General features: G+C 44.9%; 4 protein-coding genes, 1 non-coding gene and 3 pseudogenes across 13 annotated transcripts; 3 read left to right on the top strand and 5 right to left on the bottom strand.

Annotated features, from left to right (window-relative positions):
- The first annotated feature begins 28,484 nt into the window (after positions 1–28,484).
- On the top strand, positions 28,485–105,249 carry AKAP10 (A-kinase anchoring protein 10). Of its 3 annotated transcripts, XM_024241523.3 has the most exons (15): positions 28,485–28,954; positions 38,093–38,140; positions 43,534–43,716; positions 47,965–48,522; positions 59,795–59,893; positions 66,790–66,874; positions 67,690–67,813; positions 68,849–68,985; positions 72,255–72,399; positions 76,703–76,876; positions 84,273–84,382; positions 88,659–88,741; positions 99,732–99,784; positions 100,435–100,530; positions 103,502–105,249. In XM_024241523.3, the coding sequence occupies exons 1-15, from the start codon at positions 28,867–28,869 to the stop codon at positions 103,505–103,507; spliced, it is 1,989 nt and encodes a 662-aa protein (XP_024097291.1). In that variant the 5' UTR covers positions 28,485–28,866; the 3' UTR covers positions 103,508–105,249. The 3 variants fall into 3 exon arrangements, with proteins under 3 accessions (XP_024097291.1, XP_054392272.1, XP_024097292.1); XM_024241524.3 differs by lacking the exon at positions 28,485–28,954 and having other exon boundaries at positions 38,124–38,140; positions 43,565–43,716; XM_054536297.2 differs by lacking the exons at positions 99,732–99,784; positions 100,435–100,530 and having other exon boundaries at positions 28,688–28,954.
- A 21,581-nt stretch (positions 105,250–126,830) lies between these two features.
- LOC100439863 (small ribosomal subunit protein uS5-like) lies at positions 126,831–127,751 on the bottom strand. Its single transcript, XM_054536296.2, has one exon. The coding sequence runs from the start codon at positions 127,734–127,736 to the stop codon at positions 126,855–126,857; it is 882 nt and encodes a 293-aa protein (XP_054392271.1). The 5' UTR covers positions 127,737–127,751; the 3' UTR covers positions 126,831–126,854.
- Positions 127,752–142,838: 15,087 nt separating this feature from the next.
- On the top strand, positions 142,839–249,856 carry ULK2 (unc-51 like autophagy activating kinase 2). Of its 5 annotated transcripts, none has more exons than XM_024241516.3 (28): positions 142,840–143,448; positions 144,967–145,059; positions 145,947–145,988; positions 161,239–161,271; positions 161,598–161,634; positions 167,343–167,516; positions 168,897–168,970; positions 171,074–171,175; positions 172,739–172,797; positions 175,705–175,787; positions 191,842–191,889; positions 192,838–192,926; positions 201,089–201,260; positions 207,572–207,632; positions 213,144–213,281; positions 216,087–216,232; positions 218,436–218,516; positions 220,312–220,598; positions 221,715–221,902; positions 225,815–225,918; positions 235,432–235,581; positions 236,902–237,110; positions 238,721–238,899; positions 239,665–239,783; positions 240,140–240,297; positions 242,999–243,134; positions 244,326–244,424; positions 249,615–249,856. In XM_024241516.3, exons 1-27 carry the CDS (start codon positions 143,359–143,361, stop codon positions 244,382–244,384), a joined length of 3,111 nt encoding a protein of 1,036 aa, XP_024097284.1. In that variant the 5' UTR covers positions 142,840–143,358; the 3' UTR covers positions 244,385–244,424; positions 249,615–249,856. The 5 variants fall into 5 exon arrangements, 4 of the variants coding, with proteins under 4 accessions (XP_063574500.1, XP_024097284.1, XP_024097283.1 ...); XM_054536295.2 differs by having other exon boundaries at positions 143,159–143,448; positions 235,513–235,581; XM_063718430.1 differs by lacking the exon at positions 249,615–249,856 and having other exon boundaries at positions 142,839–143,448; positions 235,513–235,581; positions 244,326–246,530.
- On the bottom strand, positions 149,879–149,949 carry TRNAG-CCC (transfer RNA glycine (anticodon CCC)). The gene has a single exon. It is a non-coding gene; the product is annotated as a tRNA-Gly (tRNA).
- On the bottom strand, positions 166,122–166,177 carry LOC112131443 (U6 spliceosomal RNA; annotated as a pseudogene).
- Positions 173,758–174,147, bottom strand: LOC112131435 (NADH dehydrogenase [ubiquinone] 1 beta subcomplex subunit 4-like; annotated as a pseudogene).
- A 14,612-nt stretch (positions 249,857–264,468) lies between the features above and the next one.
- On the bottom strand, positions 264,469–267,030 carry LOC100446860 (TBC1 domain family member 25-like; annotated as a pseudogene).
- Positions 267,031–272,352: 5,322 nt separating this feature from the next.
- On the top strand, positions 272,353–282,680 carry ALDH3A1 (aldehyde dehydrogenase 3 family member A1). Of its 3 annotated transcripts, none has more exons than XM_009236524.4 (11): positions 272,353–272,472; positions 275,527–275,693; positions 277,194–277,425; positions 278,028–278,113; positions 278,446–278,654; positions 279,447–279,564; positions 280,183–280,324; positions 280,985–281,151; positions 281,564–281,663; positions 282,213–282,343; positions 282,430–282,680. In XM_009236524.4, the coding sequence occupies exons 2-11, from the start codon at positions 275,532–275,534 to the stop codon at positions 282,442–282,444; spliced, it is 1,362 nt and encodes a 453-aa protein (XP_009234799.2). In that variant the 5' UTR covers positions 272,353–272,472; positions 275,527–275,531; the 3' UTR covers positions 282,445–282,680. The 3 variants fall into 3 exon arrangements, with proteins under 3 accessions (XP_009234799.2, XP_024097280.1, XP_024097281.1); XM_024241512.3 differs by lacking the exon at positions 272,353–272,472 and adding an exon at positions 274,135–274,147; XM_024241513.3 differs by lacking the exon at positions 272,353–272,472 and adding an exon at positions 275,288–275,308.
- The last annotated feature ends 3,832 nt before the right edge of the window (positions 282,681–286,512 follow it).

Below are 286,512 nucleotides of genomic sequence, written 5' to 3'. Positions count from 1 at the left end.
TCTACAAATACAAAAATTAGCTGGGCGTGGTGGTGGGCGCTTGTAATCCCAGCTACTCAGAGGCTGAGGCAGGAGAATCGCTTGAACCCCGGAGGCGGAGGTTGCGGTGAGCCGAGATCGCGCCACTGTACTCCAGCCTGGGCAACAGCCTGGGTGACACAGTAAGACTCCATCTCAAAAAAAAAACACAAAAAAAATACAAAAAATTAGCTGGGTGTGGTGGCCTGCGCCTGTAGTCCCAGCTACCCGGGAGGCGGAGGCAGGAGAATGGCGTGAACCTGGGAGGAGGAGCTTGCAGTGAGCTGAGATCCCACCACTGCACTCCAGCCTGGGCGACAGAGCAAGACTCCGTCTCAAAAAAAAGAAAAAAAAAAGAAAAAAGAACCCTGATAATAAAGAAACCAAATGTTCAACTCTCAAAGCTAGGAGACTTTAAAGAAATAATTAATAAAGGCAGAAGTTAAAGGGAGGATGTTTGACCTGGTCAATAAAGCAATTTTTTTTTGTTTTTTTTGAGATGGAGTGTTGCTCAGTCACCCAGGCTGGAGTGCAGTGATGCGATCTCGGCTCACTGCAACCTCTGCCTCCCGGGTTCAAGCGATTCTCCTGCCTCAGCCTCCTGAGCAGCTGGTACTACAGGTGCGCACCACCTGGCCCAGCTACTTTTTGTATTTTTATTAGAGACAGGGTTTCACCATATTGGTTAGGCTGGTCTCAAACTCCTGATCTCAGGTAATCTGCCCACCTCAGCCTCCCAAAGTGCTGGGATTACAGGCAGGCGCCACTGCGCCTGGCCTAAAGCAAAATATTGGTTCTGTGCAAAAGGTCAATAAAAAGAGCAAACGTTTACAAACTGGAGCCAGCACCCATTCAGCTCAGTGTGTCTGGAGAAAAAACAATCTCGCTTCAAAATTCATGATCACGCAGCCCTTTTTGCTTCCTAAAAATCCTACTATGTTGCTGTTGACCATTCTCCCTCTTTCTCTCTCTCTTGCTTTCTCTCCAGAAAAAGTTATTCAGACTTTCTCCTCTTTCCTCAAACCTCCAACACTTCCTCCTCCATCCTTAGCCTCAGCTGCTGACCTCACTTCTGATCATTGAGAAACCAGGAGAAGCATTTAAGAGTGAACCTCCGCCTCCCCACACGGGCAAAACCACTCATCTCCCTATGTTTGTGTCCCAATTTTGTGTCCTCTCCTCTCCCCATGGATGGACGGTCCAGGCTCCGAGCCAAAGCCAGGCCTCCCCTGGAGCTCTGCATCCACCACCTGCAGCTTCTCAGGCAGGGCCCCAGCAGCTCCCCTGCTCCCTTGCACCATCAGTCCCTCCCCTCACTGGGTCACTCCCAACAATATATAAATTTAGTGACGTTTCTCCCATGTGGTAAAGTCACTTAGCCTCACTCCTCCCCCAGCTACTATCCTATTTGTTTCTTTCCATTCTCTGCAAAACTTCTCAAAGCTTTGTGTCTGTGTGCTGACTCCATTTATCTTCTCCCATTCTCTGCTGAGTCCTTCCCACAGACTCTTACCCCAGTCACTCCATGAAATGACCTCTGCACTGCCACATCCAATGGTGAATGTTCAGTTCTTAATTTTATCCAGTCTTTCAGCAGCATTTGACCTGGCCGATCACTCCCTCTTCTTAAAGATACTTTTCTCGGCCAGGTGTGGTGGCTCACACCTGTAATCCCAACACTTTGGGAGGCCAAGGCGGGAGGATCATGAGAGCCCAAGAGTTCAAGATCAACCTGGGCAACATGGCGAGACCCTATCTCTACAAAAACTAAAAAGTAGCCAGTGTGATGGCATGCACCTGTAGTCCCATCTACTCAGGAGGCTGAGGCAGTAGGATCACTTAAGCCTGGGAAATCAAGGCTGCAGTGAGCCATGATTGCAACACTGCACTCCAGCCTGAGTGACAGCGAGACCCTATCTCAAAAAGACAAAATAGAAAACTTTTCTCAGCACATTCCTCTGATTCTCCTGCTGCTTCTGGCTGCACAGATTTAGTCTCCTTTGCCGGTTCTTCCTCATCCTCCTGATCTCTTGACCTTGAAGTGCCCCAGAGTACAGTCTTTTTTTTTTTTTTTTTTTTGAGACGCAGTCTCTTCTGTCACCCAAGCTGGAGTGCAATGGCGAGGTCTCAGCTCATGCAACCTCCGTCTCCTGGGTTCAAGCGATTCTCCTGCCTCAGCCTCCCAAGTAGACTACAGGCACATGCCACCATGCCCAGCAAATTGTTGTATTTTTAGTAGAGAAAGGGTTTTACTATATTGGCCATGCTGGTCTCAAACTCCTGACCTCGTGAACCGCCCTCCTCGGCCTCCCAAAGTGCTGGGATTACAGGCATGAGCCACCACACCCGGCCCAGAGTAGTCTTTAGACGGCCTCTCTACCTATACTTGCCCACCTCATAAACTCCTCCTGCCTCGTGGCTTTAAATACCATCTGTAGGCTGATGACTCCCATATTTCTTTTTTTTTTGGAGACGGAGTCTCACTCAGTCCCCCAGGCTGGAGTGCAGTGGCGTGATCTCGGCTCACTGCAAGCTCCACCTCCTCCACCACCCGGGTTCACACCATTCTCCTGCCTCAGCCTCTGGAGTAGCTGGGACTACAGGCACCTGCCACCACTCCTGGCTAATTTTTTTGTATTTTTATTAGAGACGGGGTTTCACCATGTTAGCCAGGATGGTCTCGATCTCCTGACCCCGTGATCCACACGTCTCAGCCTCCCAAAGTGCTGGGATTATAGGTGTGAGCCACCACGCCCAGCCGATGACTCCCATATTTCTATCTCTTGCTGGGTGGGAGTTCTCCTCAGAACTCCATACTCATAAATCCAACTCTCATAAATAGTATCTCAAATGGGCAATATGCTCAAAAGTCCATTCCTACTTTTCTCTCTAAACTTGCTTTCCTGCAGTCTCCACCATCTTAATGTCCAATCTAACCTGGAGGCAAAAACTTTGAAGTCATTCTTGACTCTTCCCTATTACACACCCTATCCAATCTTTCTGCAGATCCAGTCGACCCCCAAATCCAGTTAGCTCTCATCATCTCCCCTGTTACCCTCTGGTCCAGGCCATCTTCCTCTCTCACCTGAATCACTGCAGCATTCTCCTCACTGGTCTCTTTGGTTCTGTTTTCACTCCACCTTAGCATAGTCTCCACAGAGCAGTCCGAGGGATCCTTTTAAAGTGTAATTCCCATCCTGTCCCTGCTCTGCTCAAAACCCTGTCGTGATTCCCGTTTTAATCTGTCAGATTAAAAGCCAGAGTCTTTCCAGTGACCTACATGATCTGCCTATTATCACCTCCCACTTCTTTCCCCTTGCTCACTCCACTCCAGCTCTGCAGCTGTCCTTTCTGTTTCCTGAACAGCCCAGATTTTCCTTCTTTAGAACCTTTGTATTTGCTGTCCCCTCTGTCTGGAATGTTTTTCCAGGAAGTCACCTGGCTCTCTCCTGCACTGCCTTCCTGACCACCATGTTTAAAAATCATGCAAACACACTTCAGGCCGGACATGGTGGCTCATGCCTGTAATCCCAGCACTTTGGGAGGCCGAGGCGGGTGGATCACCTGAGGTCAGGAATTCGAGACCAGCCTGGCCAACATGGTGAAACCTCGTCTCTGCTACAAATACAAATATTAGCCGGGTGTAGTGGCACACACCTGTAATCCCAGCTACTCAGGAGGCTGAGGCAGGAGAATCGCTTGATCCCAGAAGGCGGAGGAGGTGCAGTGAGCCAAGATCATGCCACTACACTCCAGCCTGGGTGACAGAGCAAGACCCCATCTCAAAAAAAAAAAAAAAAAAAAAAATCACACAAACACACTTCTCTTCATATTCCAAGTTTTATTTTTCTCCAGAATACTTTACATTGTCTTAACAAAAGTTCTCCGTTTCCCCCCAACTAGAATGGGTACTTCCTGCAGGCAGGCACTCTAGTCCTCCCATCCAAGTACTAACCAGGCTCAACCCTGCTTAGCTTCTGAGAGCAGGGGAGATCAGGCCTGTTCCGGGTGGTATGGCCCAGGAATTTTGATTCTGTTTTATTCATTGCTGTTCTGTTGATTCTCTTTTGTTCCTCCTCCTAGTGCTGAGAACACTACTTGTACATAATAAGCATTCAATAAATATTTGTTGAATGAATGACTTGTTGAATGAATAATCTCAGAAATGTAGGACTGGTTCTACATTAGAAAAATTTTCAAGATCATTCTCTGCTGTTGTAACACATTAAGAGAGGAAAATTTTGTACTCTGAATCATTTGATAAAATACATACTGATTTCTGTTTTCAAAAACTCTTAGTGGCCGGGCGAGGTGGCTCACATCTATAATCCCAGCACTTTGGGAGGATGACGTGGGCTGATCACTTGAGGTTAGGAGTTCGAGACCAGCCTGGCCAGCATGGTGAAATTCCATCTCTACTGAAAATACAAAAATCAGCCGGGTGTGGTGGCGCATGCCTGTAGTCCCAGCTACCTGGGAGGCTGAGGCAGGAGAATGGCTTGAACCCAGGAGGCAGAGGTTGCAGTGAGCCAAGATCACGCCATTGCACTCCAGCCTGGGTAACAGAGTGAGACTCCATCCCAAAAGAAAACTCTTAGTGAGTTTAGGAATTCAAGGAAAACCCTCAAACTAACTAGATAATCTAGCTACCAGAAGCCTTCAGTAAACCTCAACACTCCGTGGTGAAACATTAGAAACATTCCTACTAAAAGGCAGGCCAAGAATGCCTGCAATATTCGTGACTAGTCCAAGAAGTCAAAAAGAAGAAATGAGCGCTAATTTAAAAAAAAAAAACAACTACTGATGCAAAGGCTGGCAGCAAGGACTGAAGGACTGTACAGTACTTGCCCGGAGCAGGTGGATGGCCACACCCCTGTGAAGCCTGCCCAGCTGGCTGGGGGACGCTCCAGTGTGTGAGTTGCAGGATGCAGGGTACTTCCTCTGCCAGGGAGTTGCACTGGGGAGATCCTCCCGGACTCACACTTTGGCAGCTGGGGCTTTGGAATGTGACTTAGCTTCTGTCAAAGGGTCAATTCACCCTGTGATATATGATGCAAAGGCGAACATATGATGCAAAGGCGAGAGAACAGCCCAAATTAGGACTTTTACCACAGCTGTGGAGGTGGACAGCGACAGTGGTGGGCCCTGGCCAGACTTTTCATGCTCAAAGGTGGTGGTTGTTCTTCCTACTTCTTGTCCCTCCAGGGCTTCCTTTGCCTGTTTGCTGAACCTGCTTCTTTTAATTTTTTTTTTAACTTTTTTAAATTTTTAATTGTTTTAATTAAAACAAATTTTGAAAACTGTCTGAACCTGCTTTTGAACCCTGCTATGGTTTGAATGTTTGTCCCCTGCCAGACTGATTTTGAAACTTAATCTCCAAAGTGGCAATATTGAGATGGGGCTTTAAGCAGTGACTGGATCATGAGAGCTCTGACCTCATGAGTGGATTAATGGATTAATGAGTTGTCATGGGAGTGGCATCAGTGGCTTTATGAGGAAGAATTAAGACCTGAGCTAGCATGGTCAGCCCCTTCACCATGTGATGTCTTACACTGCCTAGGGGCTCTGCAGAGAGTCCCCACCAACAAGAAGGCTCTCACCAGATACAGCTCCTCAACCTTGTACTTCTCAGCCTCCATAACTATAAGAAATAAATGCCTTTTCTTTATAAATTACCCAGTTTCAGATATTCTGTTATAAACAATAGAAAACTAACTAAGACAAACTCTCATGATTCTACTGCCATGCCATTCCAATAAACTCCTTTTATGCTTAAGAGAGACAGAGTTGGCCAGGCGCGGTGGCTCACGCCTGTCATCCCAGCACTTTGGGAGGCCAAGGTGGGTGGATCATGAGGTCAGGAGATCGAAACCATCCTGGCTAACATGGTGAAACCCCATCTCTACTAAAAATACAAAAAAATTAGCTGGGCATGGTGGCGGGTGCCTGTAGTCCCAGCTACTCAGGAGGCTGAGGCAGGAGAACGGCGTGGACCCGGGAGGCGGAGCTTGCAGTGAGCCGAGATCGTGCCACTGCACTCTAGCCTGGGCAACAGAACCAGACTCTGTCTCAAAAAAAAAAGAGAGCCAGAGTTTATTTCTGTTGCTTGCAACCAAGAAATTTGGCTGGTGCACTGAAGTTTCCATACATAATAGCAATTTAAAGACTCTTTCCAAGCCAGGCAATGCCTAGACTTGTGTAGCCCTTGTGGTAATCCATTCATTCATTCATTTGTTCAACCAACTCTGCTCCAGAGACTAAGAATACAAAAATTGGGGCCAGGTGTGGTGGCTCACACCTACAATCCTAGCACTTTGGGAGGCCGAGGCGGGTAGATCACCTAAGGTCAGGAGTTCGAGACCAACCTGGCCAACATGGTGAAACCCTGTCTCTACTAAAAATACAAAAAAATTAGCTGGGGGTGGTGGTGGACGCCTGTAATCCCAGCTACTCATGAGACTGAGGCAGGAGAATCACTTGAACCCAGGAGGCAGAGGTTGCAGTGAGCCGAGATCAAACCACTGCACTCCAGCCTGGGCAACAAGAGCAAAACTCCACCTCAAAAAAAAAAAAAAAAAAAAAAAAAGAGGGCCGGGGCTGGGCGCAGTGGCTCACCCCTGTAATCCCAGCACTTTGGGAGGCCGAGGCAGGAGGATCACGAGGTCAGCAGATCGAGACCAGGCCTAACCAACATGGCAAAACCCCGTCTCTACTAAAAATACAAAAATTATCCGGGCATGGTGGCGCGCACCTCTAGTCCCTGCTACTCGGGAGGCTGAGGCAGGAGAATCGCTTGAACCCGGGAGGCAGAGGTTGCAGTAAGCTGAAATCATGCCACTGCACTCCAGCCTGGGCGACAGAGTGAGACTCCATCTCAAAAAAAAAAAAAAAAAAAAAGAATTAAAAAATTGTAAAGTTATATAGTGTGCTTCTAGTTTAGTTGACAGGACATCTGTCCTTCAAGGAAGGCTAGAATCTATACCCTGAGTCCTTACTGAAATCAATCCAGCAGTCAAAACATGGGACCAACGATCACAGCAGTAAGATAGGAGGAGCACCTTTGTACATTTAGCCCACGTTGAGATAAACCACTGACAGAGCTGAAGGAAGCTCACAGTTCTGTGTTCCATCCTTTGACATTTAAAAAGAAAAGTGATAAGAAAATTTGGTAGGTTGCAGTGGCTCACGCCTGTAATCCCAACACTTTGAGAGGCCGAGGCAGGCAGATCACGAGGTCAGAAGTTCAAGACCAGCCTGGCCAACATGGTGAAACCCCGTCTCTACTAAAAATACAAAAATTAGCCGGGCATGGTGGCGCATGCCTATAATCCCAGCTACTCGGGAGGCTGAGGCAGGAGAATTGCTTGAACCTGGGAGGGGGAGGTTGCAGCGAGTGGAGATCATGCCACTGCACTCCAGCCTGGGAGACAAAGCAAGACTCTCCCTCAAAAAACAAAAAAAAAAAAAGAAAGAAAGAAAGAAAGAAAAGAAAAAAGAAAATTCAGGCCAGGCCAGGCCTGGTAGCTTACACCTGTAATCCCAACACTTCTGGAGGCTGAAGCGAGAGGGTGCCTTAGCCCAGGAGTTTGAGACCAGCCTGAGCAACATAGCGAGACCCTGTCTCTATAAAAAAAATTTTTTTTGGCCGGGCGCAGTGGCTCACGCCTGTAATCCCAGCACTTTGGGAGGCCGAGGCAGGTGGATCACGAGGTCAGGAGATGGAGATCATCCTGGCTAACACGGTGAAACCTCGTCTCTACCAAAAAATACAAAAAATTAACCGGGCATGGTGGTGGGCGCCTGTAGTCCCAGCTACTCGGGAGGCTGAGGCAGGAGAATGGCGTGAACCCGGGAGGCGGAGCTTGCAGTGAGCCGAGATCGCGCCACTGCACTCCAGACTGGGAGAGAGTGAGACTCCGTCTCAAAAAAAAAAAAAAAAAAAATTACTTGCCAGGTGTGCCGGCATGCAACTGTAGTCCTAACTACTCGGGAGGCTGAGGTAAGAAGATCGCTTGAGCCCAGGAGTTCAAGGCTGCAGTGATAGTGCTTCTCACTCTACCCTGGGTGACAATGAGACCTTGACTCAAAAAGAAAGAAAAACGGGAAAGGGAAGGGAAGGGAAGGGGAGGGGAGGGGAGGGGAGGGAAGGGAAGGGAGGGAAAAAAAAAAAAAAAGAAAGAAGAGAGAGAAGTTCAAAGACCAAAGGGTCAGGATCCCAAAATAGTTTTTATGTTTTATTTATTTATTTACTTATTTATTTTTGAGACAGTCTGGCTCTGTCGCCCAGGCTGGAGTGCAGTGGTGCGATCGCGGCTCACTGCAGCCTCCAACCCGGGCTCAGGTGGCCCTCCAACCTCAGCCTCCCGAGTAGCTGGGACCACAGGCGCGTGCCACCATGCCCAGCTAATTTTTTAATTCTTTGCAGAGATGAGGTCTCTACATGCCTCCCAGGCTGGTCTCGAGCTCCTGGGCTTAAGCCATCCACCCGCCTGGGCCACCCAAAGTGCTGGGATTACAGAAGTGAGCCACCGCACCTAATCGGGTGTTTTGTTTGTTTGTGTGTTTGTTGACGGGGTCTCGCTGCTGCCCAGGCTGGAGTATCAGTGGCTGTTCACAGGTGCAGTCCTGGAGCATTGCATCAGCTCCTGGGCTCTAGCGATCCTCCAGAGTAGCTGTAGCTGGGATTCCAGGAGCGCCACAGCGCGGGGCTCAGAATGGATTTTTATATTGAGGGTTATCCTGCCACCTAGAGGATGTATGTAGTACTGAACTGTGTGCGCAGAAATTGAGCCTCAAACTGGAGGCCGCTTTTAACAGAATAAAGCAGAATTCCTTGGAGTTTTGAACAAAAACGTTTAGATGTTTTATGCTAGCAATTAACACTTTGGGTCATGGACTCATTTTAAGATGTGATGAAACAATAGACACTCTAAGAAATGCACATGCCACACGTTTCCAGGGATCCTGAGACCACCGAAGACCACACTGAACGCTAATCCCAGTTAAAACCTGTTTTACATGGGAATTAATAACTAAAATATCAGAATACAAATTCAAGGATAGGTTTAACATTGATCTATTTGCAAACTAGAGCCTGCATTTTCCACTTGACCGTGAAGTGTTGGCCAGACACGGGAAAGTGGAGGGGCTTTCCGCACCTAGCCAACAGGGGGGCGCCCTGGGACCGGAAGGACAGGCGCCGGGAGCCGGGGGCCGGGACGTCTGCGGACTGCGGATCCCGCAGCCCAGTGCTGGGCCCTCACTAGCCGGCTCCGCCACGGCCAGCTCCAGTCGAAGAGGCTGTTTCCGGGTCCCGCCAAGCCCCGTCCCTTTCCCGCGTCGTCTGGAAGATGAAGCTCCTTGGCCGGGAAAACAAAACAGCCATAGCTGTGGGGCCCGGGACTGGTGGCGTGGAGGGGCCACAGCTGCGCGCGTCCGGGCGAGGTCCCCGCCTTCCGCGGATATCCTGGCCTCCCCCACGCCGTGGCCCCGTCCAGGTCTTGGGTCCTTGCCAGGGCCAGAGGTGGACCCGCTCTTCCCCCAGGCCTGGGGAAGCCCGCGCAGCCACCAAGCTCTGTGTCTCCTCCGAGGGCTGGGAGTTTGAGAGCCCCAGAGGCCAAACGGCCAGCGCGGCTGCAAAAGCTAGGCCCGATCCTACCCTCTTACTAAAGAGACTTTGGGCCCGGCGCAGGGCGCAGGGCTCACGCCTGTAGTCGCAGCTACTCCGGAGGCCGAGGCAGGCGGATCGCTTGAGACCCGGAGTTCGAGACCAGCCTGGGCAATATGGCGAGACCCCTGTCTCTACCAAAACTTACAGGAATTAGCCAGTCTCATAACTCGGTCTCAAAATAAATTTTTAAAACATGGATGCTGGAGGGGGGGGGGCGAAGAAAAAGAAAGTGGAGAGGAATCCAGAGCAGAGCGTCAGTCAGGCCGAACCAAGTCATCTTTAATGCCCAGCACAATGCTGGAGTCCTTTCTCCTTATTCTGGAGCAGGGCCAGCCCTGGAGTTGGATAGGCTCTACTGGAACACAGGCTACAGTGCTCAGCAGGCATTCAGCCTTGGCTCTCAGCCATAGTTTCCCCACGTACAAAATGGGTAAAAGGTACTTACCTCATGGGTTTGGGGTGAGGGTTAAACGAGATCATGAATGTAAACGGCAAGTTCGGAGCCTGTTACACAATAAACATTTAATGAATGTCAACTGTGCATTTCTTTTAAATAGGTTTCTTGGTCAGGAGTTGATAGAACTTACACAAAAACCTTGGCTTTGCAGTGTTTCTATTAAAATTGAGCGAGAGGGTTGGGCGCGATGGCTCATGCCTGTAATCCCGGCACTATGGGAGGCCAACGCGGTGGAACACTTGAGGTCAGGAGTGTGAGACCAGCCTGGCCAACGTGGTGAAACCCCGTCTTTACTAAAAATATAAAAATTAGCCGGGTGTGGTGGCATCGCCTGTAATCCCAGCTACTCAAGAGGCTGAGGCGAGAGAATCGCTTGAACCCGGGAGGTCGGGGCTGCAGTGAGCCGAAATTGTGCCACTGCACTCCAGCTCGGGTGAGTGGAGTTTTTGTTTTTGTTTGTTTATTTGAGACAGACAGACTCTGTCTCAAAAAAAAAAAAAAGCAAGATAAAGCAGGGCCAAAAATCTTCCTCATCTGAAATATACTAAAGTTACCAAAATATAGGGGGAAATGGCCAAAAATTCTGTGGCAACCAAAGAAGGGGATATAATCTTATGCAATGAACTTCAAAGATTGGTAGCCAAGGAAGAAATGAGATTCTGGTAAGGATTAACATGGCTCTGCTTCAGGGTCCCAACTCCAGCCCAACCTCCAGATGAGGCTGGAGAAAGAGGTGACAGGAAGTGTGTAGGCAGATGTGAGCTCATTAGAGCTGTCCAGGAACACACTGTTTCTTCTTTTTCCAGGCTCGGGGTAGGATGACATTTCCCTGCTTCCTTTAACTTTCACCTTTGAAGTTACTTTGAAGTTAGCATAGCTGTGTGGCTTGTTTTGGTAACCGGCAGTGAGCTCTGAGACATGCTGTGACATGTCCCCTTCCCAGTGATGTGGTAGCAGGGGAAGCACATGTGGCGGATATGTAGTCACTGTCAACCTGTGACCTGGAACGCCACAATGAGAAAGACCCTTGTAGATTTGTTAGTGAGAAATACACTTTGTTGTCTTAAGTGACTAAGATAGCAGAGTTTTTCATTACTGCAGGATAACTTAGCCTATCCCTACTGATATAACAGCCCTGGAGAAAGGACAAACTCAGCTCTTAAGAGTAACAGCCTTAGCAAAGGACTTTAATAGACAATTCTCCAAAGATTATAAATGGCCAATAAATGCATGAAAAGATGCTCAACATCACCAACGATGAAGAAAAAGCAAATTAAAATGACAATGAGATACTCCTTCTAATATCCATTAGGATGCTATTATTTAAAAAAAAAACAGAAATAACAAATGTTGGTGAGAAAATAAGTGGTGGAAAAATCAGAACCCTTGTGCATCATTAGTGGAAATACACTGTTGGTGCAACCACTATGGAAAACAGTTTGGCAGTTTCTCAAAAACCTAAACATAGAATTACCATATGATCCAGCAATTCCACTTCTGGCTATATAAAAGCAGGAATTAAAAAGCAGAGGGCTGAGCATTGTAGCTCACACCTGTAATTCCAGCACTTTGAGAGGCCAAAGTGGGAGGATCACTTGAGGCCAAGAGGTCAAGACCACCCTGGGCAATATAGGGAGACCCCATCTCTACAAAAAATAAAAGATAGCTGGGCATGGCTGAGGTATTGCTCCTCACACTTGACGGCATTAGCTGCAGGGGTCTGTCCGCAGACCATAACCCAAACGATGGATGAGTAAAGCGTACACTGACACACAGATATTCTGTTTTGCCAATCCAGCTGAGTGTCCGACCGCCTGCATACCAAGAGAGGTTTGTCACTGCAGTCTGCCCTGAGCAGCTCGCACTCCAGGCATTTATTTGGTATACAATTAACAACAGAAGCTTTAAGTAAACACACTTGGGGATAATTAACACAGTTAAGAGAGTAGTTCTAGGAATGATTAAAGCTCAGGTACCGAGGTGTCTAAGGTAAATACCATTAGGGGGCAATATCCCTAGTCGACCTCCCCTCAAGAGGGCCATCTGGCTCAAAGGTTAGTTAATGGCAGTAGGGTAAACAGACTTAACTGGGGAAGCATCTATTGTTCCTATTATTTACCCTGTGACCTAATGCTCTAAGGTAAGAACTGGCTGCCTTCAGCCTGTTCAATTATTACAAGCTATGTAACCTTTCCGCCTTTCAAAAGGTTTGTGACTATTCCCTATAACTTTCCCTAATATTTCCCTTTAATATTTCTGTCACCATCCTGAGTGAATCCCAACACATGGCGGTGTGCTTGTAGTCCCAGCTACTCAGGAGGCTGAAGTGGGAAGACCCTTGAGCCCAGAAGTTTGAGATTACAGTGAGTTATGATCTCACCACTGTACTCCAGCTTGAGTGAGACTCTCTCTAAAAAACAAAACAAAGGCCGGGCGTGGTGGCTCACGCCTGCAATCCCAGCACTTTGGGAAGCCAAGGGTGGATCACAAGGTCAGGAGTTCAAGACCAGCCTGGCCAAGATGGTGAAACCCCATCTCTACTAAAAATGCAAAAATTAGCTGGGCGCGGTGTGGCAGGCACCTGTAACCCCAGCTACTTGGGAGGCTGAGGCAGGAGAATCGCTTGAACTCAGGGGGCGGAGGTTGCAGTGAGCCAAGATCACGCCACCGCACTCCAGCCTGGGTGGCAAAGTGAGACTCGGTCTCAAAGAAGAAAAAAAGAATTAAAAAATGTTTTTAATTAATTAAAAAATATATAGACACCAGGCACAGTGGCTCATGCTTATAAATCCCAGCACTTTGGGAGGCTGAGGTGGGAGGATTATTGCCTGAGGCCAGGAATTTGAGATCAGCCTAGGCAACATAGTGAGATCCCATCTCTACAAAAAAGAAGAAGAAGAAAGAAGAAAGAAGGCGGCCAGGTGTGGTAGCTCATGCCTGTAATCCCAGCACTTTGGGAGGCCAAGGCAGGTGGATCACCTGAGGTCAGGCATTCAGGACCAGCCTGGCCAATATGGTGAAACTCTGTCTCTACTAAAAATACAAAAATTAGCAAGGTGTGGTGGTGGGCGCCTGTAATCCCAGCTACTTGGGAGACTGAAGCAGGAGAATTGTTTGAACCTGGGAGACGGAGGTTGCAGTGAGGCGAGATTGTGCCAGGATGATGGAGTGAGACTCTGTCTCAAAAAAAAAAAAAAAAAAAAAAAAAGCCTGGGCGTGGTGGCTCACGCCCATAATCCCAGCACTTTGGGAGGCTGAGACGGGCAGATCACTTGAGGTTAGGAGCTCGAGACCAACCTGGCCAACATGGTGAAACCTCTTCTCTACTAAGAATACAAAAAAATCAACTGGGTGTGGTGGTGTGCACCTGTAATCCCAGCTACTTGGGAGGCTGAGGCGGGAGATCGCTTGAACCAGGGAGGCTGAGGTTGCAGTGAGACGAGATGATGCCACTGCACTCCAGCCTGGGTGACAGAGCAAGACTTCATCTCAAAAAAAAAAAAAGAGAGAATTGAAAGTAAGGTCTTGAAGAGATATTTATACCTCTATGGTCATAGCAGTATTAACTTTGACCCACTAGCTAAAACACAAAAGCAACATGTGCCTGTCAGCAGATGAATGGATAAACAAAATGTGGTATATACGTACAATTGAATATTATTCAGCCTTAAAAAAGGAATAAAAGGCTGGGTGCAGGGGCTCACGCCTGTAATCCTAACACTTTGGGAGGCTGAGGTGGGTGGATCACCCGAGGTTAGGAGTTCGAGAACAGCCTGGCCAATATGGTGAAACTTCATCTCTACTAAAAATACTAAAATTAGCCGGGCATGGTGGCACTTGCCTGTAATCCCAGTTACTGGGGAGGCTAAGGCAGGAGAATTGCTTGAACTCAGGAGTCGGAGGTTGCAGTGAGCTAAGATGGCACCACTGCACTCCAGCCTGGACAACAGAGTAAGACTCCATCTCAAAACAAACAAACAAAAAATTATTATTTCCAAAGAAACAAGACCCTGGGTCCATTTCCCAGCCCACACCTGATGTTGACTCACAATACACAGCCTGGTTTGCTATAAGCCTGCTTCATTTAATTGTCACCTTAACTTCACACCACCCTCAAGTCCTGGAATAACTCTGTGCTGACCTTTGTGTGCTGAGCCATCCCCATGTCGCTCAATGTGCAGTCCCTCTCACCGCACTGAGTCAATAGCCAGACGTGGTCTGAGTGCAGGGTCATCCTTGGTAGCTTAGGCTGACTCGGGCATAGCAGTGTGCTCTGAGACCTCACTGCATATAGGCTTTGCCCCCAATAAACTCTATATAATATTCATATTATGTGGTCTGGGTGTGTGTGGCTTTGCACTGTCTTCTCGTGACAGTGCCCTCAACCTCTTTCCCAGGATTTCCTCCTCTACCTCCTCAAGTCCCACTGCTCTGCAAAGACCAAAAGCTACAGAGTCCCAGCTCCCTCCTTCACACCCCACGACACAGCCTCCTCTCTCAGAACCCTTTAAACAGAGTCCCTTACTGCAGATCCCAAGAACAGCCACACACCCCTCTCTCCCACCCACTCCAGACACACCCAGGTAATTATAGCACCCAGGGTAACTATGTAGATGGAGTCCCTGGAACATGTGGATACTGCCCCCTGGGAGTATGCAAAAGCAACATTGCTGGCACCTGCAGAGAACAGGGTGACATCCAGGAACCAGAGCATGGGCCTCTGGGAGGTAGGGATGTGGCCAAGGCAGGCTGCCAAAAATCGGTAGAGCAAGGCCACAGGATCTTTCTGACCTTCCTTCCAAACAGGGGCTCCTGTACTGGTGATCCCTGTGTTGATTGACCACTCCCTTCCTGGGGGTCATGGTCTCTGTCCCAGTTGCCTGGACTTCTGTGAGTGTCCTACTGATGTCCTTTTCATGAGAAGCATGCTGTCCTTCCACCTGTTGGGAGCAAGAGTGACAACTGCAATACTATAATAGCAGTGGCATACAGAGAAGAAGAAAGATGAAGTGGCAAGAAAAACAGGCTTCCAAGCAGGAGTTTTTCTATTAAAAAAAAAAAACGTTTACAAGCAAACTTTTTATAAAAGGCTAGATAGTAAATATTTTAGGCTTTGAGAGCCACATAGACTCGTTTGCAGGGACTCAATGTTGCTATTGTAGTTTGAAGGCAGCCATCAGGGTTATGTAAATGAGTGAGTCTGATTTTGTTTCAGCAAAATTTTATTTACCAAAACAGACAATGAGTGGGCTGGATTTGGCCCATGATCTTTAGTTTGCCAACTCCTGCTTTGGGCTCACCCAGATCTGATTTTGAATTCTGGCTCTGCTACTGGTTAGCTGCAGGAGCTTGGAAGGCTCTCTGAGCCTGTTTCCTCATCTGTAAACTTAAAGCAATAATTTCTAACACTCAAGAGTGTTACCTCACGCCTGTAATCCCAGCACTTTGGAGGCTGAGGCAGGCGGATCACCTGAGGTCAGAAGTTCAAGACCAGCCTGGCCAACATGGCAAAACCCTGTCTCTACCAAAAAATACAAAAATTAGCCGGGCATGGTGGCACACATCTGTAATCCCAGCTACTTGGGAGGCTGAGGCAGGGATACTGCTAGAACCTGGGAGGCGGAGCGTGCAGTGAGCGGAGATCACACCGCCGCACTCCAGCCTGGGCGACAGAGCAAGACTCCATCTCAAAAAAAAAAAAAAAGAGTGTTAGAAGGTTTTGAGATAATGAATAAAAGATGCCTTGTGTATACTAAGTATTCAACAACTGATAGCTGCATTACTCTAGTGATAACAGTTTAGAAGCGATTGAGTCAACAAATGCTGGATTTGTCAGGGAGGACTCCCTATCAGGAGGTAGATCTTGGGCTGAGTCCTGAAGCAAAGACAGGCATTGGATAGAGGAGTTGAGAGAACACCCTAGGATTGTTATTATTATTATGCAACACGGAGTCTCTTGCTCTGTCATCCAGGCTGGAGTGCAGTGGCGCGATCTCCGCTCACTGCAACCTCTGCTTCCCAGGTTCAAGCGATTCTCCTGCCTCCTAAGTAGCTGAGACTACAGGCGTGTGCCACCACACCCAGCTAATTTTTGTATTTTTAGTAGAGACAGAGTTTCACCATGTTGGCCATGCTGGTCTCGAACGTGTGCCACCACACCCAGCTAATTTTTGTATTTTTAGTAGAGACAGAGTTTCACCATGTTGGCCATGCTGGTCTCGAACTCCTGACCTCAGGTAATCCACCCGCCTCAGCCTCCGAAAGTGCTGGGGTAACAGACGTCAGCCACCGTGCCCAGCCCAGAACCATTTTTCAATCCTTGGCTCTGCCTTTTATTAGCTGCAAGATCTCAGGCAATTTATTTAACCTCTCCAAAGACTCATTTTCTCATTCACAAAATGAGGCAAATAATAATATCTACTATCCCAGGTTGTCATGAGAATTAAATGCAACATTACACTTAATGAAATGAGAAGTCCCTTGGACATTATCTGGCTAAAGTATGTGCTCGACAAGAATATCATTTTACGTGGATACTTAGCATCTCAGAACTGATGTTCACAATGGAATATCATTGAAACGCATTAAAATTCATTTTAAATGATTGTAGGTAGTGAGGCAATTGAAAGAAGAAGACAAGAGGACTGATTATAATGCTTCAGGCTCACTAGTCTCCTTTTAGGAGGGAAAAACAATTTTAAGTTAAATTTTAGGCTCTAGATTTTTACCCCTGCTGCTCATTAGAATCGCCCAGATTGATGAAATCACAGCCCATCTGAGGCTGTGTTTTTCATCTCCAAAATGAGAGCTGTTGTGGGGATTAAGTTTTTGAAAAAGTACATCTAACAGGTGATCAAAAATGATAGTGATATTATTGCAGTGATGGTCATTATTGTTGTTATTATTATACTGAGAGAGGCTTCAGTTTTCTGATCCATAGAGTGAGGGAATTGCATGAGACCATTGCTAAGATTCCTTCTAGCTTTGTTTTTTTGTTTTTGTTTTTTAGACGGAGTCTCACTCTGTCGCCCACGCTGGAGTGCAATGGCATGATTTTGGCTCACTGCAACCTCTGCCTCCCGGGTTCAAGTGATTCTCCTGTCTCAGCCTCCGAAGTAGCTGGGACTACAGGCACTCACCACCATGCCCAGCTAACTTTCATATTTTTAGTAGAGATGAGGTTTCACCATATTGGTCAGGCTGGTCTCAAACTCCTGACCTCAGGTGATCCACCCGCCTCGGCCTCCCAAAGTGCTGGGATTACAGGCATGAGCCACTGTGCCCAACCCCTTCTAGCTTTCTTGATCACTGATTCTAGGGTTCTCTGCTGAAATATATTTGAGACATCCTGGATAAAAGATCATGCAAGAGCTCCAAATGTGGTATTAATAATTGATTCTGGAGGCTTAGCTACTCCTGATGGATTAGACATGACTCAACTGCCTCTCTTATGTGTACAACACAACACAACCAAGAAAGGTTATTCTGGCATTCCATTTATTCAGTTTATTTACAGCCCTTACTTCCAGCAGCACGTTAAAGATATGGCCAGGGCTGGGCGCGGTGGCTCAAGTCTGTAATCCCAGGACTTTGGGAGGCCGAGGTGGGCGGATCACAAGGTCAGGAGTTCGAGAATCTGGCAGTTCTTCAGACTTAGAAGCAGCCAGCTTGATAACACAGTCCTGTGTGGGCTCTCCGTCCGTCCCTCCCTCGCTTCCCTCATTTCTCATCCCTGCCCCTGAGACTGTGCACCTTCACATAGCCCTGCCATGAGACCTTCATCTCAGGCTTTGCTTTCTGGGGTAACTGAGGCTAAACACTGAGTGGCCCTAAAAGAGGACTGGGATTTGGAAGTTAGATTATTCACCAGAGAACAGACTTTGCTGATGATTAGGCCCAGGTTGTAATTGTTGAAAAAAAGAGGGGATGCGTAGTCTTATCTCATCTCCTAGTCAAAGTCAACACCCTGGTAAATAAGAGTCAAATCCTGAGATGTGAACTGGGGACATTTGAGTGGTTAACCCTGAGAAGCTTGCACCTTCAGACCCCTCAATACCCCTGCTCCCCAGAAGAGGCTGGACATTGACCTCAGCACAGGCAGGAGCCCTGCAAGATGCCACTTGTCCTACTAAAGATGGACCCCTCCACTCTGTTTCTAGGTAAATAACCAAAGTCAGGTCTCCACACAGCCTGAGCAAGAAAGTCAGAGCCTGCTACAGGAGAAAATACCACACTGGCCAAAGGATTCGCTAGCCCTGGCTACTGTGTGTGGGAGGAACCAGGGAATCATGTGTGGGAGTCAATGTTGAAGCTGTTGGACTGGGGGTGGGGTGGAATATAAGCCTGGCCCTGGGGAGTTCTTCCCGTTTGAGGGCCTTTACCCACAACTCAAGATCCAGTGCTATAGCAAGAGATCCCAGAGCTAGTCCTAATAGATGGTCAGGACTGAACTTGGCCTAGAGTAAAATGAGGAGGATAGTGCCAGAACTTTCTCAACATAGTATTGAGGAAGAGGTCAGAAGGCTTAAGGAGGTAGTGTAACTGGAAAGGGGTCCTGATCCAGACCCCAGGAGAGGGTTCTTGGACCTTGCATAAGAAAGAGTTGGAGACGAGTCCACAGAGTAAAGTGAAAGCAATTTTATTAAAGAAGAAACAGAAAAATGGCTACTCCATAGAGCAGCGACATGGGCTGCTTAACTGAGTATTCTTATGGTTATTTCTTGATTCTATGCTAAACAACAGGTGGATTATTTGTGAGGTTTCCAGGAAAGGAGCAGGGATTTCCCAGAACTGATGGATCCCCCCACTTTTAGACCATATGGAGTAACTTCCTGACATTGCCATGGCGTTGGTAAACTGTCATGGCCCTGGTGGGAGTGTCTTTTAGCATGTTAATGTATTATAATGTGTATAATGAGCAGTGAGGACGGCCAGAGGTCGCTTTCATCACCATCTTGGTTTTGGTGGGTTTTGGCCGGCTTCTTTACCACATCCTGTTTTATGAGCAGGGTCTTTATGACCCATAACTTGTCCTGCCGACCTCCTATCTCATCCTATGACTAAGAATGCAGCCTAGCAGGTGTCAGCTTCATTTTACCATGGAGTCGCTCTGATTCCAATGCCTCTGACAGCAGGAATGTTGGAATTGAATTACTATGCAAGACCTGAGAAGCCATTAGAGGACACAGCCTTCATTAGGACACTGGCATCTGTGACAGGCTGGGTGGTGGTAATTGCCTGTTGGCCAGTGTGGACTGTGGGAGATGCTACTACTGTGAGATATGACAAGGCTTCTCTTCAAACAGGCTGCTCCGCTTCTTATTCTCTAATTCCAAGTACCACTCCCCGCCCTTCTTCTCCTTTTCCTTCTTTCTGATTTTACTACATGCCCAGGCATGCTACAGCCCCAGCTCACATCCCTTTCCTTATTTAAAAATGGACTGGGGCCGGGTGCGGTGGCTCACGCCTGTAATCCCAGCACTTTGGGAGGCCAAGGCGGGTGGATCATGAGGTCAGGAGATCAAGACCATCCTGGCTAACACGGTGAAACCCCGTCTCTACTAAAAATGCAAAAAAATTAGCCAGTCATGGTTGTGGGTGACTGCATCCCGGCGGCTCAGGAGGCTGAGGCAGGAGAATGGCATGAAACCGGGAGGTGGAGGCTGCAGTGAGCTGAGATCGTGCCACTGCACTCCAGCCTGGGCAACAGAACGAGACTACGTCTAAAAAAAAAAAAAAAAAAAAAAAGCTGGGGCGTGGTGGTGCGTGCCTGTAATACCAGCTACTCAGGAGGCTGAGGCACGAGAATTGCTTGAACCCAGAAGGCAGAGGTTGCAGTGAGCCGAGATCTTGACCCTGCACTGCAGCGTGGTGACAGAGTAAGACTCTGTCTCAAAAAAAAGAAAGAAAGAAAGAGCACAGAGTCACAGGTATTTGCAGTAGGAAGCTGTCAGTTTAGAGTGCACGGAAATAGAAAGTATATTTTACACTTACAGCACATCTTTGTTTGATTAGCCACATTTAAAATACTGAATAGCAACATGTGGCTATTTACTATTCACTAAAATCTTGGACAGTGCAAGTCTAAAGAATCCTTGATCCGTCCGGCATGGTGGCTCATGCCTTTAATCCCAGCACTTTGGGAGGCCAAGGTGGACGGATCACTTGAGTTCAGGAGTTCGAGACCAGCCTGGCCAACATGGTGAAACCTCGTCTCTACTAACAATACAAAAAAAATTAGCCGGGTGTGGTGGCACATGCCTGTAATCCCAGGTACTTGGGAGGCTGAGGCAGGAGAATAGCTTGAATCCAGCAGGCGCTGCAGTGAGCCGAGATCATGCCATGCCACAACTGCACTCCAGCCTGGGCAACAGAGTGAGACTGTCTCAAAAAAAAAAAAAAAAAAAAGGCTGCGCGTGGTGGCTCACACCTGTAATTCCAGCACTTTGGGAGGCCGAGGTGGGTGGATCACCTGGGTTCTGGAGTTCGAGACCAGCCTGGCCAACATGGTGAAACCCCATCTCTACTAAAAATACAAAAATTAGCTGTGCGTGGTGGTGGGCACCTGAAATCTCAGCTACTCAGGAGGCTGAGGCAGGAGAATCGCTTGAACCCAGGAGGCGGAGGTTGCAGTGAGCCAAGATCATGCCTCTGCACTCCAGCCTGGGTGGCAGAGCAAGACTCCATCTCAAAAAAAAAAAGAATACTTGATTGTCTGGACATTCTGCAGAACATCATACGGAGACACTGTATTGACGACATCATGCTGATTGTAAGCAAGAAATGGCAAGTGTTCCAGAAACACAGGCAAGACACACACATGCCAGAAGGTGAGATATAAACTCTATTAAGATTCAGTGGCCTGCCACACTGGTGACATTTTTAAACCTGCTAGATGTTTGTGTAGAAAAGGATTTAACCTTGCCCAAAGAAGGGCCTGGCCTTTGTCCCCAGCTACTGGGAGGTAATCTCTTTAAACTCTTGAAATATCATTCCTGATAGAAATATTTTTGTTTTGACTAGGGGCCTTGGGCCAGCCAGATAGCAACAACGTGATCTGGGTTGGGGGCTTTGGGTCAGGTGACATCAGTGTGACCTCCTGAGTGGCTAGAGACTGGAATCAACCACATGGGCAGTCAACCCAGCTTACATGATGGAATCCCAGGACACAAGGGCTTGGGTAAGCTTTCCTGGTTGGCAATGCTCTATACTGGGAAACTAAACCCATCCTGACTCCATAGGGAGAGGACAACTGGATATTCTCATTTGGTACCTCCCTGGGCTTTGCCCTATGCATTTTTCCCTTGGCTGATTATTATTATTATTATGAGATGGAATCTCGCTCTGTCACCCAGGCTGGAGTGCAGTGGAATGATCTCGACTCACTGCAACCTCCGCCTTCCTGGTTCAAGAGATTTTCCTGTCTCGGCCTCCCGAGTAACTGGGACTACAGATGCATACCACCACACCCGGCTAATTTTTTGTATTTTTAGTAGAGACGGGGTTTCACGTTAGCCAGGATGGTCTCGATCTCCTGACCTCATGATCTGCCTGCCTTGGCCTCTCAAAGTGCTAGGAATACATGTGTGAGCCACCGCACCCAGCCCCCTTGGCTGATTATTAAAGTGTATCCTTGAGCTGTAGTAAATTATAACCATGAATATAACAGCTTTCAGTGAGTTTTGTGAGCACTTCTAGCAAATTATCAAACCTAAGGATAGCCTTGGGGACCCCTGAACTTGCAATTGGTGTCAGAAGTAAGGGTGCTCATGTGTGTACCATGCCCTCTAATTTTGTAGTTGATTAACTTTCACAACTTTATTATTACTGCTTACACTCAATGTTTATTCACATTTATCCACATATCGCTTATTCTAGTGCCTTGCATCAAATACTTTCTATCTCATGTACTTTATTCTGCTTGAAGTAAATCCTTTAGGATATTCTTTTTTTTTTAACTTTGCACATACATACTTTTATTTTTTATTTTGTTATTTTGTTATTTTTGTGGGTACGTAGTAGGTATATGTATTTATGGAGTACATGAGATGTTTTGATACAGGCATGCAATGTGAAATAAGCACATCATGGAGAATGGGGTATCCATCCTCTCAAGCATTTATCCTTCAAGTTACAAACAATCCAATTACACTCTAAGTTATTTTAAAATGTACAACTAATTTTTTATTGACTAGAGTCACTCTGTTGTGCTATCAAATATAATTTTTTTTTTTTTTTTTTTTTTTTTTGAGACAGAGTCTCACTTTGTGGCCCAGGCTGAAGTGCAGTGGCGCAAGCTCGGCTCACTTCAATCTCTGCCTCCCTGGTTCAAGCGAATCTCCTGCCTCAGCCTCCCACGTAGCTGGGATTATAGGCATGCACCACCACGCCCAGCTAATTTTTATATTTTTTTAGTAGAGATGGGTTTTCACCATGTTGGCCAAGCTGGTCTTGAACTCCTGGCCTCATGTGATCTGACCACCTCAGCCTCCCAAAGTGCTAGGATTACAGGCATGAGCCACCACACCTGGCCAAAATAGAATATTCTTTAGTGAGGTCTGCTGGTGACAATTTTTTTTTTTTTTTTTTTTTTTTGAGACTGAGTCTCACTGTTGTCAGCTCGGGCTAGAGTGCAATAGCGTGATCTCAGCTCACTGCAACCTCCACCTCCCAAATTCCGGCAATTCTCCTGCCTCAGCCTCCCAAGCAGCTGAGAGATTACAGGCACCCACCATCACACCCGGCTAAGTTTTGTATTTTTAGTAGAGATGGGGGTTCACTATGTTGGCCAGGCTGGTCTCGAACTCTTGACCTCAGGTCATCCACCCACCTTGGCCTCCCAAAGTGCTGGGATTACAAGCATGAGCCACCACGCCCAGCCAATTTTTTCTGTTTTTGTCTGAAAATCGTATTTTGTGTCATCTTTGAAATATATTTTTGATGGGTATAAAATTGTTGGTTGATAGTTGTTATCATTATTATTATTATTTTGAGACAGGGTCTCACTCTGTTGCCTATGCTGGGGTGCAGTGATGTGATCCCGGTTCACTGCAGACTTGACCTCCCAGGGCTCAGGTGATCTTCCCACCTCAGCCTCCCTAGTAGCTGGGACCACAGATGCATGCCACCATGCCCAACTAATTTTTCTATTTTTTGTAGAGATGAGGCTTCGCCACGTTTCCCAGGCTGGTCTTTAACTCCTGAGCTCTAGCAATCCACCCACCTTGGCCTTACAAAGTGCTGGGCCATGCATGACCAGCCAGCAGTTACTTTTTATAGCATATTGAATATTTAATATGAATCTTCTGGCATCCATTGTAACTGTTAAAAAAAATCAGCTGTTTACTTGGCACTCTTTTTTTGTTTGTTTTTTGAGACGGAGTCTCGCCCTGTCACCCAGGCTGGAGTGCAGTGGCGCGATCTCGGCTCACTGCAAGCTCCGCCTCCCGGGTTCACGACATTGTCCTGCCTCAGCCTCCCGAGTAGCTGGGACTAAAGGCGCCTGCCACCAAGCCCAGCTGATTTTTTTGTATTTTTCGTAGAGTTGGGGTTTCACCGTGTTAGCCAGGATGGTCTGATCTCCTGACCTCGTGATCCGCCGCCTCGGCCTCCCAAAGTGCTGGGATTATAGGCGTGAGCCACCGCGCCCATCCTCATTTTTTCTTTTTTTTTTCTTTTTTTTTTTTTTTAGATGGAGTCTTACTCTGTCATCTAGGCTGGTGTCCAGTGGCGCGATCTCAGCTCAGTGCAACCTCACCTCCTGCCTCAGCCTCCCAAGTAGCTGGGATTACAGGTGCGTACCATCACGTCCGGCTAATTTTTGTATTTTCAGCAGAGACGGGGTTTCACCATGTTGGACAGGCTGGTCTCAATCTCCTGACCTCAAGTGATCCGCCTGCTCTGGCCTCCCAAAGATTACAGGCATGAGCCACCGCACCCGGCCAAGTAGCACTCCTTTGAAGGTAATCTGCTTCCCGTACCCCTAGCAATTTTTAACAATTTTTCTTCATTTTTATTTCCTGAAGTTTTGTTATTAATAATCTGTGTGCAGATTTCTTTGTATTTCTTTTGTTTGCAGTTCATAGTGATTCTTGAATTAGTGTGTTGGTTTCTGTTATCACCACAGGAAAATCGTCAGCCATTAGCTTTTCAAATATTTCCTGGCTAAATTCTCTCTTCTCCCCTTTCAGTACAATTGATTTGATTAAAACTAAAACGAGGGCCGGGTGCAGTGACTCACGCCTGTAATCCCAACACTTTGAGAGGCTGAGGCAGGTGGATCACCTAAGCTCAGGAGTTCAAGACCAGCCTGGCCAATATGGTGAAACCCTGTCTCTACTAAAAATACAAAAATTAGCCAGGCAAGGTGGCACACATCTGTAGTCCTAGCTACTCAGGAGGCTGAGGCGGGAGAATTGCTTGAATCCAGGAGGTGGAGGTTGCAGTGGGCTGAGATCTCACCACTGCAGTCTGGCCGGGGCGACAGAGTGAGATGAGAATCTGTCTCGAAAAAAAGGTTATGAATGTTTGATAAACTATACTTGTTAGAATGTTTGTTGTAGAATACTATTCATTGATTTTTAAACAATGTTAGATTAAACCATTCACTGGATTTGTGATAATTAACTTACTGATTTTACCTCACTGATTGGTTGTAATTAATACAACTGGTACAAAAAGACTGTGACGAGGCCGGGCACGGTGGCTCACGCCTATAATCCCAGCACTTTGGGAGGCTGAGGCAGGCAGATCACCTGAGGTCAGGAGTTCAAGACCAGCCTGACCAAAATGGTGAAACCCCATCTTTACTAAAAATACAAAATTAGCTGGTCGTGGTGGTGCATGCCTGTAATCCCAGCTCTTCAGGAGGCTGTGGCAGGAGATTCACTTGAACCCGGGAGGCGGAGGTTGCGGTGAGCCGAGATCGCGCCATTGCACTCCAACCTGGGCAACAAGAGCGAAATTCCGTCTAAAAAAAAAAAGAAAAAAACACACACAAAACAAAACAAGACTGTGATGATTCCCAAAAATTAGGAGCATAATTAAAGGAACTCCTGATAAAAATTAATTTTATCTTACATGTAAACTAAAATGACTTTATGAAGTTAATTCAGAAATACAATGCAGGGTATTAGTTTGCCACAGCTGCGTATTCAGCCTAATGTAATATTCTTGTTATTTTTAAATTCTTCTTTTAACTTTACTCATATGTGGATCATCAAATTTCAAAAGATTAAATGACAATACTCTTAGCAGCAAGCTTCCCTAAGCATATAAACATTTTAATGGGTGATGATTCAGAAGGTACCCGAAGAATATGTACTGCCAGATATCATTCATCCCCATATACCTGCCCGACAGACATTCCATTTTGGGACACTGGATAAATGGGTGGGTGGAGAGAAAGATAGGAGAAAGTGGTATAAGCAAATGGCTTTGGAGTCTGATTGACAGCGATTGAAATCCTGTCTCTACCTCTTACCAGCCTCATGATCCTACATGTTACCCTGATCCTCAGGGCCACATCTGTAAATTGGGGGTTGCGATGGCAGCCATCTCACGGGGCCTCTTTTCGGGGAAGGGCAGGAATTATGGATTAAGTGAGCTAGTAATTGTAAAGCACTTAATACAAGGAGGGCGCATAATAAATACTTCATAAACAATGATGGCCATTATCATGACTGAGGTGTATGCAGCTGTCGGGGAATACGGCGACTTCAGAATTTCTGGTAGGCGGGGCTCAAAGGCAGCAAATCACACTGGAAGTCGAGGTGAGGCACTGCTTCTGCACTGACTGCTTCGCTGGAGAGAATGAGGAAGGCTTAGAGGAGATTAGAGGAACTTAGAGTCCTCCGCCTCCAACTCTGTGGGATCTGCTCCCGTGCCAGAGACATTCAGGGGATTTCTCGCACTCTCCCCTCCCCTACGTCCCTCCCGCCCCATCCAACTAACCACACAACACATACAAAATAGCCCCTGCGAGGTTCTGCACGCTGGAAGGGAACGAGAGAAGGGCGCTGCGCTTTCTTGCTGATGCCCTGTACTTCGGCCCCTGGTAGACACAGCCACTTGTCCCCTCAGCCTGCAGAGAAATCCCACGTAGATCGCGCCCGGGTCCTTGGCTTCAGCCAATCTCCCTTTGGTGGGGGTGGGATGCACGATCCAAGGTTTTATTGGCTACAGACAGCGAGGTGTGGTCCGCCCAGAACACAGATTGGCTTCCGAGGGCATCTCGGATCCCTGGTGGGGCGCCGCTCAGACTCCCGTTACAGGCCCGGCTGAGTCCAGGAGGAAGCGGCCAGACCGCGTCCATTCGGCGCCAGCTCACTCCGGATGTCCGGAGCCTCTGCCAGCGCTGCTTCCGTCCAGTGCGCCTGGACGCGCTGTCCTTACCTGGAGAGAGGCTTCACCTTGAAATCCAGGCTTCATCCCTAGTTAGCGTGTGACCTTGAGCAGTTGACTTTATTTTTCAGTGCCTAGTTTTCCAGATACCAGGACTGACTCCAAGGACTATTACTCATCTGGAGGGTTTAGCACAGTACCGGCGCATAGTAAATTTCCATGTCAGTTTTGGTTACCTTTCATGCACTTGCAAACATGCCATGCTCTGAAACGAAATAGGCACTTTTTTTTTTTTTTTTTTTTTTTTAAGGAGTCTTCCTCTCGCCCAGGCTGGAGTGCAGTGGCGCGATCTTGGCTCACTGCAACCTCCACCTCCCGTGTTCGAGATTCTCCTGCCTCAGCCTCCTGATTAGCTGGGACTACAGGCGCGCCACGACGCCCCGTTAATTTTTGTATTTTTAGTAGAGACGGGGTTTCGCCATCTTGGCCAGGCTGGTCTAACTCCTGACCTCAGGTGATCTGACTGCCTCGGCCTCTCAAAGTGTTGCGATTACAGGCATGAGCCACTGCATCTGGCCACAAATGAAATAAGCAAATCTTTTAACCTGCTCTAATAACATAGTGAAAAGACCATATTATTATTAGAGCAGGTTAAGGGATTTGCCTATTTCGGGTTCTAGTTATAGTCTTAAACTTGGACATTCTTGTAGAAAGTAAAAAGTTTCCTCTTCAAAGTTCCCCTTCTTGTTAAAGAATACATCATAAGTGTTAGAAGTAATAGTTTCTTTTAAAGACTAACTTTCTTCAAGCCTCCTTGCTTTGTGCTAATAACTCTTTGTTAAACCCTATCCTATGTAACTGTTGGAGATGCTCACAGGCACTTTCCAGTTCACAGCCTATGCCCCTTCCTTATTTGGAAATGTTATTGCTTCCTTAAACCTTTCGGTAAGCAATTTCCTCTCCTTCTTCGTTCTTCCTTGCACTTACCTATTTAGAAAGTTTTAGGCTATTAGCAAATCGGCTATCTGTTTAACAGTGTGAGGTCCTGTTCCAGCCAATGGATGCAGGACACAGCAGTGAGGACGACCCAAATGCATAAGGGATAAATATGTCTGCTTTTCCTTTGTTCAGGTGTGCTCTGGACATTGTTCCATCTGCGACTGAGCACCCTTTCTGCAGAAAGTAAAGATTGCCTTGCTGAGAGATCTTTTGTCTCGGTGCTGACTTTTCTTCATGGCGCTGATTACCTATTTCTAACAATTTTGGTATTTCTAACATTCTGAACAATCTTGGGCTAGTTGTCTCTTCTGGGCCTGTTTCCCCATCCGTCACATGATAAACTTCATTGGTTTAAAAACCCCAGCGAACATTTATTGAGTTACTATTACCTTCCTGCCCTCCCCAACCCCAATCCCAGGGAGCGGTTACAACCTCAGCCACTGAGCGCACTCGCCGGGTGTAAGAAGCACCAAAGACAGGGAGGCTTGATTGATTTTGCTTTGGGAGTAGAGGGAGGGTCAGAAGATTCACAGGAAAATGGCATTTGAGCAAGGATGATTCACTGGAGCTAGCTTTTAAATACTGGCGAGGCTTTTATGTTGCAGTCCCTTACAAAGTTGAGCATTCGCAGGGACTGCAGTCCGAAATAAGCCCGCTTCCCCTTTTCATTCGCTAATGATCCAGGGAGCTGCTGGTTCCGCATGCAGCACGTTGTGCCTTTTCCTAATCAGGGTTCTGCATCGCCTCGAACCCGCAGGCCATGGCGGGGTCTCCTGAGGAAGCAGGGGCTGGGGTGCAGGGTGAAGCTGCTCGTGCCGGCCAGCGCCTGTGAGCAAAACTCAAACGGAGGAGCAGGAGGGATCGAGCTGGAGCGTGGCAGGGTTGGCCCTGCCTTTTAGAAGGGCGCAATTTGAAGGGTGCCCAGGGGCCGGAAGCCGGGGACCTAAGGCCCGCCCCGTTCCAGCTGCTGGGAGGGCTCCCGCCCCAGAGAGTTAGTTTTGCAGAGACTGGGTCTGCAGCGCTCCACCGGGTGCCGGCGACAGACGCCACAAAACAGCTGCAGGAACGGTGGCTCGTTCCAGGCACCCAGGGCCCGGGAAAGAGGCGCGGGCAGCACGCGCGGGTCACGTGGGCGATGCGGGCGTGCGCCCCTGCACCCGCGGGAGGGGATGGGGAAAAGGGGCGGGGCCGGCGCTTGACCTCCCGTGAAGCCTAGCGCGGGGAAGGACCGGAACTCCGGGCGGGTGGCTTGTTGATAATATGGCGGCTGGAGCTGCCTGGGCATCCCGAGGAGGCGGTGGGGCCCACTCCCGGAAGAAGGGTCCCTTTTCGCGCTAGTGCAGCGGCCCCTCTGGACCCGGAAGTCCGGGCCGGTTGCTGAATGAGGGGAGCCGGGCCCTCCCCGCGCCAGTCCCCCCGCACCCTCCGCCCCGACCCGGGCCCCGCCATGTCCTTCTTCCGGCGGAAAGGTAGCTGAGGGGGCGCCGGCGGGGAGTCAGGCCGGGCCTCAGGGGCGGCGGTGGGGCAGGTGGGCCTGCGAGGGCTTTCCCCAAGGCGGCAGCAAGGCCTTCAGCGAGCCTCGACCTCGGCGCAGATGCCCCCTGAGTGCCTTGCTCTGTTCCGGGACTCTTCTGGGAGGGAGAAGGTGGCCTTTTTGCGCGAGGTCAGAGGAGTATTGTGGCGCTGGTTCAGAAGCGATTGCTAAAGCCCATAGAAGTTCCTGCCTGTTTGGTTAAGAACAGTTCTTAGGTGGGGGTTAGTTTTTTTGTGTTTCTTTGGGCACCGTGGATCAAGATCAAGGAAATCTCTTTAGAACCTTATTATGGAAGTCTGAAGTTTCCAAATATTGAGGGTTTTATGTCTGAAAGCAACACGTGAAAAAATTGTTTTCTTCACCCAGTGCTGTCTTCCAATTTCCTCTTTGCGGGGAGGGGTAGTTACTGCTGTTACTAAAATAAAATTACTTATTGCTAAAGTTCCCCAACAGGAAGACCACTACTTTTGATGACTTTGCAAGTTTGCTAACTACTGGAACCCTAACTTAAAAACGAACTACTTACATTTTTGATTTTCAGTTCTATTACCTGCCCAATGTTTACGTAGAAGCAGCTTGATTTTGATTCTGGGTAAGGTTGTTGCACTTCATTAAAAATACGTATCCGAAGTGAGCAAGTGTGGGTCTGTGGACAGCAGTGATTTTTCCTGTCAATTCCTGTTGCTTCAGATAAAATGTGCCAGACAGAGGCGGTGGCTCACGCCTGTAATCCCAGCACTTTGGGAGGCCGAGGCGGGTGGATCACCTGAGGTCAGGAGTTCAAGACCAGCCTGACCAACATGGAGAAACCCCGTGTCTACTAAAAATACAAAATTAGCCAGGGTGGTGGCGCATGCCTGTAATGCCAGCTACTTGGGAGGCTGAAGCAGGAGAATCGCTTGAACCTGGGAGGCGGAGGTTGCGGTGAGCCGAGATCGCACCATTGCACTCCAGCCTGGGCAAAAAGAGCGAAACTCCGTCTCAAAAAAAAAAAAGTACCAGACAGAAATGGTTTTGTTTTCTTTTTTTGTTTTGAGACGGAGTTTCGCTCTTGTTGCCCAGGCTGGAGTGCAATGGTGCGATCTCAATCTCGGCTCACTGCAACCTCTGTCTCCCAGGTTTAATCGATTCTCCTGCCTCAGCCTCCCAAGTAGCTGGGATTACCCATGCCCCACCACGCCCGGCTAATTTTTGTATTTTTAGTAGAAACTGGGCATTACCATGTTAGGCTGGTCTTGTACCCCTGACCTCAAGTGGGCCTCCTACCTCGGCCTCCCAAAGTGCCAGGATTACAGGCGTGAGCCACCGCGGCCAGCCAGAAATGGGTTTTGGAAAAAGTACTAAACAAAATCGAACTTGGATTCATATGACAGTTCTGCTACTAACTGTAACGGGACAGACCAGTTAACCTACTTTTCTGTCTTCTATCAGCTGAGAATTAGATGATTCCCAAAGGCCCGTTGAACTCTGAATGACTTTAAATACTTCTTCTTAAGTGGGTACACGGTTTTGGTAACTGATGCTAGGTGATGAATGCGTGAAAGTGCTTAATGAATGAAACCGGTAAAATAGTAGGAGGAAGCTTTATTGGTAAGGCAAGGGTATACCTAATAGCTCTCTAATTTGTTGGTATTGAAGTGGTTAACTTTTGTTTTTTTAAGGGGGAAAAGCATTCTAAGAATAATGAGGCAAACTGCATATTGCACAAGAGACTGTTGTCTCTATTCAACAAATATCTTTTGAGTGTCCAGAGTCTGCCAGGTGCTGTGCTAGGCCCTCACGATTGAGTAGTGAACCAGGGAATGTCCCTGCACCCATGGAGCTTATTGTCTGCTGGGGCAGACAGATAATAAATAAGCAAACAAATCTTCTCTCTTCTTCCTCTCGCTCCATGTAAGTGTGTGTATAGGTGTATACTTACAAATTGAGTAAAGTGTTATGAAAGATTTAAGAGGAGAAACGCATTTTGGTTAGATGTTAGAGAGAGGACTCAGCAGGTGACCTTGAAACTTAGAGCTGAAGGATCAGTAGGAGGTAACTAGAGAGGCCAGGGAATGTCATGTTCAAAGGTCAGGAGGCAAGAAAGAGCATGGTGCCCTTCAAGAGAGGAAAGAAGGCTACTGTGACTGGGGCATAAATGTAGGCAAGTGTCGGGTGATTGAGAGCTCTACAGGCCATGGTTAGGTTTTATTCCTAATGCCGAGATGCCAAACATGGTGGTTCATATTTGTAATCCCAGTACTTTAGGAGGCTGAGGCAGGAATATAGCTTGAACCCAGGAGTTCAAGACCAGCCTGAGCAACATGAGACCTGTACAAAACATTTAAAAAATTGCTGGGTATGATGGTGCACACCTGTGGTCCCAGCTACTCAGGAGGCTGAGGCAGAAGGATCACTTGAGCCTAGGAGGTGGAGGCTACAATGAGCCATATTTGAGTCACTACACTCCAGCCTGGATGACAAAGTAAGACCCTGTGTCAAACAAAATACAGAGAGAATATTAATTTAAAATTTTGAAAGAGGAGTGATCTGAACTTATCTTAAAAAGATCATTCTAGGGCACGGTGGCTCATGCCTGTAATCAAGGGCTTTGGGAGGCTGAGACAGGAGGATCACCTGAGGCCAGTTCAAGATCAACCTGTACGACCTAGAGAGACTCCATCTCTACAAAAAGAAAAAATAAGTAGCTGGGTGTTGTGAGCTATTCAGGAGGCTGAAGCAGAAAGATCACGTGAGCCCAGGAGTTTGAGGCTGCGGTAAGCTGTGATCCCACCACTGCAACACAGTGAGATCCTGTCTCAAAAAAAAAAAAAAAAAATCATTCTAGGTGCTTTTTGGAGGCTGGATATGGTAAGAGTAGAAGCTGGAGATGGTCCTGTTAGGGATTCGATTCAGACTTTAAATACCACCAATGCGTTGAGTCCCAAATTTACATCACTACGTTGGATCCTTGCCCCTGAATCCAGACTGGTATATCCAACTTTAGGTTCACTTTGTATTTCTACCTGACCAATATAGAGGTGTCCAATCTTTTGGCTTCCCTAGGCCACATTGGAAGAAGAATTGTCTTGAGCCACACATAAAATACGCTAACGCTAACAATAGCAGATGAGCTAAAAAAAAAAAAAAAATCACAAAACTCATAATGTTTTAAGAAAGTTTACGAGTTTGTGTTGGGCACATTCAAAGCTATCCTGGGCCGCGGGTTGGACAAGCTTAATCCAGTAGATACCTTCAACTTACAATATCTAAAATTTTATGCCAGATTTAGTCATTTTAAACCTGCTCATCAGTTTTTCTCAAGAAGTAGTATTTTGGCTTTTTTTTTTTCTTCTTTTTTTTTGAGATGGAGTTTCGCTCTTATTGTTCAAGCTGGAGTGCAGTGGCGGATCTTGGCTCACTGCAGCCTCCACCTCCTGGGTTCAAGTGATTCTCCTGCTTCAGCCTCCTGAGTAGCTGGAATTACAGGCATGCGCCACCATGACCAGCTAATTTTTGGAGACAGGGTTTCACCATGTTGGTCAGGCTGGTTTTGTACTCCTAACCTCAGGTAATCTGCCTGCCTCGGCCTCCCAAAGTGCTGGGATTACAGGCGTGAGCCACCGCTCCTCGCTGCATTTTTGGATTTTTAGTTGCTCAGCCCAAAACTTTGGTACATCTTTGAACCTCTTCTTTCCTCCTACTCTATATCTGATCCATCAGCAAATCTGTTAGGTCTACCTCACACATATCCAGATCCTACCACTTCTCACCATCTGTGACAATTAACACCCTGGTCTAGGCAGTCATCTCTGTTAAGATTGAGTGGTTAAGGACGTCCTCTAAGGAGATGACATTCAAATCTTAGCTTAAATGTCAAGAGGGAGCTGGTTTTATAAAGATTGAGGAGGCAGCAGCATTTTGCCATAGGCTTCCATTTGATTTCCATTCCATTCTTGATACTTATGGTATATATTCAAAACAAATGCACAGAAACAGACCCAGGTATATATGGGAATTTCGGATATAGAGTTCCTAGTTGGGAAAAGATAGACTGATCTGTAAATGATGCTAGTTATCCATCATTTGGCAAAAAATAAATTCCTGCCTCCTCTCATATATATCAGATCAACAGACCTTTTCTGTTAAGGGCCAAATCGTAAATATTTTAGGCTTTCCAGACCATATGGTTTCTGTCATACTCTCCTGTATCCTTGAAGCCATAGACAATATGTAAACAAATGGGCATGGCTGTGCTACGATAAAACTTTACTTACAAAAACTGGTAGTGGGCCAGTTTAGGCATGGCCAGCACTTTGGAAGGCTAAGGCAGACGGATCACTTGGGGTCAGGAGTTTGAGACCAGCCTGGCCAACATGGTGAAACCCCGTCTCTACTAAAAATACAAAAAATAGCTGGGCATGGTGGTGCGTGTCTATAATTCCGGCTACTCTGGAGGCTAAGACACAAGAATCACTTGAACCCAGGAGGCAGCAGTTGCGGTGAGCCAAGATAGCACCACTGCACTCTAGCCAGGGTGACGGAGTCCTAAAGCAAAACAAAACAAAAGGTAGTGGGTTGGATTTGGCCCATGGGCTGTGGTTTGCCAATCCCTGATACAGAAACAAATTCCAGGTAGATAAGAGCCCAGAATGTTAAAAAAAACAAAACTTGAAATCATGTAGAAGAACAGGTAGGGGGAAAAATCCTGATCTCAGGATAGGAAGGGATATTGCTTAAAATAAGACACAGGAAAATATAATCCATGTTGTGTAAATTTGACTATGTTAAAACTTTCGCCGAGCATGGTGGCTCACTCCTGTAATCCCAGCACTTTGGGAGGCCGAGGTGAGCAGATCACGAGGTCAGGAGATTGAGACCATCCTGGCTAACACGGTGAAACCCCGTCTCTACTAAAAATACAAAAAATTAGCCGGGCGTGGTGGCGGGCGCCTGTAGTCCCAGCTACTTGGGAGGCTGAGGCAGGAGAATGGCCTGAACCCGGGAGGCAGAGCTTGCAGTGAGCTGAGATCGCGGCACTGCACTCCAGCCTGGGCGACAGAGCAAGACTCCGTCTCAAAAAAACAAAACAAAACAAAGCAAAAAACCTAAAACTTTCATACAATAAAATATACCTAAGATACTTCTAGAAGAGAAGATTTACATCCAGGACATGTATGGAATTTCTACAAGTAAAAAGTAAAAGACAAGGGACATGAAGAGGCAGTTCACAAAAGAGGAAACCAAAATGACCAATAAACATGAAAAAGAATGTTTTAACCTCAAAGGAAACAAGGAAATGAATTTAAAACATCAAATGCCATTTCAAAACTAGTAAGTTGGCAAAATTGAAAATACCAAGGATGAGAATATGAAGCATGGCTATATGAGTGCATGGAACTGGTACAGTCACTTTCATTAAAAATGCACATAATTTGTTTTTTTATTTTTTTTTTGAGACAGTCTCTGTTGCCCAGGCTGGAATGCAGTGGCATGATCTCGGCTCACCACAACCTCTGCCTCCTGGGTTCAAGCAATTCTCTTGCCCCAGCCTCCTGAGTAGCTGGGATTACAGGCGCTTGCCACCACGCCCAGTTAATTTTTGTATTTTTAGTAGAGACAGGGTTTTGCCATGTTGGCCAGGCTGGTCTCGAACTCCTGACCTCAGGTGAGCTGCTTCCCAAAGTGCTAGGATTAGAGGCGTGAGCCAACGCTCCTGGATGAAAAAAATGCACATAATTTGTTACCTAGCAGTTCCATTTCTAGAGGCTTATCGTAGAGAAATTCTTGCTTATATGCATAGGAAGACGTGTACTAGAATGTTCATCAGTTGAATGTTTAAGTGAAAATTAGGAAATAAAGTAAATATTCATTAACAGGAAAATGAGTAAATAAAGGTATATTTATAAAGGAATTAAGCAGCTAAAATGAATAAACTAGAGCTGCGTGAATGAACTAGAACTGGTTCAATAGTCATGTCAGATTATTGAATGAATACAGGTCAGATATGTATAGAGTGCCATTTGTGTAATTAATTTTTTTATTCTTTATTTTTTTGAGATGGAATCTCACTCTGTTGCCCAGGCTGGAGTGCAGTGGCGTGATCTCGGCTCACTGCAACCTCGACTTCCTGGGTTAAAATGATTCTCCTGCCTCAGCCTCCCGAGTAGTTGGGGTTACAGGCATGCACCACCATGCCCAGCTCATTTTTCTATTTTTAGTGGGCACAGGGTTTCACCATGTTGGCCAGGCTGGTCTTGAACTCCTGACCTCAAGTGTTCCACCCAACTTGGCCTCCCAAAGTGCTAGGATTACAGGCGTGAGCCACTGTGCTCAGCCATTTGTGTAATTTTTAAAGATGTGCAGAATAATGCCATTAAAAAGATATGTATATATATACACATTTGGCAGGGTGTGGTGGCCCACACCTGTAATCCCAGCACTTTGGGAGGCTGAGGCGGGAGGATCACTTGAGCCCAGGTGTGCAAGACTAGCCTGGGCAAGATAGCAAGACCCCATCTCAACAACAGAAAGGATAATTAGGCATAGTGGCATGAGGATCACTTGAGCCCAGGAGTTCGAGTGTTATCAGGCCACTGCACTCTAGCCTGGACAACAAAGCAAGACCCTGTCTCAAAAAAATAAAAATAAAAAGTATTTGTATGTGGTCATAGTCAAAAAACATACATGGAAGGAAAATGTCTTATTTATTTATTTATTTATTTATCTATTTTTTAAGACAGAATCTTGCTCTGTCACCCGGGCTGAGGTACAGTGGTGTAATCTCAGCTCACCGCAATCTCCGCCTCCCGGGTTCAAGCGATTCTCCTGCCTCAGCCTTCTAAGTAGCTGGGACTACAGGTACCCGCCACCACACCCTGCTAATTCTTGTGTTTTCAGTAGAGACAGGGTTTCACCATGTTGGCAAGGCTGGTCTCGAACTCCTGACCTTAAGTGAGCCACCCGCCTTGGCCTCCCAAAGTCCTGGGATTACAGGCGTGAGCCACTGCGCTCAGCCAGAAAATATCTAATTTAGTATAGTATTTATATCTGGGAAAGGAAGGGTCAGGTGGTGATTCATAGGAACTCTAAAGTCAATGTATAATACTTAGGGGGACAGAAGGAAATAAAGCAAAATGCTGATATTTGATTGTTGAGTTGCGTGTATGTTAGAAGTATAACATAGGAGATCTGATTGATAGTAGGAGAATGTTTTTAGGATGGTAAAAGTGGAACCATGGTGGTTTATTTTGGCAGTAGAATCAGTTGGTCATAGTTTGTATGTGGAAGGTAATAAATAGACCATGTTAAGGATGACTTCCGGAATTTTGGTCTGAGTAGTGGGTGGATGACTGTCATTCATGAGGGAAGATGAAGACTGAGGTAGGAACAGGTTTGGGAGAAGATGACATGTTCCCTTTTAGACAAGTGGAATTATGGAAGATGACAGGTAGGTGGTTAGCTATATGAATTTGAGATAAAAGATTTAGGATGGAGATATAAATTTAGGAGTAACAGCGTATCTATGGTATTGTAAGCCTTAAGAATGGGTAGGATCAGCCAGGAAATACAGATGTATATGCAGAAGAGAGGAGTCAAGGAAGCCAAGACAAGTTAATGTTTCAAGTGAGTGATGTAGTCCTTGGGCAGATGCTGCTGAGAGGGCTGCAAACCCCAGTGACCCTACAACATTTTTAAATGTTGTCTTCCTGACAGCAGTGATCAGTACCTGCAACGATCTTATTTATTTTTTTCATGTTAGTCTCCACACACTTGAATGTAGACTTTTTGAAGGCAAAATCATTGCCTTTTCTGAGCTGGGAGCGTGTCTGGCACATACCAAGCACTCAACAGTTGATGTATTGACTTCAACCAGATACTCTGAGGGCGAGTTATTTCCTGCTACTAGCCTTTCACCTTTCAATGTTTAAGAGCACAAATAGAGAGATGGGCACATTTTGGCATTTCTTATTTTGATAACCTTTTCCTGGTAAGATTTTTTAATGTTAAAAAAAAAACAAGAAAAGAGGGTTAAAAATAGTCTTACGTCAGATCCTGTAATAGAATTCACACTTGGCTTAAGCTGCTGGGCACCTTCCTATCTTGGATGTCATATTAGCTTATCTACAGCAGAATTTTTACTGTTTTATGTAATAAGGAAGCAATTATATGATTATTTTACAGACAAATTATTCTTTATCTTTTATTTTTTTAGACGGAGTCTCTCTTTGTCTCCCAGGCTGGAGTACAGTGGCACGATCTCAGCTCACTGCAACCTCCTCCTCCTGGGTTCAAGCAGATCTCTGCCTCAGCCTCCCGAGTAGCTGGGCTTACAGGTGCCTGCCACCACGCCCAACTCATTGTTTTGTATTTTTAGTAGAGATGGGGTTTCACCATGTTGGCCAGGCTGATCTTGAGCTACTTACCTCAGGTGATCCACCCGCCTTGGCATCCCAAAGTGCTGGGATTACAGGCGTGAGCCACCGTGCCTGGCCCAGACAAATTATTATACTTTGAGTGTTAGAGGCTTAGGATGTTTTCTCTTGATGCTATGGGAGGAATAAGTGGTAAGATGTGATACACAACCAAAGACCTTTCTTCAATATGCTTCTAGTAGCTAGTACTATGGATGACACATGGTAATACTATTGGTTAGCATTTGTCCTCAATTTACTGTGCTAGTTACTCTTCTAAGCCCCTTACAGGTATATATTTTTTTCATCAATAACCCTCTAAGGTAGTTTTTATTATTGACCTAATTTTATAAATCAAGAAAATTAAGACCCAGAGAAGTAAGTAATTTGTCCAAGATCACACGGCTTATAAGTGGTAGAGCCAGAATTTGACCCCAGATGTTGTGACTACATTGTCTCTCCATAAGCAGGTTCAACTCTTTTGACTGGATGCTGTTCCAAGGTCACTTCCTTAGAGAAGCCTTTGCTGACATCTGCCCTCCTGTGCCCTTCTCCAAGGCTGTCCATTGTTCTAGAACTTTGAATACTCATCTTAGAATAAAGCTGGTCTAATTTTTACAGTGTTATAGAATGGATCTCTGACTGCAAAAGTTGGTCATAATTATCTTTTTATATTCTAGTGAAAGGCAAAGAACAAGAGAAGACCTCAGATGTCAAGTCCATTAAAGGTAAGTTCTGCCCTTGGCAGTCCACTGCATTAAAAAGTGATGTGCTTTGCATTTGTGAGCTCTTTAATCCTGTTTTCTCTCTTTTGGCATTAATCATTTCTGCCTTATTTTATAATTACTTATGATTTTGATTTATTTCCCTCTTTAACCTGTATAATGCTTTAACACCTAGCATATAATAAGTAGGCTTTTTTTTTTGGAGATGGAGTCTTGCTCTGTCGCCCAGGCTAGAGTGGCACGATCTTGGCTCACTGCAAGCTCTGTCTCCTGGGTTCACACCATTCTCCTGCCTCAGCCTCCCCAGCAGCTGGGACTACAGGTGCACGCTGCCACGCCTGGCTAATTTTTTGTATTTTTTATTAGAGACAGGGTTTCACCATGTTAGCCAGTATGGTCTCGATCTCCTGACCTTGTGATCCGCCTGCCTCGGCCTCCCAAAGTGCTGGGATTACAAGCTTGAGCCACCGCTCCCAGCCACAAGTAGGCTTTTTTACCTTAATTTCATTTTTTTGAGATGGAGTCTTGGTCTTATCCCCAGGCTGGAGTGCAAGGGTGCCATCTCGGCTCACTGCAACATCCACCTCCTGGGTTCAAGCGATTCTCCTGCCTCAGTCTTCCGAGTAGCTGGGATTACAGGTGGCCGCCACCATGCCCGGCTAATTTTTGTATTTTTAGTAGAGACAGGGTTTCACCATGTTGGCCAGGCCAGTCTCGAACTCCTGACCTCAAGTGATCCACTCGCCTTGGCCTCCCAAAGTCCTGGGATTACAGGCATGAGCCACCACGCCCAGCCATAAGTCGGCTTTTACTGAACCTTGTGTGTATTGGCTATCCTAGTGATTACAGTGAACCAGTGCCCTTCTTATTAATCACACATTTAATTGTTCCCTAAAAATGATTAGTTCACTCTATTTAGTAAGACAAAAAATGAAGAATACTCTTAACTGAGCAGTCTGTTAACTGTAGGAAAGCACTGACACTTGTAAGGCTTAGTTTTCTGTCATTTATCCAGAAGTATGGTTGATTACAGTTTTTGCTTTTTTATTTGGATGAACAACCTTAATTTAAAATATATTTTGTTTATTTTTTTGTTGGGATCGATACATTGTCCTTGTTTATAGATTAGAGCATGCTTTTTGAAGATGCTGTATTATTCACTGATTTTATTTGTCCAGTGTACAGAGATTGAAGTGGGAAAATTATAATGGAAATTGTTTCCATAGTCATTACATATTAATTTCATCAATTTATTTCCATAAAATCTGTAGATTGCTACTTATTTAGATTTTTCTTTCAAATGTTTTTATGTTGTATTGCTTGCATTGAGTATTTATTCTATATGCTCAATTTGCTGGAGAAGAAGACTAATTATAACTTAGGCAAGTTGTAAAATTAGGGAAAAAAATAAGGTACCTTATAGCCTAGTTTATTTATTTCTTATGTAAAGCCAGTTGGATTCCACATTAGTTCAAACTGCCTTCTTTGAGCAAAATTTGATTGGCAGTGATAAAGGCTTAAAGCCCTTCTCAAGCAGAGACCTGTAAAGACTAGATCTGACTGTAGTAGAAGGAAGGAACTTAGATGTTTCAGGCAGTGAGAACACCAGTCTTCCACTCTAAACTTTGCCACTAACAGTATGACCTTGGGAAGTTGTAACTTTCTTCAGATTCTTCATTTGTTGAATAGGGGGATTGGCCTAGCTAATTTCTAAATCTCTACTGGGCTAAAAAATTCTGTGCTTATACTCTGATTATGATAGTACATAATCTGTGCTTAACATTCACTGACTTAACCTTAGGATAATACAGAAGCAGTACAAGAAATAGCCCCTCAAGACGTTTGCAGTCTGGTTAGAAAGACAAACTTATACACAGAACAGTAGCAAATAAACCAAAATAATAATAGCTGCCATTTATAGAACACTTCTTCTGTTCTGGGCATTAGACAAAAACTGACTATAACAGTGAACAAAAAAGACTTAGGTCCTGCCCTCATTGAACTTACAGATTAGCAGGGGAGAGGAACATTAATCAAGTAATTCCACAGATGGCTTAGCCTAGATTGGTAGTGGTGGAAGTAAAGAGATCTGAATGGACTTGAAAAAAAATTAGGGGGCAAAATGGATAGAAGTTTATTATTGATTAAATATGAGGTGTGAGAGAGAGGGATATTTAAGATTGATACCTACCTTCTGGCTTGCCTAACAGAACCAAACCAGGAAATTATATGTTCAGTTTTGTGATGTTGAGTGGGAGGTGCTTTTGAGTCATTCATTTATATATGTTACATATGTTATTTTATATGCACAGTAATTTTAAGGCCTGAGTTTTAAACCAAAGGTTAGAGAGTGATTTTTTAGAGTCTAGCAAACCTAAGTTGAAATCCTGCCTGTTGAAAAGGCTGTTTACTAGCTCATTAACCTAGGGCAAAGTATTCAACTTGTTTTCATTTTTGTCTTCATCTCTAAAATGAGGAAAATATGGTCTTACAAGATTGTCCTGAGAGATAGATGAAATAATATCCAAAAAAAAAAGGTACATAGAGAAACTCACATAGTGCCTGGTATATAGTAGGTCCTCCATTGGTAGCTGTCATTATCTAGTTTTAACATAGCCTTCAGTTTGTTGAGTTAGTCAAACTACGTGAAGCATTGCAAGGAGTTCAGAGGAATTTGTGATCAACAAATGATTTCTGAAGTTTAGGGAAGACTTCATGGAAATGACACTTACCTTGTATAAAAGTTGAAGAATAAGAAAGATTTGAATGAGAGATTCTTTCTCTTTTCTCCCTACCAGCCCAGCTTCTTATTTGAGGATATATTGCGCAGAGGGGCCTTTGGACAAGTAGGGGGAGATTTTTACAGAAAGATTGAGTTGAAGGTATAGAAGGCTGTAAAGACCAGAAAAGAGAATTGAGACAGAGGAAGCAGGAAGCCACTATAGGTTTTTGAGCAAGATATTGATGCTGTGAGTATGGTGTTTATGAAAGGTTAGTCTGGAAGAGATTTGCAGGATGGAGACCCCAGAAGTTTTTTTGTTATAATACAGAAAGACTTGCACTGAGGGTGTGGTGTTAAAAATAAACAGGTAAGTAAATGTTTAAACATCTTGAAGGAAAAGTCAACAAATCTTAGCAAGTAAACGGATACAGTGAAAAAGAATGGAACCGAGATTTTGAGTTTTGGAGACTGGTGGGTTAAACAGACAGGGAAATTGAGAGGAGAATCAGACGATGATGTTTTAAGTTGATATTTAGACAGATTGTGCTTGAGATGGTAAAGTCAATGTGGGTGGGAATGCCTAGTAGCGAGTAATCAGTGATACAAGACCAAAGCCCAGGTCAAAGACAAGTCACAGATACAGATGAGGGATTTTTCATCTGCTCCGCAGAGGTGTACCCCAGGAGCTGTTGCAAAGAGTCCATGTGGAGGGTGTGAGTAAGATGTTCCCCTTGAATTTGCCAGAATTACTTTTTTTTTTTTTTTTTTTCTGAGACAGATTCTTGCTCTGTTGCCCAGGCTGGAGGGCAGTGGGGAGATCGCGCGGCTCACTGCAACCTCTGCCTCTCGGGTTCGAGCGATTCTCCTGCCTCAGCCTCCCAAGTAGCTGGGATTACAGGCTCACGCCACCACGCTCAGCTAATTTTTTTTGTATTTTTAGTAGAGATGGGGTTTCACCATGTTGGCCAGGCTGGTCTCGAACTCCTGGCCTCGTGATCTGCCCGCCTCAGCCTCCAAAAGTTCTGGGATTACAGGCGTGAACCACCACACCCGGTCCCTTGTTAAGTTTATTTTGGTGGGAAGCAAAGGAGGTTTCAGCTTTAAAAAAGTTTGAAAATTATTGCTCTGGTAATAATTAAAGATTTGAGAGTAAATATGCTTTCTAGCAGAAAGAATAAAAGAAGAACAGATAGCCTCAAGAAGGGGAGCCAAAGAAGCAGGCTATATCTGACACACTGGGTGTTGATAAATGGGTATTAAAAGAATGAGAGGAATGAGCAGATAGAAGAGGAAATTAGGAGAGTATAATACCATGGAAACCAAGAAAGATAGACTATCAGGAAGGAGTGGTAAAAATAAGTTACTAGTTCTAAGAGAGATGTTAAGAGGGACCAGGGAAAGCCTTGTACAAGAGAGATGTTAAGAGGGACCAGGGAAAGCCTTGTACAAATGAGTTAGTAGCATTTTACATTATATACATCTAATTAAGAAACAATGCGAGAGTCTCACCATTCCTATAGACTCTTACTTGTACTTGTCTGAACACGAAAACGCTTTTGTTTATAAATAAGCTAAAAATTATTTTGCTCCAGTTTCTCATGAAAATAAAAATAAACCTTTTAACATTGATAAAATAGTTTAAAGACAGTCACTCTTCATTTTGTAATTCCCACAACTATTATTGAATGACTGAAATTATCTTTATTCTGAAGCCAAAAGGGTGATACTGATATTTCTTCAGACTACTAAAAATATATTTTATGAATTTTTAGTGTGCTTTATCTTTTTTTTTTTTTTGAGATGGAGTTTCACTTCCGTTGCTCAGGCTGGAGGGCAGTGGTGCAATCTCAGCTCACTGCAACCTTCGCCTCCCAGGTTCAAAAAGTTCTCCTGCCTCGGCCTCCCAAGTAGCTGGGATTAAAGGCACCTGCCCCCCACACCCAGCTAATTTTTTGTATTTTTACTAGAGACAGGGTTTCACCATGTTGGTCAGGCTGGTCTTGAACTCCTGACCTCAGGTGATCCACCCGCCTCGGTCTCCCAAAGTACTGCGATTACAGGCATGAACCACCACGCCTGGCCTGAGGAATATTTTTCTAGGTTTCCCCCCACCCCAAGCATTTATTTATTCTGCAATTTCAGTTTTGTTCCTAAAGCAAGCAAGGTTTAAGGATTTAAAAATAATCCGTATTTTAGAATGCTTTCTGGCTTTGTTACTTTTTATCCACAGTAGAAGTTCTCAGAGAAAGATCTCCCTCTTTTAATTTAACTTTTTGGCACAGTATTTTGAGAATTATAAATAATATTGAATGTTTTCTGGCCGGGTGTGGTGGCTCATGCCTGTAATCCTGGCTACTTGGGAGGCTGGGGCAGGAGAATCACTTGAACATGGGAGGCAGAGGTTGCAGTGCGCCGAGGTCATGCCACTGCACTCCAGCCTGGGTGACAGAGCAAGACTCTGTCTGGAAAAAAAATAAATAAATAAGAGTGTTTTCTTTCCTATTTTCCACCACTTGATTAAGTTACTTTTCCTCTTAGGTATTTTTTGCTGAGTATGCTGACTTAAGAGTAATGTTACAAAATTTAATTTTTAAAGTTCTCTGCAAGCCCCCTTATGAGAGTTTTAGGCTATCAAATTGTGTTTAATTCTTAACAATTTTTTGAAAAATTATAGCTTCAATATCCGTACATTCCCCACAAAAAAGCACTAAAAATCATGCCTTGCTGGAGGCTGCAGGACCAAGTCATGTTGCAATCAATGCCATTTCTGCCAACATGGACTCCTTTTCAAGTAGCAGGACAGCCACACTTAAGAAGCAGCCAAGCCACATGGAGGCCGCTCATTTTGGTGACCTGGGTAAGTAACTATCATTTTTTATTAACTTGTAATAGAAGGATTTGAGTACAATATGTGAAACTTCTGTAATAGGATACAGAACTATGTAATTGGAAAGTGCTTTGGAAAAAATGTATTTAAAATAACAGCTACAAGTATAATGGGTAGCTGTGTTGTGTTCCTGTAAATATAGAATATAAAGCATGCCCAGTAGAAAAACAAGCATTTCCAGAAGAAATATATCTGACCACTAAATATAAATATATGAAAAAGATGTCTCACTTCATTACTGAGGGAAGTGCAAATTAAAATAATCAGTTAATGTTCCCCTAACGCATTAGCATATATTTAAAGTTTGACAATTTGAATGTCAGTGAAGATGCAGGGAAATACTCCTCCTATTTAGTGATAATATAATCTGGTGAAGACTCTTTGGAAAGCAATTTGGAAATCAGTATAAAATATGCATGTCATTTAGGACACTCTTTCTAAGACCTAGCCCTCAGATACGCTCATTCATATGCGCAGGTGTGTGTGTGTGTGTGTGTGTGTGTGTGTGTGTGTATATGTATGTATGTTTAAGGCTATTCATTATAGTATTGTTTGTGATAGCAAAAAATTATGGACAACATATAAATATCTGTTATAGGGAAATAACCAAATTGTGGTATACGCATGCTCTGGAGTATAATATAGCCATTTGTTTCTATTTATTTTTTTTTTGAGACAGGGTCTTACTCTGTTGCCCAGGCTGGAGTGCAGTGGTACAATCATGGTTCACTGCAGCCTTCACCTCCTGGGCGCAAGCCATTCTCTTGCCTCAGCCTCTAGAGTTACTGGGACTGCAGGCATGTGTCACCACACCCAGATAATTTTTTAATTTTTTGTAGAGACGGGGTCTCACTATGTTGCCCAGGCTGGTCTCAAACTCCTGGCCTCAAGCAATTCTCCCACGTAGGCCTCCCAAAGTGCTGGGATTACAGACATGAACCACCACACCTGGTTCAGTGTAGCCATTTAGAAATCTAAAAAAGACGTGGGAAAATGTCTAAGACATGTTTAAAAGTGAGAAAAGCAAGTCACAGTATGCAGGTAAAATCCGTTATATTAAAATAAGTTCGTTCAAAACTAAAACATATGCAGGAGACCTTTATTTTGTCAGTATTTGTTACCTAAATTTCTGCACTTAGAAAATCGCATGTCATGTTGTCATAAGTTGAAAAAAAGATCCATGAACCAATAGACTTCTAATAAAATCAGTCCTTCTTTTGACATCTCTCTCTACTTTTGTGTATATTCAAACCAGAGTGTCAATGTGTTTGTGGGTCACACTTAGCAATAATACATAGCAAACAAAATGCATATAGCTCAGAGAGTAAAATTGTAAGTTTTGCTAGATCACTCATAAATTGCTGATGAGAATTTTAAATGGTGCAGACACTCTGGAAAACAGGCAGTTTCTTTCTTTCTTTTTTTTTTTTTTTTCTTTTTGAGACAGGGTCTCACTCTGTTGTGCAGGCTGGAGTACAGTGGTGTGATTACAACTCACTGCAGCCTCAACCTCCTCAGGTTCAGGTGATCCTCCCTCCTCAGTCTCCTGAGTAGCTGGGACTATAGGCATGCACCACCACGCCTGGCTAATTTTTGTATTTTTATTTTTTTGTAGAGACGGGGTTTCGCCGTATTTCCCAGGCTGGTCTCTAACTCCTGGACTCAAGCGATCCACTCGTGTAGGCCTCCCAAAATGCTGGGATTACGGGCGTGAGCTACTGTGCCCGGCCTAGGCAGTTTGTTTGTTTGTTTGTTTGTTTATTTATTTGTAGACGGAGTCTCACAGGCTGGAGTGAAGTGGCCCAATTTTTGGCTCACTGCAACCGCCGCCTCCCGCGTTCAAGCTATTCTCCTGCCTCAGCCTCCTGAGTAGCTGAGATGACAGGTGCCTGCCATCATGCCTGGCTGATTTTTGTATTTTTAGTAGAGATGGGGTTTCACCATGTTGGTCAGGCTGGTTTTGAACTCCTGACCTCAGGTGATCAGCCCACCTCGGCCTCCCAAAGTGCTGGGATTACAGGCATGAGCCATCATGCTTGGCTGGTGGTTTCTTATGAGGTGAAACATGCAATTACCATATGACCTAGCAGTTGCACTCTGTATTTATCCCAGAGAAATGAAAACTTACCTTCCTATAAAAACCTGTGCACAAATGTTCATAGCAGCTTAATATCGAAAAACTGGATGTTCTTCAGCAGGTGAATGAACCGGTTCATTCATACCATGGAATACCATTCAGCAATAAAAAGGAACAAACTGTTGATACATTTAACCACTTGGATGAATATCAAGGGAATTATGCTGTCAGACAAAAGCCAATCCCTAAAGACTACATATAGTATGATTCCATTTGGATACTATTCTTGAAATAGAGAAATTAGAGAAATGAAAAGATTAGCGTTTGCCAGATGTTAGAGACAGGGAGGTGAGAGGGGTAAGTGGGTGTAGTTATAAAAGTGCAACATGAGGGATCTTTGTGACGTTGAAGTTGTATCTTGGCAGTGGATGCAGAAATCTCGATGTGATAAAATTACAAAGAACTAAAAACAAGAATGAGTACAGGTAAAACTGGGGAAATCTGAATAAGTTACAGTGTTGTATCACTGTCAGTATCTTAGAGTGATATTGTACTATAGCTTTGCAAGATGTTACCATGGGAGAAACTAAAGTGTACAAGGGATCTCTAGGTATTATTATTTTTTTAGAGATGGGGTTTCACTATGTTGCCCAGGCCGGTCTTGAACTCCTGGGCTCAAGTGATCCGCCCGCCCCAACCTCCCAAAGTACTGGAATTACAGACGTGAGCGACCATGCCTGGCCCTTTCAGTATTGTATCTTACAGCTTCATGTGAATGTAGCATTATCTCATAGAATTTAATTAAAAGAAATTGTAAACCTCACAGAAGATTAGAATTTCCTCAAGTTTGTGATGTTGACAAAGATGAACTAGTTGACACAGTAAGACTGAGGATGATGACACGACGTGCTTCAAAAAAATGATTTGAATATCAATGGATTAAGAAGAGCTCTTTTGACAAATTGATGAAACCCTCTGTCAGTTTTATAAGAATGCCCATCTTTATGATCATGCTATGAAAGCCAATTTTAAAAAAAATTTTTTGTTTTTCCTAACAATTAGCTTGTGGTTATAATTATAATTTAAATTTAGTTAAATATAAGATAAATGATTTTTTATTAAGTTTAGTTTCATTTTTCAAGGTACGATCTCAAAGCTACTCTTTAACCTACTATGAATGAATAATGCTGAGTTCGTAACATCTTTGTAGATATATCCACAGTTTTCCCTCAGAATAAGTGCCTACAAGTGGAATTACTGGATTGAAAATCATGCAGTTTGCTAAGACTTTGCTATCTGTTCCTGAATGCTCCTCCAAAAAGGTTTTGCCAGTTTACATCCTCATGACCAGCGAATGAGAGTGTTGCCTATTTTCCTGTGCCCTTGTTACTGCTTAATAATTTTTGAAAAAAATCTGACAGGCAAAAATGCATTTTATGTTAATTTGCTTTTCTGGGATTTTTTAATGAGGTTCAGTATAGTTTTTAATATTTTTATTGGCCCCTTTGGAACTAGTATCATAAGTTTTTTTTCTTAAGAATTTATGTGGTCTGGGCTGGGCGTGGTGGCTCATGCCTGCAATCCCAGCACTTTGGGAGGCCAAGGTGGGTGGATTGCCGAAGGTCAGGAGTTTGAGACCATCCTGACCAACATGGTGAAACCCGATCTCTACTAAAAGTACAGAAACTAGCTCGGCGTGGTGGCAGGTGCCTGCAATCCCAGCTACTTAGGAGGCTTGAGTCAAGAGAATCGCTTGAACCCAGGAGGCGGAGGTTGCATTGAGCCGAGATCGTGCCATTGCTCTCCAGCCTAGGCAACAAGAGTGAAAAGAGTCTCAAAAAAAAAAAAAAAAAAAAAAAAAAAAAAAAAAGAATTTACGTGGTCTGAATTGCCATTAAAAGAGATATGAGAATTATTGAGTAACAAAGAACTTTTTAATAATTTAGGCAAGTTTTGGACGATTGTACTTTGTTTAGAAACCAAAAGCATAGTATTTGTAGTTTTTTTATTTATTTTAGTTGGTAGGAAGTAAACTTTATTCAAGGTCTCTGGTACCAGTTATTGCTAAAAGTGATCGACTAATCTGTCAATCTGAAATTATTTGTTGCTGAACTGCTAATTCTTTTGCTTCTGTCTTTTAGGCAGATCTTGTCTGGACTACCAGACTCAAGAGACCAAATCAAGCCTTTCTAAGACCCTTGAACAAGTCTTGCACGACACTGTTGTCCTCCCTTACTTCATTCAATTCATGGAACTTCGGCGAATGGAGCATTTGGTAAAATTTTGGTTAGAGGCTGAAAGTTTTCATTCCACAACTTGGTCACGAATAAGAGCACACAGTCTAAACACAGTGAAGCAGAGCTCACTGGCTGAGCCTGTCTCTCCATCTAAAAAGCATGAAACCACAGCATCTTTTTTAACTGATTCTCTTGACAAGAGATTGGAAGATTCCAGCTCAGCACAGTTGTTTATGACTCATTCAGAAGGAATTGACCTGAATAATAGAACTAACAGCACTCAGAATCACTTGCTGCTTTCCCAGGAATGTGACAGTGCCCATTCTCTCCATCTTGAAATGGCCAGAGCAGGAACTCATCAAGTTTCCATGGAAACACAAGAATCTTCCTCTACACTTACAGTAGCCAGTAGAAATAGCCCCGCTTCTCCACTAAAAGAATTGTCAGGAAAACTAATGAAAAGTGAGTATGTGATTTTCTTGTGTGTACGTATGTGTCTCACTTTCTTTTTTTAATTCACTAAGCAGAACTTCAGATGAGGAATAAAATGATTGGAATCTTTTTTTTCTCTAACTACTTGTAAATTTGGGAGAATTTGGAGAGCATAGTAGAGTCAGATCAGTGTATGGAAAAGGAGCAGGAGGGATATCTGGAGTGACTGGACCGTCTAAGAAGTGTGTTATCGGAATTAGTAAATGAAGAAGGGTCAAATGTTCTACTTTTCCCCTCCACTGATTTTGACATCAAACCATCATCCACATAGCCTTATTTCCCCCCTCAGTCTTAATTTTATTAATATTTTACTGCACTTTGCAGATAACATTTTTAAAAATTTTTTAAAAATTGCCAATAAATGACATTTATTAAGTTCAGTGCTTAGTGTATATTTGGATTTTATTTATTAGTCACAAGACCTTTATGCAGGTAGCAGGCATGATTATCTTTTTTTTTTTTTTTTTTTTTTTTTGAGACGGAATCTTGCTCTGTTGCCCAGGCTGGAGTGCAATGGCGCGATCTCGGCTCACTGCAACCTCCGGGTTCACGCCATTCTCCTGCTTCAGCCTCCCAAATAGCTGGGACTACAGGCGCCTGCCACCACACCCGGCTAATTTTTTTGTATTTTTAGTAGAGATGGGGTTTCACCATGTTCGCCAGGATGGTCTCGATCTCCTGACATTGTGATCCGCCTGCCTCGGCCTCCCAAAGTGCTGGGATTACAGGCGTGAGCCACCGCGCCCGGCCTGATTATCTTATTTACACATGAGAAAACCAGGGCTTAGAAAGGTTAGGTAACTTCCTCTAGATTGTACAGTAAATGTGGACCTAGAAGCATTTTGACAAGAGCACCTGTTTTTTTTTCTTCTCTATTAGTTTAGAAATTATATACTCTTAAATTATCACCTGGGATTTTGATTAGACAGCCTTCATGTTCTTCTTTTTCATCTTAAATGTTCTTTGTGTCTTAAAGGGCTAAGTGATTTCTTCAGATCTTTTAGTTCACTCATTCTCAGTGAACTAAAATGAGGTCTAATCTGCTACTGAATCAAGTTTTCAGCATGTTATTTCCTTCCTTCTTCCCTCCCTCCTTCCTTCCCTCAACCAGGCTCCCGAGGAGCTGGGATTACAGGCGCCCGCCACCACACCTGGCTAATTTTTATATTTTAGTAGAGACGGGGTTTCACCATGTTGGTCAGGCTGATCTTGAACTCCTGACCTCAAGTGACCCACCTGCCTCGGCCTCCCAAAGTGCTGGGATTACAGGCATGAGTCACCACACCTGACCTCATGTTATTTTCATCACAAAGTTACTGTAAGCTGGGAGAAGTGGCACACACTTGTACTCCCAGCTACTCAGGAAGCTTAAGGTGAGAAGATTGCTTGAGCCCAGGAGTTTTGAGACCAGTCTGGGCAACACAGCAAGACCCCAGCTCAAAGAAAGAAAAAAAGTTATTGAATTTTTTATTTCTGTGGATCATTTTTTGTAGTTTCTTATTCCTTTCACCCTTCATTCCCACTTTTGATCCCATCTTTTATTTCTTTAGTTTTATTAAATGTATATTTGTCTGATAATTCTACTATCTACAGTTTTTGTGGACCTGACTCAGCATTTCTTTGTTTCCTCGGATTCAGACTCTTGGTGGCTTGTGATTTTAGTGATTTTTGGCCGTGAACATGTTTCTTGGACTTTTGTCTGTGGGAATTCTCTATGTACTCTGTATAAATTATTTCAGGTGTTTTGCATTGTCTTTTGCCGTGCACTTGGGGCCTGCGTTACTACCCTTCTGGTACCACTTAAAACTGAATTTTTGTCTTGGGTGCTCGTACTAATCCTGTATGAGTACAGGTTTGTACTTATTGTAGAAATATGATGGTGTTTGATTATGGGGTATTGTCCCAGATGGTGCTGGAGTATTAGTATGCTCTCTGTTAAACTTAATGTGTTGTCCCTGTAAAACTCCAAAATTCTGAATTCCAGAATACTACTGGCCCCAAATGTTTAAGATAAGGGAACTGCCTGTATTTGTTTCTGCCTCCCACTATTTTCCTTAGTTTAACACAAACTCACCTTTTTAAAAAACATTTTGAGAGAATTCAGTATTGGGAAGAGTTTCTAACCTGTTTCTGGAAATGGAAGTCCAAAGTCTGTTTCTGTAATTGTTTTTTTTTTTTGAGATGGAGTCTCACTCTGTCACCCAGGCTGGAGTGCAGTGGCATACTCTCAGTTCACTGCAACCTCCACCTCCCGGGTTCAAGCGATTCTCTTGCCTCAGCCCCCTGAGTAGCTGGGATTACAGGTGCCCACCACCATGCCTGGCTGATTTTTGTATTTTTAGAAGAGACGGGGTTTCGCCATGTTGGCCAGGCTGGTCTTGAACTCCTGACTTCGTGGTCTGCCCACCTCGGCCTCCCAAAGTGCTAGGATTATGTTTCTGTAATTGTAATACATTTATTGTTTTTAGAAACTGTCTTTGCTTTGGTGGTAATTTTCAATAAAAATAGAAATAGCAGTGGAGTTATTAAAAGAGCATTAGTTACATTTTTCCCTTTTTAATTATCTTCAAATATTATATATAGTAAGTTTGACCTTTTTAAAATGTATACTTGTATCAGTTTTAACACATACATAGATTCCTGTAACTGTCACCACTATAAGGGTAAAGAACAGTTAGTTCCTTCACCTTTGAAGTCAAACCCCACCTCTATCCCAACACTTGGCAACCACTGATCTTTCTCCGTCTCAATAGCTTTGCTTTTTCTCTTTTTTTTTCTTTTTTTTTTTCTTGAGACAGCGTCTTGCTCTGTCGCCCAAGCTGGAGTGCAGTGAGGCAATCTCGGCTCACTGCAACCTCCACCTCCTGGGTTCAAGCAGTTCTCCTGCCTTAGCCTCCCTAGTAGCTGGGATTATAGGCACGCAGCACCACACCCGGCTAATTTTTTTGTATTTTTAGTAGAAACGGGGTTTCACTATGTTGGCCAGGCTGGTCTCAAACTCTTGACCTCAAGTGATCCACCCGCCTCGGCCTCCCAAAGTGCTGGGATTACAGGCGTGAGCCACTGTACCCGATCAGGACTTTTTTTTTTAATTTACATTCAACTTGTCATTTTTTTCTTGTATGGATTGTGCCTTCAGAGTCATGCCTAAGAGCCCTTTGCCTAAGCAAAGGTCATGAAGATTTTCTCATATGTTTCCTTTTAAAAGTATTGTGGTTGGCCAGGTGCTGTGGCTTATGCCTGTAATCTCAGCACTTTGAGAAGCCAAGGCGGGCAGATTACGAGGTCAGGAGATCGAGACCATCCTGGCTAATGCGGTGAAACCCCATCTCTACTAAAAATACAAGAAAAAAAAATTAGCCGGGCCAGATGGCGGGCGCCTGTAGTCCCAGCTACTCGAGAGGCTGAGGCAGGAGAATGGTGTGAACCCGGGAGGCAGAGCTTGCAGTGAGCTGAGATCGTGCCACTGCACTCCAGCCTGGGTAACACAGCGAGACTCCATCTCCAAAAAAAAAAAAAAAAAAAAGTATTATGGTTTTACACGTTAACATTTAGATATTAGATATATATCTTTTTTGAGTTAATGTCGTATAAGTATGAGGGTTAGTCCAGGTTTTTTGTTTTTTGTTTATTTTTACATATGGATGTCTAGTTGTTCTAATACCATTTGTTGAAAAGACAACCTTTACTCCATTGAATTGCCTTTGTACTTTAGTCATATTTGTCTAGGCCTGTTTTTGGACTCCTTTTTCTGTTTCATGATGTGTGTGTCTATTCCTTCGTTAATACCACATGGTCTTAATTACTATATAGTAAGTCTTAAAATTGGGTAATGCTGGCCTTATAAAATGAATTGGGAAGTTTTTGTTTTTACTCTTATCTCCATTTTCTAGAAGAGGTTGTGGAGAATTGGTGTCATTTCTTCTTTAGATATTTGGTTGAATTGGGAAGTGATGCCATCTGGGCCTAGGGTTTTGTTTTTTGTGTGTGAGACAGAGTCTCACTTCTGTCACCCAGGTTGGAGTGCAGTGGTGAGATCTTGGCTTACTGCAACCTCTGCCTCCCAGGTTCAAGTTATCCTCCCGCCTCAGCCTCCCAAATAGCTGGGATTACAAGCATGTGCCACCATGCCTGACTAATTTTTGTATTTTTAGTGCAGACAGGGTTTCACCATGTTAGCCAAGCTGGTCTCGAACTTGTGACCTCAAGTGATTCGCCCACCTTGGCCTCCCAAAGTGTTAGGATTATAGATGTGAGCCACCGTGCCTGGCAAGGGCCTAGGGTTTTCTTTTTCAGAGTATTTTAAACTATGAATTCAGATTATTTAATAGATACAGGACTATTTAAGTTATCTATTTCTTCTTGAGTGAATTTTTACTGTAGTTTATGGCCTTTGAGTAATTAATTGTATTGAATTGTCAAATTTATGAGCATGTAATTCTTTATAGCATTTCGGGTTTGTAGTGGTATCCCTCTTTTATTCCTGGTATTGGCAATTGTGTCTTGTTTTTCTTTGTCAGATTGTATAGGAATTTATTAGTCTTTTCAAAGAACTAGCTTTTGTTTTGATTTTTCTGTTGTTTTGTTTTCAATTTTATTGATTTTCTGCTCTTTATTACGTCTTTTCTATTATTTCTGCTTGCTTTGGGTTTATTTTACTCTTTTTTTTTTTTCTCCAAGTTGCTTAAAGTAGAAACTTAGATTTCTGGTTTGAGACCTTTCTTTTCTAAGATAAGCATTTAATACTGTAAATTTCCTTCTAACCACTGCTTTAGCTACACCCCCACAAATTCTGGTATTTTGAACTGAGCACAAATGAAATGTTCTAATTTCCCTTGAGTCTTAATTCTTTTACCCATGCAATTATTTAGAAATATGTTATTTAGTTTGCAAGCAATTGGAGACTTTTTTCCTGTTATTTTTCTACCATTTATTTCTCATTTCATTATATTATGGTCAGAGAATATATTTTGAATGATTTCATTTATTAATTTTTAAAAGTAACATTAAAAATTTGTTTTAAATGTGACTATACCACATATAGTGTAAAGAATGTACATTCTGTTTTTGAACAGTTTTCTATAAATGTCAAGTTGATTTAGTTGGTTAATGATGGTGTTCAGTTTTTCTTTATTCTTGCTGATATTTTGTATGCAATTATATTACTTTATTACTCAGAAGAGTGTTGAACTTTCCAACTACAATTTTTTTTTCCAATTTTACTTTCAGTTCTATCTGGTTTTGCTTCATGTATTTGGAGGCTCTGTTGTTAGGTGTGTACACATTTAGGATCATATCTTCTGGGTGAATTGCCTGTTTTATCATTATGTAATTCCCTCTTTATGGTAATTTTCCTTGTTCTAAGATCAGAAATATCTGTTGTCCAATTTATATAGACACTGCAGCTTTCATTTGATTAGTGCTTGCATGGCATATCTTTTTCCATTTTTTTACTTTTGATCTACCTTTATAATTCTATTTAAAGGGGGCTTCTTGTAGGCAGCATATAGTTGGGTCGTGTTATTTATTTATTTATTTATTTATTTGAGACAGAGTTTTGCTCTTGTTGCCCAAGCTGAAGTGCAGTGGTGCAATCCTGGCTCACCGCAACCTCCACCTCCTGGGTTGCAGCGATTCTCCTGCCTCAGCCTCCTGAGTAGCTGGGATTACAGGCATGCGCACCATGCCTGGCTAATTTTTTGTATTTTTAATAGAAACGGGTTTTCACCATGTTAGCCAGGCTGGTCTTGAACTCCTGACCTCAGGTGATCCACCTGCTTTGGCCTCCCAAAGTGCTGGGATTACAGGCCTGAGCCACTGCACCTGGCTGAGTCATGTTATTTTTAATCTTTTCTCACAATACAGGGTTTTTGTTGGTAAATTTAATTATTTTAATATAAATTTTAGTATAATTATTTACATTAAATGTAACTGTTGCACTGGGAATATTTATAATGTGTAAATATAATTATTGGTATTAATATAATTCAATTATATTACTCATAATAATATTAATATCTTTGGATTTAGATTACCATTTTAGTATATGTTTCTTTGTTTCTCCCTCTTTGATTTCCCGTTTTTTGCTTTCTTTTGGATTATTTGAATTTTTCCTTAAATTTATTTATTTTACTTATTTATTTATTTTTTTGAGCGATTCTCCTGCCACAGCTCCCAAGTAGCTGGGACTGCAGGCATGTGCCACTACACCCAGCTAATTTTTTTGTATTTTTAGTAGAGACAGGGTTTCACCATACTGGTCAGGCTGGTCTTGAACTCTTGACCTCAAGTGATTCACCTGCCTCGGCCTCCCAAAGTGCTGGGATTACAGGCGTGAACCACCATGCCCTGCCTTTTTCTAGAATTTATATATTGAGTTCTTGATTGTATCTTTTTATGTAGGCTTTTTAGTGCTTTCTCTAGGAATTACAATATACATACTTTTCACGGTGTACTCACATTTTTTTTTTTTTTCTCTTCTGATTGCTTTTATTGTCTCAGAAATAAGATCAGCAGCTGACAGTACCGGCAGGAAGTGCTGGTTATTTGAGAGAGAGAAAGGTGGGACCTAATTCTGAAATTTGGTCTTTTTTGGCTGCCTGGTCTGCGAACCTCCTTCTTTTTTTTTTTTTAATTTATGAAGTATTTATTGATCATTCTTGGGTGTTTCTCGGAGAGGGGGATATGGCAGGGTCATAGGATAATAGTGGAGAGAAGGTCAGGAGATAAACACATGAACAAAGGTCTCTGGTTTTCCTAGGCAGAGGTCCCTGCAGCCTTCTGCAGTGTTTGTGTCCCTGGGTACTTGAGATTAGGGAGTGGTGATGACTCTTAAAGAGCATGCTGCCTTCAAGCATCTGTTTAACAAAGCACATCTTGCACCGCCCTTAATCCATTTAACCCTGAGTTGACACAGCACATGTTTCAGAGAGCACAGGGCTGGGGGCAAGGCCATAGATCAACAGCATCCCAAGGCAGAAGAATTTCTCCTAGTCAGAACAAAATGGAGTCTCCTATGCCCACCTCTTTCTACACAGACACAGCAACAATCTGATCTCTCCTTCCTTTCCCCACACTTCCCCCTCTTCTTTTCAACAAAACCGCCGTCGTCCTCATGGCCCGCCCCCGATGGTTGCTGTCTCTTCGGAGCTGTTGGGTACACCCCCCGGACAGGGCGGCCGGGCAGAGGCGCTCCTCACCTCCCAGACAGGGCGGCCGGGCAGAGGCGCTCCTCACTTCCCAGACGGGGCGGCCGGGCAGAGGCGCTCCTCACTTCCCAGACGGGGCGGCCGGGCAGAGACGCTCCTCACTTCCTCCCAGACGGGGTGGCGGCCAGGCAGAGGCGCTCCTCACCTCCCAGACAGGGCGGCCGGGCAGAGGCGCTCCTCACTTCCCAGAGGGGGCGGCCAGGCAGAGGCGCTCCTCACCTCCCAGACAGGGCGGCTGGGCAGAGGCGCTCCTCACTTCCCAGACTGGGCGGCCGGGCAGAGGCGCTCCTCACTTCCCAGACGGGGCGCCCGGGCAGAGACGCTCCTCACTTCCTCCCAGACGGGGTGGCGGCCAGGCAGAGGCGCTCCTCACCTCCCAGACAGGGCGGCCGGGCAGAGGCGCTCCTCACTTCCCAGACTGGGCGGCCAGGCAGAGGCACTCCTCACTTCCCAGACTGGGCGACCGGGCAGAGGCGCTCCTCACTTCCCAGACGGGGCGGCCGGGCAGAGGTGCTCCTCACTTCCTCCCAGACGGGGTGGCGGCCGGGCAGAGGCACTCCTCACCTCCCAGACGGGGCGGCCGGGCAGAGGCGCTCCTCACCTCCCAGACGGGGTGGCCAGGCAGAGGCGCTCCTCACTTCCCATATAGGGTGGCGGCCGGGCAGAGGCGCTCCTCACTTCCCAGATGGGACAGCCGGGCAGAGGCGCTCCTCACTTCCTCCCAGACGGGGTGGCGGCCAGGCAGAGGCGCTCCTCACCTCCCAGACGGGGCAGCCAGGCAGAGGTGCTCCTCACTTCCTCCCAGACGGGGTGGCAGCCGGGCAGAGGCGCTCCTCACCTCCCAGAGGGGGCGGCCGGGAAGAGGCGCTCCTCACCTCCCAGACGGGGCGGCCAGGCAGAGGCACTCCTCACCTCTCAGACGGGGCGACCGGGCAGAGGCGCTCCTCACTTCCCAGACGTTGGGCGACTGGGCAGAGGCGCTCCTCACTTCCCAGACGGGGCAGCCGGGCAGAGGCGCTCCTCACATCCCAGACGATGGGCGGCCGGGCAGAGACGTTCCTCACTTCCTATACGGGATGGCGGCCGGGCAGAGGCGCTCCTCACTTCCCAGATGGGGCGGCCGGGCAGAGGGGCTCCTCACATCCCAGACGATGGGCAGCCAGGCAGAGACGCTCCTCACTTCCTAGACGGGGTGGCGGCGGGGCAGAGGCTGTAATCTTAGCACTTTAAGAGGCCAAGGCAGGAGGCTGGTAGGTGGAGGTTGTAGCGAGCCGAGATCACGCCACTGCACTCCAGCCTGAGCACCATTGAGCATTGAGTAAGCGAGACTCCGTCTGCAATCCCAGCACCTCGGGAGGCCGAGGCAGGCAGATCACTCGAGGCCAGGAGCTGGAGACCAGCCCGGTCAACACGGCGAAACCCCGTCTCCACCAAAAATACAAAAACCATTCAGGCGTGGCGGCGTGCGCCTGCAATCCCAGGCACTCGGCAGGCCGAGGCAGGAGAGTCACAGGAGCCCGAGGCAGGGAGGTTGCAGCGAGCCGAGATCACAGCAGTACAGTCCAGCTTCGGCAACAGAGGGAGACCGAAAAAAGGAGAGGGGAGAGGGGAGAGGACTCACATTTAATATTTTATAACTTCAAGTGGAATGTAGAAAACTTAACCACCATAAAAATAGAACTAGGGATGAGGTTAAAAAAGAGAGAGAAAAGAAATGTAATAAAGATTTAATAATACCGTTTTTTTTTCTCTCTCTCTTTTTTTGAGACAGAGTCTCTCTTTCTGTTAACAGGCGGGAGTGCAGTGGCGTGATCTTGGCTCACTGCAACCTCCGCCTCCTGGGTTCAAGTGTTTCTCCTGCCTCAGCCTCCTGAGTAGCTGGGATTACAGGTGTGCGCCACCACGCCCAGCTAATTTTTGTATTTTTAGTAGAGACGGGGTTTCACTATGTTGGCCAGGATGGTCTCGATTTCTTGACCTTGTGATCCGCCCTCCTTGGCCTCCCAAAGTGCTGGGATTACAGGCGTGAGCCACCGCGCCCAGCTAAGTCTTTAAATATTTTTTTGACATTGCACTTTTTCTCTTTTCCTTCTAGGATTTTAGTAACCCAAATGTTAGTTTTGTTATTGTTTGGCAGGTTCCTGAGGCTTTATTTACTTCTTAAAATTTTTTTTTCCTGTTGTTCAGCTTCGAAAATTTCTATTCATCTGTCTTCAAATTCACAGGTTCTTTCCCCTGTTATTTCCATTCTGTTATTGAGTCTTTGTAGTGAATTTTAAATTTTGTTTATTATGTTTTTTAGTTCTAAAATTTTCTTTTTTTGTGTATGTCTTATACTTTGCTCCTGAAACTCTTATCATTTGTTTCAGGAGTGACCTTATTTCTTAGAGCATGGTTTTAGTAGCTACTTAAAATTTGTTTTATAATCTCAGCATATGTGTCCTCTTGATTGTCTTTTCTCTTGTGAGATAATGGGATTTTCTGGTTCTTTGTATGACAATTAATTTTGGATTGTATCTTGGACAGTTTGACTTAACGTTACATAATTCTGAATCTTGTTTAAATCCTGTGGAAAATATTGAAGTTTTTGCTTTAACAAGTAGTTGACCTAGTTAGGTTCAGGCCACAAATTCTAACCAGCATTCTGTACGCTCTGGTTCCATCATCAGTTCAGTTTTGTATCTTATCTGCTCATGTGCCTTTTTGTGTCCAGTCTGGGACCTGGCTAATGGTCAGGTCCCAAAGCCTTTGTACACTTTTAGACGCAGGGCCATGCACACCCAGCTCACGAATGGCCCCGGGAGTGCACATACAACTCGACGTTTTCATGGGCTCCTTCTTTTCTGTGATGTCCCTGACACGTTCTGCCTTCTAAGAACCTCCCTTTATCCCTTTCCTGTTGTCTGGCTAGAAAGTCAGGGCTTTAGATTCCCTATACTTCAGCACACTTCCTGTAGCTATATCAGCCTCTGTGGCCAAGACTGCTCTTCTTCCTCTTGGGACTGCAGTTTCTCTTGTCAGAAAGTAGGATTCTTGGAGCTTCTGTCATTGCTGCTGTGGCTGCTCTGATGCTGCCTGGGAGTCGAAGGAGAGAAAGGAACAAAACAAAACAACCCAGGGGATTTCCTCCACTCTCTTTGCTCCGTGAGAGCCCCCTTTCCTGTTCCTCAGACCAGAAATAGAGGGCCTGTCTTGGAACTTCTTTGTGCATCTGGTGTGCAGTTTCAGCTTTTGAGTCCAGGCCAGGAGGTGCTGGACAAACTTGTCAGGAGTACGGAGGTACTGCGAGTTCTGGTTACTTTTCTCAGTCCACCTGCTTCCAAGTCCTTGGATGCATTTGTCCATTGTTTTGAGTTGCATTCCATGGGAGAGACAGAAGAGTGCTTAATTCATCTTGACATACTTATTAGGATTTCAAATCATATCAAAGGATGATATTCTCTATATTAATTTGCTGTTTTCCCTTTAGCAAGCACATTAGGAAGATAACACTTTAACACTCACCTTTGGTAGTTTCTGTCATAATTATTAATACTTGATTTTTTTTTTTTTTTGAGACGGAGTCTCACTCTGTCCTTTGAGGCATTGTCCCCGTAAACTTTTGGTAAAGCATCAATAATTTTATCTTTCATCCACCCAAGCTTCACCATAAATTTAATGTTTATTCTTCCATTTTAGCAGAATTCATGTTGCTCCAGTAGGGGCTGTCTTCAAACTGATGTTTTCTCCTTCTTAGTGCCTCAGAGTAGATCCTGTTCAGATACATTATAACAGGTTAATATGAGTTTATTTTGGTGTAAAAGTACTTTGAAATTCATGCATAGTTTTTTCATCATGTGCATTTTCCATAGCTTTGACCACCCCTATGTAACTCTCCTCTTCTACAAACCAAACAATGAAAAAGCACCTTTGTGATGGAAGCTTATTTTGCAATAGGAACTCACAGTGATCTAAGCCCTGCTATTCATGAATGTAATTCATTACTGGAGTCCAAATCGCTTTTTGATTTTTGAAGTTCTCTTCTTCCCTTGCAGGTATAGAACAAGATGCAGTGAATACTTTTACCAAATATATATCTCCAGATGCTGCTAAACCAATACCAATTACAGAAGCAATGAGAAATGACATCATAGGTAAGCAGTGCTTGAAACTATGGCAAAAAAAAAAAAAAAAAGACAACAAAAAATGCACAGAACTGACAATTTTGGTTATTGACTAAGATAATTTTTTCTTAACATGGAATTTAGCAGTTCCCTTCCTAATTTGTTTTCTAAGTATTTTTTATATCAAATTATAGCTCACTTTAAAAGTTTCTCGGCTGCATTTGGCGCCAGGGTCTTTTCCTGGGCCAGGTGGGCTGCAGTGTAGCGGGTGCTCAGGCTTGGCCGCTGCTGAGCAGCTGGGCCGGCGGGTGGCTACGCTAACCGGCACAGACCACCCGACAGACTGGCCGGCAGCCCCGTGCCCGTACACGAAGTGGGTGGGACAGAAACTTCCGGGGTTGGAAGTCCAGTGAGGCTAAAAGCCAGTACCAAAGTCTCTAGGCATCAGGGCTGCAGCCCAAGAGTCTCACGACCAGTGGGCAACTGGATGGCCAGACAGGTGTCTCAGTGGTGGCCTCTCTGTCTCAGGGCTTCATCCCACTCTTCAGTGGGCGTGACCTCCCTGGGGCACCCTGGATGTCTACCTGCATTAGCCAGAGCGATCACATGGCCTGTGACTTGCCATTTTTTGCCAGTTGATTGTGCCACACACAGTGTCATTTCTGTGTCATTTGGCACAGCTGGAGGTGCAAGGAGGAGGGCAGCCTCATGTCCAGTCCCAGTTTCACGTAACTTTATTCTTCTGAATAAAGACAATTTGCTAACCTTAAAAAAAAAAAAATTTTTTTCTTATATGTTGGACCCAAATTCTTAGGCTTTGACCTGAATAACAATGACAGCAAGATCAATAAATAGTACACATTTATTGAACACTCACTGTGTCCCAGACAATATTCCAAGCACTTTTTATGGATAGACTCATTTTAACTTCTAAAGAACTTTGTGGGATAAATACAGTTATTTTATAGATGAAGAAACTGAAGCACAGAGAAGTTAAGTGCTTTGTCCAAGGTAACAGCTCAGACATGGCAGAGTCAGGATTTGAAACCAGACCCTCACATACCTTAACTGCTGTGCTGTGGCAGTGTTTTTCATACTGTAGGTTGGGACCAGCCTTCTCTTATGCCCTCACCCCCTGCCAAAAATATATATATAAAAAATATATAATATATATATTAGTATATAAGCATATATAATATATATAGTGTGTATATATACACTATATAGTATATACACTGTATATACACTATATAGTATATACACTATACTATATATACTATATATATAGTATAGATATAGTGTATATATATACTATATAGTATATACACTATATAGTATATACACTATATATACACTATATAGTATATATATATACACTATATAGTGTATATATATACACTATATATATACACTATATATATACTATATAGTATATATACACACTATATATAGATATATATAGTATATATACTGTATACACTATATAGTATATATAGTATATGTACTGTATACACTATATAGTATATAGTATATATATAGTATATATATATTAGTATATATATATTAGTGTATATAGTGTATATATATAGTGTATATATAGTGTATATATATGGTGTATATATAGTGTATATATATAGTGTATATATAGTATATATATAGTGTATATATAGTATATATATAGTGTATATATATATACACTAGAGTAAAAAAATCAAAGTGTCTCAGAGTAGTAAGGGCAAACATTTCAGAAAAATGTTTTCATTATATATACATGGATGTATGTGTATGCTGATTCAACAAATATGTTTCTTATAGGTTATAGCAAAATAGTTTGAAAGCTTTTACTGTGTTTTATCAGGAAGGCCTTAGGTGAACGTATATTCACAGATAAAAGAGGTTTATTTATTCATTCAATAAATATTACATTCTCATAAGTCCTAATATTATGTATTTTTATTCTTCAAAAAAGTTAGTATTTGTGATTTATGAAATAAGACATGTTCTTGCACTTTTAGCAGATCTGTCCCAACGTTGGGCTTCTTTAATCCTTAGTGTGGGTACTTTGCACTCACTGCTGGAGACAGCAAGACCCCTGTTAGTCTCAGCTGTGTTTCTTAAATTGGCCCACTGTACCTTCCAGTTAGCTATTCTGGGGTCCATCTCATGTTGGCTCCATTTTCCTTTTCTTTGTCCCAGACAGATATCTATAACAGCTATAACATAGGCCTGGTGGCTGTTGGTGGCTTATCCCTATCTGCTGTATTTAAGGGGTACTGTTTCACTGAGTTTTGCTGACAGATGTTGTCATGAGATTTGAGGTTTTCTGTGTTGTTGCTCTATTTTTATGTGGGAATTTGCTACTATCATCGTCCCTAGCCCAGCTTTTCCTAGTAATATAACAGGGATGTTCTGACTGATTAGAGTTTGCCTGTTTGAAGAATTGGTTGGCTAGTGATTTTTTTTGGAGGGGAGTCTGTACCAATTAATAGCCTGACTGGCGTGAGGATGAAAAGGAAGGAGTTTCAAGTCAAATAAAACACTTAAAATGAAACCACACTGCAACTCTCTTTCTTTTACTTAAGCTTAATCAAATTAATGATGATGTAATCCCATGAAGGAAAAGTCTTCTGAAGGATCAAGTTGATAACATTTTGTGATCAGGGAATTTGAGAAAACCTCTATCCCAGTGTCTATCATTATATATTTTAGGGTGTTAATTACCTGGGTGGCTTTAGGCAAGTCATTTTTCCTCCTTGAGCCCCATTCTTAATCCTGTCCAAATTACTTGTCTCCTCTTGCAGTTGGACTATTTTAATATAGCTGTCCTTCAAGTGAGTTTTGTTCAAAGGAGCCTTCACTTTAGCTCTTACTGTGTATCCACTTTGCATAGTCTTGTTTTAAATGTAATCCTTGGATTTTTGGTGTTGCTATCTCATTACTGTTTTTATGTGAGGATTTAGAGTGATCCAGAATCTATACTTCCACTACCTCCTTCATCTTCCACAAATGTTTAAAGTGGTAGAATTTTTAAAAACTTTGAAGGTACAGCTGACAGAATTTGCTGATGGTTTGGAAGTGAGTGGTATGAGAGGGGAAAAAAGGAATAAAGCATGACTGCATTTTTTGTTTGTTTGTTTTTGAGACGGAGTCTCACTCTGTTGCCAGGCTGGAGTGCAGTGGCATGATCTTGGCTCATGGCAACCTCCGCCTCCCGGGTTCAAGCGATTCCCCTGCCTCAGCCTCGCAAGTAGCTGGGACTACAGGTGCTTGCCACCACGCCTGGCTAATTTATTTATTTATTTATTTATTTTTTTATTTTAGTAGAAACGGGGTTTCACCGTGTTGGCCAGGATGGTCTCCATCTCCTGACCTCATGATCTACCCACCTTGGCCTCCCAAAGTGCTGAGGTTACAGGCGTGAGCCACCCCACCCGCCTGCATGACTCCATTTTTTAAAAAACTGAATACCTGGAATTGTAGGATTGTCATTTATAAGATGAGAAAGACTGTGGGAGTAATGGCTTATGAGGAAAATCAGGAGTTTGGCTTTAGACATCCAAATGGTGAATGTCAAGTAGGTAATTGGACACCTACATTAGGATTTTATGGCAGAGGTCCGGGTTGGAGACACGTGTTTGGAAGTCATTAGCATATAGATGGATTTAGAGCCACAAGACTGGATAACATTACCATAGGAGTGAGTGTAATGAGGGAAGATGAGGTGTAAGAACTGAGTCCTGGGGCATGCCCCAACATTCTGGCAGATGAGGAAGAACTAGCAAAGGACACTTAGGCCCTCTTATGACAATGGTATATCAAGAAGTAGTTTTCTTCAGAAAGCCAAGTAAGAAAAATGTTTTTGGGAGGAAATGAAGCTGAGGTAAGAAAGACGAATACTAGGAATTGAATGGATTTGACAACCTATTGTACACTGGTTATCTTAGTTACAGTGGGCCATTTTAGACAAAACTTAATTGGAGGAGTCTTAAGAGAGAATAGGAGGAGTGGAACCAGTGAGTATTGACAACTCTTATGAAGCATGTTGCTCTAAAGATGAGCTGGAAGGCGATGTTAATCAAGGTAGCCTGGGGGCAGTGGTGCACACCTGTAATCTCAGCACTTTGGCAGGCCAGGCAGGTGGATCACTTGAGCCCAGGAGTTTGAGACTAGCCTGGGCAACATAGTAAAACCCCATCTCTACCAAAAAAATAATAATACTACAAAAATTCTTCAGGCATGGTGGTGCACACCTGTAGTCTCAGCTATTAGGGAGGCTGAGGTGGCAGGATCGCTTGAGCCCCAGGAGGTCACGGCTGCAGTGAGCCAAGATCATGCCACTGCACTCCAGCCTGGGTGACAGAGCCAGACACTGTCTCAAAAAAAAAAGGGGGGGAACAATGGTTTTTAATTTTGTTTTTAAGGTGAGATGTATTATAAGCATATAAGATGTGTTACAGCATACAAACAGGTATATATATATAAAACATGCAGTCCACACAGCTGATAGGAATGAGGCAGTAGTGAAGAAGAAGTTGATGTAGGAGAGGGGACAGTTGTTACAGGAAAGAAGTCTGGAGGCAAAAGGGATGAATTCCAGTGCTCACTAGAAGATTGCTTAGATGGGAGCAAGGACAATTTATCTAGAGTCATAGGAAAGAATGCAGTACATGGGTAGAGATGCAGGTGAGTTGGAAGATGTGAGAGATGATGGAAATAATTTTCTGATTGCGTCTATATTCTCACTGAAGCAGGAAGCAAAGTCCTCAGCAAAGAGAATAGAAGAGGTGTTAGTAGAAGAAGTGAGAATAGAAAGGAGATGTACTGTAGAAAAAAAACAAAAACAACTCAGTTTCTCCTTCTGAACTCTCACAAAACAGAACCCTTCCATGACCCTAGTTGTGTGGAGTTTTTTCCCTGTCAGCTACCAATTCTGCAGATGATTCTCCAGTGAACACCAACTGGGTGTCCTCTAAGTCAGTTCAGTTCTCACACTGTTTACCTGGAGATAGCATCAGATCCCACAGATTGAGGACTCTGTCCCACAAGACTGCCTCCACTTCAGATGCCAGTCTCAAGTACAAGTTGTGGCCTGTGCTCCTGACTGACCTTCTATAAATTGGAGTTCCCACAGTCCCCTCCTTGGGTTCAATAAATTTGCTAGAGCAGCTCTCAGAACTCAGGGAAATGCTTTACTTATATTTACCCATTTATTATAAAAGATATTACAAAGGATACAGATTGAACAGGCAGATGGAAGAGATGCATGGGCAAGGTATGGGAGAGGGGGCACATAGCTTCCATGCCCTCTCCAGGTCATGCCACCCTCCAAGAACCTGTACAGATTTAGCTATTCAGAAGCCCCCATCCCCATTCTATCCTTTTGGGTTTTTTGTGGAGACTTCATTATATAGGCATGATTGATCATTGGCTATTGGTGATCAGCTCAACCTTCAGCCCCCTCCTCCCGGGAGGTTGGTGGGTAGGGCTGAAAGTCCCAAACCTGTAATTCTGCCTTGGTCTTTCTGGTGATTAAACCTCATCCTAAAGCTCTTTAGAGGCCACAGCCACAAGTCATCTCATTAGCATTCAAAAGAATCCAGAGATTCCATGAATTTTAGGCACGGTATGCTAAGAAACTGGCTAAAGGCCAGTTGCAATGGGCCAGGCCTGTAATCCCAGCACTTTGGGAGGCTGAGGCAGAAGGGTCCTTTCAGGCCATGAGATCAAAACCAGCCTGGTCAGCATAGTTGAGACCCCCTTACAAAAAATTTAAAAATTGGCCAGGTGTGGTAGCTCTTGTCTGTAGTCCCAGCTACTCAGAAGGCTGAGGATCACTGAGCCCTGGTGTTGAAGGCAGCAGTGAGCCATGATCTTGTCACTTGACTCCAGCTTGGGTGACAGAGTGAGACCTTGTCTCAGAAGAAAAAGGAAAAAAAAAAAACTGGGCAAAGACTAAATAACATATTTCACAGTATCACAGATTTGTATTGTCTAGGAAAGTGAATGTAAACAGACCAGGACACTAGTATGATCCCTGGGTTTCATGAAGGTCCCACTAAAGTCATGAACACAAAGTGAGACTAGGTATCATGTTATATGGTTTTTCCAGCCATGTTTAACAGCTAGCTAAACAGCTAATTGTTTCGCTGCAGTTTATTTAAGCAGTTCCTTATTTTAGCACATTTCATGTTTTAAAATTTCTACCAATGACATTTTAATAAACTTTTTTACAGATAACTTCACAAATCCATAATTTTTTAAGTTACAATCCCAGAAATAGAATTGCTCATTGAAAGGGTATGTTCATTTTTAAAGCTATGCTAGAAGCTGCCAAATTGCCTTCAGAAAAAGGTGTTTGTATCCCCACTAACACTAGTGTCAGTTTTCCTGTGCCGTTGCTCAAGTATGCATATTTATTAAAAACAATGTTGTACCAGTTTACTAGATAAAAGGTGTAGTGCCTCCTTATTCTAATCTATTTGATTACTAGTGAGTATGTATGTCTTTTCACGTTGGTCATTTTATGTTTGTTCCTTTGTGGATTGTCATGTCCTTTGCTCATTTTTCTTTTGGGACATTTCTTAGTAGTTTATAAGAGCTCTTGGTATTTTAATGATAGTAATCTTTTAACTGTCATGCATGCTGCAAATCTTTTTTCTGTTTGTTTGCCTTTGTATTTTGTTTTTGGAGGGTTTCTGTGTATAGGAATTAAATTTTATGTTGTTAAATCTTTTGATTTCTGCTTTTGCGTATGTACTTCAAAAGACTTTCTACTTTAAGATCAAGTGTTACCTGTATTTTCTTTTAGTTCTGTTTAAAACGTCTTAATTTATATGCCTATGCTGTTAACTCCCAAGTTGATTCACAAGTGTGTATAGATAGTTTGAATTTAGTGGCAATTTAATAATTTACAACTTCTTTTGCAGCAAGGATTTGTGGAGAAGATGGACAGGTGGATCCCAACTGTTTCGTTTTGGCACAGTCCGTAGTCTTTAGTGCAATGGAGCAAGAGTAAGTTAGTTCATATTTTCACATTGTGCATCCTAGGGAATTTGGGTTCATTGTTAGGAATGGGCTTCACTCAGCTAAAAACAAAGTATTTTTGAGGATTTAAATATTTTGGATATTTACAAGATCATATAAAGCATACTCTATCTTGGTTAATAGTTTCTTTTAGATATAAATTATGTGAACTCTTAAAATTTTCATTTTCATTTTCAATGTTAGTATTTCCTAAGTTAAAATAATTTGTTTTTAGTTCTGAAATCATTTGGGGAGTGATTGAGGCTGTAGTGATTATGACCATTAGAATTGGTTTATTTATTTAAATAATGCATGTCTTCAGATGGCTCTCCTAATTTGTTAGTTAGGCTTTAAGCTAAATGGATGCTGTATAACTAAATACACATAGATTTGTTGCAATGGCTCCAGAGGTTTTTTAGATTTATTACTGCTATGTGCCCTTAAAAAAAATCTATTCATTCTTTCACTTAACATTTATCAAAAGAGTGCTCTGTGTAAGACGTGGTTAGGCATAGTGCCAGTCTTGAAGGAAGTTACAGCCTAATAAAAGACATAGGGCATGTTGTTTGGTTACTGTAATATGAAGTGGCATGTGTTAAATGTCAGGGGAGAACTACAAAGTCATAAAAAGGTGGGAGAGATTACATACTGGTAAAGAAATCAGGAATGACACCATGGGGAGTAAGGTAGTGTTGACCTAGGCCTTTAAGGTACAATAGGGACAGTATGGAAAGAGTATATTTTTCCCACTTAAACTCTTTCCTTGGTCGTTCCCTCAAATTTTCCCTTTTGTCCATGTGCAGGCACTTTAGTGAGTTTCTGCGAAGTCACCATTTCTGTAAATACCAGATTGAAGTGCTGACCAGTGGAACTGTTTACCTGGCTGACATTCTCTTCTGTGAGTCAGCCCTCTTTTATTTCTCTGAGGTAAAGTCTGCATTTCTTTTCACACTCTATTCGAGCATTCCAGCCTCTAACTATCAATGCTGGGGCCCTGTCTATAGGAAATAACACAGAAGAGCCAAGTCATTTCCAAAAAGATGTATCATTGTTTCAAGTTGTTCCTGATGGCAAGAGTAATTTAATAATATATTAGAGAGAACATGAAAATTCAATGTATTAAGTAACTCTAATTTTGAAAAACCTAATTAAACTACTGCATGTAAGAGAGTGCATGTTTTTAATTATTTGGAGCTATTTTAAAACCACCGAATTTGAAACTTGCTTCCAGTGCATAAATTGCAGACCAGACTTCAGAAGAGAAAAAAAGTAGTAAATTTTTTCTTACGCTCATCATTTTTACTTTAGTCACTTGATAAGATTGCCCAGTGAAGAAGCATTTGCAACAGACAATGAGTATATTAATCTTTTTGAGGCATACAGTTTAGTGTAATGCTGTTTGTTAGGCTTCAACAAGTGAAATTATTTTGTTGGAAAGCAAATGACTATTAAGTAGAAAGAGGATTCCCAGTCTCACAAAGCAGTAATTTAGACACTTGATTCTGCCTCTTTACAAGAATACAGGTACTCAGTTGATTTGTTTTCTCACTCCCTTTCTTTGCCATAAGTTTAAATCAACAATTTGTTTAGGTTAATATGTCCTCATGGAATGGTGGAAATGATCAGATATAAAATATTTGGTTTGGTTAGTTTACTCTTTATATGTTTGCTGGCGAGGAACCACAAATCCAGTTTAGTATAATTTTTACTCTGGTTCACTAAAAGTTTGCATCCAGCTGTGTAGTGTTTGTTTCTTGTTAACTTTTTTTTTTCCTCTAAAAGAATACTTTAAAACTTTTCAATCTCAAATGACTGTAACTTGCTGACAGGTGTTAACTGAAGAAGTAGATCTTTTTGTTTTTTGCTTATGACCTGTATTTTAATATTTGAGCTTATAGATTAGAGGTGGTGAGAGAAATCTGTTTGTAGTCTTATTTTCCCTTGTGTATTTTTTCTTCCTAGTACATGGAAAAAGAGGATGCAGTGAATATCTTACAGTTCTGGTTGGCAGCAGATAACTTCCAGTCTCAGCTTGCTGCCAAAAAGGGCCAATATGATGGACAGGAGGCACAGAATGATGCCATGATTTTATATGACAAGTGAGTTATATTGATAGATGCATTTAGCAGATACTTATTGAGCATTTGATATGTTTTGTGGAAATAAAGATGAATAAACTCAGTCTCTGTTGTCAAGGAGCTCACAGGAGGCAGCATAAAAGCTACTTTTTTAATGCTGTTTGTAAAGCTTTGAGAACAAAAGTTTCTGCTGGGAATGGGGAGGTGTGTGTGGGGTAAACAGGATGGCAGTGGTGGTGTTCAAGGAGTGTTTCCCGGAAGAGAGATTTTGTTTGGATCCTAAAGAAAGAAAGGAATTTTGCTACCCAGAGAAGGCAGGAAACAACATTCTAGGCAAAGGCATTGGCACAAAAGCCATGGAAACATAGGGGAATGTGGCACTTTCAAGAAACCTGAGTTTAGATAATCAAAGGGGTGGGGAATAAATATGAGGATGCTGGTACTAATTGGAATAGATTGTAAGGGACCTTGAATGCCTATTTATGGGTATATTATACTTTCTGTATAAATCTGCTCAGCCACGTTGTTAAATGAATTAGTTTTTTATTAGTTTTCACTGCAAATGAGAGGATGGAAACATCATACAGTAAACAAAATTGAAAATATCTGGTCAGGCAGATGATGAGCTTGTGCCCAGCTCTGTAACGTATGGTATTCTTTTCATTTAACTTTTCTTACTCTGTAAAAAAAAGTAATTTGTGGTCAGGCACGGTGGCTCACTCCTGTAATCGCAACACTTTGAGAGGCAGAGGCAGGTGAATCACTTGAGCCCAGGAATTTGAGACCAGCCTGGGCAACATGGCAAAACCCGCCTTTACTAAAAATACAAAAATTAGCTGAGCGTGGTGGCATGCGCCTGTTGTCCTAGCTACTTAGGGGCCTGAGGCAGAAGGATCACCTGAGCCTTGGGAGGTCGAGGCTGCAGTGAGCTGTGATCCACTGTACTCCACCCTGAGCAGGGCAGCAGAGTGAGACCCTGTCTCCAAAAAAAAAAAAACAAAGGTAATTTGTTATTTGTATCCTTAAGCAAATGCTAAAGGGGTAACTTGGGGATAGAGAAAAGTCCACAGATGTTAGAGTTTGAAGACACCAATAATATTTAGGCCAATGGTTCCTGAACATTAATCTGCAGGCTCTTGCTGGGCTGTCTGCATAGGAATCACCTGAGAGCTTATTATTAAAAATAGGTTTTCAGGCCGGTTGCGGTGGCTCACGCCTATAATCCCAGCACTTTGGGAGGCCAAGGCAGGCAGATTACCTGAGGTCAGGCGTTCAAGACCAGCCTGGCCAACATGGTAAAACCCCGTCTCTACTAAAAATACAAGAATTAGCCAGGCATGGTGGCAAACACCTGTAATCCCAGCTGCTCAGGAGACTGAGGAAGGAGAATTGCTCGAGCCCAGGAGGCGGAGGTTGCAGTGAGCGGAGATCATGCCACTGCACTCCAGCCTGGCTGACAGAGGGAGACTCTGTCTCAGAAAAAAAAAAAAATAGGTTTTCAGTCTGGGTACCGGTGGCTCACGCCTGTAATCCCAGAACTTTGGGAGGCCAAGGCAGGCAGATCACTTGAGGTCAGGAGTTCGAGACCTGCCTGGCCAACATAGTGAAACCTTGTCTCTACTAAAAACTACAAAAATTAGCTGGGCGTTTTGACGGGTGCCTATAATTCCAGCTACTAGGGAGGCTGAGGCAAGAGAATTGCTTGAACCCAGGAGGCAGAGGACTGCATCTCAAAAAAAAAAAAAAAAAAAAGTTTCCAGTCCCCCCGTCTCAGAAATTCTGATTCTGCAGGTTTGAGGTGTGACCAGGAATCTTTATTTTTAGAAGACGTACCAGGTAATTCTGATAAATAGCCAGTTTAGGGATGTAGTCTGATTTTCCTATTTTGCAAGTAAGGAGAATAAGGCCCAGAGAGGTAATGATTTTCTCAAAGTCACAGAACAAGTTAGTGGCAGAATTTGGACTGGAATGCAGTTCTTAATGTTCTGTCCAGTGTTTATTCTGGTACAATATGTTTGTAGAAGGTATTATATAAGAAACATTGTTATATAGATGTTGAGATAGGAAGAGTTTACATTTAGAAATTTGGTCTAAAGTGCCTGAACATTCAAGTCGTGGAGGAGTATTGACCAACTTACTCAATACAACATAGGAGATTCACATTTGTTACAAAAATGCTGATTTAAAAGGAGAGTTTTCTTTTTTTTCTTCTTTTTTATTTTTTAAGGTGGAGTCTTGCTCTGTCACCCAGGCTAGAGTGCAGTGATGCGATCTCACCTCACTACAACCTCCACCTCCTGGGTTCAAGCGGTTCTCCTGCCTCAGCCTCCTGAGTAGCTGAGATTACAGGTGTGGGCCACCACGCCCAGCTAATTTTTGTATTTTTAGTAGAGACAGGGTTTCACCATGTTGGCCAGGCCGGTCTTGAACTCCTGACCTCAAATGATCTACCCACCTCGGCCTCCCAAAGTGCTGGGATTATAGGCATGAGCCACTGTGCCCAGCCTACTTGTTTTTGTATCATATATATGCATCATCATAATCATGCATTATCAACCTTTGTATTTCTGTCAGGACATAGAAGCCATTAGAGTGCTTGGAAGAGAGCCTTTTTTTTTTTTTCTCGCATTTAATGCTTTTTTTGGTATTCATTTCATAATCAGCTTACCAAAACATTACCTGCATTATACCCCATCAAGGTAGAAATCTTTGTGTTATCAATATTAGTTACTCCCTTTCCACACCAAGTCATCAGTAAGTCCTGTTCTATCCAAATAGATCATATGCATCTAGCTCACCCGCAGTGCTGTTTTGTTTTGAATTTGTATATGTTTACTCCTGATGCCTCATAGTTATGTGTTCTTATTTTAGTCTGTGCATACAAGTTCCCAGCTCGCTTTTTAGGGGAAATGACCATGTCTTCCTTTCCTATAAATTCATTTCTGTCTATCAAGTCCTCAACATAGAATAGGTACCCATAAATATGTGATTGTTAGTTTCTTTGCCTTAGTTGTAGTCTGATCCTTACAGCTTTTAAACAACAGTAGAGTTCACCGTCAAGAACTAAGGATGGTTGGCAGGCAGATAGAAAGGTAGCAAGTTGACCCAACTATCTCTGGGGAAGTGGGAACAAAGAAAGGTAACATCAGCACTGTCATCACATAGCTCTATAGTTCTAGGCCTGCAGGCTCAATCAAGTAGCCTTGTATAAGATTCTCTGGAGAAGGTGCCAAAAGTTGCTTATACTTGCTATGGAATTTGATTTTACTTTGGATATCTTTTTACCATAGGTACTTCTCCCTCCAAGCCACACATCCTCTTGGATTTGATGATGTCGTACGATTAGAAATTGAATCCAATATCTGCAGGGAAGGTGGGCCACTCCCCAACTGTTTCACAACTCCATTACGTCAGGCCTGGACAACTATGGAGAAGGTAACCCAGAACTTCAAACGTATTAAACTACAAGAAGTTTTATTGGTAGAACTCATAAAATATAAGGTGGGAAAACCAAGCAGAATAGCACAGTGGAAGTTGAAGCAGTCCAGCACAGTGATTAAGAGCAGAGGCCTTGAGTGTGGCCTGGTATGTACAGTCATGTGCCACATAATATTTTAGTCAACAATGGACTGCGTGTATGATGGTCCTGTACGATTATAATGGATCAAAGCTGGCAGTGCAATAATAACAAAAGTTAGAAAAAATAAATTTTAATAAGTAAAAAAAAAAACTAAAAAGATAAAAGAATAAACAAGAACAAAACAAAAAAATTATAATGGAGCTGAAAAATCTCTGTTGCCTCATATTTACTGTACTATACTTTTAATCATTATTTTAGAGTGCTCCTTCTACTTACTAAAAAAACAGTTAACTGTAAAACAGCTTCAGACAGGTCCTTCAGGAGGTTTCCAGAAGGAGGCATTGTTATCAAAGGAGATGACGGCTCCATGCGTGTTACTGCCCCTGAAGACCTACCAGTGGGACAAGATGTGGAGGTGAAGGAAAGTGATATTGATGATCCTGACACTGTGTAGGCTTAGGCTAATGTGGGTGTTTGTCTTAGTTTTTAACAAACAAATTTAAAAAGAAAAAAATAAAATAAAAATAGAAAAAAGCTTATAAAATAAGGATATAATGAAAATACTTTTGTACAGCTGTATATGTTTGTGTTTTAAGCTGTTATGACAATAGTCAAAAAGCTAAAAAAAGTAAAACAGTTAAAAAGTTACAGTAAGCTAATTTATTATTAAAGAAAAAAATTTAAATTTAGTGTAGCCTAAGTGTACAGTGTAAGTCTAGAGTAGTGTACAGTAATGTGCTAGGCCTTTACATTCACTTATCACTCACTCGCTGACTCACCCAGAGCAACTTCCAGTCTTGCAAGCTCCATTCATGGTAAGTGCCCTATACAGATGTACCATTTTTTATCTTTTATACTGTATTTTTACTGTGCCTTTTCTGTATTTGTGTTTAAATACATAAATTCTTACCATTGCAACAGTAGCCTATGATATTCATTATAGTAACATGTGATACAGGTTTGTAGCCCAAAAGCAATAGGTTGTACCATATAGCCAAGGGGTGTAGTAGGCCATACCATCTAGGTTTATATAAGTACACTCTGTGATGTTAGCACAATGGCAAGCAGCCTAACGGAAATTCTATTGATTGATTGATTGATTGATTGAGACAGAGTCTCACTCCATTGACCAGGCTGGAGTGCAGTTGCACAGTCTTGGCACACTGCAACTTCTGCCTCCCAGGTTCAACCAATTATCCTGCCTCATCCTCCCAAGTAGCTGGGATTACAGGCAGGCACCACCATACCTGGCTAATTTTTGTATTTTAGTAGAGACAGGGTTTCACCATGTTGGCCAGGCTGTTCTCGAACTCCTGACCTTAAGTGATCTGCTTGCTTTGGCCTCTGAAAGTGCTGGGATTACAGGCATGAGCCACCGTGCCTGGGCAGTAACTGAAATTCTCTAATGCCATTTTCCTTATCTGTAAAGTGACGATAATATGCATGTTTACCTCAAAGTTACTTTGATGATTAAAGTAAGGTAATATATATAAAATACATATTAACATAGTACCTGACACATGGTAAGCATCAAAAAATGTTAACTACTTTTATTACTGTTATTATTACATATTTTTAAATAATTAGAAAGCAGTATCAAAAATTAGCTGGGCGTAGTGGCATGCACCTATGGTTCCAGCTACTCAGGAGGCTGAAGCTGGAGGATTGCATGAGCCTGGGAACTAAAGGCTGCAGTGAGCCGTGTTCATGCCCCTGCACTCCAGCCTTGGTGACAGAGCAAGACCCTGTCTCCAAAAATTAAAGAAGGCATTATGCCACAACGTTAGCTTAGAAATGATCCAAATATATCACCAGTAACTGTCAACAGGATTGGAACGCTAGCTTTGGGTGTTATGATCACTAGATATTACTAATAGCTTATTAATAATAAAGCGTTGGCTGGGCGCAGTGACTCACATCTGTAATCCCAGCACTTTGGGAGGCTGAGGTGGGTGGATCACCTGAGGTCAGGAGTTTGAGACCAGCATGACCAACATGGAGAAACCCCATCTCTACTAAAAATACAAAATTAGCCGGGCGTGGTGGTGCATGCCTGTAATCCCAGCTACTTAGGAGGCTGAGGCAGGAGAATCGTTTGAACCCAGGAGGCAGAGGTTGCAGTGAGCTGAGATCGCACCATTGCACTCCAGCCTGGGCAACAAGAGCAAAACTCCGTCTCAAAAAAATAATTACAATAAATAAATAAAAGTAAAGTGTTGATGTTTGTGAATGATTTATTCTTCTAATGAACTAGAGGAGATTTTTCCAGGAATTGCAGAGCCGATGAGGTTATGTTGCTTATATGTGTCATGTGTATCCAGGTGAAAAAACTTAATTAAACGCTATTATATAATACCATACACAAAAACTGAATTTTAGGAATACTGAAGAATGACATATAGAAGTCAAATCATTAAATAGCTAGTAGTAAACGGAATAGAGTGTCAGCTGTTACCCAATGATAATAATATTTTCACGATTAAAATTAAACCTTTTCTGATTTTAAAGGAAAAGTTCAGATCTGTATCATATAAAGAATGTAAATTTTCAGGGTAATAAAATTAAAATGCAGAGAGAAAATACAAAAATAGTTCTTACTAGATGTGTGTATGTAAGGAACTTAGACTAATTTTAAGAACACTGTGAAGACCCTGGTAGTTAAGTAGAAAAAAAGACATGAATGATTCATTCAACAAAAACTTTGAGTATTTCTGTGCTAGATGGTGGTGTTACAGTGGTAAACAAAAGAAATGTGTTTCTGCCATCCTGGAACTTAGTCTACAAAAAAGGTACATATTGGCCGGGCATGGTGGCTCACGCCTGTAATCCCAGCACTTTGGAAGATTGAGGCGGGTGGATCACCTGAGGTCAGGAGTTCAAGACCAGCTTGGCCAACATGGCGAAACCCCATCTCTACTAAAAATACAAAAATTAACTGGGTGTGGTGGTGGACACCTGTAATCCCAGCTACTTGGGAGGCTGAGGCAGGAGAATCACTTGAACCTGGGAGGCAGAGGTTCCAGTGAGTCGAGATCACGCCACTGCATTCCAGCCTGGGCGACAAAAGCGAAACTCCGTCTCAAAAAACCAAAAACAAACAACAAAGGCACATATTAAATACGAACATAAATATTTACAAATTACACCGAATAAGTTCTCATGTTTACTATTTGCTTGTCCAGTTACAAACTTTTCCTTCATAGAATTAGAAATATAAATAATAAACATGAGAACTCATTCAGTATAATTAATAATTATTAAATGTAAATAAAAACATCTATGTACAATTAGGCATTTATTTAAGAATTATTTGAAAAAAAAAAACACAATGTGGAAACAGATATTTTGATATATTGCTAATGATTCAAATTGATAATGTTCTTTTGAAGAGTAAAGTGACCATATATATCAAAGTTAAAATTTAACTCAGCAATCACACACCTGGTGAGTTATCTTAAGGAAATCAGTTTGAAAGTAAAATCAATATATGCACAAAGACTTTAATATTTATCATAAACCAGAAAAATCGAGTTTCAAATTATATACTATGGACTATTTTCTGCTAAAAAGTATTAATATCAACTTTATGTAATACTTTCATGACAAATATTTTGGGGGAGAAAACCCAACAAAATTACATGCGTTATGTTTTTTTTTGTTTTTTTGTTTTTTTGGTTTTTTTTTGAGACATAGTCTTGCTCCAGCGTCCAGGCTGGAGTGCAGTGGTACAGTCTCGGCTCACTGCAACCTCCGTCTCCCAGGTTCAAGCAATTCTCCTGCCTCAGGCCTCCCGAGTAGCTGGTATTACAGGTGCTCACCACCATGCCCAGCTAATTTTTATAGTTTTTAGTAGAAATGGGGTTTCATCATGTTGGCCAGGCTGGTCTTGAACTCCTGGCCTCAAGTGATCCGTCTGCCTCAGCCTCCCAGAGTGCTGAGATTACAGGTGTAAGCCATTGCACCCAGCCTCATGCATTATAATTTTAATTTGTAAACTGTACAGAGGGATAATACTTGTAGTACAACAAGAAGTAAAAACATTTGTTATAGGTAGTTAACATTTGTAACCAGTAGAAGTATAGGTAAAATTTATTTATTTAAAACAGTTTTAGTTGGATTTAATTTCAACTTTAAAATAATGCTTTCCGTCTCTATCAGGTCTTTTTGCCTGGCTTTTTGTCCAGCAATCTTTATTATAAATATTTGAATGATCTCATCCATTCGGTTCGAGGAGATGAATTTCTGGGCGGGAACGTGTCGCTGACTGCTCCTGGCTCTGTTGGCCCTCCTGATGAGTCTCACCCAGGGAGTTCTGACAGCTCTGCGTCTCAGGTATTGACTGATTGCATCTGCCATTAGGGAGAAAAGCATACACATCCTTTCCTTCACATCCCAGTAACAGATCCTATTTGTAAATTTTAAGTTGTAGAAACAAAAGATAAATAAAAGCCGGGCACAGTGGCTTGTGCCTGTAATCCTAGCACTTTGAGAGGCTGCGGTGGGTGGATCACATGAGGTCAGGAATTGGAGACCAGCCTCGCCGACATGGTGAAACCCCATCTCTACTAAAAATACAAAAATTAGCCGGGCGTGGTGGCAGTCACCTGTAATCCTAGCTACCTGGGAGGCTGAGGCAGGAGAATCACTTGAACCCAGGAAGCAGAGGTTGCAATGAGCCAAAATCACGCCACTGCACTCCAGCCTGGGTGACAAAGTGAGACTGTGTCTCAAAAAAAAAAAAGAGAAATAAAATTTGCTTACTTACTATCTTCTAATCAAAGCATTTGTGGTAACTTACAATATACTGTATTGTAAAGTATCATTGCTGTTTCATTTAGGCCATTATTCTATTTGAATCTGTGGCTGTTTCTCTTAATAAATCAAGTAATATGGAATATATTCATAGCCTCTGAAGAGCTCTTTATGTAAGTATTTATTTAGGATACTTTTTGTAAAATAAGTGAATGAATTCTCAGGTCTCCTTTTTTTTTCTTTTTCTTTTTTTTTATTTTCTTGAGACAGGGTCTCCTCGCTGCAGCCTGGAAATACTGGGCTCAAATAATCCACCCACCACAGCCTCCTGAATAGCTGGGACTAGAGGCATGCACCACCATGCCTGGCTAATTTGAAAATTTTTTTTGGCCAGGTGTGGTGGCTCACACCTGTAATCCCAGCACTTTGGGAGACCGAGGCAGGCAGATCACGAGGTCAGGAGATGGAGACCAGCCTGGCCAACATGGTGAAACCCCATCTCTACTAAAAATACAAAAATTAGCTGGGTATGGTGGCTCATGCCTGTAATCCCAGCTACTTAGGAGGCTGAGGCAGGAGAATGGCTTGAACCAGGGAGTCGGAGGTTGCAGTGAGCCGAGATCACGCCACTGCACTCCTGCATGGCGGCAGAGTGAGACTCCATCTCAAAAAAAAATTTTTTTTTTAAATGATGGGGTCTTGCCGTGTTGCTCAGGCTGGTCTTGAACCCCTGACCTCAAATGCCGCCTGCCTCAGCCTAGGTTTCTTTCTTTTTTTTTTTGTAAAGAGACAGGGTCTTGCTATTTTGGCCAGGGTAGTCTCAAACTCCTGGCCTCAAGCAGTCCGCCCACCTTGGCCTCTCAAAAGTGCTGGGATTACAGGCGTGAACCACTGCCTATAATGTTGTGTTTCACTCAAGGCCTTTTGATTTCATTTTGCATTACCGTGCCACATTGTGCATTTCCTTAACCTTTTTTGGGTTTTTTGGAGTGCTTTCATATGTTAAACCATACCTGATTCTCCTCAAAATCACACAAAGTAGAATATCCTAAGACAAGAAATCTAAGGAGGCATAAAGAAGTTAACTGATTTTATGAAACTCACACAGTAAATGATAGAGCCAGAAATACTCCCTTTCTAGTGTTCTTCACCATCAGCTTAATATAGCATAATAATTTTCTAATTACTATTGACAAGTAAATAACCCTTTGAATTTTCAATACTGGGCCTTTTATAAATTTTCCTAATTTGTAAGAGAGTATTATCGTATTGCCATTTACAAAGCTCTCCTGAGTATCTTTTTCTTCTGTTAAGTTTACCTAGGAGATAAACTGCCGAGTATGGTTGCCATTTTGGTTTTTTGATATAGGTTAGAATGTCTTGGGTTTTTTTTGTTTTTTTTTTTTTGGTTTTTGTTGTTGTCATTGTTTGAGACAGCGTCTTGCTCTCTCGCCCAGGCTGGAGTGCAATGGCACGATCTTGGCTCACTGCAACCTCCACCTCCCGGTTTCAAGCAATTTTCCTGCCTCAGCTTCCTGAGTAGCTGGGATTACAGGTGTGTGCAACCACACCTGGCTAATTTTTGTGTTTTTAGTAGAGAAGGGGTTTCACCATGTTGGTCAGGCTGGTCTTGAACTCCTGACCTCATGATCCGCCTGCCTCGGCCTCCCAAAGTGCTGGGATTACAGGCATGAGCCACTGCACCTGGCTGAATGTCTTGTTTTTGATTAGGCACTTAAAAAAGGCCTAGGTACTAACCATAAAATATATTTTTATACCTTTTGTTGATACTGTATATATAGCAAACTGCACTTATCACAACCTTAGACACCTTGAAGAATTTTCACAAGCAGAACTAACCCATGTGACCCAGCATCCAGATCAAAAACAGCATTATCAGCCCCTCCAGAAGCCCTCTTGGGCCCCTTCCATTCACTGTCCTTCTTGTCACCAGGGTAGCTACTATCCTGACTTTTGATGGCATAGATTAGCATTACCTGTTCTTGTCATTTTATAAATAAAACCATACTGTGTATTCTTTTCTTGTACAGCTTTATTGTGCTAATTCACATTTACATCGTACAATTCAGTGGTTTTTATATGGTCACAGAGTTAGGTAACCATTACCACATCGATTTTAGAACATTTTTTTCACTCCAGATAGAAACCCCCTTTATTTAAACTCCAAATCCCCCTTCCACCAGCCCTAGGCAGCCACTAGTCTACTTTTTATCTCTATAGAGACAATAGAGTTGCTTATTCTGGACATTTCATAAACATGGAACCATATATTATGTGGTCTTTTGTTGCCAAGTGTCTTTCACTTAGCATCATGTGTTCAAAATAGCATCATGTTATCCATGTTTGGCATGTATCAGAACTTTATTCCTCATTATGGCCAAATATCCCACTGCAAGGACTTATGACATTTTATTTGAATTGTACCCTCTTTTCTGCCATTATCAATAATGCTGCTGTGACCATTTGTGTACAGGTTTTTGTGTGGATATAGGTTTTCTTTTTTTTTTTTTAATTTGAGGTGGAGTCTTGCTTTGTCGCCCAGGCTGGAGTGCAGTGGCACAATCTCAGCTCACTGCAACCTCTGTATCCTGGGTTCAAGCAATTCTCCTGCCTCAGCCTCCCGAGTATCTGGGACTACCAGCACGTACCACCACGCCCAGCTAAATTTTTTAGTAGAGACGGGGTTTCACCATGTTGGCCAGTCTGGTCTCAAACTCCTGACCTCAAGTAATCCACCCACCTCGGCCTCCCAAAGTGCTGGGATTACAGGGGTGAGCCACCATGCCCGGCTGTGGTTTTCATTTCTTTTGTTGTATACACATAGGAGTAGAATTGCTGAGTCAAGTGGTAACTCTTAAACTTATTGAAAAACTGCCAGAGTGTTTTCCGAAGAGGCTGCACCATTTTGCAATCCCACCAGCAGTGTATGAGGTTTACAGCTTCTCCACATTTCATTGGAGCTTATTATCTGTTTGGCTGTTTTTAAAAATGATAGTCATTCCAATAAGTTCTACTTCATTGTGATTTTTGCACTTCTCTGATGAGTAATGATGTTGAGCATCTTTTCATTTGCTTATTGGCCTTTGTTCTAGCTTTGGAAAAATGTTTATTCAAATCCTTTGGCCATTTTTATTTTTATCTTTATTTATTTATTTATTTTTCAGACCAAGTCTCACTCTGTCAGCCAGGCTGGAGTAACAATGGTGTGGTCTCAGCTCACTGCAACCTCCACCTCCTGTGTTCAAGTGATTCTCCTGCCTCAGCCTCCCGAGTAGCTGGGATTACATTTCAGGCACCTGCCAGCATGCCTGGCCGATTTTTGTATTTTTACTAGAGACAGGGTTTCACTATGTTAGCCAGGCTGGTCACAAACTTCTGACCTCAGGTGATCTGACCGCCTAGGCCTCCCAAAGTGCTGGGATTACAGACGTGAGCCATTGGGCCAGGTCTAGATTTTCTTTTTTCTTTTTTTTTTTTTTTTTTGAGAAGGAGTCTTGCTCTTGTTGCCCAGGCTGGAGTGCAATGGCACAATCTCGGCTCACTGCAACCTCCGCCTCCTGGGTTCAAGCGATTCTCCTGCCTCAGCCTCCCCAGTAGCTGGGATTACAGGTGCCCACCACCACACCCAGCTAACTTTTGTATTTTTTTTTAGAGACAGGGTTTCACCATGTTGGCCAGGCTGGTCTCAACTCCTGACTTCAGGTGATCCACCTGCCTTGGCCTCCCAAAGTGCTGGGATTATAGGCGTGAGCTACCGGGCCCAGCCAATTTTCTCCTTATATTGCCCAGGCTGGTCTCAAACTCCTGGGTTCGAGTGATCCTCCTGCCTTGGCCTCCCAAAGTGTGGGGAGTACAGGCGTGAGCCACCTTGCTCAGCCCCTTTGCCCATTTTTAAATTAGATTGCCTTTTTATATTGAGTTTCAGGAGTCCTTTATATATTCTAGATAAATGTCCCTTATCAAATTATATTATTTCCAGGTATTTTCTTCACATTCTGTGAGTTGTCTTTCCTCTACCTTTTAAAAAAGGTGGTTTTTTTTGTTTTGTTTTGTTTTTTTTAAGATAAGGTCTCATTCTGCTGCCCAGGCTGGAGTGCAGTGACACAATCACAGCTCACTGCCACCTCAACTTCCTGGGCCGAAGTGATCCTCTTACTTCAGCCTCTTGAATAGCTAGGGCCATAGATACACACTATCACACCCAGCTATTTTTTTCTGTTTGTAGAGACAGATCTTACTGTGTTGCCCAGGTTGGTCTCAAACTCTAGGCTCAAAGTGATTCTCCCACCTCTGCCTCCCAGAGTGCTGGGATTACAGGTGTGAGCCACATGCAACCTGTCTTTTCACTATTAATAGTGTCTTCCTGCCTCAGCCTCCCGAGTAGCTGGGATTACAGGCACCCACCACCATGCCTGGCTGATTTTTTTGTATTTTAATAGAGACAGCGTTTCACCATGTTCACCCGGCTGGTCTTGAACTCCTGACCTCAGGTGATTCACCTGCCATGGCCTCCCAAAGTGCTGGGATTATAGGCATGAGCCACTGCACCTGGCCAAAATATTGTCATCTTAACAGTATTGTCTTCTAATTTGTGAACATGGATGTATCTTCATGTATTTATGTGTTCTTTCATTTCAGCAGAATTTTGTACTTTTCAGAGTAGAAGCCTTTCACCTCCTTGGGTCATTTATTCCTATGTTTTAAGTTCTTTTCGATTCCATTATAAATGGAATTGTTTTCTTCATTTCATTTTCAAATTGTTTGATGAGAGAGCATAGAAATACAAGTGATTTTTACATGTTGATCTTGCAACTTCAACTTTGCTAAGTCTGATTGTTAGCTCTAATAGTTTTCTTGTGGATTCTTTAGGATTTTCAATATATAAGATCATGTTATTTATGGATAGAGATAGTTTTTTTTCTGGCTAGAACTTACAGAACAATGATGAGTAGAAGTGGCAAAAGCAAAAATTTTTGTCTTGTTTCCTATCTGACAGGGAAAGCTTTCAGTTTCATCATTTAATATGATGTTAGGTGTGGGTTTTCAATAAATGCCTTTTTTCAGATTCAGGAATTTCCCTATCATTCCTGATTTTTTAATGCTTTTTTTTTTTTTAATCATGAAAGGGTGTTGAATATTGTCATGTTCTTTCTGTATCAGTATAAATGATCCTATGGGTTTTGGGTTTTATTCTGTTGATGTGAAATATTAATTGATTTTCAGATGTTAAACCAACCTTGCATACCTGAGATGAATCTCACTTGGTCATGCTGTATAATCTTTTCAATATGCTGCTGGATTCCATTTACTGGTATTTGTTGAAGATTTTGTATCTGAACACTTAAGATAACATTTACACTCTATCAGAAATCAATTGACCATAAATGTGAGGGTGTATTTGTGGGTTCTTGATTCTCTTCCATTCCAAAGATAGACATACATCCATCTGTATGTCTGTCTTTATGCCAGTACCATACTCTCTTGATTACTATTGCTTTGTAATAAGTTTTGAAATCATAAAGTATAAATGAGATTTTGGTATCTGAGTAACAGTCCTCATAGAATTAGTTGGGAAGTATTCCCTCTTTATTCTGGTCCCTCTTTCTTTTTTATTTAACTGTGTATCTTGGAGATTGTTCCTTCTCAACCCATAATGAGAGCCGCTTTCCCTACCCTCCCACCCCTGCTATAGAGAGTCCTATAAGTGTCTGTTCAATTATTTTATTTACTTAACCTATTACTTAGTCGGGGACATTAAGCTTGTTTATGTCTTTTATTTTAAACAATGCTGCAATGAATATATATTCATTGTATATAAGTCATTATATATAAGTGTATATAAGTCATTTTCCATATATAAGTCATTTTCCATCAATAAAAGTCTCTCTTGTTTATAAGTCATTTTCTATCAATATAAGTCTCTCTGTAACTGAATTTTTAGAAGTGGAATTTCTAGGTCAACCTATGGCTCTGTATTTCACAAAAATACCAATTCTGGTTTTTCTTGTGGAGGTGGGGAGTAGGAGGTAGAATGCTGGAGGGGAACTTGCTGTACTCAGCTAGCTAGTCATTTTAGAAAGGTTTCCTTAGCTTCTTTTTGTCATATGGCCTCACCAAGAATCAAAAACATTCCTATTTACCCTGTAAACATGGGGCTTTACTACCCAAGATACATATTTCTGGATGGATGACAGCTTGTCATATTGAAGAAATAATGCTGTGAGTACAGCACATTTGTTGGAACTTAGGTTGTTAAGAATGTTTTATAAATTCATATATTATACATTTTATTTTATTTTATTTTTTAGTTTTTGATACAGAGTCTTCCTCTGTCGCCCAGGCCGGAGTGCAGTGGTGCAATCTGGGCTCACTGCGACCTCCATCTCCTGGGTTCAAGTGATTCTCATGTCTCAGCCTCCAGAGTAGCTATGGTTACAGGCATGCACCACCATGCCCGGCTAATTTTTGTATTTTAGTAGAAACAGGGTTTCAGCATGTTGACCATGCTGACCTCGAACTCTTGGCCTCAAGTGATTGGCCTGCCTCAGCCTCCCAAAGTGCTGGGATCCTTGTATTGGGTAAAAGATGAATATTGAGGGCTGCATGGTGGCTCATACCTGTAATCCCAGCACTTTGTGAGACTGAGATGGGAGGAGTGCTGGAGCCCAGGAGGCTGAGGCTGCAGTGAGTTGTGATCGCGCCATTGCACTTCAACCTAGGGATTGTAGGCTTCAGTCACTGTGCCCGGCCTGTACATTTTAATATTGTGCTTTCCTCTTTTAGCTATAGTATGAGGTTACATTTCAGAGTCGTTGTTAAGCATCTTAATAGTGATGAGGTTGAGTGAAAGTTACTTCTATTTCAAACACTGAAGAAAATTTTGTACAAATCTGTCACATTCCAAGCCCGGGACTGATTGTTTCATATACTTCTAATTTTACAATTTCTATTGTAGTCCAGTGTGAAAAAAGCCAGTATTAAAATACTGAAAAATTTTGATGAAGCGATAATTGTGGATGCGGCAAGTCTGGATCCAGAATCTTTATATCAACGGACATATGCCGGGTAAGCTTAGCTCATGTCTAGAATTTTTACAAGTGTAAATAACTTTGCATCTTTTAAAATTTTTAATTAAATTTTACATTTTTTCTAATCTATTATTATATGTCCAGAACTTTCACTTAGAGTGTGCAGTATAATGTGGTGGTTAAGTGTAAAGGCTCTGGAGTGACTTCCTGGGTTTTAATCTTGGCTCTGCCATTTATTGGCAGCCGCTAACCTCTTGGTATCTCAGTTTTTTCATCTGTAAAATGAGAATAATAAAGTGAAAAGATGCCAACATCATTTACTCTGGGCTGCATAACTGATACTTGGAAAAATTATTTCTTTGATTTTAAGAATTAAGTTGGTTATTAATTTTAGCTTGTAATAAAAAGATAGTGATTCATAGGATATGCCACTTACTGAAATTTACCACAGATCCAATCATAAAATCACTTTCTCTTCCCTAAAGATGGCTTGATTAACATGTAAAGGTGTGTAAAGGCTGGATTACCCTACTGATCCATACCCCAGTTCCCAGCAGTACCATGAAAAATGGATTTCAACATATTTAATTACTTTCAGTAGAAAGTAACAGTGGTAGGGCAGGCGCAGTGGCTTACACCTGTAATCCCAGCACTTTGGGAGGCCGAGGAGAGCGGGTCACGAGGTCAGGAGATTGCGACCATCCTGGCTAACACAATGAAACCCCGTCTCTACTAAAAATACAAATAATTAGCCAGGCGTGGTGGCAGGCACCTGTAGTCCCAGCTACTCGGGAGGCTGAGGCAGGAGAATGGCGTGAACCCAGGAGGCGGAGCTTGCAGTGAGCTGAGATCGTGCCGCTGCACTCCAGCCTGCGCAATGGAGCGAGATTCTGTCTCAAAAAAAAGAAAGTAACAGTGATATTGGGAGACTGAGGAGCCTAGAAAGTACTTGAAGGAAGTAAAAGGTTTGTTTGACCACACTGTATTTGGCAAGCCAGCTTTTTCAGCTGTGTCAGCTTTGTATAGTGATTTTTAGTTCTTCTTTTAGAAAATAATGGTCAAGGCCGGGCACGGTGACTCACACCTGTAATCCCACCACTTTGGGAGGCCGAGGCGGGCAGATTACCTGATCTCAGGAGTTCGAGACCAGCCTGGGCAACATGGTGAAACCCCGTCTCTACTAAAATACAAAAAGTTAGCCGGGCGTGGTGGCGTGTGCCTGTAGTCCCAGCTACTCCAGAGGCTGAGGCAGGAGAATTGCTTGAACCCGGGAGGCGGAGGTTGCAGTGAGCCAAGATCGCGCCATTGCACTGCAGCCCGGGTGACAGAGTAAGACTCTGTCTCAAAAAAAATAATAATAAAATAAAAAAGAATGTACAGTAAACCTAAATGAGTTCATTCCCAAAGATAATGTTATTCTTAAGGGATGGTTCATTTATTTAGGACCTTACATAAAGTCTATAAATTGTGTGATTTTTCACTTCTGTAATTGTGTGTGTGTATAATGTAAATATATATGTTTTTGTTTTGTTTTGTTTTTTTGAGACGGAGTCTCGCTCTGTCGCCCAGGCTGGAATGCAGTGGTGCAATCTCAGCTCACTGCAACCTCTGTCTCCCAGGTTCAAGCATTTCTTCTGCCTCATCCCCCCAAGTAGCTGGGACTACAGGCATGTGCCACCACGCCCGGCTAATTTTTTGTATTTTTAGTAGAGATGGGGTTTCACCATGTTAGCCAGGATGGTCTCAATCTCCTGACCTCATGATCCACCCACCTTGGCCTCCCAAAGTGTTGCTATTACAGGCATGAGCCACCACACCCAGCATGTATTTTTTAAATGTATAAAATGAAGCAGAAAAGAGAAATGATAATTTTTCTTCATCTTGAAGGATTATCTTCACCAGGCGCAGTGGCTCACACTTGTAATCCCAGCACTTTGGGAGGCCTCGGCAGGCGGCTCACTTGAGTTCAAAACCAGCCTGGCCAACATGGTGAAACCCTGTCTCTACTAAAAATAAATAAATAAAGACAGTTTTTAATATATGTTTTAGTTTTATGATTTTACCATCTTTCTGAAATTTTTCTCAAGGCAAGTAAATTTGTATCAGTTGGTATATTGGCACCCATCTGTGGAATAACCTATTAGGAATGTATCTCTAAAATAAGATCTACTTTGCCTGAAATAAACTGATATATTGATGTTCACAGAATTTTTCTTTTAACCGACTTGACAAATGCATTATTCTTGTCCTCAAGTGATCCACCTTCCTCAGCCTCCCAAAGTGCTGGGATTACAGGCATGAGCCACCGCACCTGGCATTATTCTTATAAAAAATTAAATTTCTAGTTAAGTTTAATGTCCTCTTTGTTCATGTACCATTGCTTATTTTCTTCCCTTCCTACTCACAGTAATCATTCTTATGGTATGCATTTTTGTTTGCTTATTTTTATGTAATTGATATTATGCTCCATTCTGTACGTTGTACTTTCATTCACAGTGAGTTTTGGACATTCCTATGTTCGTCTATACAGACTTACCTCATTTTAACTACACTGTAGTATTCCGTATATAATATTTACTATAACTCATCACTGTAGCAGAGCATCTCATAGTGTATGTATTACTGTTTTGCCATTTTGGTATCAATGAGTATTTAAGTCATTTGCAGTTTTTCCCTCTTATACCCAGTATTATAAAGGATCTCCTTTTATATGCTTCTTTGTACCAAGAGGCAGATTAAAAAAATTTTTTTTGAAAAAATTTTTGAAAAAAATGAAATGAAGTCTCACTATGTTGCCCAGGCTGGTCTCAAACTCCTAGGCTCAAGCAGTCCTTCTATCTTGGCCTCCCAAAGTGCTGGGGTTACAGGCATGAGCCACCATGCCTGGCCTAGATTTTAAATTTTGATAGCTCTTACAATTTACTTTGTAAAGTATCTGCATCATTTTATGTTCTCACCAGTCATTAATAAGAATACTTCATACTGTTGGCTGGACACAGTGGCTCATGCCTGTAATCCCAGCACTTTGGGAGGCCAAGGCGGGCAGATCAAGAGATCGAGACCACCCTGGCCAACATGGTGAAACCCTGTCTCTACTAAAAATACAAAAATTAGCTGGGCATGGTGGCGCACCCGTAGTCCCAGCTACTCGGGAGGCTGAGACAGGAGAATCACTTGAAACTGGGAGGTGGAGGTTGCAGTGAACTGAGATCGCACCACTGCACTCCAGCCTAGCAACAGAGTGAGATTCTGTCTCAAAAAAAAAAAAGAATACTTCAGACTTAATTTTTTTTCCAGTCTTAAGTTTTTGCTAATGAGATTGAGTTTCTTTTGGTATGTCTCTTGATTGTTCAGGTTTTTTCTTCTATGAATTGACTATACATCTCCTTTTCACATTATTTCTGTTGGGTGATTTTATTAGTGACTTGTTACAATTCTGTATATTTCTTCAGCATGACACTTCATTATTCAAAAAAAAAAAAAAGATTCTGTATGTTTCTCGATACTAATCATTGGTTGGTAATACCTTAAAAATAAGACCCTTACTGTATTTTTTGGTTTTTTTTTTTTTTTTTTTGGAGATAGAGTTTTGTCTGTTGCCCAGGCTGGAGTGCAGTGGTATGATCTCGGCTCTCAGCTCACTGCAACTGCAACCTCCACCTCCCTGGTTCAAGCGATTCTCCTGCCTTAGCCTCCTGAGTAGCTGGGATTACAGGCACCCACCACCACACCTGGCTAATTTTTGTATTTTTAGTAGAGACAGGGTTTCACCATGTTGGCCAGGCTGGTCTCAAACTACTGGCCTCAAGTGATCCGCCTGCCTTGGCATCCCAAAGTACTGGGATTACAGGCATGAGCCACTGTACCTAGCCACTTTTTGCTTTTTAACTTTGTTTTATAGTACTATAGTTTTAGTATAAACAAACGTATGTATACACACACTATGGCTTTATAATATATTTCAATCATTGTTAGAGCAAGGCCTACCTTTTGGCTGCTTCTTTTACAAAATAGTCTTGGCTATTCTTGTGCCTTTTTTCTTCTTTGTGAATTTTAGAATTGTAAATTACCTGTTGACTCACTATGTTTTGTAAACTGAGGATTTTGAATGGAATTGCACTCAATTAAAGATTATCTTGCTCTCTGTGCAGCCATGTTTTATTTCAAATAATCCCTACTTTAAATTACATAGGATAGCTGTAAATTGTGTTTCTGGCTTTCTAGATTTAGATGAAACGCTTAAAATTGATTTTTTTCTCCTAAATTTAAAACTGATTGTTAGAAGTTATAGTCTTCTGTTCATCCTTATTTAGGAAGATGACATTTGGAAGAGTCAGTGACTTGGGGCAATTCATCCGAGAATCTGAGCCTGAACCTGATGTAAAGAAATCAAAAGGTTTGTGGTGTTTTTATACTTCATATTAAGCCTTTACTCACATTAGTGATTGACTGTAAGTCAAAGACCACTTAAGGTTTAAACTGTTTATTTTGTAAAGTAACCACTGTATCTTTCACCTTGTGTTTATAGTCACAAGTAAGTACAAGGGCTTCCTGTAGTCACATCTTTATGCAATCTCCTCTGAATCAAAAGTTAGTGAACTTGCTTTGCCACTCCGGAAGGCACATGAATATGAAAAAGCATTCTCTATTTTCTTATTTAATGGCAAAATACCCAACCTAAGTTGGACTTAATGTTTGAGACCCTTTATTTTATTAAATTATATTTTTTCTCTTTTCTTTTTTTCCTTTTTTTTTTTTTTTGAGACAGTTCTTGCTCTGTCACCCAGACCGGAGTGCAGTGGTCTGACCTCACCTTACTGCAACCTCTGCTTCCTAGGTTCAAGCGATTTTCCTGCCTCAGCCTCCTGAGTAGCTGGGACTACAAGTGCGCACCACCACACCTGGCTAATTTTTGTATTTTTAGCAGAGATGAGGTTTCACCACGTTGGCTAAGCTGGTCTCATACTCCTGACCTCAAGCAATCCACCCACCTTGGCTTCCCAAAGTGCTGGGATTACAGGTGTGAGCCACCATGCCTAGCCTTATTAAATTATTTTTATTAAATTTCCTCAAGATTGATGAAAGTAATGAAATATATGTGGAAAATAGACTGGATTAAGAAACTGTGGCACATATACACCATGGATACTATGCAGCCATAAAAAAGGATGAGTTCATGTCCTTTGTAGGGACATGGATGAAGCTGGAAACCATCATTCTGAGCAAACTGTTTCAAGGACAGAAAACCAAACACCACATGTTCTCACTCATAGGTGGGAATTGAACAATGAGAACACTTGGACACAGGGTGGCAAGCATCACACACTGAGGCCTGTCGTGGGGTGGGGGGCTGGGGGAGGGATAGCATTAGGAGATATACCTAATGTAAATGACGAGTTAATGAGTGCAGCACACCAACATGGTACATGTATACATATGTAACAGCTACACGTTGTGCACATGTACCCTAGAAGTTCAAGTATAATAAATTTAAAAAAGAAGAAATATATGTGGAAAATATTAATAGGTCAAAATTCAAATTGTTCATTTAATCAGAAGAGTAGCTTAGTCAAATCCGAGGGTTAGACAACAGAAATCTTTTTTGTCAAGTGCATTCTTTGTGACTGATTTCATTTTCTTCCTGATTTACACAGGAAGATTTCAGAAGCAAATGTGGATCTGTGACAGATGGTATCTAGAAGTTTTTAGTTTGGTTGAATTGACAGTATTTTATTGAGTAAAAGATACTAATTTTTGTAAGAAGAAAAATTCAATTTTGAGAAGTATGTTTAAGATTAAGAGCTATTGGCCAGGCGCTGTGGCTCATGCCTGTAATCCTAGCACTCTGGGAAGCCGAAGCAGGTGGGTCACGAGGTCAAGAGATTGAGACCATCCTGGCCAACATGGTGAAACCCCGTCTCTACTAAAAACACAAAAATTAGCCAGGCGTGGTGGCACATGCCTGTGCACCTGCCTCCAGGTTTAAGTGATCCTACTGCCTCAGGCTCCCGAGTAGCTGAGATTACAGGCGCCATGGCTAATTTTTGCATTTTTAGTAGAGACACGGTTTCACTACATTGGCCAGGCTGGTCTGGTCTCAAACTCCTGACCTCAGGTGATCTGCCCGCCTTAGCCTCCCAAAGTGCTGGGATTACAGGCATGATTCACCGTGTCTGGCCGATCTTATTTTCTTTTTTTTTTTCTGAGACGGAGTCTTGCTGTGTCGCCCAGAGCTGGAGTGCAATGGTGCGATCTCGGCTCACTGCAACCTCTGCCTCCTGGGTTCAAGCAATTCTCCTGCCTCAATCTTCCAAGTAGCTGGGATTACAGGCGCGCGCCACCACATCTAGCTAATTTTTGTATTTTTTGTAGAGACAGGGTTTCACCATGTTGGCCAGGCTGGTCTCGAACTCCTGACCTCGTAATCTGCCCACCTCGGCCTCCCAAACTGCTAAGATGACAAGTGTGAGCCACTGCGCCCAGCCATCTTATTTTCTTTCTTTTTTTTGCCGGGTGGGAGGGGGACAGAGGCTAGCTCTGTCGCCAGGCTGGAGTGCAATGGCACGATCTCGGCTCACTGCAACCTCCGCCTCCTGGGTTCAGGTGATTCTCCTGTAATCTCAGCCTCCCGAGTAGCTGGGATTACAGGCATGCACCGCTACGGCCAGCTAATTTTTGTATTTTTAGTAGATACGGGGTTTCACCATGTTGGCCAGGATGGTCTCCATCTCCTGACCTCGTGAGCCACCATGCCTGGCCCATTTTATTTTCTTAATGCAACTATTGTTTAGGTAATTAATTGCATCTCTTCATTTTGATGAGTTATCTACTTTTTGGTCAGATATACATTTGACAGAGAAAGTAAAAAATGCAACAATTATTGAAGTAATTTAAACCAAAAAAAGGCCTATTACCTGGTTGACCTTATTTATCCAAATAATTACTTTATTTCCTGTTTTGTCAGAGAAGTCTTAGGTACACAGTTGGGAAGAATCTTAAGACTGAAGGAAAATCTACACAGTTCCTTCAGCAAATAATATTTTGCTTTTCCTGAGTTAAGGAAAGGGAAAAAAAAATGTGTGTGTGTATGTTTTAAGTAAATGATTTTTGAGTGCCTCTTTGTGTACTTGTATTCACATGGCAGGTTAGAAGATTCAGATCTTGCTTTCAAAAATTTGACAGTCTATTAGTTATGTGCCTTTTTTTTTTCTTTTTTTGAGACAGTCTTGCTCTGTCGCCCAGGCTGGAGTGCAATGGCACGATCACGGCTCACTGCAACCTCTGCCCCCCAGGTTCTAGCAATTATTCTGCCTCAGCCTCCCAAGTAGCTGGGATTATAGGCACTTGCCACCACGCCTGGCTAATTTTTTGTTATTTTTAGTAGAGATGGGGTTTTGCCATGTTGACCATGCTGACCTCAAGACTCTTGGCCTCAAGTGATCCGCCCGCCTTGGCCTCCCAAAGTGCCGGGCTTACAGGTGTAAGCTTGTATTGGGTAAAAGAACAATATTGGGGGCTGCATGGTGGTTCATACCTGTAATCTGAGCACTTTGTGAGACTGAGACGGGAGGAGTGTTGGAACCCAGGAAGGTGAGGCTGCGGCTGCAGTGAATTGTGATCACGCCATCGCACTTCCACCTAGGTAATGGAGCAAGATCGTGTCTCTAAAAAACAAAACACAATTTTTTAAAGGAATACTGGGAAGAGGTCAGTGGTGAATTTAGAACAGAGGAAGTGCCAGATGACCTTTGTGAGGCATTGGCCAGGAAGAACTCTACAGTGTCTTTAGGTAGCTTCTGTCCATAAGGATAATGGGGTCTCCTCCCCAGTATTAATAGAAAATCTCTGAGCTGTTTTTTTGTTTTTTTGTATTTTTGTTTTTTCCTGAGACGGAGTCTCTCTCTGTCACCCAGGCTGGAGTGCTGTGGCGCGATCTCGGCTCACTGCAAGCTCCACCTCCCGAGTTCACACCATTCTCCTGCCTCAGCCTCCTGAGTAGCTGGGACTACAGGTGTCCACCACCACGCCCGGCTAATTTTTTGTTACTTTTAGTAGAGACGGGGTTTCACCATGTCAGCCAGGATGGTCTCGATCTCCTGACCTCGTGATCCACCCGCCTCTGCCTTGCAAAGTGCTGGAGTTACAGGCGTGAGCCACCGTGCCTGGCCTGGTTTGTTTGTTTGTTTGTTTGTTTGTTTATTTTTTGAGACGGACTCTCACTCTGTCGCCCAGGCTGGAGTGCAGTGGCACGATGTCGGCTCACTGCAAGCTCTGCCTCCCAGGTTCAAGCCATTCTCCTGCCTCAGCCTCCTGAGTACCAGGGACCACAGGCACCCGCCACCACGCCCGGCTAATTTTTTGTATTTTTAGAAGAGACGGGGTTTCACTGCATTAGCCAGGATGGTCTTGATCTCCTGACGTCGTGATCCGCCTGCCTCGGCCTCCCAAAGTGCTGGGATTACATGGGTGAGCCACGGCGCCTGGCCCGATTTTTTTTTTTTTTTTTTAATCTGGTCTTATACCTCTGACAGCTGATGAAGAAGTGCTCCTGCTTCATATGTGTGTGTGTTAGCATAGTGTTAGCATAGCATAGGTGTTCGGTGTTTGCAGTTTGTTTCTGTTTGTTTTATATGAATTAAGGTGAAGATATATAGGAAATTTTTTCCCAAACCACTATCTCTGCTCATTCTATTCATTCAGTCTGTTTATGTTATTCCTTCATTCATTCATTTTATAGAACAGTGGAGTGCCTACTGTATGCATCTATTGTTTTGGGTCCTGGGGAAGAAAACAAAGTTCCTGCTTTCATGGAACTTACATTATATTGGCGGAGACAGTAACAGACAAACAAATGTAGCCTGTGTACATGTGTTACATGAAAAGCAGGGTAGGGGGCTGGGAGAGAGTACTACGGAGTGCTATTTTCGAGGTGGTTGTCAGGAAAGGCCTCACTGAGGAGATGGCATTTTGAGTAGACCTGAGCACAGTGGGGGCGTAAGCCCAGGCAGCATGTGGAGGAAGAGTGTTCTTGGTGGAAGGAACAAGGATAGAGGCCCGAAGCTAGAGAGCTCAGCATGATCAAGGAACAGCAAGCCCCGTGTGGCTGGAATGGAGTGAGCAAAGGAATGAGCAGTAGAAGGTGAGTGAGTTGGGAGGTCACCAGAGACCATGGCAAGGACTTGAAAGTGTCAGGGACACATTGGAAGTTGGAGCAGGGAAATGATGGGATTTATGTTTTGTTTTTGTTTTATGTTTAGTGTTTTTAAGGGATTGCTCTATCAGCTATTTGGAAAATTTAGTGTAGGGCTTCAAGAAGAGAAGCAGAGAAACAACATTCTTGCCATAGTCATAGTCTAAGTAAGGGATGATGGTGGTGTGGATTAGGCTGGTGGTGGAAGACCAGTCCGGTTCGGGTTGTATTTGAAGGTAGAGGCAAAAAGATTATATTTCTGCCAGCAAGCCCATCTATGAAGTTACTTGTATTATTAATTTAATTGAGACATGCCCACATAAACTAATAAATAGGAATTTCTGCAGTTTGGTTAAACACCCCCATATATCCTGGTTCTTCTTTTAGTTGTCCAGATGTCTCTTTAAGTCAAGTATTTTTTGGTTGTGTAGGAGCCTAGAGATTGAATTTATTCACCCAGAAGGTATTTGAGTGATTACTGTGTGTCAGGGCATAGTCTCAGCCTGTTTTACTCCAGCTTGGTTCCTTTTTAATGACCCTGACTTGTTAAGCATATCAGTTATCCTACAGAATGTTTAATCTTCTGAACTTTCCTGGTTGTGTTATTTAGCTTATTTCTCTGTCCTTGACATTTCTTGTAAACTGGAAGTTACACCTATAGTCTTGATGATTCGTGTTACACATTGTAGATTAGAACACGTGTTGTATATGGTGTTTTTGAAAGGCTCTCTGTATATTGTTCTGTACATTAAAATATTGCCTGAATGGATACACATAAAATTTAACAGTGATTACATTAGAGATGAGAAGAAAGAGGTGCCTTTTACTTTTCAATATACCTTTTCCTCTGCTTTTTGAATTTTCTTGCCCTTTTGCATACTTTATTGCTTAATCATCCACCTCATCTCTTCCCCTGTGGCTTCCTGTTACATTTGGAATGAAATCTAGCCTCTTTGCTGTTACCTGTGGATGTCCCTTGCTGGCCTCTGTCACCTTACTTTGAACCACTCCTTTCATGGACTGAGCTCTCAGTGGACTATCTTTTATTCTTTTGCTGAAGTTTCTTCACTTTTGAGGGCCTCTGCAGTTGCTGTTTCATGGCTGTGGCAAGCCCTGCCATGGCTTTCATGCAAGGATGGTTCCTCCTTCTCATCTCAATATTATCTCTTCAGAGAGGGACTTTCCCAACTCTGATGATCTAAAATCCTTTGTATATACCACTCACTACCACTTCTTTCTTTTCTTTTTCTTTTACTTTTATCTTTTTTTTTTTTTTTTTTTTTGAGATAGGGTCTTGCTCTGTTGCCCAGGCTGGAATCACGACTCACTGCAGCCTCAACTTCTTGGGTTCAAATGATCCTCTCACCTCAGTCTCTCGAGTAGCTGGAACTGCAGGCACACACCACCATACTTGGCTTATTATTTTACTTTTTGTAGAGACAGGGTTTCACCAAGGCTGGTCTCAAAGTCCTGCCTCAAGCAATCCACATCTCTCAGCCTCCCAAAGTGTTGGGTTACAGGAGTGAACCACCACGCCCGGCCTATTTTCTTATTCACTGTCTAAAATTATCTTGTTCATTTATTTACATACTTATTTATAGCTTATTTCTCAGCTGGACATGGTGCCTCACACCTGTAATCTCAATACTTTGGGAGGCTGGGTTGGAAAATTGGTTGAGCCCAGGACTTTAAGACCAGCCTGGGCAACAAAGTGAGACCCTGTCTATAAAAAATTGTTTAAAAATTAGCTGGACGTGGTGGCACACACCTGTGGTCCCAGCTACTTGGGAGGCGGAGGTGGGAGAATCGCTTGGGCCCAGGAGGTTGAGGTGACAGTGAGCCATGATTGTGCCACTGCACTCTATCCTAGTGACAGAGTGAGACCCTGTGTCTAAAAAGTAAATAAAAATAGTTTCTCTTTCATGACTAGAATATTACCTCTATGTGGGCAGGGAGTTTGTCTATATTATTTGGCACTATATTTCCTGATTCTGAAATTATGCCTAGCACATGGTAAGTACTCCTTAAATATTTATTGACTGAATTATTTAATACTTCAGAATTTCATTTGGGATTATCTGAGTGGTAAGATTACGGATTATATTTATTTAAGAAAAAAATCATTTTTTAAACTTGGTTGCCCTTTGCCACACTGACATAGACACTAAGTTTTCTTAGCCAGATTACTTCTGAGGATACTCACAGAGGCCATTCTCTTCTCAGTCCCCAAATAATTGATATTTCTTAGCACTTTCAAGCTAATGCAATTCGTAGATGATGTATCTGTGTATATCATATCCTCATTCTACAAATGTAGAAATTGAAGGCTGGGCACAGTAGCTCTCGCCTGTAATCTCAGCAGTTTGGGAGGCCAAGGCGAGCAGATCACTGAGGACAGGAGTTAAGACCAGCCTGGCCAACATGGTAAAGCCTTGCCTCTATTAAAAATACAACAATTAGGGCCGGGCGTGGTGGCTCACGCCTGTAATCCCAGCACTTTGGGAGGCCAAGGCAGGCAGATCACGAGGTCAGGAGTTCGAGACCATCCTGGCTAACACAGTGAAACCCCGTCTCTACTAAAAATACAAAAAATTAGCCAGGCATGGTGGCACGCGCTTGTAGTCCCAGCTGTCGGGAGGCTGAGGCAGATGAATCCCTTGAACCCGGGAGGCGGAGGTTGCAGTGAGCTGAGATTGCACCAGCCTGGTCAACAGAGTGAGACTCTGTTTCAAAAAAAAAAAAAACAATTAGCCAGGCATGGTGGCGGGTACGGGTACCTGTAATCCCAGCTACTAGGAAGGCTGAGGGAGGAGAATCGCTTAAACCCAGGAGGTAGAGTTTGCAGTGGGCTGATAATGCACCACTACATTTCAGCCTGGACAACAGAGTGAGACTCCATCTTAAAAAAAAAAAAAAAAAACAAGAAATTGAGAAATGTGGAGATTGTGGTTTGTGATTTGTTAGGAATCACACAGCAGGTTAGTAGCAACTACAGGGCTTTGGTTCAGAATACCATCTTGACGATGGTTTGTTTACAGTTCGGCTCCCCTTCCTCTGCCTTTCTCTCCTTCCTTATTGAGGGCAGCTGGAAAGAATTTTCATCATTTACTAGCCTATAGTTTTAATTTGAGTTTTGAAACCTTGATAATAGAGCACAGAGGAGAAGACTGAGTTTTCTTTTTTTGAGACAGTCTCACTCCATGGCCCAGGCTGGAGTGCAGTGACACCATCTCAGCTCGTTGCAACCTCTGCCTCCCAGGTTCAAGCAATTCTGCCTCAGCCTCTCGAGTAGCTGAGATTACAGGCACGTGTCACCATGCCCAGGTAATTTTCTGTTTTTGTTTCGTTTTGTTTTTTTCTGAGATGGAGTCTTGCTCTGTCACCCAGGCTGGAGTGCAGTGGTGCAATCTTGGCTCACTCAAACCTCTATCTCCTGGGTTCAAGCAATTCTTCTGCCTCAGCCTCCCTAGTAGCTGGGACTACAGGTACGTGCCACCATCCCTAGTTCATTTTTGTATGTTTAGTAGAGATGGGGTTTCATTATGTTGACCAGGCTGGTCTCGAACTCCTGATCTCAGGTGATCTACCCGTCTCAGTCTCCCAAAGTGCTGGGATTATTGGCACACACCTATTTTTGTATTTTTAGTGGAGACGGGGTTTCACCATGTTGGTTAGACTGGTCTCAAACTTCTGACCTCAAGTGATTTGCCTGCCCCAGCCTCCCAAAGTGCTGGGATTACAGGCGTGAGCCACCGTGCCCAGCCAACATTGAGTTTTGAAAAGAGGCTTCTGAGATTATGAGAAGGGCAAGCAAGGTAACTTAAGAAGTTACATTAAAATCATCTAAGAGACAGTGTAACAAGAAGAAATTGTAAAAGGATGTTATGAGCATGTGCCCATGTAGTGGCAATCCCTTGTGCTTGGATACAGTGGTGGGAGACAAAACTGTACTTAAATTGATTAATCCCTTACATGTCATTTTAAGGAGCTTAGACTGACTCCCATCATGTAGACATCAGAGATTTCTTTTTTTTTTTTTTTTTTTTTTTTTTTGAGACAGAGCTTTGCTCTTGTTGCCGAGGCTGGAGTTCAATGGTGCGATCTCGGCTCACCACAACCTCCGCCTCCCAGGTTCAAGCAATTCTCCTGCCTCAGCCTCCCGAGTAGCTGGAATTACAGGCATGCACCACCACGCCCGGCTAATTTTGTATTTTTAGTAGAGAAAGGGTGTCTCCATGTTGAGGCTGGTCTCGAACTCCTGACCTCAGCTGATCCTCCTGCCTTGGCCTCCCAAAGTGCTGGGATTACAGGCATGAGCCACCGTGCCCGGCCCAGAGATTTCTAAACAGAATTCTAACCAGATGCTTTTCCCTGTCAGTAGAATGAGAATGAATTGGAGTTGGGAGAGACTGGCATGAGGGACACCAGTCAGCCAGTGGAATTAGCTGGTAATGTAGATAGGAGAGGAAAAAGATTCAAAGTTAGGTAGTGGTAGCAAGAATTAGAGGGAAGGTCAGATTTATGATACGTCCAAGGTTGAATTCTAAGGTGAAATTTGGTGGCAGGTTTCATGTGTAAATTGGGAAGGTAGATTGAGTTTTTTTAACATGGGTTCTCTAACATGTCAATAGAGTGACTCTGCAGGGGGGCCTGACGAGAGAATGGTGCATGGGGTGATTCAACAGCCAGTTGAGCCTTCATGCAGAGCATTTAACACTGTGACTCGGTAGACTCTGGTTGGCAGTAAAATTTCATTAAGCCAATATTTAAACCCTTAGGTAATAATAAAAATTGAGGGAAAAGGATCCAGGTTTTGTATTTTTTATGAATTCAGTTATTGAATTAAACGGGACCTTGCCTCAAGAAATAATCTACCAACAATTAACTTGTTTTAAAGCAAAGTTAGGAAGTGAGCATGTTCAAATTATTAAATAAAAAAGTAAGCTGTGTATTTCATTCATAGAAATAGAGGCTGGCCTACTTCGGATGATTCTCAGCATGTGATTACAGATGTGGGCTTACACACCCTAGGGAGTTAAGGTGTACTCTGGCTTGGATAGAGTAGAGCTCTTTGAAACTCTTCTCTCACCCAGCTAGTTTATATAGACTAGAGAACTAGAATGTAGCAGCATACTCTGTCTTAGAAGCCCTTTTATATAGGAGCTGGTCTGGAAGGTTTGAAAACATAACATATGTGTTGGTGTCTCCCAATGTATTGCTAGATTCTTACCCAAGAGCATTATCCTGGTTAGGGTTTTGTTTTGTTTTGTTTTTTAATGTTTGCCACAAACTAACACTAGATGTTAGAGAAGAAAAGTCCAGAACTCTGAAACACCTTTTCAAAAGTTTTTCAAGCCATGATGTTTGCAAGTTAAATACTCTGTTATGTAAGCAATATAATCAGTTTTTATTAATGTAACATTCCTTAGTGTTTTGGGGTATCACAAAAAAGAATATCCATATCTGGAAGCAGCAGCTTTTAAATAAGACCATTGTGGTGGTGGTGATGGTGGGTTTTTTTTTTTTTTTTTTGAGACAGAGTCTTGCTCTGTCGCCCAGACTGGAGTACAATGGTGCAATCTCGACTTAACCGCAACCTCCGCCTCCTGGGTTCCAGCGATTCTCCTGCCTCCGCCTCCCAAGTAGCTGGGATTACAGGTGCCTGCTACCCAGCTAATTTTTTTTATTATTTATATTTTTAGTAGAGACATGGTTTCATCATGTTGGCCAGACTGGTCTCAAACTCCTGACCTCAGGTGATCTACCCACCTCAGCCTCCCAAAGTGCTAGGATTACAGGCGTAAGTCACCGTGCCCGGCCTTTTTTTTTTTTTTTTTTTTTTTTTTTTTGGAGATGGAATCTCGCTCTGTTGCCCAGGTTGGAGTGCAGTGGCACGATCTCAGCTCACTGCAACCTCTGCTCCCGGGTTCAAGCAATTCTTCTGCCTCAGCCTCCTGAGTAGCTGGGATTATAGGCGCCTGCCACCATGCCTGGCTGATTTTTATTATTTTAGTAGAGACGGGTTTCACCATGTTGGCCAGGCTGGTCTTGAACTCCTAACCTCAGGTGAATCACCCACCTCAGCCTCCCAAAGTGCTGGGATTACAGGCATGAACCACCACGCCAGCCAAATAAGAGCATTTTTAATGTAAAATTATGCATGAAATGTACATTCAATTTTGTCTTTGTTTACTAGGATCCATGTTCTCACAAGCTATGAAGAAATGGGTGCAAGGAAATACTGATGAGGTAAATTCTACCTTTAGGATAAAGAGATTGCTGTTTATAAGTGCCACCCTCATGTAAGTGAGGTTTAAAATTTTCCTTTTCTTTAGTTCCCGTGTTTAAGCAGCATGGCACATTTATGCTCTCTTACCCAGAATGTACCAAGAAAGGGTGGTCCCTTCTTAACATCTAACAATTGCCTGGTAGTAGCAGTGAAGGTATCTTCAGTCCAGAGGCTAGGACCACTGAAGGATATACATGCATTCAAGTTTCCATCAGCCAGCAGGCATCAGTAATGAATGTGTAGATCAAAAGCTCAAATGTTTCCTTCCCCACCGGCAGTTTTACTTTAAGTAGTGGAGGCTTGCTTTTTTAATAGTTAATTAAGTACATTGAGAGATGGGAGGTGAAAAAAGGAAAATGTTTTATTTTGACCATCTAATATGAAAGTAGTTCAGTGTTAGGTATCCAGTAGTTGACACTGGAAGACAGGGAATGACATGTTAATATTCATAGCCAGAGGGTGGCCCAGGTTTTTTCGTACATGGGAATGAAATTCTTATCCAAATAAGTGGAAATGATGTGCATAAGCCATTTGTTAAGAGCACTGAGTATGTGCATCTCAATCCATCTAATGAATAACCATTATCACCAGTTTAAATTATTTTCTTTAGGCCCAGGAAGAGCTAGCTTGGAAGATTGCTAAAATGATAGTCAGTGATGTTATGCAGCAGGCACAGTATGATCAACTGTTAGAGAAATCTACAAAGGTAAGGATGACTTCGTTTTGTGTAAACTAAAAAGTATTATTTTCCAGGTGTAAAAATAAAAAAGAACATAAGGGGTTTCTTTGCCTTTGAAGGATTAACTGCTGTGGGGATTACCTTCTTATCATAAGCAACTAGAAAATAGACAAACTAAATGAAACAACTGTTTGCATATATTGGACAATGGGCAATACAGGGAAACCATTGAAACCAAACAAAGCCCAGTAGTCTTGCTGAACGAAAGAGTTAAAAATCAAAGTTCAGGCCAGGTGCAGTGGCTCACGCCTGTAATCCCAACACTTTGGGAGGCCAAGGCGGGTGAATCACTTGAGGTCAGGAGTTCAAGACCAGCCTGGCCAACATGGTGAAACCCTGTCTTAGCTGGGTGTGGTGGCAGGCGCCTGTAATCCCAACTATTTGGGAGGCTGAGGCAGGAGAATCGCTTGAACCAAGGAGGCGGAGGTTGCAGTGAGCCGAGATCACACCACTGCACTTCAGCCTGGGCGACGAGTGAAACTCCGTCTCAAAAAAAAAAAAATCAAAGTTCAGAGAGCTCAATTTGAGTAGAAGTTGTAGGATAAGGTACCAGAAAAGAGGAAGCTGCCCAGAAAGAAAGCCGTAGAGATATTTAGAGAGGTTCCCATGGATCCTTGGCCTAGGAGTGATCTGTATATGTGTGGGGTGAAAATGCATATGTCCAGGTAGAGAACCCCCCAGAAATTAGTAGGCTGAATGATTGCTGGAACATAGGGCTAAGAAAAGTTCATGGCCAGAAGGATCTGGCCAGAGTAGAGAGACTTTGTAATACACAAGGCATTGGGTAGTATCTTCACAAAGGTTATGCCTTACTACTGAAGATAAATTAGTCCTAGAGTACAAGCACCTGAACCAAGTTTCAAAGCAAATTTTTAAAGGATCAAATTACCCTGTAACAACTGCATGCCAAAACAAAGGGCTAACCCTCTTTACAGTAACACAACAAAATTCAGCACTTCACAGTGTAAAGTTAGATGTCTGACGTCCAGGCTGGGCGCAGTGGCTCATGCCTGTAATCCCAGCACTTTGGGAGGCCGAGGCAGGTAGATGACCTGAGGTCAGGGGTTCAAGACCAGCCTGGCTAACATGGTACAACCCCGTCTCTATTAAAAATAAAAAAACTTAGCCAGGCATGGTGACGGGCGCCTGTGATCCCAGCTACTTGGGAGGCTGAGGCAGGAGAATTGCCTGAACCCAGGAGGTAGAGACTGCAGTGAGCCGAGATCGCACCACTGCACTCCGGTCTGGGCAAAAAGAGCAAAACTCAGGCTCCAAAAAAATAAAAAAAAGAATGTCTGACATCAATCACAAATTACCAAGCATGACATGAAGTTGACCTATAACCAGGAGAAAAGTCAATCTATAGAAGCAGACCCAGATGTGAGAAAGATGGTGAATTTAGCAGACAAAGACCATCAAGTGGCTATTTTAAATATTAAAAATATGTTCAGGTGGCCAGGTGCAGTGGCTCATGCCTGTAATCCCAGCACTTTGGGAGGCCAAGATGGGTAGGAGTTCAAGACCAGCTTGGCCAATATAGTGAAACCCCTTCTCTACTAAAAATACAAAAAAATTAGCTGGGCATGGTGGTAGGCGCCTATAGTCCCAGCTATGTGGGAGGCTGAGGCACAAGAATCACTTGAACCCGGAAGGTGGAGGTTGAGGTTGCAGTAAGCTGAGATTGCACCACTTGTACTCCAGCCTGGACAACAGAGTGAGACTCTGTCTCAAAAAAAAAAAAAAAAGTTCAAGGATGTCAAGGAAAACAAGAGTATTATGAGAAAAATGCAAAATAGTTTTAAAAGAACCAAATGGAATTTCTTGAAATAAAAAATACCAGAAATGGGGGCCGGGCGTGGTGGCTCACGTCTATAATCCCAGCACTTTGTGGGGGCTGAGGCAGGCAGATCACCTGAGATCGGTAGTTCAAGGCCAGCCTGACCAACATGGAGAAACCTCATCTCTACTAAAAATACAAAATTAGCTGGGTGTGGTGGCGCATGCCTGTAATCCCAGCTACTCGGGAGGCTGAGGCAGGAGAATTGCTTGAACCCAGGAGGCAGAAGTTGCGGTGAGCTGAGATTGCACCAGTGCACTCCAGCTTGGGCCACAAGGGTGAAACTCCGTCTCAAAAAACAAAACAAAACAAAACAAAAAAACAGTAGACTTGAAGAACTAGCTGAGTTTTTCTTTACTTTAGGCAGTAAGTGTGACCTTTTGCAGGTGACTACTTTAGTTCCTCATGTCCTCATTAGTAGATCAGAGAAATTCGACACCAAAACCCCAAAAGAAAAACCCCTTCTAATCCTCATTCCATGATTTTATGAATGCACAAAGTCCTAGGCCTGTGAAGGAATACTCAGTCTCTTTATCCTGTGTTGATACCTCTCTGCTTCAGCCTCCAACTCGACATTTGCCTATAGGATGTACTTGGACATTCAGCATAAACTACCTCACACCATTACTGAATTGCTTCCTGTGCACGTGTCCCATGCCACAATACGGGGACCTTGTCTTCTGTGATATTTGTCCCCAGTGCTGTGACTACAGGAGGGAGTCAGTGAATGTCTGCATGTATGTCTTTACCATCCCTCTTGAATATGCTGTAGGGTTAATTCCTAGAAGTAGAATTACTCTGTTGAAAATTGGCAATATTTTTCATTCTAATATCTATTGCCAACATGGGAAAGCAAGTCTGGATACCAGTCCTTGTTATATGCCCCTTGGGTAAGTTACCTAACCTCTTTAAGCTTCTGTTCACTCATATGTTAACAAGGAAAATTACAATATTTTACCTCACAAAATTGTAGTCAGCTTCTGGCTGTCATAAACTCTGGTATATAGTAAACACTAAATTTGGTGTCCATCCTTAATTTGTAATAATAGGTCACTTGTTAGAGAAATGCACCTTACCATTTTCTTTCTTTTCTTTTTTCAGTTATGACTCAAAACTTGAGATAAAGGAAATCTGCTTGTGAAAAATAAGAGAACTTTTTTCCCTTGGTTGGATTCTTCAACACAGCCAATGAAAACAGCACTATATTTCTGATCTGACACTGTTGTTTCCAGGAGAGAATGGGAGACAATCCTAGACTTCCACCATAATGCAGTTACCTGTAGGCATAATTGATGCACATGACGTTCACACAGTGAGAGTCTTAAAGATACAAAATGGTATTGTTTACATTACTAGAAAATTATTAGTTTTCCAATGGCAATAACCCATTTATGAGAGTGTTTTAGCCTACTGGAATAGACAGGGACCACATCCTCTGGGAAGCAGATAAGCATAGAACTGATACTTGATGCACACTCGTAGCAGTAACTCATCCCTAACAGCATCGTAAAGCAGGTGCCAGAGGTGCTTTGCTTTGTTCTTCCAAAGCAGGTGAGTCAGCCCCACCGAGAGCCAGGCTGCTTTGAGTGGCAGTGTGGTGCTAGCAGCTTCAGTGGAACAGGGTGAGAGTTAATTATGCAGTCTTCCTTGACAGCGGCATTAATTTGGAAGGAAACTGACAAGTCATGGGTCAAGTTTCAGTGACTTCTTCCTTCCTCTGATGGCAGTATACAGTTTTCACATTTTAATTCCTCCTCCTGAGATGCACTATACTTAAAACCATTCTCTCCCCTGCTAACAGAAGGGTGTGAATCTGGTTTACTTTGAGCATTAGGATTGTGCCCCTCTGGAATTCTGCACTCCAGTTACTTAACTTTCCCTTCAGAATACATGTGGAAAGAAAGAAATAGCGATGACTCCAATTTTGGCCCTGTGGCACCTTGAACAAAACAGTTCTTCCCAAATTATACTTTAAAAAAAAAAAATAAGGTGAGCAGGATGACTGGGGAGAGAGAAACATTTGAGTTTGACTGCCTCCCCCATTCTTTGCTATGAGCTGGAAAGTGTGCAGTTGGTGGTCTTTCTTCTCCTTTCTTTAGGACAGTAAGAGACTCACTGCACTTCTGCTCAGTTGGCTTCTGCATCGGGATCGCACAGCCATCAGCAGGGCTGCCCAGTTGGTGAGCACACTCCATTGACCACGTGGCGCCAGCACTTCCTCAATGCACATGATTGAGAGGAAAGAAAGTTCTCTTAGATGTTACTGCTTTTGCTCAGACTTTGCAAAAAAAAAAATATATATATATGTATAAATATATAATTATTAATCACTTTTGTCCTTGAGAAAGTCTTGAATGAACAGAGAATTTATTCCATTGCAATATTTGATTGTATAGAGGCACACTGTTTCATCGACAGAAGAAGCAAAAAGGCTTTGTGTAAGTTTTTGGTACTATGTACCACCTCTGTTATTCTTTTAAAGCTGAAGTATTCATGTACTTAAACCATATTATATTTAATTGTGTTTGATTTTAAAATATATATATATGAATTCTATTTAAAATTGTGTCAACTTTCTGCTTTCAGGGCATTTATGGCTCTTCTGTTGAAATATATTGATCTTTCCAAGTATTTTCATTTGCTTTCTAAAAACCCAGAACATGAGCCACTACTGGACTTTGCCTTGTGTTTGGAGTGTATGGCATAAACCCAAGGTTTTTATTAGGCATCTATGCTGTGATTAATTCATTTTGTTCTTTTAACAAAATATTTCCATCCACTTCACATTGCTTCAATCTTTAACAGAAAAGCAATATAAAGGTTATAGAATAAAATGTGGTTTTGGGCAACTCTTGCTGCCTCTGCATGTTTTGGAATAACAATTTCTACAAGACTTTAGGCTGTTTAAACTAGTGCTTTCAGTTAAGATAAATTCTAATCATTTCTTTGTATATACATTTTGTGCTTCTGAGCTAGAGATGCCAAGTAGTTGTAAACTGCTTATAGAATAGCAGCAAATTTGAGACTCGGCTACTTTTTTCTGCCCCACCTGCTTTGAGACACAGAAGCAGAGTGTGGCCCGAAATTATTAGCCAGATTTAATATTTGATCTAAAGTAGATCCTTGTACTCATTTTAAAGTTGGAATTCGATTCCTTCAACATGGAGCACCCACCATGTTCCAGGCTCTGTGCATTGTGCCCACAAAATAAGATTCCCTGGTGGAGTTTTTATAGGTTCAAATAATCAGTTGAACACCCTTCATCTTTATCATGTTGTTGACATTGACACAAATTGTTTAAAAAGAAAAGATATTAGAGAGAAAGTGATACCTTTGTAACTTGATGTGTCTTCATCATTCGGTAAGATTTGATGAAAGTAAAAAGCAAATGTCAGCCAAATCCAGTGAACAGCAATAAAACAGGGAGCAACTTTTTATAACTTTTTCTACTTGGATTTCAACATTCAATAGAGCTTTTCGAAATGTAAGTAGTTTACAGTACTGGAGCTTTGACTAGTTCAGTAGGAATTTGGAGGGGAAGGCCATTCTGAATTGTAACAAAGTACAAACTTCTTTGCTGTTTTATTTAAGTACTGAGAGCTAAGCACCTGATGAAGTGACTGACCTCTCTCCAGTGACAGTGTTTGGGTACCTGCCTGACTTCAGGAGTGGGGTTTATGTTTCTACACAGTGACCTTTTCTCTCACCCTCTCCTCTCTCTTGCCCACACACCAGTTGATTGGACCTGGGTTGAACTCCTGATCCAGACAGGCCCAAGACAGTTCTTTATGTTAAGAATTTTGGGGCTGGGCACGGTGGCTCATGCCTGTAATCACAACACTTTGGGAGGCCGAGACAGGCGGATCACTTGAGGTCAGGAGTTCGAGGCCAGCCTGGCCAACATGGTAAAACCCTGTCTTTACTAAAAATACAAAAATTAGCTGGGCATGGTGGCGCACGCCTGTAATCCCAGCTACGTGAGTGGCTGAGACAGGAGAATCGCTTGAACCTGGAGGCGGAGGTTGTGCAATGAGCCGAGACCGCATCACTGCATTCCAGCGTGGGTGACAGAGGGAAGACTCTGTCTCCAAAAATAAAAATAAGAAAAAGAATTTTGGGCCAGGTGCGGTGGCTCACGCCTGTAATTACAGCATTTTGGAATGCCAGGAGTTTGAGACCAGCCTGGCCAACATGGTGAAACTCCGTCTCTACTAAAAAGACAAAAGTTAGCCAGATGTGGTGACGGGCACCTATAATCCTAGCTGCTCGGGAGGCTGGGGCAGGAGAATCACTTAAACCCAGGAAGCAGAGGTTGCAGTGAGCCAAGATCGCATCTCTGCACTCCAGCCTGGGCAACAGAGCAAGACTCTGTCTCAAAAAAAAAGAATTTGGCCAGGCGCGGTGGCTCACGCCTGTAATCCCAGCACTTTGGGAGGCCAAGGCAGGCAGATCACGAGGTCAGGAGATCGAGATCGTCCTGGCTAACATGGTGAAACCCCATCTCTACTAAAAATACAAAAAATTAGCCAGGCATGGTGGTGGGCACCTGTAGTCCCAGCTATTAGGGAGGCTGAGGCAGAGGAAGGGTGTGAACCCAGTAGGCGGAGCTTGCAGTAAGCCAAGATCGTGCCACTGCATTACAGTCTGGGCGACAGAGCGAGACTCCGTCTCAAAAAAAAAAAATTTTGGCTGGGTGCGGTGGCACATGCCTGCAGTCCCAGCACTTTGGGATACCAAGGTGGGCGGATTACCTGAGGTCAGGAGTTCAAGACCAGTCTGGCTAATATGGCGAAACTCTGTCTCTTACTAAAAAAATACAAAAATTAGCCGGGTGTGGTGGCGGGCACCTGGGGAGGCTGAGGCAGGGAGAAATGCTTGAACCCAGGAGGCAGAGGTTGCAGTAAGCCAAGATCACGCCACTGCACTCCAGAGCAAGACTCTCAAAAAAAAAAGAATTTTGCATGGGGAAGGAGAGATACTGGTCACCATCTGGAATGGTGCTTGGATGTGACACTTACGAAATCAGGAGCCAGCACTGCACGGACAAACAGAAGTATGTGGGCCTGAGTTCGCAGCTACCTTGATAACCCTGAGGACATCCTTGGTTTCTGCATCTATTCCTGCATCCTTGCATTGGACTCCATTAATCTGTCAGTTATCCTTATAATGATTTTTGATTTTTTTTTTTTTTTTTGAGATGGAGTTTCGCTCTTGTTGCCCAGGCTGGAGTGCAATGGCATGATCTCGGCTCACCACAACCTCCACCTCCCAGGTTCAAGTGATTCTCCTGTCTCAGCCTCCCGAGTAGCTGGGATTACAGGCATGCACCACCACACCTGGCTAATTTTGTATTTTTAGTAGAGACGGGGTTTCTCCATGTTGGTCAGGCTGGTCTCGAACTCCCAACCTCAGGTGATCCCCCTATCTCGGCCTCCCAAAGTGCTGGGATTACAGGCTTAAGCCGTGGTACCCGGTCTGTTTTTTGATTTTTTGAAACCAGTCTGAAGTGAGTTTTTTTAATTACATGAAAGAAGTTTGGCTAAAATACTGCCAGACTGCCCTAATCCCTAATGATTATGTATTCTCAGCATGTCTGCAAAGTACTGCCGATTTCAGGAGAATAATTTTTCTTTAGTAAACTATACTTAGTCATCATGTGTATTCTCTCAAAATGGTATCCTAATCTAATGGAGCTAAAAGACACCCCTTGTTTTTAATAACAAGCAGTTACTGAGGCCCAGGAAAGGGAGAAGTCCCTGGCTTGTGAGATGATCACCATTAGAACTCAGGCCTGGGCCAGTGCCTTTTCATGCTTCTCAAATCCTTCCAAAGAATAATGAGGATTATAACCGCTTTTAGCAATTGTAATAAACCCAGAAATAGAAAGCTTTTTGGTTAGAGTACTGGTAGAAGTTTGGGGGGAGAGAGAATTTTTATAAAATTCGTAAATACCTGCCAATTCTATGTACTAGGCAAGGTCTCTGGCCTTTGCTGGAGCCATAAAGTGGGAAGGAACCCCAGTGAAACCCCTCAAGGTTACAACTTTGGTGGCCCACATTAATAGTTACCCACTGAGGCCCTCTCCCGGTGAACATTGAGTACTAGAGGAAGCCCCTCTGCTTGGGCAGGACTGGGCATGGTGCAGAGTAGGAGCGGTGATACTGTGGATTCTGGGCAGGTAGAGATGGCCAGTGATGTCCAATAAAGGACACTGGAGGGAGCAGTGTGAGTAAAGGCCCTGAGGGCATTCGTGTTCAGGGAGGGTTGCTGCCCAATGGCTTGCTTGGCACACAGGAGAGTGGGTATTCCTGCCTTAGTACCTTTATGTAAACAAGTATTTCCTCAGTCTGTTCCTCTCAAACTGCCTGTTCTGGCACATTAAGGATGTCACAGAATTCACCTGGATGCATTCAGCCCCTTGCCTAAAGGTGACAGTGCATCTCCTTCCTCACCCCACCCCTCATACCACTGAAGCACCTGTTGGACTGGCCCAGTCTGTGGGCAAGGAGCCTAGAGAGAGGTCTTAGTTTCAGCTTGAAAGGAGCTGGGATTTACCAAGAAGCAAATGAGAGACGAGGATTGCAACAACTGTGCCATTTCCCCAGCTTCAGCTAAGTCCTGTATATTGACTGTGCCTTCAGACTCATCCATAAGTTACCCTAGGCTGGCCTCTCCCACATCACAGTAAGAATTCCACACACCATGCAACTTGGAACGAGGCTCCAGCTGAAGGAAGCACCACACTTCTTTCAAGTTTTTCTTAGTTTTCTCTTCTTGGCAAAGAGTACCTTTTGTTTTTTCTAATTATGTAACTATTGGTTTAGTAAATATTCACCCATGCAGGCACCTTGGAGCTTGCATTCTATTGAAGAGGTAATGGAAGTTGGGATAGCAGCTAAACTGTGCTGGTATTGGCCAGGCGCAGTGGCTCACACCTGTAATCCCAGCACTTTAGGAGGCCGAAGTGGGCGGATCATGAAGTCAGGAGATCGAGACCATCCTGGCTAACACAGTGAAACCCCGTCTCTACTAAAAATACAAAAAGTTAGCCGGGTGTGGTGGCGGGCACCTGTAGTCCCAGCTACTCGGGAGGCTGAGGCAGGAGAATGGCGTGAACCCGGGAGGTGAAGATTGCAGTGAGCCGAGATCGCACCACTGCACTCCATCCTGGGCGACAGAGCAAGACTCTGTCTCAAAAAAAAAAATGTGCTGGTAGTTTTGATTCAAGATGGCCTTTTGAGCCCATGATTTACGTCTCTTACCCACCAAGGTCTACTGGAAATCATCAGGCTCTCCTGCTATAGACCCATAGGGAGAGCTGCAGCTGAGAGGGGGAGCTTGAAGAGAGGTCCCCCTTCTGTGTCCTGTCAGCCTCATCTTTCCACAAGGACCAGTTGCTGCGCCACTCCGTTCACTTGCTGCAAGACTGGAGGTTTTTCCTCAGGTGTTGAGCACCTGGTTGACAAGATGTCAGCATCTTGATGCCTGAGACCATCAAGGCAAGTCTCTGAACAGGGCTTACGTTAGAGTAAGGCTTAGAAGAGGCCATAAAGTCAGTCTCAGCTCCATGGCTCTGCAGAGCTTTGGGACATGTGAATTCTTAAAAACAAGACTATTGTACAATTACTATATGCATGCAGTATAAAATCATGACCTTGGAAAATCCTAGCTAGCTGTTGAGCTAATTCCATAAAGTAATCAGCTCCCGAGTTCTGCAGTGGTAATAATAATCAGCATAATGAGTAAACACTGTGTGTGCCAGGCAGCATCTCATTTGATCCTTGTGACAATCTTAAGTACTGATTTTCTCCCTTATTTAAACAAAGTTTGTTTTTTTTTTGAGAGAGGGTCTCACTATGTTGCCCAGGCTAGTCTTGAATTCCTGGCCTCAAGCACTCTTCCCATCTCAGCCTCCCAAAGTGCTGGGATTATAGGTGTGAGCCACCATGCCTGGCCATTTTTTCCCTTCTTAGAAAGGAGAAGATAAGCTTAAGAGGTAAAGGAGGCCGGGCGTGGTGGCTCATGCCTGTAATCCCAGCACTTTGGGAGGCCGAGACAGGCGGATCACGAGGTCAGGAAATCGAGACCATCCTGGCCAACTCCATCTCTACTAAACTCCATCTCTACTAAAATACAAAAAATTAGCTGGGCGTGGTGGCGCAAGCCTGTAATCCCAGCTACTCGGGAGGCTGAGGCAGGGGAATCACTTGAACCCGGGAGGCAGAGGTTGCAGTGAGCCGAGATCGCGCCACTGCACTCCAGCCTGGCGACAGAGCAAGACACCATCTCAAAAAAAAAAAAAAAAAAAAAAAGAGGTAAAGGAATTTCTCCAGGATCTCGGCCAGGGGAAACTGCCCTCTTACTCACAACTGTGCTATCCTGCAAATGTCCTCTTCCTTCTCTCATTTTCCTGCTTATTGGTACTCACCACAGACAAGTATAGAAGATATCAAAAACTTCATAAAAAAATTAGAGGGATTCACTTTAAAATGGAAAACATCCCATCTATCTACCTTAAAGCAGTGGTTCTTAAATTTTCACATGCATCAGGATCCCCTGGAGGACTTGTGAAAATGTGCATCATTGGGCCTAACCCCCGAAGTTTCTAATTTAGTAGGTCTGGGGTGGTGCAAGAATTTGCCTTTTTTTTGTTTGTTTGTTTGTTTGTTTGTTTGTTTTCTGAGACAGTCTCATTCTGTCGCCCAGGCTGGAGTGCAGTGACAGGATCTCGGCTCACTGCAACCTCCGCCTCCTGGGTTCAAGCAGTTCTCTGCCTCAGCCTCCTGAGTAGCTGGGACTACAGGCGCCTGCCACCATGCACGGCTAATTTTTGTATTTTTAGTAGAGGCGGGGTTTCACCATCTTGGCCAGGCTGGTCTGAACTCCTGACCTCGTGATCCACCCACCTCGGCCTCCCAAAGTGCTGGGATTACAGGCAAGAATTTGCATTCTTAACAAATTCCCAGATGCCGCTGCTCTGGAGACCATACTTTCAAGAATCCCTGCCTTAAAATCTTTCCTGTGAGTTGGGAAATGAATATTTTCATCCCCTTTTATTGGGAATGACCATGCTATGCAGAAATGTAATTTGAGACCTATTATTTGTGACTCACCCAAACAAGCACATAAATCCTTTACTATTCAGATGTTTATCAAACCTGAGAACACCCAAACACCATTGTAGTTTCTCAGTCTCTGGTTGCCTAGGCAGATCTGAAGCCATCAAAACAAGTCTCTTGCTGGGATGAGGCTTAGAAGAGGCCACAGACCAGTTTCAGCCACATAGTCATCAGCTCCCCAGCCCCTTTGCTGGGAACAGTGCCCTTGACAGTCCAGGCTGAAACTTGCGGCTGTTGGGATCATACCCAAGGTTCCAGTGGAACCTTTCACACAAATCCCGTCTGGTTCATTTTCTTTCCGTTTGTACCTCAGGTCCTCAGTTCCCTCTGAGGTCCTGACCATGCCTTTCCTGGCCTGTCTTTCCTTCGCTGACCTCCTTTTCAAGTCCCTCCCAGAGGATGCTCATACCTTAGTCTTTTCTTTCCCTCTTCCTTCATCTCTCTATTTCTTCATCAGGTATGTATTTCCTGAGGGCCTATTATATGCCTGTTGTAGTTGCTGGGGATACAGCAGTATCCCGGACAAACACTGCCTGCCCTCCTTGCAGTCCAGAAAGCAAGCAATGACCACTCAATGGGATGAGTGCTACTAGACAGTAAGGGACCTGTGGGGGGCAGTTTAGGTGCCCTCCCTCAACCCTGCAGTTTACAGACTTTGTGACCATCTCACTCTTTCTCTAGGACTTGCCCATTCTGCAAGTCTCAAGACACCATTTCTTCCCAGTCCTGACTACCCCACACCCCATCATCATTGTCCATAGCGCCCACTCCCAGCCACTGCTGCTTCCACAGCCTTGCCACCTGAAACTGCCCTTTCACTTCTGCCATCTGCTCAGCTCCAGGCCGCTCCTGCCTGTTTCTCCAAGTCCTCCATCTACCACTCCCAGGTTTCTTCACTTCCTGGGATGTTCCCACCCCAGGAACATCACTGTCCATGATGGCAGTCTGCCCAGCAATCTGGCCTGTTCCCAAGACTGGTGTTTCACTCCTCGGTCGCACCCGTAACCGAACTTGGTGATCTCCTGCAACTGCTCTACCTCTGGTTTCTCCTCACATACTACCCACAGCAACCTCAAACAATGAGGTTTTGTACCATTATAGAGTCCTCTTATTGGAATGGATTAGAGGGGAAGGAAGAAACTTAGTCATACCAGGAAAATCATTCCCTCACTATTGCAAGAGTTAGGTTTCATAATCTGCCTTTCAAAGAGCAATTACAAAAGCAATAAGTGATTTTGTTGTAAGGATTACAAATACACCTACCTGATTAATTGGGGGCCGGGGAGGATGGTCCTAATGTGGTGACTTGGGTCAAACTTTCCAGTGAGTCAGACATGTATTTGAGAAGTGCTGCATCTCAGACAGCTCAGATGCAAGTGAACGAGCTACACTTTGAGAAATGGACTCTAGATATCATGAAGACGTTGATGTCCAAGATGCATGTAGAGAGTGAATAAAATTGTTACTTGAAATGTGAGAATGGGAAAAAAGCAATATTTTGTATTAATGTATTATATATATAATGTTATTTTAAATATGCATGTGTAACTAAAGTAATAAATTAGATATTATAACTAGACATGTGCCTATTTCATCAACATTCCTAGAAGTTTAAGTACTCTAGGTACTTTAAATGATTTTTTTATTAAATGTAGAAATCACCTGTATGTTTCATGAAGTTCCTATTGTCCGCTGAATAAAGTCCAGAGTCTCACTCTGTCGCCAGGCTGGAGTGCAGTGGTGCAATCTCAGCTCACTGCAACCTCTGCCTCCTGGGTTCAAGCGATTCTCCTGCCTCAGCATCCCGAGTAGCTGGGATTACAGGAGCATCCAGCTAATTTTTGTAGCTGGGATTACACCACACCCAGCTAATTTTTGTATTTTTAGTAAAGATGGAGTTTCACAATGTTGGCCAGGCTGCTTTTGAACTCCTGACCTCAGGTGATCCACCTGTCTCAGCCTACCAAAGTGCTGGGATTACAGGCATGAGCCGCTGCACCCAGCCAGAACACTACTACTTGAACTACACATCTCCTCTCTCCTGGGTGGGTTTCACACTTCGGAACTGGTACCTTTCCTCAAGCAATGCCCACAATTTAAAATGTCTTCCCCCACATTCTGTCCAAAGAAGTCCTCATCTCTGAAGACTGACCACTTTTTCCTCCACATCCTCCCAAAGCCTTTCCCAATGCCCAGCCTGTCCTCACATAGCATCCGGTTTGGCATCACTGACAGTTCGGTTCTGGGCCTCTGTGCCACCAGATGTGAGTGAGCTCTTCCTGGGAAAGACTGGGATTCGTCCCCAGGAAGCATGACCCAGGAGACGCAGGGGAAAATCAGTTTGCTGTAAATGGACCAGGCCCAGCTAATGGCCCTGTTGGGCCCATCTGCCCAGAATCTGAACTAAGCCTTCCTTTGCTTTAGCGCCTGAAAAACACCCTATCTGCTCCTACAAAGAGGCTGACGTTAAGATGTCTCTCTCTAGTGCTAGTCCAGCAGTTCACAAGACATCATCCCACAGGTGCCCAAGGGTCCCTGAGACCCTTTCTGGAGGTCTGCGAGGTCAGAACTTCATCATCAGACTAAGATGTGGGGTGTCACCATGTGAATATTTGTACTGATGATGCAAAAGCAAGGATGGGTGAAACGCATCTCAGTGGAAATCTGGACAGTGACACTGACCTGTGTCACTCATTATTGAAATCTTCACCACCATGCATTCACCATAAAAAAGAAAAAGCCTGCCAGGCACTGTGGCTCATGCCTGTAATCCCAACACTTTGGGAGGCTGAGGTGGGTGGATCATCTGAGGTCAGGAGTTCAAGACCAGCCTGGCCAACATGGCAAAACCTTGTCTCTACTAAAAAATACAAAAATTAGCCTGGCATGGTGGCGGTCGCCTGTAATCCCAGTACCCAGGAGACTGAGGCAGGGGAATTGCTTGAACCCAGGAGGTAGAGGTTGCAGTGAGCCGAGATCGTGCCACTGCACTCCAGCCTGGGTGACAGAGCAAGACTCCATCTCAAAAAAAAAAAAAAAAAAAAAAGTAGTGCCACTGCACTCCAGCCTGGGCGACAGAGCAAGACTCCATCTGAAAAAAAAAAAAAAAGTTTCCCATAGGAATGTTCTTGGTGAAGGAGTAACAATTGGTAATTTCATTAAATATCAACCCTCAAGTACATGTATTTTAATATGCGTGACAAATGGGAAGTCTGCATAAAGCACTTCTGCACAGTGAAGTACGATGGCTGTCCCCAGGAAAAGCACTTGTGCAGTTGTCTGGATAGTCAGCCAACTTAGCCACCATTTTCATGGAATACCATTTTTGCTTGAAACAACAACTGACCAACTGGCTATTTATTGGGTTTTTAAAAGACATTTTCTTTTTTCTTTTCTTCATTTTTAAGATAGGGTATCACTCTGTCACCCAGGCTGGAGTGCAGTGGTCTGATCATGGCTCACTGCAGCCTCAAACTCCCGTGCTCAAGCGATCCTCTCACCTCAGCCTCCCTTGTAGCTGGGACTACGTGTGTGCCACCATGATTTTTTTGTGGAGAAAAGGTCTCACTATGTTGTCCAGGCTGGTCTCCAACTCCTGGGCTCAACTGATCCACCTTGGCCTCCCAAAGTGCTGGGATTACAGCTGTGAGCCACCACAACGATGAACAAATGTGATTTGTAAAATGCTGTGTAATAAAATGTGTCAATATTTGGAGGATCTGCATAATCCAGTCCAATTTTTTTTCTTTGTTTTTTGAAACACAGTCTTGCTCTGTCACCCAGGCTGGAGTGCAGTGGCGCAATCTCAGCTCACTGCAACTTCCACCTCCCGGGTTCAGGCAATTCTCCTGCCTCAGCCTCCCAAGTAGCTGAGATTACAGGTGTGCACCACCACATCAACTCATTTTTTTTTTTTTTTTTTTTGTATTTTTAGTAGAGATGGGGTTTCACCATGTTGTTAATTCCTGACCTCGGGTGATCCACCCACCTTGGCCTTCCAAAGTGCTGGGATTACAGACATGAGCCACCACGCCTAGCCCAGTCCAATTGTTTTTTGAGATGGAGGTCTTACTGTGTTGCCCAGGCTGGTCTCAAACTCCTAGCCCCAAGTGATGCTCCCACCCCAGCCTCTCAAAGCATTGGTATTATAGGCATGAGCCACCAAACCTGGCGAAGCCAGTATTTTCCAAATGACCAGTGCATGATATAAAAAATCATGTTTAGGTAATAGATCAAAGTGCAAGAACCAGCAATAGATTTCAATATAACAGTATGAACAGTTCATTGATATGGTTCAGATTCTACATTGTAACTAACCTTTAAGAAAAAAACGTGAGACTGGGCGTGGTGGCTCACGCCTGTAATCCCAACACTTTGGGAGGCTGAGGCGTGTGGATCACCTGAGGTCGGGAGTTCAAGACCAGCCTGACCAACATGGAGAAACCCCGTCTCTACTAAAAATATAAAATTAGCCAGGTGTGGTGGTATTTGCCTGTAATCCCAGGTACTCGGGAGGCTGAAGCAGGAGAATGGCTTAAACCCAGGAGACAGAGGTTGCAGTGAGCCGAAATCGTGCCATTGCACCCCCAGCCTGGGAGACAAGAGCAAGACTCTGTCAAAAAAAAAAAAAGGCTGACTCCTTTTTCGGACTCAGCCCACCTGCACCCAGGTGAAATAAACAGCTTTGTTGCTCACACAAAGCCTGTTTAATGGTCTCTTCACACGGATGCGCGTGACATTTGGTGCCGAAGACCCGGGACAGGAGGACTCTCCTTCAGGAGACCAGGCCCCCTGTCCTTGCCCTCACTCCATGAGGAGATCCACCTACAACCTCGGGTCCTCAGACCAACCAGCCCAAGGAACATCTCACCAATTTCAAATCGGTTAAGCGGTCTTTTCACTCCTCACCAGCCTCTCTCTCTACCCTTCAATCTTCCTCTCTCACTACCCTTCAGTCTTCCTCTCTCACTACCCTTTAATCTCCCTGTCCTTCCAATTCCAGTTCTTTTTCCTCTCTAGTAGAGGCAAGGAGACAAATTTTATCCATGGAACCAAAACTCCAGTGCAGGTCATGGACTTGGGAAGACAGACTTCCCTTGGGTTTAATCACTGCAGGGATGCCTGCCTGATTATTTACCCACACTCCATTGGTGTCTGATCACTGTGGGGACGCCTGCCTTGGTCATTCACCCACATTCCCTTGGTGGCAAGTCAATTGCGGGAACGCCTGCTTTGACTACTCACCGCCCCTCTTCTCTGTGTCTCTACTTTTCTCTTTAAACTTACCTCCTTCACTTAGGGCAAACTTCCGCCCTCCATTCCCCCTTCTCCTCCCTTAGCCTGTGTTCTCAAGAACTTAAAAGCTCTTCAACTCACACCTGACCTAAAACTTAAATGCCTTGTTTTCTTCTGCAATACCACTTGACCCCAATACAAACTCGATAACAGTTCTAAATAGCCAGAAAACAGCACTTTTGATTTCTCCATTTTATAAGATCTAGATAATTTTTGTCAAAAAAATGGGCAGATGGTCTGAGGTGCCTGACGTCCAGCCATTCTTTTACACATTGGTCCCTCCCTAGTCTCTGCTCCCAATGCAACTCATCCAAAATCTTTCTTCTTTCTCTCCTGTCTGTTCCTTCAGTCTCCACCCCAAGCTCTAAGTCCTGTGAATCCTCCTTTTCTACGGACCCATCTGACCCCTCCCCTCCTCCCCAGGCTGCCCCTCGCCAGTCCCAACTCTTCTTCAGCCTCTGCTCCCCCACCCTATAACCCTTCTATTACCTCCCCTCCTCACACCCGATCTGGCTTACAGTTTCGTTCTGCGACTAGCCCTCCCCAACCTGCCCAACAATTTCCTCTTAGAGAGGTGGCTGGAGCTGAAGGCATAGCCAAGGTTAATGCTCCTTTTTCTTTATCCAACCTCTCCCAAATCAGTTAGCGTTTAGGCTCTTTTTCATCAAATATGAAAACCCAGCCCAGTCCATGGCCCGTTTGGCAACAACCCTTAGATGCTTTACCGTCCTAGACCCAGAGGGGCCAGAAGGCTGTCTTATTCTCAACATGCATTTTATTATCCAACCTGCTCCCGACATTAGAAAAAGCTCCAAAAATTAGATTCTGGCCCTCAACCTACAACAGGACTTAATTGACCTCGCCTTCAAGGTGTACAATAATAGAGAAGAGTTGCAATTACTTGCCTCTGCTGTGAGAGAAACCCCAGCCACATCTCCAACACACAAGAACTTCCAAATGCCTAAACTGCAGGGGCCAGGCATTCCTCCAGGACTGCCTCTCCCAGGATCTTGCTTCAAGTGCCGGAAATCTGGCCACTGGGCCAGGGAATGCCCACAGCCCGGGATTCCTCCTAAGCCATGTCCCATCTCTGTGGGACCCCACTGGAAATCGGACTGTCCAACTTGCCCAGCAGCCACTCCCAGGGCCCCTGGAACTCTGGCCCAAGGCTCTCTGACCGACTTCTTCCCAGATCTTCTCAGCTTAGTGGCTGAAGACTGACGCTGCTCGATTGCCTTGGAAGCCTACAGGACCATCACAGACGCTTTGGGTGACTTACAGTGGAGAGTAAGTCCATCCCCTTCTTAATCAATATGGAGGCTACCCACTCCACATTACTTTCTTTTCAAGGGCGTGTTTCCCTTGCCTCCATAACTGTTGTGGGTATTGATGGCCAGGCTTCTAAACCTCTTAAAACTCCCCAACTCTGGTGCCAACTTGAACAACATTCTTTTATGCACTCTGTTTTAGTTATCCCCGCCTGCCCAGCTTCCTTATTAGGTGAAGACACTTTAACCAAATTATCTGCTTCCCTGACTATCCCTGGGCTACAGCCACACCTCATTGCTGCCCTTTTCCCCAGTTCAAAGCCTCCTTCGCATCCTCCCCTTGTATCTCCCCACCTTAATCCACAAGTATGGGACACCTCTACTCCCTCCTTGGTGACCGATCATGCACCCCTTACCATCCCATTAAAACCTAATCACCCTTACCCTGATCAACGCCAATATCCCACCCCATGGCATGCTTTAAAAGGATTAAAGCCCGTTATCACTCGCCTGCTACAGCATGGTCTTCTAAAGCCTATAAACTCTTCTTACAATTCCCCCATTTTACCTGTCCAAAAACCAGACAAGTCTTACAGGTTAGTTCAGGATCTGCACCTTATCAACTAAATTGTCTTGCCTGTCCACCCCATGGTGCCAAAACCATATACTCTCCTATCCTCAACACCTCCCTCCACAACCCATTATTCTGTTCTAGATAAATCTAGCTGACCCCATAGATCCTAAATCCTTTCCCCACTCCCCTTTCCATTCCTTAAAAAACAGCCCTAAAATCTGCTCCTAAACTAGCTCTCCCTAACTCATCCCAACCCTTTTCATTACACAACCCTGAAGTACAGGGCTATGCGGTCAGAATTCTTACACAACAGCCAGGACCGTGCCCTGTAGCCTTTCTGTCCAAACAACTTGACCTTACTGTTTTAGCCTAACCCTCATGTCTGTGTGTGGCGGCGGCTGCTGCTTTAATACTTTTAGAGGCCCTCAAAATCACAAGCTATGCTCCACTTACTGTCTACAGTTCCCATAACTTTCAAAATCTATTTTCCTCCTCACACTTGACACGTATACTTTCTGCCCCCCAGCTCCTTCAGCTATGCTCAGTCTTTGTTGAGTCTCCCACAATTACCATTGTTCCTGGCCCATACTTCAATCCAACCTCCCACATTATTCTGAATATCAGACCTGACCCCCATGACTGTATCTCTCTGATCCACCTGATAGTCACCCCGTTTCCCCATATTTCCTTCTTTCCTGTTTCTCACCCTGATCACACTTGGTTTATTGATGGCAGTTCCACCAGGCCTAATCACCACTCACCAGCAATGGCAGGCTATGCTATAGTATCTTCCACATCTATCATTGAGGCTACTGCTCTGCCCCTCTCCACTACCTCTCAGCAAGCCAAACTCATTGCCTTAACTCGGGCCCTCACTCTTGCAAAGGGACTACACGTCAATATTTATACTGACTCTAAATATGCCTTCTGTATCCTGCACCACCATGCTGTTATATGGGCAGAAAGAAATTTCCTCACTACACAAGAGTCCTCCATCATTAATGCCTCCTTAAGAAAAACTCTTCTTAAAGTCGCTTTACTTCCAAAGGAAGCTGGAGTCATTCACTGCAAGGGCCATCAAAAGGCATCAGATATCATCGCTCAGGGCAACGCTTATGCCGATAAGGTAGCTAAAGAAGCAGCTAGCGTTCCAACTTCTGTCCCTCATGGCCAGCTCTTCTCTTTCTCACTGGTCACTCCTATTTACTCTCCAAATGAAGTTTCCACCTATCAATCCCTCTCCACTCAAGGCAGATGGTTCTTAGACCCAAAAAAAAAAATCTCCTTCCAGCCTCACAGGCCCATTCTATTCTGTCATCATTTCATAACCTCTTCCATGTAGGTTACAAGCCGATAGCCTGCCTCTTAAAACCTCTCATTTCCTTTCCATCATGAAAATCTATCCCCAGTCCACCACTCTTGACTCCCTCTTGGAGTGGATCTTTGCTGACAGGACACACACCAACACTTTCACCCTGATGAAGTCCTATTCTTTACTTTTATACTCACTCTTATTCTCATTCTCGTTCTTATGCCACCCTCTAACTCTCCCCAGCTATCTCCACCACACTATCAATCTCTCTCACTCTCTCTTAGCCGTTTCTAATCCTTTTTAAACAAACAGTTGCTGGCTCTGCATTTCTCTTTCCTCCAAAATTGTCGAGGCCTCGATTTACTCACTGCTGAAAAAGGAGGAGTCTGTATATTTTTAAATGAAGAGTGTTGTTTTTGCCTAAATCAGTCTGGCCTGGTATATGACAACATAAAACAACTCAAGGATAGAGCCCAAAAACTCGCCAACCAAGCAAATAATTACGTTGAACCCCCTTGGACACTGTCTAATTGGATGTCCTGGGTACTCCCAATTCTTAGTCCTTTAATACCTATTTTTCTCCTTCTTTTATTCGGACCTTGTGTCTTCCATTTAGTTTCTCAATTCATACAAAACCGCACCCAGGCCATCATCAATGATTCTATACGACAAATCCTCCTTCTAACAACCCCACAATATCACCCCTTACCCCAAAATCTTTCTTCAGCTTAATCTCTCCCACTGTAGGTTCCCATGCTGCCCCTAATCCCGCTGGAAGCAGCCCTGAGAAACATCGCCCATTATCTCTCCATACCACCCCCAAAAATTTTCACCGCCCCAACACTTCACCACTATTTTGTTTTGTTTTTCTTATTAATATAAGAAGACAGGAATGTCAGGCCTCTGAGCCCAAGCTAAGTCATCATATCCCCTGTGACCTGCACGTATACATCCAGATGGCCTGAAGCAACTGAGGATTCACAAAAGAAGTGAAATGGCCTTAATTGATGATATTCCACTATTGTGATTTGTTCCTGCCTCACCCTAACTGATAAGATATAGTCTCCCCCGCCCTTAAAAGGGTACTTTGTAATATTCTGCCCCGCCCTTAAGAACATACTTTGTATGCCTGCCCCAACCCTGTAAGAACTAATGATAAACCTACCACCCTGTGAGACTCCTTTTTCAGACTCAGCCGGCCTGCACCCTTGTTGCGCGCACACACACACACACACACACACACACACACACACACACGCCAGACATGGTGGCTCATGCCTGTAATCCCAGCACTTTGGGACGCCAAGGCAGGTGAATCACAAGGTCAGGAGATCGAGACCATCCTGGCTAACACAGGGAAACCCCGTCTCTACTAAAAAAATACAAAAAAATTAGCCGAGTGTGGTGGCAGGCCCCTGTAGTCCCAGCTACTTTGGAGGCTGAGGCAGGAGAATGGCGTGAACCCGGGAGGCGGAGCTTGCAGTGAGCCAAGGTCGCACCACTGCACTCCAGCCTGGGCAACAGAGCGAGACTCCATCTCAAAAAAAAAAAGAAGAAGAAGAAGAAGAAAGAAAAAACACTCGGCCAGGTGCAGTGGCTCACACCTGTAATCCCAGCACTTTGGAGGCCATGCTGGGGAGCTGGGGAGATCATGAGGTCAGGTGTTCGAGACCAGCTTGGCCAACATGGTGAAACCCCATCTCTACTAAAAATAAAAAAATTAGCTGGGTGTGGTGGTGCACACCTGTAATCCCAGCACTTAGGAGGCTGAGGCAGGAGAATCACTTGAACCCGAGAGGCAGAGGTTGTGGTGAGCTGAGATTGTGCCATTGCACTCCAGCCTAGGCGACAGAACTAGACCCTGTCTCAAACAAACAAAACAAAACAAAACAAAAAACACTTGTCAAATTTTGATCTGAATAGGTTTTTGAGTTAGTCCACCTCTTCAACTACATATCTATGAGGCCAGATTTTCCTTAACCAAAACAGTGTATTACAACAGATTGAATGTAAAAAATATATGAGAATCCAGTTTTCTTCTATTAAGCCAGACACTAAAAAAATTTGTTAAAATATAAAACAATGCCACTTTTATCACTACATGTGTTTTGGAAAACATAGATTTTTAATGATACATTTTTGTGTTAATTTATAATGAGCCTATTATTTTTAAATAAAATATATCCTAAGTTTCTTAGTTTTAATTTTCAATACAGTGAATATGTCAGGAATCTTGAAAGTAAAAAGTTTAAGAAGGCCAGGCGTGGTGGCTCACGCCTGTAATCCCAGCACTTTAGTAGGCCGAGGTGGGCGGATCTCTTGAAGCCAGGAGTTCCAGACCAGCCTGGCCAACATGGCAAAACCCTGTCTCTACTAAAAATACAAAAACCAGCCAGGCATGGTGGCGCATACCTGTAATCTTAGCTATTTGAGAGGCTGAGACACAAGAATCGCTTGAACCTGGGAGGCAGAGGTTACAGTGAGCTGCGATCGTGCAACTGCACTCCAACCTGGGCGACAGAGCGAGACTTGGTCTAAAAAAAGAAAAATGCTTAAGAACTGCTGGATTAACTAGGCAAATGACAAATGTGATTGAACACATAAAACTAGGGGAAACTATGAAAAGGTAGTTGAAGGAAGAGAATTGAACAGAGATGCTATTCAAAATAAAGCCAGGCAGCTGGGCACGGTGGCCCACGCCTGTAATCCCAGCACTTTGAGAGGCCAAGGAGGGCAGATCATGAAATCAGGAGTTCAAGACCAGCCTGGCCAACATGGTGAAACCCCATCTCTACTAAAAATACAAAAAAAAAAACTAGCCAGATGTGGTGGCAGGCGCCTGTAATCCCAGCTACTGAGGAGGCTGAGGCAGGAGAATGGCTTGAACCTGAGAGGGGGAGGTTGCAGTGAGCTGAGATAGCGCCATCGCACTCCAGTCTGGGCAACAAGAGCAAAACTCCGTCTCAAAAAAAAAAAAAGAAGAAGAAGAAGAAATAAAGCCAGGCCAGGCCTGGTGCCTCGTGCCTGTAATCCCAGTAATTTTGGAGGCCGAAGCAGGCAGATCTCTTGGAGCCCAGGAGTTTGAGACCACCCTGGGCAATATAGGGAAACCCTGACCTGTCTCTACAAAAAATACAAAAAAATTAGCTGGGCATGGTGGCACATGCCTGTAGTCCCAGCTACTCCAGAGGCTGAGTTAGGAGGATCAGCTGAGGCCAGGAGGTCAAGGCTGCAGTGCAGTGAGCTGTGATTGTGCCAGTGCACTCCAGCCTGGGTCACAGAGTAAGATGAAAGAAAGAAAGAAAAGAAAAGAAAAAGAAAGAAAGGAAGAGGAAGGTAGGAAGGAAAGAAAGAAAAAGAAGGGAGGAAAGGAGGAAAGAAAGAAGGAAGGGAGGAAGGAAGGAAGGAGAAGGGAAGGGAGGAAGGAAAGGAAGGGAGAGAAAGAAGAGAGAGAGAGAAGAAAGAAAGAAAAAGAGAAAAGAAAAAGAAGGAAAGGAAAGGAAGAAAGGTGGGAAAGGAAGGAAGGAAGAAAAAAAAAAGTATCCAGCCTGGCCAGCATGGTGAGACCCTATTGCTACCAAAACAACAAAAAAGTTACCAGGACATTGTGGTGTGCGCCTCTGGTCCCAGCTACTCATGAGGCTGAGGCAAGAGGACGTCCTTGAGCTCAGGGAAGTCAAGGTTGGGTAAGCCGTGTTCATGCCCCTGCACTCCAACCTGGATGACAGAGCAAGACACTGTCTTAAAAAATAAAGTTAAAAAGAAAAAGAAAACCAAGTATAAATTTCAACAGAAAATTTTAGGTTGTCTAATGATATGAAAATTAATTTGTGGTCCAGGTGCGATGGCTCATGCCTGGAATCCCACCATTTTGGGAGGCCAGGGTTGGAGGATCACTTGAGCCCAGGAGTTCAAGACCAGCCTGGGCAACATAGTGAGACCTCATCTCTACTAAAAATTTAAAAAGTTACCGAGGTGTGGCAGCATGTGCCCATAGTCCCAGCTACTCAAGAGGCTGAGGTAGGAGGATCGCTTGAATCCAGGAGTTCAAGGCTGTAGTATGCTGCACTTGAGGCTGGGTGGCAGTGAGACCCTGTCTCTTAGAAAGATAAAAAAATAGGCCAGGCGCAGTGGCTCATGCCTGTAATCCCAGCACTTTGGGAGGCTGAAGCGGGTGGATCACCTGAGGTCAGGAGTTTGAGACCAGCCTGACCAACATGGAGAAATCCTGTCTCTACTAAAAATACAAAATTAGCCAGGCGTGGTGGCACAGCTACTCGAGAGGCTGAGGCAGGAGAATCGTTTGAACCCAGGAGGCAGAGGTTGCGGTGAGCTGAGATTGTGCCATTGCACTCCAGCCTGGGCAACAAGAGCAAAACTCTGTCTCAAAAAAAATTAAAAATAAAATAAAAATTAAACATAAATAAGATATTCATTCTAATAAATATTTTATATATATTTCATAATAAAGCTGTTGGATATGTTTTTTAAATCTCTGACATTATTACAAGGATTAAGAAGATTCCGAGACATGAACAATATTGTTAATATTGAAATATTCTCTAGGTATTAAGAATACAGGCCAGGCCAGGCACGGTGGCTCACGCCTGTAATCCCAGCACTTTGGGAGGCCGAGGCGGGCAGATCACAAGGTCAGGAGATCGAGACCATCCTGGCTAACACGGTGAAACCTCGTCTCTGCTAAAAATACAAAAAAAAAATTAGCCAGGCATGGTGGCGGGTGCCTGTAGTTCCAGCTACTCGGGAGGCTGAGGCAGGAGAATGACTTGAACCCAGGAGGCGGAGCTTGCAGTGAGCAGAGATCGTGCCACTGCACTCCAGCCTGGGCGACAGAGCGAGACTCCGTCTCAAAAAAAAAAAAAAAAAAGAATACAGACCACTTCATGACTTTAAATCTAGTTGGTAAGTCATGAGAAGAGTTTGATATAGTTCACTGTTGTTAAACCATGGTTCAGATGAGCTCTCATTTAACTAGTGAGAGCCACATCAGACAAAGGAGCACTCAACAACTTCAAAATATTGATAAATAATTTAGAAATCCTCAGCCGGGCGCGGTGGCTCACGCCTGTAATCCCAGCACTTTGGGAGGCCGAGGCAGGCGGATCATGCAGGAGATCGAGACCATCCTGGCTAACATGGTGAAATCCCATCTCTACTAAAAATACAAAAAATTAGCCGGGTGAGGTGGCAGGTGCCTGTAGTCCCAGCTACTCAGGAGGCTGAGGCAGGAGAATGGCATGAACCTGGGAGGCAGAGCTTGCAGTGAGCAGAGATTGTGCCACTGCACTCCAGCCTGGGTGACAGAGCGAGATTCTGTCTCAAAAAAAAAAAAAAATCCTCAAAGTAATTTAATTAATAATGTGTGCTACATCTTCAATGAGTTGATAGGCAACTTTATGTCATGTGTTATTTGGTTTGTTCAAAAAATAAAATGTTAAATTTTATATGTTAGTATATAATATTGTTAAAAGTTGCCTATACTGTTTATATTAAATATTGTTAAATATGTTTAACACCCCAAATACAAGAAAGATTTGGTTCCTGTCCTCAGTTGCCCCTCAAGGATGAATATTGTTTCAGTAATCTACTCTTGTTTTGCAAAACTTAGTCACTTAAACCAAAAAACTTTTCTTTTTTGAGATGGCATCTTGCTCTGTCACCCAGGCTGGAGTGCAATGGCATGATATCGGCCCACTGCAAACTCTGCCTCCTAGGTTCAAGCAATTCTCCTTCCTCAGCCTCCCAAGTAGCTGAGATTATAGACACCCCCCCATCACGCCCAGCTAATTTTTGTATTTTTGTAGAGACAAGGTTTCACCATGTTGGCCAGGCTGGTCTTGAACTCCTGACCTCAGGTGATCCTCCGCCTCAGCCTCCCAAAGTGCTGGGATTACAGGTGTGAGCCGCCGTGCCTGGCCAACATTTTTTAAAAACTGTTCACAGGCTAGGCATGATGGCTTACGCCTGTAATCCCAGCACTTTCAGAGGCCAACGTGGGAGGATTATTTGATCCCAGGAGTTTGAGACCAGCCTGGGCAACCAAACAAGACCCCATCTCTTAAAAAGTAATTAAATTAATTAATTAAGGGTTCACAATTGTGTAGGTCAGGAATTCTGGTAGGGCCATCAGGGATGGTTCATCTCTGCCCCACATGGTTTTGTCTGTGGTGACTCAACTGAGGCTGTAGGATCTGGGTCACTGGAGCTGGCCAAGAGTGCTGGGTCTCTTTGTATAGGATAAGCTGGATTCACTAATTTTTCTGGAAACCCAGTTCCCCGCTCACAGACCCCCTCATCCTCCCATCCCGCCACTGTACTCCTAAAGGTAACACTATCGCAACCTCTAGATTTAGTTTTGTCTGGTTTGTATCTGGTTTCTTTCACTCCAAGTCATGCATGTGAGAGTCATCCGTAGACGGTTTGTGGTCCTTCACTCATTCTCACTGCTATTCAGTATCACATGGTACGCATAAACCACGTTTGCCAAGTTTATGTCTCCTGCAAATAATGCTGTTACAAACACTCTAGGTTGTGAATTTGGGTGAACATTTGTCGACATTTCTGTTTGTATACCTAGCTATGGAACTGCTGGATCACAGGCAATGCATGTACTCAATATTGACAGATACTAATAAAGTGTTTTCCAAAGAGTTTGTACTGTTAACTTTTTTTTTTTTTTTTGAGATGGAGACTCGCTCTTTCGCCCAGGCCGGACTGCAGTGGCGCTATCTTGGCCTCCTGGTTTCACGCAGTTCTCCTGCCTCAGCCTCCGAGTAGCTGGGACTACAGGCGCCCGCCACCGCGCCCGGCTTTTTTTTTTTTTTTTTCACACTTAATTCACTTTATTTTTTCTTGTATAAAAATCCTATGTTGTAGCCACAGCTGGAGCCTGAGTCCGCTGCACAGAGACTCTGGTGTGGGTCTTGACGAGGTGGTCAGTGAATTCCTGATAGGGAGACTTGGTAAATACAGTCTCCTTCCAGAGGTCAGGGGTCAGGTAGCTGTAGGTCTTAGAAATGGCATCAAAGGTGGCCTTGGCGAAGTTACCCAGGGTGGCAGTGCAGCCCCGGGCTGAGGTGTAGCAGTCGTCGATACCAGCCATCATGAGCAGCTTCTTAGGCACAGGTGCGGAGACGATGCCAGTGCCCCTGGGTGCAGGGATGAGGCGCACCAGCACAGAGCCGCAGCGGCCTGTCACCTTGCAAGGGACGGTGTGGGGCTTGCCGATCTTGTTCCCCCAGTAGCCTCTGCGCACCGGGACAATGGAGAGCTTGGCCAGGATGATGGCCCCACGGATGGCGGTGGCCACCTCCTTGGAGCACTTAACACCCAGACCGACGTGGCCATTGTAGTCCCCGATAGCAACAAACGCCTTGAACCTGGTGCGCTGGCCGGCACGGGTCTGCTTCTGCACTGGCATAATCTTCAAAACCTCATCCTTGAGAGAGGCCCCCAGGAAGAAGTCAGTGATCTCTGATTCCTTAATGGGCAGGGAGAAGAGATAGATCTCCTCCAGAGACTTGATCTTCATGTCCTTGACCAAGCGGCCCAACTTGGTGACGGGCATCCACTCCTTATCCTCGGCCTTGCCTCCGCGAGCTCCGCGGCCTCGGCCCCGGCCCCGTCCCCGGCCGCGACCCCGGCCCCGGATGCCACTGCCGAAACCTCCGCGGAAGCCACCGCGGTTCCCCATCCCAGGGCCACCAGGGCCTCCGGGCCCCCCCGCTGCACCGGCGTCATCCGCCATTTGGTGTTTTTTCGGAAAAGAAGCTTTTTTTTTTTTTTTTTTTTTTTTTTGAGACTGAGTCTCACTCTGTCGCCCAGGCTGGAGTGCAGTGGTGCGGTCTCGGCTCGCTGCCAGCTCTGCCTCCTGGGTTCACGCCATTCTCCTGCCTCAGCCTCCCGAGTAGCTGGGACTACAGGCGCCCGCCACCACGCCCAGCTAATTTTGTATTTTTAGTAGAAACAGGGTTTCACCGTGTTAGCCAGGATGGTCTCGATCTCTTGACCTCGCGATCCGCCCGCCTCGGCCTCCCAAAGTGCTGGGATTACAGGCATGAGCCATCGCGCCCGGCCTTGTGCTGTTAACTGTTTAAAAACCACAATGTATAAACTTAGAAAAAGGGAAGAGACTTGATTTTTTTTTTCTTGTCTTTTTTTTGAGTCGGAATCCCGCTCTGTTGCCCAGGCTGGAGTGCAGTGGTGCGATCTTGGCTCACTGCAAGCTCCGCCTCCAGGGTTCATGCCATTCTCCTGCCTCAGCCTCCCGAGTAGCTGGGACTACAGGCGCCCGCCACTATACCCGGCTAATTTTTTTGTATTTTTTTAGTGGAGTCGGGGTTAGCCAGGATGGACTCGATCTCCTGACCTCGTGATCCGCCTGCCTCGGCCTCCCAAAGTGCTGGGATTATAAAAGGGTTACAGCCTCCAAGGTGACCGTCCCACAGTCTGGAAGCGTGCCTCTGACCAAGACTAGAGATAGGCACTTCAGAGGAGGAGGGGTTAGGGTAGGAAGTAATGCTGGACATGTTGGCTAAGCATACATATTCAACATGTTACAGGAGGAGCTATGCTATGAATATTCATGAAGGCAGTCCTGATGTGTATTGAGCAAACATACATGTAACATACAACCTATGTTCACTTTTGGGTAGCGATTTAACATTTAAATGTATTACGGTTAGGCCCTATATGTCAAAAGATCTTTTCAGGACCCGAAAGCGTGAAAATACGAAACCTCTGTAAACCCACAAGAGCCAGTCCATAATCAGTGGTCTTTTTTTTTTTTTTTCTTTTTTTTGAGATGGAGTCTCACTCTGCCACCTAGGCTGGAATGCAGTGGCGCTATCCCCGCTCACTGCAATCTCCACCTCCCGGGTTCAAGTGATTCTGCTGCCTCAGCCTCCTGAGAAGCTGGGATTACAGGCGCTCGCCACCACGCCCGGCTAATTTTTGTATTTTTTAATTTTATTTTTTGTTTTTTAGTATTTTTTGTTTTTAGACGGAGTCTTGCTCTGTCACCCAGGCTAGAGTGCAGTGGTGCGATCTTGGCCCACTGCAAGCTCTGCCTCCTGGGTTCACACCATTCTCCTGCCTCAGCCTCCTGAGTAGTGGGGACTACAGGCGCCCACCAGCACGCCTGGCTAATTTTTTTTTTTTTTTTTTGTATTTTTAGTACAGACGGAGTTTCACCGTGTTAGCCAGGATGGTCTCGATTTCCTGACCTCATGATCAGCCAATTTTTGTATTTTTTTAGTAGAGACAGGGTTTTACCATATTGACCAGGCTGATCTCAGACTCCTGACCTCAAGTGATCCGCCCACCTTGGCCTCCCAGAAGTGGTCTTCTTATCAGGAGAAAGTTACTTAAATCAGTCTCTTGACCAATCAAAGCTGTAGCTATGGCTAGTGGAGCAAGGGTTCAATTAGTCAGCATCTGTGAGCTGGATGAGTTGTCATGGTTTTAATATTGCTTATTTGAGGCCACAGCTTGTTTAGTTGCCAGAGTTGCTCTCAGCATTTTGGGAAGCTGAGATGGCAAGATCACTTGAGCCCAGTAGCTCAAGGATGCAATAAGCTATGATTGCGTCAGTGTACTTCAGCCTGGGTGACAGAGCAAGACCCTGTCTCTAAAAAAATTTTTTTTTTAGTTGGAGTTTTGCTCTTGTTGCCCAGGCTGGAGTGCAATGGCATGATCTCAGCTCACTACAACCTCCGCCTCCTAGGTTCAAGCAGTTCTCCTGCCTCAGCCTCCCAAGTAGCTGGGATTTCAGGCACCTGCCACCACACCTAGCTAATTTTTTTTTTTTTGAGACAGAGTCTTACACTGTCGCCCAGTCTGGAGTGCAGTGGCACGATCTCAGCTCACTACAACCTCTGCCTCCTGGGTTCCAATGATTCTCCTGCCTCAGCTTCCCGAGTATCTGGGATTACAGGCACCTGCCACCGTGGCCAGCCAATTTTTGTATTTTTAGTAGAGACAGGGTTTCACCATGTTGGTCAGGCTGGTCTGGAACTCCTGACCTTATGTGATCCAACTGCCTCGCTCTCCCAAAGTTCTGGGATTACCGGTGTGAGCCACCGCGCCTGGCCAAATTTTTTTTTTTTTTTTCGAGATGGAGTTTCGCTCTTATTGTCCAGGCTGGACAATCTTGGCTCACTGCAACTTCCACCTCCCGGGTTCAAGAGATTCTTCTGCCTCAACCTCCCAAGTAGCTGGTATTACAGGCATGCATCACCACTCCCGGCTAATTTTTTGTATTTAGCAGAGACAGGGTTTCACCATGTTGGTCAGGCTGGTCTCGAACTCCTGACCTCACCGGTGATCCACCCACTTCAGCCTCCCAAAGTGCTGGGATTACAGCTGTGAGCCATTAAATTTTTTTAATGGTGCTAGGTCAGACACTAAGATTATCATGATGGAGGCGTGGATAATAGATGTTTCCCAGGAGAGCTACGTGGATAGGAGGTTGGCTCTGACAGTCAGAGTTCAAGATCAGCAAAAAATAACTCACAGCAAAGGTTATGTGAGATGTCTTAGAGAAATAATATTAATGCCAAGTCAGCAAGAGCTTTTTTTTTTTTTTCTTTTTTGTTGAGGCAGAGTCTTGCTTTGTCACTCAGGCTGGAGTGCAATGGTGTGATCACAGCTCACTGCAATCTCTGCCTCCCAGATTCAAGTGATTCTCCTGCCTCAGCCTCCTGAGTAGCTGAGATTACAGATGTGCACCACCATGCTCAGCTAATTTTTTGTATTTTTAGTAGAGATGGGGTTTCACCATGTTGGCCAGGCTGGTCTTGAACTCCTGGCCTCAAGCAATCCACCCACCTCAGCCTCCGAAAGTGCTGGGATTACAGGTGTGAGCCACTGCACCTGGCAGCAAGATTTTTAAATTGAGCATATCTTAAGAAAGAGTGTGGGCCAGGCACGGTGGCCACGCCTATAATCTTAGCACTTTGAGAGGCCGAGGCAGGTGGATCACCTAAGGTCAGGGGTTCAAGACCAGCCTGGCCAACATGGCAAAACCCCGTCTCTGCTAAAAATACAAAAATTATCTGGGTGTGATGGCACATGCCTGTAATCCTAGTTACTCGGGAGGCTGAGGCAGGAGAATCACTTGAACCCAGGAGGCAGAGGTTGCAGTGAGCCAATATCATGCCAGTGTACTCCAGCCTGGGCAAGACAGTGAGACTCTGTCTCAAAAAAAAAAAAAAAAAAAAGAAAGAAAGAAAGAGTGTGCTGGCCAGATGCTGTGTCACACACCTGTCATCCCAGTGTTTTGGGAGGCTGAGGTGGGAGGATTGCTTGAGCCCAGCAGTTGGAGGCTGCAGTGAGCTATGATCACACCACTGTACTCTAGCCTGGGCAACAGAGTGAGACACTTTCGAAAGAAAGGAAGAAAAAAATGAAAAGAAGCAAGGGGGAAAAGAGGGAGGTGGGGGAGTAAAGAGTGCACTAATCAGAAAGGGGCTGAGAGCCCTGGAAGAATGAAAAGGTGGAGTCAAGGAGACAATATGGGGGAGAGGGAGTATTGCCTTGCCAAGGGTGATGCCCTCAACGGCATTGCCCGAGGTCAGCAGACACCCTGGGCTCAGATTCCAGCTTACTCAGTACCCCTGAAGCTATGGCTTCCCAGGTGGCTTTGCAGAGCTGAGGGTATGTGAGGAGCTACCTACTGTTACCAGCATTTTAGCCCACCAGACAGTTCATCTATTCATTCGTTCAACAAGTATTTAGGAGTGAACAAAATTGACAAAGTAGCCAGGTGCAGTGGCTTGAGCCTGTAATCCTGGCACCCTTTGGGAGGAGAAGGCAGTAGGATCACTTGAGTTCAGAGCCTGGGCAACAGAGTGAGACTCTCTCTCTGAAGTACATATACATATATGTAATATATGTATTTTATATTCATATTTACAATTTTAATATATATATTAAAATAATAATAGAAATAACTGACAAAACCCCTGTTCTCAAGAAATGTATTCTTTAGTGGAGGAAGCTGACCATCAAACAAACAAACTAGGTAGGATGTTAGCTGGTGATGGGTACGAAGGAGAAAATGAAACCTGGAAAGCGAGATAGGAATTGTAGAGGGAGGAATACAACTTGACAAAAGGGGGCCAGGGATAGCCTCACTGAGCAGGTGACATCTCAGTAAAGACCTGAAGGAAGTGAGGGTGTGATCCTTGCAGATAGAGTGAGAGCATTCCCAGAGGAAGAAACAGCATGTTTAGGAGCCCTGAAGCAGGAGGCCAGGCAAACTGGGGGAAGGTGACGTGAGATGTGGACACACGGGAAACAGGCCAGATAGTGAAGGCTCTTGCAGGTTATTGTAAGGACTTTCCCTTGATTGGATGAGAGGACTTTGTAGGGTTTTTAACAAAGAACAACATAATCTGGGTTACTCTTTTCCTCTTAAAGACTTTATTTTTATCTTTTTAGTTACTTTCATTCAATTTGTACAAATGTATTGGGTACATGCGCAATTTTGTTACATGCATAGATTGCCTAGTGGTCAAGTCAGGGCTTTTAGTGCACCCATCAGGTACATTGTACCCTTTAACTAATTTCTCATCATCCACCCCTCCCCCTCACAGCTCCTCACCCTGCTGAGTCTCCATTGTCTAGCATTCTACTCTACGTCCATGTGCACACATTTCTTAGTACCCACTTATGAGTGAGAACATGCAGTATTTTATTTTCTGCACCTGGCTTGTTTCACTTAAGATAATGACTGACCTCCATTTCTATCCATGATGCTGACAAAAACATAATTTCATTTTTTTTTTTTGAGACTGTCACCCAAGCTGGAGGGCAGTGGCTCAATCTTTGCTCACTGCAACCTCCGCCTCCTGGGTTCAAGCGATTCTCCTGCCTCAGTCTCCTGAGTAGCCAGGATTACAGGCACGCACCACCACGCCTGGTGAATTTTTTTTTGTATTTTTAGTAAAGATGGGGTTTCACCATGTTGGTCAGGCTGGTCTCGAACTCCTGACCTCATGATCCACCCTCCTCAGCCTCCCAAAGTGTTGGGATTACAGGCGTGAGCCACCGCACCCGGCCAATAATCTCATTCTTCTAATGGCTGAATGATATTCGATTGTGTATATGCACCACACTTTATTCATTCACCTGTTGATGGACACTTAGGTTGATTTTGTATCTTTGCTATTGTGAATAACTCTGCGATAAACATACAAGTGCAGGTATCCCTTTGATACACTAATTTCTTTTCGTTTGGGTAGATACCCACAGAGGGATTGCTGGATTGAATGACGTTATGGTTCTATTTTCAGTTTTTGAGAGATCTTCACATTGTTTTCCACAGAGGCTGTACTAATTTACATTCCTACCAACAGCATAGAAGAGTTCCCTTTTCTCTGCAGCCTCACCGACATCTGTTATTTTTTGTCCGTTTAATAATAGCCATTCTGACTGGTGTGAGATGATATCTCATTGTGGTTTTAATGTGCATTTTGCTGATGATTAGTGGTGCTGAGCATTTTTTAGGACTTTACTTTTTAAAGCAGTTTTGGGTTCACAGCAAAATTGAGCAGAAAGTACAGCGAGTTCCCACACACTCCCTGCCCCCACTGCATGCACAGTCTTCCCACTGTCAACATCCCCCATCAGAGTGCTGCATTGCTCACAATCCATCAGGCTACACTGGCACACTCTAATCACCTGAAGTCCACTGTTTACAGGAGGGTTTTTACATTAGTGTTTACTCTTGGTGATAGACGTACTATGGGTTTGGACAGATGTCAAAGTTGGGAGAAGTTCACCTTTAATCAGAAATGAATGTTGGATTTTGTCAAATGCTTTTTCTGGTTTAGTTTTTAACAGCTGAACCTTTCCCTCACAAATCAATACATTCGGCTTCTGGGATATATGTCACAGCCTCTAGGATTGTGATTCATGTGAACTCCTCTTGAGAGAGACTCTCACCCTGATCTCTGGGTGCTCATGAAATCAGGTTCATGGACCTGCCAGGCCAAGTTCTGCATCCCAACTGAGGTGGTTTCTCTAGAGCAGGCGTCCTGTTGTGAAGCCTTAGGGAGGACACGGGCTGCAGCTTCTCAGGATGACCCCCTCGCTATCAAGGCTCAGCGCTGTGGGCTGGCCTCACAGTGTGTCTCAGGGTTCTACTGATGTCTCTTCTATGTCTGCACTGAGATCACACACACAGTTTTAGTTCTTGTTGCCGGTGGGTTTTGCTTCTTCCTTCCTTTGAAGAAGGCTGGCAGCCTCCAAGAGCTTCGTCCCCGAGAGGCGTGGCATGTGGGCATGTGTGTGCCGTGTGGTTGACCTGGGGCAAGATCCCGACCACATCCCCGAGAGGCAGAGGAGATGGCTTCGGGCCCCCCGCGCAGGGCAGGGCGTTCACTTCCTCTTGAGTTGGGGGAAGATATCAGCTCAGCAATTCTCACCACAGTGGGGAGAAAAAGGGAAATATTAGTTTCCCAGTGTTAGCAATTACACAACAGCCAGAAATCAGTCTTCCTGATTACAGACTCCTCTAAGGAGGAACTGAGGGCTGCATGGAAAGAATAGCCTTGGGAATAATGTCATGAGATAGGTCTGTCTTCGTAATAAATCAGAAAAATCAATGCTTTATTTTTATCTATTTATTTATTTATTTTTGAGACAGAGTTTCCCTTTTGTCGCCCAGACTGGAGTGCAATGGCACGGTCTCGGCTCCTGCAACCTCTGCCTCCTGGGTTCAAGTGATTCTCCTGCCTCAGTCTCCTAAGTAGCTGGGATTACAGGCGCGTGCCACCATGCCCAGGTAATTTTTGTATTTTTAGTAGAGATGGGGTTTCACCATGTTGGCCAGGCTGATCTTGAACTCCTGATCTCAGGTGATGCATCCTCCTTGGCCTCCCAAAGTGCTGGGATTACAGGTGTGAGCCACTGCTGCCGGCCACCAACTCTTTACTCTCATCTTCCTAATACATCATCAGGACCTCCTGACTGTCCCACCAATGTTTCACAAGTCAGTGAACTTGTCTCTATCTCTGTCTGCCACCAGCAGTCACTAAACATCAGCATCTCCATTTCTACAGATGGCACAGAGGCCCAGAGAGGTGAAGGAAAGCCCAAGGTCCTACAGCCAGGATGTGGCACAATTTGGAAGTGAACCTACTTTACTGCAAACAGCACAGTGTAGATGAAGCCTGGCCTCTTCCAGCACTAGCTTGAGCTTGGACCAGTGGAGCAGTTCTCAAAACTTTCATCTCAGAAACCCTTCACACCCTGAAAATGTTTTGAGAATCCCAAAGAGCTTGGTTTATGTAGGCTAGACCTATTGACATATGCATAACATATCAGAAATTAAAAACAGAAATTGGCCAGGTGTGGTAGCTCACACCTGTAAGCTCAGCAATTTGGGAAGCTGAGGCAGGAGTATCCCTTGAGCCCAGAAGTTTGAGACCAGCCTGGGCAACAAGTGAGACCCCATCTCTAAAAAAATATTTTAAATTAGCCCAGCACAGTGGCTCACGTCTGTGCTTCCAGCTACCCAAGGTGGGAGGACTGCTTGAGCTCAGGAGGTCAAGACTGCAGTGAGCTGTGATTGTACCACTCACTGCCCTCCAGCCTGGGTAACAGAGTGAGAACTTGATTTAAAAAAAAGAAAGAGAAATTTTTGGCCAGGCACAGTGGCTCATGCCTGTAATCCCAGTACTGTGGGAGGCCAAGGTGGGTGGATCACCTGAGGTCAGAAGTTTGAGACCAGCCTGGCCAACATGGTGAAACTCCCATCTCTACTAGAAAGACAAAAAAAAAAAAATTAGCTGGGCCTGGTGGCCCTCTGTCTCCTGGATTCAAACGATTCTCATGCCTCAGCCTCCCCCCCCAAAAAAAGAGAGAAAAGATTGAATTTTCTATTATACATCATTTATTAAAACCAGACCCTTAAAAAGTTTCATTTATTTATTATTTAGCCACTCCCATGTTACAGTTTTTATTAAACTTTCTAAATCAGGATGGATTGCTTTGCTTTTTTTTTTTTTTTTTTGAGACTGAGTCTTGCTCTTTCTCCCAGGCTGAAGTGCAGTGGGGTGATTTCAGCTGACTGTAACCTCCGCCTCCTGGGTTCAAGTGATTCTCCCACCTCAGCCTCCCGAGTAGATGGGATTACAGGCATTCGCTACCACACCCAGCTAATTTTTGTATTTTTAGTAGAGATAGGGTTTCACTATGTTGGTCAGGCTGGTCTTGAACTCCTGGTCTCAGGTGATCCACCCAGCTCGGCCTCCCAAGTGCTGTGATTACACGCCAGGTCGAGTCACAGGAAAAAAAAAATTTAATAGATGCTTTCAGATATTTTTTCTGCTAGTTCCACATAATTCACAAGACGCACTAAACAATCTTTAAAGTCTTAAAATTTGCATTTAAGTACATTATTAAAATATTTTAATGTGAAATAATAGATGTGGCATTGATAATGGTAGAAAATTACAGCTTGACTTCCAAGTGTTCCAGAAAGTTGTTGCAGTAGCCTTGGGGACATGCTGCCCAGACCTTCCCTGGAGGATGGACATGCTGCGAGGCTGTGGTAGCACAGTAAACGTCCAGCAGTCAACTCTTCCTGGCCTCAGCAGCAGAGCAGCCTCACCGCCCTGTCAGGGGGCCTGGGTGGCCCCACCAGGTTGCTGAGTGAGGCACGACATTTTGGCTCAATGCGGGACAACTTTGATGTTCTGCTCCAGAGCTTTCTGCTGAGGAGGTTAGGCATGGTCGAGCCTGCATCACAGTTCTTCCTCTTCTGTCCAGTTCTGCTTCCAGCCCCCATTTTTTCCCCCCTGGTGTTAATCCGTAATAATCATCTGTACCTCAAGTCCAGGTCAGCATCTGTTTTCAGAGAACCCAACCAAGGACAGTGGTTTTGTCATTTCAGTGGGTCTTTGCTTAGTAAGAGGGAGCTCAAATCTAGATTGCAATGGCACATCTACATTGGTCTCATTCCTTTTTTTTTTTCTGAGACCAAGTCTCGCTCTGTCACCCAGGCTGGCTGGAGTGCAATGGTGCCATCTTGGCTCACTGCAACCTCTGCCTCCTGAGTTCAAGTGATTCTCCCCACTCAGCCTCCTGAGTAGCTGAGATTACAGGTGTGCGCCACCACACCTGGCTAATTTTTGTATTTTCAGTAGAGACAGGGTTTCATCATGTTGGCCAGGCTGGTCTCAAACTCCCGACCTCAAGTGATCCACCCACCTCGGCCTCCCAAAGTGCTGGGATTATAGGCATGAGCCACTGTGCCTGGCCAGTCTTATTCTTTTTTGAAGTTCAAGTAAATCCATCATGGCTGAAAATGCTCTATTCTTTCTAAACCATACAGTAGATTCTGTTGACATTTTTGAAGTGCTTTCAGATAGCTGAACAGGGGAGGTTCCTGGAGGGTGCTGTGCCTGGAGAGGACATAGAAGCTCCATGCCTTTTCCCACATGCCTTGACCTGTGCATCTGTTCATCTAAGACACATGCTCACCAGTGCCCAGATGAGGAAGTAAGAGCTATGGACAACAGTGTGGTGAACAGAATTGGGGAACCCAGCTTCTTCTCGATCCCCTTTCATAGTCCTTTTGGACATGACCTTATCAGACAGCCTGGAAGTAGGAGTTGGCAGGGCCTCTAGCACCTTCCTGGATAAGGTCCCAAACTAACTTCCCAGCCCCGTCTCCCACTATTCTATCCAACCCATCCAACCATGTACCTTATATTCTTGTTATGCCAAAGAGCCCACTGGTTCCCACAATGCCACATTTTGAACACGCTCCCTTCACTCACTTTTCCTACTTGGCAGGCTCTGATACATCTTTCAAGACTTTTCTCCAACGTGACTTTCTTCCAGAAAACTTTGCAACCCCAAGCAATGTTAGAGTTGTCTTCTTCTGGTTTCACCATGTTGACAAGGCTGATCTCAAACTCCTGACCTCAAGTGATCATGTGGGAAGGGGCATGGAGCTTCTATGTCCTCTCCAGGCACAGCACCCTCCAGGAACCTCCACCTGTTCAGCTATCTGGAAGCACTTCAAAATGTCAACAGAATCTACTGTATGGTTTAGAAAGAATAGAGCATTTTCAGCATGATCCCAAAATGCCTGTAATCCCAAAATGCTGGGATTACAGGTGTGAGCCACCGTGCCTGGCCTGGTCAATTGTTTTATTTTTTGTAGAGATGAGGTTTTCCTGTGTTGCCCAGAGTGGTCTTGAACTCCTGAGCTCAAGCAATCTGCCTGCCTCATTCTCCCAAAGTGCTGGAGTTACAGGCATGGGCCACTGTGCCTGGCCTGAAATGCAATTTTTTTTTTTTTTTTTTTTTTTTTTTTGAGATGGAGTCTCGCTCTGTCTCTCAGGCTGGAGTACAGTGGTGCGATCTTGGCTCACTGCAAGCTCCACCTCCCGGGTTCACGCCATTCTCCTGCCTCAGCCTCCCTAGCAGCTGGGACTGCAGGCGCCTGCCACCACACCCAGCTATTTTTTGTATTTTTACTAGAGACAGGGTTTCACCGTGCTAGCTAGGATGGTCTCGATCTCCTGACCTCGTGATCCGACTGCCTCAGCCTCTCAAAGTGCTGGGATTACAGGCGTGAGCCACTGAGCCCGACCTGAGATGCAAATTTTATACTGATTTTTTTTTTTTTTTTTGAGACGGAGTCTGTTGCCCAGGCTGTTGCCTGTTGCCCAGGCTGGAGTGCAGTGGCGCGATCTTGGCTCACTGCAAGCTCCGCCTCTCGGGTCCACGCCATTCTCTTACCTCAGCCTCTGGAGTAGCTGGGACTACAGGCGCCCGCCACCATGCCCAGCTAATTTTTTGTATTTTTAGTAGAGATGGGGTTTCACCGTGTTAGCCAGGATGGTCTCAGTCTCCTGACCTCGTGATCTGCCCGCCTTGGCCTCTCAAAGTGCTGGGATTACAGGTGTGAGCCACTGCGCCCGGCCAAATTTTATACTGATTTTTGCACAATATAAAAAGATGCTCCCTGCTGTTTTTGTTTGTTTGTTTGTTTTTCGCATTGCATCAAAATATTCCTAGGCTGAACTTTATTACTGATATAGTTTCAGAAAACTTATATTTATTATTCAGAAGATTTGTTATTATGGTATTTTTTAAAACTTTAAAAAACATACTCAAAATTTGTTATTGCTTCCTTTTATGTGCTTATTTTTCATATTTTATTGTAAATTCTTGCATTTATAAATATCAAAGCACTGCACCCTAACTATTCACAAGAATTTCAAAGCATCAGCAATGTCATCAAAGTAGATACAATAGAACCAAAATAGAAGGAATAGCAATGATGTAATTTGAAAATAATAATAAACTAGCTATTCTCCTGCATCTTGGAATGTCTCCCTGCCCAGCAGAATATTTCTCACATTTATTTTCACAGGATATCTTTTATCATCAGAACATTTCTATAGCACTGGATGAGAAACTAAACAGTTTATATTAGAATTTATATTAGTAATTAATTTTTTTTAAGACAGTGTCTCATTCGTCACCCAGGCTGGAGTGCAGTGGTGTGATCCCAGTTCACCACAACCTCTGCTTCCTGGGTTCAAGCAACTTTCCTGCCTCAGCCTCCCGAGTAGCTAGGATTACAGGCGAATGCCACCACACCTGGCTAATTTGTGTGTGTGTGTGTGCGCGCGTGTGTGTGTGAGATGGATTTTTGCTCTTCTCATCCAAGCTGGAGTGCAATGGTGCGATCTTGGTTCACTGCAACCTCTGCCTCCCGGGTTCAAGTGATTCTCCTGCCTTAGCCTCCCGAGTAGCTGGGATTACAGGCACACACCACCACGCCTGGCTAATTTTTGTATTTTTAGTAGAGAAGGGGTTTCACCATGTTGGCCAGGCTGGTCTGGAACTCCTGACCTCAGGTGATCCACCCACCTCAGTCTCCCAAAGTGCTGGGATTACAGGCGTGAGCCCCTGCGCCTGGCCTATATTAGTAATTAATTTTACCTCTCATTGCAGTTACTGTTATTCTATTTACTAACTGGTATTGAAACATTTCAACAGTTTAGCATGTTTAGACACACATGCACATGCACACACAGGACAAATTAAGAACAATGAACATGAATCAAATTGGCAATTTCCAGTGATTTTAGAGGTAAACTAGAAATCTACCCTGGCCTCCGTTCTCAAATGAAGCCTAAATTTGACCCACGGTGAACACTTCCTGGGGTGCCTATGTGGCCCCTGCTTCTGGGGACTCAGAACACCCACAGGCTTGTGCTGGGGGCAGCCATAGTTACGTGATCCTGCCTTCCTCAGTCCCACTCCTGGCTTCTGATGATTGTTCAGGGCCCAGCACCCAGCTGAAGTTAGAATCCCCTCCTTAAGAATTTGGTGGCTGGGCACAGTGGCTCACGCCTGTAAACCTAGCACTTTGGGAGGCCGAGGCAGGCGGGTTACCTAAGGTCAGGGGTTCAAGATCAGCCTGGCCAACATGGTGAAACCCCGCCTCTACTAAAAATGCAAAATAAATTTTAGCCAGGTGCAGTGGCACGCGACTGTAATCTCAGCTACTTGGGAGGCTGAGGCAGGAGAATCGCTTGAACCCGGAAGGCGGAGGTTGCGGTGAGCCGAGATCGTACCACTGTACTTCACCCTGGGCGATAGAGCAAGACTTCGTCTCAAAAAAAAAAAAAAAAAAAAAAATTTGGTTTGGAGACTGGGGCTGCCATTGCCACCATGTAGGAGATCTCAGGCAAGAGAACAAAGCAGGGGCACAGACGGAAGGCAGTTCTCTTTGAGATCCTGGTTCTGCGGGTAGTTTGCTTTTAAAGCCCAACTTTGAACTCTGAGAAGCACACCTGTATCTTTATCTACATTCTTTATTTTTCACTTTATCACATTTGACGTTTGCTATTTGCTACCAACATAGTCCTAACTAAACATTTTTTAGCAAAGCAACCCCTGCCTCCTGCCCCCACTTCTTTTCTGACCCTTGAGGTCAGAAATCCTGCACATTTTGCTTTTCAAATGGATATGTCTGTGGGGCCCATGTTTCGCCTGTGAATACAGGACACGCATGTCCAAATGAAGGGCCTATTGGAGGTTTCTTAAAAATACCTTCATGTAGTCGGGTGCGGTGGCTAACGCCTGTAATCCCAGCACTTTGGGAGGCCGAGGCGGGCGGATCACGAGGTCAGGAGATCGAGACCATCCTGGCTAACACGGTGAAACCCCGTCTCTACTAAAAATACAAAAAATTAGCCGGGCGTGGTGGCGGGTGCCTGTAGTCCCAGTTACTCGGGAGGCTGAGGCAGGAGAATGGCGTGAACCCGGGAGGCAGAGCTTGCAGTGAGCTGTGATCGCGCCACTGCACTCCAGTCTGGGCGACAGAGCAAGACTCTGTCTCAAAAACAAACAAACAAAAAACCTTCATGTGGCCAGGTGCGGTGGCTCACACCTGTAGTCCCAGCACTTTGAGAGGCCGAGACAGGCTGATCGCTTGAAGTCGGGAGTTTGAGAGCAGCCTGGCCAACATGGTGAAACCCCATCTCTACTAAGATACAAAAATGAGCTGGTCGTGGTGGTGCGTGCCTGTAATTCTAGCTGCTTGGGAGGCTCAGGCAGGAGAATCACTTGCACTTGGGAGGCAGAGGTTGCAGTGAGCCAAGATTGTGCTACTGAACTCCAGCCTGGGTGACAAAGTAAGATTCTGTCTCAAAAAAAAAAAAAAAAAAAGTAAAGAAAAAAATAGACTGTAGAGAATCTTTCAGTGAGGTAAGGAATAACCTCCATCCATTTTTGGGTGTATGTGCAAACTTGCTTAAGTTGCTGTCAACTTTTGAAGGCTCCAGATTTTCAGTGTCTAACACAACCACCTGGGCCAGATGTAAGTAAGGACAGGATGACGTAAGCGTGCACAGTAGCAGAAGCAGAAACTCAGGGCCCTACGTTTTGAGCGTGTGAGGAAGGAGGGTTCTCTCAGAATCCTGGAGCTGACTCTGCCACGGTTCAGAGATCAGCTTGCAGGGACATGCAGTGGCAGTCGAGGTGGTGAGAGACCCCAAAAGCACATACCCTATACAACCGAACACACACTCAAGTGTGGAGCCTGCGTTTTCCATGATAGTTTCAAGCATATTGTTTATTAAATGGTTTCATAAGACACTTCCTTGCGGGAAACCTGACAATCTGTTCCTTGTCACTTGGACAGCTTTAACAATCAGGTAGAAAAGAAAGCTCCCTTCGGCCATGTGAAGTAAGCCCGAGGTCAAACTAGCCTGACACTGGGAGCCCCCAGGAGAGCCTTGAAAACGTGGGCGATCCTGAGTCGGTGTGCAGAAGCGATTCTCTGCGAAGAGGGCCCTGAGCTGTCACCAGCTTCTCGCAGTCAAGGGACCCCCAAAAGGTGCAGAATCCTGCCTGTCACCGTCCCTCTTGGGATGCTGAGCGAGTAAACCCCAAGAGGCGTCCGAAGGCCGGCAGTTTGGCAGCGTGAACTCTGGTTTTCCAGGGAGCGGGCAAAGCCTGGAGTAGCAGTTGCTCCTTTGCTCTGGCAGGAATCTGGGGGTCTACCCTGCACAGATAATCCATCCCGTCCTGCCTGCAGCTGGGGTTCAAGACCCGCTTCTCTGAAGTCCGCCTCCCAGCGGCCTGGAGCCCGGGACGTGGTCGGCTCGAATCTGCTCCCCAGGCCCAGAACGGAGCCCGCAGCCCGTAACCCGCTGTGGCCGCAGCGGGTCGCGCCCTTCGTCCCCGCCTCAGCAGCGGCGGAGGATCTGTCCAGCTGCGGGCGCCAAGCCCGGGCCGCACTCCTTTCCCCGGCGGAGGGAGCCAGCTGGCGCTGCGGCCTTCAAGGCGCGCGGACGTCGCGGAGGGCAGCCAGTCGCGCGGGAGCGGGTAGCGCGCGTGAGGGCGTTGGGCGCCGTCGCGAGGCGAGGAAGCGCGGGGCCGCGGCGGTGCGGCTTCTAGGGCGGCGGTTGCCGCCGCCGCAGCAGCGCCCCGAGCGGGGAGGGCCGAGGAGGCCGGACGAGCTGGGGATGGAGAGTACCGGGCCCTTCACTGCCTCAGAGCGCGTGTGCGGCTCTGGGCGCGCACAGTGACGGTGACGGCGCCCCTGGCCCGGCAGCGCCGAGGCCGCTTCGCCAGACAGCCCGCGGCCGGCGGCAGGCCGGGCCATGAGCGGCAGGGGCCGGGCCGGGCGTCGCTGACCCCGGCTCCGTGCGGCAGCTTCCCCCGTTTCCGCTCCGGTCTCTCGGCATGAGAGTCCGCCCGGGCCCGGGGCTGTGGCTGCCCCAGACCCGCCGCCCGCTGTCGCGCTCCGGGCCCGCGGACCCGCGGTGCTGATACCTGCGCCGCACTGCGCCGCCCGCCCGTCCGCTGTGTGCCCCGGGGGCGCGGCCATGGAGGTGGTGGGCGACTTCGAGTACAGCAAGAGGGATCTCGTGGGACACGGGGCCTTCGCCGTGGTCTTCCGGGGGCGGCACCGCCAGGTGAGCGCCGGCCGGGGCGAGGCCGGGCCCCGGGCGGCAGGCAGGGGGCTAGGTAGTTCTGAAACTTGGCGCAGCCGCGAGCCGAGACCCCCCGACTCGGCTAGCCGCCCGGGTATGCTATTGTGCGCGCAGCCCGTTTCGCGGTTTGTTTTGGTCCTGTGAGGGTTGTTGTGAGGCCCAAGCCTCTGGCAGCGCTCCGCCTACCGACCGGCTGCTGCTGATCCCCCTGTGTGCCCGGGACCCACCCCGCGGGCCGCCCGCAGGAGCCTTTGCACCCAGGTTACCCTGGACCCAAAATAGACTGTACTGCACCGTGCAGACTCGAGGCTTGGGCGTTAATGGACCTTTGGTTTTTTTCCCCGTGCCCAGGGCTGGTCACTTTTGAGGTTGATATTACAGACCCAGCGGAAAATGGGCGGATGTCCCGTTAGCCTCAGGCTTTCTCAGCCTGGGAGGTGTCACCTTTCCCAGCACTGGTCCCCTGCACCCCGAAGAGCCCTCGCACCGTTTTCCCCCCTGGAGTCAGATAGACGAGCTCCGGGTGAGAAAGGTGGTTAGACAATTCATTTTCAATCACCTTGAACATGAAATCGTGTTTAAGCCTTAAAAAAATTTTTTTAAGCCTTTGCTGTTTCGCAAGTACAGTTACACGAGATTTTAGAATCTAAAGAATTTGGAAAGGCATATCGGAAGTGGAAATAATCTTAAAGGGTGTGGCAGTTCTGGTTGTTGCCAAAGGGGCGTGTTAAAAGTGGGCTGACTTTATTGCTTATCGGATAAAGTAATGCTACTTTTCTTATTTATTTATTTATTTATTTATTTATTTATTTTTGAGACAGAGTCTCGCTTTGTCGCCCAGGCTGGAGTGCCGTGGCGAGATCTCCGCTCACTGCAACCGCTGCCTCCCGGGCTCAAGCGATTCTCCTGCCTCAGCCTCCTGAGTAGCTGGGATTACAGGCGCCCGCCACCACGCCCGCCTAATTTTTTTTTTTTGTATTTTTAGTAGAGATGGGGTTTCACCACGTTGGCCAGTGTGGTCTTGAACTCCTGACCTCAGGTGATCCGATCCGCCCGCCTCAGCCTCCCAAAGTGCTGGGATTACAGGTGTGAGCCACGGCGCCCGGCCTACTTTTCATTTATTAGGAAAATAATTTAGAACTCAAGCACGGTGTAATCCTTCCAGGCTAACAAATAACTTTTCAATTAACTGTATCACCTTCCAAGTTTATTTCTACATTTGTCCATAACTTTGAAGTGGTTGTGAACTGTTCTTTTTTCATTTAATGTTAGTTACTATGTGGACTTCATATTTGTTATTTTTAGAAGTTGTGTTGTAGGACCTTGGCATATTACACTATAATTTATGAAATCACTTTCCCATTATTGAAAATACAGGTTCTTTTCCATTTTTCCCCAATGCCGTACATTTATTTGCCAAAAACGCCTTTGCGCTTGTAAATTTTTTTCTGTTATTTATGTGGAATGGTATCTAGGAGTAACACTGTTTTTCCTTTTCAGAAAACTGATTGGGAGGTAGCTATTAAAAGTATTAATAAAAAGAACTTGTCAAAATCACAAATACTGCTTGGAAAGGAAATTAAAATCTTAAAGGTATGTTACTTTATGTAGTAGTATTCATATAAGGTTAAAACTTAATTTAAATGAGTACATGCTGCCATCCTTTTCAATTTTGATAGTTGGGTCCAAGTTTGAGAATTTTCAACTGTTGCTCTCCTTTTTGCATGCTCACTTTTTTAAAACATTGAGTACTCGGAAGCTATTTTTAAGAACGAAAGCTCAGAGGGATTCTGTGAAGACTGAGTTTAGCTTCTCATCATTTCTCTTTTTCCTAGTGACTGTGTTGTTGTTTGAGAAGAGGGCCAGGCAGACCCATCTTGTACATTGTTTTTACCTCTCCTGTTGTCCCCTTTCATGTTACTACTAAGTTTTTTGGGGAGAGTAGGGGCGCTTGGGGTCTTTCTTTAAATTGAAGAAAGTTATATTCCTTGGAGGTGGCCTTTTTAGATCACTCACAACCAGTGTTATCTAAGTGGGATGGTTTGAGAAGATGGTTAAGTAAGTCTGGGAAACCCCATTTGCTAAATACTTCTTGGAGATTCACAAAGCCTATGGCTCATTAAAGAAAGTCTGAAAAACTCTACAATGAAGAAACTTGTTTCAAAGTACTTAACCTAGTGTTCTCCAAACTAATACAAGCGTGGAACCCTCATTTAACACCCGATTTCCTCAAAACTGCTTCCTGTGGAGAGCTCTTTTTTAAGAATTGTAGCTCTTTGAGCTAAAAATCATATTTTCTTTCAGTGAGATAATGTGCTTTTTGTTTGATCAGGCACATTTCTTATTCTTTAATTGAATTTTTATAGTCTATTAATATAATACTAGAAGTGTATGTGTATACTTTAATTTTATTTACATATTAAAATATAGTAAAGTCATTAGAATACTTACATATTTTTCATTCTCAATTTTCTTAATAGGAACTTCAGCATGAAAATATTGTAGCACTCTATGATGTTCAGGTACCTTATTTTGAAAATTTTTAAAAATTAAAATAAAATTTTTTAAATTTCATACAGATTTAAGTGACTCTTAATAGAAATAAAAATGACCTTAATTCTTGTTGAAAAGATGCATAGCTTGAGTTACATGTTCCTGAATTAAGAAATTGTTTAAAACAGAACAGAGTAATAGGCTGAAAGAATATGCTGCATGAATAAGTTTATTAACAATTGATAATATACTATAGGTGTAGCATTGTTTTAGGTGAAGTAGAGGAATATTGATACCAGATCTAGCATTCTCTGATGAATGTTGAAAGGACTATTAAAAATAGAGCTTTTTTTTTTTTTTTTTTTTTTTTACGGAGTCTCACTCTGTCTCTTGGGCTGCAGTGCAGTGGCTTGATCTCGGCTCACTGCAACCGCCACCTCCCCAGTTTAAGTGATTCTCCTGCCTCAGCCTCCCGAGTAGCTAGGACTATAGGTGTGCACCACTATGCCCGGCTAGTTTTTTTGTGTGTGTTTTTAGTAGAGATGGAGTTTCACCGTGTTGGCCAGGCTTGTCTCAAACTCCTGACCTCAAGTCATCCTCCCACCTTAGCCTCCCAAAGTGCTGGGATTACAGGCGTGAGTCACTGCGCCTGCCTAAATAGAAGTTTTTTTTTTAAAAAAAAACATTTTTTTTATTTTGTAGAGATAGGGTCTATGTTGCTTAGGCTAGTCTTGAACTCCTGGGCTCAAGGGATCCTTCTGCCTCAGCCTCTCAAAGTGCTGGGATTACAGATGTGAGCCACTACACATGACCTACATAGAGCTTTTTCTTCTTATGAAAGCAATATTTGTAAATTGAAAAAATATTAGAAAATAAATTTAAAACAAGGACACTATGCATGTTCATCACCCAGTTATATCTATGATTATAGGTTATAGATATATTTGTGTATGCTATGGCATGCAGTAGAGTTGCATTTTATTTGGAATGGGAAGTAGGTTCTAAAGTCATCCACTAAGGCAAAATTTCCGTATAGTCAAAATTACTCTTGGAAATCCTTTTCAGATCTCAGCATTGGAGAAAATTGCTGTTTTCTGGGTGTAGCACCAGATGAAGTAGCTGGCTTATATTTAGGGCCATATTATGTTAAACAATCCTTTAAATGCTAGAATCAGGCTGGGTGTGGTGGCTTGAGCCTGTAATTCTTGCTACTCAGGAGGCTGAGGCAGGAAGGTCACTTGAGCACAGGAGTTGAAGGCTGCAGTGAGCTGTGATCCTGCCACTGCAGTCATGCCTGGACAACAGAGCAAGATCGTCTCTTAAAAAAAAAAAACAAAAAACCAAAAACTAGAATCGCTTGTAGCTAGTGTGATACCATGTGAGAGCTGTGGGGACCTGAGACTCCCAGAGGGAACAGCCGATTCTGGTTGTCTCTCCACTGTCACTCCAGGGCAGGTCAGCATGCGTGATTTACGTAATTTCTTTCTTTTGCTTAGTCTGGACAGTTGAATTCGGGTAAGGTAAATGTATATGTTATGTGATCCTATTACATATGTATTTCTAGCTAAAACCTCTTCTGTATTCACTTGCATTACTCAAATTCATTCATTTGACAAGCTTTTTTTTTTGGAGACAGTCTCACTCTGTCGCCCAGGCTGGAGTGAAGTGGTGTGAGCTTGGCTCACTGCAACCTCTGCCCCCCCAGGTTAAAGTGATTCTTGTGCCTCAGTCTCCCAAGTAGCTGGGATTATAGGCGCCTGCCACCATGTCCAGCTAAGTTTTGTATTTTTAGTAGAGACAGGGTTTCACTATATTGGCCATGCTGGTCTCGAACTCCTGACCTCAGGTGATCCTCCTGCCTCTGCCTCCCAAAATGCTGGGATTACAGATGTAAGCCACCACTCCCGGCCTGTTTTGCAAGTTTTTGAGTGACTATTATGTGCCAGGCATTGTTCTGAGTGCTAGGAATCAGGCAGTGAATAAAACAAAGTCTTTGCTTTCAATATGTTTAGTTTTAGTGGGGTGAGACAAATGGGCTGTTGTATATTTACTTTTTAAAAAATACTGTCATTTTTCAGCTGGGCACGGTGGCTCATACCTGTGATCCCAGGACTTTGGAAGGCTGAGGCAGGCGGGTCACCTGAGGTTGGGAGTTTGAGACCAGCCTAACCAACACGGAGGAACCCCATTTCTACTAAAAATACAAAAATTAGCCAGGCATGGTGGTGGGTGCCTGTAATCCCAGCTACTCAGGAGCCTGAGGCAGGAGAATTGCTTGAGCCCAGGAGGTGGAGGTTGCATTGAGCTGAGATTGCGCCATTGCACTCCAGCCTGGGTAACGAGCGAAACTCCGTCTCAAAAAAAAAAAATTGTCATTTTTCATGTGGTCATATCATAACACAAAGTAACTAAACTCGTGTTATAAGATGTTTAACTTTTTTTGCCCGATTGCGATGGCTCACGCCTGTAATCCACACTTTGGGAGGCTGAGGCAAGTGGATCACCTGATGTCAGGAGTTCAAGACCAGCCTGGCCAACATGGCAAAACTCTGTCTCTGCTAAAAATACAAAAATCAGCTGGGCGTGGTGGCGGGCGCCTGTAATCCCAGTTATTCAGGAGGCTGAGGCAGGAGAATCACTTGAACCTGGGAGGCGGAGGTTGCAATGAGCTGAGATCGTGCCACTGCACTCCAGCCTAGGTGACAGAGCCAGACTCCATCTCGGGGGGGGGGGGGGAAAAAGAAAAAGGATGTTTAAGTTTTTTCTAACAGAAAAATGCTGTAAGAATTATGTATACTTTCTGAACATATTTTTGATTATTTAACTTCAATTTCTAATTGGAAAGACCAAGTCAAATAGCATGCACAGTGTTAAAATTTTTGATTGTAGAGTATGATTGCTTTCCAAAAAATTTACAATTTAAACTTCCATCCATGGAATATGTGAATGCAGTGAGTATATTTTGTTACCTGTTCAGATAGCTGTAATTCGTTTCTTCATTTGAGAAATTCAAAGCAGCATGAAAAGGGGAGAAACCTTTTAAGTCAAAACTAAACTCATCTCTCAGTCCCTAGTTGAAATGTTGGTTCTCCTCACTGCTGTTTGTATAGTTTGTCTTAGTCTCTGTAGATAGAGGGCACCAAGTGGTACAACTCAGTGCCTAGTACAAAAACTGTTAAATAATGTTAACTCTTTAGTTGCCCAATCTTGGAGAGATACAGAAAACCCTGGCAATTGCAGAGTAGGTTTTGTTTTGAAAGTATACTTAGATGATTTTCTTTTTCTTTTTTTTTTTTTTTTTGAGACGGAGTCTCGTTCTGTTGGCCAGGCTGGAGTGCAGTGGCACGATCTTGGCTCACTGCAAGCTTCGCCTCCTAGGTTCACGCCATTCTCCTGCCTCAGCCTCCAGAGTAGCTGGGACTACAGGCGCCCGCCATCATACCCGGCTAATTTTTGTATTTTTAGTAGAGACGGGGTTTCACCTTGTTAACCAGGATGGTCTCGATCTCCTGACCTCGTGATCCGCCCATCTCGGCCTCCCAAAGTGCTGGGATAACAGGCATGAGCCACCATGCCCGGCCTTGCTTAGATTATTTTCTATCAGAATGAAAAGTATTTTTTAGTACCAGCTTTGATTATAGAATGAGGTATCATTAGGGAGAACATACTAAAAAATGTGAATTGTTAATCAGGAATTTCAGGATGACTGCATTCAAATGTTGTATTATTTTGTACATGGTATACTATTAGAACTAATTTTTTTTCTTTTTCTTTTTTTTTTTTTTTTGAGAAGAAGTCTCGCTCTTGTCACCCAGGGTGGAGTGCAATGGCACAATCTCAGCTCATTGCACCTCTGCCTCCTGAGTTCAAGGGATTCTCCTGCCTCAGCCTCCTGAATAGCTGGGATTAAGTTGGGAGCTGCATTGGCCAGGAATCAAACCTGGGTCTTCTGCGTGGGAGGCAAGAATTCTACCACTGAACCACCAATGCTTTGAAACTAATTTATAAAAACAAATTTAAGAAGTGTCAGGCCAAGCGCGGTGGCTCATGCCTATAATACCAGCACTTTGGGAGGCCGAGGCAGGCGGATCGCCTGAGGTCAGGAGTTTGAGGCCAGCGTGACCAACATGGAGAAACCCTTTCTCCACTAAAAATACAAAATTAGCTGGGCATGGTGGCACATGCCTGTAATTCCAGCTACTCGGGAGGCTGAGGTAGGAGAATCTCTTGAACCGAAGAGGCGGAAGTTGCAGTGAGCCGAGATCGCGCCATTGCACTCCAGCCTGGGCAACAAGAGGGAAACTCCATCTCAAAAAAAAAAAAAGAAGTATTAATCAAACGTCTTAAGTATTTGGCTATTAAATAAACAGAGTTTTGACCTAATACTTTATATTTGTTTTATTGATTCAAATTGTTCATCAAGGGGTACAGTATGTTTAGGAACTAATACAGTAACTATCAACTTGAAGTGAATGTCATTTTTACTGACCATTAGTTTTGGTTATCTGTCTGAAGTTTATAAATTGAGAACTTTTGATGTTGTAAAAATCAGCTTTCAGTTTAGATGACACTTAAAAAGAAATGCATTTTCCCTCTAATTCCAAAAGTAATATATGCCCACAGTTAAAATAATCAAATTGAATGGTAAATTAGAAAAGAGATGGCAATTCCCAGGGATAACCACTGTTTGGTATATTTGTTTTAGAATTTTCTAAATACATATATCAATCTATAACCATTTATACTTAGTTTTTAAAGCTTTTGATTTTGAGAGAATTAGTAGTGTTTGTACAGAAATGCAACTTGTTTTATTAAGCTTAATGTATCTTAAATACCTTTTCATAATCAGTATAGTATTGTAGGGCTAAATGATAATTTACTTAAAACCCAATTATGAGCCAGGCATGGTGGCTCACACCATAAACTCAGTGCTTTGGGAAGCTGAAGCCGGAGGGTTGCTTGAGGCCAGAAGTTCAAGACCAGCCTGTGCAACATAGTGAGACCCTGTTTCTACAAAAAATAAAGTTAGCCAAATGCGGTGGCACATACCTGTAATCTCACCCAGCTACTTGGGAGGCTAAAGTGGAAGGAACGCTCGAGCCCGGGAACTTGAAGTTACATTGAGCTGTGATTGCACCACCAGCCACTGTACTCCAGCTTGGGTGACAGAGTGAGTCCTGTAGCTTAAAAAACCACCGAATTATGGCTATTTGGAGTGGTTCCTATTTTTTCCCTATTGGAAACATTACTGCAGAGAAAGATGTATGCATATATCTTTGTGTGTTTTTATAGTGTTCCTATAGAATAAATTCCTTGAAGTGGAATTGCTTGGTCAAAGATATTAGCTATTTTTTAAAGGATTATACCAGTTCTTTCTGTTACCCAGGCTGGAGTGCAGCGACACAATCTCGGCTCACTGCAACCTCTGCCTCCTGAGTTCAAGTGATTCTCTTGCCTCAGCCTCCCAAGTAGCTGGGATTACAGGTGGATAATTTTGTTTTTGTATTTTTAGCAGAGATGGAGCTTCACCTTGTTGCCCAGGCTGGTCTTGAACTTCTGACCTCAGGTGACCTGCCTGCCTCAGCCTTCCAAAGTGCTGGGATTACAGGCCTGAGCCACCGCACTCAGCCTATACTAGTTCTTTTTAACCAGTAGTGACCTTTTTAAAAAAAAATTTTATAATCTCACACTAGGAAAATATCTTTAAAAACATTTTTGAATTATATTTACTTAATTAATAGAGATGAGGTCACTGTGTTGCCCAGGCTGGTCTCGAACTCCTGGACTAAAGTGATCCTCCTGCCTTGGCTTCCTGAAGTGCTGGGATTATAGGCGTGAGCCACCATGCCCAGCCTAATTTTTTTATTACTTTTCTTTTCTTTCTTTTTTTTTTTTTTTTGAGACGGAGTTTCACTCTGTTGCCCAGGTTGGAGTGCAGTGGCACGATCTTGGCTCGCTGCAACCTCTGCCTCCTGGGCTCAAGCAGTTCTCCTGCCTCAGCCTCCCAAGTAGCTGGGATTACAGGCGCCCACCACCACAACTGGCTAATTTTTATATTTTTAGTAGAAATGGGGTTTCACCATGTTGGCTAGGCTGGCCTCGAACTCCTGACCTCAAGTGATCCACCTGCCTCGGCCTCCCAAAGTTCTGAGATTACAGATGTAAGCCACTGCACCCAGCTGGTATTTTTTTTTCTTAAATCATTAGGGTATCAGTCATCTTTTTGCTGTATTTGTCTTTTTACATTTCTTCTGTGACGTTCCCATTGCTGTCCTATGATGCATAGGTTGTGTTCATTTTTCTTACTGATTTATTTGTGACTAGTATTTCTTGAGCTAGTTAATGAGATGTACAGGAGTATAGTGGTGAACAAAGTAGAAATGGTCCTTTTTATTGTGGAACTCTTACAGGATATTAGGGAAGATGACATTAAGCAAATAGTTACTATTTCTTTTTTTTTTCTTTTTCGAGACAGGGTCTGGCTGTCTGGCCCAGGCTGGAGTGCAGTGGCATGATCACGCCTCACTGCAGCCTCCACCCTCTGGGCTTAAGCCATCCTCCCACCTCAGCCTTCGAAGTATCTGGGACTACAGGCAGGCACCACCATGCCTGGCTAATTTTTCTATTTTTTGTAGAGATGGAGTTTCACCATGTTGCTCAGCCTGGTCTCAAACTTCTGAGCTTAAGTGACCTGCCCACCTTGGCTTCCCAAAGTGCTGGGATTACAGGCGTGAGCCACTATACCCGGGCCAATAGTTACTATTTCCAAGTGTGCCAAGTGCTGTAAGGAAGAGCTGTTGGCGACGTTTGAACAATATGGGGCCTAGGAAAATGGGACAAGGGAAGGCTTCCTGGGGAAATGATGTCTGTAGAGATTGAGGGATGGGTGGGAGAAGGCTAGGTGGGGGTTAATGGGAGAAAATAAAGTAAGTTTCCCAAGGAGATGAAGCCTTCTGTAAAGAAGATCTCTTCTGTCCTCACTGACAGGAGAGATCACTGAGTTTGAGGAACTGGAAGAAGGCTAGTGTGTCTGGAGTACAGTAATGAGAGCCAGAGCATAGTGTTAGATGATACTGGAGAGGTTAGCAGGAGCCAGATCTGATCTTTATCTTAAGGACAGTACAAAGCTATTGAAGAGTTTTAAAAGCAGGAGAGGTGATAGCGTTTTTATTTTTCAAAAGATAAATCTCCTAGAGCACTCTGAGCATGAGATAAGTACTTTAACTTAGGAATACATAACTGTGTGATTGTCAGTGGCCTGGTTAAATATCTGCCTCTTGGTAATTTTTAGTATCACAAGAAAAAGATGATTAATTTAATAGGTGGTGCTCATAAAACTGAGACATCTGACAAAAAATAGAATTGGAACACCATTCTCATCATTTTCCAAAATCATTTCCAAATGAATTAAAGGCTTAAATATATAAAGTAAACAATAACAGTCTCAGAATAATATTTAAATGACTGTGCAATCCAAGGGATGGAAAGACATTTTAAATCAAGATAAGAAACTCAGAAGCTGTAGTATCAGAAGTTGTAATAGGGACATACAAAACATTTTTTTTTTTTTGAGACAGAGTCTTGCTCTGTCACCCAGGCTGGAGTGCAATGCTGTGATCTTGGCCCCCTGCAACGTCCACCTCCCAGGTTCAAGCGATTCTCCCTGCCTCAGCCTCCTGAGTAGCTGGGATTACAGGCGCCCCGCCACCACGCGTGGCTAATGTCTGTATTTTTGGTAGAGACGAGGTTTCGCCATATTGGCCAGCCTGGTCTCGAACTCCCGACCTCAGGTGATCTGCCCGTCTTGGCCTCCCAGTGTTGGGATTACAGGTGTGAGCCACTGTGCCCGGCTATAAAAAATTTTAAAACTCTTTTTTTTTTTTTGTGACGGAGTCTCGCTCTGTCCCCCAGGCTGGAGTGCAGTGGCGCGATCTCGGCTCACTGCAAGCTCCGCTTCCTGGGTTCCTGCCATTCTCCTGCCTTAGGCTCCCGAGTAGCTGGGACTACAGGCACCTGCCACCATGCCCGGCTAATTTTTTGTATTTTTAGTAGAGACGGGGTTTCACTGTGTTAGCCAGGATGGTCTCGATCTCCTGACCTTGTGATCCGCCCGACTCGGCCTCCTAAAGTGCTGAGATTACAGGCATGAGCCACCGCGCCCAGCCTCAAACATTATTTGAGAAAAAGAAACATGCCATATACTGCTACAGTATAATTCTGTTTTGTAAATTTTGGGAAGAGTCAGAAGTAGGCTAGGGTGATAGAAATCAGAACAGAGGTTGCCTCTTGGTCCCAGGGACTGATGGGAAAGGGGCATGAGAGAACTTTTTGGGGTGATGGAATTGTTATGTATTTTGATTGGCAGGGTAGATACGTAGGTGTAAGTATTTGTCACAACACATTGAACTGTACATTTATTTTTATTTTTAAATACTTATTTAGAAATGGGGTCTTACTCTGTTACTCAGGCTGGAGTGCATTTCTTCTGTGGCGCCATCATATCTCACGGCAGCCTCTAACTCCTGGGCTTAAGCGATCTTCCTGCCTTTGCCTCCTGAGTAGCTGGGATTACAGGCTTGTGCCACCATGCTCAGTGTATACCATTATTAAAAAGAAAGAGCTATTTATATCTAGGTAAGAAAGAATGATAATATCAATGGAGACAGAGGCCTGGACAGATTAGTGAGATGTTTAGGAGATAGAATTGGTAGGACTTGGGCACTTGGACTGTAGGAGGTAAACAAGAAGGAATCAGAGTTGATAGCTCTTTGTCATGTTTTGAGATATTTTTCCCATTTTGTTTGGTATTTTTGGGGGGGTCTTATTTTAGACTTTTTTTCCTTTTTTTTTTTTTTTTTTGAGATGGAGTCTTGCTCTGTTGCCCAGGCTGGAGTGCAATGTCACAGTGTCGGCTCACTACAAACTCCGCCTCTCGGGTTCAAGTGATTCTCCTGCCTTAGCTTCCCTGGTAGCTGGGATTACAGGCACCTGCTACCACACCCAGCTAATTATTGTATTTTTAGTAGAGACAGGGTTTCTTTTCTTTTTTTTTTTTTTTGAGTTGGAGTCTCGCTCTGTTGCCCAGGCTGGAGTGCAGTGGCGTGATCTCGGCTCACTCAAGCTCTGCCTCCCGGGTTCACGCCATTCTCCTGCCTCAGCCTCCCGCGTAGCTGGGACTACAGGCGCCCGCCACCATGCCTGGCTAATTTTTTGTATTTTTAGTAGAGACGGGGTTTCACCGTGTTAGCCAGGATGGTCTCGATCTCCTGACCTCGTGATCCACCCGCCTCGGCCTCCCAAAGTGCTGGGATTACAGGCGTGAACCACCGAGCCCGGCCCAAGACAGGGTTTCACCATGCTGGCCGGGCTGGTCTCGAACTCCCGACCTCAGGTGATCTGCCCGCCTCAGCCTCCCAAAGTGCTGGGATTACAGGCGTGAGCCACCGCACCTGGCCTAGCCTCTTTTTTTTTTTTTTGAGATGGAGTCTTGTTCTGTTGCCAAGTCTGGAGTACAGTGGCGTGATCTCAGCTCACTGCAACCTCTGCTTCCTGGGTTCAAGCGATTCTACTGCCTCAGCCTCCTGAGTAGCTGGGATTCCAGGCACCTGCCACCAAGCCCAGCTAATTTTTTGTATTTTTAGTAGAGACGGGGTTTCACCATCTTGGCCAGGCTGGTCTTGAACTCCTGACCTCGTGATCCATTCACTTCTGCCTCCCAAAGTGCTGGGATTACAGGCTTAAGCCACCATGCCCCTGCCTGTCTCTTTTTAATATATAGAAGTTCCTACATGGTAGAATTTATCCAACCTGTTATTTAATGACCCCTAGGTTTCATATTATGGAAGATTTCTTTACCCTGAGCTTATGAAAATGATTCCCCATGTTTTCATCTAGTACTTAGGGTTTCATTTTTTCATATTTATATTTTTGATCTCTGGAACTTAGTTATGTACAAAGGGATAATGTAGGGACTCAACTTATTTTCCAGAAAGCCCAACCAGCTATCCGAGACTCTTAACCTGTTTTTGAGGATATCTACAGAAGAAGTCTTCTGTAAGACCGTTAAAAAGAGTTAGGACTTGGGGAATTTGAAGAATTACAGAAAATCAGGGTCAGATTAGGTGAGAATCAATTTATAAATTTATAAATCTGTATTATATATTCTGAATATTTTTGCAACCTTTGGTGTAATTAGTATTAATGAGATACACATTGAAGGAGAGTTTTTCCACAAACCTATATTGGGTTTGTGTTAGATCAGGAAGCTAGAAATGGCTTTCTTTTTGTGTGCTTTTTTTTTTCTTTGAGATGGAGTCTCACTCTGTTGCCCAGGCTGGAGTGCAGTGGTGCGATCTTGGCTCGCTGCAACCTTTGTCTTCTGGGTTAAAGCAGTTCTCCTTCAGCCTTCCGAGTAGCTGGGATTACAGGCATGCACCACCACACCCAGCTAATTTTTGTATTTTTAGTAGAGATGGGTTTCACCGTGTTGACCGGGCTGGTCTCAAACTCCTGACCTCAGGTGATTCGCCCGCCTCGGCCTCCCAAAGTGTTGGGATTACAGGTGTGAGCCACCGTGCCTGGCCAGAATTGGCTTTCATATATTGTATTTTGCATCTCGAAGTTTTGTAGAACTTGATTTGCTATGGTGTCAATCAATGTTCATGTCCCTCCAAAATTCATATGTTGAAATCCTGTCCCTCAAGGTGATGGTATTAGAAGGTGGGGCCTCGGCTGGGCGCGGTGGCTCAAGCCTGCAATCCCAGCACTTTGGGAGGTTAAGGCAGGCGGATCACGAGGTCAGAAGATTGAGACCATCCTGGCTAACAAGGTGAAACCCCGTCTCTACTGAAAATACAAAAAATAAGCTGGGCGTGGTGGCAGGCGCCTGTAGTCCCAGCTACTCGGGAGGCTGAGGCAGGAGAATGGCGTGAACCCGGGAGGTGGAGGTTGCAAGTGAGCTGAGATTGCGCCACTGTACTCCAGCCTGGGCAATAGAGTGAGACTCTGTCTCAAAAAAAAAAAAAAAAGAAGGTGGGGCCTCATTAGATCATGAGGGCGGAGCCTTCACAAATGAGATATTAGTGCCTTTATAAGAGACTCCAGAGGGAGCTCCCTTGTTCCTTCAACTATGTAAGCTTATTGTGAGAAGATGGCTGTCTGAACCAGAAATGGGCCTTCACCAGACACCAAATTTGCCTGTGCCTTGATGAACTTCCCAGCCTCCAGAATAGTGAGAAATACATTTCTGTTTTCAACCCCCCAGTCTATGGTAGTTTGTTATGAAAATTTAGCAGCCTAAAGGGACTAAGAAATGATCTAAGAGGAAGAGCCATAGATGTCAGTAAGGAAATGTGAGCTTAGAGTACTGTTATTAGCAATCTCAATTTAGGATCTTGAGCAAACCACTTTTTCCATGTTAACACCACCCTCTCACCAAAGTGTGAATGATAATTCCAACCCTACTTAGTCATGCCCTGAGGCCGTCCAGTACCAGGTAAGCCTAAGGGAAATAAACCCAAGAATTGTAGGAATGTTTCTTTTCTCTTTTCCTGTGAGATAAACCATAGAAATTGCCGGAGGGGTGGAGAATGAATTAAGAATATAGCAGAGAGATGTGAGGATTTGGGTTTAGAAACCAGGAATTAGGCCAAGTGCGGTGGCTCATGCTTGTAATCCCAGCACTTTGGAAGGGCAAGCTGGGCAGATCGCTTGAGTCCAAGAGTTTGGGATCAGCCTGGGCAATGTGGCAAAACCCCGTCTCTAGAAAAAAATACATAAAAATTAGCTGGGCGTGGTGGTGCACACCTGTGGTCCTAGCTACTGGGGGGGTGCTGAGGCAGGAGACTCGCTTGAACCCTGGAGGTGGAGGTTGCAGTGAGCCAGCATCACACCACTGAATTTCAGCCTGGGTAATAGAGCGGGACCTTGTCTCAAAAAAAAAAAAAAATTAAAAAAATTTTAAAAAGTGTCACTTTAAAATAAAAAAGAAACCAGGAATTTTTCTTTGAGTTGTCTGGCTTGTCATTTACTTTTCTATTGCTTTGTATCATGGTGCCGTTTTCTCTACTTCTGCTTCTAGGCATCCGAATTTACTGGAGAGAACCACCTACTCATGTTATTTTGACTTTTAAAAATTGGCCGGGCGCGGTGGCTCACGCCTGTAATCCCAGCACTTTGGGAGGCCGAGGTGGGCAGATCACAAGGTCAGGAGATGGAGAACATTCTGGCTAACACAGTGAAACCCAGTCTCTACTAAAAATACAAAAAAAAAAAACCAAAAAAAAACAGCCAGGTATGGTGGCGGGCGCCTGTAGTCCCAGCTACTTGGGAGACTGAGGCAGGAGAATGGCGTGGACCTGGGAGGTGGAGCTTGCAGTGAGCTGAGATTGTACCACTGCACTCCAGCCTGGGCCACAGAGCGAGACTCCATCTCAAAAAAAAAAAAAAATTTACTTTATTGTTTTTTTAAATTACAAAAGTAAATGACCTTCAGTATAAAAACACTTCAAATAGTCTAGCAGTATATGAAGTAAAGAGATGCCCTCTTTTTTTTTTTTTTTTTTTTTTGAGATGGAGTCTCGCTCTGTCACCCAGGCTGGAGTGCAGTGGCGATCTCGGCTCACTGCAAGCTCCGCCTCCCGGGTTCACGCTATTCTTCTGCCTCAGCCTCCCGAGTAGCTGGGGCTGTAGGCGCCTGCCACCATACCCAGCTAACTTTTTGTATTTTTAGTAGAGATGGGGTTTCACTGTGTTAGCCAGGATGGTCTTGATCTCCTGACCTTGTGATCCGCCTGCCTTGGCCTCCAAAGTGCTGGGATTACAGGCTGAGTCACTGTGCCCGGTGCTTTTTTGTTTGTTTGTTTGAGATGGAGTCTTGCTCTGTCGCTCAAGCTGGAGTGCAGTGGCGCGATCTCGGCTCACTGCAAATTCTGCCTCCTGGGTTCAAGCCATTCTCCTGCCTCAGCCTCCCAAGCAGCTGGGACTACAGGTGCATGTCATGCTGCCCAGCTAATTTTTGTATTTTGTTTTTGTTTTTGTTTTTGAGATGGAGTCTCATTCTGTTGCCAGGCTGGAATGCAGTGGCACAGTCTCAGCTCACTGCAACCTCTGTCTCCCGGGTTCAAGCGATTCTCCTGCCTCTGCCTCCTGAGTAGTTGGGACTACAGGCACGTGCCACCACGCCCAGCTAATTTTTGTATTTCTAGTGGAGATGGGGTTTCACTGTATTGGCCAGGCTAGTCTCGAACTCCTGACGTCATAATCCACCTGCCTCGGCCTCCCAAAGTGCTGGGATTACAGTCATGAACCACCGCACCCAGCCGAGATGCCCTCTTCTTATACCTCTTTATTTCCTTTTTCCAGAAGAAAAAACTGTTTTGTGTCCTTCAAGGCATTTTTATTTTTATTATTTATTTATTTATTTGGTGATGGGGTCTCATTCTGTTGCCTAGGCTGGAGTGCAGTGGCGCGGTCTCAGCTCACTGCAACCTCCACCTCCCAGGTTCAAGTGATTCTCATGCCTCAGCCTCTGGAGTAGCTGGGATTGCAGGCATGCACCACCATGTCCAGCTAATTTTTTTGTATTTTTAGTAGAGATGGGGTTTTACCATGTTGGCCAGGCTAGTCTTGAACTCCTGACCTCAGGTGATCTGCCCACCTTGGCCTCCCAAAGTGCTGGGATTACAGGCGTGAGCCACTGTGCCCGGCCTAATTTTTTTTGAGACGAAGTCTCACTCTGTTGCCCAGGCTGGAGTGCAGTGGTACGATCTCGGCTCACTGCAACCTCTGCCTCCTGGGTTCAAGTGATTCTCCTACCTCAGCCTCCCAAGTAGCTGGGATTACATGCGCCTGCCACCATGCCTGGCTAATTTTTTTTTTTTTTTTTTTGGTATTTTTATTAGAGATGGGATTTCACCATGTTGGCCAAGCTGGTCTCGGACTCCTTAGCTCAGGTGATCCACCCGCTTCAGCCTCCCAAAGTGCTGGGATTACAGGCGTGAGCCACTGTACCCGGCCATTTTTTAATTGTTAGTAGAGATGAATTCTCCGTGTGTTGCCTAGGCTAGTCTTGAACTCTTGGGCTCAAGTGATCCTCCCACCTTGGCCTTCCAAAGTGTTGGGATTACACGTGTTAGCCACTGGGCCCAGCCCAAAAGCTATATATCTATATATATTTTTTGAGACAGAGTCTGGCTCTCTTGCAGGCTGGAGTGCAATGGCATGATCTCGGCTCACTGCAAGCTCCGCCTCCCAGGTTCATGCCATTCTCTTGCCTCAGCCTCCCAAGTAGCTGGGACTACAGGTGCCCGCCACCACGCCTGGCTAATTTTTGTATTTTTAGTAGAGATGGGGTTTCACCGTATTAGCCAGGATGGTCTCGATCTCCTGGCCTTGTGATCCGCCTGCCTCGGCCTCCCAAAGTGCTGGGATTACAGACGTGAGCCACCGCGCCCGGCCAGAAGCTATATTTTGAATTACATTTGCACACTGGCTCAAGTTAAGCCACAGGGAAGTTCAATCTAAATTTTAGTTATCGTTATAAAATCCCTTGCCATTGAAGAGCCAGCTAATCAGTCTTTGAGTTACTTAATCAACAGCAGACCTGGAGCTATATGGATTTGAGAGACTTTTTAAGAGCCCTCAATTCATTTCCTCAACATTTTGGAACGTGTTGATAATGTGATAAAACATTTCCCTTTGCCACCAATTGCTGATAATGCGATTGCCCCAAATAAACATAAAAAACAGAAAAGCAAAAAACCAGGCATCCTGAGTCATATATTCCAGAAATCAGATTGTGCATATAGTGTTGCTAGGGAGGATTTTACTGCTCCAAATCATAAACTTTTCTGTTTTACTGCTCCAAATCATAAACTTTTCTGTTTTACTGCTCCAAATCATAAACTTTTCAAAGTGGAAGTGTTTCCCCAAGGACCAAAGAATCCTTCCTTTTTCCCATTGTAAATTTACCATGCTTTTTGTCCTAGATCTGTTGTTTTAGGTCAATCATAACCAAAAGATGAATCTTTCTCTAGTTATTTCTGTAAACAAAATTTTACTTCTTGATGACTACATTAGTGTTACCAAACCTTGATTTGGCTTTGTAGAGGAGATAATTACATCATTATGTTGGGAATTTTAATTTCACTTTCTAATGGATTTTGTGATTTCATTTTACCAGTTTTAATAATGAACAAGTATGGTATTTTTAACTATCATTATCTTTAAATTTTGTGTTTAATTTTTCTCTAAATGATATTTAATATGTTTACTTTTCAGGAATTACCCAACTCTGTCTTTTTGGTGATGGAGGTAGGTAGTATACAAACTTCTGTTTATTTCAAATTTCTTTTTTTTTTAGATTCTAGCATATATCTGCATATTTCAAATCCTTTTTGATTAATATGAACTTTAAAATTGGTAGTAGATTATTTGAATTTTTGTATTAATAAAGTTGATTCAGTGATCTAGATTCTACTCAAGGAATATAAAATTTAAAAAATTTTGAATCTATAATAATGTTTTTAGGCTATATTTACATGACATATACAAATGATTTTTTAATCACAATTGAGAATGGATTGAATTAATCTTGAATCACTGTCCTTATTTTCATTACTTTCTCTTTTCTATGTCAGTATTGCAATGGTGGAGACCTCGCAGATTATTTGCAAGGTAACTGTGTATGTGTGTCAGTGTTCAGTAAAAGACAGTGCTGCAGCCTGTTTAATCCTAAGAGGTACTTGTGAAATACACTACCCATTTTCTGCTCTTGTATAGAAACATTCAATAAATATTTGTGTATTTGTTTGACTTGTGGTCACTTTACAGACCAGTTGTTGTTGTTGTTTGTGGTTTTGTTCCTAAGCTTTACTTGTATATAAGTATTTACCTTTTTGTGTGTCTCTCTCTGACAGTGTTTGAGAGATGGTCCTATCCCCAGGAGAGGAGAAACTCGATAGAATTCCTCTCCTTCAAAAGGCTTGACTGAGTTTTAGTCCGTTTCATTTCTTTCAGAATTAAAAAATTATAGTGGAAAAATATATCCAAGAATGTATTTTATGTGAATATTTCTTGTAATTAAAAAAAGGCAACAAAAATTATATTAGATTGTGCTTGAAATTCTGAACCCAAAATGCATACATGTAGGATATGAAGCATTCAGATCAAATTGTGTGCCTCCAGAGTATTTTCTTTTTCCTTTTTTTTTTGGAGATGAAGTCTCACTCTATTGCCCAGGCTGCAGTGCAGTGGTACATTCTTGGCTCACTGCAACTTCTGCCTCCTGGGTTCAAGTGATTCTCCTGCCTCAGCCTCCTGAGTAGCTTTGATTACAGGCGCATACCTCCACGCCCAGCTAATTTTTGTATTTTTAGTAGAGACAGGGTTTCACCATGTTGATCAGGCTGGTCTCGAACTCCTGACCTCGTGATCCGCCCACCTTGGCCTCCCAAAATGCTGGGATTACAGGCGTGAGCCACCGCACCTGGCCAGTGAAGCCAGTATGTACTTGTTCACCCCTTAAAAGATGCAAGGGGAATATGCAAAGACAGTAAAAGGTTAACACATTCAACCTATAAATAGGTTACAGTGGCCAGACGCGGTGGCTCACGCCTATAATCCCAGCACTTTGGGAGGCTGAGGTGGGTGGATCACCTGAGGTGGGGAGTTCGAGACCAGCCTGAACAACGTGGAGAAACCTCATCTCTACTAAGAATACAAAATTAGCCGGGTGTGGTGGCACATGCCTGTAATCCCAGCTACTTGGGAGGCTGAGGCAGGAGAGTCACTTGAACCCAGGAGGCAGAGGTTGCAGTGAGCCGAGATCATGCCATTGCACTCCAGCCTGGGCAACAAGATAGAAACTCCCATCTCAGAAAAAAAAAAAAAAAATAGATTATGGCAGTTGATGGTAAAAGCACTGTGGACAGTTTACAAAAGATAACATAGATATATAGAATAATGTAGAATATTGCTGACATTCAGAAGCTGTGTAGAGAAAAATGTAAAGAATACCAGTACGGGTACCCCCCACCACCATTTACAAGGGAATTATAGGCTGGAAGTGGTGGCTCACGCCTGTAATCCCAGCACTTTGGGAGGCCGAGGTGGGTGGATCACTTGAGGCCAGGAGTTCGAGACCAGCCTGTCCAACCTGGTGAAACCCTGTCTGTACTAAAAATACAAAAAGTAGCTGGGCATGGTGGTGCATGCCTGTAGTCCTAGCTGCTGGGGAGGTTGGGGCAGGAGAATCTCTTGGACCTGGGTAGCAGAGGTTGCAGTGAGCTGAGGTCACACCATTTTACTCCAGCCTGGGCTACAGAGCAAGACTCTGTCTCAAAAAAAAAAAAAAAAAAAAGAAAAAAAGAAATTATAAATACAGTTGAAGCTCCCTGTAAGCCCTTCTGCAACCCCATTCCTGTCCTTTCCCTAGAGGCAGCCATTGTCCTGAATTTGGTAGTTTAAAAAAAAAAAAAACTGTCAATTTAGTTAACAAATTTCAAAATGTTAATCATAGATAGAATGCAGTGAGACAGACACTTTCATTCACTACTGTTGGAAAGGAGTCGAAGCTGGAAAGCACCCTGCTCTGCCTTTCTTGACATCCTTAGTGTTCCTGATGAAGCACTTTTCTACTTGGGTCAGACTGAGTGACACCAGCTTACAGCCCTCATTAGAATATCAGTTGATACCACCCTCCTTAGAATATCAGTTTTTTCTTTTCTAGAGAGCGTGTTTTTTTTTTTTTTTTTAAAAAGAATATCAGTCTCATTAACAAAACTATTATTCACCCATAGAAGCACTATTAGAACAGTTTTGTTGAACTCTTGTGTTTGATATTCTAAAGCAATATTGTTAGGAGACTGAATAGTGAAAGAGCTTAATTAGCTTGAATGTTGGAGTCAGCCAGGCAAGCATGGTTCTAGCACCAGTGTTTGCTTATACTGCTGTATGATTTTGGTTTTTTAACTTCTCCCTGATCTTTCTCTGCCACAGTCCTTAAGGGAATCCTTTGTAGTATGAAAGCACTTTAAAGACATATGAAAGCACTTTAAAGACATATGAAAGAAATTCTGGTCCTTAGGGGAATTATTGAGAGCTGCACTGCCCAGTATAGTAGCCACTGACCACATTGCGCTGTTGAAGTGTGGCTAGTCAGAATCAAGATGTGCTGTAAGTGTAAAATGCACAACGGATTTTGAATACTTCATCAGAAGGAAAGAATGATTAAATCTCATTAATTTAAAAATATTTATTACAAGTTGAAATGGTAATATTTTGGATATATTGGGTTAAATATATTAATTATATCTCTTTCTTTTCACTTTTTAAAATCTGGCCACTAGAAAATGGAAAGTTTGATGTGTGGCCACCTTATATTCCTGTTGGAGAGCACTGGTCTAGAAGGTCTGGAATGTCTAGAAGGACTGGAATGTCTAGAAGGTTGAATGTCATTGTGTCACAATAGGGTCATTTAGTCCTTTAATTTGCTCTTTGAAACAAACACCTTTTATGTTTTCTTTCTTTCTTTTTTTTTTTTTTCTTTTTGAGATAGAGTCTCACTCTGTCGCCCAGGCTGGAGTGCAGTGGTGCGATCTTGGCTCAGTGCAACCTCTGCCACCTGGGTTCAAGCCATTCTCCTGCCTCAGCCTCCTGAGTATGTTACAGGCACCTGCCACTGTGCCTGGCTAATTTCATATTTTTAGTAGAGATGGGATTTCGCCATGTTGGCCAGGTTGGTTTTGAACTTCTGACCTCAGGTGATCCACCCTCCTCGGCCTCCCAAAGTGCTGAGATTACAGGCGTGAGCCACCGCACCCGGCCAAAATAAATTTTAAATATACCATCCATTTCAATTGTCACAATGTAATTTAAGTAAACCATTACAAAAATAAAGTTCTAGTTGTTGATTTGACCTCCCCACTAATATGCGATAATATATATATTAGCATCTGCGAGAAAGTAGAGCTGGAAAAATGCACATCAAATTTTTAACAGTGTTCATCTCTGGAGGATGATTTTTTTTTTTTTTTTTTTTTGAGACGGAGTCTCGCTCTGTTGCCCAGGCTGGAGTGCAGTGGCAGGATCTCAGCTCACTGCAACCTCCACCTCCTGGGTTCAGACTATTTTCCGGCCTCAGCCTCCCTAGTAGCTGAGACTACAGGTGTGTGCCACCATGCTGGGCTAATTTTTGTATTTTTAGTAGAGACAGCATTTCACCATGCTGGCCAGGCTGGTTTCAAACTCCTGACCTCATGATCCACCCACCTTGGCCTCCCAAAGTGCTGGGATTACAGGCGTGAGCCACCGCGCCCAGCCCCCCAAAATTTCTTTTAATTGTAATTTTTAATTGTATTTATTTATTTATTTTTTGAGATGGCATCTCTGTAGTCCAAGCTGGAGTGCAATGGCATGATCTTGGCTCACTGCAACCTTTGCCTCCCAGGCTCAAGTCATTCTCGTGCCTCAGCCTCCCAAGTAGCCGGACTATAGACGTGTGCCACCATGCCTGGCTAATTTTTTGTATTTTAGTAGAGATGGGGTTTCATCATGTTACCCAGGGTGGTCTCAGACTCCTGAGCTCAGGTGATGTGCCCACCTTGGCCTCCCAAAGGGCTGGGATTACAGGTGTGAGCCACCATAGCTGGCCTTAATTTTTTATTTTTTTTGTAGAGACAGAGTCTTACCATGTTGTCTAGGCTGGTCTCAAACTCCTGGGCTCAAGCAATCCGTCCACCATGGCCTCCCAAAGTGCTGGGATTACAGGCATGAGCCACACACTGGGCCATATTTGATAATTTTTAAACCGTAAAGATTTATTTTATTTGAAGATGTTAAGGACATGTAAAACTTGACAGGTCATTAAAATGATTTTAAAACCACAGTATTTCACTTGTTCCAAGTATTAATGTTATTTCTCTCTTATTTACAAATGGAAAGGTTATATAGACATATTCTAAGAATTATATGGACAGACATGCATCACAAATAATTTAAATAGGCACGTGGATACTAAATCCTCAGTGTAGGTAAGGAATTACACTTGTGACTTTTAGACTTATTGTAATAAGCTTATTTGCATACTTACTACATTGAAATATGTGCAAAGCCTTTTTCTAAAGTTTTCATAATTTTTTTCTTTTTTTAATATAAATATTTTTTGCTAATCTTCTCTGTATTGTTCCAATTTTAGTATATGTGCTGCTGAAATGAGCACAAGTTTTCATTATTAAATGGGTTTTATTTAATGATCATATCAACTCGTAGTTATTCTCATCAACTTTTATACATGAGGAAGGTGGGCGCAGAGGGATTGTCTTTTAAAAAGGGTCACACATTAAGTGGAAGAACTAGGAGTTGAACAAAGGCAGCTAGACTTCAAATCAAGCTGTTAACCACAACATGCTCTGGCATATACAGAAATACTGTAGAATTTATTGAATAGGCTGGTCACGATGTCTCAGTGTAATCCCGGCACTGTGGGCGGCTGAGGCAAGTGGATCACTTAGGTCAGGAGTTCAAGACCAGCCTGGCCAACATGGCGAAACCATGTCTCTACAAAAATAGAAAAATTAGCTGGGCATGGTGATACGTGCTTGTAGTCCCAGCTACTCGGGAGGCTGAAGCAGGAGAATCTCTTGAACCCAGGAGGCAGAGGTTGCAGTGAGCTGAGATTGTACCACTGCACTCCAGCCTGGGGGACAGAGTAAAACTCTGTCTCAAAAAAAAAAAATATTTACGGAATAATGACACTAGTTTCAAATAATGTTCATACCACCTCTTTATAGTGGTGAAATAGGTTAAAACATTTATTCTTAAGGTATTTTTAGTTATGAAAGATAGTGGGACAGGGGTGTGGGAGATAAAAGGACGGAGTAGATGCAGGAACACAGATGCCTCACAGGTACAGGTAGCAGTAGTATCTGGTCCCTCTGGTCAAAGATTTTGCTTGTTTTTAATTTGTGCTCACATAATGGTTGGAATTAAATATGGACACTTATTCCAGATATTTGACTAATATGAAGGGGAACTTAGCTTTTGGCTTGTAAAGGACATTCATATTTATTGAGTACGTATGGTGTTCAGAGTCATGTGGGCACCTTCAGCAGTAAAAACATGAAGGGAAAAGCAAAAAACACAGGTGAAACAAAAGATGAAAGTGCCAGTCAGTTCTCTTTACAACAGATTGACTACTACAGGTTTTGAGAAATCTGATATCTCTTCATAGTCTTCAATTATTAAAGTTAAAAAAATGAATAAATGTGAATCCAAATTCCTCATTCCCTTCATGCTCTCCTTCACAACCCAATCCTGTTGATGGAATATGCAGATGGTATTTGATTTTGTGTGCTTAAATATTTACGTGACTCCTTTTGTACCAGTGAAAGGGACTCTCAGTGAAGACACTATCAGAGTCTTTCTGCATCAGATTGCTGCTGCCATGCGAATCCTGCACAGCAAAGGAATCATCCACAGAGATCTCAAACCACAGAACATCTTGCTGTCCTATGCCAATCGCAGAAAATCAAGTGTCAGTGGTATTCGCATCAAAATAGGTAAATGGCCATGTATTGTGTCATGGAAAGGACATTTTTTGAAACTATTTTTAGACAACTTTAGCTTTGTTGAGTGATGGATTTTTTTTTTTTTTTTTTTTTTTTTTGAGATGGAGTCTCGCTCTGTTGCTCAGGCTGGAGTGTAGTGGCGCGATCTTGGCTCACTGCAACCCACGCCTCCTGGGTTCAAGCGATTCTCCTGCTTCAGCCTCCTGAGTAGCTGGGATTACAGGCATGCACCACTACGCCCAGCTAAATTTTATATTTTTAGTAGAGACAGGGTTTCACCATGTTGGCCAGGCTGGTCTTGAACTCCTGACCTCAGGTGATCTGCCCGCCTCAGCCTCCGCAAGTGCTGGGATTACAGGTTTGAGCCTCCACACCTGGCCAAATGATGGATTTTATTGATGCAATTTGATATTTTTATTGAGATTGTGGAGTTCTCTTAGATAGATGAATCCTTTACATTATTGACAGTTTCTGCTAAGTCTCAGGCAGTGCTGACAGGCCCACATCAGGAGCTCTAAATATGAATACCTGCGTCTCTCGAGAGGAAAATTGATGCGGTGTGGTTACTGGCAGCAAATTAACAACCCTGTTTTTTTTTTTTTTTTTTTTTTTTTTTTTTTTTTTTGAGATGGAGTCTGGCTCTGTCACCCGGGCTGGAGTGCTGTGGCACGATCTCGGCTCACTACAACCTCTGTCTCCCAGGTTGAAGAGATTCTCCTGCCTCAGCCTTCCAAGTAGCTGGGATGCGCAAGTAGCTGGCATGTGCCACCACACCCAGCTAATTTTTTTTGTAATTTTTTTTAGTAGAGACAGGGTTTCACCATGTTGGCCAGGCTGGTCTCGAACTCCTGACCTCAGGTGATCCACCCACCTCAGCCTCCCAAAGTGCTGGGATTATAGGTGTGAGCCACAACACCCGGCCATAACCCTGATTCTTTACAGTTCCTAGGCTTTTGACATAGTGATCTCAGAGACCATCTAGGTTAGCCCTTGGCAGTTTTTTTTAGTGGTACCTCAAAATTATTTGAAACAATAAAAGCGTAATTGTTCACATTCTACATCTGGTATTGATATTTAATGAAAACTGTATTAATGAGCTACTTATTATAATTAGCATTTTCACTTGCAAAGTTTCATGCACCGTGGTTGCAAATCTGGCAGAGCAGTGACTTGTACAGTTGACGATTACTACTATTTTTAGCTTGTTGAAATCAAGGTAGCTACTTTTTTCTTTGGTGGACAGTCTTATTCAGTAAGCTGTTTATTTTTCACAGTCCTTTGTGCCTTCTTGTGTCTTGAAGAATCATATGATATATGTTAGGTACGAGCGAAGACATAATTTGCTTTTCTACTTTCTGTTTTGTGAAATAGCGGATTTTGGTTTTGCTCGTTACCTACATAGTAACATGATGGCTGCAACACTATGTGGATCCCCGATGTACATGGTGAGTGAGTGTTTGCATCCTTGTGTGTTTAAAGCGTGGCTCCATAATCATTGGAATTTAAGTATAATGCTTGCTTCCAAATAAGATGGGATTTTACATATAGTCCAAGTTGTTATTACTAATGTTAATTATATTACTGATAATGCTATAATACAGACATCTTTTACCTTAGCATAGTGGACTGTAAAAGTAAGTCATTTTTGCCCATTTGTTTTTATTTTTTAAAAAAGATTAGTTATGAGACAAATCTATTAAGTTGAAAATAAAAATTAATCAAGGGTAGTCGTGCTGTACATCATGTATAATATTAGGAGTGCTTTAAAAAACACCTTCTGGGAGCACTTCTTCAGCTGTAGGATGTGCTCATCTTTTGCATGTTAACTCTCTTGACAGGATCCCTGTGTTGTAGATGTTTTTTCCATTAGCCTCACACAGCTGAAATATCTCAGCTTTCCCCTTTATCCTCTCATATAGATATCATCATGTATTATAGGGTTAGGCTATGAAACTTCTAAAGTAATGTGCAGTATTAAGTCTGGAAATACCTTAATTCTAGAGATTCAGAATTATGTCAAATAAATGTACCTATTTCAGTTCTAAATTTAAAATGGATTTATATTAAATTCGAAATTTCTCTAAACTAAAATCAACTTTGAACTGGTAATCAAATTTCAAAAAAAATTTTATTAGATTTACAGTCTTGATCATAATTTTACTGCTTATATATAATAAATTTTATAATTTTATATAAATTTTAAAATTACTTTGTACTTCTTGAGTATAAAATTAGTTTAGCCTTGAGGTTAGAGTGCTTTGGCTGATTATTAAAGGATATTGACTTAATAAGAAATTTACTAGGGAAAATAAATAAAAATGTTACGCCTGAGCTGGGTGTAGTGATGCGTGCCTTTAGTCCCAGCTACTTGGGAGGCTGAGGCAGGAGGACTTCTCAGGCGTTCATGGCCAGCCTGTGAACACAGCAGGATCCCATTTCCACAAAGAATTAAAGTTAAAAGGAAATGTTACATCTGAGAAATAAAACTATCTTTAAGTATATTTTCCATTTCTGTTTAATATTTGTCCTGATTAATGGTATATTTAAAATGCAAAATTTGATGAGAGGTGGGAAAATACCTGTAACAAAGCAGCAGAGAAATGGTTTTGCTTTTAGGACAATTTTTAGTATTGTGTGGGGTTTTGCATCATAGTTTTTCTATTACTATAAAAGTATTCAGATTACAAAAAACATAGGGAATAATATAGCAAACACCTATGTACCCACCATCCATATTTCACAAAGTTAACATTTTGCCATGTTTGTCTTGATCTTGTTTTTGAAAGAAATAAAATAGGCCAGGCGCAGGGGCTTATGCCTGTAATCCCAGTACTTTGGGAGGCCGAGGTGGGAGGATCACGAGGTCAGGAGTTCGAGACCAGCCTGGCCAACATGGTGAAACCCTGTCTCTACTAAAAATACAAAAAATTAGCTGGGCGTGGTTGCAGGCGCGTGTAATCCTACCTACTCAGGAGGCTGGGACAGGAGAGTCACTTGAACCTGGGAGGTGGAGGTTGCAGTGAGCCGAGATCACGCCGCTGCACTCCAGCCTGGGTGACACAGTGAGACTCATTCTTAAAAAAAAAAAAAAAAAAGAAAAGAAAAAAGAAAAGTATTTTGGAGACAGCCCAAGTTCCTTTTATACCTCTCCCTGATTGCATTTCCTCCTCTGCTCCTCTCACACACCTGAGGGAACCTCTGTCCTATGGTATGTATTTTATACACCATGTCCTATGGTGTGTATTTTTCTTTACTATTTATTTCAGCCCTCTCACTGTACTTTATGTGTCCATTATAATCAGTTGAAACATTTGTTTCCATAACTTGCCTCTTTTCATGCAACATTGATTTTGAGATTTACTAGTAAATCTCAATATATAATAATATGTTGTAAGTTCATTGCCTTATTATTTGATTAGAGAACTATCACAGGGTGTTGTTTTATTCTGGTAGTTTGTTAGGAGTGTCACCTTTACCAGTTAATTAATATGTGCATATTAATTATGTAAATAACATACTGCATGCCCCTTAAATTTCTCTGTTCCCAGGCTCCTGAGGTTATTATGTCTCAACATTATGATGCTAAGGCTGACTTGTGGAGCATAGGAACGGTGATATACCAATGCCTAGTTGGAAAACCACCTTTTCAGGTAGGCTGACTTTTTTCTTATGTCCTCAGTTTTGGGATCTTGTCATTTTGTAGTTGCGTTTGATTTGTAAAATGAAGAATACTTTGAAAGCAGTGTTTTTGGCTCCTCTGTGACTTACTTTGATTCTGTTATAGGCAAAAAGTGCTTTAGTGAGTCAGAACATCTTTTGGTTTTCCCCTTTTATCTGCCTGCCCTTTGTAGTTGGACTGGGCATGAAGTCTGTTGTATGCTGGGTTTGGGGCTAACAGCCTGGTGGGAAATGGTTGTGAATGGTGACACCAGAGCTTCCTGGTTAGCCTGGTTTTGGGATCCCAGAATCCACATGAGGGCTGGGGCTGGTCTGGGGAGATCTCTGGAAACCATTTCTAGCCCTCTATTCCTGACACTGCTAGGTGAGAGGGAGGTAATTATATACACTTTATGGAAATTATTATGGGTCTGTCTTCTCCTCCTCTCCCCCAACATCCTGCCAAAAAGTGACCCTGTAGAGTATAATCACGATGATTTCTCTTGAGTTCATATTGCCATGTTATAATTTCTTATGTTACAAAGAAGATCTTTGAATTTGAAAACTGGAACAAAGTGAAAATATTTGCCCAAGATAGTATTAAGAAAATTAGTGATGGCCGGGCGCGGTGGCACACGCCTGTAATCCCAGCACTTTGGGAGGCCGAGGCGGGCGGATCACCTGAGGTCGGGAGTTCGAGACCAGCCTGACCAACATGGAGAAACCCCATCTCTACTAAAAGTACAAAATTAGCCGGGCGTGGTGGCACATGCCTGTAATCCCAGCTACTAGGGAGGCTGAGGCAGGAGAATCACTTGAACCTGGGAGGCGGAGGTTGCGGTGAGCCGAGATCGCACCATTGCACTCCAGCCTGGGCAACAAGAGTGAAACTCCGTCTCAAAAAAAAGAAAAAGAAAAAGAAAATTAGTGACACAGCCAGGTTAAACACTTTTAATTTCTTAGTCTAGTTTGCATGTAGAGGAGGCTTCACTAATTCAGCAGCTGTTGTTATCAGCTATTTGTTGCTGTGGAGAGACTGAATAGTAGCAGTATACATAGTTCTTTTCTTTGAATTCCTTTAGGGTCCTAAGGTAAAGTACACCTGAATTTTACCCAACAATAATGTACCTATTGGGCAGGGCATGTAACCTTCAGAATAGTGGTCCTTAATCTGTTGTAAGTTTCAGGCTCCTCTCAGAGACTGACCTCAGAAAAGGTACTTCAGAAAAGGTACCTCAGAAAAGGTACATTATACTCAGATGTACAGAATTTTCACAAATGTCATAGGTTTTATGAGTTCCTAATGACCAGTTATGGGTCCTTCAGCAATCCATGGCTTTCAAGTTGAGAATCTATGTTCTGTAGCAAGAATATGAGCATCATCTCTCTTTCCTTTCCTCCTGCCTCATACTTTCCCTCCTTTCCTCTCAATCCCTTCCTTGAAACTCCCACTCCCTCAATCCCTTAAAAAAAAAAGCATATGAGTGTCAATCATATGATTTGAAAGTTTTGCCCCCGTTGTTTAGGAAATTAAACCTTTTTTTTTTTTTTAATAGGCCAATAGTCCTCAAGACTTAAGGATGTTTTATGAAAAAAATAGGAGCTTAATGCCTAGGTATGTGTTTAGATTACACTGGGTTTTACTATTTGTGAATACAGTGTTGTTTATTTGAACTGTTTGTGTTTTATGTATTCTCATTTTTTAATTCTTTTTCAGTTGATAATGTGAAAGCATTTGTTACAACAAATTAGAAAATTGCTGGCACATCATAGGTGTCTGTGTAGTGCTGTACTCTTTTCTTTCTTTTTTAAAATGTAAATTTAAAATAAAAAGATACGGAAGTTACATGTGTTCTTTGTGGGGAGGGTAATGTGGACAGAATAGATACGCGTAAAGTAGGAAGTGAATTCCCCCCAGCTTTGATCTCTTTAGGGGTAACAAGAGTTTGCTGTGTCTCTGTCTTCATAGTTTTTTGGGCGTTCTTTATACGTGTTTGAGTGCTTGTTTTCCTTTTTTTTAATTTTCTTGAACTTGTATCTTGGGATGAGTGCTTGTTTATGTATGTATTTATACACACGCATAGTTTAAGACAAATTACATCATATTTTGTGAGTTGTTTGCAGCGTCCTTTTGTTTTTTACTTTGTAGCACATCACAGATGATGTTCCGCAGCGGGATGTGGAGAGCCACTGTATGCTTTTTTTTGTTTTTGAGACAGAGTCTTGCTCTGTCGCCCAGGCTGTAGTGCAGTGGCACGATCTCGGCTCACTGCAGCCTCCCCCTCCTGAGTTCAAGCGATTCTCCTGCTTCAGTCTTGCTAGTAGGCACCCACCACCACGCCCAGCTAATTTTTGTATTTTTTTTTTTTTAGTGGACACGGAGTTTCACCGTGTTGGCCAGGCTGGTCTTGAACTCCTGACCTCAAGTGATCCTCCCGCCTCATCCTCCCAAAGTGCTGGGATTACAGGCATGAGCCACTATACCTGGCCAACTGTATGCTTTTTTTTTTTTTTTTTTTTTTTAATGATTAATAGACTATTTAGGCAAGAGTACATATAGTCATCATTGAGAGACTTAATGTGAGAGGTTAAATGTTTGATCCAATTTTCCTTCCCGGATAAGTTTTTCTTTTGAATCCATGTCAGTTTTGAAAACATAATACCAGAATAGGAGGGGCCCAAATCCACACAGAGCGCCCAAGAGTGAGGTTTTAGGAGTGGGTCTGAGATTAGGATAGACATTTGCTGATCTTGCATAGGTCCAACGAATCAAGGCAGGATCTTCGATGAGCCCTCTGCGGTTGGGGTTGTTGTACTGAAGCAGGTACTCTCATTTCAGCCGGGCTCTTATGGCCAACTGCTCGACTTGCACCCGTCGGGTTTCCGGAGATATGTCGTATTTGGCTGGGTCGAGGGTCGGGGGCAGAGTGGCCAGGCATGATAGAGTATACTTTGGGAACCACATCTTGGTGACCCAGGGCTCAACTGCATCTGCCACTGTATGCTTTTAAATGCCACAGAGAGTCCCATAGATGTACATTATTTTATTTAATCAGATCCCTGTTTTCATTTTTTGGTTACTGCAAACAGGCTCTAGTGAAGTGTGTGTGTGTGTGTGTGTGTGTGTGTGTGTGTGTGTGTGTGTGTGTGTGTACTCCTTTGTGTATGTGTACATTTTGTTAGGGTGGACTCCTAGAAATGGAATTGTCAGACCAAAAGATACACTTTGCAAATAGGCTGTCCCAGTGAATACAGCAAGATAGAAGACTACTCCTTTTCCGTCATTTTTACCAACATGGAATGTTAGCGGATTTGATGCCGCACAAATGCATGAGGACCAGTTAGCTATTAATTTTATTTGCATTATTCTCTTTATTAGTGAGTTTGGCTCCTTTGTATTTGTTTAATATCTTTTTCTTTTTTCTTTTTTTTTTTTTTGAGACGGAGTCTTGTTCTGTTGCCAGGCTGGAGTGCAATGGCACGATCTTGGCTCACTGTAACATCCACCACCCAGTTTCAAGCCATTCTCCTGCCTCAGCCTCCCAGGTAGCTAGAACTACGGGCAGGCTACCACACCCGGCCAAATTTTGTATTTTTAGTGGACACGGGATTTCACCATGTTGTTCAGGCTGGTCTTGAACTCCTCACCTCAAGTGATCCACCCACCTTGGCCTCCCAAAGTGCTGGGATTACAGGTGTGAGACACTGTGCCCAGCCTGTTTAATATCTTTTTGTAATTCTTATTCTTTGAATTGTGTACTGCTATTACTTAACTCATTTTCCTATTGCTTGTTGTTTTCATATTGGATGTTAGGAAGTCGTATTAGTTCTCACTTGTATTTAAGTGCTGCTCTTTTCCAGACAGAAATGGAGGTGGCTATTTTATAGTAGAGAACATTATAGCAACTATTAGTGCAAGATTGAAGCTATGCTAAAACTCAACATTGGGCTTTTTGAGGTGCCTTACTCCTGCAGATACTCAAAACAACAGCAAGCACAATACAGGAATCTTCTTGATTTGATGCTGTTTCTCAAAGGCAATTTAGTGCTTTTTTTTCTTCTTTTTTTTTTTTTTGAGATGGAGTCTCGCTCTGTCGCCCAGCCTGGAGTGCAGTGGCATGATCTCAGCTCACTGCAAGCTCCACCTCCCGGGTTCATGCCATTCTCCTGCGTCAGCCTCCCAAGTAGCTGGGACTACAGGCGCCCACCACCACGCCCAGCTAATTTTTTTTTTCTATTTTTAGTAGAGACGGGGTTTCACCATGTTAGTCAGGATGGTCTCGATCTCCTGACCTCATGATCTGCCTGTCTCGGCCTCCCAAAGTGCTGGGATTACAGGCGTGAGCCACAACACCCGGCTTTTTTTCCTTCTTTAGATGACTCTTACATGGTCTTCCTGGTATAAATGTATTGGAGTTTGTGAAACCACATATACGTTTTAGTTTACTATATGGAAGGCAAAAGTCAATGTTTATATATATAAACTTATCACTTAGGTGGTTGTGTTTTTCCTTTCCCCCAGTATTCCCAGAGAAACATCACCTTATTTGGCTAATCTCCTTTTGGGTTTGCTTCAGAGAAACCAAAAAGATAGAATGGACTTTGGTAAGAAATAGTTTTAACTTTTGCATGTTTTCTAATTTATTGTTATATGTGCTGAAAGATTTAAAAAATAGAGATTTCAGAAAATTAAAATCAGTTTCACTTTTCTTTTTGTTTATTTCCTTCACTAGTTTCGTAAATATTTATTGAGTGCTTATTACTATGTTCTAGGTACGGGAGATAGAGTAATAAACAAAATCACTCTCCTCATGTAGCATATATTCTAGTGGTAGAGACAATAAGCAAATTAAAAACCGTGATTACATATTATATTAGAAGTTGCTAAGTATTATGGGAATAAAGAAGTGGGGATAGGGGTGGGGGTGGGGATTGAAATTTTAAATAAGGTAGTCAGTGAAGACCTTACTGAGAAAGTGACATTTAAACAAAGACTTGACTTGAAATGAGAGTGAGCCATATGGATATCTGTGGGAAGAGCTTTTTAAGCAGAGTGAACAGCCAATATAAATGCTCAGGGCTGGGAGCATGCCTGTAAGCTTGAGGAACAACCAGAAGGCCAGTTGAAGACTTAGGCTTTTCCACAAAGTGTGATGGGAGCCATTTAGAGGGTTTTGAGTGGAAGAAAAGTGATGTGACTAATGTTTTTAAAAAGGATCAAGCTGGCTGCTGCTTGAGAACAGACTGTATGCATATAAGGGGAAGAGCAGAAGCTGGGAGACTAATCAGGAGACTCTTGTCATTACCCAGGTGAGAGATGAGTGTAGCTTTGACTAGGATAATAGTAGTGGAGATGGTAAGAAGTCTTTCTGGTGGTAGAGGCAACAGCATTCACTGATGGATTGAATGTGAGGGTGTGAGAGAGAAGACTCAAGGATGACTCCAAGGTTTTTGGCCTGAGCAGCTGAAAGGATGTTGTCGGTTACAGTGATGGGAAAGACTATATGGATAGAGCAGGCTACGGGGACAAGATGAGGAGTTTCTGTTGGACATGTTAAATTTAAGATAACCATTAGATATCTAAGTGTTGATGTCAGAAGTGCACTTGAATTTCAGAAAAAGTCTAGACTGGGGACAGATTGGGGAGTTGTCAGCCTGGATTTATTTATTTGTTTATTTTTATTTTTTTTGAGACAGGGTTTTACTCTGTCACCCAGGCTGGAGTGCAATGGTACGATCATGGCTCACTGCAGCCTTGACTTCCCCAAGCTCAGGTGATCCTCCCACCTCAGCCTCCCCAGTACCTGGGACTACAGGTGTACAACACCACCTCTGGCTAATTTTTGTATTTTTTTTGTAGAGACAGGGTTTCGTCATGTTGCCCAGGCTGGTCTCAAACTCCTGGGCTCAAGCGATCTACCCACCTTGGCCTGCCAAAATGCTGAGATTACATATGGGAGCCACAGTGCCCAGCAATATTTATTAAATACATTCTTTTCTTTTTTTTTTTTCCCTTTATTTGAGAAAAGGCCTCACTCTGTTACCCGGGCTGGACCGGAATGCAGTGGTGTGATTGTAGCTCACTGCAACCTTGAACTGGGTGCAAGTGATTCTCCTGCCTCAGCTTCCTTAGTAGCTGGGACTACAAGCCTGCACCACCACAGTTGGCTAATTTTTTGTTTTGTTTTGTTTTTGAGACGGAGTCTCGCTCTGTTGCCCAGGCTGGAGTGCAGTGGCACGATCTTGGCCCACTGCCACTTCCGCCTCCTGAGTTCAGGCAATTCTCTGCTTCAGCCTCCCGAGTAGCTGGGATTACAGGCGCCCGCCACCATGCCCAGCTAATTTTTTATATTTTTAGTAGAGACAGGGTTTCACCATCTTGTCCAGGCTGGTCTTGAACTCCTGACCTTGTGATCCGCCCACCTCAGCCTCCCAAAGTGCTGGGATTACAGGCATGAGCCACCATGCCCGGCCTGTTTTGTTTTGTTTTTTTGAGACGAAGTTTTGCTTTGTTATTTTGAGACGAAGTTTTGCTCTTGTTGCCCAGGCTGGAGTGCAGTGGCATGATCTCGGCTCACTGCAACTTCCCAGGTTCAAGCTCCCAGGTTGCAGCCTCCCAGGTTCAAGCTATTCTCCTGCCTCAGCCTCCCAAGTAGCTGGGATTACAAGTGCCTGTCACCATGCCTGGCTAATTTTTTTTGCTTGTTTGTGTTTTTGAGACGGAGTCTTGCTCTGTTGCCCAGGCTGGAGTGCAGTGGCGTGATCTCGGCTCACTGCAACCTCCGTCTCCCGGGTTCAAGCGATTCTCCTGCCTTAGCCTTCTGAGTGGCTGGGATTACAGGCACATGCCACTATGCCTGGCTAATTTTTGTATTTTTAGTAGAGATGGGGTTCACCATGTTGGTCAGGCTGATCTTGAACTCCTGACCTCATGATCCACCTGCCTCGGGATTACAGGCGTTAGCCACCACGCCCAGCCTAATTTTTTTTTTTTTTTTTTTTTTTTTAGTAGAGATGGGTTTTTGCCATGTTGGTCAGGCTTGTCTCAAACTCCTGGCCTCGGGTGATCCCCCTGCCTTGCCCTCCCAAAGTGCTGAGATTACAGGCTTGAGCCACCGGGCGCGGCCCAGTCAGCTAATTTTTTTACCCTTTTGTAGGGATAGGGTCTCACAATATTGCTAGGGCTGTTCTCAAACTCCTGGCTTCAAGAAATCTTCCTGCCTTAGCCTCCCAAAGTGCTGGGATTACAGGTATGAGCCATTGTTCCAGTCAAAATAGATTATTTTCTAGTGTGCCATTTAAATTCTTTCATTGAGTGTTCTGGCTTTTTTGTACTATGTATTTTTTTTTTTAATGATTGCTCTAGGGATTACAGTATGCATCTTTTTTTTTTTTTATTTATGAAGTATTTATTGATCATTCTTGGGTGTTTCTCGGAGAGGGGGATATGGGAGGGTCATAGGATAATAGTGGAGAGAAGGTCAGGAGATAAACACGTGAACAAAGGTCTCTGGTTTTCCTAGGCAGAGGTCCCTGCGGCCTTCTGCAGTGTTTGTGCCCCTGGGTACTTGAGATTAGGGAGTGGTGATGACTCTTAAAGAGCATGCTCCCTTCAAGCATCTGTTTAACAAAGCACATCTTGCACCGCCCTTAATCCATTTAACCCTGAGTTGACACAGCACATGTTTCAGAGAGCACAGGGCTGGGGGCAAGGCCATAGATCAACAGCATCCCAAGGCAGAAGAATTTCTCCTAGTCAGAACAAAATGGAGTCTCCTATGCCCACCTCTTTCTACACAGACACAGCAACAATCTGATCTCTCCTTCCTTTCCCCACACTTCCCCCACTTCTTTTCAACAAAACCGCCATTGTCCTCATGGCCCGCTCCCGATGGTCGCTGTCTCTTCGGAGCTGTTGGGTACACCTCCCAGACAGGGCGACCGGGCAGGGGCGCTCCTCACCTCCCAGACAGGGCAGCCGGGCAGAGGCGCTCCTCACTTCCCAGACGGGGTGCCGGGCAGAAGCGCTCCTCACTTCCTTCCAGACAGGGTGGCAGCCAGGCAGAGGCGCTCCTCACCTCCCAGACGGGGCGGCTGGGCAGAGGCGCTCCTCACTTCCCAGAGGGGGTGGCCGGGCAGAGGCGCTCCTCACTTCCCAGACGGGGCGGCCGGGCAGAGATGCTCCTCACTTCCTCCCAGACGGGGTGGCAGCCAGGCAGAGGCGCTCCTCACCTCCCAGACAGGGCCGCTGGGCAGAGGCGCTCCTCACTTCCCAGACTGGGCGGCCGGGCAGAGGCGCTCCTCACCTCCCAGACGGGGTGGCCAGGCAGAGGCGCTCCTCACCTCCCAGAAGGGGTGGCGGCTGGGCAGAAGCGCTCCTCACTTCCCAGATGGGGCAGCCAGGCAGAGGTGCTCCTCACTTCCTCCCAGACGGGGTGGCGGCCAGGCAGAGGCACTCCTCACTTCCCAGATGGGGTGGCCGGGCAGAGGTGCTCCTCACTTCCTCCCAGACAGGGTGGCGGCCAGGTAGAGGCGCTCCTCACCTCCCAGACGGGGTGGCCAGGCAGAGGCGCTCCTCACTTCCCATATGGGGTGGCGGCCGGGCAGAGGCGCTCCTCACTTCCCAGATGGGGCAGCCGGGCAGAGGCGCTCCTCGCTTCCTCCCAGCCGGGGTGGCGGCCAGGCAGAGGCGCTCCTCACCTCCCAGACGGGGCGGCCGGGCAGAGGTGCTCCTCATCTCCCAGACGGGGTGGCCAGGCAGAGGCGCTCCTCACTTCCCATATGGGGTGGCGGCCGGGCAGAGGCTTTCCTCACTTCCCAGATGGGGCAGCTGGGCAGAGGGGCTCCTCACTTCCCATATGGGGTGGCGGCCGGGCAGAGGCTCTCCTCACTTCCCAGATGGGGCAGCTGGGCAGAGGCGCTCCTCACTTCCTCCCAGACGGGGTGGCGGCCAGGCAGAGGCGCTCCTCACCTCCCAGACGGGGTGGCGGCCGGGCAGAGGTGCTCCTCATCTCCCAGACGGGGTGGCCAGGCAGAGGCGCTCCTCACTTCCCATATGGGGTGGCCGCCGGGCAGAGGCGCTCCTCACTTCCCAGATGGGGCAGCCGGGCAGAGGCGCTCCTCACTTCCTCCCAGACGGGGTGGCGGCCAGGCAGAGGCGCTCCTCACCTCCCAGACGGGGCGGCCGGGCAGAGGTGCTCCTCATCTCCCAGACGGGGCAGCCAGGCAGAGGTGCTCCTCACTTCCTCCCAGACGGGGTGGCAGCCGGACAGAGGCACTCCTCACCTCCCAGACGGGGTGACCGGGCAGAGGCGCTCCTCACTTCCCAGACTGGGCAGCCGGGCAGAGGCGCTCCTCACTTCCTCCCAGACGGGGTGGCAGCCAGGTAGAGGCCCTCCTCACCTCCCAGACGGGGCGGCCCGGCAGAGGCGCTCCTCACTTCCCAGACTGGGCAGCCGGGCAGAGGCGCTCCTCACCTCCCAGACGGGGTGGCCAGGCAGAGGCGCTCCTCACTTCCCAGACGGGGTGGCGGTTGGGCAGAGGCGCTCCTCACTTCCCAGATGGGGCAGCCAGGCAGAGGCGCTCCTCACTTCCTCCCAGATGGGGTGGCAGCCAGGCAGAGGCACTCCTCACTTCCCAGATGGGGTGGCCGGGCAGAGGTGCTCCTCACTTCCTCCCAGACAGGGTGGCGGCCGGGCAGAGGCGCTCCTCACCTCCCAGACGGGGCGGCCGGGCAGAGGCGCTCCTCCCCTCCCAGACGGGGCGGCCGGGCAGAGGTGCTCCTCATCTCCCAGACGGGGCGGCCGGGCAGAGGCGCCCCTCACCTCCCAGACGGGGTGGCCAGGCAGAGGCACTCCTCACTTCCCAGACGGGGTGGCAGCTGGGCAGAGGCGCTCCTCACTTCCCAGATGGGGCAGCCAGGCAGAGGCGCTCCTCACTTTCTCCCAGACGGGGTGGCAGCCAGGCAGAGGCACTCCTCACTTCCCAGACAGGGTGGCCGGGCAGAGGCGCTCCTCACTTCCCAGACGGGGCGGCCAGGCAGAGGTGCTCCTCACTTCCTCCCAGACGGGGTGGCGGCCAGGCAGAGGCGCTCCTCACCTCCCAGACAGGGCGGCCGGGCAGAGGCGCTCCTCATCTCGCAGACGGGGCGGCCGGGCAGAGGTGCTCCTCATCTCCCAGACGGGGCAGCCGGGCAGAGGTGCTCCTCACTTCCTCCCAGATGGGGTGGCGGCCAGGCAGAGGCACTCCTCACCTCCCAGACAGGGCGGCCGGGCGGAGGCGCTCCTCACCTCCCAGACGGGGTGGCCAGGCAGAGGCGCTCCTCACTTCTCATATGGGGTGGCGGCCGGGCAGAGGCGCTCCTCACTTCCCAGATGGGGCAGCCGGGCAGAGGCGCTCCTCACTTCCTCCCAGACGGGGTGGCGGCCAGGCATAGGCGCTCCTCACCTCCCAGACGGGGCAGCCGGGCAGAGGTGCTCCTCATCTCCCGGATGGGGCAGCCGGGCAGAGGTGCTCCTCACTTCCTCCCAGACGGGGTGGCAGCCAGGCAGAGGCACTCCTCACTTCCCAGACAGGGCGGCTGGGGCTCCTCACATCCCAGACGATGGGCAGCCAGGCAGAGACGCTCCTCACTTCCTAGACGGGGTGGCGGCGGGGCAGAGGCTGTAATCTTAGCACTTTAAGAGGCCAAGGCAGGAGGCTGGTAGGTGGAGGTTGTAGCCAGCCGAGATCACGCCACTGCACTCCAGCCTGAGCACTGTTGAGCACTGAGTGAGCGAGACTCCGTCTGCAATCCCAGCACCTTGGGAGGCCGAGGCAGGCAGATCACTCGAGGCCAGGAGCTGGAGACCAGCCCGGTCAACGGCGAAACCCCGTCTCCACCAAAAATACAAAAACCATTCAGGCGTGGCGGCGCGCACCTGCAATCCCAGGCACTTGGCAGGCCGAGGCAGGAGAGTCACAGGAGCCCGAGGCAGGGAGGTTGCAGCGAGCCGAGATCACAGCAGTACAGTCCAGCTTCGGCAACAGAGGGAGACCAAAAAAAAACTTTTTTTTTTTTTTTTGAGACGGAGTCTCACTCTGTCACCCAGGCTGGAGTGCAGTGGCGTGATCTTGGCTCACCGCAAGCTCCGCCTCCCGGGTTCATGCCATTCTCCTGCCTCAGCCTCCCGAGTAGCTGGGGCTACAGGTCCCCGCCACCACACCCAGCTAATTTTTTTGTATTTTTAGTAGAGACAGGGTTTCACCGTGTTAGCCAGGATGGTTTCAATCTCCTGACCTCGTGATCCGCCCACCTTGGCCTCCCAAAGTGCTGGGATTACAGGTGTGAGCCACCGCTCCCGGCCTCTACAATATGCATCTTAATTTATCACAGTCTACTTTATATAAATACTAGTTGAGGCCGGGTGTGGTGGCTCATGCCTGTAAGCCCAGCAGTTTGGGAGGCCGAGGTGGGCAGATCACGAGGTCAGGAGACCAGTACCATCCTGGGTAACACAGTGAAACCCCGTCGCTACTAAAAATACCAAAAAAATTAGCCGGGCGTGGTGGTGGGCGCCTGTAGTCCCAGCTACTTGAGAGGCTGAGGCAGGAGAATGGAGTGAACCCGGTAGGCGGAGCTTGCAGTGAGCCAAGATCACGCCACTACACTCCTCCAGCCTGGGTGACAGAGCGAGACTCCATCTCCAAAAAAACAGAAACAAAAAACAAAAAACTAGTTGAATTCTATTAAAATATAGAAGCTTTGTTCCCTTAATGTGGCTCCATTCGCTCTTCCCTTTGTGCTGTTGTCTCACATATTATGTCTATGTTGTAATCTCAACAGTGGAGTGTTAAGACGATTGCTTTATACAGTCTTATCTCTTTTTAAGAAGTGAGGAGAAGAAAGGTGAAAAACATGTATAGCGTCTTTTGTGTGTTTCTCTTTTTTTTTTTTTTTCTGAGACAGTCTCACTCTGCACCCAGGCCTAAGTACAGTGGTACAAACAAGCCTCACTGCAGCCTTGACCCCCTGGGCTCAAGTGATCCTCCTGCCTGAAACTTCTGTATAGTTGGGATTACAAGTGCACACCACCATGCCCAGCTAATTTTTAAATTTTTTGTAGAGAGGTTTTTGCCATGTTGGCCAGGCTGGTTGCCAACTCCTGGGTTCAGGTGAACAGCCTGCCTCAGCCTCCCAGAGTGCTGGGATTACAGGTGTGAGCCATCATGCCCAGCCTTAGAGTACTATTTTAGCCTATACATTTATCATTTCTGACACTCTTCATTTATTCTTACAGACTCAAGTTACTGTTTGGTGTCATTTTTTTTTTCTTTTTGTATTTTTTGTGTCTCTTTTTTGTTTGGTGTCATTTTTTTAGTTCTAATATAATTCCATTCCTTTCCTCCTCTTTTGTGTTGTCATATGTATTAATCTTTGTATGTTACAAAGCCCAATAGTACAATTTTATAATTATTTTATACAGTTGTCCTTTAAATCGGCTAAGAGAAAAATACATAATGTACTGTCTTCCATAATTATCTACTTAATTACCAATGCTCTTTATACAAGTTCTCAGAATCTTCATTTATCTGGGAATGTCATTATTTCCCTTTATTTCCTTTCACTTTGGAAAAGTGTTTTTTTAGTAGATACTGAATTCTTGGTTGTTAGGATTTTCTCCAGCCAGTACTTTGACTATGTCATCTTACTGCTTTCTGGCCTCCATTGTTTCTGATGAGAAGTCACCTGTTAATCTTACTAGGTTTCCCTAGTAGGTGATGAGTCATTTTTCTCTTAGTGCTTTTGAGATTTTTCTCTGTCTTTGATTTTCAACAGTTTTAACTGTGATGTGTCTACATGTGTGTCTCTGTGTTTATCCTGCTTGGAGTTTATTGATCTTTTTGGATATATAAATAAATGTTTTTCACCAAATTTGGGGAGTTGTCAACCATCATTTCTTAAAATATTCATTCTGTCCCTTTCTCTTTCTCTTCTCTGAGACTCCCATTAATGGTCTATGCTTGATGATGTCCCACAGCTGCGTCTGTTCATTTTTCCGTATTGTTTTTTCCTTTGAGTTTTTCAGATTGGAAATATCTATTAATCTGTTCTCAGGCTTGCTGATTGTTTTATTCAGTTATTGTACTTTTTAACTCCAGATTTTCTGTTTGGTTCTTTTTTATAATTTCTGTCTTTTTCTTGATATTCTCTATTTGATGAGTCACTGTCTCCTGCCTCAGCCTCCTGCATAGCTGGGACTACAGGCGCCCGCCACCATGCCCAGCTAATTTTTTGTATTTTTAGTAGAGTCGGGGTTTCACCATGTGGGCCAGGCTGGTCTCGAACTCCTGGGCTCACGTGATCCACCCACCTCGGCCTCCTAAAGTGCTGGGATTACAAGCGTGAGTCAGTGTGCCCGGCTGGCTTTCTCTACTTTTAAAAATGGGTGACAGAGCGAGACTCTGTCTCAAAAAAAAAAATTTGTTTTAATAACTGCTTTAAAGTCTTTGTTAAGTCCAACATTTGGCCCCCTCACGACAGTTTCTATTGACTGCTTCGTTTCCCTGTGTATGGGCCATACTTTGTTGCTTTGCATGCCTTGCGGTTTTTTGTCGAAAATCAAACATTTTGTTCAATACAGATAGCAACTTTAGATTTGAACCCTCCCCCTCTCCCAATTGGGGATTGTTCTGTTTTTGTTTTTTTTTTTTCCTTTGAGACAAAGTCTTACTGTGTCGCCCAGGCTGGAGTGCAATGGCATGATCTCAGCTCACTGCAAGCTCCGCCTCCTGAGTTCAAACAATTCTCCGGCCTCAGCCTCCCGACTAGCTGGGATTACAGGCGCACACCACTACGCCTGGTGAATTTTTGTATTTTTAGTAGAGACAGGGTTTCACCACGTTGGCCAGGCTAGTCACGAACTCCTGACCTTAAGTGATCCACCTGCCTCGGCCTCCCAAAGTGCTAGGATTACAGACATGAGCCACGATGCCTGGTCGGATTGTTCTGTTTGTTCAGTAACTTGCGTGGACGAAATCTGTGGAATATTGTTTTCCTTGCAGTTTTTGAACATTGATTTATCTCCAAAATTGTTTTTGTATTTTTTTCAGTTAAAAAAATTGTAAAGCCCAGTTTCCTAGGGGTCACCCCTGTGTCTACAGTTTTTTAGTGGTCAGCCAGTTATTGGTCAAAGGTGGTGCTTTGAGACGGTAAGTTACCATCCTTTGTCCGTAGATCTGTGTGTGGCTTGGGGAATACACTAAAAGTTCAAGCACAGCTGGGCATGGTGGCTCACATCTGTAATCCCAGCGCTTTGGGAGGCCGAGGTGGGCAGATCAGTTGAACTCAGGCATTTGAGATCAGCCTGGGCAACATGGTGAAAGCCTTCTACTAAAAATACAAAAATTAGCTGGTGTTGTGGTGTGGGCCTGTAGTCCCAGCTACTCAGGAGGCTGAGCTGGGAGGATTGCTTGAGCCCTGGAGGTCAAGGCTACAGTGAGCTGTGATCATGCCACTGCACCCAGCCTGGGTGACAGAATGAGACCCTGTCTAAAAAGATAAAAAAAAAAAAAAAAGAAAATGTTTCATTTATCTTGACTCCAATCTTTATTATTTCTTTCCTTCTACTAGTTTTGGGCTTAGTTTGCTGTTTTTCTAGTTCCATAAGCATGAAGTTAGCTTATTGATTAGATGTTTCTTTTTCTTTTTTTTTTGAGACGGAGTTTTGCTCTGTCACCAAGGCTGGAGTGCAGTGGCGCCATCTTGGCTCACTGCAACCTCCATCCAGCTCCTGGGTTCAGGCGATACTCCTGCTTCAGCCTCCAGAGTAGCTGGGACTACAGGCTCAAGTCACCACGCCTGGCTATTTTGTATTTTTAGTAGAGACAGGGTTTCATCATGTTGGCCAGGCTGGTCTCAAACTCCTGATCTCAGGTGATCCACTTGCCTCGGCCTCCCAAAATACTGAGATTACAAGTGTGAGCCACCATACCTGGCCAATTTCTTCTTTTTTTTGAGACAGAGTCTTGCTCTGTCGCCCAGGCTGGAGTGCAGTGGCACAGTCTTGGCTCACTACAATCCCCGCCTCCTGGGCTAAAGTGATTCTTCTGCCCCAGCTTCCTGAGCAGCTGAGATTACAGGTGCCCGCCACCACACCTGGCTAATTTTTTTGTATTTTTAGTAGAGACGGGGCTTCACCATGTTGGCCAGGCTGGTCTTGAACCCCCAACCTCAAGTAATCTGCCTGCCATGGCCTCCCAAAGTGTTAGGATTATAGGCGTGGGGCACGGCACCTGGCCTTATTTCTTCTTTTTTAAAGGAGGTGTTTACAGGTATATTTTTCCCTCTTACTACTGCTTTTGTTACATCCCATAAGTTTTAGTATGTTGTGTTTTCATTTTCATTTGTCTCAAGATATTTTCTAATTTGCCTTTATGACTTCCCTGACTCAATGGTTGCTTAAGAGTTGGTATCCTTTGGCTCTGTGTCCCACCCAGATCTCATCTTGAATTGTAATCCCCATGTGTCTGGGGAAGGGCTTGGTGAGGTGAGTGAATGGGGAGGGGCTTGGTGGGAGGTGAGTGAATCATGGGGGTGGATTTCCTCCACACTGTTCTTGTGATAGTGAGTTCTCACAAGATCCGATGGTTTGAAAGTGTGGTACATCCCCTTCCTGCTCTGCAATGGTAAGACATGCTTGCTTCCCCTTCGCCTTCTGCTATGATTGTAAGTTTTTTGAAACCTCCCCAGCCATGGAGAACCAAATTAAACCTCTTTTCTTCATAAAATGGCCAGTCTCAGGTAGTTTTTTTTTTTTTTTTTTTTAGGGACACAGTCTTGCTCTGTCACCCAGGCTGGAGTGCAGTGGAGCAATCGTGGCTCACTGCAACCTCCACTTCCGGGGTTCAAGCGATTCTCCTGTCTCAGGCTCCTGAGTAGCTGGAATTACAGCTGCGTGCCACCATGCCTGGCTAATTTTTGTATTTTTAGTAGAGACGGGGTTTCACCATGTTGGCCAGCTGGTCTTGAACTTCTGTTCTCAAGCGATCAGCCTGCCTGGGGCTTCCAAAGTGCTGGGATTACAGGCATGAGCCACTGCGCCAGGCCTCAAGTAGTTCTTTACAGTGTGCGAAAACAGAGTAATACAAGAGTGTTTTGTTTAATTTCCACATATTGTGGATTTTCCCATTATTTCCTTTGTTACTGATTTCTAGGTTTTTTTTTTTTCCTTTTTTTTTTTTTTAAACAATCTCAAAGGACAGGCATGAACCACTGCGCCCGGCCCTTGATTTCCACTTTTATTCCATTGTGATTGGAAAAGATAATCAGTCACCATGATTACAGTCTTTTAAAATTTATGGGCCAGGCATGGTGGCTCATATCTGTAACCTTAGTGCTTTGAGAGGCTGAGGAAGGAAGACTGCGTGAGGCCAGGAGTTTGAGATTAGCCAGTGCAACATAGTGAGAACCTGTCTCTGCAAAAAATACTAAAAATTAGCTGGGTGTAGTGGTATGCACCTTTAGTTCCAGCTTCTTGGGAGTCTGAGGTAAGAGGGATTACTTCAGCCCAGGAGTTTGATGCTGCAATGAGCTAATTGCACCACTGCATTCCAGCCTGAAAAACAGAGCGCGACATTGTCTCTGATTTAAAAAAAGAAATTATTAAGACTTGTTTTGTGGCCTAAGGTGTGGTCTCTTTTGGAGAATGTCCCAGGTGTACTTGAGAAAAATATATGCTCTGCTCTCGGAGACTAGAGTACTCTGTGTGTGTCTGTTAGGTCCAGTTAGTTTATAGCACTGTTCAGTGCCTCCCTTTCCTTATTGATGCTGTATCTGGTTATCCTATCCATTACTGAAGGTGGGATATTGAAGTCTCCAACTATTATTGTACAAATCTCTTTCTCACTTCAGTTGTCAATGTTTGCTTCATGTATTTTGGGGCTTTGATGTTTATAAATCTTAAATTTTCTTGGTTAATTGACCCTTCTATCAATATTTAATATCTTTTTTTTTTTTTTTTTTAAATGGAGTCTCGCTCTGTCACCCAGGCTGGAGTGCAGTGGCGCAATCTCGGTTTACTGCAACAACCTCCGCCTCCCAGGTTCAAGCGATTCTCCTGCCTCAGCCCTCCAAGTAGCTGGGACTACAGGTGCCTGCCACCATGCCCAGCTAATTTTTCTATTTTTAGTAGAGACGAGGTTTCACCTTGTTGGTCAGGCTGGTCTCGAACACCTGACCTTGTGATCTGCCCTCCTCAGCCTCCTAAAGTGCTGGGATTACAGGCGTGAGCTACCGCGCCCAGCCCCCCCTTTTTTTTTTTTTCCTTGAGACAGGGTCTCATTCTGTTACCTAGTCTGGAGTGCAGTGGTGCAATCTTGGCTCACTGAAACCTCTGCCTCCTGGGCTCAAGTGATCCTCTCACCTCTGCCCCCCAAGTAGCTGGGACTACAGGTGCAAAGCTACCACACCTAGCTAATTTTTGTATTTTTTGTGGAGACAGGGTTTCACCATTTTTTTCAGGCTGATCTAGAACTCTTGAGCTTAAACGATCCACCCACCTCGGGCCTCCCAAAGTGCTAGGATTACAGGCTTAAGCCACTGTACTTGGCCTTATTTAATGTACTTTTTGTCTTTTATAACAGTTTTCAATTCAAATTCTATTTTGTCTGATAGTCAACTTCGTCCTTCTCTTTTGCTTAGTATTTGCCTGGAATAGCTTTTTCCATCATTTTGCTTTCAAATATTTGTGTCTTTAGATTTTAAAGCGAGTCTCTTTTTCTTTTTTTTTTTTTTCTTTTTGAGATAGAGTCTTACACTTTCACCCAGGCTGGTGTGCAGTGGTACAATCTCAGCTCACTGCAACCTCCGTGTCCCGAGTTCAGGCAATCCTCTCACTTCAGCTGGGACCACAGATGTGCAGCACCATGCCTAGCTAATTTTTTTGTATTTTTGGTTTCACCATGTTGCCCAGGCTGGTCTTGAATTCCTGAGCTTAAGAGATCCGCCTGGGATTAGAGGTGTGAGCCACCTCACATGGCCTAAAGGGAGTCTCTGTTCTGTTTACAGATTATAGTTGGATTATTTCCTTTTAATCTACTTTGCCAGTCTCTGCCTAAGGAGATCTATTTACATTTAAAGTAATTACTGATGAGGAAAGATTTTCACCATTTCACTATTTTTATGTCTTACAGCTTTTTTGTCCCACATTTCTCCCATTACTGCTCTTTTGTGTTTGATTTTTATAGTAACGTGTTTTGATTCCTTTCTCATTTCCTTTTGTGTATATTTTTCCTTGTGGTTACCTGGGGATTACATATAACATCTAAAGTTACTGAATTCATATTAACTTTAGTTGCATACAAAAACTCTACTTCTGTATTGCTCTATCCCCCCTTTATGTTGATATCACAAATTATATCTTTATGATAATTTTAATGCATTTGTCTTTTAAACTCTGTAGAAAGTGAAAAAGTGAAGTTACAGACCAAAATTACAGTACTATTGGATTTTAAATTGCCAGTGCACTTATCTTTTCCGGAGATCTTTATGTCTTCATGTGGCTTTTTACTGTCTAGCTCTTTTCATTTCAACCTGAAGTACTCTCTTTAGCATTTCTTATAGGGGAGCTCTTGTGGTAATGAACTCCCTCAGCTTTTGTTTTTCTGGGGATATCTTTATTTCTTCCTGAGTTTTGAAGTACAGTTTTGTGGAATGTAGACTTCTCAGTTAACTTTTTTTTTTCTTTCAGCACTTTAGGTAATATCCCACTGCCTTCTGGCCTCAAGATTTCTGATGGGAAATTGGCTGATATTCTTATTAAGGATCCCTGTATATTACAAGTTGCTTCTCTCTTGCTGCTTCCAAGATTCTCTCTGTCTTTTGAAAGCTTGATTCTGTAACTCTGTGTGGGTCTCATCAGTTTATCTTAGAGTTTTTGGAAGTTGCTTTTTTTCTTTTGAGACAGAGTTTCGCCCTTGGTGCCTAGGCTGGGGCGCAATGGCAGGTTCTCGGCTCACTGCAACCTCCACCTCCCGAGTTCAAGCGATTCCCCTGCCTCTGCCTCCTGAGTAGTTGGGATTACAGGAATGTGCCACCATGCCTGTTAATTTTGTATTTTTAGTAGAGATGGGGTTTCTCCGTGTTGGTCAGGCTGGTCTCAAACTCCCGACCTCAGGTGATCCGCCCACCTCTGCCTCCCAAAGTGCTGGGATTATAAGCGTGAGCCACCACGCCCGGTCCAACCTAATTCTTATCTTAGGTAAAAACAGCAATACTTGAAAATGTCAGACCAGAGAAATCATTGACATGTTTAATGAAAATACTTAGCAAATTAACCCTGATCTTGTAGTTTTTAGGGAAAAAAGTGTTTGACTTTTCCTGTAGTAATAGTTGTAATACTAACAGAGATTTGTGGAAATATACTCCAGGATTTTGGTTTGCTAATGTATAGTATAATATGGAAATCCACATTGGTATTTAAATAAGATGGACTGGAATTTGAATTCTAGTCCCTCACCTTACTAACTCTTTGACATTGGACAAGAAACATGGCCTTTGTGTGCTTTTAATTTTCCTACCCATGATAGGAGGACATACTTCCTCAGATAAGGTTTGTGAAGCACCCACTTCATTGTCTTAGTGAATGTTGAATACTCAGTAGAGGATAGCTATAATTGTTTCCATGTTGGGGAAAAGATGAAATGGTCTGAATACCTATTTTCTTAACGTTTTGTAAAGTTGGACTAAAATTAAATTCATGTAGTTGGAAATATTTATACCTATTAGGGAGAAGTTAAGCTGAGAGTTGCTCTGAACCATGAGAATTATGGTCAATAGTGAAACAACTATTATGGATAATGGTTTTAAAATTATTGAATGTATTGTTTTTGTAGTTTCTTTTTTTTTTTTTTTGAGATGGAGTCTCACTCTCGCCCAGGCTGGAGTGCAGTGGCACAATCTCAGCTCACTGCAAGCTCCGCCTCCCGGGTTCACGCCATTCTCCTGCCTCAGCCTCCTGAGTAGCTGGGACTACAGGCGCCTGCCGCCATGCCCAGCTAATTTTTTGTATTTTTAGTAGAGACGGGGTTTCACTGTGTTAGCCAGGATGGTCTCAATCTCCTGACCTTAGGTGATCTGCCTGCCTCAGCCTCCCAAAGTGCTGGGCTTACAGGCGTGAGCCACCACACCCGGCCAGTTTTTTCTCTTTTTAATGTGAAACCAGCATCAGGAATACTTCTAGGGGCGAAGGATAGTTTGTTGTATAAATCAGCTGCATCAATTTCCTCTTAGGACAATTAACAGCTGTAGTTCACATGGGTGCTTAACAAGAGCCTGGTGATCACAGTTCTCCTGTGGGGCTGTCCACTGGAGGGTGGAATACATTAGAGGACATGTCTGTGTAAGTAGCATCAGAGTATGTTGTGCTGGTGATAGATGTTTTGAGAATTCATAATTATTTAAAATTTGTTATTGATTCATTATTTTATATGACTATAAAAATAATTATTTTATAGAGGATTTATAAAAAATATGCTTTTACATTTAAAGGAAATGGAGCCTATATAAAGAAGTTAAATTCTGATCTCAAAGACATTATGTTGAATACGTTGAGAAAAAATAACCTAGTTGATATTTTAGTCAATGTCTCTTTAAAGGTTGCATTCTCATTTCTTGTTACAGAAGCATTTTTTAGCCATCCTTTTCTTGAGCAAGTTCCAGTAAAAAAATGTGAGTATCCATTTTTTGTATTTTCACTTAAAGAATGAATGCAAGCTTTAGGAAAAATTAATGATTTTTACTACAAAATTCATCTTTTATTGTGACTCTTAAAATTTCATTGAATTTATTTATGTATTTATTTATTTTTTTGAGACGGAGTTTCGCTCTTGTTGCCCAGGCTGGAGTGCAGTGGCACGATCTCGGCTCACAGCAGCCTCCACCTCCTGGGTTCAAGCCATTCTCCTGCCTCAGCCTCTGGAGTAGCTGGGATTACAGGCATGCGCCACCACGCCCGGCTAATTTTGTATTTTTAGTAGAGATGGGGTTTCTCCATGTTGGTCAGGCTGGTCTCGAACTCTGGACCTCAGGTGATCCGCCCGCCTCAGCCCCCGAAAGTGCTGGGATTACAGGTGAGAGCCACCACACCCAGCCACTTTTTTTTTTTTTAAACGGAGTCTTGCTCTGTCACTCAGGCTGGAGTGCAGTGGTACAACCTCTGCTTCCTGGTTTCAAGTGATTCTCCTGCCTCAGTCTCCCGAGTAGCTGGGATTACAGGTGGGCACCACCACACCTGGCTAATTTTTGTATTTTTAGTAGAGACGAGGTTGCACCATGTTGGTCAGGCTGGTCTCAAACTCCTGACCTCAAGTGATCCTCCCACCTCAGCCTCCCAAAGTATTGGGATTATAGGAGTGAGCCTCTGCGCCCGGCCTGATTTTCTTAGATACCTACGATTGTGTTTATTTAATAACTGTTCTATTTTTCCTTCTGAAACGAAGTTGAAATAGTTTTAGTAATTGTTGCATTTTTAGTTTCATCAGCAGATGTGGTAATAAATAGGTAAATGCAGATTTTGGGGGAACACAAAGGTGTAGTAGTTTTGGCAAGTGTTTCTGTTATACAGGTCATGTGACTGCACTACAAAATGATGTAGTTCATTTGTGTTTCTTCCCCTAGCTTGCCCAGTTCCAGTGCCCATGTATTCTGGTTCTGTCTCTGGAAGCTCCTGTGGCAGCTCTCCATCTTGTCGTTTTGCTTCTCCACCAGTAAGTTATAGTTTTATTAAAAATAATTTCAGAGTTAGTGCTGTTACATCTGTTCTCAAATGGAGCGTGCACATACACTGTGGATATTCTTTTTATGTATAATGTTTACTAATGCAGCTGAGATTTGGGAGAAAGAACATGATAGTTGTTGGGTCAAATGGACCTGTATTCGGACCTCTGTCCGTATGTTACTGTGTAAGCTCCAGAAAGAAATGTCACCTCTCTGGGCCATTTTCCTCGGAACAGTGAGTATAGCACTATCACCTTCTTATACCCTATGGTGTTTTGGTGATGATACTTGCAAACAAAGAGTACCCATTACAGGTGGATAGGCAATAAATATTTATTTTATCTGAATGCTGTAGACATGAGCTTGGATTTTTTTTGTATGTGGAATTTCTACTGAGGGAGGAGTCACCTCTGAGCCAGATTTCACTGACTTAGATTCTCTTAATCATGATTTCTGGCGCTTTTCTACTCAAACCTCTTCCTTTCCCTGAGGCTCCCAAGCCATTTTCTTCATGGCTGTGTTCCCTCCCATCTCAGTACTTCTTCCTAATCCTGAGGCCTTCTGGTCACTCTAGTCACTTCTTCCTGCTCCACTCTCCTCTTAGGCTTTTGTTTTTTCTTTTTTTTTTTTGAAATGGAGTCTCGCTCTGTCGCCCAGGCTGGAGTGTAGTGGCGCCATCTTGGCTCACTACAACCTCCGCCTCCTGGGTTTAAGCGATTCTCCCAGCCTCAGCCTCCCAAGTAGCTGGGACTGTAGGCGCACACCACCACACCCAGCTAATTTTTTGTGTCTTTTGTAGAGACGAGGTTTCACTATGTTGGCCAGGCTGGTCTCAAACTCCTGAACTCAAGTGATCTGCCCGCCTTGGCCTCCCAAAGTGTGAGCCACGGCACCCGGCCCCAGACATCAATTTCTTGAATGCCACTGGCGGAAAGGTAGGGGAGCCATAAAAGTGAGACAACTCAGAGGTTTAAGTGGATGGGGCTTGCAGCCTCCATGTACCTTATCTGTCATATTAACTAGGACACCTTTTTTTTGTATGTCAAGTGAGTGTAATTTACCTACCTTGTAGGGTTCTTCAGGGATAAGTGAGTGTAAGCACTTATTGCATGCAGGGTCTGACACATAGTGTATAACGCAAGAGGTGGCAACTGTTAGGTAAAGCCAGATGCAGATGTAGCCTGTTGCAAACAGACAAGTCTCAAAACTGGCAGCAAACCTTTCTTACACAGCCCCGAAAATTCATACCAAATAGATAAAGCAGATTATGTTAATAAGACTTACGTTATGTTCTCGTGAACTAAAAAAACTAAGAGGCAGACACGCTGGCACCAATCCTAGCCCTGCTGCTTGCCCACTCAGTGACTTTGGGCCGGTCAGTTAGAGAGGTGGGCCATGGTGTCCTCATCTGGACCATAGGCTTGATTAACCTTTGCTTGCAGGGTCCTGGTAGTAAGATGTGGGAAGTGCCTAGCCATGGCAAAGTCTCAATAAATTGTGGCTATTATTATGAACCATATATTTGACACAATGTAATATGAAAAGCAAAGCTTGTGCTAGAGAAAAGAACAACAGGGAAGAATCTAATTTTGGGAGAGCAAACATAAAGGAGCCTGTGGGGTGATAGTGTGACTGAGGGATGAGAGAGGCCAGCAGGGAGGACGTTGAACTGGAAATTTTCTTTGACTGGAGAGAGCATTTTGGGGTTTTTGTTGGTTGAAAGAGGAGAACAAAATAGGAGCCAGGCTAGGGCTGCCAAGGAGTAGCTGAATGTAGAACTAACTGGAGGAGTGAAGAGAGGCAGGAGAAAGAGAAAGGCTTTTTTAGAAGTTAAAAACTCTGGTGGCCAAACCTATTTTTTCTGAGGCAGGAATGTTGTTTGATCCCAGGAGTTCAAGACCAGCATGGGCAACATATCAAGACCACCCATCTCTACTAAAAAAAAAAAAAAATAGCCAGGCGTGCCTGGGCATGACTGTAGACTCAGCTATAAGGGAGGCTGAAATGAGAGGATTGCTTGATCCCAGGAGTTCAAGGCCAGACTGGGCAACATAGTAAGAACCTGCCTCTATTAAAAAAAAAAAAAAATCCGGCTGGGTGTGGTGACTCACGCCTGTAATCCCAACACTTTGGGAGGCTGAGGTGGCCAGATCATGAGACTGGGAGATCAAGACCGTCCTGGCTAACACGGTGAAACCCCATCTCTACTGAAAATACAAAAAATTAGCCGGGCATGGTGGCACACGCCTGTAGTCCCACCTACTCGGGAGGCTGAGGCAGCAGAATCGCTTGAACCTGGGAGGCGGAGGTTGCAGTGAGTCAAGATCGCACAACTGCACTCCAGCCTGAGCGGCAGAGCGAGATTCCATCTCAATAAAAAAAACCAAACCAAACAAAAAACAGTAAAATGGCTGGGTGTGGTGGTTCATGCCTATAATCCCAGCACTTTGGAAGTCTGAGGCGGGTGGACCACTTGAGGTCAGGAGTTTGAGACCAGCCTGGCCAACATGCCAAAACCCTGTCTTGGTGTTTTTTCAAATAACAAAAATTAGCCGGGCATGGCGGCGTGCACCTGTAATCCCAGATACTTAGGAGGCTGAGGCAGTAGAATCACTTGAACCCAGGAGGCAGAGGCTGCAGTGAGCCAAGATCATGCCACTGCTCTCCAGCCTGGGTGACAGAGCGAGACTCCATCTCAAAAAAAAAAAAAAAAAAAAAAAAAACAGTGAAATAAGTCACTGGCATAAACATATCCTTTTTATGTCTTATTCATTAGAGTTCTTTAAAAAGTAAGGTTGGGCCAGGCTCAGTGGCTCACGCCTGTAATCCAGCACCTTGGGAGGCCAAGGTGGGTGGATCACTTGAGATCAGGAGTTTGAGACCTGCCTGGCCAACATGGCGAAAACCTGTCTCTACTAAAAATACAAAAATTAGCTGGGTATGGTGGCGTGTGCCTGTAATCCCAGCTACTTGGGAGGCTGAGGTGGGAGAATCGCTTGAACCCAGGAGGCGGAGATTGCAGTGAGCTGAGATTGTGCCACTGCAGAGCAAGACTTTGTGACTTTGTCTCAAAAAAAAAAAAAAAAAAAAAGATAAGGTCAGCTGGATTACGCCTGTAATCCCAGCACTTTGGAAGGCCAAGGTGGGAGGATTGCTTGAGCACAGGAGTTTGAGACCAGCTTGGGTAACATGGTGAAATCCCGTCTCTACAAAAAAATTAAAAATAAGCTGGGTGCTTGAGCCCCTGACTTTGAGGTTACAGTGAGCTATGATTGCTCCACTGCACTTCAGCCTGGATACAGAGAGACCCTGTCTCAAAAACCAACCAACCAACCAATAAACATCATTTTAGGAAGCCTTTAAAAAAAATGGAAATAAAGTGGAAAGCAGGGGAAAAAAGGAAAGTACAAACATTTGTATATAGTTTCCAGTTAGTGGGATTAGAAAATGGGATGGTTTGATAGACCTTACATTTAACATCATCTGCCAAAAATAAGATGATTTCATACATGCTTCCCCTTCTTTCTAGGACTGGTGTAGACTCATACAGAGGCTTGAGATACACAGACATGCGATATAACGTTGTCGTTTTTACATTCTCATGTAAATATCTAGCTGCTATTTTATTCCAGAAAAATTCTAGGCCCCCCCAAAACAAAAAATTATAAACAATAAACTCCAAATCACTTTTAATTATGATACTGACTAGAGATTAAATGCTATTTAGATGGTAAATCTTGAATATTTATTTATTTAGTTATTTTTTTGAGACAGAGTCTCACTCTGTCACCTAGGCTGGAGTACAGTGGCGTGATCTCGGCTCACTGCAACCTCCGCTTCCGGCTTCAAGTGATTCTCCTGCCTCAGCCTCCTGAGTAGCTGGGATTACAGGCGTGTGCCACCACTTCGGGTAATTTTTTTATTTTTAGTAGAGATGGGGTTTCGCCATGTTGGCCAGGCTGGTCTTAAACTCCTGATCTCCGGTTATCCACCTGCCTTGGCCTCCCAAAGTGCTAGGATTATAGGTGTGAGCCTCCTCGCCTGGCCTATTTATTCGTTTTATAATATTTATTGAATACCTACTTTGTGTGATGTTCTGGTTTATACTAATGAATGAGATGACCAGGTCCCTGACATTAAGGAGGTTTTAGTTTAATTGTATGGAGAAAGAGGTAGGTAACTCAATCATTGCCAGAAGCATATGTATATGTATCTTCATTGCCTATGGGAATATGATTGGGGAACATCAAAATTAGATTAAGGATTTAGGAAGGCTACTAAAAAGAGGATTGTTTGAGCTGAGTTTTGAAGAAAGATTGCAAGAATTAGTGAAAGAATGATATTGTAAGCAGAAGAATTTCCGTACATGAAGTCACAGAAGCGTGAGCCACTGAAGGAACTCTAGCTCTCCATGGCCATTTACATTTAAATTTGTTAAAATTAAGTGAATTTTAAAATTCACTTTCTTATTCACACCAGCCACATTTCAAGTGCGTAGTAGCCTTAGCTAGCTGGTAGCTCCCATGGTGGATAGCTCAAATATAGGCCTTTTCCATCATTGCAGAAAGAACAAGGCTGCACTCAGTAGTTCAGTTTGGTGGATGTAGAGAGCATTGGTGATGGGTGAAGGGAAAAGAAAGCTAGAGAGGTAGACAAGAGGCCTGACAGTATTTGGAGGTCAAGCAAAGGAATTTCAGCTGCATTCTTAAAAGTTGTAGTGAGCCAGGCCGGGCACGGTGGCTCATGCCTGTAATCCCAGCACTTTGGGAGGCCTAGGCGGGTGGATCACGAGGTCAAGAGACTGAGACCATCCTGGCCAACATGGTGAAACCCCGTTTCTACTAAAAATACAAAAATTAGCTGGGCGTGGTGGGGCGCGCCTGTAGTTCCAGCTACTTGGGAGGCTGCAGCAGGAGAATCGCTTGAACCCAGGAGGCGGAGGTTGCAGTGAGCCGAGATCATGCCGCTGCACTCCAGCCTGGTGATAGAGCGAGACTCCATCTCAAAAAAAAAAAAAAAAAAAAGTTGTAGTGAGCCATTGGAATGATTTTAGAGTGAGTGATATGATCCACTGTGTTTTTTAGCTAGATTCTCCCAAAAGCAGGGTAGAGGACTAGGTTGGAGTGAGAGAGGAAATAGAGAGGTCTCCACTAGAGGAGAGAGGACACCTTGAGACCCTTGCACCTTTTATGTTATCATCATTGTTGTTGTCGTCATTACCGTTTTGAGAACGAAGCCTGAACTAAGGCGGCAGTAGGAAAGGAGAAGAGCCAGGTAAGAGAAAGGCAAAGAGCGCACAGATCTTGAAGATTGCTTGAACTTGGGACCTGAGGAAGAGTGAGACCTTGCAGGTGACAATAGCCAGCTGGCAGGGTCACTCTGAGGGAACTTGGGGAGCAGTGCTTTGGAATATAAAGGTGATGAGTTAACGTACAGGCATGAATGTGTTGTATAGGCAAGTGAACAAAGGGATCTAGAGCTCGTCAGAGAGAATCTTGGCTGAAGATCAAAAAGTGGGAACCATCATTCTGTGAGTGGTAGTTAAAGGTAAGAGGGACGGTGAGCATGGTCACTTGGGTAAGTACAACAAGTGAAGCGTGAAGAGCCCAGGGTGGCTCATGGGGAACTCTGTACTCTTCTCCTCCTCCTTTTTGAGGGGCAAATGAGAAGTATGTACTCACAAAAGAGACTCAGAAGGAGTCCCCAAGAAGTAGGAAAAACAAGATTGCAGGGTCACTGAATAAAGGGGTAGAGTGTTGAGAAGAATGGTCCACAGTACAGATGGAGCAGAAAGTTCAAGTACCTTAAGGAGTATGGGAAATACTTGCTGGACTTGACAATAGAAATTATTGATAATCTTAGTAAAGGCATTTTTATTCAAGGGTTGAAGACAGAGTGGGTTATGTTGAATTAAGGGATATATAGGATGTGACAAATTTGAGTCAGTGAAGATGATAATTTCAAGATATGTTGTTTATAGGCTCACGCCTGTAATCCCAGCACTTTGGGAGGCTAAGGCGGGTGGATCATGAGGTCAGGAGTTCAAGGCCAGCCTGGCCAAGATGGTGAAACCCCATCTCTACTAAAACTACAAAAATTAGCAGGCATGGTGGCAGATGCCTGTAATCCCAGCTACTCGAGAGGCTGAGGCAGGAGAATTGCTTGAACCTGGGTGGCAGAGGTTACAGTGAGCCAAGATCATGCCACTGTACTCCAGCCTGGGTAACACACTGAGACTCCATCTCAAAAAAAAAAAAAAAAAAAAATAGAAAAAAGAAATGAAGAAGAGATGATAATTCGAGAGGGTTATAGGGATTTGAGATGTGAGAAAGTTAAACATGGTTATCTACAGAGGGAAAAAATGCCATAATAAAAGGAGAGGATGAAAATGTCAGGAGCTGAGGGGAGTTGTTCTAGGCCATTGGGGACATAGAGGAGCATGGAATGCAGAGCACAGGTGGAGAGAGGAGCTCCCATGGAAGAGAAGCATCTCTTCCACTGTTATGAGAAAGAATGACCAGGGTGATTGTAGATGCAGGTAATTTTGTAAATAGCAGGAGAAGAAACTGGGAAAGTTCCTGCCTAAACCACTGGAAAGATATTGTGGAGTTAGATAATTAGAATCACATCTCAGCTTGACTGCTTTTTAATTGTGTGATCTAGGGCAAATTACCTGTCTGAACTTTGTTTATTTATATGTGAATGGGCTAAAGTTAGATAACATGGAAAGCTCTTTTTTTTTTTTTTTTTTGAGATGGAGTCTCACTCTGTCGCCCAGGCTGGAGTGCAGTGGCGCAGTCTTGACTCACTGCAAGCTCCACCTCCCGGGTTTACGCCATTCTCCTGCCTCAGCCCCCCGAGTAGCTGGGACTACAGGCGCCCACCATCACGCCCAGCTAATTTTTTGTATTTTTTAGTAGAGACGGGGTTTCGCCGTGTTAGCCAGGAGGGTCTCGATCTCCTGACTTCGTGATCTGCCCGCCTCAGCCTCCCAAAGTGCTGGAATTACAGGCCCAAAGTGCTGGAATTACAGGTGTGAGCCGTGATTCACGCCCTGCCAGAAAGCTCTTAACAGTGCCTAGTGCATGGTTGAGGCTCAGTAGTGCTAGTTCTTCCATCTTCCCTTCCCTTCATTACCTTGAGATACAAAGTCTCTTCAAAAAGTGATAAGGAGAGATTGTGTCAAGTGCATGTCACACACATGAAAATAAGTGGTATCAGTGACCGATACCATGGCACAGTGACATTCAAAGGAGCAGCAGCAGTGAACCAGGTATTTAAGGCTTGGGTTTAAAGAGCATAATATAGTATTTTTCCTTTCCTTAAATAAAGGCAAAGACGAAACAGGTTAATAGGGGCTTAACACAATAAGCTATGAAGTTCATTGTTGTAGAAAACCATTGTATAATCAAGATGTTCACTGAGTTGTCAACTAGGGTCCTTAAACTAGATAAACGACAAAAGATACATAGCTAGTTAACTCTTAAGTATTTGTTTAAATATATTTACATGCTTTTCTTCCCTTCCTATCCTATCTCCTACTAACAAATCAACTACTACCCCGATAAAACAAAAACAACAGGAACACAAGGATACCTGTAAGGTTTTCCAAGTCTATAAATACATTTCTGGTCTTAAGTGCAGGCACCCTTCCTGATTTGTCTATTTTTTTACATTATGTGTTCTCTTGGTTTCCTGCTTGTAATTTTTCTTCATTATATATTTAAAACTTGTGTGTGTATAATATGTCATTAATTTAAAGTCTCTGGACATTTTGTGTTTAGTCATTAAGTGGAGAGTTATTAAGTATCTGCTTTGTTAGGCCATGAGCTAGAACTGGGGGATGTTGTGATGATAAAAATTCACTTTCTCAAAAACTTCAGGAGAGGGAGGCAAGTACATGTGGATAAGTGGTATGATATATTTTTAAGTATCACTTTTGGAAAACATTTTAGAAGTCTTTATGCAAACACTTTTAAAAGAAAGGTTTTCTAAAGGAAAGCTTTTCCAAAGAGATTTTTTGAAACCTTAGATAGAATTGGACTTCGTGCCCACTTTTGTGGGGAAAAAAAAAAAAATTCCTTAGTCTAGTTACTATTCTGACTTGCATTTGATTATTAGGCCAGTTTTAATTTTATGTTGTTAATTTTAGTCCCTTCCAGATATGCAGCATATTCAGGAAGAAAACTTATCTTCCCCACCATTGGGTCCTCCCAACTATCTACAAGTTTCCAAAGATTCTGCCAGTACTAGTAGCAAGAACTCTTCTTGTGACACGGATGACTTTGTTTTGGTGCCACACAACATCTCGTCAGACCACTCAAGTGAGAATCTTTTCTACTTGTACACATTGTATTTCTTAATCTACTAAACTAGCATCTTTTTTTAACCCATATATTACACTTTCTTGTGTAGGGCACCTTTTCAAATGAGCATTTTATTTAGTTGTTTGAATTCTCAGAATTATATTCCTACCTTTTTAAAATTTGCTCAATCATCTTCTATTAAACAATAATTTTGGATTCTGAAGGTACATGAAAACTTTATAGGAAATGATCTCAAATTCTGTTTGTATCCAAACAGAAAGAAATAGAGAAACCAGCAGAATGAGTGAAACTAAGGAAAGAAAGGAACAACTCATTTGGGGAAAAAACCTGAGTCAAAAGAGTGTTATAGACAATCTGAACGTCCTTCAGAAAATACTTATGTAAGTTAAGGAATGAACTTCATAAATATATGGGAAGAATTTTCATAAAGGAACTAGAATCCAAGTGACTAAATAGAGCCAGTGTACTTTGGAATAGTGAAGGGTACCAGAAAACCTACAAAAAAGAGAGATTAGGTAAAACTATTAAAAAGAAGGAACCCTGGTTTGATCTTGAAGGAGTAGTATCAGAAAAGCTAGAGATTTGATTACTTTAATAATTGAATAATATCAAGTGCTGATTATGTGCAGCAGTTTGTATCAGGTCTTTTTAGTTGTTCATCTAGTACTTATTTAGTAGATGCTCATTCTAGGCACTGTGCTAGTTGTTGGGAAGACCATAATCCCTAAACTGAATGTAATTGAGTATTAGCTGGGTGCGGAAGGGAAAACATGGACCACAGCAGCAGTGCCATGGCAGTTTATAACCAGCATTATGAGAACTGAGAGTTACCTTTAAAAGTAATCTAGTACAGTGGTTTTCTTTTTTATTTTTTTTTAATTTTGTTATTATTATACTTTAAGTTTTAGGGTACATGTGCACAACATGCAGGTTTGTTACATATGTATACATGTGCCATGTTGGTGTGCTGCACCCATTAACTTGTCAAGTGGTTTTATTTCTTTACCAAAAGTAATTAAAACTTTTAAAATCATGAAACATTTTAAACAAAATAATAGAGCAGATACTCAAGGTACCCACTAGGCTGTGTTACTTTTATATAGGTCAATATTTTGCCGTATTTGTCTTAGATGTCTTTTTAAAATATATAAAATGCCGTAAGTTGCCGGGCACAGTGGCTCACGCCTGTAATCCCACCACTTTGGGAGGCTGAGGTGGGCGGATCATGAGGTCAGGAGTTTGAGACCAGCCTGACCAACATGGTGAAACTCTGTCTCTACTAAAAATACAAAAATTAGCCAGGTATGGTGGCGCGCACCTGTAATCCCAGCTACTCAGGAGGCCGAGGCTGGAGAATCGCTTGAACCCCCTCCAGGAGCACTGGGGTCCCTGGGAGGGGGAGGTTGCAGTGAGCTGAGATTGTGCCATTGTACTCCAGCCTGGGCGACAGAGAGTGACTCCATCTCAAAAAACAAACAAACAAACAAAAAAGCAAAAAAAAAAATGCTGTAAGTACAGCTAAAGTGCCTTTTCTCTTTCTGCTCTTGCTAGGGGTATATTCTTCCTGTAGATTTCATATTTCTGCATGTAATTGTATCCATACTTAACATAGGATTTTTGTGTTTTTATAGTTACAGGTTGAGCCTGCCAAATTAGAAAATCTGAAATGCCCCCAAATCTGAAACTTTTAGAGTGCCAGCATGATGCTCAATGGAAATGCTCATTGAAGCATTTCAGATTTTAGATTTTTGCATTTGGAATGCTCAGTATAATGTGAATGTTCCAAAATTCAAAATTCATTCTAATACCTGAATTGTATAATATAACTAAAACACAGTTTATCCATTTCCCTACTGATTTATAGTTGGGTTACTTCTACCACTTCACTGTCCAAAATGTAATGAGCCAGGCATTGTGGTTCACAACCTGTAATCCCAGTAGTTTGGGAGGCTGAGGAGGAAGGATTGCTTGTACCCAGAAATTTGAAACCAGTCTGGGCAACATAGTGAGATTCTTTCTCTACAGAAACTAAAAAGTTAGCCAGACGTGATGGTGCACACCTGTAATCAGAGCTTCTCTGGGGGCTGAAGTGGGAGGATCGCATGAACCCCCAAGTTCAAGACCAGCCAGAGCATCATGGCAAGACCCCACCTTTACCAAAAAAAGAAAAATTAGCTGGGTATGGTGGTGCATGCCTGTAGTCTCAGCTTGGGAGGTTGAGGCTGCAGTGAGCCATGATTGTGTCGCTGCACTCCAGCCTGGGCAACAGAGCAAGACCCTGTCTCAAAAAAAAAAAAATATATATATATATGTATATAATAACAGACATTCTTGTGTACATGTCCCAGAATTTCTTCTAACTAAAAACTTAGATATCTACAACTTTATAATATATTCGTACAAACAACTTGTACTAATATTCTCTGTCATGCTGCCCTAGTGTTATAATGGTGTTCTATATTTTCTTCTAAAGATTTTTTTTCCACATATAATTTTACCTGTAATTCATTTTTGTAGATGGAGCAAGGTAGAGATCGGTCAGTTGTCCTATTTATTAAATATTTGTCTTTTCTCCACTGATGTGCAGTGTCAACGTTTGTCATGTCAGGTTGAAATACACGATGGGGTTTCTTTTTTTGTCTATATTATAAGAATTTTTAAATTTGTGTCAGTATGTGTGTGTGGTCAGGGAGGGAAGGAGAGGCAGAGAGCATTTCAGTATTCTTCAGAATCACTCTGGCTATTCTTGGCCCTTTCCCCCCACATATAGTTTAATTTCAGCTCGATAAGTTTATGAAAACCATTTTGGGATTTTGATGGGAATTGCATTGACTGTATAGTATGACCTATTCAAGGACAGGCAGGTTCTTTACAATATTAAGTCGCCTAATTATGAATGTGTATTTCTCCACTTATTTAGGTTTCTTTAATGTGTTTTGATACATTTTTATACTTTTCTATATAAAGAGCATTCACATCTTTTGTTTTCTTCTAGTTATCTTTTTTCTTGTGTGTGCTGGTGTAAATGTTTCAAAACTGCTCCTGTCAAGATCTTTGTGCTGCCAAATCCTAGGGGTCAGTTCTCAGTCCTCATTGTCCTGATATGTCCACATTTGTTACAGTTGATCATGCCCTTCTTTTTAATGATTAAAAATGTGCTATTGTGAAATGTATCATACATACAAGATGTTTAAAACAGTTATACAGTTTAAAAGTAATATGTAACAAGTACCTGAGTGCCCTGCTGATTTTTATCTTTTTTTGGTCAGCTTTTCCTTCTTTTTGTCTTATTGCTCTAATTTAATTTTATTAATGTTTCTTCTTATCCTTTCAGTGAGTTTTTCTTTTATGCTCTCATGTTTTAAATTTTCAGAAGTTCTTTTTCTCTGAGTATTGTTCTTATTTCAACATGCAGTATATTATTGTATGCTTCTTGACGATGGGGAATTTGAAAGTTGTTTGAGAGCTCTGTACGTGGGACTGTCTCATTGACAGCAAGCAAGCCTCTTTGATGAATGATATGGCGGGGGCAATTCTTGGGACTATTTCCCTTTTGGAGGGCTACTCATATCCCCCAAAAGACTCATCCAATCTTTTGCCTAAAGAGTATAAACTTGATACTATCTGGAGTAGCAAAATGGGGGAAGAAGTATGGAGTTCTCAATAGTCATTGTAAAATTTCATTTAATAACTCTTTTCCACTAATCTTTTTATTAGTGTAGTACCCTTGCTTTTAATTTTTCCTGCTGTTCTGCAGTTCAGAGACCCTCTGTTTTACTCTGTCCCAAGTATGAATGTACAGTTTTTTGCTATAGTGGGAGATGGGCATTGCCTACCTGCATAAGGTTGGGGAAAGGATATAAAATTCTAACTGCTTCTTTTAAAAAGAATTCTATATAAAAAATACGTTGTATTATGTATATTTAAGGTATGCAACATGATATTATGAGATATACAAATGGTCACTGGCTTACAATTTTTTGACTTTATGATGGTAGGAAAATGATATGCATTCAGTAAAAACCATCCCTCAAATTTTGAATTTTGATCTTTTTCTGTATTAGCAATATGCGGTACAGAACTCTCTTGTGATGCTGGGTGGCAGCAGCGAGCTGCAGCTCCTAGTCAGCCTGCGATCACCAGAGTAAACAGCTGATGCTGGAGATATTCAACACTTTATAAAATAGGCTTTGGTGCCCAATTGTAGGCCAGTGTAAGTATTCTGAGTATGTTTAAGGTAGCTAGGCTTAGCCATGATGTTCGGTAGGTTAGGTGTATTAAATGCATTTTGACCCAGGACAGTCTTCAGCCTACAGTGGGTTTATTCAGAAGTGACACCATCTTAGGTTGAGGGGCATCTATATATAGTAAAATGGTTACTACAGTGAAATAAATTAATATATTCATCAACTCACATAGTTACTCACCCCTCCCTCCATGAGCAGCTGTAATCTATTCACTTACCAAAATCCTGAACACGATACACTATGATGAACTATATCCTAACTGCTTCTAAATAGACTTTCAATCAATCCTGCTTTTAGTCCTACCTTCAGTGCTACTCTGAAAGGTATCTGGTACTGCTGATTACTCAGCATTTTGGAGTTCTGTGATGTAAATTGGTTTACTTTTGGGCTTTCCAGCTGGCTAAGGTTCTATCTTCTTGGGTCAACTAAGTTAAATACTACTCGTCCATCAACTATACCTTCCAAATTTTGGTGGCTGTGAACTTTTCTGTTCTTTTTGTCCTTGTGAGTTTAGGCTCTTCTCTTTTCTGTCCTGTTGCCTCTATAGTTTCAAAATTACAATATGGTATCAAAAGAACTCTGAATATTACTTAAAATATGATTATTTATTGGTCCTATCTGACTTAAAATTTTTTAAAATGTGGTCATTGAAAGCCATTTAAGATCTTTTTTGTCCTTAGGATAATCCCATTGGGTATATGCAATCAAATTATTGAGTTTCAAAGTTACTTGAGGCCAGGTTCAGTGGCTCATGTCTGTAATCTCAGCACTTTGGGAGGCCGAGGTGGACAGATCACTTGAGGTCAGGAGTTCGAGACCAGCCTGGCCAACATGGGGAAACTCCGTCTCTACTAAAAATACAAAAATTAGCTGAGTGTGGTGGCACACACCTGTAATCCCAGCTACTTGGGAGGCTGAGGCAGGAGAATTGCTTGAACCTTGGAGGCAGAGGTTGCAGTGAGCCGAGATCATGCTGCTGCACTTCAGCCTGGGCGACAGAGTGAGACTGTCTCAAAAATACATACATTAAAAAAAAAAAAAGTTACTTGAAATAATTTCCCTCTCGTGATTAAGCTATTGGGTTGATACATGATTAGGTTCCTTTACTTTTGATTTTTAGGTATTTTATTTTCTTTTGATTTAATTTCGTTTGAAAATTATGTATGGTTTCAAACTCAAAGCTACGAAAGAAAGTACACTTAGTGAAATCTAGCTTTTATCCCTGCTTCATCTCCCTGTTTTCTCAATTCTCCTATAGACAAGTATTCATTGTCTTTAAATAAAAATGGACTTCCCCTTTGCCCTGCTACTCTTTGTTCCCTTACCCTGATTTATTTTCCTTTATAATGCTTATTGCTACCTGACATTATTATGTTTTTTTTTGTTTGTTTTTTTTTGAGAATGGGATCTTGCTGTGTTGCCCAGGCAGGTCTCAAACTCCTGGGCTCAAGCTATTCTCCCACCTCTGCCTCCCTAAATGATGGGATTCCAGGCATGAGCTACCACACCTGGCCTTCTTCCATGACATCTTGTTCAGCAACCCACGCAAGACCTGAGAGAGTGTTATGCAGGAGGATGGGGTAATCCGACATTTTATTGAACTAGACTTTGTTATATGGTCAGTTCTTCTATTATGTTATATTATGTTATATACATGTTCTTTGCAAAATTTTGCAATGAAGTTATGTGCAAATGGTATTAAAGGGCACAACTCTCAGAACTTTTGTCATTGACACAGAAAAAGGAACCTGATAAAAACAGCACAGTTTTTGGGTGTTTAATGGGGAAGGAATATGTAAACACTGCAATAAATATGGCATTTTATTTTGAAGAAGACCTCAAATTTGCTTATAGAAGTGGGCATCCAAAGAGTTGCAGCCTATGTCTTCAGCTAGGTGTAGTTTTCTGAGGTCATCTATTATTTCTTATAGATGAAATCATAACATAAGCCAATGGTAATTTTGCATCGTGCATGAAATCCTAATAATCATGTTGGAACAAATTTGTGTTTTTTTAAGCAGATGGTATAACAGGAACTGATTGTTCTTTTCTCTCCTTTAGATGATATGCCAATGGGGACTGCTGGCAGACGTGCTTCAAATGAGTTCTTGGTGTGTGGAGGGTATGTATATTTACATTATCTTATTAAAATTTGTTTTATATTTTATTTTTGTGAGTAAGGTTATAGAACTTAGTGTTCTTGATTTAAGATTTATTTTGTTTTACAGTCCATTATTTCGGTTTTTTTTTTTTTTTTTTTTTGAGATGGAGTCTGGCTCTGCCACCCAGACTGGAGTGCAGTGGTGCGATCTCGGCTCACTGCAAGCTCTGCCTCTGGGTTCATGCCATTCTCCTGCCTCAGCCTCCCGAGTAGCTGGGACTATAGGCGCCTGCCACCACGCCTGGGTAATTTTTTGTATTTTTAACAGAGACAAGGTTTCACTATGTTAGCCGGGATGGTCTCGATCTCCTGACCTCATGATCCGCCTGCCTTGGCCTCCCAGAGTGCTGGGATTATAGGCATGAGCCACCGCGCCCGGCCTCATTATTTATTTTCTTGAAATTTTATTTAGTTATTTTTTTCTTTGAGATGGAGTCTTGCTCTGTGGCCCAGGCTGGAGTGCATTGGTGGGAAGTTGGCTCACTGCAACCTCCGCCTCCTGGGTTCAAGCCATTCTCCTGTCTCAGCCTTCCAAGTAGCTGGGATTACAGGCATGTGCCACCATACCCGGCTAATTTTTTTTTTTTTTTTTTGAGACGGAGTCTCATCCTATCACCCAGGCTGGAGTGCAATGGTGTGATGTCGCCTCACTGCAACCTCTACCTCCGGGGTTCAAGTGATTCTCCTGCCTCAGCCTCCTGAGTAGATGGGATTACAGGTACGCACCACCATGCCCGGCTAATTTTTTTGTATCTTTAGTAGAGATGGGGTTTCACCGTGTTGGCCAGGCTGGTCTCAAACTCCTGACCTCAGGTGATCGCCCGCCACGGCCTCAAAGTGCTGGGATTACAGGTGTGAGCCACTGCGCCCAGCTTGAAATTTTAATTGTGATAAAAAACACATAAAATCTACTATTTCAGCCATTTTAATGTTTATAGTTCATTAGTGTTAAATATGTTCACATTGTTATGCAGCCAATTTCTGGGACTTTTTCGTTTTGCAAATCTGAAACTCTATACTCATTAAACGTTACCTCCCAGTTTCCCCTTCCCTTCAAGGCCCTGATAATCACATTCTGCTCTCTGTTTCTATGAATTTGACTACTTTAGATACCTCATGTAAGTGAAATCATATAGCATTTGTCTTTTTTGTGACTTGGCTTATTTCACTTAGCATAATGACTGTAAGGTTCATCCATGTTGTGGCATGTGACAGGCTTTTTCCCTTTTTACAGCTGAATTATATTCCATGGTATGTATATGCTACATTTTGTTTATCCATTCATCCATTGGTGAACATTTGGGGTTGCTTCAACCTCTTGGCTATTGTGCATGCTGTTATGAACATGAGTGTGTAAATATCTCCTTAAGATCCTGCTTTCAGTACCTTTGGATATGTACCAAGAAGTGAGATTGCTGGATCATATGGTAATTTTGTGTTTAATTTTTTCAGGAATTGGCTAAATTTTCCATAGCAGTTGTACCATTTTACAGGCCCACCAACAGTGCACAGGGGTTCCAGTTTCTCCACATTCTCACCAGCATTTGTTATTTTCTAAAATAACAGCCATCCTAATTAATGAGCGTGGGGTGATACCTCATTGTGATTTTGATTTGCACTTCTCTAATGATTAGTGATATTGAGCCATCTTTTTTTATACTTCTTAGCCATTTGTATATCATCTTTGGAGAAATGTCCAGTCAAGATCTTTGCCCATTTTTAAATTGAGTTGTTTGGGTTTTTGTTGTTGGGTTGTAAGAGTTCTCTATATATTTTGGATATTAGCCTCTTGTCAGGTATGATTTGCAAGTATTTCTTCCCATTCTCTTGGTTGTCTTTTGACTCTGTGTCCTTTGATACATGAAAATTTTTTAAGTTTGAGGAGGTCATATTTGTGTATTTTTTGTTTTGTTGCCTGTGCTTTTGGCATCATATTCAAGAAATCATTGCCTACTCTTATGTCATTAAGTTTTCCCTCTATGTTTTTGTCTAGGAGTTTTATAGTTTTGGGTATAACGTTCAGGCCTTTAATCCCCTTTGAGTTAATTTTTATGTATGGTGTATGATAAGATTCCAACTTTACTCTTTTGCATGTGGATATCCAATTTTCCCAGCACCATTTGCTGAAGAGACTGTCCCTGTCCCATTGTGTGGTCTTAGCATTCTTGTCTAAGATCATTTCACTGTATATGCAAGAGTATCTTTTTTTTTTGAGATGGAGTTTCGCTCTTGTTGCCCAGGCTGGAGTGCAATGGTGCGATTTCGGCTCACTGCAGCCTCCGCCTCCCAGGTTCAAGCAATTCTCCTGCCTCAGCCTCCAGGGTAGCTGGGATTACAGGTACCTGCCACCACGCCTGGCTAATTTTTTGTATTTTTAGTAGAGACGGGGTTTCGCCATGTTGGTCAGGCTGGTTTCGAACTCCTGACCTCGTGATCCACCTGCTTCAGCCTCCCAAACCTTAAACAATTTGATGTACTCTAAGGCACCCCTTGAGTAGCACTGGTACCTTGGGGGCCCTCAGTGCACAGTTTGGGAACCATGGGGATAAGCAAATCTTGTACAATCTTGTTTCTTTCCTCTCTTTGAGGATATGGGAATTCAAATATGGGAATTGTATATTGCCAAATTTTCACTTCTTTTGATGTGCTGCCTTTTTTTCTTCTTGAGTCATCTTTGGCTCCTTTTTGGCTTCTCTTCCTATGGTCTAATTCTTGAACTTTCCTTTACCAGTGAATATGCATTGTTCTCTAAAGCAGCACTTCTTGGTAATAGTGCCTTCATTAGCTACATGGCAGTTTTCAGTACATGTAGGGAATATAATATCTATTCCTTGTGCATCCAGACAAAAAATAGGCACAGGCATGGGAGTTAGGATATCAGAATTCTAAGACTGGTTGTTGCCAGGCATTGATGGAGGCCAGCTGCATACACAGCCCATGGTGCATTAGAGTGCACCATCTGAGTGGATTTCTACCTTTCTGATTGCTTCCCTTTACATGCAGTAACCCCTTTGTCACTAGCACCTTGCAAGCTGTGTGCCTGTGTGCCAGACTAGGCCTTTCTCTGATGCTGCTTGGGTTTCTGGGTGATGAGCAGGTTATCTCCACTTGGCTCCCCATCACTTACACAGCCTCTTGAGCATGAGCTCACAACTGTGGCTTAGCATTAGTCTGCTAGATTGCGTTTCACAGGAGCTCTTATGCATAGATCCTTCCTTCTTCTCTCCCTCTGTCCCTTGGCATTACTTCCAGCTGAACCCTTGCTTTCCTGATTACTTGTCAGCCTTTCAGGATTTACTCATGGAGTCTTCTAAAACAAAGAGGCAACTGGGGATCTCCTGGTGTGAAGATTGTGAATTTGAAGAAGTTGTCATGGTATCACCTAGTCTTTATTTGTCTGTTTGCATTTGTGCTTTCCTCTCAGCACAAGTAGATAGAATAACGTGATTGTGCTACTGTGTGGCCAGGCTGCCTCATCTTTCAAGTATTTCATATGGGTCCAAGATGACGGTCCACACAGAGAATGTTGTGAATTGTAGGCCCTAGTGGAGGTGAGGAAGATGTGCTGGAGACTCAGGACATACATAGACTTTCCCTCTCCTTAACTTGGACTCAGGGAGTTGAGTGATGGTTAAATATTGGTGTTAATATTAAGTTGTACAGGAAAATGGCTGCAGTTGTCTTAGCTAGCTAGAGATCTGGAATTTGTCCAGGGAAGACTTTCTAGACCCTGAGCAAGTCTGCTTGCAGGTCCTGTCCAGAGAATATCTGAGATAACATTTGCAGAACACCATCCATGGATGTTCATGTCCTCATGCTGGTAGGGGGAGGAACCAGAGGTGTTAGAGAAGCCAGGTGAGATTACCTGAGAAGAGGTGCTTAGAATTATGAGGTTGCTAAGTTTACTTCTTTGGGTACCTTTATTTAGCTTCTTCCCTTCGGAGATTAACCAGTACAGGAAAAATTTTAGAGCTTGATAATGTGTATTTAAAAAAAATTCCCTGATGTACTTTAGCAGGGAATGAATGCTTCAAAAACTGTTTACTTACTAAATTGAAACAATTAAAAAAAATGGCATTGATTCATTCACATTCTGATAATTGATGACTGTGTTGGTTATTCTGTTGTTAAGGAACTTGGGTTGTCAGACCTGTGAGTGCACTGGCTTGCAGACACCAGAGCTGATTAGTGAAGTACTGTTAAGCTGTTTTAGTGGTAGTAGAGGGTTTGTGTTTTTTGGATGTAGATAAACTGAAGAATCAGATGTATAGATATTAAAAACATTCATTATTGTATTTAAAGATACTACATGGAAATACCTAAATAAAAATGTATAGAGAGAGCTCATAGAAGCACACTAAATGGCGTATCATTAGGAATTCCACTTGGCTGTAAACCACAGGGTTCTAACTATAGTGTGGTTGAACACTTAAAGGTTTTCTCACATGAAGAAAAGTCACGATAAACAGTTGTTTCCTTGGTTTCTGTGGCTCAAGGAAGTTACGTGTCTTCAGGTCTTTTGGCCTTTTTTTTGTGGTTCAAAGGTATCTGCTGAAGCTCCAGCAACCATGCTCACATTTTGAACAGGAAGAATGAGTAGAAGACTTCTGCTTATATCTCACTGAGCAAGAAAGACATATGGTTATCCTTGGCTGCAAGGGAGTCTGGGATATGCTGCAATTAATTGGGCATATTATTGCCACTAATAAAATAGATTTTAAGTTATTTTTTAGTAAGACATAAAGGCTGAATGGATATTGGGAAAGCAGCTAACATCTCCACTACAAAAGTGTTTTATATTTCTTTTTACTTTGAAATAAGTCATCTCTCTTAGGGCCCAGTGTTATCTCTGATATGTTTTAGGATATGTTGTAAAGTGAATTGAAAGTGATATAAGGACATTCTATTTCTGAATTTATGAAAAGTGAGGAAAGAGGCTATTAAAGAAACCAAATACTGACACTACAAAATGTGGACGTCAGATGAGTTGCATGCTTTGAGAGTTTGCGCAAGGTGTTCTCCTTCTTCATAAAGTCAGAGCTCTTTGGGAATGCTTACAGCATTCATGACTTTTGCAAACATTCCAGTCATCTTTGTTGTTGAACTTCTTGTTCTTTTACCCAGCATATTTTCCTGGATATTTTTTCTCTCACATAGTAATGAATAGCAGAATGTGAGTGGATGAAACAGTTTTGCTGACCTGTGGACTTTTCCTGTTGTTGTAAAGGAACTTTTTTCCAGGTTATTATAATTCTTAGTCCTCAGTATGCATATGAATGCCAGGAGTTTTTTAGATAATAAATGTGATTTTTTTGGCTTTATATATTTTTTAACAAGGTCATTTCTTATTAAGGTAGTGGAGTGACCATTTGGCTCTTTCTGGAATTTTCTCTAAATATAACTAATGGGTCAAATGAAAGAAAAACAGTCCTACCACTGTTTCTTTCCTTTTTCAATAAATTACGATTGCAGGCAGTGTCAGCCTACTGTGTCACCTCACAGCGAAACAGCACCAATTCCAGTTCCTACTCAAATAAGGAATTATCAGCGCATAGAGCAGAATCTTACATCTACTGCCAGCTCAGGCACAAATGTACATGGATCTCCAAGGTAAGTTAGTAGCTTTTTTCTTGCTTAATTCTTTTTCGTCTCCTTTAAAAAAAATTTTATTGCTATTGGAAGATATGTTACTTTCTGTGGCATAGTCTCTTACATGTGTGTATAATGGGAATGCACAAAATTGAATAATAAAGTTTTATAATTGATCAATTTAAATGATATTTAAGCTTGGCTTGATAATATAGTATGATATGTATATATTTGTATATGTTTTATTTATATGTGTGAAGTATACATGTGTATAGATATATACACTTAAAAAGTATAATTACTTTTAAGAATTGAGGAAGAACTTATTAAAAAATGAAATCCCACCAGTTGTAGCAGATTATTTACATATTGTTTGCTTTTTCCCCCATCCTGAGACCTTACTAAGATCATATTAAAGGAATAACAGAGGTACAAATCCACAAAAACAAGTGAAATAAGAATAGATTATTCCTTTTTTTTTTTTTCTTTTTCTTTTTCTTTTTTTTTTGTGCTTTAGAGATGGGGTCTCACTACATTGACCAGGCTGGTCTTGAACTCCTGGCCTCAAGCGATCCTCCTGTCTCAGCCTCCCAAAGTGCTGGGATTACAGGCATGAGCCACCACGCCTGGCCAAGCATAGATTATTCTTACTCTATTCAGTGAGAGAGAGAGTTCAGTAAATTTCTGGAAAACAGAAGGGGATAGAAAAATGGTACTTGATTTAGCACGGCAGACGTAAGTATGCATATAATCAGGGATTCTGACATAAGGAGAATCACTGTGCCCCACAGTACCCTCAGAGAGACCTAAATCTCAGAGAACTCCATAGAGTGGCGGGAGGAAATAGCACTTTGACTTCTGGTAACTAATTCTACATATATGTATGTCATGGACATACTCTACATATACAGGCCTCTCCTGTGTAAGAAATTGCATTTACACAAAGTTGTTAACTGTTATGATACCAAAGGATGAAAAATAAGCCATGTGGCCACCGGTAATTAACTAATTTATCATGATCCATCTCTGATCATGGAATATTACACACCTTCCATTCCACAAAGAGTGAAGGAGTTCCCTCTGTGCCAAGATAGAAAGATTTCCAAGTTATATTATAAAATGAAAAAAGTAAAGTGATTAACAGTATATTGTACAGTGGTTCTCAAAGTTTAGTCTGTGGATCCCTTCAGAGGGTCCATGAGGTCAAAACTATTTTCATAATAAAAATTAGACGTTATTTGCTTTTTTCATTACATTGATACATGCACTGATAGTACAAAAAGCAAAGATGGATAAAGCTATTGGTACCTTTGCCTGAATCAGGGTGGTGGTACCCAAACAATACTATTAGTCTTTGTATTCTTCTCCACTACACACTTGCAGTACAAAGGAATGTCCTTAATGAGGCAGTAAAAATTAATATTTTTCTTTGAAAATCTCAATCTTTGAGTGAGATGTACACATAAAGCACTTTTGCTGCATATTAGAGTAGTTATCTTAGGAAAAGCATCGTATGATTGTTCTAGTTCCAAGTTGAGCTAGCTGCTTTGTCATAGAGTACCCTTTTTACCTTAAAAAATGGCTGATAAACTATGGTTATGGTATCAAGAAGCCATTTTGTCAAAAATGGTAAGTCTTTCCACTTTGAAGAAAACAGGTGATGATAAATGTCAATGATAAAACTTGAGCTTTTAAGCAAAAATTAGAATGTTGGAAAAATTCAGTGGTGAATACAAGTTTGACAGCTTCTGTTATACCTTGACAAGTGTTTCTTTTAAAATTGAGGGTGATATTTTGTTATGAATATGACTTTTTGATATTGTTTAATGTATCAGCATTGGAATATCTGCATAACTCAGTGAACCAATGTTTTCCAAATTACTGAATGGTTAAAAAAAATCATGCACAGGTAAAAATTTCATTCAAAGTGCAAGATTCTTTGCAAAAGAATGGAGTCTCACATAATGGAGTATGAGTTCATTAATCTGGTTTCAGATCCACATTGCAGCCAACCTTTTAGCAACGACCACTTGCTGAGTTTTGGTGTAGTATCGAAGAAACGTGTCACAGTTAACCTGAAAAGGCTACCAAAATATTCCTTCCTTTCACAGTTACACATCTGTGGAAGGCTGGATCCTCTTCATATTCTTCACTCAAAATAACGTATCTTACAACAGATTGAATGCAGAAGCAATTATGAGAATCCAAATGTCTTCTGTGAGCCATTAGAAATTTATAAAAATATATAAAATAATTCCATGCTTCTTACTAATTTATTTTGTTTTGGAAAATATGTTTATTTTTCATAATCTTATATTACATGGAATAAGCTTATTAATGAGTTAATAATTCTTAAAAATTCTCAGCTTAATTTTGAATACAGTAAGTATCAATAGATATAAGTTACATAAACAGAACTCTCTGGGGTCTTCAGTAATTTTTAAGAGTATAAAGAGGACCTAAGACCAAAAGGATTCAAAATGGTTGGTATGTAATATATCACCTTTGGTGTTAAAACATGGTGAAAAGGAGTGTATATTTAGTTTGTTTTGTATATGCCTTAAGGAACTCTGGAAGGATACACTAGAAACTAAGAATCATGGTAACCTTTTGAACAGAATTGGGGAAGTGTTGGGAATTAGGCAGATAGAATAGAAAAATGAGAGGGAGACCTCACTCTTTTTATGCATCTTATAATTGTTCCATGTGACTGTATTATATATTTTTGAAAACTACTCCGTGGCATACTGTTAGGAAGTTTCAGAAAATGCGGGAATAAAAAGAGAGTTCTAGAACCTTTTATAGAAGGAATAATTTACTTTTCAGATCTGCAGTGGTACGAAGGTCCAACACCAGCCCCATGGGCTTCCTCCGGCTGGGATCATGCTCCCCAGTGCCAGCAGACACAGCACAGACAGTTGGACGAAGGCTCTCCACTGGGTCTTCTAGGCCTTACTCACCTTCCCCTTTGGGTAAGTAGAGTTTAAAAACAGTTGTTTTCAACCTTTTTTTCACTGTAATAAATCTGACATGACACATTTTCTTCAGGAACTTTGGCTCATGATGGCAGTGTTCTCAGCTGATTGGAGGCCATACCCCGTCCCTCCATCTTTGCCCCAATCCAAACTCCCTCTTTTCTTTTTCTTTTTCTTTCTTTATTTGAGACAAGGTCTCACTCTGTCGCCCAGGCTGGAGTGCAGGGGGCATGATCTCGGCTCACTGCAGCCTCCACTTCCCGGGTTCAAAGGATCTTTTCACCTCAGTCTCCCAAGTAGCTGGAACTACAGGCGCATGCCACCACACCCAGCTAATTTTTTTTATTTTTTTATTTTTATAGAGACAAAGTTTCACTATGTTACCCAGGCTGGTGTCGAGCTCCTGGGCTCAAGCATCCACTCGCCTTGGCCTTCCAAAGTGCTGGGATTATAGGTGTGAGCCACCGCGCCCGGCCCCAACTTCTTTTTGAGAATCTCTGTATAAATTTGTTAGGATCTCTACTGTAAATACAATAATATAAATGTAACTTATGTATAAAAAGCATCTCCTTTGGGATTGGGCTCTAAATGCAAAGTCAGACACCCTAGGTTGAAGTGCATAAAATGCCTTTTCTACTTATCACTCATAAGGATTACTGTATAGCAGCTCTGGGTCACAATTACCAGAAACCTTCCAGTTCTGGTAGGCATGTGGTGGCAGCTTCGTTACAGATCTTCCCACTTCTCCTGGTACTGTAATAAGGAGAATGCCAATACAAACAAAACACCAGAAACAACAAAAACCCTACCAAAAGGAAAAACAAACCATGTACCATATCTTCAGTGAAACCAAGAGACAGAAATAAAAGTTCAAACTGCAGAAATATGTGTGAGAGAGCCAAAGCCATTGAGACTACAGCAGCTGTATGAGAGGCAGCATTGAGGTGGTGGGAAGAACAGGTGGTGCACACAGGGCCTGGGGGTGGCAAATCTCAAAACTGCAAAAAAAATACTTCCAGGAGAGGGCCCCACCTTCAGTCAGAACTGCTGAAGTAACACTAAGATGGAACAGGAAGAAGTCTCCAGAGACAAGAGAAGGGCTTTCCTCAGGAGCCCTCAAGACAAAACACACAATGGTAGTGTTAAGAAAAATAAAAAAGTTTAAATTGCCACATTACCTGTTGCAATGGTTTCAAAGCTGTTTTTAGATGAAAAATCTTTAAATAAAATTTTGGCCCTTTCTCACCCCTGTAGCAGCCCCTGATGTACTTCAGGGTCTCCAAAGACAAGGTCCAAATCTCATCCTTGCACACAAGTATAAAGCCCTTCCCTAAGGATCTGATCTCTGCCTGCTGCCTGATCCCTTGGAATGAGCCCTGTTGATACAGACATATGTTTCTCATCTGCTTAAACTCCCTGAAGCCTTCCCTAACTCTCTCTCTCTCTCTGTTAGTTTTAATTCTCAGAGAAATGGATGCATAGAACATATTAGATATACAAGAGAGTGACTTGGGGAAACTTCTGTGAAGAATGAAGGGGAGGAGCAGGAGGAAGTAGGGAGGGCCCTCAGACCAAGACATAGGTCCAACACCTGGAAAAGGAGGGCAGGAAGGAGGAAGAGCTGGCCAGGAAGAGTCTCAGACTATGGTATAGGTCTAAGAAGGTTTCAGCCAGACTGAAGGAGTAGCCCCAAGCACTGGATTATCTTGTTAGAGGAATTCCCTGACCCGCTTCAACAAGCCTGAATTAGTGCCCCACCATATGCAGTCATTGGCTGGGAACAGCCCTGGGGGAAGCCTAGCCTTGGCACCAGTGTGGTAGATCCAGAGGGACTGCAGCTGGGGCTGTCTGTTAGCTGTGCCCTGCAGCTCCACAAGTCCGAACACTTTGTACAAACTCTTTGTACTTACCTGTCTTATGGACATACCTGTTAGGAGCGTTTATTTGTTTATGTGGTTTTTCTTCCCCTAATGTTCTTATTTCAAGGCAGATTATATGATACTTTTTATCTTAGTGTGCAGCACCCAGCAGATTGGTTGTCCAGTAAATGTTAGTTGAACTAAACGTTTGTTACTTAAAATTTTCTAACCAGTAATTTACTGTGCAATTTGTGCATGTGTTGGCTGTTGCCATCTTTTATTGGTTTTTGATCATTTTTCTTCCTTTCCCCATCCTTTTTTTTTTTTTTTTTTTTTTGTAGTTGGTACCATTCCCGAGCAATTCAGTCAGTGCTGCTGTGGGCATCCTCAGGGCCATGACTCCAGGAGTAGAAACTCCTCAGGTAGAAGAATGTATTTGGTTTATTAATAATTTGAATTGTATTATAAATGGATTTGAGTTGTGTTTTTCTAGTCTTACCAAAGAACAGAATTGATATGAAATATCTCCTCTGCCATCCTGATTTTTAGAATCTTGGTCTAATGTGGTTTAATATGTCGTAAAGCTAATCTAATACCTTCTTTTGGATATGAGATTCCTTAATGAAAGTAAGTCTTAGGAATTAAATAACTTGGCTAAGTTTTGGTTATTTTCACATAGATAATGAAAATTATTTATGGAGTGAAGTTTTATTACTTTAATACTATTGATTAATAATACTTTTTTTTTTTTTTTTTTTGAAATGAGTCTCGCTCTGTCGCCCAGGCTGGAGTGTAGTGGCATGATCTTGGCTCACTGCAACCTCTGCCTCCTGGGCTCAAGCAATTCTTCTGCCTCAGCCTCCCAAGTAGCTGGGACTACAGGTGAGCGCCACCATGCCTGGCTAATTTTTGTATTTTTAGTAGAGACGGGGTTTCACCATATTGGCCAGGCTAGTCTTGAACTCCTGACCCTGTGATCCGCCCGCCTCGGCCTCCCAAAGTGCTGGGATTACAGGTGTGAGCCACCATGCCCGGCTGATTAATACCATTTTTGGTAAGAGCCATGAGTCAGCATCAGATAAAATAATATAGATTTTAAAAATTATGTGTATTTGCCTGAAAAGATATGTGTGAATCGTGTCTTTATAAGTTAAATTCTATTGTATGGATATTTAAGGAGTTGGCCAGTTAAAGGACTCCTGTGTTACTTAGAAAAGCACTCTTTAACAAAGCTTAAATAACTTTATTCAGACCATAAGATTTTAACACAAATTTATTTTTATAAAGGGCAGTACAATTAAATATCAGGTTTGGAAAGAGATGAAGCCAGGAGTGGTCAATAGCAAAGCTTCTGTTGGTTTCTGTTTTTAGAAGAATGATGGTTAGGTCACTAAGAATATTTGCATGCCCTTTATATTATTTTTGATAGTTTGGCTTCTAAGAAACTCCAAAGAATGTGTAACTGGAGGCAAGGATTAGTGGACCTTGGGTTGGAAGCAACAAGGTTTGTAGGGGGGAAAAGGGGACCTCGTAGGCTCTTGATTTGGTGTCCCCTGAAGAGGCAAGGATATCTTCAGGCAAGTGCTTTCTTTGTGAGAATATGGATGCTTTCAGTTTTAAGTGTATAATTTAATGGACAAAGTACAGAAAATCCACATGCTTGTTATTTTTACACAAAGTAAAATCTCGGAAAGGTCTGTTATCTTATGATCTTCTTTCCTACACGTTATATATATTTGTTTATTTTGTTTTTTTGAATAAGGAGTTATTTTGGGTTAGTTTGAGTTTTCTTTTAGTTGCTGTGTGAGAAAAGAGAATAATTACATAGATTTATCCAGGTATGTATTCATATAGAGTAAAAATCATCCTGTTCAATGTAGGTTTTTGTTGTATTCATTAACTTTAATCATTAACAATATTGTTCTCTTTGGTGCTAATCAGACCTTGCATTAATCTGAGTTATTTGCTAGCTAGTGATTAAAAACAGCTAATAACCCATAATCATTAAATTCTGTTTCCTGAGAATATGAACAATGGACTTGTTTTGCAAAGGATGACAGAAAAATAGTCTCTTGCCAAGTAAATCACTTTTAGAATGTCTTATGAAAAATAAGATATTTATCAGAATTCTCATTTTAAAAATTGTCTTCTTAATTTTTACATTTTTGCACTGCACTTCTTCACTTCAGGTTAATGTTACATTTGTTTTCTTGTTAGGTTCTCCAGTGCCACAAGCTCAGTCACCACAGTCTCTCTTATCGGGTGCTAGACTGCAGAGCGCCCCCACTCTCACTGACATCTATCAGAACAAGCAGAAGCTCAGAAAACAGCACTCTGACCCCGTGTGCCCATCCCATACTGGGGCTGGGTACAGCTACTCGCCTCAGCCCAGTCGGCCTGGCAGCCTTGGAACTTCTCCCACCAAGCACTTGGGGTCCTCTCCACGGAGTTCTGACTGGTTCTTTAAAACTCCTTTGCCAACAATCATTGGCTCTCCTACTAAGGTTTGTTTATTAAACCCTTTTGTAGGTCAGGAACTGGTACAGTACTTTATGGAAAGGATTCATTATGAGAATAGCTATAATTTATTTATTTTATTTTTTGAGACGGAGTCTTGCTTTGTCACCCAGGCTGGAGTGCAGTGGCACAACCTCAGCTCATCACAACCTCCACCTCCCAGGTTCAAACAATTCTGGTACCTCAGCCTCCCGAGTAGCTGGGATTACAGGCATGTGCCACCATGCCCAGCTAATTTTTTTTGTATTTTTAGTAGAGATGGGATTTCACCATGTTGGCCAGGCTAGTCTTTAACTCCTGGCCTCAAGTGATCCGCCTGCCTCAGTCTCCCAAAATGCTAGAATTACAGGTATGAGCCACTGCTCCTGGACAATAATAGCTATAATATAATGAGCACTTTCTATGTACCAGACGCAGCATAAGTACTTTACTTGCAGAATGCTTTTTGTGTATGATCCCATTTAATCCTGAAAAAAGGAAATTGAGGCTTGGAGAGTTTAAATTAATTGCGCAAGGTCACACAAGCTGTAAACAGAGCTGCCAGTGTTTGAATCTGGGTTTGACTGACTCCAGAGTCTATACTCCTGCCAGGTCTCACCCGCAGACCCTGACCAAGTAATGGATGAAAAAATGCACTCCGACACAGACATCCAGTGAAGGAGCAGGCTAGGGGACCGGGCCATTCAGAGAAAGAGTTGTAGCAGCCACGGCCCTGACATGCTGGTGCTGCAGGCATTTATTTAGTACAGATTTAGTGACAAAGGCCTTGAGTCAACATACTTGTAAGTAGTTGTGCATGGATGATTAAAGGCCAGGTTCCAAGGCCTAAGTAAACTAACTTATCTAGATCAGTTTTTTTACATCTCGTTGTTATCTAACCTAAGCTTTCAGGCACCAGATAAGATAATCTGGCTGCCTTCAGCCAAATCCTAACTTTTGTAAAACCTCCCGGCCTTCCAAGAAGGTTTGCATCTTTCTGCAATTTTTCCTACCACCCCGACCTATCTCCTACACGCTCCTGACTACTGGGTCACACAAGCCTGCCAGTACTGAATAGTTCATGCATCGTATTAACTAGTTTACATATATATATGTCTCTCTAGACCACAGCTCCTTTCAAAATCCCTAAAACGCAAGCATCTTCCAACCTGTTAGCCTTGGTTACTCGTCATGGGCCTGCTGAAGAACAGTCCAAAGATGGGAACGAGCCACGGGAATGTGTCCATTGCCTCTTAGTGCAAGGAAGTGAGAGGCAGCGGGCCGAGCAGCAGAGCAAGGCAGTGTTTGGCAGGTAAAAGACTGTTTGCATTCTAGCATTAAACATGAAAACTGTAATAGTAAAACATAGATTTCTGTTATAAAAGCAGCAAGACTACATTAGTGTAGCGGGTGATTTATGCCATATGGTTATTGATATGTACCATGTACATTTAGAATCTCTGAAAACCACAGATGCTTCCTGTAACTGTGTAAGTACATAGTTCTTCCTGAACTTTTTGAATATTCTATTTCTGTCCTTTATTTGTATTATTGAAGTTTATCTCTACCCTGAATTGTTTGGTATCTATTTCTTGTTTCCTCATTCTCTAACTTCCTTTTTTTTTTTTTTTTTTTTGTTTTTTTTTGTTTTTTTGTTTTTTAATTTCTGAAGTATTTATTGATCATTCTTGGGTGTTTCTCGGAGAGGGGGATATGGCAGGGTCATAGGATAATAGTGGAGAGAAGGTCAGGAGATAAACACATGAACAAAGGTCTCTGGTTTTCCTAGGCAGAGGACCCTGCGGCCTTCTGCAGTGTTTGTGCCCCTGAGTACTTGAGATTAGGGAGTGGTGATGACTCTTAAAGAGCATGCTGCCTTCAAGCATCTGTTTAACAAAGCACATCTTGCACCACCCTTAATCCATTTAACCCTGAGTTGACACAGCACATGTTTCAGAGAGCAGGGGGCTGGGGGAAAGGCCATAGATCAACAGCATCCCAAGGCAGAAGAATTTCTCCTAGTCAGAACAAAATGGAGTCTCCCATGCCCACCCCCTTCTACACAGACACAGCAACAATCTGATCTCTTCTTCCTTTCCCCACACTTCCTCCCCTTCTCTTCAACAAAACCGCCATCGTCCTCATGGCCCGCTCCCGATGGTCGCTGTCTCTTCGGAGCTGTTGGGTACACCTCCCAGACAGGGCAGCCGGGCAGAGGCACTCCTCACCTCCCAGACAGGGCGGCTGGGCAGAGGCGCCCCTCGCTTCCCAGACGGGGCCGCCCGGGCAGAGGCGCTCCTCTCCTCCCAGACCGGGCGGCTGGGCAGAGGCGCTCCTCACTTCCCCGACAGGGCCGCCCGGGCAGAGGCGCTCCTCGCTTCCCAGACGGGGCCGCCCGGGCAGAGGCGCTCCTCAGTTCCTCCCAGACCGGGTGGCAGCCGGGCAGAGGCGCTCCTCACCTCCCAGACGGGGCGGCCGGGCAGAGGCGCTCCTCACTTCCCCGACGGGGCGGCCGAGCAGAGGCGCTCCTCACTTCCCAGAGGGGGCGGCCGAGCAGAGGCGCTCCTCACTTCCCAGAGGGGGCGGCCGGGCAGAGGCGCTCCTCACTTCCCAGAGGGGGCGGCCGAGCAGAGGCGCTCCTCACTTCCCAGAGGGGGCGGCCGGGCAGAGGCGCTCCTCACTTCCCAGACGGGGCGGCCGGGCAGAGACGCTCCTCACTTCCTCCCAGATGGGGTGGCGGCCAGGCAGAGGCGCTCCTCACCTCCCAGACAGGGCGGCCGGGCAGAGGCGCTCCTCACTTCCCAGACTGGGCGGCTGGGCAGAGGTGCTCCTCACCTCCTAGACGGGGCGACCAGGCAGAGGCGCTCCTCACTTCCCAGACGGTGTGGCGGCCGGGCAGAGGTGCTCCTCCCTTCCCAGATGGGGCAGCCAGGCAGAGGCGCTCCTCACTTCCCAGACGGTGTGGCGGCCGGGCAGAGGTGCTCCTCCCTTCCCAGATGGGGCAGCCAGGCAGAGGCGCTCCTCACTTCCTCCCAGACGGGGTGGCGGCCAGGCAGAGGCGCTCCTCACTTCCCAGAGGGGGCGGCCGGGCAGAGGTGCTCCTCACTTCCTCCCAGACGGGGTGGCAGCCGGGCAGAGGCACTCCTCACCTCCCAGACGGGGCGGCCGGGCAGAGGTGCTCCTCATCTCCCAGATGGAGTGGCCAGGCAGAGGCGCTCCTCACCTCCCAGAGTTGGCGGCCGGGCAGAGGTGCTCCTCACTTCCTCCCAGACGGGGTGGCGGCCAGGCAGAGGCGCTCCTCACCTCCCAGACGGGGCGGCCGGGCAGAGGCACTCCTCACCTCCCAGAGTGGGCGGCCGGGCAGAGGCGCTCCTCACTTCCCAGAGTGGGCGGCCGGGCAGAGGCGCTCCTCACTTCCCAGAGTGGGCGGCCGGGCAGAGGCGCTCCTCACTTCCCATAGGGGGTGGCAGCCGGGCAGAGGCGCTCCTCACTTCCCAGATGGGGCAGCTGGGCAGAGGTGCTCCTCACTTCCTCCCAGACGGGGTGGCGGCCAGGCAGAGGCGCTCCTCATTTCCTCCCAGACGGGGTGGCGGCCAGGCAGAGGCGCTCCTCACCTCACAGACGGGGCGGCCGGGCAGAGGCGCTCCTCACCTCCCAGAGTGGGCGGCCGGGCAGAGGCGCTCCTCACTTCCCAGAGTGGGCGGCCGGGCAGAGGCGCTCCTCACTTCCCAGAGTGGGCGGCCGGGCAGAGGCGCTCCTCACTTCCCATAGGGGGTGGCAGCCGGGCAGAGGCGCTCCTCACTTCCCAGATGGGGCAGCTGGGCAGAGGTGCTCCTCACTTCCTCCCAGACGGGGTGGCGGCCAGGCAGAGGCGCTCCTCACTTCCTCCCAGACGGGGTGGCGGCCAGGCAGAGGCGCTCCTCACCTCCCAGACGGGGCGGCCGGGCAGAGGCACTCCTCACCTCCCAGAGTGGGCGGCCGGGCAGAGGCGCTCCTCACTTCCCAGAGTGGGCGGCCGGGCAGAGGCGCTCCTCACTTCCCAGAGTGGGCGGCCGGGCAGAGGCGCTCCTCACTTCCCATAGGGGGTGGCAGCCGGGCAGAGGCGCTCCTCACTTCCCAGATGGGGCAGCTGGGCAGAGGTGCTCCTCACTTCCTCCCAGACGGGGTGGCGGCCAGGCAGAGGCGCTCCTCACCTCCCAGACGGGGCGGCCGGGCAGAGGCACTCCTCACCTCCCAGACGGGGCGGCTGGGCAGAGGCGCTCCTCACCTCCCAGAAGGGGCGGCTGGGCAGAGGCGCTCCTCACTTCCCATATGGGGTGGCAGCCGGGCAGAGGCGCTCCTCACCTCCCAGACGGGGTGGCGGCCAGGCAGAGGCGCTCCTCACTTCCCAGATAGGGCAACAGGGCAGAGGCGCTCCTCACTTCCTCCCAGACGGGGCGGCCGGGCAGAGGTGCTCCTCATCTCCCAGACGGGGCAGCCGGGCAGAGGCGCTCCTCACTTCCTCCCAGACGGGGTGGCAGCCGGGCAGAGGCGCTCCTCACATCCCAGATGATGGGCGGCCGGGCAGAGGCGCTCCTCACTTCCCAGATAGGGCGGCCGGGCAGAGGGGCTCCTCACATCCCAGACGATGGGCGGCCAGGCAGAGACGCTCCTCACTTCCTAGACGGGGTGGCGGCGGGGCAGAGGCTGTAATCTTAGCACTTTAAGAGGCCAAGGCAGGAGGCTGGTAGGTGGAGGTTGCAGAGAGCCGAGATCACACCACTGCACTCCAGCCTGAGCACCATTGAGCATTGAGTTAGCGAGACTCCGTCTGCAATCCCAGCACCTCGGGAGGCCGAGGCAGGCAGATCACTCGAGGCCAGGAGCTGGAGACCAGCCCGGTCAACACGGCGAAACCCCGTCTCCACCAAAAATACAAAAACCATTCAGGCGTGGCGGCGCGCGCCTGCAATCCCAGGCACTCGGCAGGCCAAGGCAGGAGAGTCACAGGAGCCCGAGGCAGGGAGGTTGCAGCAAGCCGAGATCCCGGCAGTACAGTCCAGCTTCGGCAACAGAGGGAGACCGAAAAAAGAAGGAGAGGGAGACTGAAAAAAGAGGGGAGAGGGGGAGGGGGAGGGGGAGGGGGAGGGGGAGGGGGAGGGGGAGAGGGTCTAACTTCCTATTAACCCTTCTAGTTTTAAAAAGTGTACTTTTCCTTTATTAAAAACATCACCATTCTTTTTAGATCTGTTAGTACTGGGAAGTTATCAGATCAACAAGGAAAGACTCCTATATGTCGACATCAGGGCAGCACAGACAGTTTAAATACAGAACGACCAATGGATATAGGTAAGAAAAATGTAGTTTCTTTTTAGGCAGGTAATTTGCTAGCATGTGCATTAGTTTCTTACTGCTGTTGTAACAAATCATCGCATGCTTGGTGGCATAAAACAACACAAATGTATTATTTTATAGTTCTGGATGCCATCCCTATCCTCTCATCTTCCTTCTCAGTAGCCCATTCAGAATAGGAGCTTATTCAGTATCTTGATGAGCAGCAGCCTGTGCGTTACTAATGGAAGGAGTTCTGATCAAGATTTTCTTTTTTTTTTTTTTTTTTAATCAGTAGGATAATACTGGTCGAAGTTGGCCTAAACCTACATGTACTCCTGAGCATTTACTTTACAGCAACTGAATTTTATAAGGACTCATAGGTCACTGAGACCCCTGAACCTTTCGGAGTTGCTCCAGAGACTGTATGTTCATGACCACCCATATATATCTAGATTACTTGGCCTGTGTGTCAAAAAACAAAAACAAAATGCAGATTCTAGACTCTAATTCCGTATTCCAGACTTGCTTGCTTAAATTTTCTGGGTTTTTTTTTTTTTGGGAGATGAAGTCTCGCTCAGTCGCCCAGGTTGGAGGGCAGTGGCGCAATCTTGGCTCACTGCAAGCTCCGCCTCCCGAGTTCACACCATTCTCCTGCCTCAGCCTCCCAAGTAGTTGGGGCTATAGGCACCCACCACTACGCCTGGCTAATTTTTTTGTATTTTTAGTAGAGACGGGGTTTCACCGTGTTAGCCAGGATGGTCTCGATCTCCTGACCTTGTGATCTGCCCATCTCGGCCTCCCAAAGTGTTCTGGGGGTTTTTAGGAATCAACATGTGTAATACACTCCCAGGTGATTATTGTGGACACCCAGATTTGAGAATCACTATTGTAATCTCCTTGTTTTTTTTTTCTCTATGATTTTTTAATTTTCCCCATGAGCATCCAAAGGAGGAAATATCTGAGCCAGCATGGTTTCTTTCTAATCCAAAGAGAATACTGTAGGATTTAATATTTCACTGTACTATCTTCTTCCCTGCATAGTTTCTAAAGAGAAGTCTAATGTAATTCTTACCCTTGTTCTCTATAGGTGAGGTGTGTTTTTGTCTTTAGCTTCTTTCAAAATTTTCTCTTTGTCTTTGATTCTCTGAAGTTTGAATATGATATGCTTAGGTGCAGATTTTTTCATATTCATTCTGCTGGGTGTTTTCTGTTTCCTAGGTCTGTGGTTTGGTTCTGTCATTAATTTTGGAAGTTTTTCAGCCATTACTACTTTGAATGTTTCTTCTGCTCCTCTCTCTCATTCTTCTGGTATTCCCATTAAGTATATGTTCCACTCTTATAGTTGGTCCATTGTTCTTAAAAGTCTCATGCTCTACTGACTGAGCTAGCCGGGCACTGGCTCCATTGTTCTTAGTCTGTTCTTTTTTTTTTCTTCTTTTCATTCTTATTTCTCTTTGCTTTTTAGTTCAGGAAGTTTCAGGAAGATATTGACATATCTTCAATCTCACTGATTCTTTCCTTGGCAAAGTCCAGTCTACTGATGAGCCCATCAAAGGCATTCTTTGTTTCTGTTACTGGGATTTTGATTTTCAGCATTTCTTTTTGACTCTTTCTGAGTTTCCATCTCTCTGTCTGTATTACCTATCTGTTCTTGCATGTTGTCCACTTTTTCCATTAGAGCCCTTAGTAGATTAATTATCGTTACTTTAAATTCCCAGTGTGGTGTTAAACAATTCCAGTATCTCTGCCATATGTGAGTCTGGTTCTGATGTTTGATTTGCTCTCTCTTTTCAAACTGTACTTTTGCCTTTTAGCATGCCTTTTAATTGAGGCTGGGTATGATGTACTTTGTTTAAAAACTGAGTTAAATAGGCCTTTAGTGTGAGGTTTTTTGTTTATCTGGCCAGGAGTTAAGCTTTATTTAGTGTTTGCTGTAGCTGTAGGTATCAGAGGCTAAAATTTTCTCCGGTATCCTTGTTTTTGTCTCTCCTGTTGTCTTTGGGTTTCCCTATACACTCCTTCTTAAATTGCATCTGGACCTTGCCTAATTCTGTATTTTCTTCTGAGAGTTTTATAATTCTAATTTTAAAAGTGTAAGATGTAGCTCTTACACTTATGTCTGTGGTCCAGTTTGACTTAATTCATATGGATGATGTGGTGAAGGGATCCAGCTTTATTCTTTTGGATGGGCTATTCAGTGGTCGCAGCACCATTGAAGACTATTCTTTCCTTGTTGTGTTGTTTTGCTAGCCTTGTCAAAAATCAGTTGACCATTGATAGGGTTAGGTTTTGCGCCCCCACCCAAATCTCATCTTGAATTGTAATTCCCATAATTTCCATGTGTCGGGGAGAGCCCAGGTAGAGGTAATTGAATCATGGGGGCAGTTTCCCCCATGATGTTCTCATGATAGTGAGTTCTCACGAGATATGATGGTTTTATAAGGGGCTCTTCCCCCCTTTGCTTGGCATTTCTCCTTCCTGCTGCCTTGTCAAGAAAGTGCCTTGCTTCCCCTTTGCCTTCCACTGTAATCGTAAGTTTCCTGAGGCCTCCCCAGCCATTCTTAACTGTGAGTCAATTAAACCTCTTTCCTTTATAAATTTCCCAGTCTTGGGCATTATTTATAGCAGTATGAAAACGAACTAATACAACTATAAATATCTTTATTTCTGGACTCTTAACTATTTCATTGATCTGTATGTCAATTTATGCTGGTACCATACTGCCTTGATTACTGTAGCTTTGTCTTAAGTTTTGAAATCAGGAAATATGAGTTTATCTTTTTTGTTCTTTTTCAAGATTGTTTTGGTTATTAGGGGTACCTTGTGTTTCCATATGAATTTTTGCATCATCTTGTCAGTTTCTGTAGAGAGACTGGCTGGATTTTTTTTTGTTTTTTTTGTGTGTGTTTTTTTGAGACGGAGTCTCGCTCTGTCGCCCAGGCTGGAGTGCAGTGGTGCCATCTTGGCTCACTGCAAGCTCTGAGAGACTGGCTGGGTTTTTGGTGGAGATCGCATTATTAGATCACTTTAGTGAATATTGAAATCTGTCTTAGTCCGTTTTGTGCTGCTATAACAGAACATCTGAGACTGCGTAATTTATAATGAACAGAAATTTACTTTCTTACCATTCTGGAGGCTGAAAGTCCAAGATCAAGGCACTTGATCTGGTGATGGTCTTGCTGCATCATCACATAGTGGAAGGCAGAAGGGCAGAAGAGGGCTTGTCCTTTGACCTCAAGCCCTTTTATAATGGCATTAATCCATTCATGAGGGCTTTTGGGTCTTGTTTCCTCTTTTCTTAGTCTGCTCAAAGGTTTGTCAATTTTATTTATCTTTTCAATAAACTAGCTTTCATTTCCTTGATCTTTCGTATTGTTTTCTTAGTTTCAATTTCGTTTGTGCCCTGATTTTTATTATTTCTTTTCTTCTAGTAATTTTAGGTTTGGTTTGCTCTTGCTTTTGTAGTTCTTTAAGATGCATTGTTAGGTTATTTGAAGATTTCTTCTTTTTTGATGCATAGGCACTTTTAGCTATAAATTTCCCTCTTAGTACTGCTTTCACTGTAATCCCATAGGTTTAGTATGTTATGTTTTCATTATTATTTGTTTCAAGGAATTTTTCAATTTCCTTTCTTCATTGACCCACTGGTCATTCAGGAGCATATTGTTTAATTTCCATGTATTTATATAGTTTCCAAAATACCTTTTATTAATTTCTAGTTTTATTTCATGGTAGTCAGAGAAGATGCTTGATATTATTTCAGTTTTTTTGTTTTGTTTGTTTTTTTTGTTTGTAAACAGGGTGTTGCTGGAGTGCAGTGGCACGATCTTGGTGCACTGCAATCTCCACCTCCCGGGTTCAAGCAATTCTTGTGCCTCAGCCTCCCTCGTTGCTGGGATTACAGGTGTGTACCACCATGCCTGGCTGATTTTTATAATTTTTTTTTTCTTTTTAGACAGAGTTTCACTCTGTTGCCCAGGCTGGAGTACATTAGTGTAGTCTTGGCCCACTGCAACCTCCTCTTCCTGGGTTCAAGTGATTCTCCTGCCTCAGCCTCTTGAGTAGCTGGAACCACAGGTGTGTGCCACCATACCCAGCTAATTTTTGTATTTTTAGTAGAGACGGGGTTTTACCATGTTGGCCAGGCTGGTCTGGAACTCCTGGCCTCATGTGATTTGCCCGCCTCGGCCTCCCAGAGTCCTGGGATTATAGGCGTGAGCCACTGCACCCACCTAATTTTTGTAATTTTAGTAGAGACAGGGTTTTGCCATGTTGGCTAGGCTGGTCTCGAACTCCTGGCCTCAAGTGATCTGCCCACCTCAGCCTCCCAAAGTGCTGCAGCTACAGGTGTGAGCCACTACACCTGGTCGTTGTTGTTGTTTAATGTTTTATGACTTGTTTTGTGACATATGAGAATGATCCATATGCTGAGAGGAATGTATATTCTGCAGCCATTGGGTGAAACGTTCTGTAAATATCGGTTAGGTCCTATAGTGCAGATTAAGTCTGATGTTTCTTTGTTGATTTTCTGTCTGGATGATCTATCCAAGGGTGAAAGTGGGGCGCTGAAGTTTCCAGCTATTGTATTGGGGTCTATCTCTGTCTTTAGCTCTAACAATATTTGCTTTATGTATCTGTATGCTCCAGTGTTGGGTGCGTATATATCTACAGTTGTCATATCCTCTTGCTGAATTGACCCCTTCGTCATTATATAATGACCTTTGTCTCTTTTTATGGTTTTTGTCTTGAAATCTATCTTGTCTGATGTAAGTATAGCTACTCCTGCTCTTTTTCAGTTTCCATTGCGTGGAGTATCTTTTTCCATCCCTTTATTATCAGTCTACGTGTGTCTCTATAGGTGAAGTGTGTTTCTTAAAGCCACCAGATAGGTGGGGCTTATTTTTTTAATCCATTCAGCTACTCAGTGTCCTTTAACTCTTGGCTGAAGAGTTTAGTTCATTTATATTCAATGTTTGTATTGGTAAGTAAGGACTTAATCCTGCCATTTTGTTATTTGTTTTCTGGTCTTCTTTTTCCTTCCTTCCTTCTTCCCTCCCTCTTTCTTGCTTTTAGTGAAGGTGATTTTCTCTGGTGGTATCACTGATTTTCTTGCTTTCTATTTTTTGTGTATCCAGTGTATGTTTTTTTATTTGAGGTTACCATGAGGCTTGTAAATACTGTCCATTAATTCAATTTAATTTAATTTTTTTATTTTTGAGATGGAGTTTCGCTCTTGTCACCCAGGCTGGAGTGCAATGGCACGATCTTGGCTCACTGCAACCTCTGCTTCCTGGGTTCAGCGATTATCCTGCCTCAGCCTCCCAAGTAGCTGGGATTACAGGCGCCTGCCACCATACCTGGCAAATTTTTGTATTTTTAGTAGAGACGGAGTTTCACCAATGTTGTCCAGGTCTTGAACTCCTGACCTCAGGTGATTCACCTGTCTTGGCCTCCCAAATTGTTAGGATTACAGGCTTGAGCCACCACTCCCGGCCCTATCCATTATTTTAAAGTGATGACAACACTGATTGCATAAACAAGCAATAAGAAAACAAAAAATACTCTATCTCCTTTCTTCTTAACTTTTTTTGTTTCTCTTTATATGTTATTGTACTGTCTATGTCTTGAAAAGCTGTAGTTATTATTTTTGATCGGGTCGTTGTTTAGTCTTTCTACTTAAGGCCAATAACCCTTTTTTTTTTTTGCAGCTATTTTTTAGATCTTGTAGGCTTGCTTCATTCTTTTTCATTTTTTTCTTCTGTTTCCTCTGTATTTTCAAATAGCCTATTTTCAAAGCTCACTAATTCTTTCTTCTGCTTGATCAATTCTGCTATTAAGAGACTCCATTGCATTCTTCAGTGTGTCAATTGCATTTTTCACCTCTGGAATTTTTACTTGATTCTTTTAATTATTTCAGTCTGTGTTAGATTTATCTGATAGAATTCTGAATTTCTTCTCTATGTTATCTTGAATTTCCTTGAGTTTCCTCAAAACAGCTATTTTGAATTCTCTGTCTGAAAGGTTATATATCTCTGTTTCTCCATGATTAGTCCCTGGTGCCTTATTTAGTTCACTTGGTAAGTTCATGTTTTCCTGGCTGGTCTTGATGTAGATTTTTGTCCGTGTCTGGGCATTGACATGTTAGGTATTTATTGTTGTCTTCACAATCTGGGCTTTGCAATCTGTACCTGTCCTTCTTGGGGAGACTTTCCAGGTATTTGACGGGACTTGGGCTCCAAGCCCAATAATGCTGTAGTTCTTGCAGACTCATAGACTTGGATAAGATCCAGAAGAATTCTGTGGATTACCAGCTAGAGACTTTTGTTCTCTTCCCTAACTTTTTTCAAAAGGTGAACAACTAATGGCATGTCTCTCTTTCTATGCTGAGCTGATTGGAGGTGGAGGTGGGGTGATACAAACACCCCTGTGGCCACCACCACTGGAACTGCTTGGGTTAGACCTGAAGCCAGCACAGCCCTGGGTCTTGCCCAAGGCCCTCTTTAACCATTGCCTGGCTACTACCTATGTTCGCTCAAGCCCCAGGACTTAAAATCAGCAGGTGGAGAAACCAGCCAGGTTTGTGTCCTTCCTTTCAGGGCAACAAGTTCCCCAGGCACCAGGCATGTCCAGAGATGCTATCTAGGAGTCAGGAGTTGGAATGAAAAACCTTAGAAATCTACCTGGTATTATCCTACTGCAGCTAAGCTGCCACTCAGACCACAGGACAAAGTCCTTCCCAGTCTTTCCTGCCCCTTCCACAGGCAGAGGAACCTATCCCTGTGGCCATAACCACCAGTGGCCCACAAGGAGTTCTGCCAGGCCACCACTGATGTTAACTTAAGGCCCAAGGGCTCTTCAGTCAGCATGAGCTGAGTGCTGCTAGGCCTAGGACCAACCCTTCAGGGCAGGTCCAGAAATGTCCAAGAGCCTAGGCCTAGACTTGGGAACCCCAAGAGCCTGCTTGGTGCTCTATCCCACTGTAATCAAGCTGCTACCTGAAGCCAGCATGTCTCAGAGTCTCACCCAAGGCCCAAGCATGCTCCCTGAGTAGTGTTATTGGTTATTCAGGGCCCGAGGACTCTTCAGTCAGCTGGTGATCAATCCTGCCAGGACTGGGTCTTTTTTTTCAAGGCCAGTGAGTTCACTTCTGGCTCAGGGTGTGTTTAGAAATGTCAACGGGAACTAGGGCCTGGGATGAGAGGTCTCACGACTCTGCCCAGGGCTCCTCCTACTGTGGCTGAGCCTAGTATCCAAGAGATAAGAGAAAGCCCTTTTTACCTTTCTCTCTTGTCCTCAAGCAGAAGGAAGGAGTCACTTTTGGTGCTGTGAGCTGCGCTGCCTGGGTTTGGGAGGAGGAGTGGCACAAACACTCCCTTAGAAGCCCTGTCTGATGTCTCTCTAGGTCATGCCCCAATCCACTGGCTTTAAGCCCAGCACGGCACCAGGATTTGGCTAGGAATTGCAGTCCTTGTGTCCTAGACTGCCTTTCAAGTTCACTTTGGACCCGGAGCGCTTTAGCTTGTGGTGGTGAGGCTTGTGGAAACTCACATTCTGGCCACTCAGACGGGCACTTTCCCTCTAGCTACAGCTGGTCCAAATGCTCCCTCTGTAGGCGGACATCAGCTGAGTTCAGCATGGTTTTCCTTTGCACTGTGACAGGGCAACACTGAGTTCAATGTGCAGTCCCCAAATTGCTGCGCTCTCCCTCCCCCAAGTACACAGATTATTTCCTTGCCACACACAGCTGCTGCCAGGGGAGGGGCGGAGGGTGGTGCTGGTGATTCAAGACTGCCTTTCCTACCCTTTTCAGTGCCTCTTTCAGTGATATGAAGTTAAAACCAGGTACTGTGATTACTCACCTGATTTTTGGTTCTTATGAAGGTGCTTTATTGTGTGCAAATTTTTGGGAGGCGGGTTGTACAACTGGTGGAGCCTTCTATTTTGCCATCTTACTCTGGTTTGTAATTTTATGTCTTTGAAAAGAAGCTGAGATAAGAAAAGAAAGCAAGTATGTATTTATAGTTTGTTATATTAACTTTCTTATTTATCTTATTTCTGGTTATCTTGGGGTGTTTTTGTGGATTTGAGTTACCATCTGGTGTCACTTCCTTACTCTAATACAGTTTTACTCCCATCTGACTCCTTTATGTTCTTATTATCAAATATATTTCTGGCTGGGTGCAGTGGCTCACGCCTGTAATCCCAACACTGTGGAAGGCCGAGGCAGGAGGATCACTTGAGCTCAGGAGTTCGAGGCTGCAGTGAGCTATGGTCACACCACTGCCCTTCAGCCTGGGGGACAGGTGGAGACCCTGTCTCTAAAAAAAGTAAAAAGTAAGGCTGGGCGCAGTGGCTCATGCCTGTAATCCCAGCAGTTTGAGAGGCCAAGGCGGATGGATCACAAGGTCAAGAGATCGAGACCATCCTGGCCAACATGGTGAAACCCTGTGTCTACTAAAAATACAAAAATTAGCTGGGCATGGTGGCACGCACCTGTAATCCCAGCTACTCGGGAGGCTGAGGCAGGAGAATCAGGAGGCGGAGGTTGCAGTGAGCCGAGATCGTGCCAGTGCACTCCAGCCTGGCGACAGAGTGAGATTCCGTCTCCAAAAAAAAAAAAAAGTAAATAAATGAACATTACATTTCTATATGCTATAGACCTGACAATGCAACTGTATACATGTTTTATACAGTTGCTTTTTAAAATCAGTTAACAGAAGAAATATACAGTTTGTGTTTTATAATTATCTTTACAGGTTGGGATTACTATTTGGAGTTAGTTACTTTTGGTCTGAAGAACTATCCTTTGTATTTCTTGTAAGACAGGTCTGCTGGCAGTAAATTCTCTCAGCTTTTGTTTATTTGGGAATGTCTTTATTTTGATTTCTTTTCTTTTTTTTTTTTGAGACGGAGCCTCGCTCTGTCACCCAGGCTGGAGTGCAATGGCATGATCTCGACTCACTGCAACCTCTGCCTCATGGGTTTAAGAGATTCTCCTGACTCAGGCTCTTGAGTAGCTGGGATTACAGGCACGCATCACCATGCCCGGGAAAGTTTTGTATTTTTAGTAGAAACAGGGTTTCACCACATTGGCCAGGCTGGTCTCGAACTCCTGACCTCAGGTGATCCACCCGCCTTGGCCTCCCAAAGTGCTGGGATTACAGGCATGAGCCACCACACCCACCCTAGGTTAACCTGTTTTTATTCCCAGTTCTTGGCGTTCACTTTTTAGGACTGTCTTCAACATGTATAACTTACAGTTCATGTATTTTAGAAGTATACAAACATAACTCTGAATGCTAGATTTTGGTGTGAAGAAGATTCACACTTGAGATTACTATAAATTATTTTAATGAAAATATTGTATTACATTTTTTGATTTTAAGAGCAATAAGTACTTTTTGTAAGAAGAGGAAAAAAAAAAAACCACTAGACTCCTGATATAAAAGTCAGTATCCCCCTGCAATCCCATCTCCCGGATATAACCACTATCAAGGTAATATGACCTTCTATAAACTTTTGTTGTAGCTCCAGCAGGAGCCTGTGGTGGTGTTCTGGCACCTCCTGCAGGTACAGCAGCAAGTTCCAGGGCTGTCCTCTTCACTGTAGGGTCTCCTCCACACAGTGCAGCGGCCCCCACTTGTACCCACATGTTCCTTCGAACAAGAACAACCTCAGGTAAGGAGCATTTGTTGTATTACAGTCTTTGGCTAGTATTTGGAATGTAGTGTTTTGACAAATGACTCAGTGTTGTAACTTGGACAAGTCACTTAATTCTCTGGGCTTCAGTTTCTTTACCAGTGAAATGGAGATTACTATTTTCTTTATCTTAATGGGTTATAAGAAGTAGATGAGGCATCATTTGTGGGGAAAAAAAATCTTTGTAAAGTGTTATATTATATATTAAAATATAAATATATGTTGTATATAATATTTTACAAAATGACCTAGTATAAATATGACTTCTTTGTGAAGAAGCAAATCATATATGGTTCTTCTCAGCTTATATATTAAAGGGTTACTTTAGTAGATCCAATAAATTATTTGAAAATTATAGGTTTTTTTTTTTTTTTAAAGAAACTTGTTTTGGCCAGGTGAGGTGGTTCACGCCTGTAATCCCAGCACTTTGGGAGGCCAAGGCGGGAGGATCACTTGAGGTCAGGAGTTCGAGACCAGCCTGGGCAACATGGTGAAACCCCATCTCTACAAAAAAAAATACAGAAATTAGCCAGACATGGTGGCATATGCCTATAGTCCCAGCTACTTGTGAGGCTGAGGTGAAAGAATTACCTGAGCCCAGAAAATCAAGGCTGCAGTGAGCTGTGATCACGCCACTGCAATTCAGCCTGGGCAACAGCAAGACCCTGACTCAAAAAAAAAAAAAAAAAAAAAAAGTATCATGTCCAGTGTTATTGAGGTTTAGTAGGATCTATGTGCTTACTCAGGGCTGCGTTAGAGAGTACTATAACAGTTCTTAGGAAGAGCTGTAAAAATATGTATTGATCTATGTTAATTCCATTCCTCTTTATACCACTTCAGAGTATTTATCACAAAGAAATTATTCAAAAGAAGGAACAACTGTCTGCATTTCATTACAGTGCTATTTGTAATATGAATAAAATCAGAAATAGTATAAATGACTCCAGATAAACATTATATAATATATATAAACTTAATGAATCAGTGCATCCATTGAGTTTTATAATTATGAGGCCCTGTGGAGCAGCAAGGAGAAATGAATATGATCTAAATTTGTTTAAAACAGAGTATAAAAAAACTAGCTCTGATGATGTCTAATATAAAATATATAGACAAGGAATAACAATGAACATGGATAAGTAAAAACTATTAATATCCTCAAATAGTACATAGGGGGTCAGTGAGTTTCTTTTAACGTTTCCTTTATCACCTCAGCGGGTTTGTTCAGTAAATAAGAGTAGGAGTGGGTGTGAAAGCCCTAACTCTGGACACTGCCATGTATCCTCTGTTTCCTTGTAGTGGGGCCCAGCAACTCCGGGGGCTCTCTGTGTGCCATGAGTGGCCGCGTGTGTGTGGGGTCCCCGCCTGGCCCAGGCTTCGGCTCTTCCCCTCCAGGAGCAGAGGCAGCTCCCAGCCTGAGATACGTGCCTTACGGTGCTTCACCCCCCAGCCTAGAGGGGCTCATCACCTTTGAAGCCCCTGAACTGCCGGAGGAGACGCTGATGGAGGTAGAGAAGAGACTATAGTGGTGTGAATGTAATGTTGATTTGATATGAGAACATTCTAGTGATGACAAGAACAAAATACGTTAAATAGTTAGGAAGTTATGTTCTCTTTAACGTGCCTTTTCAGTTTGAAAAGTATTGCTGATGTCTTTTTAGATTAATGTTGACAGTGACACTCATCCATAATAAGCTTTGGTTTATAGGAAGAAACACATAGATTCTGTGTTTTTCTTTCTTTTTTTTTGAGACAGAGTCTTGCTCTGTCACCCAGGCTGGAGTGCAGTGGCGCAATCTCGGCTCACCGCAACCTCCGCCTCCTGGGTTCAAGCAATTCTCCTGCCTCAGCCCCCCGAGTAGCTGGGACTACAGGCATGCGCCACCATGCCTGGCTAATTTTTGTATTTTTAGTAGAGACGGGGTTTCACCATGTTGGCCAGGCTTGTCTCGAACTCCTGACCTCGTGATCTGCCCACCTCTGCCTCCCAAAGTGCTAGGATTACAGGCATGAGCATTCTAGTACATTCTATTACATGTTCCAGTGTATTGAAACATACAGTGCAATATGCTGTCACAGAGCAGAGAGACTTTTAGAAGTCAGTTGGCTTATTCTCCTGTCACTAGGAAAATGATTCTCATCTTTATTTAACCATAAAAGAGTGGGAAACTTTTAGGCTTATTTGAGATTTCAGAATGCATTTATAACTAAAAACAAATCTCAAAACAACAATCTAGAATACCCATTTATTTATTTATTTATTTATTTATTTATTTGAGACGGAGTCTCGCTCTGTCACCCAGGTTGGAATGCAGTGGTGCGATCTCAGCTCACTCTAACCTCCTGGGTTCAAGCCACTCTCCTGCCTCAGCTTCTTGAGGAGCTGGGACTACAGGCACGTGCCACCATGCCCGGCTAATTTTTGTATTTTTAGTAGAGATGGGATTTCGCCATGTTGGCCAGGCTGGTCTCAAACTCCTGACCTCAGGTGATCCACCTGCCTCGGCCTCCCAAAGTGCTGGGATTACAGGCGTGAGCCACCATGCCTGGCCTAGAATGCCCATTTTTAAATGACAGCCCTCTGAATGCGTTGTGTCTACCCACACTCCCCTCTTTTAACTAATTGAAAAGATCACAGAAAGTTAGAGCTTTGGTATTAGTAATCACTGTTAACTGAAAAACCACCAGAAATTAAATAAAGCAACTCTGAAATTATAAGAAGTCAGCAGAATTCAACACAGTATCAAGAAGTGTGATTTAGCACCTATAGTATCCTTATAATCTTGGTGTCTAACTTGTCACGTCTTTGTCTCATGTATATTGATTTAATCGTTCAGCTTTCTTTTCTTTTTCTAGTAAAAGCACAGGAAGCCATCCTGAGTTTACTTATGTGGGTACTCTGATACATATACACAAACACATGCATATACCTACATTTGGTTTCATTTGTGTTCATTTTCTTACCAGCTTTCTGAAATTTAAAAATTTCAATCTCCTTTTGTCATTCTGATACTCATAAGTATAGAAAACATGATCGGTGGCCATGGTTTATGTACAGAAATGAGTATGTACCTATTTTTATTCTGAAATTTTCTAAGACAAATTGACTTTGCTGCAGCGAGAACACACAGACACCTTACGCCATCTGAATGTGATGCTGATGTTCACTGAGTGTGTGCTGGACCTGACAGCCATGAGGGGAGGAAACCCTGAGCTGTGCACATCTGCTGTGTCCTTGTACCAGATCCAGGAGAGTGTGGTGGTGGACCAGATCAGTCAGCTGAGCAAAGACTGGGGGTGGGTGCCCCCCTGTCATTCATTTCCATACTTTACATGCTTTGTCTAAACTTGTGTCTAAGTTGTAGGTATTGTCATCCACTGAAGATCATATCTCATTATTAAAAGCTAGGAGTCTCAATTATTTCTTTGTACTACATTTCACTATATGAGCCAAGACCTGGAAATTATGCAACCTCAGTATTGCCTTTCCTTGTAAATTATACTGTTGAAGATCTTCTATGTAAATAGATTGTATTGATTTTTATCTGAGTGTATCCGTTGTTTTCACAGTACACACATCTTTAACTATGCCTTGTCCCTCGAGAGTTTACTTGTGCATTAAGAAATTAAGGAGGGCTGGTCGCAGTGGCTTATGTCTATATGTAATTCCAGCACTTTGGGAGGAGGGGCAGAAGGATTGCTTGAGCCCATGGGTTCGAGACCAGCCTGGGCAATATGATGAATCCCTGTCTCTACAAAAAATACAAAAATTAGCTGGGCATGTGGTGCGTCCCTGTGGTCCCAACTATTAATATTCGGGAGACTGAGGTGGGAGGATCCCTTGAGCCCAGGAAGTAGAGGCTGCAGTAAGCCAAGATCAAGCCACTCTACTTCAGCCTGGGGGACAGAGCAAGACTGTCAAAAAAAAAGAAAGAAGAAAAGAAATCAAAGAGGATGCTATTCCTTTATAGAAAGGCAATTTTAATGGTGACCTGTTGTGTAGAGTTCCACATCTTACATTAGTTCACAAGATAACCCTCTGCTACTGTCTTTTGGGTGCAGGCGGGTGGAGCAGCTGGTGTTGTACATGAAAGCAGCACAGCTGCTTGCGGCTTCTCTGCATCTTGCCAAAGCCCAGATCAAGTCCGGGAAATTGAGCCCATCCACAGCTGTGAAACAAGGTATGGGAGAAGGCAGCGTGAGACTCCAGGGGTCGGTCCTTAAGTTGCTCTTTCCCGTCACACTGAGAGAGAGCGTCTGATGAGTACTCACTGTTGTTTTTATTTTTCAGTATTCTTAAAGGGAAAAGATGCTGGGTTGTTAGCTTTTTGCAGTTCAATTGATAGAAGTCAGAAGTGCATTATTTTCAATCTTTTCATATTGAAAGAGATAACATGAAAGAATCCTATTTCTGGTCCTTTTTTTGAATGATCACATAGTGACACCTTCCCTATATATCAGCAGGAAAGATACATATAACTGTGTCTTTATTTCTGGAGGAAAATTAAAATTAGTTCCCATCTCAATTTTTTTTCAGTTGTCAAGAATCTGAACGAACGATATAAATTCTGCATCACCATGTGCAAGAAACTTACAGAAAAGCTGAATCGATTCTTCTCTGACAAACAGAGGTTTATTGATGAAATCAACAGTGTGACTGCAGAGAAACTCATCTATAATTGTGCTGTAGAAATGGTAACCCTTCTAAGGTTTAATATTATATAGTACTACTTATCTTTAAGTGTCTTTTTAATTGAATATCTATATGACAGCTATCCTTTTAAAAGATAATGTCTCAAGTCCCAAGTATTGTGGATTGCCTTCTACTAAAGAAGTAATTGGATTTAAGCAACTCTTAATGTAATTTACTGGATGTATTTTAAGTAATTACAAATCCGTTTACCACATTTGCTAAAAGTTTATTACAGCTCTTATTAAACATTGCTGGCATTAGGCATGATCTAATCTTTTTTTTTTTTTTCTTGAGACGGAGTCACTCTGTCGCCCAGGCTGGAGTACTCTGTCTCCCAGGCTGGAGTACACTGGCACAATCTCAGCTCACTGCAACCTCTGCTTCCCAGATTCAAGTGATTCTCCTGCCTCAGCTTCCTGAGTAGCTGGGATTACAGGCACCTGCCACCATGCCCAGCTAATTTTTGTATTTTTAGTAGCGATGGGGTTTCGCCATGTTGGCCAGGGTGGTCTCCAACTCCTGGCCTCAGGTGTTCCACCCTCCTCAGCCTCCCAAAGTGCTGGGATTACAGGTGTGAGCCACTGTGCCCAGCCGATCTAATCTTTTTATAGTGTGCATCTAAAAGCATTAGCAGGATCTGTTTCTGCATTTTCTGTTGTTTAAGAAAGTTAGGCTTGATAAAACTCTTAGGAAAAACACTGCTTTATTAATGAATCCACACAAATTTATGTGCTCAGGTCCCACTTACTGATATTGTAGTATAGACACAAAGTAAAACCTCCTTTTCCTATTTTCTGGTTTTAATATTGGAAATAATTTGTTTTCTGCCTCTCTTGGGGAAAAATTGCTCTAAAGTATAAATAAAAATAGAGGCTGTTGAAAAAGTAGTTAAGTGGGATAAAATTCATTAGTTAGCCAATCATATTTTTTTCTTTTTTTTAGATGGAGTTTTGTTCTGTTGTCCAGGCTTACATGCAGCAGCATGATCTTGGCTCACTGCAACCTCTGCTTCCCAGGTTCAAGCGATTCTGCTCCCTTAGCCTCCCATGTAGCTGGGATTACAGGCACCTGCCACCACGCCCAGCTAATTTTTGTGTTTTTAGTAGAGACAGGATTTTACCATGTTGGCCAGGCTGGTCTTGAACTCTTGACCTCCGGTGATCCACCCACCTCGGCCTCCCAAAGTGCTGGGATTATAGGTGTGAGCCACCATGCCCGGCCTGCCAATTGTATTTCTAACACATTAACATAATAGATCCCCCTTTCCATTTTCTGTTTGTCTACTGTGAACTGTGCTGTTATAGTATATCCATGGCCTTATTTTGAAATTTATTAAAATAACCATAGGAAAATAACTTTGGAATATAAATTCTTGACAAAAATAGTATATATCATATTGCTGTAAACTATTGAGATGAATAATATGCACTGCATCACTGTATGCTGAGTTGAGACTTCATATGATAAATTATTTTTAGAATTTTGCACCAGAAAAATGTCCTCCATAAGGAATTATAATGCTGTTTTTCCTTCTCAGAATAAAGAGCCCTATAACTTAATAAATTCCTCCTTTCGTCCTGGCTGCTTAGTGAGCTTAGAGGCATTAACACTTAGTTACTTTTTTCTCTTTCCTTGTCCTGGCTCTAATCTTCTGTATCCATTTTATTTGCTTTATTGTTAGCTGCTTGAAATTATTTTTTTGAAGGAGAGAGAATAGCTAGGTGCAGTGGCATGCACCTGTAGTCCCAGCTACTCAGGAGGCTGAGGCGAGAGGATTGCTTGAGCTCAGGAGTTCAAGATCAGTCTAGGCAACAGAGCGAGACCCCATCTATATAAGAATACATAAATACATTTTAAAAATTAAAAACAAAAACAAGATATAGCATATTAACAAGTAAATTCGGATACTGGATTACTGAGAGTTCTGGTACTTAATGATCAAAGAGAAAATCAGAATGTCGATGGGGAAATCCCTGTGAATAATGCTACCATCCCCTCTTTCTGGAGAGCCCCTTCCCACATTTTTCCTCACCTGATTCATTTCTGCTGTTGTTGCTTTATGATTCAGCGCAAACAGCACCTCCTGGAAGCTTCCCCTAATCATCTTCTCCTTCCATAATATGGGTTAGAGGCATCCCCTATGTATTCCGTACCATCCAGTTTTTGCGGGACTGTATCTCCCTCCAGACTGCAAGCTCTCTCCTTCATTGTAGGCACAGTGCCTGGCACTTTGTAGATGCTCAATAAGTATCTTTGAATGAATGAATGACTACACCCAAAAATTATTTGGCTAGAAAAAGAAGCCAATAAAGCCAGTAAGTGACCATTAGCATCATTTAATTATATTATTGAAACCTACTTTAATGAAATTTCAGGTTACCCTTGTATGGAAGTGTGTGTTTAAAATCAATTTACAATGAAGTCATAAAAGAGCCAGTTTAGAAGGGTTCTAGTATGAAATTTATGAAGCATACCTCTGAATACCAGAAGGCTGTGTTTGAAAGCAGAGTGACTTTTTATGAAGTTGCTCTTATATATTGCTCATCCCAAAGAATCTTTGAGTTTTATGTAGTTTTGCAGACTGTATCACCTTACCAAAATGTGTTAATTTTAGGTGGATTCCATTTAAAGCTTCATTGCCCAAATGGATTTGTATTTTCTTGGAAAAATTGAGAAAATTGTGTTTTTGTTGACTGGTTCCAGGTTCAGTCTGCAGCCCTGGATGAGATGTTTCAGCAGACCGAAGATATTGTTTATCGCTACCATAAGGCAGCCCTTCTTTTGGAAGGCCTAAGTAAGATTCTACAGGATCCTGCAGATATTGAAAATGTACATAAATGTAAGTTGACTTACAAAGTACTCTATTTTTTGACTTCATTTTAGTTGTCTGTCACAGGCATAGTACAAAGAGCTTGGAGTTTGGAATCCTGCCTTGGTTTGAATCGTGGCTTTCCAGCCTTGAGCAAATCACTGAGCCTTTGTGTGGCCTCAGCTTCTTTTTCATAAAATAGGAGTAGGGCCAGGCATAGTGGCTCACGCCTGTAATCCCAGCACTTTGGGAGGCCAAGGTGGGCGGATCACCTGAGCTCAGGAGTGCGAGACCAGCCCGGCCAACATAGTGAAACCCCATCTTTACTAAAAATACAAAACTTAGCTGGGCATCATGGCACATACCTGTAAGTTCCACTGCTCGGGAGGCTGAGACGGGAGAATCGCTTGAACCCAGGAGGTGGAGGTTGCAGTGAGCTGAGATTGTGCCACTGCACTCCAGCCTGGGCGACAAAGCAAGACTCCATCCTACGTAGTTAGGTAGGTATGTAGGTAGGTAGGTAGGTAGGTAGGTAGGTAGGTAGATACATACATACATACATACATAGATACATAGATAGATACATAGATAAATAGATGCATAGCTAGATAGATACAGCAGTGCCTGCCTTGCAGGGTTGTTGTGAGGATTATAGGTGATGCATGAAAAGCACTGGTGACTGCGTAATTCATCTTTAGATTTCTACACTGTGTTACTTTGTTGGCAAGTGTTCGTATATGTAGGAGGACTTTATTTTTATTATTAAATGTAACTGTTTTAAGCCTCATGGGCTTAGTGACTGAAGAGTCCCGTGAAACTTCTGTGTACTGCAGACTTGGTATAGATAGCAGAGTGGAGATTGATGGGATACCAGGATGTTATTACTTATCACATACAAGCCCAATAATCTGGTTGTTTAGGCAGAGGTGGTGGACTGGTTGGAGTGTATGTGGTCCTGCTACATTTTGAATAGCCACAAGAGGATGGCAGTTCTAAGACTATTTGCAGTTATGAGCAAGCTAGTTACGTAGCAAGCTAGCCGATGTGCTTACCTAAATTTTACCACTTTGCAGCACTAAGCCAGAAGTCATATCTAAACTATTACCAAGCAGAAAGAAGAAAACATATTCAGAACTGTTAACTTCGGGGCAAAGATAGAATAGAGATGACAATATAGTGATTTTTTTCATTAGTTCTTCATTTTTGTTATTTTATTTCTAGATAAATGTAGTATTGAGAGAAGACTGTCGGCGCTCTGCCATAGCACCGCAACCATGTGAGCAGCAGGCTCATCCCGTGGACCGGTGGTGGGAACGTGAGGTGATGCCTTTGGGATTACAGCTTGAGTTCTGTCACCCCATCCCCAGGAAACTGTAGCTTCTTAACTGGTGACTACCAAAGAACAAGCAGTGATTTGAAAAAGGAAAAACAATCCAAAAACTACATATTTGTAGGAAATCTGCCTTATTGGAGAAAGTCACCCTTTCCCTTTTTCTTTGTAGAAGCAGGAGCAAGAGTGTTTGGCTCCCAGTTTGGACTTGGTGAATAAATATACCTTAGAACTAGGATAATCGGTACAGTTATTCTTAAAGATAATTAAAAATGAAACAGTGTTCATCAGAGCAGTGTGTGAAATTCCATGTGTTTGCTGAGGTATAAAGGTAAAAGTATTCACCCCTCATTCAGGCAGTTTGATATTTGGAGTAAGTTTGTTTAAATCTGAGCATGCATCTTTAAACAGCTCAGGAAGAAATAGCTTAAGAAGAAGTGAAACATGGATCTTGGAAGAAATTTTGAAATCTTCAATTTGATCCTAATATGGACACATGTTAATCTTCCAAAATCTTTCATATTGCACTAATTTATTAAAACAACTGTGTATTGGATTTTGTAATTTAACTAAGGCACAATGGACTTGTTTAAAATATTTTACTTGATTGTATACATATACCCTTTCCAGAATTCACATGTAATCTCCAGTGAACTTTTAAGTGGTTAAAACTTGTATTCATGTGAACCTTTGCACATTTTTTTTTTTACTTCTTCATCTACACCTACAGATTTTCTCAGTAATGTTTTTGTTAGCTTTTGGTTCCATTTTTTATTGTGCATGCAGAATGTACATTGATGCCTGTGACCTTAGGTTTATTAAAGGCTAGGTTTATTTGGGCAGTATTAGAAACAAAATCATAGATCAAGAGATACTCTTGATAATTTGAATAGGGCCAAAACAAAGTTGGTGACCTAAAGGCTTGTTAGTGATGTGGAGTTCCTACATGCAGTGAGTGGAAAATGAAGTTCGTTTTCTCTTAGGAAAATGGGCAGCTGTCTTCTGCCTAATGTGTATTTTTCATGTTAATCCTGACAGTTCACCAAATAGCTAGTCATGGAGAATGCAGGCAGTTAACTTAATATCCCTCCAGGAATGGTTCCTACGTTGTGTATTATTTGGTTTCTTTTACTTACCTGCTTGAATACTTGAATAAACCATTCACCAATTTTAATCCTTTTACATAAAATAATCTGAACTCTTTGACAAATTGCACAGAGCTCTTTGGCATTAATCTAATTTTAATGTACTGATTAAAACAAACATGGTTTTCCTTTACTTTGACAAAGTAATGTAATTTTTACCTTATTTATCTGTATGAAATTCCAGTAGTTAATTTGAACATTTATTTATATGACGTTTGTATTTTTAGGTCTTTAATACAGTGTTTCTACCTCTCATTTGTAACTGCATGCATTATTCTTGAAACTAGGTAAAACTCACTGAATTGTTGTGTAATAGCCTTTTTATTATTGCCTGTACAAATGTATATTAAGGTAAAATAAAACTGACAAAGTGTTTCTAGGGTGTAGCTGGATACATATTAAGTGGCTTGTTGAGCCAGGTACTTCCTTAGGGAGTTTAGAGACTTGGCCATGAATATCCTTTGTCCTGCCCCAGGATTTAGATCTCGGCTACTGTCATGCAGGCTTCCAGGAACAGAGACTGTTTTACCTCCACAACCCTATTTGTTATTAGTGATACTTTATTTTATATAATATTTTTTATTCACAGTGAAATTTCATTCATGTTCTTTCAGTTATCACCTGTGTTATCTCAGTTGTAGGTTTATTCTATCCTCTCCTCTTCCTCTCCCAACAGGTTTAGAGAGGGGAAGTGATTGGCCTAAAGTCAGGAACTAGGCAAGTGGTCAAGCCATGCTTTGTGACTTTCATGTTAATTCTTCTTGTTCTTGTATATTAAAGGTCTTGGGGTAGATGGTGTGTGTGAAACAGTGAAGTCTCAACAGCAGAAAAGAACAAAATGTAAATTCATGAATAATGGTTCTGGTTATACTTCCATTATCAAGGCTAATTGTTTTAAGAGATTTTGCCTTGAGTATAGCAATAATAAACAAATGCTCTATGTTTCCCTGAGTATTTTAAATTTCATATTATGTTTCATAGAGTGGAAATGTACCAGTTCATACATTCATGGGTTGACACCTGTATTCAAGCCATAACCTGGAAAATTGCTGACCAGCTATTCCTACTCTAAGGGTTTGCTTTAACTATACCCTCCACTGGACTATATATAGAGAGAGAGCCTGTGCTGTATATAGTTGGTTTCCCACAGTCCCTGTCCCCTCCTTCCATTGAGAGAAGTAACCAGAGCAACAGTTGTTCTCCCTCGCTGGAGTGGTGAATAGGAGCCAGGAGGAGGGGACTGTTAGGGTCGGGCTGCCTCAGTCTCCACAGTAATTAAGAGGAAATTGAGTTGGATACAGTGGACATGAGGCCTGGAATGGGTACCCCAAACCCATGCATCTTGGAGTGTCTGAGTCCCCACGCCCCCTTCTGCATGCCAGGAATACTCTGTGCAGCCATCTTGTGACTGCTTCAGTCCAGAGAAGGATAGCATCCATCCCTCCTTCCAGCTCGCCTCTCTGCTGAGGCTTTCTCCTCTCCACTCAGCTAGCTATTTGCAACAGCTTCTCTCCTGGCACTTGTCTGGGAATACCAAGTTAAAAATTATAACACCCAATTTTGGTAACTTTAGTTGAGAGAAACCTCTAGTGAAGACTGATAAGTAACTTATTGCCCATTCCCATGTTCCTTTGTCTCCACCAAGAGGAATTACCAGCCCAGCAGTTCTGCCCTCACTAGAGTCCCGTCTAGGAGCTTGAGAGGAGAGGATTTTTAGGGCTGGACTGCCTCAGTCTGCACAGTAATAAGTTGAGCTGGACACAGTGGACATGAGGACCTGGACTCAGATATCTGAAGAATCCTTATTTTTTGTTTGTTTGTTTGTTTTGAGACGGAGTCACCCTATTGCCCAGGCTGGAGTGCATTGATGCAATCTTGGCTCACTGCAACCTCTGCCTCCCAGGTTCAAGTGATTCTTCTGCCTCAGCCTCCCAGGTAGCTGGGATTACAGGCATGCGCCACCACGCTCAGCTATTTTTCGTATTTTTAGTAGAGACGGGGTTTCACCATGTTGGTCAGGCTGGTCTTGAACACCAGCCTCAGCCTCCCAAAGTGCTGGGATTACAGGCGTGAGCCACCGTGCCCGGCCAAAATCCTTAATGTTTTTGTTTTTTGGTTTTTTTTTTGAGACAGTCTTGCTCTGTCACCCAGGCTGGAGTGCAGTGGCACAATCTCGGCTCACTGCAAGCTCTGCCTCCGGGGTTCACGCCATTCTCCTGCCTCAGCCTCCCGAGTAGCTGGGACTACAGGCACCTGCCACCACGCCTGGCTGATTTTTTATATTTTTTAGTAGAGGCGGGGTTTCACCGTGTTAGGACGGTCTTGATCTCCTGACCTCGTGATCCGCCCGCCTCGGCCTCCTAAAGTGCTGGTATTACAGGCGTGAGCCACCGTGCCTGGACTATCGTTAATGTTGATATTAGTGGTTAGCACATGTTTTGGAGGAGGACTTCACACTTTTTTAACTATGCTCCCTCGTATTTTCTGTAAGCAATCTTAAATTCTTTCTGGAATAAAGCAAGGTTGATCAGTATTTCTCAAGGAGGATTATTTGGCAGGGAGTAGCTACTGCTCAGAGAACTTGGTATTGTTGTTACATGCATCCTGGAAGCATCTGTGCCTATTTCTGGACAGCCTCAGACCACTTTCTTCTGAGTCCTGGACCCTTGAATCTGCAGCCAAGCAAACTCTTGGGTCCCTCCCAAGTCTCATGTTTAGTAAAGCCCTGTGAGAATAATTTTATTGGGGGAGGAGTCGAGATGATACTTCCCTCACCTGCGTCAGAGGAAACCACATCAGAAACAATCCACCTAGAAAAACACTGCATACAGGAAAACTGACAACTTGCCCTGAGAAATCACAGCCTTGGTGCAAGAGGTGAAGCCGAACTGGTAAAAGATCAAAGTGAATTCAGAGATCAGACTGTACTAGGGAAAGGAGCAGAGGCTGAGATCCTGCTGCCAGTGTGACCTCTCACAGAGTAGCCCAGCGGAGGCTGTGCAGAGATGGCCAGAGCCAGGACCCAGCCCTGCGGAGCCCCTGAGCACATGTGGTCCCGAGTGAAGCCGTGCCTGTTGCTCTGAACAGGTGGGATCGATCTGTAGGTTTTTCCTCTTTTCACAGAGCGTGGCTCTCCTTAGGTCTGCACTCCCTCTCTGCGCAGGGCGGACCTCCCTGGGCTCTGCAGCATGACCTCCTGTCCCAAGACAGTCGTGCTCTTGGACAGTTAGCTTTTATCATTAGGAAGTGCCCACATGAGCTCTTGTTTATTGGAAACCGTGTTCTATGCCTCCTTTGGGGTTTCTGCAACTCAATTTGGCAGGTCGCTTAGTGTTCCACCTGGTCTCAAACTCCAGCTCCACCATGTGCAGTTGTGTGTTCTTCGGCAAGTTCCTCCCTTCCTCCAAATCTGTCAGTGGGGGAAGAGTGCTTGTTTCACAGAGTTGAGGTGAGAAATAAGTTAATGAATATGAAATTCTTTGCCCAGCCCCTGGCACATGGAAGAGCTCAGCAATGCTGTATCCGTTGTAGTGGTCATCACTCTGTGGCTCTTCACTGCTCTTGTTTTGTTTTGGGAGGGGGTGGAGAACAATTTGTTCTGTGTTTGTGTGGGGCAAGGCCTGTCTTCAGGGCTCTCGAACCACGTGCGCTCTCGCTGGAGCTTCTGAAAGGACACAGTTCTTGCATACAAGTTGCTTTCTCCAGCTTGCCCACCAGGCAGTCTGGCTTCAGACATCTGTGTTGCCCTTTTAAGTCAATTTGGCTGTTTAAGTGGAATGTTTGTGTCAGTCTGATAATTGTTAATTCATTTGATCCTCATACCAACCCTTACTTGCCTCCTTTTACAGATGGAAAAATCAAACTTGGAAAGTAATTTCCACAAGGAAAAGCCCCACGGCTGGAAAGCGGTGGGAGCAGGAGGCCACACTGGGTGCAGGAGTACCCACCTTCCCACAGGAGCCCCACACCGTCTCACCCTTAGAAAACCCAAATGCTCACTCCTTGTCTTTCTAATGCATTCTTTCTGATGTACAGGAAGAGGGGAAAGAAGGAAGAGCTTTTCCGTTTGGTGCTCCAACGTCTCCTGCTGGACCCATCTTCTGCCTAGTGGAAGGCAGCAAAATTTCAACAAACAGGTGAGGTTGAGCAGCTTGGTGCAACCCCATGGGGCCTGGAGTTGGAGCTGAACAGTAATGGATTTCAGAGACCACCCTGAAACGCCCAGTAAAAAAGACTTCAGAGACATGTTAATAAACTCAAGCATTTGATCGACCCACTTTTAAGTGTTCCTGTTTGCTTGTTTTTGCATGTGGCAGTGAAATTGAGCAGGAGGGAATTGTTTCAGTGGGAAGTGGGAGGACCCTCAAGTCTAGATGTGCCCAGAGGACCCTCCCCCACCACAGGCCCTGCCGCCTGCTGGGGCCAGTTGCTTCACTGATGGCAGTAGACATAGCCCCGTTCTCCAGGAACGCCCTTTAGAGGCTGCCCTGCCGAGGCTGCGTGCACTCCCATTCTCACCTTGGCCTGCCCAGCCTAGCGTTCAGTGCCAGTCCCCTTTGGCTTACGCAGGAGGAGGACAGCATGTAGAACCCCATCTCCAGCCACCAAGTCCACCCAGTTGCTGCCTTCTCCTACCTTCTGTCCTATTGTTCCCATCTCAGCCCTTGTTTACACTGTTTACTCAGAGTAACCCTTGTTTACTCAGCCCTCACATGAAGGCCCTTGTTTACACTGGCACCCCCACCCGCTACTACAGGGAGAGGCTGGGGAAGAGGATAGTGGTTGAGCCTGGCCAGATCTCTGGAAGGCCTCTCCCAAGTCTCACGGGCAATAAAGTGACTTCCTGTCTAGCACATGGATTCCCTTCAGGAAGCAGTGATGGGAAACCTACAGCCAGAGCTTCTGGGGGGCCCTGGGTGGCTAGAGGTTATTGCTCCACTTCCTCTGGAAAATTTCAGTGAAGATGAAGATGAGTTGATAAACTTTGGAGCTAAACCAAAGATGGCTGATTTAGGTAGGAATTCTCATAAAGAGCAGAAAGAGTGCAGGCTGCTGATTTGTATGGAATGCCTTGTGGTTGGAAAACGGATTTAGTTTCTAGTAGAAACCCAGAATATTTTGAGCACGAACAGTTTTGTTTCCATAAATCCCTTTTACATTCTGAGAAAGAAAACAGCACCCCCATACACCTGTCTCTTCGGGAGAACTTTCCTACAATATGATGAAAGTAAGCACAAAAGGTTTGAATACATTTTAAGTGTTTATAAGATGATAAAGATACATCTGTGGGTGTCCAAAGGAATAAGTTTTCCTTCCCTATCTGTAGTGTCTGATGGACCTGGAAAATGGGAATTATTTTAGAGGGTGGGTGAGGTTTGTTTGTTTGAGGCGGAGTCTTGTTCAGTCACCCAGGCTGGAGTGCAGTGGTGCGATCTCAGTTCACTGTGACGTCCGCCTCCCAGGTTCAAGTGATTCTCCTGCCTCAGCCTCCCAAGTAGCTGGGATTACAGGTGCCCGCCACTAGGCCTGGCTAATTTTTTTTGTGTTTTTAGTAGGGATGGGGTTTCAGCATGTTGGCCAGGCTGGTCTCAAACTTCTGGCCTTAGATGATCCACCGCCTCAGCCTCCCAAAATGCTAGGATTACAGGAGACATTTAATTTTATATTCCATAATGCTGATATTTTTCACCATGAGCTTATATAATTTAAAAAAAATTTTTTTTTTTTTGAGACAGAGTGTCACTCTGTTACCCAGGCTGGAGTGCAGTGGCACTATCTCAGCTCACTGCAACCTCTGCTTCCTGGGTTCAAGCTATTCTCCCACCTAAGCCTCCCAACTAACTGGGATTACAGGTGTGTGCCACCACGGCTGGCTAACTTTTTTTTTTTTTGTATTTTTTTGAGACGGAGTCTCACTCTGTCACTTTGGCTAGAATGCAATGGCGTGATCTTGTCTCACTGCAACCTCCGCCTCCTGGGTTCAAGTGATTCTCCTGCCTCAGCCTCCTGAGTAGCTGGAATTACAGGCGCGTGCCACCACGCCCAGCTCATTTTTGTATTTTTAGTAGAGACGGGGTTTCACCATGTTGGCCAGGCTGGTCTCAAACTCCTGACCTCAGGTGATCTGCCCACCTCGGCCTCCCAAAGTGCTGGGATTATAGGCATGAGCCATTGTGCCCGGCCTAATTATGTAATTTTTAAAAACAAAGTTTTTTTAAGTATAGGAAAACTGAAAGACTAGGAAAGATTTGCAGTAAATTCAACAGATGAAGGGAGGTTAAAGTAGGGGAAAATGTTAGGAGAAAATCCAGAAATTCTCTTTGCTCCTGACAGCAATGGTGAGCAGCAGAGGGGCCTGAAAGGGTAGTGGGTTTGAGAGGCCGTGGTGTCCTGTGGGGCCCTGCCACAAGCCGTGGTTGCCTCCTGTGTGCGCCGACACTGACCTGGGTGAGACGCCTCACTCCCTGGGCTTCCCTGTCCTTGTCAGTAAAGCAGAGACAGAAACACAACATGCCTCTCGGGTTTCCTGCGAGAGTTAAATGAGCTGCCGTGGAAAGTGCCCGTGGCAGTCCCTCCCTGAGGCTGGTGTGGCCAGCAGTGGGAGTAGCAGAGGGAGACTGAAAGGACACAGAAGGCCTCAGGATCCACTCTGTTGTTTCTCCTCATTGGCCATGAGATGTGCTTCCTCTTTGTCGCATCTGTATTTTGGAAACATAAACCCTCCTTTCCATGGAACATGTGCTAAAATAACATTTCTTAGGAAAGTTGATCTCAAGAATATATCGTTCACTCAGTAACAAAGGAGTCAGCAGTGTGACAAATGTCAATTCAAAACAGACATGAAAACTGAGGTCTGTTCTGGAAACAGGATGCTTATTACATAAGTAATTTGTGAAAAATAAGTTGCTTATTTTGGTAAAGGTCACAGTTTCCTTTTACGTCTATGGTCATAGAAACATTATATGGGTTGTTACAGAGGAAGTCTGGGGCAGGATGGTCCAAGATACCAGGTATGTAGACCAGGGGTTGATAAGCTTTTCCTGTACTGAAAAATACAAATATTTTAGGTTTTGAAGACCGTCTGGTCTCTGTGGCAACTGCAGGAGTCCCACCTTATTCATGAGGTTATGCTCCAAGACACCCCAGTGGATGTCTGAAACCTTGGAAACTGCCAAACCATATATGTATGCTGTTTTTCTCTATACAATCACATAGTATAGGGTGGATCACATATGTGGCGTGGACACGACAGACAAAGGGAATGATTTGTGTCCCAAGTGGGATGGCAGAAGACTACATCACACTGCTCAGAATGGCGTGCAACTTAAAACTTAGGAATTGTTCATTTCTGGAATTTTCCATTGTTTTCTTTCTTTTCTTTTTTTTTTTTTTTTTTGAGACAGAGTCTCTGTCACCCAGGCTGGAGTGCAGTGGCATGATCTTGACTCACTGCAACCTCTGCCTCCCGGATTCAAGCGATTCTTCTGCCTCAGCCTCCCCATTAGCTGGGATTACAGGCCTTGTGCCACCACGCCCAGCTAATTTTTACATTTTTAGTAGAGACGGGGTTTCACCATCTTGGCCAGGCTGGTCTTGAACTCCTGACCTCCGGTGATCTGCCAGTCTCAGCCTCCTGAAGTGCTGGGATTACCGGCGTGAGCCACTGCATCCAGCCTTAAACAGAATTTAATGAAATGTTAGTTTACAGCATGCAAATTTTTCTCCATTGGTAGTTTTGGAACATATTTGTTTTTCTGCTTCTTTGAGAAATGAGGTGTTCTACTTTTAATCTTCCTGTGTGTTATTTGGACAAGTTACCTTCCCATCCTGAGCCTCGGTTTTTCCATCCATTAGAGAAGATAAGAGGACTACTACCTTCTAATCCTACCTGTGTGGGGAAAATGCTCTTTGCACAGTGCCTGGCATTTAGCAAGAGCTCAATAAATGGTGGCAGTAAGCAAAGTGAAGCTCCCCCTGCCATGCTGGGATTTGATGCCCCTGTTCCTAGAAACAGCTGCCTACAGTGCCAGGGAGCCCGGCCTTGGGCTGTTGCCCTGTCTCTCAGCAGGGCTATGTGAGCATATTGATTTTTGCAAAACCAAGTTCTGGTTCCTTGCTGTGGTGCTGACAAAAAACCATGGGGCTGATCCTCTATAAATATTTTAGCTCTGTCCTCTGTTTTTTAAATACGAAATGTGTACTCTCGCCCTTGCCTGTCTGAATTGAAACAAACTCTTTTGAGGTCATGTGCCTCTGGACCCCCACAGCCATGCACTGTCAGCGGCAGGCCCTACCCCTGGGACTCATGTACCCACTTCAGTGCCTTCTCTGCCCTTGGAGAAGGAGCTTAGGTCAGGCCCCACACACCTGTCCAGCCCCATGTGTCTCCCCGACCAGCCCCACTGCCAGCAGCGCTCGGTGGGCTGAGCCAGACCCGGGCCAGCCCTCAACCAGCAGAGGGCGCCCTCCTCCAGGCAGTGAGGCCTCTCGGGCTGCTCCCTGAGAAAGGACAGTTTCTTTCTTTCTCCCTGAGAAAGGGGAGGGGAGAAGGGACAGTGAGGTAACTTCTTCCCAAGGGGTCGCCATCAGGGACCCCTTTGAGAGTCTGAGGAAAACCTCAGAAAAGGCACAAACTCACAGAAAACATGAGAGCTGCCCTCTTGGTGCCCCCCTGTCACTAGATGATGGGGACTCCCAGCTCCCCGGAAGCCCATCTCCCTTCTTAAGGGAAGCAGTGAGGTGAGTCCTCAAGTCCCTTTTCCCCAAAGAAGCTCTGCTGTCTTGCCCCAAAGATTCCTCGATCCCCTCTTGGGGCTGGTCAGATCTGCCCTTGCCTTGAGAGGGGCCTGGGGAGCGAGCTTGCCCCGAAGGAGACTCGGACCTGCAGAACTAAGGGCCATCCCCAGGAGGGAAGGGCTGCCCTCAGCACATGTCCCTTCTGGGGCCTGCCTCTGCTCGGCAGGGTGGGGGTGCCCCATGTGGAGGACTGCTCTAGATGGGCTTTTGTAGGTGAGAAAGGTAAGACCTCAGGCCTACTAGCGCATAGAAGAAAAAGATTCTGGCCAGGCTTGGTGGCCCACGCCTGTAATCCCAGCACTTTGGGAAGCCAAGGCAGGTAGATCACCTGAGGTCAGGAGTTCAAGACTAGCCTGGCCAACATGGTGAAACCCTGTCTCTACTAAAAACACAAAAATTAGCTGGGTGTGCTGCCTGGCACCTGTAATCCCAGCTACTTGGGAGGCTGAGGCAGGAGAATCGCTTGAACCCAGAAGGCAGAGATTGCAATGAGCCAAGGTCACGCCATTGCACTCCAGCATGGGCAACGGGAGTGAAACTCCATCTCAAAAAAAAAAAAAAAAAAAAAAAAAAGGCCTGCTGCCAGGAGAAGGTCTGATATGGGGCAGGCGGGGTCTAGGGTAGGAAGAAATTCCCTTCCCTGGATGTTTCCTATGCCAGAGGCTAATGGACAAATTTTGAGAAATTGTGATGTTTGGCTTGATATTGGGTCTTTTTTTCCTGCGTCATTCATGCCCTCAAAGCCGTTTGTTAAGCACCTGCTGTGAGTTGGTGCTATACTATGACACGGGAGAACGCCAGGGCATGGCCTGCCCTCATGGGGCACACACTGTAGATAGGATGTTGATAAAGACAACATGACAATTGTAACTAATGCTACAGAAGACAGGTAGGTGATGTTGTTATGTGGACTTGTGGGAGGGGAACCGGACCAGCCAAGGAAGTCAGGAAAGAAGGGAGCATGAAGCCGGCGGAGAAGGAAGTGTTCTGAGCGGGGGACCAGCGTGTGCAAAGGCCAGCAGGTTTGCTTTCTGCAGTGCAGTAATCACGTTTGGAAATTATCTTGTGTGTATTTTTACTTGTTCATTATTATTATCACCTCACTAAAATGTCAGCTCTCTGAAGCCAGGAACCTTACTGTCTTACTGTGTCCCTAGCTCCTAGGACAGTACCTGGGAGATAGTAGGTACTCAACATATATTTGATATTTGTGGAAAATAATGGCTGACATACACTGCATGTCTTCCCTGTGCCAGTCAGTTTTTTTTTTTTTTTTTTTTTTTTTTTTGAGACGGAGTCTCACTCTGTTGCCCAGTCTGGAGTGCAGCGGCGTGATCTCGGCTCACTGCACCTCTGCCACCCAGGTTCAAGCGATTATGCTGCCTAAGTCTCCCAAGTAGCTGGGATTACAGGTGCCTGCCACCACACCTGGCTAATTTTTGTAGTTTTAGTAGAGATGGGATTTCACCATGTTGGCCAGGCTGGTCTTGAACTCCTGACCTCAGGTGATCCACCTGCCTCAGCCTCCCAAAGTGCTGGGATTACAGGCGTGAGCCACTGCGCCCTGCCCGCCAGTCACAGTTCTAAGCATTTTATATGAACCCACAGCCAGCCCATGAGGAAACTGAAGCTTAGAGAGGTTAAGTAACTTGCTTAATTTCTCATAGGTGGTGAGTGCCTGAGCCAGGATTCTAACTCAGGCAGGCTTCCTCCAGAGCTCATGTTCTTACAGCCCATCTCTAGATGTAAATGAAGCAGATGGATCTGCTTAGGTGCAGCTTTAAGCATGTCTATGTATATGTGAGCAAGTCGGGGATTTCAGCCCACGAGAGAACACAAGCTGTCAGCACTGTCACTGTGTGACTGCAGGTCAGAGAGTCTGGGTGGGAAGAGGAGAGAGAGGAAGAGGTACGTTGATGAGCTTGCAGCCTTTTTTTTTCTTTTTTTTTTTTTAGACGGAGTCTGGCTCAGTCGCCCAGGCTGGAATGCAGTGATCTTGGCTCACTCCAACCTCTGCCTCCCGGGTTCAAGCAATTCTCCTGCCTCAGCCTCCCGAGTAGCTGGGACTACAGGCGCACACCACCATGTTTGGCTAATTTTTGTATTTCTAGTAGAGATGGGGTTTTACCACGTTGGTCAGCTGGTCAGGAACTCCTGACCTCAAGTGATCCACCCACCTCGGCCTCCCAAAGTGCTGGGATTGCAGACGTGAGCCACCGTGCCCGGCCTTGCAGCCATTTTTAAGCATGGGATGTGGCTTAATCAGACTGGCAGGTTGCAGAAAAGATGAGAGGGGCACAGATGGATTCAGGGAGACCAGATGAAACTTACTCACATGAGAATGATGGATGATTTCAATAGATGAGTAGGAGTTAAAATGCCTTGGAGATCAATAGGATGTGGGTATCTATCAGTATTCTCAGTTGCTAGAAAGTGTATGAGTTAATTTTTGCTGTATAACAAGCCACTCCAAAACTTAATGGCTTAAAATAATAAGCACATAGTATTTCTCATCATGCTTATGGGCGAGTTAGGCAGCTCTGGTCTGAGTCAACATGGCTGATGGTCAGTGGTCTAAGACAGCTTCACTTGGGTTTGTAGACTTGCATGATGTTTAGCTGGGACATCAAGGATGACTTGGCCTCCTGTCTGCCATCATCTGGCAGGCCAGCTCAGCCTTGTTTACATGGTGGTGTCCCATGGTAGGCAGAGAGCAAGTCCCAGGGCGCAAGCACCAGCACCCTACGTGTCTCTGCGTGCCTCATATTTGCCAAAGTCCCATTGGCCAAAGCGAGCCCCATGACCAAGTCCAGATTCAGGAGGTGGAGAAATCCCCCTCTTGGTGGGGTTTATGGTAAAGGCACATTGTAAAGCTCTGTACATACAGGGATGGGAGGAATTCCTATGGCCATGTTGTGCAGCTTAGCACAAATGGGGACATAGGAACAACTTTGGCTTATTTAAGCAGAAAAGAACTTGTTATTTTTTTTAAAGGCTATTTGTAAGAATTTTGGGGGAGGCCTGGAGAGCTGGGGAAAAAAAGTCGGAAATGAAGCTGCAGAACTGGAATAGGCAGAGGACGTCATTGCATTGCTGACACTGTGTCCGCTGCCTCTCGGGAAATTTGATCTTGTGGCAACCACTACTGCTGTCAGAGAGAAAAACCCCTGAGGTCCCCACGTCTTGGCTCTTTTAAGGTCCAGTGTCGACCTGTTGGATTGGTGAAGCTAGGTCACATGCTAGGAGACCCTGTCTGCAAGGTGGGCCGAGCTTCCAGCAGCGTGCCTGGCACAGCCTTTGTATAGAGAGGAGAGGCTGAGGGGAAGGATAGACAGACACGTGGGCAGTTGGTGCATGGCTTTGCTGATTGGTCAGGGGCTTAGAAGAAGCAAGATTGGCAAGTTGGAGCAAAGGAGATCTGGAAAAGACTTGTGATAACCCAGGCAGTGAGCAGACAGTACTGTGTTTAGTGTCAGCGCCCACCAGAGGGGCACAGGACAAACCAGGTGGACAGGACGACTTGTCCAGTGAAGGTCAACTGGCCTCCATCCTTGGCCACCCTGGTGCTTGCACCGTGAGCCCAGGATAAGCCTGCCATGGTGACGGAGCTGCAGGCTACCCATGGGCCCAGCAGGCTGATTTTGCTAAGCTCAACCTGCCAGCAGCAGAGAGCAGTGCTGAGTCCTCCGGGTGAACCATTGCCAGGGGAGACCAGCCAGACCACTGCTCAGGCGCCTCCGCGGAAATAGCCAGGACCCAACTCAGTGTTGCCCTTGCGCTGGCTATCCTTCCCCAGCCCCGCTTTTGAGGGATGCTAGGTGAGACTGCTTTGAGTGTCCCTCTCCGATGGAGGGCTGAGGCTGCTGCCACCCCTCCTTGGTGGCACCTTTGGGAGAGCTTTTCTATGTATCTTCTGAAGCTTGGGGGACATGCTAGGTGGGTGTCTGATGCCTGAAAAATCAAATGGCCAAGAGTTCATTTCTGGCCAGCTGCTCTCAAACACTTTGTAGGCCAAAGGCTGTGCAGCAGTGCCGAGGGGGCGATGTGGGCAGAGACCCAGGCAGGGAGAGCTGGGGGTCCTGTCCAACATGGCTGCTCCAGGGCTTGGGGTAAGGGGGCCTTGGCAGGAAAGCAGGGAGTGTCTGTCAGAGGCTAAGGGGCAGCGGAGGAGCATGAGCCATCTGTAGAGATGGCGTATCCTCCGTCAAAGGGAGCCCAGGGCAGCAGTCCTTGGGGACAGAGGGTGTGGGAGGCTGTCAAAAGCTGCTGTGTGAGCAAACAAGCCTTGGACCTCAGAGGAAACCACCTGAGACTGGCGCGAGACGAGAAAGCTGCTCCCCGGCCCCTTTGCCTACCTTCCCTCTGTGATCTTGGTGGAGCCAGGGCTCACTGAGGCTGAGGAGGAGGAGGGGGGGGGGGGGAGGAGGAGGAGCAAGGAGGGGGAGGAGAAGGAGGAGCAAGGTGGGGAGGCTGAGAAGCCTATAGGGCCTCCTGCCCACCACAGCATCTGCAGCTGCAGAGGCCCACTGGGTGAGGTACCTGGAAGAGGCTCCAAGGATTACCCCAACGGGCATTTTTTTTTTTTTTGAGACAGAGTCTCGCTCTGTTGCCCAGGCTGGAGTGCAGTGGCATGATCTCGGCTCATTGCAACCTCCGCCACCAATGTTCAAATGACTCTCCTGCCTCAGCCTCTCGAGTAGCTGGGACTACAGGCGTGTGCCACCACGCTGAGCTAATTTTCTTGTATTTTTAGTAGAAATGGGGTTTTGCCATGTTGGCCAGGCTGGTCTCGAACTCCTGACCTCAGGTGATCTGCCTGCCTCGGCTTCCCAAAATGCTGGGATTACAGGTGTGAACAACCATGCCCGGCCCCAACAGGCGATTTTTTTTAACTGACTGAAATCAAGTTGTTATTCATGATCGGAGAGGGACTGGGAACGTCATGGACTTGCCCCAGTTCTCGTCCCAAGGTCCAGGAAGAACTAGCTCCAGAGGTCAGAGGAGAGAAAAGAAGAGAGTTGTTTTTCTGACGGCAAACTCTGAGACCTGCCGGTTTACTGTAGCGATTAAGTTACCTCCATGAAAATAAGTGTTGTGAGGATGTGGAGAAATTGGAACCCTTGTGCATGGTGGTTGGGAATGTTAAAATGGTGCAGCTGCTGTGGAGAACAGTCTGGCAGTTCCTCAGAAAGTTAAACATAGGATTACCACATGATCCAGCAATTCTGCTTCTGATTATATACCCGAGAGAAGCGAAAGAGGGTCTCGAGGAAATCCTCGCACCCCCATGTTCATTGCAGTGTGATTTGCAATAGCCAAAATGTGGAAGCAGCCCAAGTGTCTGTCCATGGGCTGGTGAGTGGAGGAGCAAAATGAGGCGTAGACAGACGGTGGGATGTTACTCAACCTGAAAAAGGAAGGAAATCCTGACGTGCTGCAACACGGGATGCACCTTGAGGACATCACGCTGAGTGAAAAAAGCCAGACACAGAAGGACAAATTTTCTGTGATTCCACTTCCATGAGGCACTGAGTCGCCAGGTTCGTAGAGACAGAGGAGAATGGTGGTTTCCAGTGGCTCTGGGGAGTTTTTTTAATGGACACAGGGTTTCAGTTTGGGGAAGATGAAAAAGTCCTGGAGATGGATAGAACTGATGACCGCACACAGTGTGAATGTGCTTAATGCCACTGAGCTCTACACTTGAAAACGGTTACAATGGTGAATTTATTTTATGTATTTTTACTACAAAAGAAATATGAAAAAAATAGTTCTACATGGAAAAATAAGGCACTTGTTTGCCACTGTTTGTTCCTTAGTTCCAGCTCTGATCCTGCTGGTCCCAGACAGGCATCATTAGTTATGAGAGAGCACTTTTCTCCTGACCAGGGCTGTCACCGTGTAAAGCTCATCGCTCACAGTGGGACCTTGGTAGCGTGAGCTGAAGGCGTACGGAAGAAAAGGTCCGTGCAGATGAGATCAGAAGCCGAGGGCCCTGGGGCTGAGCATCTCAGTGAGGAGGGCCCGGTGGGCTTCCCTGAGGGAGAGGGAGAGAGGACGGGCCTCGGGCCATGGTCTGAGCTTCCGAGGAGCTGGGATTTGTGGAGACAAGCACTGTCCTGCTGCCTGGATGCACCACGGGGGTTGGAGGAGCCCTCTCCACCCCAGGTCCTGAGGCATGAGGGGCCTGGAGAAAGGCAGCACCCGTGGGAAGGAGGGCCGCAGGGAAGCTGCCCTGGTCCTTTGGGCAAACAGATTGCGGGTTCAGGAAGGGAGGAGGAGGACTGGGCTTTCTAGAGGGCCCAGAGGCAGGATTTGGGTGGATGGATGGACGAGAGGGTGGCAGGAAGGAGAGGTGGGGTGTGGGGCGGGGCAGCCAAGGAGCAGGGAGCGCGGAAATCTCGAAATGACAGGTGAGTGGGGAGTGAGGCCCCACGGATTCGTGCAGGAGGAAGGCATTAGGCCACGTGTTGAGATGCTTGCTTTTGGTGGCAAGCAGGCCTCGGGGCTAGGGCTGTGCGTGTGTGGGGCCTCACTGAGCACAGGCATGGGAGTCCGTGGACACTCCCTGTCTCCTTCCTGCTTCTCCTCCAGCAGGCAGGAGGAATGCGGCAGATGTGCAGAGACAAGCAGAGGGCAGGGAGGGCAGGAAAGGCAGAGGGAGAGGAAGGGAGACAGACCACACCCTCATGCAGCGGGCCCCAGGCCCCGAGCTTGCTCCTACACCTGCATCGCCACAGGAGCCAGGGCTCCTCCCAGAGGGCCGAAGCAGCGTCTTCTCTTGGTGCTTGTCATTTGCAGGAGAGGCCAACTAATACATGTCCACCTGAAGTTTACTCTGTGCTCCCTACTGCCCCCAGAACAGAGTCCAAGCACCTCCGCCCTGCATTCAGGGTGACCCAGCTCCACCCCACCCATCGCACCCTAGCTCCGCCCCACCCATTGCACCCTGTCAGGCTTCCATGAACAGACCTGGTCAGGCAATGTGTTTGTGCTTATTCGTCAAGACTGGTCTCGAACTCCCGACCTCAGGTGATCCGCCTGCCTCAGCCTCCCAAAGTGCTGGGATTACAGGCGTAAGCCACCGCATTTGGCCCATACTCTTTTATCTTCCCCACACTGAAACTCTGTCCCCATTCAACACTCACTCCCCATTCCCCTCCCCTCAGCCCCCAACAACCATCATTCTAACCATTCTATTTTCTGTCTCTATACATTTCATTACTCAAGTACCTGGCGTAAGTGGAATCATACAGGATTTGTCCTTTGATGACCAGCTTATTTCACTCAAGGTTCATCCATGTTGTAGCAATGTCAGGATTTCCTTCCCTTTTTTTTTTTTTTTTTTTGAGACGGAATCTCGCTCTGTCATCCAGGCTGGAGTGCAGTGGCACAATCTCAGCTCACTGCAACCTCTGCCTCCCGGGATCAAGTGATTCTCCTGCCTCAGTCTCCTGAGTAGCTGGGATTACAGGCACCCACCACCATGCCTAGTTGATTTTGTATTTTTAGTAGAGACGGGGTTTCACCATGTTGGCCAGGCTGGTCTCAAACTCCTGACCTCAAGTGATCTGCCCACCTTGGCCTCCCAAAGTGCTGGGATTACAGTCATGAGCCACCACGCCCACCCTCCTTACTATTTTTTTAGAGACAGAGTCTTGCTCTGTTGCCCACCACTGGAGTGCAGTTGTTCGATCATAGCTCACTGCAGCCTCAAACTCCTGGGCTCAAGCAGCCCTGGTGGCATGTGCCACTATGCCTGGCTAATTTTCTTTTTTGTAGAGATGGGTGTCTCACTATGTTGCCCAGGCTGGTCTTGAGCTCCCGGTCTTGATCCTCCACCTCAGTCTCTTGGGTCGCTGGGATGACGGGCATGAGCCATGCTGCCTGGTCTTCCTTCCTTTTTAAGGGTGAATAATGTTCCATTGTATGTGAATTTTGTGGATGGTTTTGAATGGATCTGGGGAGCTCTGTGGTTGTCTCAGTGATTATGGGGCGGATGGACACAGCTGGAATGGAGCGTGCTCCAGTTTGGGAGGCACTGGGAGACTCACCCACTCTCCACCCATCACCAGGTGTCCCCAGGCCTGACCTGAAATGCCGTCATCTTGGGCTCTGTGCGTCCTTCGTGTGCTCTGGGCCTTTGCCCTGTGGAGACCTCTCCCAAGGATGAGGGAGCAGAGCCGGCCCTTTCATATCTTCCAGCATCTCTGCCACGGAAACAGAAAACTAGACATTGGAGAGCTGGTGAGAGTTGAAGGAATCATGAACCTAACCGGAGAGAAACGGGACCTTTTTCCTTCCTTCCCTGGAGCCTCCCTCACACACAGATGGGCTCCCCACCACTCTGCGCCAACCATGGGGCTCCAAGGGACTCCCTGATGGAGATGGGGGTACCTGCAAGGAAAGGGGTGGCGTTTCATTGCCCGTTGGGATGTCTTCTAATACAAAGGACTAGCTGAGTCACTGTCTGTGTCATTTGAGCTGGTTGAGCAAGAAAAAAGAATGAGACAGAGATGGCTGGGCAGAGAGGGGCTGAGTGTGGTGCCTGCACACGTGTCTTGCATGGGGATGATGCATTCGCTCCCTCTGGGCCAGCTGCACCCCAGGAGGCTTGCTAGGTGGGCCACCTTGCTGATGCCATGGCCAGGGACCTGCTGGCGAGGTGAGGGGCCCCATGGAAGGTACTTGGCGGAGGGTATGGGGGGCAGCAGGAATCTCCCTCCCTCTCCAGGAACCCAGTGGTGGGTAAGCACTGCAGGGGCTGCGAAGAGCGGCACCTCCCAGGAGCACCAGTTAAGTCAGAAGTCTTTTGCTCTTGCCCATTTTTCTCCTGCCAGCCGATATTCCAGAGGGAAAGGGAGACTCAGGGTGGGCGGGGTAATGAGGCCTTGTCCCCTTCCTCGGGGCCAGAGGCCCAATCCAGGCTGAGCAGAAGCGCATTCACCAGGGTCCGCTTAATAAATTCTCCTGGACCTGGCGTTTTGATATGAGACACAAGCCAGGAAGGGATGGGAGCTGTTGGGGTGTCTTAGGGATGGATAATGAAGGTTGGACAAGGGACAGTGGGAGGCAGTAATTGGGAAAAAAGTCATTTTGTATTCATACCTCACTTGGGCCAAATAATAGTGTAAAACTAAAAGTACAGGAGGGCTGTATACTTTTAGTTTTAAGTGGGGGGCAAAAACCTTGGGGCACAGAGGTGGGGAGGGGTAGGGGTACCCATCCCAAATGCTACAGCCAAGGCCTGGGGTGGCAGTGGAGCGGAGGTGAGTCTGAAGCTCGTGTCCTGGCAAAGGAGGGCAGCCCAGAGTGGGAAACAGTGGGTAGAGAAATGCACCTGTGATTACGGAGCAGAGACGGGAGAACCCATCGACACAGCGAAAAGGTAGGAAGAACTCACAGACAAGCCAGTGGAAGTGGAAGGAACAGCATTGGAGGCAAGAGGAAATAACCAGAGGAAGTAAACTGCTCCATACAGGGGGAAATGGAGAGGATAACCCCAAGTATTTCAGCCATTACACAAAGAGAGGCTGTCAGGATATTGTCTGAAAACAAGCCTTAGCTATGCAGGACTGACGGGATGCATGCGGAACAGCAAGGTCGAGAAGGGCTGGGGGCGGTCCATGTGTGGACAGATAAGACACAGATGTGGCACGCCAGCAGTGTGAGCCACAGACAGGCGGACTTTCAGCTTAGAACATGTGATGATGAAAAGCAAATCTTATAAAGGAAAAAAGTCATAGACTCATATGGACTAAGAAAATGATGGTTAACTACACAAAGCCAAAGTTACTAGAATTGTAAGAAGAGCTTGATCCAAATACAGTTACAGTGGGCGATGTCAATACACAGCTCTCAGGCCAGTCAATAAAAAGAAATGATATAAAAGAATAACCAATACATTTGACTTAATAGGTGGAGATTCTTTTTTTCTCATGTGTGTAAAGTATAGTTGTTAAAACAACAGAAACAGAGTAAAGAGGCCGTGGCTCCTCTGGGGCAGTGGCAGAGCAGGCCCCCGCATACTTAGACCTGGGGAGGAAGGGCTCTATGCTCCAGCAGGTCTAGGGCTGGCAGGCAGGGAGGTGGGTTCTCATGTGTTGGCCCTCATGGCAAAGAATGGAAATCTGGTGTGGCTGATGGTGGGCTGGAGAAAGCCTGATCGAGATGCAGCTGTGGCCTCAGCCCCCTCCTCCAAGTCCCATACCTCTGACTGCAGGTATTCAGCAAAGAAAGCCCTGGCCCAGCACAGGACACGCCCCAGGTGGCGTTTTCACACGAGGCGGTCAAAGCACACGGCCAGCTTGTTGTCATCCAGTGCATTGCGCATGGTGTGGTTGCAATGCTCCAGCAGGAGGGCCAGGTAGAGGAACAGCATAAATGGGTTCCCCTGGCCAGACTCCTGGGGTGGGGGCAGCCCCATTGGTGGTGTGGGTGGCAGGGACTTTCCAGGGTCTTTCCAGGAGCCTACCTCTCGCACCAAGGGGGAGCCTACAGCCATGTCAGCAGTGGCAGACGCCTCCTGGGTGGATGGTGGAGATAAGGAAGATGGGGAATCAGGGTGGGAAAAGGAGGAGAGCAGTGGGTCTGGGGAGTTTGGCAAAGGCTTGGAGAGGGACTTGGAACTAATAAGGGCGGTTGGGTGGGGCAGCTGGACCAGAGGGTCCCTCCTGAAGCCCATGTTATCCCTGAGTTGCTGGAGGACATCCAGGATGGCTTGTCTCAGGTGACACCCCCTGCTACCAGGCCCCTGGCTGTCTGTGGCCAGGTGGTCAATGGCATCTTCAAAGGTACTACCTCCTCCACTGGCAGGCCTTAGCATGTGCCTGTCACACGGGCTGCCCCGTATGGCCACCAAAACCAGTGTCTGCCACTTAGCTGGGGGATCCAACCAGTTCTCCCTCATGTTCAGGAGGATCAGGGGACAGCGAACTTCAGGTGACCTCACACATGCAGAGGGCATCTTTGAAGGCGAACTCTCACTTGAGCTCCAGCAGCAAATTCAGAGGAAAAGCAAACACTTTCACTCCTTCTGTGTTATAATAGGAAAACAAAAATAAAGGACCTATATAGTTTAAGCACCAAAAAGAAACTAGGAATTGATAGAAACAGAAATCAATGAGCTAGGAAACCAACACGCATCCCATTCATACTTCTTTTAGAATGGATAAGCGACCCCACGCATGGACTGGTCTCTGCAAGCGCTGATGAGACAGACCTGGGCACATCGTGATTTGCAGTTTCCCTGGTAAGGGGGATGGGGACAGCAGACACGTTCAAGACTAGGAATGAGAACAGAATTTGGAGAAAACTGTATTCCACACTCTGGCAATATGTTTGCAAACCTGGGGGGGAAGGACTCCCCAGGATATGAGTCTCCTCAAGGGGATGCCAGGTCAGATTCTTGGGTGAAACCTGGCTCAATCACTCACTAGCTGTGTGACCTTATGCAAATCACTTAGCCTCTGTGTTCTTCAGTTCCTCATCTCTCATGGAAATAATGATAGTTTCTGCCTCTTGGGTACTTGTGAGGACTAAAGGAGTTCATACGTGGAAGTGCTCAGACCTGGCACACAGCAAAGGGTCAGGAAGGTGTTGGCACACAGGCTGTGCATCTGCAAGAAAATACAATGTGTGGGCTCGGTGTGGTGGCTCACGCCTGTAATCCCAACACTTTGGGAGGCCGAGGCAGGTGGATCACAAGGTCAGGAGTTCAAGATTGGCCTGGCCAAGATGGTGAAACCCCATCTCAACTAAAAATACAAAAATTGGCTGGGCGTGGTGGCAGGTGCCTGTAGTCCCAGCTACTCAGCAGGCTGAGGCACAGAATTGTTTGAATCCGGGAGGCAGAGGTTGCAGTGAGCCAAGATCGCGCCACTGCACTCCAGCCTGGGCGACAGAGTGAGACTCTGTCTCAAAAAAAAAAAAAAAAAAAGAAAGAAAGAAAAAGAAAATCAATGTGCATTTCCATTTGCATTTGTAAAATCAACTCTTGATGGATTCAAAGTAAATAATAAAACAATAAAAATCTTAACAGAAAATTAGGAATTAATCCTGGGGCAGGGAGGACCCTCCTAATCTAAACTAAAACAAAAGAGTTCTATTTAGCTTTATAAAAACTTTTATATAACAAAATATACCATAAATAAAGTCTGTGGATAAATGATAGATTCAGGAAAATACTAGTGATACAGATGGCTGTAATATACAAAGAGCTCCTAGACACTGACAAGGAAAACACAAACCCTTCCAAGAAATGGGCAAATGCCAATGGCCATTGCACAGTGAGGATTGCACCAGCCACTAGGTGGCAGTGAAACGGCAGAGTGCCACACACTGCCAGGCCAGCTGGAACTACAACAGCCCATTAGGGCCTCCTTAGTGGATAGCCACTGGCAACACCTGTGAAGACTGACAAAGCCAGCATCCCTGGGATCTAACACGCAGAAATACACACGCCAGGACATGCAAAGCAGCCCATGGAGCATTGATCCAAAGTGGAAGGCAAAGTGGTCTCCCATCCACAGGGAACATTGTGGTTGCTTGCACATTCTACATGCTTACCGCTGCTTTCACACGGCCATGAGGAGGAATGGACAACAGCTCCCGGCCGCCCCGGAGGGAGTGGGGTCAGAAGATGCAGAAGAGGGTGCATGATGAGGCTCTGCTTTTAAAATGCTGACAGCTTCCAATGTGTCATGTACATTTTTGTGTATGTTAAATAAGCACTGAGAAAAACTTAGGGAAAATATTGTGGATTACAGATGAGACACTCATACTGAGAAAGGGGCAAACCAAGTACGTACAAAAGAAAAAGTCTGAGCTAAACAATGTGTATTATGTTTGTAAAATTACATTTGTGTGATTATTGTGAAGAAATAAAACTTAAATTTTCTTTGCATTTTTCGAGTAAACATTATATTTCATGTGTGACGAGGGTGCATTCAATGTCCGTTAAGATCCAGGATGGGGCTTCCCAGACCCCAAGAGACTGGCAGTACCAACCCAAGCATGCCCTGGCATGTCCTCTGGTGTGCCCGCTGTGTTCCTTCCAGGACGGCCGGGGTGTGGGCTGGTCTGCAGAGGCTCTGCAGCTGGGGCTGCAGCCAGGCAGTGACTCAGGCAGGTTCCGCCTGGGCTAGGAGGGCCGGGCATTCCTGCTGTGAGGCTGCCTGTGCTAATTCACCATGACTTGCACTTTGCTGCCATCCTGACTGGCAGGCTGACTTAGCCAGGATGGCCCTAGTACCCACTTCCCCTCCAGCCAGCACTCAGGCCTTCTGCCCCGCTAAGATGCCCTTTGTCCTGACTCGGCAGAGGCCTCCTCGGAGCCAGGGCCTGGGCCTGGGAGCTACAGCTTCCTGGGAGCAGGAAAGTCCAAGGGAGATGGGGTGAGGACTGGGGCCTCTGCAGCATCTTAGGGGAGGCTCCCCCTTGCTTGCACTCACCTCCGCAGGCTGCAAACCTGCAGCTTCTCTGACCCAAGGCACTATGACTGGTGGCAGATAAAGAGATGAAGAAGCCCCAGAAGTCCTTTCCCACAAGTCCCCAGAAGGTGTGGACACAGTGGGGAAATTGCCCCAAGCACAGCCAGTTCTGCTGACTTCATGCCTCTCCAAAGAGGGGCTTTGTAACAGTAACAGAGGGCTTTGTAACAGACTGACTGCTCTTGGCTGGGCACGGTGACTGGATTACAGCTCTCTGTGGCCTTCAATTCCTGTGCTCAAGCGATCCTCCCACCTCAGCTTCCCCGAGTAGCTGGGACTACAGGTGTGTGCCACCACGCCCAGCGGATTTTTACATTTTTTGTAGAGATAGGGTCTTGCTTGGTTATCCAGGCTGGTCTCGAACTCCTGACCTCAGGTGATCTGCCCGCCTCTTCCTCCCAAAGTGCTGGGATTACAGGTGTGAGCCACCGTGCCTGGCTGAACACTAAGTCGTATTCCTTCTACCTAAATATGTGTTTGTACGCACTAAGCAAGCTCTCTTCATTCCCCCACCTCCCCACCCTTCCCAGCCCTGGTAACCACCAATCTATTCTCTATCTTCATGAGATCCACTTGTTTGGCTCCCACACATGAGGGAGAACATGCAGCATTTGTCTTCCTGAGTCATAACACTTTTAACCAATGGGGAGGTCCCTGAGACCCACTGCCTAATTTTCTCCTTTCTACTCTCTTTTTTTTTTTTTTTTTTTTTGAGACACGGTCTACCTGGTCACTCTGTCCCCCAGGCTGGAGTGTACTGGCATGATTACAGCTCACTGAAGCCTCGACCTCCTGGGCTCAGGTGATCCTCCCGCCTCAGCCTCTCAAGTAGCTGGGTGCATGCCACCACACCCAGCTAATTTTTTTTTTTTTTTTTTTTTGAGATGGAGTCTCGCTCTGCCCTCATCCAAGTTGGAGTGCAGTGGCGCAATCTTGGCTCACTGCAACCTCCGCCTCCCAGGTTCAAGCAATTCTCCTGCCTCAGCCTCCCGAGTAGCTGGGATTACAGGCATGCACCACCACGGCCAGCTAATTTTTGTATTTTAGTAGAGATGGGGTTTTACCATGTTGGCCAGGTTAGTCTCGAACTCCTCAGCTCAAATGATCTGCCCGCCTCAACCTCCCAAAGTGCTGGGATTACAGGCGTGAGCCACCGCGCCCAGCCTCCTTACTTTTTAAAATTTTTTGTAGAGATGAGTCTCTCTATGTTGCCCAGGCTCCTTCTACTCGTATAAAGAAAGTGGTTTCCCCTCCCAACAACTATTTCTAATCTAAACGTTCCTTGAAATTTAAGCAAACTCGCTATTCATTCATTCATTCAACACTTTTTTTGCTAGCTTTGGGTGAATTTGCTGAAAATCGTCTTGCTAATGATTGCTTTTCCATCAGAGGGATGGTTAGGTATAGTGGGCTGCTTCCGTATCTTCAGAGGTCTCCCTTGTGCCAGGATATGGTGCTGAACAAAAGTTGAGATCTCTGCCTTTGTGGACATTCCAGTCCACGGGGGGACAAGGAGAGAAGAAAAACAATCAACACATAGTCACACAAAGATATGATTGCAGGTTGTGACACGTTCCTGGAAGTAAGGAAGGTTTTGAGAGGTGAGAGAGGTCAGGGAAGCTGAAATCTGAATATGGATAAGAGTTAGTCTGGTGCAGAGTGGAAGAAAAAGTGTCCCAGGGAGCAAGAACAGCATGTGCAAAGGCCCTGTGGTAGGAAATTGCCTGGTTAAGTCAAGGAATGCCAGCGGACTGGAGTGCAGTGAGAATGGTGAGAAGTGAGGCTGGCAAGGCAGCCAGGAGCCAGGCCAGGCAGGGGCTCACAGGCCATGGGAGGAAGCTTCCCGACAGCAAGGGGGCGCCACCCAAGGATGTGAATCAGGGGAGAGACATGCTCAGGTCCTCATCGTCTGCACATCTCTCTGGCAGCCACTTGGAGAAGGCAGCTGAGCCTGACTCAAGGAGAGTAGGCAGAGGGCAAGAACAGTGGCCTGGGAGAGAGAGAGAGAGTAGACAGCCCAGGTGAGGATGAGGCATTGAGGATGGAGTATTAGGACTTGCAAAGATTAACTCATGTTTGCAATCCCGGCACTTTGGGAGGCTGAGGCGGGAAGATGAATTGAGCCCAGGAGTTTGAGACCAGCCTGGGCAACATCTCTACAAAAAATTTAAAAACTAGCCAGGCATGGTGGTGGGTTCCTGTAGTGACAAGGTGGGAGGATCGCTTGAGCACCGGAATTCAAAGCTGCAGTGAGCCGTGATGGCACCACTGCACTCCAGCCTGGGCAACAGAGCAACACCCTGTCTCAAAAAAAAAAAAAAAAAGAAAAAGAAAATCCGAAAAGCAAGTATCTGCAAGTTTCTATCACAACCCACATTCCCACACTTTTTCCACTACTGAAACTATAACCAAAACCCAAACACGCAAACAAGGATTTTGTTCTTCGTAGATTTGAACTGCTTCTAGGCTCCTTGCTCTGAGGCTTCCACCACTACTGCTGCCACTTTTGACGACACCCATGCCACCTAAACTTTCCAGGATGCCCTCGGCCCGCCAGGCACTGTTCTGGTCACTTCGTGTACTCACTGCTGCGTTGCTGGCTTTTGCTAGTTGCTTCCATGGTTCTCCCAGGGGAGGGCCGCTGCCACGATGAGTCAGCTCCGAGTGGCCTTCGTCCTTGCATTCTGCCCTCTACTCAAGATCCAAATTCCCAGGAGAGTCGGGGAGGCCTCGTGGGGAGCCCACCCCAACCCATGGCTGGCCTGGAGCAGGCACCTGGTTGACCATCTTACCAAGTAGGAAGGGGTTGCCTGCAAAGATAATCAGCTGCTGCCACCAGAAAAGGGCTCGTGCCAGAAAAAGAGAGGCTGGCATTGGCCCTGTCTTTCCCCTCTCAGGAGGCACCCCACTTTGCACCTACCACCCAGTCCAGCCCCTGCACAGGTGCGAGGTCCTGCAGATGCTTCTTTCTGCTGTTTCTGGAATGTTTCCCATTTTGTTAGTCTTATTTGGGGGTCTCATCATTTCTTGCCTGCATTGCTGGAAGCTGCAGCCTTCGGGCTAGACCTTTCTCACACTGTGCCCTGTCCAGGGGGTTCTCTAAAACAAAAAATAGCAGACATTTGTCTGTCTGATAATCTCCTCAGCGCCCTGCACCCCCACAGCCAGCCTGGCCCACAGGCCTCCGTGAGCCCCCGCCCCAGGAGCTTCATTCACCTCCACACCTCCTGCTGGCAACAGTGGACACATCGCACCTTTTCGTGACATAATGTTCCCAGCCTCTGTGCCTTTGCCTCTGCTCTTCCAAGCCCCCTTGCTGTTCCTTGCCCAAATGCTTCTCACTCAGCTCAGATGATGTTCCCTTCCACGGACTCTCACCCCAGCCCCTCTAGCATCCTCTGCCTACTTGGTTACTACAGTGTTCACATTATTTTGAAATTTCCTGTTTATTCTGTCAGTCAATAAATATTTATTGAGCATCTACTATAAATGCTGTATGGCGATTACAGCAGTGAACAAATCAAATTCTAGCTGTCAGGAGTTAAGGGACAGGTAGCAAACAAGATATAAATGCTCCAGAGAAAAAATAATGGAGGAAGAGGACAGCGTTGTGCTATTTTCCACAGCACATTGGAGGGTAGCCATGTGGGTGAATGTAGGGGAAGGGGGCTCCAGGTGGAGAGAAGCAGGAGGGCCAGAGCACATCCTCAGGACTCGTAGGCCACGACCGGAACCTTGTGTTTTCCTCGAATGAAATGGGAAGCAGGGACCCCATGCTGGTAAGCAGCCTGCCTGTGGGCGGGTGAGGGTGGCGGGAAGCGCCTGGTGAGAGGGGCCGAGAGTCTGTTCCACACCTGCCTCCTCCCCACAGCGTGGTGCAGAGCAGGAGCCCAGCGAACATTGATCAGACAGCATGGGAAGGGCTTTTCCAGACTCCTTCCTTCCCAAGAGTCTCTGGTTTTCGGTGACCACACAGACCCCTCTTGGCCCTCTTCTCAGCTATTCAAACAGAGGGCAGATTTATGGATTGGAGACCCCCATCAAAAGTCCCCAACCTGTGGCTCCCCAGGGTTAGGATCTCTGACTCAATGGAGCCCTGTGCACACTGGGGGATGTGAAGGGCCTGGGGCAGCGGTGGCTGGGGGTGCGTTCCGGGGGAGCTGCATGCTCTCACTGTGGCTCGTGGCTGACCCCTGCCGATCTTATGTAACCAGAGAACTCAGAGAACTGCATCTGGCAGCGGCAAGTCTGGAAAGCTGGAAGAGCTCCACGCCAGGCTGAATCAATCAGCAGCCCCCACGCCCAGGGCAAACATAGGCTCTTTTGAAGATTGGAGATGTGCCCTGCCCAAGCCTTCAGAAACATTCTCGCATTTCAGAAGCGAACAAAAGCAGACAGCCCGGGACCTAATCCCCAAAACCTGGGCTGTAGGGAGCAGAGGTCCAGAGGACGCCACACCCCACATTTGAATATTTTTTTTTCTTGTCACGCAAACTTCCTGGGCAGGAACTCCAACGGCTCAATGGGTGGGAAGGAGGGTCCTTAAATACGTCCCCTCTTGGCTCTTGCCGTTCCAGGAGCCCCAGTTACCGGGAGAGGCTGTGTCAAAGGTAATCCTCTTCCCTGCATTCCTTATTTTTTCTCTTGTCTAGGTGGAGTCTGCATTCAGAGCAGGGGCCCTAAGTGTCAAGAGTCCTACATCATCTCCCAGGTGGCTGGTCCCTGCCTCTGGGACCATCATCTCTGGAGCATCCTCCTGGACCTCTGGCAGCTCTGCCATCCCCCAAACCAGGAGGCAGAGCTCCCAGGGATCCGCGGAGCAGGGACACCAAGGTGGCCGTGGGGTGAGAGGCCTTGATGGGCTGTCAGACTCCATGACTGGAGGGAAGGCAGCAGAGCCGAGTGCTAAAGGCATGAGCTGCTGACAGAGATGGATGTGGGTTCAAACCCTGACATGCCACCTGCTAACTGTGAGATCAGACAGAGCATTGAGCGTTTCTCAGTCTCCCTTTCCTCCTCTGTAAAATGCACTCATAACCGTTCCTTCTTCATGGGCATCACTACAGAGCTTTTGTGAGGATGGAAGGCAATGAGGACGGGAGGGGGTGTCACTGGGGGGCAAAGTTAACACCGGCACAGGTGAGAGGAGCGGGGTGCAGGAATGTGGGGTGTGAGGTGACGGGCTCTGGGGAGGCCCCCAGTGCATGCTGCAGCAGCTCCCATTTGGGTGCAGCTGCAACATGATGGCGTCCACTCATTTCTGTGAAGTGGCACCTTTGTTAACCTGTCTCTCGCAGAAGGCCTGGGAAGGCCGTCCAGCCCAGAGACCACAGTTCCAAGTGGCGATGCTGGGGTGCAAGGCCAGTCCTGTCCCACGCTCACCAGGCTCTTCCCACATGGGCTGCCTGCCTTGGTGGCCGGTGCCTAAGGTTGCTGCCCTGGTTTGACCATACAAGGCTCAGGAGAGAAGCAGGACCCTTCTCTCCGGGATTGTGGTCAGCAGGAGGGGCCTGGCCCATGGGACTGAGGAGGTCCCAGTGAGGGAGCTTTCCCAGCCTCCTGTCAGATCATAGGGAGGGGCTATGGAAGGGCCAGGCTTAGAGCACCCTCATTGCCAGCAGGTCCCTCCTCCCTGTGCAGAAAGCCTGGGGCTAGGGGTCAGCCTATGGGGAGTAGAAGCAGAGGAAGGATCGGAAGCCACTCACTGGAATGTAGGCAGGACCATATATCTATATACAATATAATTATATACCACATATGATATATAGGGTTTTTTTTTTTTAATGGAAATACCCTATTTCTGCTGATGTTATGCCGGGTCTGCAAGTGGGCTGAGTATCTCAGGAAGGGGAGTAAGGAACCGGTAACAGTGGCCCCTCTGTGGGGCAGCACCTGACAGCTGACGGAGCAGGGAGGAGGGAGGCGGACTTTTTTCTGTGCCCCTTTGCTATATTTTACATTTTGTTTCATGAGCACATATTGCCTATCTTAAAACGCACCAAAATTTAAAAAGTACAAGCTCATTGCAAAAAGTCAAACATTGCATAAGAAGAAAACAGATCATCAATAATTCCACCCCCATCAGTTGTCCCATCATGTCGGGATCTACCGTTCTAGTCCTTTCTTGCATGTTAGAGCATGCATGCGCACACACACATGCACACACACACACACACACACATGCACACACACGCGCACGCACACACATGCCTGGTACATCTGTTGTTCTGTAACTTGTTTTCTGTTTTTCTTTCTTTTTTTTTTTTAGATGGAGTCTCGCTAAAAGTAATTATATTACTTACCCGAGCCCTTCAAATACCGCTTCCACTGACGGCCTTTTGACTTCTAGCAAATCTCACTAACCTTGCCTTACCTCCTACCACTAATCTAATTAGGAGAACTCTGTGATTATGGCTCCATTCTCCTGGTCAAAGTGCTGGAGTGCAATGGCCCAATCTCGGCCCACTGCAACCTCCTCCTCTCAGCTTGGTTCAAGCAATTCTCCTGCCTCAGCCTCCCAAGTAGCTGGGACTACAGGCGCCTGCCACCACTCCCAGATAATTTTTGTATTTTTAGTAGAGACAGGGTTTCACCATGTTGGCCAGGCTGGTTTTGAACTTCTGACCTCAGGTGACCCGCCCACCTCAGCCTCCCAAAGTGTTTGCTAGGATTATAGGCGTGAGCCACCGCGCCCGGCCTGTAACCTGTTTTCTTTCTTATCCCCAGTGCCTGAGACACCCCTGGTGCAGAGAGAGCCCCTACAAACATGCTGAATAGCCTGCTCCACCTAATCCCTAAATACTGCACAGTAAACCCTTATGTGGCTGTGACAGGAGTCATTTAAACTGTCTCCTCTTTCCGACCTTTGGGATGTTTCCAATACTTCCCTGTTATAGAAAACAGTGATGACTTTCTTATTCGTGAATGTTTAGGAAAGGCTGTAGGACCTTTTCGTCACAGAGAAATATGTTTGAAAAACTTTTGCCACATATTGCCAAATTGCCCCCAGCAGAGCCATCCCAGTTTGCCACTATAGTTTCGTGTATTGGTAGCAAGAATCGCCTCCACACCTCTTTGTGGAAATCTGCAGCTCTGTGAATCCTCGGCGGGCATGGGCGTGCGTCTCCCAGGTGTGGCACGCGTGGTTTACACACCAAGCCTCGTTCAGCTCTGCCAAGAAACCAGCGCTTTTTAGAACAATGGCTTAGCCAGGAGGGTGGTGCCGGGTTTTTCTTTATCGGCTTGGGTGCGGAATCGCGGACTGCGCCCCTCCAATCTGATCTGGAGAGTGGCTGACTGCGTGTGCAGAGCTCGGGGGGTGTTGGTCTGGGATTGTGCCATCAGCTTTGCAAGCAAGTAAGGGAGCGGAAAAGGCCGGGAAAGGCCCTGCCGCGAGCACGCTGCCAAGAGCCCCCGGCAGCAGTTCGGCTTAGGACGCGAGTTGCGGTGGGTGTCACCTTCTCAGGGGCTAGCAAGGCAGCCGGGGCCCAGGCGTCTGAGTGAGGAGCGGGGGAGGAGGCGAGGCAGAAAGTGGACCTTCCAGCGGGAAGGCCATTTTCCCCAAGGCCGAGCCCAGGGAAGTCCCTTCCTATAGAATTCAGGCGGGGTGGGAGGCGGGGCGCGCTTGTGCCCCTCAGCCAGCTGCAGGTGCTCTCTGTCCCCAGGCGCCATGAGCAAGATCAGCGAGGCCGTGAAGCGCGCCCGCGCCGCCTTCAGCTCGGGCAGGACCCGCCCGCTGCAGTTCCGGATCCAGCAGCTGGAGGCGCTGCGGCGCCTGATCCAGGAGCAGGAGCAGGAGCTGGTGGGCGCGCTGGCCGCAGACCTGCACAAGGTGCTCGGGCTGGGCTGCGGCCCTCTGACAGTGTCGGGGCCACGCGATGGGGCGGGGGGGCTGGGGAGAGTGCGGCCCAGAGAGGTTCAGGAAGGACTTCGGGCCACCTGGCCCCTCGGTCGCGGAGACTGGGCGCACCGCCCTCCCCTCCGCCGCGCCCCGCGCGCCCCGGCCGCCTCTTCCGCCCTCTGGCCTTTTCCTCCTGGCCCGGCCTCCGCGTCCCGCCCTCACCGTCCCCCATTTCAACTCTCATGCTGCCCCGACACCCTGAACTTCTGGTCCTCCTCATTCCTCAGCCCCACGCAGGACCACCTGGTTCTCCACACCGGGAACCAGAGCAGCTTGGCACCCCGGAGGGCATGGGGGGTCCTCCGCTCCCTCCCAGTCCTCACAGGGGCTGTTCCGTCCCTCGCCCTGAGCAAGACCAGACACCTCTGCATTTGCAGACCCCTGCGGTCCCCACATCCTGCCTGGGGTCCGGCGCTCCGGAGCCCATCCTCCCACCGACTACCCTCTTCGCTCCTGCACTTTTATTTTTATTTTATTTTATTTATTTATTTGAGACGGAGTCTCGCTCTGTCGCCCAGGCTGGAGTGTAATGGGGCGATCTCGGCTCACTGCAACCTCTGCCTCCCGGGTTCAGGCAATTCTCCTGCCTCAGCCACCCCAATAGCTGGGACAACAGGCGTGTACCACCATGCCCGGCTAATTTTGTATTTTTAGTAGAGACAGGGTTTCGCCATGTTGGACAGGCTGGTCTTGAACTCCTGCCCTCAGGAGTTCCTCAGGAGGAGTTCTCGGCCTCTCAGAGTGCTGGGATTACAGGCATTAGCCACAGCGCCGGGCCTGCTGCTGCACTTTTCAAGAAATCGCTCAGGACTTCTCATCTTAAACCAGAAACAACAAAGAAACCCCATCCCGTTGACTTTACAGCTTCTGTGTTGCTCTTCACAGCCCAAATTTATAAAAGAGACGCGTTTTCCGCCGTCTGCATCTCCTTTTCTCACCCCTGCTCCCCACAGGAGGCCCTGAGCGCCCAGCAGCCCTTGGTCCTGCATCCCCCTCCAGACAACTAAAGGGCCTGGCTCCCTCCACCCTGCCCGGATCCAGCTCCCAGTGCCCGAATCTATTCCCCCTCCCCGGATCCATCCCCCCTTCCCCGGAGCCATTCCCACTGCCTGGATCTACTCTCCCCTGCCCGGCTCTATTCCCCCTACCTGGATCCATCCTGTTGCCCATGCCTGGTCCCTTCACCGGCTCTCTCCCCTGGGGCCCCAAACCTACCTGGGCCCCCCTCTGGCAGAAAGGGGCCCTCTCAGACCCACAGGTCCAACGGCTAATCCTGGCTCTGCTTCCCCCCGGGGCCTTCTGCGGCTGCCCCCACCCTGGGCTGGGTGAGCGACCCCCATCACCCTGGCAGCTGAGCAGTGGGGCTCCCCACTCGCCCCAGCTGCAGGCGGGCCCTGGCCCTGGAAGCTCACTCCGGCTCTGTCGCTGCAGAACGAATGGAACGCCTACTATGAGGAGGTGGTGTATGTCCTAGAGGAGATCGAGTACATGATCCAGAAGCTCCCTGAATGGGCCGCGGATGAGCCCGTGGAGAAGACGCCCCAGACTCAGCAGGACGAGCTCTACATCCACTCGGAGCCACTGGGCGTGGTCCTCGTCATTGGCACCTGGAACTACCCCTTCAACCTCACCATCCAGCCCATGGTGGGCGCCATCGCTGCAGGTGCATGGCCCTGTGGGAGGGGAAGCTGGGGGAGCACCGTCTCCCAGCGCAGAGCCAAGCCAGGATGGGCTCAGGCCTGTGTTAAGAGTCCTGGGGTCAGATAAGGGTTTGCTGGGTCTGTCACAGGAGGCTGTGGGGACCAAGCTATTTAGCCGGGCCTCTTGGTGCCTGAGGTCCAGTCAGGCTCAGGTGTCCACACCTGATGATACAGAGAGGGCCTGCCTTCCCCCACCCCTGTTGGGGGGCTGGAGCTTCTGTCACCTAATATGCATCAGGGCTTCCTTCCTAGAATGGGCCAGCGCTGTTCTACCAACCAGGCCCCCAGAGCCTCTCTCCCCTTTCTGCTTTTCCTCCAACATCTCAGCAACTCAGAGGGCCAGGTGGTGCAGCTCTGGCCAGCGTGTGCCCGTGCGTGTCCCTCTGTCATTTGCCCGTGCGTGCTCCTGGGTGTGCCCCATGACATGTGCTTGTTTGCTAACAACTCTTCCATCCACTCTCCCGAGGACACACAATGGAGGGGAGGCTTCAGGTGTGGTCCTTGGGAGGGCAGAGCCTCTGGGTGAGGTACCCTGGGCATAGGCCTGGCTCGGTGTGCTCTGCAGGGAATGCGGTGGTCCTCAAGCCCTCGGAGCTGAGTGAGAACATGGCGAGCCTGCTGGCTACCATCATCCCCCAGTACCTGGACAAGGTGAGGTGCCCTCCAGGGCCTCGTAACTCCATGGCCTCATAACTGAGCTAGGGCCAGGTCTTTGGGGGGTGAGAAATAGTGAATTCTTGCAGCAAGGGGCCAAGCTACTGGTGGGGCTGAGGATTGTTCTTAGCAGCTGCCCTCTGTCATTGCGGTGAACAGAGCTCGTGGGCCAGGAAAGGCAGTCTACTGCCAGTTACTGCCACCCCCCCGCCAAGGTGGGGTGCTGAGCTTCGGGGCTGCTGGTCTCGGCCACTGCAACTCACCCACACTTGCAAGAGCGAGGAGGGGCTTGGTCTTTGCTGAGCCTCCCCTCTCTCCTTGCATGGAAGGATCTGTACCCAGTAATCAATGGGGGTGTCCCTGAGACCACGGAGCTGCTCAAGGAGAGGTTCGACCATATCCTGTACACGGGCAGCACGGGGGTGGGGAAGATCATCATGACGGCTGCTGCCAAGCACCTGACCCCTGTCACGCTGGAGCTGGGAGGGAAGAGTCCCTGCTACGTGGACAAGAACTGTGACCTGGACGTGGCCTGCCGGTGAGAGGCACGGGCCTGCTGGCTGCAGCGGTCCTTACTCTGCCTTCCAAGCACACATGATTGCACCTCATGCTGTGGGTCCACTCCGAGTAACACAGACACCCCCGCCTCACGGAGCAGTGGTCCTTGCAGAAACTTACATGGGGGTAGGGTGGGGACCACATGCACAGAAGACATGTGAGGAGTCCCAGAAGGCTTCCTGGAGGGGGAGAGGTCTAGGCTGAGCTCTGTTCACTGAGTGCGCATCACTGGGGAGGTGGTACTCCAAGCAGAGGCTGCAGAAAAAGCAACTGTGGGACGTTCAGGACACAAGGAACTGTACTGGGTCCAGCCCTCTGATGGGGCAGGGCAATCTGAGTTCTGGAGAGCAGGCCCAGAGGGCAGAAGGGCCACCGCCGCTCGGGGTCTGGGGCAGAACCCATATCTGCACCTCCCGACCCTAGCCAGGGCTCTGACCACCTCCATATCCCACATCTGTGGCCCCCAGAGATGTAGGGGGGCCCAAGTAGCAGTGACACCTGGCTGTGCAGGGCAAGGGTGTGATCAGGGAGCACGGAGGTTGCCCTCAACAGACAGCCTCTAGAAATTCCCCACCAGTTGCCGGTGAACATGATCAGGGGCATTGGGTCTGCTCGGTCCAGTGTCTAGAAGTGAGCAGACCGCTTGGGAGGACTCACTGGTGGCAAGGTCGCAGCTGATGGCTTCTGCTGACCAGAGAGCTCAAGGGTCTGCAGAACGAGATGCAGCTCCTGGGGAACCTTTTGGATTTAGTCCAGTCTGGGATTTTCACAGACGCATCGCCTGGGGGAAATTCATGAACAGTGGCCAGACCTGTGTGGCCCCTGACTACATGCTCTGTGACCCCTCGATCCAGAACCAAATTGTGGAGAAGCTCAAGAAGTCACTGAAAGTGAGTGTTGGCCCCTTGGCGGGGTGGGATGGGAGGCTGTAAGGCACAAGGTGGGCCTGGCCCCTTAACCGACTTCTACAGATTTGGAAACACTGGATTTATTTTCTTCTAATATAAACATAATGCAAGCTAGGCATGGTGGCTCACACCTGTAATCCCAGCACTTTGGGAGGTAGAGGCTGGAGGATCACTTGAGGCCAGAAGTTTGAGACCAGCCTGAGTAACATAGCAAGATACCATCTTTACAAAATATGTTTTTAAAGTAGCCAAGTATGGTGGCATGGTGGTGCATGCCTGTTGTCTCAGCTACTTAGAAGGCTATGGTGAGGCTGGAGGATTGCTTGGGCCCAGGAGTTTGAGGCTGCAGTGAGCTGTGATTGCACCACTGCACTCCAGCCTGGGCAACAGAACAAGACCCTGTCTCTAAGAGAAAAAAAAAAGGTAATGCACACTCACTATAGATTATTTGGAAAAGATTAAAAAGCATGAAGAAGAAGAAAAAAGCTCCACCCAGAATCCCACCACCCAAAGACAGACACTGCTGGCCTGTGTCTGTGCAGCCTTTGGGCAGGATGAGGCTCTGCATCCTTACCCGAAGCCCCCACCTCTTCTCCGCAGGAGTTCTACGGGGAAGATGCCAAGAAATCCCGGGACTATGGAAGAATCATTAGTGCCCGGCACTTCCAGAGGGTGATGGGCCTGATTGAGGGCCAGAAGGTGGCTTATGGGGGCACCGGGGATGCGGCCACTCGCTACATAGGTGCGTGACTCCTGAAGAGCACAGCCCACCTGCCCAGGCTGCAGGGGTCCCCAGCAAGTTCACAGCAAGTGGGCACAGATACTTGATAAGCAGACATGACCTCGGGATGGGTATAAATTGCTTTCACCAGGGAGCCTGGGGTAGACTCTAGCAGGCAGGGGCTGAGGACAGCCCCTGCTCCAGCCTCAGAATCCCCTCTCCCAACAAAGGCCCAGAAAGAGGGGCCTCATCTCGCTGCCCCTCTGCAGCAGCAGGAGCAGGGACAGCAGAAGCCACAGGAGCCCCAGATGTGCCAAGCCGTGAGGGGCCCCCAGTGCCCAGGCTGTGGGTCACCAGATGGGACCTCTTGGCCCCGAGTTTGTCAAGGAGACAAGAGAATTCTGGCAGGGCATCAGGTGGCTGGCGGGTGCAGTGCCTGCTCCTGGAGACAGATCTTGGGTCCTTCCATACAGGTTAACCTATAGTTGTCCCCAGTGGTCTGCTCAGATGGCATCCAGGACGCAGGTGCCTAGGGCACCTCTCTGGGGCCTCGTCCCTGCCCTTTTCCAAGCCTGGGCAGCTTTGCCTAGAAAAGGGTTGGAGCAGGGGTCTAGGTGCTTGCACTTTCCATCCGTGTGGGGTTCTCTACGCCGTCCATCTCTGGCTCCTTTCCTGCCTCAGCCCCCACCATCCTCACGGATGTGGACCCCCAGTCCCCGGTGATGCAGGAGGAGATCTTTGGGCCTCTGCTGCCCATCGTGTGCGTGCGCAGCCTGGAGGAGGCCATCCAGTTCATCAACCAGCGTGAGAAGCCCCTGGCCCTCTATGTGTTCTCCAGCAATGACAAGGTGGGTGGTGGGCCTGGGGTGCCCTCCTCCAGGGTCCTGGGGCCCACAGACCTGGGTTCAAACTGCAGCTTCACTGTTCTCTGGCTGTGTGACCTTGGGCAAGTCACTGGATCTTTCTGAGCTCCTTTCACCTCGTCTGTAAGATCAGGACAGCAGCATCACCCGAGGGCACTGAATGAGTGATCCTTGCCCAGGGCCCTGCACACAGGTGTGGGGGTGGCTGCTGTCACCCTTTGCTCATGTGGTGCTGAGGGCCACGCGATCTGCAGGAAGAGCAGGAGACGGAGGCTAAGGCTGTGCTTCCACCTGCTCCTGTCCTTGTGGCTCCAGGCTGTACCCAGGCAGGGTGGGGTGGGGGGCTGGGGCATCCTGTGGGCAGGAGACTGAGGTCAGTGGCTGGGTCCTGGTGCAGGTGATTAAGAAGATGATTGCAGAGACATCCAGCGGTGGGGTGGCGGCCAACGATGTCATCGTCCACATCACATTGCACTCTCTGCCCTTCGGGGGTGTGGGTGAGTCGGGCTCAGCTTGCTGCCTCCTTGCCTCCCTCTGGGCCCCCAGGGCTGGGCACACTCACCCAGCAAATTCGGGAGGGACCACCTCCTGCAGCCCGGGCCTCAGCCTCCCATTAACCTCTTCCATTTGGACCTTGGCCTCTGCGTGCCATCCATCAGACACACTTAACCTGGGAGCCTAGAGGTTCCTAGAGGTCACCTGGTGCACCGGCCTGTTTCATGGAGGCCTGAGAAAGGTGACCCAGGCCAGAGGTCACATAGCCATTTAGTGGCAGAGCTGGGATTAGACCCTTGCTGGGCACTCCCACAGTGTGGATGCCCTGGGGACACCCTAGACATTGGCCACCCTCAGGAGGCCCAGAAAAGGGCCACAACCTGGGGCTGGGTGCTGAGGGCCACAGGATTTGAGGGAAGGATGGGTGATGGTGGCTGGGGCTCTGCCTCCCTGTCCCTGTGGTTCTGGGATACACCCAGCAAGGTGGAGAGGGAAACCTGGGGCGTCCTGGGGGCAGGATACTGAGCCCTGTGCTGACTTCTCCTCCGCAGGGAACAGTGGCATGGGATCCTACCACGGCAAGAAAAGCTTCGAGACCTTCTCTCACCGCCGCTCTTGCCTGGTGAGGCCTCTGATGAATGATGAAGCCCTGAAGGTCAGATACCCCCCGAGCCCGGCCAAGGTGAGAGGGGGAAGGGGCTGTGGGGGAGACCGGGCTGTGCGGGACCAGGGCCTGGGGATCACTGCCCGCTCCGTGTCCTTTCACAGATGACCTGGCACTGAGGAGGGGTTGCTTCGCCTGGCCTGGCCATACTGTGTCCCATCGAGTTCAGACCACCCTCGCTGGCTCTCCTGGCCCTGGGAGAATCGCTCCTGCAGCCCCAGCCCCGCCCCGCTCCTCTGCTGACCTGCTGACCTGTGCACACCCCACTCCCACATGGGCCCGGGCCTCACCATTCCAAGTCCCCACCCCTTTCTAGACCAATAAAGAGACCAATACAATTTTCTAACTCAGCAAATGCAGGCATATGGCACTTCTTTTGCAGCCCTGCACCCACCGACCTGTCCTGCCTGATCCCACTGCCCCACGCAGTGTGGTCACTGATGGACCAGCAAAGGCCTCTCATCAGCTGGTGGGGCCTTGTGCCAGGAGGCCATGCACGGTGTCAGGGTGACACTTGTCTTCCTTTTAGACTCGGGGAGGTCAGATCCATCTCTGGTGTGTCCAGCCCGAGGAGGCTGGGCCTTGTCGGCACAGTGGCTCAGATACGGGTAGCTGATGCTCGCTCTTCCCAGACTAGCTTCACTATCTGGGGCAGGGACCACTTTGTGAGACGATGCAGTAGTCAACACAAAACGCCTGGTTATGTCATAGTGCTGCTCATGGGGGCGAAGGACCCGAGGCCAGGCAGCACCAGCACCCACGGTGCCTCAACTGCATGGCGTTGGGCAGCAGCTGGCCCAGAGTCCCGCCCCAGAGGCCTGAGGAGCCAGGACAGGGTCCGGCAAGGGGAGTCTGAAGCTGGGTGTTCTGGGGGCTGGTTAGACTCAGAGCCAGGAAGCCTCCCAGCCTGGGCCTGTCAGGTAAGGGGAGGCTGCTGGGGGAGACCTGCTGAGGCTGGGCCTGTCCCTCCGGGTCCTCTACACAGACTCTCCTGGTATCATGCAGCAAAGCCCTCCTGGCTTTTGCTGAGATTTCCTTGTGAAAACATAGAGTTTTGTGCCGCCGCCACCAGGTGTGCCCGGCCCTGCCTGGGACCCTCGCCGTGCCTGCTCCCAACAAAAGCCCACCCTCCAGCTGGCCCGTGCCCCGCCACCACTACCCCCTTCCCACTCCTGACCTTCCTCTCTCTCCTGCGTCTTCAGTCTCCCCTTCTGTCCTGGACCATTCCTACTCTCTAGTGTCTTGCACCTTATTCCAAGTCCCCCAGACCCCAAATGCAACCAGAAAAGCCGTTAAGTGTTACCTGTGCTTCCTTCCCTCCAGTGAGGGGGTGGGAACAGGAACAGAGAGGAAACTGTTTTCTTATGTTTTGTTTTGTTTTGTTTGGATGTTTCCTGCGTGCACCTGTGACTTATTGTATACCGAGAGAATTGAGCCAAACTAAATGTTGGCTGGGAGTGGTGGCTCATGCCTACAATCCCCGTACTTTGGCAGGTCAAGTTGGGAGGATCCCTTGAGCCCAGGAGTTCAATACCAGCCTAGGCAATAGAGACCCTGTCTCTACTAAAAACAAAAAATTAGCTGGGTGCGATGGTGTGTGCCTGTAGTCTCAGCTACTAGAGAGGCTGAGGCAGGAGGATCACTTGAGCACAGGAGTTCGAGGCTGTAGTGAGCTGTGATGGTGCCACTGCGCTCCAGCCACCTGGGAGCCAAAGTGAGACCCTGTTTCTAAAAAAATTTTAAAAACCAAAACCAAGAACAAAACAAAATAATATTTTCTCCTAACTGGCTCCCCCTGCGGCAACTGCCTCATGTCTCTACGCTCCTTCCCAGCAAGACTCATCTGAATGGTTGTTCTCAAACTGCGCTTCCTGCCCCGACTCACTTCCGCTTGCCCAGGTGACCCTCCCTCACCTCTGTCCTGCAGGGAACCCCTGGCTCTTGACCAGGCAGGCACAGTCTCGTGTGGGCAGATCCCCAGGGTCTCGCAGCCACCTTGGGCATCTCCACTGCCCTGCCACCTCCTTCCGTCTGACCCCGACCTCCCTCGAAGGCTCTGTTCTCCGGGTTCCCGGACCCCACGTGCTCCAGTTCTCCCTCACCAGCTTGTGTTCCCAAGTTAGTCTCCGGCCCTCCTGACCTTGAGCTCCTGACTCATATACCCGACAACTGACTTGACCTGTGAACTTGGCGTCTCAATAGGAAATTAACACTTCCGTGCCCAAAGGAGAACTCTTGATTTTCCCCTCTAAGCCACTTGTTTTTTTGTTGTTGTTTTTTGTTGTTGTTGTTGTTTTTGAGGCAGACTCTCTCTCTGTTGCCCAGGCTGGAGTGCAGTGGCACGATCTTGGCTCACTGCAACGTCTGCCTCCTGGGTTCAAGCGATTCTTCTGCCTCAGCCTCCCGAGTAGCTGGGACTACAGGAGGGTGCCACCACGCCCAGCTAATTTTTATATTTTTAGTAAAGACAGGGTTTCACCATATTGGCCAGGCTGAACTCAAACTCCTGACCTCGTAATCTGCCCGCCTCGGCCTCCTAAAGCGTTGGGATTACAGGTGTGAGCCACCGGGCCTGGCCTAAGCCATCCTTTCCCAATGCATGTCACCCTGCAGAGTGGCTGAGGCCAGAACCTAGGAGTCAGCCTTTACTCCCAGCTTTCCTTCAAGTTCAAGACTTCCGCAAGCCCCCAGGGGAGCACCTTCAACTATCACAAAAACGTGTCCAACTCTGCATTTTCACCCTCAGGTCCCTGGCCTGAGCACCAGCAAATGCTTCCCGAGTGGCCTTCTTTCCTCCACTCTTGCTTCCCTGTGGTTCGTTCTTCACTGTGCACCCAGATGATATTCCCAATACGAAAATCTCCTTTAGGGCAAAGTTAAAATGCAAAAATAAGAGGCATGCCAGCACAGTGGCGCATGCCTCTAATCTCAGTGCTTTGGGAGGCCAAGGCAGGAGGATCACTTGAATCCAGGAGTTCAAGACCAGCTTGGGCAACAGAGCGAGATGCCATCTTATATTTTATAAATATAAGAAAATTAGGTGGTTATGGTGGTACATGCCTGTGGTCCCAGCTACTTTGGAGGCTGAGGTGGGAGGATCGCTTAAGCCCAGGAGTTTGAGGCTGCAGTGAGCTGTTTTGACACCACTGCACTCCAGCCTGGGCAACAGAACAAGACTCTGTCTCAAAAAATAGAAAAAAGAGACTTAATTCTCTCTGTTGAAAATAAGAGATTTCTCTCCCCTCCCTTGTCTTAGAGCACCTGCTTTGGAAAACATGTCATTGTAAGTTCTGTCTCTTTGAAATGTGTGTAAGTCTTTTCAGAAGCTATAATAAATAAGACTCTTGTCATCTTTATGAGCCAGACGTCTTTCTCAAGGGCTGGGGTGTCATCTCTTTGAAATGCACCCCCATCTTCTAGTTCCTGTAAGAGGGAAGAAGCCTAATTTCCAGTGGGCATATCTGTCCAAGTTGCAAAATTACCTCCTGTCATAAAGATATAAGAGGTTTGTTTTCTGGATAGAGCCAATTAGCAGGTCAGGCACAGTGGCTGACACCTGCAATCCTAGCACCTTAGGAAGCCAAGCTGGTAGGATCATTTGAAGCCAGGAGTTCAAGACCAGCCCAGGCAACATGGTGAAACCCCATCTCTACAAAATATGAGAAAATTAGCCAGGCATGCTGGTGCACACCTGTAGTCCCAACGTAGGAGGCTGAGGCAAGAGGATCACTTAAGCCCAGGAGGTCAAGGCTGCAGTGAGCTATGATCATGCCACTGCCCTGCAGCATGGGCGACAGAGTGAGACTCCAGCTCTAAAAACAAATAAGTAAATAAATAAAATGTTATGATGGCTTCCTGTTGCACTTGAGGATCCCTAAATTGCCTTGCAAAGCGCCATGTGCTCTGGGCCCTGCCTTATTCTCTGACCTCTGCCACGAATTTCCTGGATCAACACCCATGGGCTCCTGCAAACCTTTCCCTTCCTCAGGACTGTTCTTCTCCTGGATCCTTCTCATCAAGCCTCTGCCAGCTCAAATCTCACCTCCTTTCCCTATTCACTCTCACTCGCCTGCCTTAGTCTTTGTCTTGTCTGTGTATCTGTTTATTGCCTGTCTCTCCCCACTCGAAGGCAAGCGCTGACCTTTGTCCATTGTATTCCCTCCAGATCTCTAGAGGCTAGAACAGTG

This window comes from Pongo abelii, chromosome 19, assembly GCF_028885655.2.
Source record: "Pongo abelii isolate AG06213 chromosome 19, NHGRI_mPonAbe1-v2.0_pri, whole genome shotgun sequence".
NCBI lineage: Eukaryota > Metazoa > Chordata > Mammalia > Primates > Hominidae > Pongo > Pongo abelii.
Note: the sequence above shows the minus strand (reverse complement) of the source record. Positions and strands in the feature narration are given on the sequence as shown.

Coding starts and splice junctions, on each gene's coding strand:
- ALDH3A1 (XM_009236524.4), top strand. CDS start 275,532: ATGAGCAAGATCAGCGAGGCCGTGAAGCGCGCCCGCGCCGCCTTCAGC. Junction 275,694..277,193: donor TGGCCGCAGACCTGCACAAG/GTGCTCGGGCTG, acceptor CTGTCGCTGCAG/AACGAATGGAACGCCTACTA. Junction 277,426..278,027: donor GGTGGGCGCCATCGCTGCAG/GTGCATGGCCCT, acceptor TGTGCTCTGCAG/GGAATGCGGTGGTCCTCAAG.
- ULK2 (XM_024241516.3), top strand. CDS start 143,359: ATGGAGGTGGTGGGCGACTTCGAGTACAGCAAGAGGGATCTCGTGGGA. Junction 168,971..171,073: donor GTGGATCCCCGATGTACATG/GTGAGTGAGTGT, acceptor CTCTGTTCCCAG/GCTCCTGAGGTTATTATGTC. Junction 220,599..221,714: donor TCATTGGCTCTCCTACTAAG/GTTTGTTTATTA, acceptor ATGTCTCTCTAG/ACCACAGCTCCTTTCAAAAT.
- LOC100439863 (XM_054536296.2), bottom strand. CDS start 127,736: ATGGCGGATGACGCCGGTGCAGCGGGGGGGCCCGGAGGCCCTGGTGGC.
- AKAP10 (XM_024241523.3), top strand. CDS start 28,867: ATGAGGGGAGCCGGGCCCTCCCCGCGCCAGTCCCCCCGCACCCTCCGC. Junction 59,894..66,789: donor AATGAGAAATGACATCATAG/GTAAGCAGTGCT, acceptor CTTCTTTTGCAG/CAAGGATTTGTGGAGAAGAT. Junction 76,877..84,272: donor CTGACAGCTCTGCGTCTCAG/GTATTGACTGAT, acceptor TTTCTATTGTAG/TCCAGTGTGAAAAAAGCCAG.